Raw genomic sequence first — 288,358 nt, forward strand, 5'->3', positions numbered from 1 at the left:
GAGTACTTGGTTTATGTTGGTCTGTTGTTTTTGTTAAAGAAGGGATCTCCACCTCTCAGGTAATGAGCCAAAGCTTGAGAACAAAACGTTCAAAAAGTTCTATGCCCAAAAGCTTAGTTGCTACTATAAATGGTTTTCACGTGTTCTATATCTGCGCTCCTCAATGTCAACACCACGGGACACTCTATAGGGAACACAGAACTTTAGAAATCGCCTCCCAAGGTTACCAAATGATAAACAAGAGGAGAGCAAAGACTAAAGTCGTTAAGCCAGCCTCTGCACATGCCCAATTTTCTGTTAACCCTGATCACATCTGAAGCCAAAGCTGCTTCTAATCAAAGGTGGTTGCATAGCTGTTATAATACTTTCCATATTGGACATTTTAACTAGTACGTGGTGTATCAGGAGGCCTGTGCATAAACAGACTGTCAAGTTGAGCAGATATGCTCTCTCTAAGGAAAGCCTATATAAAAAAGTTACGATAAACCTCCAAGAAACCTCCTTCCCTCACTCACAATGACCCAGTGGAACACTGCTGAGCAGGTTGCCAAGTTGACCTGATTGTAGGCTGCCGTTCATGCTATGGAAGTGAACTGTTCAACTGAGGAGCTTTCTAGTATCATCTGAACCACAGAACATGAAAAATTACTATATGACTATTCCCCCATTTTTCCAAGGATGGTAGAGAACTGGTACCATTATGAATGCACACAAGAGAAATTAGTTCAGTATATACTCCTGAGGTTGCTAGACCATCAATCAATGAATGAAAATCCAGCAGAGTGTTATGGAGGGTGGGAGACACTGAACTGCAGAGTGTTTATGATCTGGTTGAGAAGGTTCTGGTTTTACACACATAACCAAGAAGGAAGAATGTACTCTGGCTGTGCAGAATGGGCCCAGATGGTAGGGTTACTTAGTGCGCCACCACACAGGAGGCAGCAACTATTGTAAGGATGATGATGCTGGTGGTCAGCTCAGCTGTCATCTGGCCTCAAGTTCCTCCAGGATAGAAGACGAGAGAGAGGTGAACACTGTGCAAAATCATTTAGAAGGGACAGCAATCAAACCCTTTGAAAAGCATGACTAAGAAATTTTGGAAAATGTGAGGGTGGGTTCAATGTCAATGAAGGATTAAGATAATTTTTCACAGAAGACACAGGGCCTGCCATGCCTTTGGAGGAAAATGTAATCAGCACCCGGCTATGGATTGTTTCCATGTGTTTATTTGTCAACAGCTTAATGAAATAATGCAAACGCGGTGAGGATGTCCCAGCCCCAGATCTTCCAACTTGGGGTGCTAAGCAGCCCACCAGGCTTGAGGGAGCTGGGCTCTATTTCCTTCTTCTGCTCCAGAAAAGCCTTCAGCTCTCAGAGGCAGGTTGATAGGGTTTCACTTCAGCGGGGACTTTGCCTTTTCTCCTCAACAATACTTTTCTTGTTCTGCCCCAGCACACACAGAACTTGAATGCCTTCTCCCCTTTGCTGGGGCCTCCTTCTTTTATACATAAAATGGTACAAGTTCCCTGTCATCATAGGGTTGGGGAAAAGGGCTTTTCTAAAACAACTGGTGTGATAACAATTGATAGATCTAATGTTTGCTCCATCCAGGGGTCAGCACTCTAACCCTTTGGTATCATGGAGAGGATGCTACATTGGCGATGCTGGGCTCTCAGACCTGGTAATAGGCTGATCCAGGATAAGAAAACCAACATCGGCCATACTCATCGACTAAAACCTGTAATCATTTTTAAAATGTTTTGTAGTGAATTCGTTAGATTGTAAGGATGCTTTTATCTGAGACACGCTCCTTAAGTCAATCTCCTGAGGTAGTAGTGGGGGAAATAGAAAAATTATTCAGAATAATACAGAAAAAAAGCAAGCACAAGTTTGCCTGTCCAGCTCAATGTTTAGTTGTATGTAGGCCATAAATTAGAAAGAGGTTCTCACCTAGGGAAGGCCCAGTATTTTATGTCATCCTGATATTTCATAGGGAACATTTAATGAACTAAAACATACTCCTTCTCCAAGGCCCTGATGACACAATCCCCATGTCTTTCCTGGTTGGCATGCTTCTTGTGCTCCATTATCAACCATCTAAGGCTTTATAAACACCCAAAAATGTCTGTCCATTGCTAGGGAATGATTTCCCAAACTGCCTCTGAAAACCAGTCACTTTAAATCTTCATTCATTGATTTATTCATTCATCACTCATTCATTTGTCTATCCAAAATTACCTGAGGACTTTCTGTATGCCCTGAACAATGGTAGGCATCAGAAATAGATGTACCGACCTCAGCGAACATACAATCCGGTGGCTGAGGCAGAGGTTAACAGATGATTATGGCAGATGCAAAGAAATTAAATGGCAGAAGGGCATACAGAGGGGACACAGAGGAGGGGTTGTGAAGTTCACTCTGTCAGGGATAAGAAGACCTCACAGAGAGGGGAAGAGGAGCAGGAACTATCCAGAGAACCATCAGTCATTCCCAGGAGTTTTGATTTTCCTATTCCCCATTGGACCTAACCATACAACAGTTATAATTGTAAGGATTCTAAACCCTCAAAAATCCTTCCCTAAGATGCCAACAGTTATTGCCAGGCTGGCTGACTGTAGCCACGGTGCTCTGGCATTGGCAAACTGTTGCTGGCTGTTCAGTCGCAAGGCCCTGAGTCAGCCAATCCCAGAGAAGAACTCTTGTAGGCCCACCCTCGTTCTACAAAGATCTCCACTTGTGACAGGACCTATGTATTCTCAGTCATTGTATGGCTGTATTAATATCGGTTATTGTGCAATTTAGAAAAGAAACAAGTGGAGCTCTATGGGCCTTTCCTCAGCTCCTACTCCTGCCCACATTTGTCCTTTGGCCTCCTTCCCCTCCCCTCTAGGCTGTTGAAAGTCTTCACTTTAGGGGCACCTGGGTGGCTCAGTTGGTTAAGCGTCCGACTTCAGCTCAGGTCATGATCTCACAGTCCGTGAGTTCGAGCCCTGCATCAGGCTCTGTGCTGACCGCTCAGAGCCTGGAGCCTGTTTCGGATTCTGTGTCTACCTCTCTCTCTGACCCTCCCCCATTCATGCTCTGTCTCTCTCTGTCTCAAAAATAAATAAACGTTAAAAAAAAAAAAAGAAAGTCTTCACTTTTGCTCTGCACTTCCCTGAACACAGTGATCTCTTCCTCCTGTTTTCCAGAACAGTGGATTACAAAGTAGCTAGAGAACCAAGCCTCTTACTTATAGGAATTAGGGAGAGTTTTGAGGACGGTTCAAAGATAGGAGGACAACAGATTTTCCCATATATATAGGTCATCTGTTTTGCCTGTCGTTAGTTGGGGATTTCTTCTTTGCTTCTTAAGAACTATAAAATTAACTTATCCATAGTCTATGCATTCAGTCACCAAAACTCCCAACTTGTCCAGTTTGAACCAGACATGCTTCACCTGCAGCTTTGGGATATGGATGCTGGAGAAGATCCTCTGAGGTAGGATTGATTGCATAGTACTCTCTTGAGCCTCTCTCAGTTGCGCTAGGCCCATTGTAGCCTTCACTGCGGGGACCTGGCCGAAGAACCAAGAGATTGTTCACAAGTGGTTTGAAGAACAGAGAGCTGCAGCTGGGTTCTCAAGGAGCTGCAGTATCCGAGGCAGAGGAACAGGGTCCTACCACGGACAGTGGTATGGCTAGAAGGTTGGAGGGAATGAAAGGGGTAAAACGCATCAGTCATGACAAAAGGATGCACTGGTGCCACGTGTCACATACCCCAAGGAGGCCAGATAGACAAGGCCTGAGTGGGTATCCACTGGATTCACTGATCAGGAGGCTGCTCACAGGCTCAGCAAGAGCAGTGCCATAGGCCAGACTACAGTGACTCAGAGTGGACAATGGTGGTGACAGTTGCACAGGGAAGTCAGCCTCCCCTGGGGCCACCATAAGGCAGCCTACGAGTGGGGCAGTGGAAAGCTCAAGACCACTGTGGTAAAGCTGGCGAAAGCGCTCACCTAGAGATACATGAAAGGTCCCCTATTTTTCATACCGAGTTCATCAAGTAACAAAAGGGGATGAGTCTTCTACTCGTGGTCACTTGCTCTCGTCCTGACTCCAGCTGCTAAAGTATCTTTAGGAGGACACATAGACAAGTGCTCCTCAGCCCAGAGGCCAGGATGTCAGGCCACCATAGCTGGGGAGAAGCCAACAGAATTCTGACTGGACCCCCAGGCTCGGCTTTGGGCAACCAGACACAGGCCTAAGGATGACCCCAGGTTGGCAGCACCCCCAGCAGAGCTGCTGGGACTGGAGGGACCTGCAGTCACTGGGACCCATTACTTGGGCTTCCTGTTCAATCAACCAGGACAACACACACCAGGCACTGCCAGTGGCAGGATCCCCCCTTTGGTTTCTGCTTTTCTCTTTTATCATCCCATGGTTGTTGTGATTGCTGTTAGTACTATTACCATCATCATCATTATTGTGGTTGAATCTGACCCAATGGGATTTGGAGGCCAACATGGAACACTGATGCAGCACAAAAGCATTTTTTTTTATCTTGCCTCCCTCATATATTAAGTTTCAGTTTTATGGGATTAAAACCAGCTGAGGTCTGAGGGCCTCCTCAGGCCCACTTGACTACCTTCAGGCGTCCTGCTGTGGTTTGCCACCCACAGCGGCGAGGACCCTTCTGGGATACAGACATCAGGGCCTTAGAGAGGCTGGCAGGCGGGTGGTCTGGAGAAGCCTCTAATTAAAGTTCTTCAGACCTGCAGCCATGGGACCCTAACCTCTGCTTCTCAGTGTCTGAACACATCTCAAATACCAGACCTTTCACAGGACTCTGAGGGACAGAAAACCCAAAAAGTCCGGGGTCTGCACTGAGGGAGGGCGTGAGGGCTAGTACTGGGCTGGAGGCTGGACCTAGCTCACAGTCACCCCAGTTCTTCAGATGGCAAGCGTCTGTGCTAGCCCAAGGGAGGAACAAACGGAAAAGGAAGCAAGAGCCACCATCGTGGTCTGGGTACAACGGTATGAATAAACCCCTGGGAAAAGGAACATAAAACACCCCATTCTAGAGTTCTTTTTCAGGAAATTATGGCATCATCCCTGGGGCTCCCTGGTAGATCCGACGTACCTGGTGGCTGAAGCTCACAAGTAAGCATGGACACCCCTTCCCTCCCCCACTTCCCCATTTGCTCTCAGAGGCCCTGTCAAGGCTTCCTACACTGAAAGTCCCTCTTTGCAAAACAATCCCCTGTGAGAAATGTTCATTCATTCAATAAAATACATTTATTGGATTTCTCACATGCACCTGCTTAAAACACAACACCGCAAAAGAACTTCAATGCTGAGTGCCCCTGGTTTTCACACTGGGAATGAGTTTCAGATCTCTATCTGATAGGTAGAGAGCCAAGGGTATGTGGTGGCAGAGTGGTAGGTGGGTAGCTCAGAACAGGATCGAGCCTTGCCTGCTGCACTCAAAGACTTCCCAAATTTCTTGGGTGTAAAACTCAAGAGCACACCTTGAGACTACTTTCAGCTTGGGCTTTCTGGAGGCTGTGATAAGTGTCCCTGGAGCCAGGATTCCAATGCAGGATGTCCTGGTTCCAAAGCATTTGCTCTTCCAGCTTTACTTTGGGCTAAGTTCTCTTTTGCCTGCTCCCACAGATGTTCCTGGGAAAGCATCTATCCTCTGGTTATCTTGGAAGATGTGTGTTCCCCCTGGATGTGCTTAAGAGGTGGGCTGGAACAAGGAAGACTGCAGAAATGAACATGGCAAAAATCAGTCTCTATTGGGCCACAGATAGATCCTTGCCCACTGGGCTCAGTTTTGGTTCTTCTTTCCTAGAGGGAAAATCCACACAGAATCTAGGGGCCAAAGGACACCATTGTCAGAGAAGCTGTTGGCCTCCTGGGTGCTCCAGTGGATGTTGTGGGAAGGAGAATGGATAAAGCAGAGAAAAGACCAGCCCTACACTAGGAGAACTGCGTATCACTGAGACATGCCAGAAAGGAATAGAAACTGGTCTCCTACAGGAGAAGATTTAAGAATAAGAGTAACAGCTTTTTTATGAAAGGCATGAAGTGTCAGATCAGAAGAGAGGCACAGCAAGCTGAAAGAAAAAATACAAGGAACGTACGAAAAGTGAAGAGGAATTATATGAAGACTTTAAGAATGAAGAAATGACTGATACACAAAAGATACATTGTCAGGGAATAGCGAGCTTCTAATTGGGTTTTCTCTAGCTTCTCTGAAAGCTAAGCCTATTTTCACAGACGGTGATGGAGGAGGGCCATCCAGCCTTCCTCGACCATGTGCACTTGCAGAACATCAGTGACACTCAAAAGGCGTAAGGATGGAGTCGAGTCTAACTGGACCCCAGTATATCAGACCAGACCTTTCATCCAGTCAGCTCACAAATGTATGTGACAAATGTATGTGGATTCATGTCATATTTCTGCAACTTACAGCCTTATGGCTTAGGGCAAGTGTATTTAAATTGTCTGGATCTTAATCTCTTTATCAGTAAAATGGATTTGTTACCTACCTCAAATAGTCATTGTGGGGTCTACATTAAATAAGATAATGTTATAAACACCTAGTAATATACCTGGCACTCACTAAGCCCTCTCTAAATGTGGTCATTCTACTTAGCCACCTGGATTTCTCGCATTTAATTACATTTCCTGGAGCAAAATATCCAAGACACCTCAAAAATTAGAGTGAACTTAAAAACCAGGCAAAGTCCAGTTAACATCTACAGATATTCAGCCATGCTTCCTTATAGTGGTTTGACCAACCTTCAAATGGCCAGAAAATAGATCCCACTACTCCAAGCCCCCACCACTATTAAATAATGTTTAGGTTATTGTTTTAGGCTACTATCCCTTTGATATGGGACTCTGAGCTTGCAAATGGCATGCTGCAGCCAGAGTATTAACAAATCCTGGCTTATCTCGCCTGGATGTGGTGAATGGTTAGGACACACCATATCACCCTCTGTGCTCTAACATTGCTGCCATTTAAATTCTGTAGTCAGAATTGTTTCAGGAGTGTAATATGTAATATGGGTTTTGGTTGAACATGTAAAGAACTTATACGATAAGCTCTTCATTCAACAGGCTTACAGCGATGAAGGCAGAGTGTTCCATAGCACAGACATTAGAATTAGTTTCTTACTGTTCTTTGTATTTTCTATTGAGGCAAACGGTTTTCTCAATGGAATTGCTCCTCTGAAATGGTATGGAAATTAGAAAGGAAATACATATTTTTACTGTTCATTCAATTTTCCATAACAAATATAAGTAAAATAAGATCTATATACATGTAATGTACATTGTGTATACACAAAATACTATGTTATATACATAATGTGCTATAAGGATATGAAATATATGTTATATAGTATGTATCTATAAAAAATATTGTGTATACAGAAAATATTATGAAGATCACATAGTAACTGTGGCAGAGGCAATAATGCTAACCATGCAGTTCATTTGCTCTCCTTCTAGCCTATCTGGTAAATGCACTTTGGTCATAAATGATACTTGTCACTTTCAGATCCAATTATAGAAGAGCACATGTGATTTCTCTATGCTCGTCTTTTCTTCTGCTTTGGCAAATGAGATGTGTTCCACATGGGTATAGCAACAAGATGGTGGAGCATCCATCGGCTGGACGCCAGGAGCAGAGCCCCCTCTCCTACCCAATCTCTTGGCTGACTCACAATGAACAGGTAGCATGAGGGGTAAATCTTTGTTGTGTTAAGCCACTGAGATGCTGAGATTAAACTGTTATCCCAATATAACCTATTCTATCCCGGCTGACATAGCAACTATTCCTTGGAATTCTCTAAATCAAACCTCAAGTAGAGCTTTGAATGCAGAGTGAAGAGTAGCAGGTATTAGAAACAATGATTGCATTTTATTGTCCTTTTTCAATTTGCTGTTAAAAATCAAGTAGTCACTCGATTTTATTAAAAATATTTAAGTGTTTTCCTCTTAAATCTGGATAATCTTGCTTAAAATTCCAAACTTTTTTATCTGGATGAAGTTTAAATGCTTTTAAGTCTTTAAGTTTCCTCTTATTTCTAGACTATCTTTCAAGCAAAGGGACTTTCCCTAATACCAAATAACAACATTTCCAAATCTAGTGAGGCAGAGGCCTTGGAGTTGTGTCTCACTCATACTAAAGAAGGTATTTTTATGACATTAAGATAATTGAGCTAATGCTTATAATGTAAAAAAAATTTTTTTAATAAATAATAATAATAATAATAATAATAATAATAATAATGAGAACAGCAGCCCTCTGCCAGCATCATGGTTTATAGGAGACAAAACGAAATGGTGAAAGAAACATTTTTCACAATTCATCCACCCTAGCTGGATCCAAGTGATACAGGAGTAAGCAAACACACTTCCGTGGTTGGGGTTCAAGACTATGAAGTGGGAATAATGTACTGCTTGCTGACTTCCTCATTTCACAGGGATTTGCTGAGGATTAAATGGTTAAAACACTTCGAAGATGACAAATGCTAAGGGCTAGGCATTATTATTATCTGAAACTATTATTACATCAATTCCTTGTGTAATCAAGTATTATTATTGGAAGCACTGCAAGAAAAGCTAATCTTTGGAGATTTTCAGCTCTATTTGCAGAACAAAGGGGCATGGGTATCATTCATCCTAAGTACTTTAGACATGTGAATCAAGAGTATCTAGACAGTGAGTGAGTATTTCTTGTTTGCCCATATTTCAACTAATAAGAACTTTGTATTTATTGGCATGACCCAAAAAGCAATATGGTACTTTGGGGAGGAAAAAAACTCACAAGATTCAGATTCTAGAATAAGGTAAAACTAAAATGGAACCCACCCAAACATTTTCAGCTGAGATTAAAACCCCTCCTGGCTATTTGAATAAATTGCTCTTTAAGTAATTAAAACTGTAACCTATGGTCTTTAGTAAATTCTAGTAATTTCTCTGTAGTCAATTTCAAGTATTTTCTAGCTGGCTTCTTTCCAAAGAGTACACCTGTGTGTTAGTTGAACAATGTCTTACTGAAAGATGAAATTAACTAATTTTGTTTGATTTGGATCTTGGTTAAAACTCTGAAGTTAGATATTTATATGCAGAGCCACATAAAGAACACTAGCTTAAATTATTCCACCAGGGACTATAATAAGATTTCCATTTAGCTAACAGAACATTAGAATATGCTTAGCTAATGAAAACGATTTATCTCTGTTTTTCTATCAAACACAAGAGTTGGAGGAGGAGCAAAGAACTATTATTTTAAGTATAGAACTTCTAGTGTTTTAACTTTCTTCCCTTTCGTGCTACATCTTCTTCCTAAACTTATTCACTTTTGTTTCTGAACTTTGAAAAGACCTTGATCTATTTTAATTCATGAAACCCAATAAAACATTGTTTTGACTTTAAATAATGGGTCTTTAATGCCTTTGATCCCCCTTTTCCATGTAAAGTAAAAGCCTAATGATTCCTATTAAATGGAGGGAATAAAGTTTATTCCAATAACTTTTCATTTTATGAGGGTAATTTAAGTTTTCACTTTTGTGCATTAATTATATGGGATGTCATAAATGTTGGAAGATGGGATTTGTTTATGTTTCCAGTTTTGATCTCAGTTAGTTTTTGCTTTGTATGGAATTAACACATAAGAGCACGAGTCCCACCAGCCACTCCTGTCCCACCTCAAGAGTACAGGTGTGTGCAATAAGAAGCCGGTCCCATTCACAACTGTACTACAATTCCTGAACAATCATACTTTCCATGGCCCCACAATGGCCTCCAAGAAGCCCCCATCTTGCTGTCAGAACATGCAAGCTCTCCTCACACTTGGATATGTGGGCTTTACACAGCCTTGAGGAGAAGAAATGTGGCTGATTTCCCCTGCCACCCATGCTCTCTGGGGCCCAAACATGGTCAAGATTGGGAGAAATACTTCAGTTTATGAAAGGAGACTTCTAATTGTACCTCTGTGCCTCTTATATCACCTCCCCAGTTTTTGCAAACTGCCTTGGGGAGTAATAAATAGTAATAAATGTTTGTGATTTTTTGAAAAGAATACTCAGGGGTGTCTGTGTGGCTCAGTCAGTTGAGCATCTGACTCGTGATTTTAGCTCAGGTCGTGATCTCAGGGTTGTGGGATTGAGCCCCATGTCAGGTTTCATGCTCAGTTTAAGATTCTCTCTCTCTCTCTCTCTCTCTCTCTCTCTCTGTCCCTCTCCCAAGCTTGCACTTTCTCTCTCTCTAAAATAAAATAAAATAAAATAAAATAAAATATCAATTCTACAATTAAAACCTTAGAGAAACAAGTAAGGAGGATAAATAAAACTAAGTATAGAAATATGTATCATGTGAGAAACATTTTTCAAAAAAAAAAAATAGAAGAAATGTGTACTAAAACAGACTGGAATGGATGGAAGGCCCAAGTAGGCACTTAATATTCATGAGGCATGTGATCCATCTAATTTTCATGAGGCACTAAATAAGTATTCATGAGACCTTTAATTAGCCATTTGGTGGTAGTCCCATTTAACCTCCATTTGTTCTCAATGCACCACTCAGTTTGCATGCTCGTTCTGCAACAGTAGTATCCATGGGACACTAGTGATCCACAGGACTAAAGTTCAAAAAGTAGTATTTGCATCCTTGCAGGCCATGTGTTCTAAAACTTTAAACATATACATACAAGAAAGTCCTAATTGTATTAATATATATAAAGAGCTCTTATAACTCAATAAGAAAGTATAAACAATAAAAATTCGCAAGAATTACAAACATGCAGATTCATAGCAAAAGAAATATATGTTAAAGCATATTGTAGAACTATTTAAGATCAAAGAAAGAGAGAGTCTTTCAGATGTTCTCATAGCCACCCTCTTCTAGCTTCTCCAGTGTTGGGTTAGGACCAGGGAAAGGGTGGGGGCGTGGGGGGGGAAGGCCAATGGATTCTGCACCCTCTTCTCTGTGGGCTATTGGGACAGACAGCTTGATGCTGGCTCTCCAATCAGCACAGTGTAGTTCCTTGGAAGGCTGTGTATTTTTCAACTTTTATAAGGTTCACCAAAACAGTATTTTTCTAGGCATTCCCAGAGATGGTTTATGTATGCTCCCTTATACTCTTAGATTTCATGTGGCTGCTTCTGTTCCAGTCCTTACCCTGGAAAACTGATGTCTCTGCCCCCAAGGTTTCCCTACTCTGAAGTCATGGTGTCTCCCAGCCCAAAATGAGGAGAATGAACCACTCCACTTTCTGCATTACTACCACATTCTGCATTTTTCACACAGATTCAAGAGAAGTCAACAGCCACAATTCTTACAAGAAAGAATTCTGTTGTGGACCCTACTCAGGAGATTCAGTTGCAGAAGAAACTAAGGACCTCATCTAGATAGTCCCATGGTGTGATCCACAGAGAAACTCTTAGGGTATCTATCCCTCCCTCCTTCCTTCATTTCTTCCATTTCTTTTTCTACCTTATCTTCAATGTATAGCCTTGCTACTTAAAGTGGGGGGGGGGGGGCAGCAATATCGAATCACCTGGGAGTAGTTATGAATGCAGAACGTCAGTCCTACCCCAGAGCAACTTCATCAGAATCCTCATTTTAACAAGATCCTCTGGCCATTTGAAGGCACACTGAAGTTGGAGAGGTTACTGATTTCTAGAACAGAATTTCTGGATTCTCCTGCTCCAGTTTTTCACATCCACATTCATGCTTAGCTGGAGTGGTTCTAGAAAGAAAAGCTTTATTCTTCCTCCTTTCTCCATCAGACTCCACCTTGTACAAAGTTGTCCTTGGCAACACTTTAGTCCTATACCCTTCTTTTCCGTTTTCTGTTACCCTTTCTTATGACCTTTGGCCTTCCCTTCCTGTTGATAAATGTCCACTCAGGCTCATTGGCTCCATTTAGCTTCCTCCCAGAGAGGCTAGAAACATACTCCAAGGATCAGCTGTGGCTAGCTTGAAGGACCTCACCCTGCCTCTTCTAATGCCAGATGTAATTTAATCATTCCCAGAGTTCAGAGGTTTATGACTTGTTTCTTGTAGTTCCAAATGTGCAGTCAAGATGCCCTGGTGTTGAGTTGGCAGGACTAATGGCTTATTTAAATATTTTCCAATTCTGCTCTTTCAGACCACTGCTTCCATGTTGCTATCACTTGGAAATATGAATTTAAGGAAATCATGAGGCTCATGTCAAGTTTGTCTTTAAACTTTCATGCTGATTAAGTCAATATTCCAGCAGTTTCCATGAATTAAATCTATTCTGAAAGAAAGAGTATCTGGAATTGGGACCCAAATCTTTCCATAGGTTCTTGGATGTACTTTGTGAGTGTGCTTTTGTTTCCTAAACATGGAAAGAAAATTATATTTGAAGTCCACAAAGTTAGAGGATGACTTTCTGTGTTTCTGGGGTACTTGGAGAATCCACCTGCATCCACAGAATAAAGTGCTTTTATCTGAATGCACACACATACACACAACTGCTATACCTTATTGTCCAAACTTCTTGTCCCCATCCAAGATGGAAATACACACACACACACACACACACACACACACACACACACACACAGGTTATCTCTAGGAAGAAAAATCGACTCTAAAACAGGTGATATTACGCATCTTATAGGCATTGGAATATTGAGGACAATTCAGCTGAAAGACATCACTTGTTATACAACTCAAGACAGTTGATACTGTGGTTTACACAGGTAACAAAAGAAAAACATAGATAAACTGGACTCCATTAAAATTAAAAACTTTTGTGCATCAAAGGACACTATCAACAGAATGAAAAGGCAACCATGGCAAGGGGGAAAAATCTTTGCAAATCATGTATTTGATAAGAGGTTAGTTAATATCCAGAATATAGAAGGAATACCTACAACCTATGAACAGAAAGGCAAACAGCTCAATTAAAAAATGGGCAAAGGCTTTTAAAAGACATGTCCCCAAAGAAGATCTATAAATGGTCAATAAACACATGAAAAGATTCTGCACATCACTAGTCATTAGGGAAATACAAATCAAAATCGCAATATGATACAACTATTAGAATGGCTGTAATTAAAATGTTTTATTCCATTGTCTATATAAACCACAATTTCTTTATCCATTCATCAGTTGATGGACATTTAGGCTCTTTCCATAATTTGGCTATTGTTGAGAGTGCTGCTATAAACATTGGGATACAAGTGCCCCTATGCATCAGTACTCCTGTATCCCTTGGGTAAATTCCTAGCAGTGCTACTGCTGGGTCATAGGGTAGGTCTATTTTTAATTTTTTGAGGAACCTCCACACTGTTTTCCAGAGTGGCTGCACCAGTTTGCATTCCCACCAACAGTGCAAGAGGGTTCCCGTTTCTCCACATCCTCTCCAGCATCTATAGTCTCCTGATTTGTTCATTTTAGCCACTCTGACTGGCATGAGGCGGTATCTGAGTGTGGTTTTGATTTGTATTTCCCTGATGAGGAGCGATGTTGAGCATCTTTTCATGTGCCTGTTGGCCATCTGAATGTCTTCTTTAGAGAAGTGTCTATTCATGTTTTGTGCCCATTTCTTCACTGGATTATTTGTTTCTCGGGTATGGAGCTTGGTGAGCTCTTTATAGATTTTGGATACTAGCCCTTTGTCCGATATGTCATTTGCAAATATCTTTTCCCATTCCGTTGGTTGCCTTTTAGTTTTGTTGATTGTTTCCTTTGCTGTGCAGAAGATTATACACAATGGAATACTATGTGGCAATGAGAAAGAATGAAATATGGCCTTTTGTAGCAACATGGATGGAATTGGAGAGTGTTATGCTAAGTGAAATAAGTCATACAGAGAAGGACAGATTCCGTATGTTTTCACTCCTATGTGGATCCTGAGAAACTTAACAGAAGACCATGGGGGAGGCGAAGAAAAAAAAAAATGGTTAGAGAGGGAGGGAGCCAAAACATAAGAGACTCCTAAAAACTGAGAACAAACTGAGGGTTTATGGGGGGTGGGAAGGAGGGGTGGGTGGGTGATGCGTATTGAGGGCACCTGTTGGGATGAGCACTGGGTATTGTATGGAAACCAATTTGACAATAAATTTCATAATAAAAAAAATGTTTTAAATAGTAGGTACTAGTGAGGATGTGGAGAAATTGGAACACTGTGCATTGCTGGTGGGAATGTAAAATGGTGCAGTTACTCTGGAAAAGTCTGTTGGTTCTTCCAAAACACTAAACAAAAAATTACCATATTGGACCAGCCATTCCATTCATAGGTATACACCTGAAAACAGGGACTCAAACAGATACTTGTCTGCCAATGTTCATAGTAGTATTATCCACAATAGCCAAAAAGTGGAAATAACCTAAGTGTCCATCAACAGATAGACAAACAGATAAACAAGATGTAGTATATACATACAAAGGAATATTTTTCATTAATAATAATAAAAAAAGAATGAAGTTCTAATGCATACTACAATGTGGGTGAAAACTGAAGACATTATGTCAAGTGAAATTAGCCAGGTAAAAAAAAGTATTATATGATACACTTACATGAAGTATCTAGAACATGTAAATTCATAGAGACATAGATAAAGTTTACTAAGAGTTGGAGGGAGGGAAGAATCAGTAATTATTGTTTAATGGGTAGGTCACTAGATTCATACAGACAAGCCATACACTCCTCCCTCTGAAGAAAGGAATCTCAAAGAATTTGGGGCCATGTTTTAAAATCACCACACCCTCGGGGCACCTGGGTGGCTCAGTCAGTTGAACATCAGACCGGCTCAGGTCATGATCTCTCGGCTCCTGAGTTTGAGACCCGTGTTGGGCTCTGTGCTGACAGCTCAGAGCTTGCAGCCTGCTTTGGATTCTGTGTCTCCCTCTCTCTCTGCCCCTAACCCACTCTCATTCTGTCTCTGTCTCTCTCAAAAAAAATAAATAAACATTAAAAAACAAATTAAAATCACCACACTCTCAGGAGTGGGTTGAATTGTGTCTCCCAAAAAGAGATGCCCAAAATCCTAAACCTTGGTACTGTGAATGTGTCCTTGTTTGGAAATAGGGTCTTTGCAGATCTAATTAAGTTAAGGGTCTTGGTATGACATTATCCTGAATTTAGGGTAGGCCCTAAATCCAATAACTGGTGTCCTAAGTAGAGAAAGGAGAGGGAAAGTTAAGATGCACAGCCATAGAGACATGGGAAAGAAAGCCATGTGAAGATGTAGGCAAAGACTGGAGTTATGACAAGCCAAGGAATGGCAGGACCAGCAGAGGCTGGGAGAGGCAAGGAAGGATTCTTCCCTAGAGACTTCAGATGGAACATAGCCCTGCCAACACCTTGAATTCAAACTTCTGGCCTCCAAAACTGTGATAGAATACATTCCTACTGTTTTAGGCTGCCAAGTTTATGAAAATTTGTTATGGCAGCACTAGGAAACTAATATACTACACCTGTGAAGAAATGAAGAATGGCGTTAAGTTTTTAGCTTTTACCTCTTCCAGTCAATTTGGGGATTTGGAGGGTGCTGCTGTCAGTAGAGAATCTCTCTCCTCTACTCTTCTTACAATATGGCAGGGTCTGTGATACAGCACTGTCTACCTTTGACAATCCCTGGTGGCAAATCAAGTTCAAGAGCCCTCCGGCTGTCACTCTGCTCATGATATCCCCATTGTTCCAAATAAGAAATTGTTGATTTTGCCCCTCAGGATGGGCCATCCACTTTAGAGAACTCTGTTCTGCCAGCTTTCTCTGAGATATCCAGACACACGCATCATCTCATGGTTCCTCTTGCTCAACCTCCACTGCATTTCCTCATAGTTTGTGGTTCGAGGTTATAGATGTTTCCTTTTTTGTTGAATATGGAAATATGCCTGATTTTTGTTTTCGTTGCTGCTTTGATTTAATCTCCAAGATGAGAAGGTGGCACCATCTTAACTTTATTCTGCCATTTAAAAACCCACTTAATGGGGCGCCTGGGTGGCGCAGTCGGTTAAGCGTCCGACTTCAGCCACGTCACGATCTCGCGGTCCGGGAGTTCGAGCCCCGCGTCAGGCTCTGGGCTGATGGCTCGGAGCCTGGAGCCTGTTTCCGATTCTGTGTCTCCCTCTCTCTCTGCCCCTCCCCCGTTCATGCTTTGTCTCTCTCTGTCCCAAAAATAAATAAACGTTGAAAAAAAAAATTTAAAAAAAAATAAATAAAAACCCACTTAAAAATCATGCCATCTCAAATTTTGATGTTCTACAGAAGAGATTAGCAAACTCTTCCTGTCAAGGACCAGACAGTAAATATTTTAGGTTTTGCACTGCAACCACTCAATTTGCCACCATAGTACAAAAGCAGCCATCGACAATATGTAAACAAAGGAGCATGGCTGTTTTCCCATCAAACTTAGTTTATGGACAACAATGTAATATAGTAGAGGCAACGCGATGTGATTTTCGAGACTGGATCATGAAAGGCATGCAGCTTCTGTCCTGTTTTTGGAGACACAGCCACTGTGTAAACAGTCCAGCCACCCTGGAGAGTCCAGCCATGTTGGAGAGTCTTTAAATTCCTTAATGAGATACTACACACAGAGACACATGAGGGAAGCTCCTCCTCACTGCCACCAGCACCAAATATTTCTAGCCCTGTGCTCTCCATCACCGCCATCACCAGCCACATGTGGCTATGGAGCACTTGCCATGTGGCTGGAGCAACTGAAGAACCGAATATTAAATTTTGGTTTACTTTAACATCAGAGCTAATGTAAAATACAACATAACTAATTTTTACACTAATGGCACGTTGAAATGGTAACATTTTGGATATAGTGGGTAAAATAAAATATGTTAAAAATTAATTTTACCTATTTCTTTTTCCTTTTTTTAAAATGTGGCTACTAGAAAATTCTAAATTAATTATGGATCACATTGCATATTTTTTAAATATTTATTTATTATTTGTTTGTTTTAAAACCATTAAAACCAGTATGATTAACATGGTGTTATATTAGTTTCAGGTATACAATATTGTGATTTAAAAATTCAATAAATACATTACTCAGTGCTCATCAGGATAAGTGCACTTTTAATCCCCTTCACCTATTTCACCCAGCCCCCTCCCACCTCCCCTCTGGCAACCAGTTTGTTCTCTGAGTCTGTTTTTTTTTTGGTCTCTTTTTTTTAGTTTGTTCATTTGCTTTGTTTCTTAAATTCCACATATGAATGAAATCATATGGTGTTTGTCTTTTTCTAACTGACTTAATTCATTTAACATTATATCCTCTAGATCCATCCATGTTGTTACAAATGGCTAGATTTCATTCTTTTTTATGGCTGAATAATATTCCATTGTATGTATATACCACATCTTCTTTATTCATCTATCAAGGGACACTCGGGCTGCTTCCATATCTTGGCTATTGCAAATAATACTGCGATAAACATAGGGGTACAGATACCTTTTCAAATTAGTGTTTTCGTTTTCTTTGGGTAAATACCCATTAATGTAATTCCTTTATATTCCTATTGGAAAGAGCTTCTCAAGCACCATCTCCGGGTTCAGGAGCCCAGAGCTGGGGACCTGAGATGTCGCCCACCTCACCAGGTAAGTCACATGACCTTCCACAGGCCTTCCATGCCTCTTTTCTGTCCCCAGGCATGGAACAGACCCCAAGTTCACAGTGGGTCCTGGTGGAAGTTGAAGGATATTTTGCCTGATGCTTATTGCTCCTTTAAAGCACTAAGGCATTTTAGAACGATTTTAGTTGCTTCCTTTAAATACCTGCTAGTCTCATTATTAACTGTGTGATCTTCAGCGTGTTACTATCCTTCTCTGAACCCCTTATTCTTCATGTCTAAAATAAATGATTTATTGTGAATCCATTGAACCCACCCTACTAGATCTGTGAACTTCTTAAAGATGCGATGTGATCCCTACCTGGCAGACATGTCCTGAGGATCAACTGTCAGGGTATAAGTAGCCCAACATCTAATGCTAAATAAGCAAATAAGCAATATTCAGTGCCTAAGGGTTCTGAAGGAGCAGGAAGGAAAAGCTCTGGAGAAGACAGTAGTAACTGAAGAGTTAACATCTGTGTGTGTGCACATGTTTATATGTGTGTGTGCATGTGTATGCTACTTGAGGGGGATGGGGAGCAGGAAACCAACAATAAGCAAATAAACAAATAAATACATAACTTGGACTGGGGTCTGTACTGTGAGGAAGAATGAAGTAGGACAAGGAGTTACTGAGCACCAGGGTGGAGACGCTGGTTGGGGAAGGCTTCTTGCCACAGGGACCTCCCCTGAGGGTCAGTGCCAGCCATGTCTCCACTTTGTTAAGTTCCAGGCCTGCGGGGATATAGGCTTTGGGAAGAAACCTGTCCTTTAACACTGCCTCATTTTACTTTTCCTGTATCCACCTACACTGTTTCTTTTTACTCCAAAAACTTTCCTGTAACCCCAGAATCACCAGAGCAGTGCAACTTTCTAAGAAAACAATTTAACTAAAGCCAGTTGGCCTAAAATCAATCCCTCTAAAGTGAATTTGCATATAGGCAACTTGCTCAGGGGTTCATGTACCAGATGCTCCTTCCATCTCCCTTTTTAAAAAAATAACTATTAGAGCATTTTCTATGAAGTCAGTCAGTTCTAGCCTCTTATGAAATTTAGGTTTTTGCTAATTGCTTTCTGTTTCAGTCATTTGCTAAAGGTATTTCCTATTTTCGTGTTTCTGATAAGCATGTATGTGATTCTTCCCATATGATTCATCAAACGGATCACTTTTGCAATTTCTACCTGGTTGATTCTTTGTTCCTTTATACCTGTGTGTCTCTCTGGGTTTACCTACACAAATCACCCCTCCTGTGTTTGATGCATTTAATGCAGATTACTACTGAGACCGACACAAACCATTCTGCAGAAAGCTTCCTAGTGGAAAGTTTATACTATGTGCTTCTAACTTCGTAAAGTGGAAAAATAAGATGACAATACCCATGTGGGTGTGCCACACATGTCCACAGGAAGCCCATTTGGCAAGGGTAAGTTGCCGAAGCCCACATGTGTGGGCAGAGCCTGGGCCGCAGGTTTTCTGACTCCAAACTCAGTGCTTCAGTGAAGCATTCTACGCTGCGTCCATTAATAATTTTCCAAATGTACTGATTATGCTGCTAATTAGTTAAATAAGACACAGCTGATCTACCATTTGCTCAAACACGGTCTCATTTGAACTTCCAAAATGTCCTTTCTTTTTACCACTACCCCTTTAATGATGAGGAAACTTGATTGAATGAATGAACAAATTAATTACAGAAAATGGAGTTTATAAACTTAGTCCAAGGATGGAAAAAAAGAAAAACTGAGGCCAGGAAATCGTTGAACAAAGTAACAAACAAACATCCTCCTTTAGAACATCTAAGCAAGTTGTTCCCAGACAAGGGAGATTTTGTACCCCCATGGGCATCTAGAAATGTCTGGAAACAGGGGCGCCTGGGTGGCTCAGTTGGTTGAATGTCTGACTTCAGCTAGGGCATGAGCTCACAGTTCTTGAGTTCGAGCCCCACATTGGGCTTGTTGCTGTCAGCCTGTCAGCACAGAGCCCACTTCAGATCCTCTGTCCTCCTCTCTCTGCCCTTCCCCTGCATGCACACTCCCAAAAATAAATACATATTTTAAAAAAGAAATGTCTGGAAACATTTTTTACTGTCACATTGGGGAGAGGGTGCTAGTGGCATCTAATAGGTAGAGACGGCAGATGCTGCGAAAACACCCTACAATGCATAGGACAGCCCCCTCCCACGAAAGTACTATCTGGCCCCAAATGCCAATAGTCGCTGAGGCTGAAAAACCTTGACTTAAGGGCTGCATGTTCAAGGAGGTAAAAATGTGACGTACGCTGAGGACAAACTGATCTTGAAGGAAATGCTCTTCTCTGTGTAACCTGTTTTCCCAACAGGGCCTTTACATGTTTTGCCATTTACGGCCAAGCCCCCATATCAGAAAGAAATCCATGTTCCTCTGTCCATTTTCTCAGCCTGCAGTCTTGGGTGAGGTTCTGTTTTGCTTGTCTGTTTTCTCTGGCACAGCCCCCTCTCCACCAAGTCTCTTTAAATGAGCTTAACTCTGGCTCTCAGTGGAAAGAAAGGCCATTATGGCCTCAGGCTTTGTCCCTACTCCCAGACCTGTTGTCTGCTTATCTGAGTGAGGCTCCCCGGTCAGCCAGAGTGGGTGGGATCTCTGGCTGAATCTATTCCCTTTCGGACAAGGCAAGCCCAGGAACCAACGGAGGCAAGGGAGGGTTTTCTATTTCTTTCCATCTGTCCTTCCAACACCATGCTCCCCATATCTCTGGTCTTCCTCTTCTCTCTTCCCTCCCTCACTCTTACAGATGACCTGTGATATCCTTATCCCTGGTTTTCTGGGCAGCCTGCCCCATCAGTGTCTAGACCTCAGGGCTCCTTTCTTTTTTTCTTCCTTTTAAACCTCATTCTCAGATAGGGTCTCTCAGGAAAGAGTCAAGATGCTGATGAGTGATAATTAGTGTCTGACCCCTTGCAGGCAGACTAAGGACTTTGCCTTAGCTCACAGGCTAATGGTGGGCTATCAGACATTCTAACACAAAGTGCTTCCCCATCCTTCACCCTGCCAACTTTCAGATCTCCTTTCTAGCACTAGGAGGAGAAGAAGGGATTGTTCATGCTCAGTAGCATGGAATGGAAAACATGCTCATAACTCCAGGTGACCCAGCCGGCTTCTAATGGTGCCTGCATGAAACACAGGGCTGTAGACCCTAAGTCTGGTCTCCTCAGTGAAGAGACACCGGCACCTGCTTGGTGGGGGTGAGGGGCAGAACCCTCACAACATATCCCATGTTCTTAAGCCAGTGTTTCTCAGACAGGAGAGTGCATCAGGAGCCCCTCTTTTGCTTCCAGCAAAAGGCAGCCAGCCCAGCAACCCAGAAGGGGACTGCTGTCCTCCACTCTGGGGAAGGCATTCCTCTTTCTTCCCTTCAGTCTCTGGTGCTTGGAGCTGCATGGTTTGATGCAAGTTGGGAGTCCTCACCAGCTCTCCCTGGTGAAAGCCTGACTTGCCCTCATGCAGTCAGCATCCTCCTCGGTGAGGACATTCCCCAGCAGGTGCCTGCTCCTCCTGGGAGGGCTGCCATGCTTCCATTTGTTTAATGCCCAGATTTCCTCTCATTCCTTCCTGGCCTGGGAGGACTCCAGTTGAAATGGCTCACATTCTTCCTCCAGGTTCTCACTCTGTTCTCTTGCCTCACTAAGTAAAGGTAATTATAAAAAGGCAATACAAAACTTAGAATTTCATCTCAGCCAAAATACAAAAACATTTAAGAAATGGCCTGAAGATCCCCAAGGGGCCCTCAGTCTCGAGGGGAAACAGAAAACCCAGTTAAATACAGTCTGAGAAATGCTGTAGTGGATAATGTGCTTGCTCATGAGGCGGCAAGAGCCCTGAGGAAGGAGAGGCTGCCTGGGTGGGGTGACAGGGGGACGGGGCGAATGTCAACTGCCCTCATAACTAAATGATGTAACATCCTCAGGTGAGAAACAAGGCCTGGCTGGCTTTACTTCCCATTGAGTAAATGACTTTAAAAATCAGTGTTACTTAGCATGCAGTGCCACGTTACCAGAATATCAAAGTTTGGAAGTGATTTTCCATATAATTCAAGAGGTAAAATAAATTTGAGAAAATGTTAAATTTTTTGTTGTTGTTTTGGCCCAAATTATGCTCTACTATCTATGTGCTTCTTCAGCCTATTGAACTTTACCCTGAATTAATCATTCTCTGATTCCAGGTAAAGTGTTAACATTACCTACTACTGGCTCCACGCCATGTTTTCACACAGTAATCACGACCAAGTTTACTTCACTTCACACCAGCTGTGGCAAAGTAGGACAATTACCTAATGCACCCCCAACAAATGATGTGACACTTATCTTAGGGCCTGCCTTGATGTTATCACTGCCATGGTCATCTGATGTTATTACTGTCTCCATCTAAGCCTCCTTAACCCAGCTGGCCACTCCCTGCCCTTTCCTTGAAACTCCCACAGCGATGCTACCACACTCCGTCCAAAGTTTTGCTTTGCTTGTTTTGTTTTCACAGGACATGTATGTGTTTCCAATAACTTTTTAATTTTTAAATAAGTGAAGCAGCAAAGCTCCCAAAAGTGCATTGGTTTGGGGTGTTCTCCATCCACAGATTCAAGGCATAATAATTAAAGATCATGGGGATTATGACCAATGATGGATTGTCCTGTTCTAAATTAGAAGTAGAACCAGACAGACTGACTCGAGAGAGAGCCTGCTCCCTCTTGCACCTCACACTAAGCCCTCCCAGGATGGCTGTGACCACCATAACACAAAGCAAGCACTCTGGAAGTATAGGAGAAGCAGTGATTACTAAAATCCAAGGAGATACTGAAAAATTGGGAACCTTAAGGTTGGGTAGGATTTCAAACAGTATAGAACAGGATAAAGGGCCCCCAGGAAATGGAACAATGTCTCCAGCCTGACACCATGGTAGAGAAAGACCTGCAAAAACAAATTAGCCCATCAGTATTGTTGGAGATGGAAGCTCTGGGGTGCAGGAGGGCACCGAAGGAGAGGCTAGGTAGTTGGGTCAGAGAAGACCATGCAGAGCTCTAGATGATGAGCTGGATGTGGACTTTATTCTGTGTGGATTCCAATGATAAGTGACAGGTTTTGGAACTTTAACTAGGACATTTGCTGCCAAGAGGAGAGGAAGGGGAGGGGAACTCTGTAGCAAAGTGAGCAGATCGAAGTCAGGTTGGATTGGTAGAGTAGGGCTGAAATGCTGGTATGAAGACAAAGCCAAAGCCAAAGATAAGGCAATGCATATCAAAATATTTTCCCAGTGCAAGGTCTAAGGTAGTCACTCAACAAATATTTACTGAAGTTGATGGTTCCGGGATTTGGAGTGTAAGTGACTGGTGATGACATTCACTGGGATCAGGAAAAGAAAACTGGGCACTGGGAGGGAGATTGTGGGGTAAGCCATGGGCATGTTGCGTTTGAGGTGCTTAAGAAACATCCAGGTGGAGATGACTAATTGGCATTGGAGATACAAATCTGGAGCTCAGGAGAGAGGTGTAGGACGGAGAGGAAATCATCAGTGTTTAGAGCATAGGTGAAATCACAAAAATAAACGATATCTTCTGATAACCGGAAACCTCATGGTTCTTCTGGGATTCTTGTGTTTGCTCCTTTAACTGATTAATTTATCATTTTCTAAGAGCCTCCATTGTACAACATATGGGAAGAAGATATGGCTCAGCCCACAACAAGCTTGACATACAGCTCATTCATGTGCACACATGTATGCAAAGAGTTACCCGCAGTATAATCCATAGGTAGCACTGTGTTCTGGTGACACATAAAAAACAGGGAGCCTAGTTCTATCTTAGAAGTAAAGATAAAGGTGGGAAATCATGGAATTGTTCACAAAAGAAAAAACACCAAAACAGAGACTTGAAAGCTAAATGGGTCTTGGGGATTTCTTTTGTCATTGTGGTGACTGTTTTTTCCAGGCAGAAGGGGCCACCTAAGCAAAGATGATAAGACACCAGGTGGCCCGAGTTTGAACTGTTTGAAAGCTGGAGCAGTGTGCCAGAAAGATGAGTGTGACATGACTGGATCTGTGTTTTGGGAAGGCACTTCTGGTGGCAAGTGTGGACGGTGGATTAGAGCCTGCAAAGATGCCTTAACTAAGAGCTTCGTGACAAAATGCCTTCCTTCTCATCCCTTTGTCTGCTTCCCAAAGGCCTCAGGAGGGCTGGACTCTGAAGACCCCCATTTGTGAATGAGGTGAACCATTAGAATAGGCTTAGACCTGAACGTACATGTGAATGCCTTCGTGGCCAGCAGAATGCCAGGCAGGTACAGACACAGCACTGGGGGGAATAAAAATAAGGCTGCTCAAGAAAGTAGCTCAATGATTTGGTCCAATTTGTACTTACAAGTTGGTTTATCATAAATCAGATTTCTTCCAATCATTACTAGTTTTACATTTAGCTTCCTAAATCCCCTCTGTTTTCTAAAGAATTGTTTTATATGTCAACACTGGCCCTGGGTCCAGCCACAATCCCAGCCCCAGCCCCAGCTATAGGGAAAATGCAAAGCTCCTAACTTTGAGGGACCCAAGGGGAGGGTGCCTAAGCTCAGCATAGATGCTCTTGCCAGGCTTTCCACTCGATAACTTGCATTTTAACAACTGTTAACACAAAACATCATGCTACAAAATTCGAGGGGATTGGCAAAGAAACTTTCTGGCCTAATATAGTCCCTAAATTGTATCTGAGAATATGGGATCAGGATTCAAGAGTTTTAACTATCCAAAACCTTTTTTTAAGTGCTGATTTAATTGCTATTATCTTTAGCTGCATTTTCACACATGTGCATTTTGCACATATGTAACCAAATGAACTGGAGGCTGAATTTCTAGAGTAATTTCTTAAGAGCCAAGAAATGAGAATGGGGGATTTTATTCCACAGTTCAAGATGCACCAGCCCTACCATGTCTGGCAACAGAGAGAAGCACAGCCATAAAAAGGACTGTCCTGGGGCATCTGGGTGGCTCAGTTGGTTGGGCCTCTTACTTTGGCTCACCTTATGATCTCACATTCATGGGTTCAAGCTCCACATCAGGGTCTGTTCTATCAGTGCAGAGCCTGCTTTGGATTCTGTCTCCCTCTCTGTCTCTCAAAAGTAAATAAACATTAAAAAAAAAAAAAAAAAAAGGACTGTCCTTTGCAGTGCTGGGATACCTCTACCTGTGAATTCTCTCTCTAAGCATAAAAATGCATTGTTCAATCTGGGCCTTGGAAAGTGACCTCCATCCCACAGTGGATGATGGTGTTAGACCAGGTTCTGCATCAGAAAATTTTCAAACAATGATGACAGTCTAGCATGTGCCTTCTGAGTCCCATCTCTGCCTGCCTTCGTTCTCAGCATCTCCTCTCCTCTGGTCTACAACTAATGCCTTAGAGGGAGGTTTCTGAAATTTCCTACTAAGTAGCAACCCACATTGACTCTCCAGAGCACTGCCATCCATCCATCCAGTGCAGAGTGTGGAAGAGAGGTGTTTCCTCTAGGAAACCCCAGCAAAGCCTAGCAGGACTTCCACTTTCACTGCATATGGGAGTGTATGCTGAGGGTCTCCCTAGTAAGAGATCCTACTAAGAAAAACACCCTGCTAACCAGTAGAGTCAGTGTTACCATTTACTCCCTCACAGGGCTTTATTATTCCACAAAGCTTATTTTCACCTTATATCTGAATTGTAAAAAGACATTTTAACCCCAGAAAGTCTATTATAATGTTCACCAAATTTACTACATTTAAAAAATTTTGTATATAAACCTACCATTTGTAACAACAGATGAAAGTGAACTTATTTACCCCTTTCTTTCTTATGTTTTATTTTCTTCCAATGTTAGAACAAGAAAGAGCACTGGATGAAGAGGCCAGAGTTCTGTATTTCAGTCTGAACTCTGCCAATAATGCTGGAAACATCTGAAGGTGAATCAGCCCTTCTAAGGTTCAGATTCCTGGCCTCTCAAAAGGCACAGAAACTTTCTGAGCCACATGCCCCACAAGACTGTTGTGAGCTTCAGACAGGAACGGTGTCTGTGAAAACAGTCTAAAACCCATCGTGAGCCAGAGCAAAGAAAGGGAGCCTCAGATTTTCCACAGATATTCCATATCAAACATCACGTCGTTTCAGTGTACTTAATTTCCTTTGAAATTGTCCATAGCTTTGGCCCTAAATAGTTCACATTCTTAGAATTAATTTAATAATAATCTGATAGCTGCTTGTGCTTCCTGCAATATTTATAGCCAACTATGAAGACAATAACCTTCTCACCTAAGAACTAAAGACTATGATGGTTATTATTCCATATTTAAATCCACTTAAGTTGTGTAGTATCAGACCATCACTGAAACCATTTCAGATCCAAGACATTTGCCAATGTGTCCTCATGTACTGTCTGCTCCTGTTGGATCATTCTTTGAGTCCACCAACACTGACTAAGCAAACACTCCACAGAGAGCTAGCCACACAGACCATGCAGCTGCTGGGAACTAAGAATTGAGTGAGAAGGGGGATAATGAGGAGCATACCTTATGGATAGTAAATTTTTGGAGCATTTTGAGAGAAATCTTTTTTTTCTCAAACCTTCTTTTCAGATTTCCATACTTTATCATTAAAAATGACAACGATTGCCAAAATGTGTCCTTGGCAGTACAGATCATATTTGGTCTAGTAAAAATCTTAGCAGCTTTGCCTTTTAACCAACAGCTCATCTAAAATCTTTTATCAAATTCAGAATGTGAGAGAAATTACAGTGAAATCTGGAGAGCTGGAGACCAAAATCAGCTGATAGAAAATTAAGTTTTGCTGCAAGCAGCCTCCTGTGCAAAAACATCTGCTCGGAGCAATGTCTGTGGTGCTGAATGCAAAAGCACCAGGTACAAGGAGCAATGATTAAACTAGATCAAATCCAGGAGTGTGTCCTGGGACTAGAGAGAGGGGTTTTCCAAAAATCTTGAGTTTTGTTTTCATCTATAATTGTGCGAAGAAATAGAAATTCCATTACGTGAAATCTGGGCACCTTTTTGGCTGCATAAGAACCATGTGTACAATTACTATGAGCTGTTATACCTAGTCAATTCTAGATCACAGGGAAAGAAGCATAGATAACTTGTAACAATAGTTAATGATCTCCTAATGAAGCAGCACTTCTGCACTTCATTGATAAGGACAATTTAAATATTTGTAACTGGGGGTGCCTGGGTGACTCAGTCAGTTAAGTGTCTGACTTACGCTCAGTCATGATCTCATGGTTCGTGAGTTTGAGTCCCACATCGGGCTCTGTGCTGACAGCTCGGAGCCTGGAGTCTGCTTCAGATTCTGTATCTCCCTCTCTCTCTGTGCCTCCCCGACTCACACTCTGTCTCTGTCTCAAAAATAAATAAAATTTTTTTTAAAATTTAAAAAAATAATTATTTATAACTGATTATTTGAGTTTCATTTATCCATTAAACAAATTTCTGTAATACTGAAGAGTATGCTCCTGTTTGGGTTTATATCTTGAGGAAAATTTGAATTGTCTTAATATTTGCTAACCATGTCTAGAATTCAAGCACCATATTTTCAAATGAAGCTTGCTTTTGCTTGAGATCTTTCCTTTAAAAATATATAGACTTAGCTGAATAATCTATATTTTATTGTATCTTAAGCAAATACAGAAGGAAGCTTTTAAGAAAAAGTTAGCATGCACTGTTTTCTTTTTCCCAATAGCTTTAGAGGAAAATAGTGTGATCAGTCAAAAGCAAATGACTGAAAGGATTAACAGGTTGTAATACTGTAGGTCCAGGAATTGGGGGGTAAAGCACACTGTCTTCTTCAAGGACTGCAGAGAAGAGATTAGCTCCCTGTATTTCCAGCAGCATGGTAGATTCAATCCTCTGAATGAAACACCCTGATAAACACCACTACAATTTCTGAATAAAATATTTTAAGCACTTCTTTAACTTGACAAAAGGGTCAGGAATCTTCGGAAGAAGAAAAAAAATGGGGAACAAAATGAATACCAAAGTCAGCTAACTGAAACCACATAAGCACTAGAACACATGTGTGAGCTCCATTTTCACTTCGATAGAGAAAAAAAAAAATCTTGCTGCAACTCAAAATCCAAAGGCAATAAAACTGGGAGAAAATATTTGCAACAGTATCACAGATAAAGGGCTCCTAACTCTAATTTTAAAGAACTTCTAAAATTTGGGAGGAAAAATGGGCAAAAACACAGACAATTCACAAAAAGAGATACAAAAGTGGCTCCAAAACATATGAAAAGGTGTTGTCCTTACTCATGACAGGAAGAATAGACGTTAAAACCACACTGAAATGCCATTTCTTACCCAATAGATTAGCCAAATTTGAAAACGTGGCAATGTGCTCTGCTGGCAAGGCTATGGTTAGTTGATGGTTTCATACATTGCTGGTGAAGTTTCAAAAGGGAAAGAACCCTGTGTGAAGAGGAGTTTGGCAACATGTAACAGAACCACGTATGTTCCTTCAACCCAAAAATCTCCCTAGAAATGCTAGAAATTTACCTAGAGTATCCTCTAGGATACACTCTCTAGGTTGCATGCTCCAACAAGGTGCATGTGACCCTTCGGGTCTTAGGGTAATTCTATTTTTAATTTTTTGAGGAACCTCTACAATGTTTTCCTGAGTGGCTGCACCAGTTTGCACTCCTACCAGCAGTGGAAAAGGGTTCCCTTTTCTCCACATCCTCACCAACATCTGTTGTTGCCTGCGTTGTTAATTTTAGCCATACTGACAGGTGTGAGGTGGAATCTCTTTGTGGTTTTGATTAGTATTTCCCTGATGATGAGTCATGTTGAGCATCTTTTCTCATGTCTGTTAGCCATCTGGATGTCTTCTTTGGAAAAGTGTCTGTTCATGTCTTCTGCCCATTTCTTCACTGGATTATTTGTGTTTTGGGTGTTGAGTTTGATAAGTTCTTTATACATTTTGGATACTAACCCTTTATCTAATATGCCATTTGCAAATGTCTTCTTCCATTCTGATAGTTGCCTTTTAGTTTTTGTTGATTATTTCCTTAGCTGTGCAGAAGCTTTTTATCTTGGTGAGGTCCCAGTAGTTCATTTTTGCTTTTGTTTCCCTTGTCTCCCGAGACAAGGTCAAAGAGGTTGCTGCCTATTTTCTCCTATAGGATTTTGATGATTTCCTGTCTCACATTTAAGTCTTTCATCCATTTTGAATTTATTTTTGTGTATGATGAAAGAAAGTGACCCAGTTTTATTCTTTTGCATGTTGCTGTCCAGTTTTCCCAGCACCATTTGCTGAAGAGACTGTCTTTTTTTCCACTGGATATTCTTTCCTGCTTTTTTGAAGATCAGTTGGCCATACATTTGTGAGTCCATTTCTGGGCTCTCTATTCTGTTCCATTGATCTATATGTCTGTTTTTATGCCAATACCATACTGTCTTGATGCAGCTTGAAATCTGGAATTGTGATGCCTCCAGCTTTGGTTTTCTTTTGGATTTCTTTGGGTATTTGGGGTATTTTCTGGTTCCATACAAATTTTAGAATTGTGTGGTCCAGTTCTGTGAAGAATGCTGGTGTTATTTTGATAGGGATTGCATTAAATGTGAGATTGTGTTGGGTACTACAGACATTTTAACAATATTTGTTCTTCCAATCCATGAGCATGGAATGTTTTTCCATTTCTTTGTGTCTTCTTCAATTTCTTTCATAAACTTTCTATAGTTGTCAGAACTTTTACCTCTTTGGTTAGGTTTGTTCCCAGGTACTTTGTGATTTTCAGTACAGATGTAAATGGGATCTGTTCCTTGATTTCTCTTTCTGCTGCTGCATTATTGGTGTATAGAAATACAACCAATTTCTATACACTGATTTTATACCCTGCGACTGCAAATTCATGTATCAGTTCTAACAGTTTTTTGGTGGAGTCTTTCGGTTTTTCCACATAGAGTATCATGTCATTTGCGAAGAGTGAAAGTTTGGCTTCTTCCTTGCCAATTTGTATGTCTTTTATTTCTTTTTGTTGTCTGATTGCTGAGGCCAGGACTCCCAGTACTATGTTGAACAACAGTGGTGAGAGTGGACCTCCCTGTCATGTTCCTGACCTTAGGGGGAAAGCTCTCAGTTTTTCCCCCATTAAGGATAATAGCTGTGGGTCTCTTGTATATGGCCTTTATGATGTTGAGGTGTGTTCACTCTATCCCTACTTTCTTTCTTTTTTTAAGTAATTTATTTAAATTCAGGATTTCTATGTTAACTAACATACAGTGTAGTATTGGTTTCAGGATTCATCACTCAAATATAATACCCAGTGCTCATCCCAATAAGTGCCCTCCTTAATGCCCATCACCCATTTGGCCCATCCCCCTGCCCACCTCCCCTCCAGCAACCCTCAGTTTGTTCTCTGTATTTAAGAGTCCCTTATGGTTCATCTCCCTGTTTTTATCTTATCTTTCCTTCCCTTCACCTGTGTTTATCTGTTTTGTTTCTTAAATTCCACATATGATCCCTACTTTCTTGAGGGTTTTTATCAATTAAGGATGCTGTATTTCATCAAATTCTTTTTCTGCATCTATTGAGAGGATCTTATGGTTCTTATCCTTTCTTTTATTAATGTATTGTTTCATGTTGATTTATTTGTGAATTAAGGCAAACAACAGAAACAAGAAACAAAACAATAGGGCTTCTAAGAATCTTAAGGGCCTTGTCCCATTGACTGCAGTCCCTCAGGGAGGTTAGGTAGAGGAGGGCGTATCTAGAGATTTGTGAGTGAGACTTTGGTCTAATGGAGAGGCTTATAAATTGATACAAAAGCTCACATTTTTAAAGGAAGCATATCAACTTACACAAAAAAGAGTTATACTCAATGGGGTGCCTGGGTGGCTCAGTCGGTTGAGTGTCCAACTTCAGCTCAGGACATTGTCTCTGGGTTTGTGGCTTTGAGCCCTATACTGGGCTTGCTGCTGACAGCGCAGAGCCCACTTTGGATCCTCTCTCTGTCCTTCCCCCACTTGCTCTCTCTCACCCTCTCTCTCTCAAAAAATAAATAACAATATTAAAACAAAACAAAAGGAATGATACTCAAGGAATTGTACCTGAGGGATGGTACCCCACAGAGGACCTTCACCTGCACCTGGACCTGATCTAGATGGTGAGATACTGACTTCAAGCTGATTTTTAAAGGGATGAGAATGGATGGTCTTAGGGATAAGGGATGGATGTACTTCGCACATTTAAGGGGTGGCAACTCTTATGGCCAGAGGGCAGACTGGGACAGGCAGAGTCTTTTCCAAATATGGGAGCAACAATACTGTCATTCCATTTGCCCTCCTCAGAATGTGACTTTGACTCTTCTCTCATCAATAGAGGAGGTCTGTAAGAGGGTTTCCAGATGTAACAAGTGAGAAAATACAGGAAACCCCAAAAATTTTTTAGTATACGTATGACCTGAAAGTTGCATGGGACACACTTAATACTAAAAAATATTGTTATCTGAAATTCAAATATAACTAAGCACTTTTGTATTTTATCTGGCAACCCTAGAATTTCTCCCCCTTAAGTCTGGGTGGGCTTGTGATTACGGTTGAGATGATGCTATGTGAGTTCCTGGACTAGGTCATAAACGGTGGTACAGCTGCCTGGTTCTCTCTCCTAGGTTGTTTGCTGGTTGGAACACAGTCACTATGCTGTGAGTCACTAGCCTGTGGTGCACATGGACAGGAATGGGGCTGCTGGCTAATAGCTCTGGCTAAGCTACCAGACAGCAGCTGGTACCAGCTTGCTAGCCATGTGTGAGAGTGATCTTAAAAGTGAATCTTGGGGTGCCCGGCTGGCTGGGTCAGTGGAGCGTGTGACTCTTGATTTCAGGGTTGTGAGTTCAAGCTCTGTGTGGTGTAGAGATTGCTTAAAAAAAAAAAAAAATCTTTTAAAAAAAGAGTCAATCTTTATTCCAGACCATCGCTGAGCTAGCCTAGCTCTGCCACTAAGTTTTAGGGCTGTTTGTTTTTTGTTTTGTTTTGCTTTTAGGTTTCATTTATTTATTTTGAGAGAGAAATAGAGAGCATGAGTAGAGGAGGGAGGACAGAGAGAGAGGGAGAGAGAGAAAATCCCAAGTGGTTTCCGTGAGCAGTCAGTATGCAGAGCCTGATTCGGCGATCGAACTCATGAAGCCATGAAATCATGATCTGAGCCGAAATCAAGAGTCAGTTGCTTGATGGACTGAGCCACCCAGGCACCCCAAGTTTTAGGGTTGTTTGTTATGTAACAATAAGGTAACTAGAAAAACAGGTCACATGTTATATCAATCAGGGTTCTCCAGAAAAATGAAACCGACAGTGTAAATATATACACACAACATATAAAGACAGAGAGAGAGAGAGAGAGAGAGAGAGAGAGAGAGAGAGAGAGAGACAAAGAGACCAAGAAGGATTAAGAATTCAAGGAATTGGCTTAAATGATTATAGAGGCTTGGCAAGTCCTAAATTTGCAGGGTAGTCCAGAGGCTGGAGACCCAAAGAAGAGTTGCAGCTGCCATCCAAAGGCAATCTTGTGGTAGAATTCTCTCTTGCTTGGAGGTAGGAGGAAGCCAGTCTTTATTCTATTAAGGTCTTCATCTGATTAGATGAGGCCCACCTACATTATGGAGGGTAACCCAAGTCCACCAATTTAAATGTTAATCTCGTCCAAATAACATCTTCATAGAAATTATCCAGAATAATGTTTGACCAAATATTTTGGCACCATGGCCCAGCCAAGTTGACATATAAAATTAACCATCACACACATTAAAGGCTTGTAGCTCATGATTTGTCTAAATCAGCATTTCTCTTCTGGGCCCTAGAGAGGTCTTGACACTTTTGTATATATGACTTTATAGGAAATGACAGAAGTACACGTTCTCTGCTGCCAAAATTTACCATGATTGGCATTGAAATTGCAACTCTGGGGTGTAACATTCATTAGATGACAGAACAGGTTTGAAAAAATCCTTTTAACACCATATAGAAAATGACCCACGTGGCAGGATCTTTATCAGAACCCCATAAACTGTGAGAGGAGGGCAAGTTATAGCCTTGATAAAAGGCATATGTGTTTCCAGGCTTTGACACTAATGACTGGAGTCCAGAGATGGAAATGGATGGGAGGGTTAATTAGTACTTCCACCTCCCTCGGTACTTCCACTTACTCCTGACCTGTGGGAATGGGGAGGTGAGAACATGCAGCGCTGCTCCAGCAGTGTTTCTGCAAAGTACCCAACAAGGGGTGGACATGACAAGAGCATCTCTGCCCATCTCGCAAGAGTCACATGGTGGGTGGAAGAGTGTATTGCTTCAAGGAGGCCTTTCTATTGGTCTCTTACCTCTCCACTTTCGTACCTTATTCTGGCCACATTCCTTATCTTGCTTAGCCAAATCAACTTCCCCTCTTTGACAGAAAAAAAAAGGGGGGGGGGACTCTTCGTGCTGTATACCAGAAAATATTTAAAAGCCTAAACCCAAGGTCACGAAACTTTTGCTTTCACTCAGCACAAGACTTACGGACAAGGACACTGCCTTCCTTCAGAGGTATTGTGAATGCCCTAGAACATCAAGTAAGAGGTATTTCCACACAGTGTGATCTGGTAGAGTCCAATCAAAAGCTCTGGAAAGAGGGGTACCTGGGTGGCTCAGTCAGTTAAGTATCTGACTTCGGCTCAGGTCAAGATCTCAAGGTCCGTGAGTTTGAGCCCCATGTCGGGCTCTGTGCTGTCAGTTCAGAGCCTGGAGCCTGCATCGGATTCTGTGTCTCCCTCTCTCTTTGCCCCTCCCCCACTCGTGCTCTGTCTCTCAAAAAATGAATAAACGTTAAAAAAATTTGTTTCTTAAAAGCTCTGGAAAGATAGTCACAACTACCTCTGGGGCCACTGGTAGCATGTTGACTAATGCAAGGGAAATTCTCTTTAAGAAGTTGGCTCCAAGAGCAAGTGTCATGTCTCCTCAACTCAAGGGATACTCAAAAGGAGACTAGACATCCTGTGAGTACTGACTTAACTCCTTTATGGCTCATGGATAGTGAATACCTTGGCTGTTTGCTCAATTGAACATTGAATGTTCTCCAGATGCCATCTTTCTTCTTCTCCCATGGTCCATCCCATTTTCCCCAAGCTCTTCCCTAATTAATCGTATCTTCTCCCTTTCTCTCTCAACCCTCCTAGCCTAAGAAATGTCTCCAAGTTTTCTCTTATCATATAGGCTTCCAGTCTACAGTCCAGGTCCCAGAGGGGAATTCCTCCCTTTTCACTGAGACTTAAGAGTTTTAAAACACAAAAGCAAGGATTGCCTTCTTTCTGCTTTCTGCCGTGCTTTCCTACCCTACTGTAGGGAATGTGGAATGTCCACTTGACTGGGTGGGAGAAGGGCCAGAAGAATACCAGGAACAAAACTGGATTCATTATTATTTCAATAGCATGATACCACAGCATGCTGGTTTTGAAAGCAGGCTGTAAGTATGAGACACCAATGACTCAGTCAAGGCGAGTGGCAACTCAGCACATTCCATTGGCAGCTACACCTGGACCCAGTGTTTCTCCTTCAAAATGCGGTTTATTCATTCATTCATTCATTCATTCACCCACTCAATGATGTTAACATTTTCAAATTTATTTTGTTAGCTATTTTTTCTGAGAAAAGGGAGTGTGATGCATAAAATATCTAATAAAATAAGTAAACAAAAATCACTTTGGAAATAAACCTAATTTTCAGAGTCAACATAGGTCAGAAATGATATTGAATGAGTGAGCATCCAAGTTCAAATTATCATGTTGAACTGAGCAAATACTTGTGAAGAACAAAGGAAAATATCAGAACTGACTGAGGAGCACCAGGCCTTTCAGTGCAGTCAGTGCTGATAGAAACAAACATCATCCATATGCAGGTAGGATTACATATGGAAAATCCACAAGCCTCTGAATTGAGCACCTACTGTAGTTAAGGTATTTTCCCATCAAAGCTTTAGTTACAAGTATAGTGAGACACCAAGGGAAGAAGATTACAGTGAAAATAAAAGCTACTTACCTTCAGGAGAAACTTCTTGCTCGATGGACTTAGGGAGTGGGAAGGACATGTCTTTTGGAATCTCATTCACAGGAACTTGAACAAACAGATGAAGAAGTTACTAAAATTGCCATTCTCCCAACATTTACTATTTGTACTATGGCTCATGAATGCCCTTGCAAATTAGATTTTTTTTAGGGGTGCCTAGGTGGCTTAGTCAAATTAAGCATTCGACTCTTGGTTTCAGCTCATGATCTCATGATTCATGGGTTTGAGCCCCATGTTGGTGGCAGTGCAAAGCCTGCTTGGGATTCTCTCTCTCTCTTTCTCTCTGCCCCTCCCCTGCTCATTCTCTCTGCTCCCCACCCCCACCCCCCCGCCTCTGAAAATAAAATAAACTTAACTTTTTTTTTTTTTTACTTTTTAAAAAACACCTGTGGCTTTCTTCTCCATAAAAATACACAAACACAATTTTTAAAATTTATTTTCTTTCACTGAAAATTGGTTTGTTCAGTGACCTGATATTAATATTGCATAGTGGGAAGAACATTGAATTGGCTCTGTCACTAACACAGGCAAGTTCATGTAACCTCTATTGATCTCAGTTCCTCATCTGTAAAATGAGAAGATTGGATTAAATGACCTCCATATGTCCTTCTATTATGATGTGTCCCTAACTGAAGGGAAGTTCAGTATTCCTTAATGGAGGGTCTTGCATTAGAAGCAGTACTTTTGGTGAAAGGCGTGGCTGGCCCCTTGATTCACTTTCCTCACTCTTTCCTCCTGAGTTCTCCCTTAATTCTTGTGGACCCTGGATGATTCTTACAGCTACCATCATACTGACTTCAGAAGGACTCTACATGGACACAGGCCCTTGCCTTGGCACCTCTGAATACTACTTAGATAGGGAAGAAACATTTAAAGTGGAAATACACAGAAAGAGCAGCATGCATCTAGAGTGAATCAACTTACAAGCTATGGCTTACTCACTTTTACTCTGTGATGCACAACAAGGGTCCCACTCAGTCTGGGTCCCCATATGCCTTCTCACCTAAAAGTATCCTTATGGAAACGTAAACTCCTCATAGCTCAGGCTCAGAGAGGATGAGAAAGGCCCAGTTATTTATCAACTGAGTTCCCCCTTACAATTGTTCTGGTTTTATCTGAAGACTTTGCCTGGTCTCTAGATGACAGACACCAAGATGACCTTCTGGGAAGTCTCCACTCTTACCAGTACCACCAATTCAAGGATCATGCCCTGACAGAACTCAGCATGATAGTCTTGTTATTTTAGAACACAACATGGGGCGACTGAGTGGCTCAGTTGGTTGGGCGTCCGACTTCAGCTCAGGTCATGATCTCATGGTTTACAGGTTCGAGCCCTGGGTAGGGCTCTGTGCTGACAACTCAGAGCTGGGAGCCTGCTTCAGATTCTGTGTCTCCCTCTCTCTCTGCCTCTCCCCTCTCGTGCTCTGCCTCTCTCTCCTTCAAAAATAAATGAACATAAAAAAAAAAGAACACAATACAGTAACCCCAGCTCTCCTCCTGTGAAATAACAGAGTAGGGGAGATATATATGATAAAACACCAATGTTATAACTTTGCTAGTTCTCATTTTGCAGATGCATTAGTCAAGAGTTGGTGAATGTAAGAGAAAACCCAACTAAAGACTGCATTCCACAAGCATATTTCAAAAGCACGAAGTAGATAAATAAACTTTTATCTCTCAGGTAAAAGAAATTCGGAGGTACATAGTCCAAGGCTGTTAAGACAGCCTTACAGTGCCAGTCTCAGATTTTTCCATCTTTCTGCCTCACCATCTCTAATACATAGTGTTCATTCTCATGAGAGCCTTATGGTCCAAGATAGGTGCTGGAGCTCCAGCCAATACACCCATATTGCAAGCAGTATGGAAATATAAAAGGTCAGTGCCAGATAACTGTCTGCCTTTTGAGATTTCTTAGAAGTTTCACCCACCATAAATTTGTAGTTTATTGGCCAGAGATTGGTCACTTGGCCACAATACATTTGGAAACTCGGCACCTGACACCCCAAATAAAATTAGAAATCCTTTATGAGGGAAGGAGAGAAGAATAGATATTGGATTGACAGTAAATTAGCCATCTCTGCTTCAGTTGGTGTGTAACAAAGTATAGTGGGAAATCTGGAGGACGCTCCAGGTAGGTAGAAAAGGCTTCCCTGAAAAGGTTTAGCATTTGAACTAAAACAAAAGAATTAATTAGCCTCCCCAGTTGGTGAAGGCCATCTAAGACTAAACAAATAGATGTGTAAATACAAAGGCATCAAAATACAGCTTGTAGAAAAGCTCTAGATTTTTAAAACTCCTACAGCAAGGGAGAAAAGACCAGAATGGAAGATTAGAGCCAGAAAATGAAGACCTTGTAAGCTGAATAGAGGACTGTGGGTTTCATCCTGTAGGTAAGAGAGAGCCAATAGGCAATTTTAAGCATGGGAGTGACATAGTCTGATTTGCACAACTGTAAGATTATTCAGCGCTTACACTAGGATATGTCCATAGGTGAGTGGTACAGGGGAATTCTCTCTTATAAATGGCTCACCTCAATAGAGAGTCACTAACAGATGCGATAAGGACATCTTTGGTAATGGCGGGGGTGGGGGGGGGGGTGGGGAGGAGGAGCAAGGCAAACAACTGGGCTAAAAACACTTTCCAAAATTTCCTTGAAAAGACAACACACACATACACACACACACATACACACACTGACACACTGCACACGAAACCCAGTATAAACACACTCCAAATCTGCGGAAGTTGTCAGGGAATCTTGGGACTCAGATAAACATAAAGGAGGGAAAAAAATAAGAGATGGATAAAAAAGTCACAGATCTAATTCTGATCTATTCTTTTGTTCTGTCATTTACAGATCAGTCCCCCCCCCCCACCACCACTTAAATTCTATCTCACTCTTAACATAATGGAGAGCCAATTTTTTAATCAAAAGCCATTTTTAGGATCAAAGAGAAACATATTTCTAGGCGGATAGTATGTTAGTTATATCTTGTAATATCATATGGTGAGGGGTATTCAACGAAAATTAGAGATGATATTTACTGAAATTCTCAAAAAATCAAATGCCTCCAAATCCAGGGGAGGCAAATTGAATCTTTTTTCTTTCAGGATATTTTTCTCAAGTACTAGCGGAAGTGCTAATGAGAGACAGGCCTCCTTGCCATCCAGTGACAAATGTAATAGGTTACATGAAACCACAGAAAATGAGTCTATTTAAAAATGTCAGATACAACACTAAAGGAAAACTCGGTCTTGTATTTTTTCCTCTTGATCATGGTCTAATAGAGACAATTCAGAAATGATTTCTTCTGAACTTGGTGATATTCATGATTGAAATAGTGTTGCTAATGATAACAATGTGTAGAATTATTACATGGAAAGTACTAATAATGCAAATCATATGGTCTGTAGATGCAGTTGCCCACAGATTATTTTTTTCCTAGGCATATTTGATTACTCAGAGATTAGCATACTAAAACTCAGATTTGTACTAACATATTGAGAATTGGGGTTTATAAGAACAAAATTAGACATTTAAAAATCGCTTCTTAGCCTTTTAACTAAGATCAAGTGTAAAATTAGATATTTAACCAAATTTTCTTATGCCAGCTTTGCCATGTACAATAATGACAATACAGAGAAGGAGGTATTGAACCAAAATTAATATTTTCAAATATTTTTTTGATCTTATGTTTTTGCTTAGATCTACTACAACAGTGTTCTGTAACCCATAATATTAAAATAATTGTAAAATTATAAGTACTTGCTAAATAAAAGTACAGCTCTTAATCTGTGGTTTCAAAATAAGATGCATATTTTAGAGTCTTTAAATATTACCTGACTTCTTGACTATGGCCTCAAGAAAAAATTAGAATATTTTCTTTTTCCTATTTAGAGGAATTTTTTTAAACTATCTTCGTATATCATGCTGATAGTTACAGGAGACACTTTTATTCTGGAAGAGACAACATTTATAAAAATATGTTACTAAGATTATGGGTCATTTCCACTGGTTTTAAGGAATAATGAAGTCAGAATTTTTAAATTGCAATCAAGTAGAGCCAGTGTTTTCTTTTCTTTCTTTCTTTTTTTTTTCAATATTATTAGCTTTCTAGAACCATGTCTCAAAGGTGATGGGTATAGAGCAAGGAATTTTCTCAAAGACAAATCATGGCTATGACTACAGATGTGTCATAAAAGCAAAGACACAACTATAAATTTTTGTAATAATTTAATTAGCAAGAATAAAATTTACTTATACCTTATTTTTCAAAAGATGTTCCTACATTATATCTAGGTATACATGATATATAGTATACAGTATATAAAGGTACATATGAAGGAATATAGAATATATACCTATATGCGTTTGTATATATATTCAGTACATGCTATAGCAGACGGTTTTGCTTATTCTACAATAACAAATAACTCAAAAATCTCCGCAGTTTACAACAACAAAGATTTATTTCTTGCTCCCATTACATGTCTTTAACTGATTGGTTGCACCTCTATTCTGTATCTTCTTCATTCTGGGACCCTGCTCAAATGAACAGTCCCAATATGGGACATACTGATCTTGGGGTAGAGAGGAAAGACAAATGGAAGAATCCTTCAATGAACCATCTGTTAACATTTCATTGTCCAAAACAAGCCATATAGCCAAGCTTGATAGCAATGGGTCACCAAAACCAAGTCTTTCGGTGGAAGGGCAGGAAATTATTGGGAATAACTTTGTTGCTTAAATGACTTCCTGAAAACATATTTATCCAAACAATAGATCACTCAACTATCTCCTTCACAGGACAACAGATCTCTCAACTGGGCACATCTGCTTGTTTATCAAATGACTTTACTCATCAGAATCATGGGATACAAGCAAAGTAAAGCTCAGGGGAAAATTCATAGCTAAAAAAATTTATATTTACAAATAAGACTCAAGTTAGGAAAAAGAATGCCAAGGAAAGCAGAAGGGAAGTATCATAAATAACGCATATGCAATAATGAATTTAAAAGGAGAAACATATAAATCCAAGAAATGTTTTTTCCAAAAATCTTAAACCTACATTAACATAAATCTTTAGGTCATCTGATCAAGTGAGGAAATGGGCAATACCATGAAAGCACAAAAGTTGGAAATGATAAGGGAATAACCACAAATAGAGGAAACTGCAAGATTCATAAGCAAATATTTTGTTCAACTCTTAGTAAATTAACTTGAGAAACTGAATTAAAAGGGTGGTTTTAGGAAAATATAAATTGCTGTTAGTTCCAATACTACTCAAATTATTCCAGAGCATAGGAAAAAAAAAAAAAAAGGAAAGAAAATGTCTAAATTCTTCTTATGAAGCTAGTATAATCCTGGTAACAAAAACCCTAAAAGAAAGCCACATATTAATCCCACTTATGAATATCAATATAAAATCCTACATAAAATATTAACAAATAGAATATAGTAGTGTATTAACATAACATTTTATGATTGTTTATGTTTTTGAGAATACTCCCAAAATAGTGCCCTCCATTTTCATCAGGGTTCTAAAAAAAAAATCTGAAGACTAGGAATAGAACACATGGAGACCAAAACATCATCTGGATTTCCAATAAAGGCTATATTAGGATCCACAGTTGACATGTTAGTCCAAAGGGGCTGCACAGTGAACCCCAGAATTAGATTTACTCAAATAGCATTCAGTTAGGGTGGAGACTTGCCCAGGTTATATCATGGAGAAGCAAAGACCTCCTACATGCTGTGGGAAGCTAGCTTGGAGAAGAAAACAGAAATGAGCTAAGCATGCCCAGTTTATTCTTCCAAAACTTATATATCATGCAAGTCACTCCACTTTCCTGGGGCAGAGAGAAGAAGGGATTGAGAGAGGCCAGGAATATTACATTCATTTAGATCCTTCACCTTGGAGAGAAACAATGGAAGTGGAGAAAACATTTTAGCTTTTAAAAAAAAAAATTCATTTGGTTTGACCATGAGTCTATGGTCTACATCCCTCAAGAAAGAGACCCATAAGGAGAGTCCTGCTCTTACCCTCAGGAGGCTATTCCACCTAGAATTGGGTGATCTGGGGCTTCGATGGACAAGATAGATTTCTCCCCCAGAAGGCTATGAACTGGCCCAGAAGAGTACATTATATAATAAATCCAAAGCCATGCTATCCTCAAGGCTGAAATTTTATTCTCCATTCTTTTTTCTATCTTAATTTTTGTTCCTGCTGTGCTAAAACAGAGGTTGTGCAATCAGTTTAAATGACAATCTTAAGGTACTCCAATGGTAAAACACAAATCCTTTTGTTGTCTTAGAAGCCCCCAACTGGAACCTTGAGGATGCAGTCAGCTAAATCCATTTTAGAGAAATTCAAGAAATTGAATAAGAACTGGGTAATAAAAAGATATTACTGACTTATTGTTAATTTTATGAGGGGTGATAACAGTGCTGCTGTTTCTGTTATTAAAAGTCCTTATCTGTTAGAGACTCACACTAAAATATTTAAGGTTAAAGTAGTATCATTTTAAGAATTCTCTTTTCAATGTTTCAGCAAAAAAAGCAAACAGACAAAAGACAGTCAAGTGAACATACTGTAGATGTGGTAAGTGCTAGACTGTTAGAGATGTTCAAGGTATCTCAAAATCCCAGGAGCCTAATTCTGCTGCCTAGGAAAATTAGGGCAGTGTTACTTGAGTACTGGAAAATGCATACAGACTTTTCTGGTCTATTTGGGGGTAGGGTTACCAAGGAAGGCAACTGCATTCTAAACACAGGACATGGGATATGTAAGGGCACACGGGTTTGGATGTTGAAATACACATGGGAGAGCTCAGGGCAATTCATTAGTAAAAAATGTGCACAACCCTAGTGAAAACATATAAGGTAAAAAGTGTTATTTGTTTTGATTGTGCAGAGTTATGACTAGAATCAACTTTTTTCCACTGGATCATGCCATTTCAGACCAGTTAATTTTGTTAAATTATCTCCTCATCTAGAATGCCATTTTCCTTTTCCTTTATGAAAATACCAGCTATCTTTCAAGACAGGACTCAAGAATTCCCTTCAGTCAAAAGCTCTCCTTACCCAACATATAGTTAACTGAATTCCTCCTCTTCTGACTTAAGAGCATGCTCTTCACTGTGGCACTGGATGATGAGCTCGTCTACAATATCAGGACAGTTTTATGTGGGATAATCTCATCTCCTGGGCTAGAAAAAGTTAACCCAAACCAAGTCTAGAACAATACTTAAGATCTTGTAAGACTTATCTGTGGGGCATTTCCCCAGACACAGGGAGAGGGCCAGATGTGAGCAGTCAAAAGTTCACACATCTACTCAACTCCCACAGATGCTCTTTGGGGTTGATATTTCAGTTTTACTAACCAGGGGCAAGAATCACCCCCAAAATGAAAATGAATGTGGTTCTATGACCTCCTTAAAAGTTACAAAAATGGGTAATGCCAGAACTAAAAGCTGAGATCCTTTAGTAATATTGGAATATTAACATTTCTTTTAAAAATTTTTGTTTAACTTTGTTAATTTCAGTTAGGAATTCTAAAGAAAAGCACGAATGAAAATGAAATCTAAGAATGGATTTGAACTCTATGGTAACAATGTGACTACATTTTATTTTTTTTAGGAACTAGGCTATGAAAAGACAGGCAAGCACGACTCTTTTAAAGGTATCTAAATCCAAGAAGGCAAAAGTTTAACAGAAAAACCATAATGCAGGGCAGGAGAAGAGTAGACATCTTAGTTCCTCTGTTATGTGGTACCCAGGATCACAGAGGGCGGTATCTCTGATGGATAATTTAGAGAGCGGAATTGTAGGCTTGGGTCTCATTAAAGCTATTAAATATGTTAGCTTGGTTGGTTTAGGCTGAGAATAAGATGGCTTTGCAATTTTTAAGATCACAACATAATGCATTTTTAAACTATAAATTAAAAAAAAACTAACACATATGGCTAAACCCAAAGAAAGCTCAATATTAGAGAAAAACATAAATTAGCTGAGTCGGTTGGCTTTCTCTCTGTCAAGACTAAATACTTGTCAAAAGTCACATCAAGCAGGAATATTCAGCCAACAACAGGACAAAGGTACACTGAGGGGAAATATTTGGTGGAAGAGAAGGCATAGTGTTTTGGCAATAGCTACTATTCTGAAGCTTGAAATCTACTTGTTTAATATTGTTCATTTGTTTACAAAACAGAAATGATCTAAGCCTTTATTTAGTTGGTATATTCCTTTCCTATTGCTGCTTCCACAAATTACCACAAATCTGTGGCTTAAAACAACACAAATTTACTCTCTTATACAGTTCTGGAGATCAGAACTTCAAATTCAACTTCACTGGGCTAAAATTAAGGTGGTGACAGGCTTTTGTTCTTTCGGGAAGATGTAGGAGAGAATCCATTTCCTCGCTTTGTCCAGAAATTGGCTACCTACATTCCTTGGTTTGTGGCCCCTTCCTGCATCTTCAAGCCAGCAGCATAGCACCTTGTTATCTGTTTCTTTGATAGAACTGTTGCTTCCACCATCACATTCTCCTTTCTGATTCTGCCCCCCTCCACTTTCCTCTCCTATGGCCCCTTGGTATTACATTAGGTCCACCTGGATGATCCAGGATAATCTCCCCATCTCAAGATCCTTAACACATCTTAATCACATCTGCAAAGTCCTTTTTGTCATGTAAGGTAACATATTCACAGGTTCCAGAGATTAGGACATGGACATCTTTGGAGGACCATTTTTCAGTCCACGACTGTTCAACAAATGGATGATATGGACAGACATTTTGATTTATGAAAAATTCCATTTTTATTTTCCTAGGGAATTTCCATTAAAGTCTCCACTGAAAAATAAGAAGGAATAATTTGTAAAAGTAACAATATTACTAGTCCACAAAAACTAGATTGAACAGAGCAATTCATTTCTGAGGAATCCAATAAAATGGAAACATACTGTACTCTAAAGGAATATTCATGTGTAGCTAGTCCCAATCTCTACTTTGTCTTTAATTTATAGTGATAGCTGAACTACATCTCCCATATTTTTCTTATCCTCACTGTACCCTGCCCTGACATTAAAAGCTTCCTTATGATGTGGGTTTCATTGAGGGGAATTAATGGGTCATATTGATGGATTAAAATGAAACATTTGGAGTTGCAGTTACATTATGTATGGTGAATGACCTTGAAAGTCTTAAAAATATTATTTTAGTCTCTCTGTAATATATATGTATATGTGTGAGATGTATCAAATATCTAAATGTTGATGTTTGCCAGATATAAAAAAAAAATCATTCTTTTTATAAGCAATGAAGGCAATGCTATCATTGAACAGTACCTTTGCAAGAATTTCCAAGTCTCACAGCTTAAGTGTGCTGGATTTTAGGGCCATCTATCTCTTTGGGTCTCTGCATAATTAAATGCCAGCTGGCACAGGATAGCTATAATATAGGAGTTAAATATGGTTTTATGAATGGTTTAGCTATTGATTTTTAACTTACATTTAAGATAAATAAATCACTAAGTGGATCAGTTTTCTTGATCTAAGGTGTTTGAAAAGATATTAATGTGGATCTCAGGGTACAGCACAGCTATCCTATGGAGGCTGCATGAAGCAATTGTATGTTTCACAAGCTTTTAGAATTATCTATACTTAAAAATTTACAAAGAATAAAATTCACTATTAGAGCCAATGGAAAACCACAATTCAAAAGTCACTGATATTTATGACTAGTGGTTCTATCTCTAGAACATATATTAAGAACAAATTTTAGATGGCTCGTTGGAGAGAGGGAAGATGGCGGCGTAGGAGGACGCTGGGCTCACCGCGCGCCCTGCTGATCACTTAGATTCCACCTACACCTGCGTAAATAACCCAGAAAACCGCCAGAGGATTAGCAGAACGGAGTCTCCGGAGCCAAGCGCAGACGAGAGGCCCACGGAAGAGGGTAGGAAGGGCAGCGAGGCGGTGCACACTCCAGGGACTGGCAGGAGGGAGCCGGGGCGGAGGGGCGGCTCGCCGGCCAAGCAGAGCCCCGGAGTCTGGCTGGCAAAAGCGGAGGGGCCTGACGGACTGTGTTCCGACAGCAAGCGCGACTTAGCCTCTGGGAGGTCATAAGTTAACAGCTCTGCTCAGAAAGCGGGAAGGCTGGAGGACAAAGGGAGGGAGAGCTGCTGAGCCCCCGGATGACAGAGCTCAGTTTGGTGGGGAACAAAGGCGCTCGCCAGCGCCATCTCCCCCGCCCATCCCCCAGCCAAAATCCAAAAGGGAACCAGTTCCTGCCAGAGAACTTGCTCGCTCCGCGCAAACACCCAACGCTGTGCTTCTGCGGAGCCAAACCTCCGGCAGCGGATCTGACTCCCTCCCGCTGCCACAGGGCCCCTCCTGAAGTGGATCACCTAAGGAGAAGCGAGCTAAGCCTGCCCCTCCTGTCCCCGTGCACCTTGCCTACCCACCCCAGCTAATACGCCAGATCCCCAGCACCACAAGCCTGGCAGTATGCAAGTAGCCCAGACGGGCCATGCCACCCCACAGTGAATCCCGCCCCTAGGAGAGGGGAAGAGAAGGCACACACCAGTCTGACTGTGGCCCCAGCGGTGGGCTGGGGGCAGACATCAGGTCGGACTGCGGCCCGCCCACCAACTCCAGTTATACACCACAGCACAGGGAAGTGCCCTGCAGGTCCTCACCACGCCAGGGACTATCCAAAATGACCAAACGGAAGAATTCCCCTCAGAAGAATCTCCAGGAAATAACAACAGCTAATGAGCTGATCAAAAAGGATTTAAATAATATAACAGAAAGTGAATTTAGAATAATAGTCATAAAACTAATCGCTGGGCTTGAAAACAGTATAGAGGACAGCAGAGAATCTCTTGCTACAGAGATCAAGGGACTAAGGAACAGTCATGAGGAGCTGAAAAGCGCTTTAAACGAAATGCAAAACAAAATGGAAATGACGACAGCTCGGATTGAAGAGGCAGAGGAGAGAATAGGTGAACTAGAAGATAAAGTTATGGAAAAAGAAGAAGCTGAGAGAAAGAGAGATAAAAAAATCCAGGAGTATGAGGGGAAAATTAGAGAACTAAGTGATACACTAAAAAGAAATAACATACGCGTAATTGGTATCCCAGAGGAGGAAGAGAGAGGGAAAGGTGCTGAAGGTATACTTGAAGATATAATAGCTGAGAACTTCCCTGAACTGGGGAAGGAAAAAGGCATTGAAATCCAAGAGGCACAGAGAACTCCCTTCAGACGTAACTTGAATCGATCTTCTGCACGACATATCATAGTGAAACTGGCAAAATACAAGGATAAAGAGAAAATTCTGAAAGCAGCAAGGGGTAAACGTGCCCTCACATATAAAGGGAGACCTATAAGACTCGTGACTGATCTCTCTACTGAAACTTGGCAGGCCAGAAAGAATTGGCACGAGATCTTCAGTGTGCTAAACAGAAAAAATATGCAGCCGAGAATCCTTTATCCAGCAAGTCTGTCATTTAGAATAGAAGGAGAGATAAAGGTCTTCCCAAACAAACAAAAACTGAAGGAATTTGTCACCACTAAACCAGACCTACAAGAGATCCTAAGGGGGATCCTGTGAGACAAAGTACCAGAGACATCACTACAAGCATGAAACCTACGGACATCACAATGACTCTAAACCCATATCTTTCCATAATAACACTGAATGTAAATGGACTAAATGCGCCAACCAAAAGACATAGGGTATCAGAATGGATAAAAAAACAAGACCCATCTATTTGCTGTCTACAAGAGACTCATTTTAGACCTGAGGACACCTTCAGATTGAGAGTGAGGGGATGGAGAACTATTTATCATGCTACTGGAAGCCAAAAGAAAGCTGGAGTAGCCATACTTACATCAGACAAACTAGACTTTAAATTAAAGGCTGTAACAAGAGATGAAGAAGGGCATTATATAATAATTACAGGGTCTATCCATCAGGAAGAGCTAACAATTATAAATGTCTATGTGCCGAATACCGGAGCCCCCAAATATATAAAACAATTACTCATAAACATAAGCAACCTTATTGATAAGAATGTGGTAATTGTAGGGGACTTTAACACCCCACTTACAGAAATGGATAGATCATCTAGACACACGGTCAATAAAGAAACAAGGGCCCTGAATGATACATTGGATCAGATGGACTTGACAGATATATTTAGAACTCTGCATCCCAAAGCAACAGAATATACTTTCTTCTCGAGTGCACATGGAACATTCTCCAAGATAGATCACATACTGGGTCACAAAACAGCCCTTCATAAGTATACAAGAATTGAAATCATACCATGCATACTTTCAGACCACAGTGCTATGAAGCTTGAAATCAACCACAGGAAAACGTCTGGAAAACCTGCAAAAGCATGGAGGTTAAAGAACACCCTACTAAAGAATGAGTGGGTCAACCAGGCAATTAGAGAAGAAATTAAAAAATATACGGAAACAAATGAAAATGAAAATACAACAATCCAAACGCTTTGGGACGCAGCGAAGGCAGTCCTGAGAGGAAAATACATTGCAATCCAGGCCTATCTCAAGAAACAAGAAAAATCCCAAATACAAAATCTAACAGCACACCTAAAGGAAATAGAATCAGAACAGCAAAGACAGCCTAAACCCAGCAGAAGAAGAGAAATAATAAAGATCAGAGCAGAAATAAACAATATAGAATCTAAAAAAACTGTAGAGCAGATCAACGAAACCAAGAGTTGGTTTTTTGAAAAAATAAACAAAATTGATAAACCTCTAGCCAGGCTTCTCAAAAAGAAAAGGGAGATGACCCAAATAGATAAAATCATGAATGAAAATGGAATTATTACAACCAATTCCTCAGAGATACAAGCAATTATCAGGGAATACTATGAAAAATTATATGCCAACAAACTGGACAACCTGGAAGAAATGGACAAATTCCTAAACACCCACACGCTTCCAAAACTCAATCAGGAGGAAATAGAAAGCTTGAACAGACCCATAACCAGCGAAGAAATTGAATCGGTTATCAAAAATCTCCCAACAAATAAGAGTCCACGACCAGATGGCTTCCCAGGGGAGTTCTACCAGACGTTTAAAGCAGAGATAATACCTATCCTTCTCAAGCTATTCCAAGAAATAGAAGGGGAAGGAAAACTTCCAGACTCATTCTATGAAGCCAGTATTACTTTGATTCCTAAACCAGACAGAGACCCAGTAAAAAAAGAGAACTACAGGCCAATATCCCTGATGAATATGGATGCAAAAATTCTCAATAAGATACTAGCGAATCGAATTCAACAGCATATAAAAAGAATTATTCACCATGACCAAGTGGGATTCATTCCTGGGATGCAGGGCTGGTTCAACATTCACAAATCAATCGTGATACATCACATTAAGAAAAAAAAAGAGAAGAACCATATGATCCTGTCAATTGATGCAGAAAAGGCCTTTGACAAAATCCAGCACCCTTTCTTAATAAAAACCCTTGAGAAAGTCGGGATAGAAGGAACATACTTAAAGATCATAAAAGCCATTTATGAAAAGCCCACAGCTAACATCATCCTCAACGGGGAAAAACTGAGAGCTTTTTCCCTGAGATCAGGAACACGACAGGGATGCCCACTCTCGCCGCTGTTGTTTAACATAGTGCTGGAAGTTCTAGCATCAGCAATCAGACAACAAAAGGAAATCAAAGGCATCAAAATTGGCAAAGATGAAGTCAAGCTTTCGCTTTTTGAAGATGACATGATATTATACATGGAAAATCCGATAGACTCCACCAAAAGTCTGCTAGAACTGATACATGAATTCAGCAAAGTTGCAGGATACAAAATCAATGTACAGAAATCAGTTGCATTCTTATACACTAGCAATGAAGCAACCGAAAGACAAGTAAAGAAACTGATCCCATTCACAATTGCACCAAGAAACATAAAATACCTAGGAATAAATCTAACCAAAGATGTAAAAGATCTGTATGCTGAAAACTATAGAAAGCTTATGAAGGTAATTGAAGAAGATTTAAAGAAATGGAAAGACATTCCCTGCTCATGGATTGGAAGAATAAATATTGTCAAAATGTCAATACTACCCAAAGCTATCTACACATTCAATGCAATCCCAATCAAAATTGCACCAGCATTCTTCTCGAAACTAGAACAAGCAATCCTAAAATTCATATGGAACCACAAAAGGCCCCGAATAGCCAAAGTAATTTTGAAGAAGACCAAAGCAGGAGGCATCACAATCCCAGACTTTAGCCTCTACTACAAAGCTGTAATCATCAAGACAGCATGGTATTGGCACAAAAACAGACACATAGACCAATGGAATAGAATAGAAACCCCAGAACTAGACCCACAAACGTATGGCCAACTCATCTTTGACAAAGCAGGAAAGAACATCCAATGGAAAAAAGACAGTCTCTTTAACAAATGGTGCTGGGAGAACTGGACAGCAACATGCAGAAGGTTGAAACTAGACCACTTTCTCACACCATTCACAAAAATAAACTCAAAATGGATAAAGGACCTGAATGTGAGACAGGAAACCATCAAAACCTTAGAGGAGAAAGCAGGAAAAGACCTCTCTGACCTCAGCCGTAGCAATCTCTTACTCAACACATCCCCAAAGGCAAGGGAATTAAAAGCAAAAGTGAATTACTGGGACCTTATGAAGATAAAAAGCTTCTGCACAGCAAAGGAAACAACCAACAAAACTAAAAGGCAACCAACGGAATGGGAAAAGATATTTGCAAATGACATATCGGACAAAGGGCTAGTATCCAAAATCTATAAAGAGCTCACCAAACTCCACACCCGAAAAACAAATAACCCAGGGAAGAAATGGGCACAAAACATGAATAGACACTTCTGTAAAGAAGACATCCGGATGGCCAACAGGCACATGGAAAGATGTTCAACGTCGCTCCTTATCAGGGAAATACAAATCAAAACCACACTCAGATATCACCTCACGCCAGTCAGAGTGGCCAAAATGAACAAATCAGGAGACTATAGATGCTGGAGAGGATGTGGAGAAACAGGAACCCTCTTGCACTGTTGGTGGGAATGCAAATTGGTGCAGCCGCTCTGGAAAGCAGTGTGGAGGTTCCTCAGAAAATTAAAAATAGACCTACCCTATGACCCAGCAATAGCACTGCTAGGAATTTATCCAAGGGATACAGGAGTACTGATGCATAGGGGCACTTGTACCCCAATGTTTAGAGCAGCACTCTCAACAATAGCCAAATTATGGAAACAGCCTAAATGTCCATCAACTGATGAATGGATAAAGGATTGTGGTTTATATACACAATGGAAACTACATGGCAATGAGAAAAAAATGAAATATGGCCTTTTGTAGCAACGTGGATGGAACTGGAGAGTGTGATGCTAAGTGAAATAAGCCATACAGAGAAAGACAGATACCATATGTTTTCAATCTTATGTGGATCCTGAGAAACTTAACAGAAACCCATGGGGGAGGGGAAGGAAAAAAAAAAAGAGGTTAGAGTGGGAGAGAGCCAAAGCATAAGAGACTCTTAAAAACTGAGAACAAACTGAGGGTTGATGGGGGGTGGGAGAGAGGGGAGGGTGGGTGATGGGTATTGAGGAGGGCACCTTTTGGGATGAGCACTGGGTGTTGTATGGAAACCAATTTGACAATAAATTTCATATATTAAAAAAAAAAAAAAGAACAAATTTTAGTTTTCTTCTACACTTAGAAAAAAAACTTTATTTTCTTCTGTGTCTTTGCTCTTTTTCTTCCTCTTGTCCCTTTTTACATAATCTTCAATCTACATATCCTAGTTCAAAGGGGGTCTAACTAAGATTTTCAACTTTATGTGCAATGGAATAATGAGGAAGAGGGAAACATATTCTACGACTAAGTGCAGGTCCTTCTGACATCCTTATAACATCCACCAGAAATATTCCTTCCTATCATAAATATCTAGGTGTTACATTTTTCTGTTTCAATCTCACTGCTATTGTGGGCTCTCCATCTCTTCTGCAGTGTCCCCAACTACTCTCTTACTTCCATGAAAGGGTCCTCAACAACTGTGGCAGTTTCTAGGAGTTATCTTCAAGTGTCCCCACATAGCTGATCTGGGCCATATCAGAAATGCAGCCATTTTTCCTCTCTTTCTCATCAGCAACATCGCCCATGAAATGCCAAGAGGCTCTGATGCTACCTCCACTGCACTTTCTTCCTTGTAAGGGCTGCATATGGTTGACAGTCCCCTGAAATCATTTCATGTCCTTGCACACCATGCCGATATTTCTGTGCTCAACAAGAGACATATTTCCTTGGTATCATATTTAGTCATGGTAGTTCCTGAGGGGAACTACTTTGGGATCCCAAAATCGCTCATAGATTTTGTGGGAAAATTACTTCTGTCTGCCTCCTGCTATAATCCTTCTCTCTCTAGGACTCAGACATGAATTTGAATGGATAGGGCAAAAAGAAGACCATTATCTGAGACCATCATCCTGAACTCTGACTTCAAATTTCTCTTCCCCTTCTAGAACTATATAAAGTGTTTGGCACAAAACTTGGCATGTAATAAATGTTCAATAAATATTAGATGACAAAAGTCTCTGTCTCTTCTTTTGGTCATTTACATTCCTTAGAGTTCCATAATTAGCCTATTCGACATAAGCCTCAATTTACATTTTAAAGGTTTCTTTCCATAAATGATTCCTTGCCACTCAGTCATGAAGTTAAATAATCAGAAAACCTTGCATCACATCTTTTTGTGGACATTGCTACATCAATAAAATGTGGAGTCCATTCCTGAATGCTCTTATAAATGAGCCCCTGGATGTCTCTAGAGTAGGTCAGCCACTGGCCAACAGCCAGTGAGGAACAGTGACTGGCCAACAATCACATGACTGAGCTCAGCTGTGGATTCTCCAGCCCCAGGGGAGCTTTGAGATGTCTGCGTTTCTGACCAATGAGCTTGGCTGCAACCTCATGAACGACTTTGAGCTAGATCCTCGCATCTAGGCTACTCCTAGATTCCTGAGCCTCAGAAACTCTGTGGGATAATAAATGCCTGCTGTTTTAAGCTGCTATGTTTTGGGTAATTTGTTAAGCAATAATAGGTAACTAATGCACTCCTTACTCTTGATTCTTACCCTTTTAGCTCCCCATCATCAGACATTAATGCCTTTCATTTGTTTATTGTGTTTCTGTGAGACCAAGTGTTTTCTCTTTGGATTGCCTTTCTGTCCTCAGTGCCTGGAAGAGTTTGGAATGTAATAGGTGGTCAATAAACATTGAGTAATGAGAGTCTAAAATTTTCATGTAAAAGGTTAAAATTTTTCAATTTCATATACTGTTGTTAAATCAGTGTACAATTGTCTAATTTTATAGCCATGTGTGTTTACAGTAAACACTCTTGTGGAATGTTTGCCTACTCCCTATGATCTCCTTCACTGGAGCAGAGGGCCCCTCTGTATAAGGTACAATATGACCCCTAGCCCATGTCACTGATGATAGGACGACTGCTAAAAACCAGATCCAAGCTGAGCCAATCTGAAATTCTCCCCCTGAGTATTTGGAATTAAAATCAAGAGAGTGAGAAGAAAGAGCCTCCCTGTGTGGCCGTCCCTGTGTGTCAGTCTGCACAGCCTACAATGTACTACCATAACCACACCAAAATTAACACAGAGGTGGATTTCTTTCTTCTATGTGTTCATCCCAGGATGATCAGAAGGCTTAATGCAACAGCAGCTACTCAAGGATACAGCCTGTTGGGACAGACACCATCTTGAATGTTGTCATCACTGTGCCAAAGAAAAAGCTGAAACTTTGAAGGATCTCACACGAGGAATCAACTGCTCAGCCTGGAAGTGACATAACATTTTTCCTCACAACTCATTGGACAGAACTGCTCACATCCTCTTGGTCTCTCTCCTCCTCTCACTCTCCCCCCAAGTATAAAGGAAGTGCATTCCTAGCAAATGCCTAGAAGGTAGGAAGTAGAAACTATTTGAATAGTACTGATGACTCCTCATCTAAACATAGATTGCATGAGCCATGAACAGCCATATACTTTCAGGTAGCCTAGGGATTGAAGAATGATGACAAAACAGATGTCCAGAGAGAAGTGAAGTCAGGAGAGAATTCTACCTCAGTTCCCAACTGTTTGTTTTTCTTTTTCAGGTCCTGTTTCAACTTTGTACTGAGATCTGAATGCATTCTTGCCCTTGGAGTTGGAAATCAATAATTCTGTGTGGGATATGTTAACTTTGAGATGCCTATTTGGCTTTCAAGTGGAGATGTTAGGGAGGCCATCTGATCTATAAGCCTGGAACCTATGGGAGCAGTTTAGGCTGCCGATGTGACTTTGAGAGTTGTCTATAAATGGTATTTAAAGCTGTGGGGGAGGAGGGAAGCATTTAGATAGAGCAGTGGATGAAGGATAGTACTCTAAGATACGAGGCAGCTAATATTAAAAGACAGTATAGAGGTTTCTCAAAAAATTAAAAATATACCTACTATATGATCCAGGAATTGCACTACTGGGTATTTACCCAAAGAATAAAAACACCAATTCAAAGGAATATATGCACCCTATGTTTATCACTGCACTATTTACAATAGCCACATTAGGGAAGTGGCCCATGTATCCATCAATGGATAAAGAAGTGGTGGCATATACATTCAATGGAATATTATTTAGCAATGAAAAAGAATGAAATCTTACCATTTGCAACAACATGGATGGATCTAGAGTACAATGCTAAGCAAATTAAACCAGTCAGAGAAAGACAAATACCATATGATTTCACTCATATGTGGAATTTAAGAAACAAATGAACAAAGGAAAAAACAAATAAAAGAGACAAGCCAAAAAACAGACTCTTAACTATAGAGAACAAACTGACAGTTACCAGAGGGGAGGTAGGTAAAATAGGTGAAGGGGATTAAGGGTACACTTACCATGATGAGCACTGAGTAATGTATGGAACTGGTGAAACACTGTATTGTACACCTGGAACTAATATAACACTATGTGTTAACTACACTGGAATTAAATTTTTTTAAATAAATAAAATACACACAGGGAATGAGAATGAATGTAAGAATTATCTTCCACTAGATCTTCTGGCTAATTTCTTACCATTTAGGTCAGTTCAGATACTTGCCTGACTGCCCAACCTAATTTAGCCACTCTCTTTCACATTGTCCTTCAATTTTCTTTTATTACTTTCTTCTTTCTTACTTTCTCAATTATCTGATGTCCTTCAAGAAAGCAAAGATCCTTCTCAGAGAAGATATTTACAAATCACATATCAGAAAAAGGGTTAATATCCAAAATCTATAAAGAACTTACCAAACTGAACACCCAAAAACAAATAATCCAGTGAAGAAATGGGCAAAAGACATGAATATACACTTTTCCAAAGAAGACATCCAGATGACTAACAGACACATGAAAAAATGCTCAATGTCACTCATCTTCAGAGAAATACAAATCAAAACCACAATGACATACCACCTCACACCAGTCAGAATGGCTAAAATTAACAACAGGCAACAACAGATGTTGGCGAGGATGCGGAGAAAGAGGATCTCTTTTGCATTGTTGGTGGCAATGCAAGCTGGTGCAGCCACTCTGGAAAACAATATGGAAGCTCATCAAAAAGTTAACAATAGAAGTACCCTACAACCTAGCAATTGCCCTACCTGGTATATATCCAAGGGATACAAGTGTGCTGTTTCGAAGGGGCACACGCACCCAATGTTTATAGTAGCACTATCAATAATAGCCAAAGTATAGAAAGAGCCCAAATGTCCATCGACAAATGAATGGGTAAAGAAGATGTGGTGTGTGTATATATACATGTATATATATGTGTGTATATATATATATATATATATACACACACATACACACCACATCTTTATCCATTCATATGTATGTATATGTATATGGACACCATATGTATATATATATATACACACACACATATGGTGTGTGTGTATATATATATATACACATATATATGTACATATACAAACATACAATAGAGCGTTACTCAGCAATCAGAAAGAATGAAATCTTGCCATTTGCAACAACATGGATGGAACTAGAGGGTACGCTGCTAAGCAAAATAAATCAGTCAGGGAAAGACAAGTATCATATGACTTCACTCATATGAGGAATTTAAGATACAAAACAGATGGACATAAGGGGAAGGGAAGTAAAAAGAACACAAAAACAGGGAGGGGGACAAAACATAAGAGACTCTTAAATACAGAGAACAAACTGAGGGTTGCTGGAGGGGTTGTGGGTGGGGGGATGAGCTAAATGGGCAAGGGGCATTAAGGAGGACACTTCTTGGGATGAGCACTGGGTGTTATACATAAGGGATGAATCACTGGAATCTACTCCTGAAAACATTATTGCACTATATGCTAACTAACTTGGAGGTAAATTAAAAACAACTAACTAACTAAATAAATAAATAAACAAACAACAAAAAAGAAAGCAAAGATCTTTCTCTCTTGTCCCTAGCATCTGAAACAATACCTAGCACACAGCAGGCAATATATATTATATATATATAAATATATATATATATATTTATATATATATATATATATATATATTTTTTTTAGAATAAATAAATAAATAAATTCTTTTTTTAAAGAATAAATAAATGAATGCTGCAGTGTAAATCCATTTCACAAAAAATATTTTGTGGATCATCTGTTGTAAATGCTAGAAGTGATGACAATTATACATGTTCTTAGGTACAAATTACTATACATCAAGACGATTGTCCTCCCACCAAGCATTTCTCTATGACTACCATGTAATGCAGAGCCATGAAAAGAGTATGACCTGAGAAATAGCAGTAGCAGCAGCATTATCTCTGAATTTGTTTGAAATGCAAATTCTAGGCCCCACTAAAGACCTACTAAGTAAGAATCCCTGTTTCAACAAACTGTCTAGATGACTTTTATGCACACTAAATTTCATAAGCATTGATGGAGGATAAAACTAGAAAAGATTATTTGATTTCAAAATACCCAGACCTTCAAATAAATTAATACATGCATAAGAATATTAACACAGTCTTTATTCAAGGACTGTATGGAGCATAATTTGCAAGGAAGTCTCTTTCTTAATTAGACCTGGAAACCAGTGTGGAAAAAGATACTCACATAAAAATTCCACAATGCAAGTTTACCTGGAATAAATGCCAAATGGATCCTATAAGCCTCACAGCACACTCCACTCCACTACTTGAGCAGAATCATTTGAACACAGCTTTACAGAATGCTCACCATGTCTCATACCCTATTCTAGACCTAGAGAATACAAAGATAAAAGAAGGAAGGGGTACTTGTCCTCCAGGACCTCACAGTCTAATGCTGAAGACAAATAAGCAACCTAACAGAATATAAATGGTGATATAGGACTAAAAAGGAGGGACCTCACCATACCTGGGGCACCAGGGAATGCCATTCCAAAGTGAATCTTGCATCATATGTTGCAGTTGAGGGGGGTGGTGGTGGAGGGATTAGGGAATGGAGGAAGAAGAGCATACTGGACAGAGGGAAGAGTGTGCACAAAACAAATGAAAGCTTTCATGAAGACAGCATGAGCATTCCAGAAACAGCAAGAAGACGTGGAAAACAATGAGGCTGCTTCAAGTAATCAGGCATAGAAGAGTAAGTGCTTCAACAATAGCAGAGGGAGTGGGAACTCATCCAAGCATGATGTACCATATAGAGTTGTAGAATCCAGCTCTGCCAAGTGAGGTTGGACAAGTTAATTTTCTGTGCTTTACTTTATCGTGCAGATAAAAATGGAGATAATCATAGAGTGGCCATCAGTCTGGAAAGAGATTTTTGTTTTTAAGTGATTGAACTCTCTTGGTTAGGTTTTCTGGCATAGGCTTATTTAATGAAATCAGAGACATAAATCACTTGAGCAAAGCACCACAAATGTATTCACAAGGATTCAAAGAAAGGCTGCATTAGTTAATCATGTTCATTGAAATGCACACACTGAGTTGTGCATTACTGATGAGAAAAAATACCTTGAACATATCATGTAATGCCATTGCAATGTAATCACTCATTTAGTTTGTGTGTTTGTGTTGCCAGATTCTATGGTCACATGTTAATACTGACCTCATTGGGCTGTTGGGAGGACTAAAAATGAGTTAATTCATAAAAAAAAACCTATTAGGAAGTGAGAGGCTTTTTCTAAGCTCATTAACTGTTATTAAGGAAGTAAAACTGAAAAATGGTAATGAATAAGAGGTACCAGTCCACTGCTAACAACCCATTGGATGGTGGTCCTATCACTGAAATGTTGAATACAAAAGAATCAAAGCTTCTTTCCTAACTGTGGGTAAGATTACTGGTTTGCCAGCCTACTTGTCTGCTTCCCTCCCTGGCTACAAAACGACGTCACATTCACTGCTGCATTTTTGGACAGATGAACACGGATCAGCTACTATGCGCTGGGTACTGAGAATGCAACAGTTCACAAGATCAGTGTAACTGTCTTCACGGAGCTTGGGTACGTTAAGTTCGAAATATCTCCGGAATCGACATTTTCCAAATTTTTCTAAAGTGTGGAGTAGCAGAGGCTGGCCCTCTTAATGCTAACAAACAAGGTCCACTGAGAATCAACTTTCCTATGTATATGGGTAAGGGAAAGAAAGAGACGAAACCATTAACGGAGGAAGGGAGGACAACGCGGTAAGGGAAGAAGCAAACGAGATTGACTGAAATAAGAGGAGGATAACATTCAAATGAAAAGGAAGACAAAGGTCCAGAACAGCTACACCCTCTCGACGCTCTCGCTGAACAGGGAACACAGGCCCCAACCCACACTCAAGAGCCTCGCAAACCTGAGAACGTCGCGCATCTTCAAAGGACCGCCTCTCCGCAGTGGTGCCCGGCGCCGCGCTATGACGTAAGGGTAGACGGGACTTCCGCTCCGAGTGCCGCCTAAGCAGCAGCATTGCGATAGAGCCCGCTGTTTTCTAGGCCGACAGGTGAGGCATTGACCCGGGGGGACGACTTTGCTCGAGAACCGACAGGCAAGCGGGCACAGGGGAGCCAGAGACCTCCCTCTGTGTGGTTTCTCGTAGAGCCTGTGTTGCCCTGGGCCAGACGGCCCGCAGGGCGTAAATAACTGCTGCGACCGCTCGAGGTTCGGATCCACTCTGATGCTGTCCCAGCAGTCGCTCCTATGGGCGCGGTAAGGAGCCATTTGTACTAACTGCAGCCTGCCTGCGGGACGTTTAATGGCGGCCCTTTTGGGAGTAGGGGCTTGGACATTGGGCAGTTGGCCGGGAAGAAGTGACTAGCAGGGGCCAGTCTGGGTCGGAGACTGCACAAAGATCAGAGTTCTTGCACCTCTAAGAAATTCTAAGAGTTCTAAGCCTCTAACTAGCCCTGGACTAGTCACTGTCTTCCCTCGAGCATCCCACTTATCCATCGGCGGGGTCATTAAAGGCTGTTTTGGTTTGACCTCAGTTTTCTCCGTCAGATCAGCCTCCTCCCCCCCATCCTTTTCCAAATTTGTTACACCAGGTACCCTTGAGTATTGACTCGTGGGCCAGTCTCTGAACTTGACACTTCCCTACCACATGTTTGATGTTCAGCCTTAGTTGCTCAAGTATTTTTCTGTGGCACCAACGTCAGAACCGAGCTCCTTCCTTTGAACTTAGAATGTAGCATGTTGGGGAAGCCGTTGGGGCTTTCAGTTGCCTCAACTGCTTGCCCTGCATCATGGTATTTTAAAGAAGGAGTCTGTGCCTCAATTTTTCTCATCTGTAAAATGGGATACATTGGTATCCATTTGTTAAGATTGTTTTATCAAACAAGATAATTCTTGTGGCACTTACAACAGTGTTTTACACACAATAAACACTCCATAATCATCCACTGTTACCGAATGACACACCCATACCCACACCCACTTCACAGCTCTCTAGATGTTCTTTGCAGCAGGCATCTTGTGCTCACACTGCTTTATAGTCACTCTTCACCCTAAGGCCTTAACTGTAAATTCTTACCCTTGAGTTTTTTTATTTTTTCACACAAGGCAAGATGAGACATGTATTCTTTGATTCACAAATTCATTTCTCCTCTCACAAGTAGTAACAGAGCACCTGCTTTGTGTCTTGTATGCCAAACACTGGAAGAGTTCATAGTCTATATCTGAACCCGTAGTTCTTAGCCACTTTTGTTCTAAGAGCAAATCCCTGTGATGAAAGAGATAGATATAACAAAAAGAAACCCAGAAAACTTAGGGGAAATCTCTGAAATCTTATTCATGAAGTTTTTTTTTTTTTAAGCTTCTTTCTAAAATGATAAATAGGAAAGTCTCTTTTGGTTTCCCCCATCCCCAATTTTTCCACCTAAAGGTGAACGCCTGCAGGATTTTGGTATAATGTGCATCATGCCCATTCCTTCTCTGACTTTCTCCTACAATACTGTGCTATTTATTCAGATTCAATAGTACTACATAAAATTTCAGAGTGCTATGTGACTGGAAAATACTGGAATAGGAGTCAGAAGACTATAGAATTGATTTTGCCATTTAAAAGCCCCATAACCTTGGACAAATAACATAACATCAGTTGTACGTCCTGTCATGCAGGCATTGTTAAAGTCAGAAGAGAGGACGAGAATGTACTGCACAAATGAAAAGAATTACAAAGAAGGTGGTTTTGTTGCGACTGGTGAGATTATCATCAAGTCAATATAGAAAATGATGACTTCTCTAATATGTTATTTGGAGAAAGATGAAATGAATATAAATTTAATAGTAAGCAGACTAAAAAAGGTTCTGTTTATGCACCTATTATGTGTTGACTTGCAGCTGTATGTTTTGAAGCTTACATGTGACTGTGTGGTAAGATTCCTGGTTTTTCTCTTTAATTCCACTTATACCAATTGCAATTAAATAAATACATGTGTAGTTTCAAAAACTTTCTTATCCTGACATAAATTATATATTGACAGGAAGTTGCAAAAAAAATGTATAAGGAGGTCCCCATCTGCCATTCAACTAATGTTCCCCAATGGTAGCATCTTGTATAACTATAGTATAATTTTTTAAACCAGAAAATTGACATTAATATATCTACAGAATTTATTGAGATTTCCCCCATTCCATAAGCACTCATTTGCGTGTGTATATAGCTTCATATAACCACCATTTTCTTTATAGCCACAACCTTCTCATCCTACCTCAGTCCTTAACCCCTGGAAACCACTAGTCTGTCCTCCAACTCTTTAATTTTGTCTGTTTCAAGAATGTAGTATAAACACAACCATACAGTGTATAACTTTTTGAGATTACTTCGCATTAATTCCTTTGAGATCCATTCAAGTTGTCGAGTGTATCAATAGTTTGTTTCTTTTTATTGCTGAATAGTATTCCATGGTATGATTTACCATAGTTTGTTTAACCATTCACTTGTTGAAAGACATATGGGTGGTATCCAGTTGTGAACTATTACAGTTACGACTAGTATGAACCTTTGTTTGAAGGTTTTGTGTGAACATGTTTTTATTTCTCTGGGATAAATGCCCAAGAATGCAATTGTGCTAGGTCACATGGTGTGTATTTAGTTAATTTATATATGATTTTTCTTCTTCACCATCTTGATATGGAGGATTACATTGATTTCTTAATGTTAAGTGTACCTGAAATAGATCCCACTTGATCATAGCATATAATAATTTTTATACATTGCTGGATTCTTTTTGCTAATATTTTATTAAGGTATAGATATGACAGGCATTGGTATATAGTTTTCTTTCTTTTTTTGTGCTGTCTTTGTCCGGTTTTGTCTTTTATCAACCCACAGGTACTCTAGAGTCTTTAGTGATAAACCCCTATTTCATTCCTAATATTAGTAATTTGTGTCTTCTCTCTTTTCATCTTAGTGAAGTTTTATTGATTTTATTGATCTTTTTCAAAAAACTGCTCTTTATTCCATTCATTTTTCTGTACTTCCAATTTTAAAAATTTGTTTAATGTTTACTTTTGAGAGAGAAAGAGAGAGTGTGCGCATGAGCAGTAGAGGGGTGGAGAGAGAGACACACACAGAATCTGAAGCAGGCTCCAGACTCTGAGCTGTCAGCACAGAGCCCAAATCAGGGCTCAAACTGTGAGATCGTGACCTGAGCTGAAGCCGGCCGCTTAACTGACTGAGTCATCCAGGCGCCCCTACCCTTTCCACATTTCATATGTAATTGTCCTATTTCCTCTATATACATTGAGCACCACATCAAATAATGCTATGAACTTTTGGTTCAAGCATCCAATATGATTTAAGAGCTTCATAAGGAGAAGGATAGTCCCTTATATTCGCCATTGCTTTTAATCATTCCATTGTTCGTCCTCCTCTGAAGTTAAACCTTATTCACTTACTTCTTTCTGTTTGGAGAATTTCCTAAGGATAGGTCTGTAAGGGACAAATTCCTTTAGTTTTTCTTCATTTGAGAATATCTTTATCTCCCCTTCATTCTTGAGAGGTCGTTTTTCTTGATACGGGATTTGTAGTTGATAGTCTTTTTCCTTCAGCACTTGAAAAATGTTGTGCCACATTTTCCTGGCCTCCCTGATATCTAATGAGAAACCTGACATTCTAATTACTGTTCCCTTATACATACTATTGTCATTTCTCTGTGGCTCCTTTAAAGATTTTTTTCCCTTTCTGAAGTTTGACTATACGGTGCTTTGTATTTCTGTAGTTAAGAAACTCTGTCCCGGTAAATATCAAAATTTATTATGTGAAAAAATTGTATTTTAATTCAGTGGAGGAAAAGATGTCTTCTTTATTAAATGGTATTATCTTAAAGAAAACAAAGCAGATACTTATACAGGTGGATTAACACTTTAAATGTAAAAACTAGAATAACAAAAATGAAAATAAACATCTAAGAAGCTATATGTAAAATATAGGAATCCAGAAAAGGGCCAAGGGTCAGCAATATACAAAATTCTCTTGCAAGACAGTAATAAAAAGATAACCCATTTGGAATGTTGGCAAAGAATATGAATAGACAATCCATAGAAAACAAAGTCCAAAGCCCAGCAAACATGAGAAGATGTTCAAATGCACTAGCAGCCAGAGAAATGCAAACTAAAGAGTGCGATGTTTTATACCCGAAGACTTAAAAGAATTAAAAATAATGGTAACTCTTACTGATGATAGGATTATAGAGGGAAAGATACCTTCCTAGATTGCTGGATGAAATGTGATTCTTACACCCTTTTGGAAAGCCATCTGGCAACACCTATTAAAATTCAACCCAGGAATTCCACACTTGGGAATCTGGCCATTAGAAACAAAAGAACTGGTGTATATGGATATATGTAAGAACATGGGGATTTAAGAGTACTTATGGCAACATTGTCTCAAAATACTGGGAGTCAGTGGAGCGCCTGTCAGCAGGGAAATGGTCACATGAATTATAGTGTATCCATATTATAGAACCATTGAAAATAATGAATTAGAGTTACACTCTGACTTAGCAGGATTTTTATGTGTTATTATGAAAGTAAAATACATCGGAGTGTGTATAATATGCTCCTACTTACCAAATACTGACAATTCATATTTATCAAAATTCATATAAATGTTTATGTATATGTGTATGTGATTATAGAAAGATATGGAAGACCTTATACTGAGTTAGTAACTTGAGTTTAGGAGTAATATGCATGGACGTGAAAAGGAGAGGTAGAAATGAGGCATATAAAAGATTAAAAAGTAATTGAACATTTTTTAAAACTACCAGTATATATTATATCTCATTTATACATTCAAATGAAATTCTGTGTGTGTATGTAAAATTTCTCAAACAAAGAACATGATCTCTTGAGTCATTCAGACATCTGGGTTCAAATTCTGACTCTACCACAGTCCACTTTACGGGTTGTGTGACCTTATGCAAATTCCTTAGTATCTTTCAGTCAATTTTCTTCTCATATGTTTTGTTGGGGTAGAGGGAGGAAACAGTAGTACCCATCTCGTAAGATTTGTTGTGAGGGTTAAGTGATGACAATATGTATAAAGTGTTTAGCACCGTGCCTGGTTTATAGAAAGTACTCTTAAAATGTGAGTTCTTACTATTGCCTCACTTCTTTTGCTCTTTGGCATTTGTATGTTTTTAAAAATTCATTACCAGCTCCTAACTTTCTGGAAACATTCCCCTGTGGCTTATATGACTTTACATATCTTCTTAGTTCATGCCTGTTTCTAATTGTTCCTTTTCATTTTTTAGCTGGCTTTTTTTTTTCTTCTTGCTTAGGGAAATTCCCCTCCCCCAAAATTGCAGCAGGAGCTGTCAAAGATTCTTTTGAGTTAGGTGACTGGGTGAATAATGGTACTCTCTATAACAACAAAGTCAGGATCTAGGATGGGATCTGTAGAGTTTATTTTTGAAACAAGATGATTTTAATTTTTGACACTTATAAAAGTTTGGTGCATCAGTGAGGCACCCAGATGAAAATGCTCAGTAGTTAGCACTCAAAGGGATGAGGGCCTGGGGCAGAAGCTTTGGGTACAGGCAATGGAGGAGGAAAAGGTTCTCAGTGAGGATGGGGAGGTATCATAGAAGCCAAGACAAAGGAGCTCTTTAAGAAGGAGCTGGGTGGGAGGGAGGGGAGGGTGGGTGATGGGTATTGAGGAGGGCACCTTTTGGGATGAGCACTGGGTGTTGTATGGAAACCAATTTGACAATAAATTTCATATATTGAAAAGAAAAAAAAAAAAAGGAGCTGGGCAAATCATCTCTCTACTGTGACCTTTCTGGAGCTTTAGCTCTGTGGGTCCCACTTTCTTCTGGTATTGTCGCTTATTTTCTTGAAACTTGCTGTGTTCGTAACTGAATCAGCTTCCTTTCCTCCAACTAACTTCCTTTCCCCAGTATTTCCCCTTTGTGTGGACTAGTGCTTTCATTCTCCTCATCTTTAGCGTCAGAATCTAAGTCATCTTTGCACTCACCCTTCCCTGGCTTGTCATACAGAATCATTACTAAGACTCTAGTCTCTCATCCAACTCCCTTATTCCCACCCTCATTTCCTGCTTAGGTTATTTTGATAGTATCCAAGCTTTAGTGTATTCTTCTGGTTTTTTTTTTTCTTCCGTCTTTCACAGTCTTTTTAAAAGAACTACATTAATCAAATCCTTCCCCATTTTAAAAACCATCAGACTTCCTGTGCCTTCAACACTTTCCCAAACTGTTCAGAAAAAGAGAGTGAGACGTTAAAGGGAAAAGTTAATACGATCACCATTGACAAAACTGGTCAAATCAGCTTTTAGAAGGTTGTATGTATATTCTGTCCCTCTCTTAAAGGCTCAAAAATTCTTAATAGTGTAACTTGAAAAGTTCTGCAGAACTGAAATTTATGTATCTTTGTTTAACTTATTTTGGTAGGTTGTGTTTTCCAAAGTTGGCCACAATAACTCCCATACTGCATATTCTTCTTGCAACGACTTTGACATGCTTCATTTTGAGAGAGGTTCATTTTTCCTCTCTTTGAATATGGGTGGGCTGTGGCTAACATGCCACTGATGCCATGTGACTTGTGAGGCTAGGTCTTAAAAGGTTACTGTTTTAATTTGGTCCTCTTGAGACAATTGCTGTTGAAACTCAACCATTGTGTTCTGAACAAGCCCAAAATAGTCCATGTGGAAAGACCACATAGAGTTGTCCAGTGCAGGTGTTCCTGGCCAAAACCTATCTGACAGCAGCATCTGTCATCAGACATGTAAATAGAGATACTTCCAGATGGCATCTCCTGCCCCCAGTGTACATATCACACACCCGGCTGTTGAGTCTTCTCAGCAAAGGTCCCCAACATTATGGATTAGAGATAGGCTATTCTTCTGCTGTGCCATTTGTCAATTCCTGACCCAAAGAATCCATGAATATAATAAAATGGTTGCTTTAAGCCACTAAATTTTGGGGTAATATGTTATGTAGCAAGAGTAACTGGAACACTCATAAAATATATACGATCTTGTCTGTGAATAATGACAGCTTGCTTTCTTTTTATCCAATTCACATACTTTTATTTCTTTTCTGTGTCTTATTGTATTGGCTAGGACCTCAAGTACAACACAGAATAGAAGTGTTGATAGCAGATTTGTCTTGATCTCAAACTTTCAGGTCAGAGGTGGGGGTAGGGTTGGTTTTCAGCATTGCACCCTTAATAAAATGTTTGCTGTAGGCTTCTTTTATAGATACTTATATTTCATCAAGGAAGATCCCTTTTTTTCTAAAGAGTTTTTTCATGATTCTTTATTGGATTTTATCAAGTGTATTTTCTGTATTGGTTGAGATGGTTATATGCCTTTTCTCCTTTATTCTGTTAATGCAGTAAATTGACTAAATTTTGAATGTTTAAACAGCCTCACATTTCTGATATATACACAATCTGATTGTCATGTATGGCCATGGTATGAATCACTGGATTTGGTCTGCTAATATTTTGAATAGAGTTTTTGCATCTATGTTCATGAGCAAGGTTGGCCTGTAACTTTTCTTTCTTATAATGTCAGGTATTGATACCAAGATACGCTGGGCTCATAAAATGAGTTAGGACGTGATCTCTCTTTTTCTGTTTTCTGGGCAACTCTGTTAGATTGGTGTTATTTCTTCCCTAAGCATTGACTCTCATCTGGCCCAGGAATTATGGACTCAGTGTCTTTACTAGCTATTGGACTATTAAGAGTCTTCTAGCTTTTTTGTGTTTGTCTGTATTGGAATTTGCCCATATCAAATGTATTGGCATAAAATTCTTCATGATATTCTTTATCATTTTGATGATATAACTCCATTATATTTTTAATGTCCATAGAACCTAGAATGATAGCCTCTTTTCCTATTTATCTTAAGGAGTTAGGAAAACTAAATGAATCCAAATAAAGAAAAATAGAAAAAAGAAAATAATAAAGAATAGAAGTTAATGGAATAGGAAAAAAGTTTACATTTGAGAGGATTAACAAAGCCAAAAGGTTATTGGTTATTTGTGCCCTTTTTCTTTATGAGTCTTCTCAGGGGCGTATTTATTTATAACTCTTTTGAAAGGCTAAACTTTTGGCTTTGTTAATCCTCTCAAATGTAAACTTTTTTCCTATTCCATTAACTTCTATTCTTTATTATTTTCTTTTTTCTATTTTTCTTTATTTGGATTCATTTAGTTTTCCTAACTCCTTAAGATAAATAGTTACATCTTTAATGTCCAGCTCTTTTTCCCTAATATTTTAGAAAGCATTTTAACACTTTAAATTCTCCTGCAGTCATACCTTTATCTGCATCCCATACATTGAAATTTCTTATTTTCATTATTTATTTTATTATTACTTAGTTTTCAATTACATTGTGAATTCTTCCCCTACTCATCAGTTATTTGGACATTTATTGCTTAATTTCCAAAAATTGGGGGATTTTCTTATTATTTTTGTTATTTTTATCTAATTTCCACTGTGGTTAGAGAACATACTCTATTATTTCATTTTTTTGGAAATTTATTGAGACTTGCTGTATGGCTCAGTATATGGTCAGTTTTGGTAAATGTTCATGTGCACTTGAAAAGAATGTGCATTTTGCAATTATGTGGCACAGAATTCTACACATGCTGATTGTGTTAATTATGTTAATATAAATATTATGTAATTCAAGTTTTCTATATTTTTATTGGCTTTTTTCTTTGTTTATTATTTCAGATATTGAGGTATGTCAGAATCCTCTACCATGATTGTGGTCCAATCTATTTCTCCCTTTACATTTGCTAATTTTTAATTTATCTCTGGAGGCTAAAATATTATGTAGATACTTATTTAGAATTGTTATGGTCTCCTGGTGGATTGACTTTTTGAAATGTTCCTGTTTATGTCTCATGTGCTTCTTACTTTAAAGTTTACTTTTTAAATCTGACTTCAGTATAACTATACCATCTCTTCTTTGATTAGTGTTTCCATGGTTTATTGTTTCCATCCTTTTACTTTTATACATTATGTATCCTTATTCTTAATGTGTATTATTTATAAGTAGCACACAATTACTTGTTTTATTTTTATCCAATCTGATCATCTTTGCCTTTATCTAATTAGTGTAATTGGTCTATTTACATTTAATTTATTACTGTTATATTTGGGCTTAAGTAGTTTTACTGGTTTTTTTTTTTTATTTATTTGTTACACTTGGTCTGTATTACTTCTCTGCTTTCTTCTTATATTTATATTAATTATATTCTCTATTTCCTCTTTTATTACACATTCTTGAGCAGTTCTTTTATTGGTTACTGATTTTTCTAACAGATTTTTTTTTCCAGTACTGTTTTTTCTCTAGCTTTTCATATGGTTTCAACACAAGCAAGGCTTTCCTTGCTAACATGGGATTGAACTTAATTCTAATGTACGTTTTAAACTAAATTTAAAACAACCCCCAGACTCACCAGATTCATAGAGTTCTCCAGTATGTTAACGTTCATTAATAGAGTAACTAAAAACTTAACAGAACTTTAAATAAAGCTTCTGCTGCTGTTTTTGTACATATTTGTACTTCTTATGTTGTGTTTTGAAAACAATTACAAATTTTACATCTCATCACTGGGACTTAAAAAATTCAATTTTCACTTGTTTAGTCACTAAATATTCTACAAGTAATTTTAGTACTAGTGCCCAGAAACATCATTAATTAACTGTCAGTCAGGGCTCAGGTACATGCAAAGTATATGCTCTGCTCTGTGTAGTTGTGGGACATTAACACAGCCCTAGTGTTTTAACTCTGAAAGAAAATCATCTTACTACCTCTGTTTCAAAGTTAGTGTACTTTAATTGAAGACTATCTGGACATTGCAACACATATTTGGTTGTGCTCATCACAACAAGTGCCCTCCTTGATACCCATCTCTCATTTGGCCCATCCCCCACCCAACTCCCTCCAACTCTCAGTTTATTCTCTATAGTTAAGAGTCTGTTTTATGATTTGCCTCTTTTTCCCTGCCATCTGTTTCATTTTCTAAATTCCACATATGAGTGAAATCATAGTATTTGTCTTTCTCTTATTTTGCTTAGCATATCCTATAGCTCCATCCATGTCATTGGAAATGGCAAGATTTCATTCTTTTTTATAGCTAAGTAATATTCCATTATATACATATAGCACAACTTCTTTATCCATTCATCAGCTGATGGACATTTGGGCTCTTTCCATTATTTGGCTATTATTGATAATGGAGCTATAAACATCGGGGCGGATGTGCCCCTTCAAATCAGTATTTTGTATCCTTTGGGTAAATGCCTAGTAATACGATTGCTAGATCATAGGGTAGTTCTACTTTTAATTTTTTTTTTTAACTTTTATTCATTTTTGAGAGAGAGAGACAGAGTGAGAGCAGGGGAGAGGGAAAGAGAGAGGAAGACACAGAATCCGAAGCAGGCTCCAGGAGCTGTCAGCACGGAGCCTGCTGTGGGGCTTGAACTCACAAACCATGAGATCATGACGTGAGCCAAAGTCGGACGCTCAACCCACTGAGCCACCCAGGCACCCCTCTACTTTAAATTTTTTGAGGAACCTCCATACTGTTTCCAGAGTAGATGTACCAGTTTGTATTCCCACCAAGATTGTAAGAGGGTTCTTCTTTCTCTGCATCCTCACCAACATCTTTTGTTTTCTGTGTTGTTAATTTTAGCCATTTTGACAGGTGTGAGGTGATACCTTATTGTGTTTTGTTTTGTATGACGAAAGTTTTTTAAAAATACTTCTATCATTTGCAGTTATTACATGCATGAATAAAGCAGAATTCTTATTGAGTAGCCAAAATGAAATGCGAATGTTGTTTGGATTAGGATGCTAAAGCTAAATGAGACTCATTTATAACTCCACTTGCAAATATTTTTGTTCATTAATGTAGCCTCACTGTCTCACCGGCTGACTTTATAATAAATAAATATTATAAATTTGAACTGTAAAATTTATACTGATCAAATGCTGCTTTTCTGTTTTATATATTGTCTAGGTTTGTGTAAGATTTAATTGGAAAATTTTTTTTCTAAATAAAATTAAACCCATTAATAAAAACAGATGAACACCTATATTTAGGTAAGTAAAGCTTACCTAAGTTACACAAATTGTATTCACACTTGGTTTTTATCCACCCTAAGTATTGCTAGTTATCAAAACTGATTTCATTTAAGATTGCTTATAGGCTGTGTTTGTAGGTAGGGCCATCAGCCTCTACTATTATATACTTAGAACACATTGTCCCTTCTTAATTGGACACTTGTTTGCAGACCAAATCACCTTGGATTCTTAGGTAAGGAAGAACTTGAAATTTCTTACTGTTAGGGTTTCCTTTGCTTTTCATTTATTTATTTATTTTTTATTATTACTATTATTATTATTATTATTTTTGGCTATGTGGGAATCAGAAACATAAGTGTAAGTAAAATTAAAAGATGCTCTGTTGGGGCGCCTGGGTGGCTCAGTCGGTTGAGCGTCCGACTTCAGCTCAGGTCATGATCTTCGCGGACTGTGAGTTCAAGCCCCGCGTCGGGCTCTGTGCTGACAGCTCAGAGCCTGGAGCCTGCTTCAGATTTTGTGTCTCCCTCTGTCTCTGCCCCTCCCCTGCTCACATTCTGTCTCTCTATCTCTCTCTCAAAAATAAAGATTAAAAAAAATTTTTTTAAATAAATAAAAACATTAAAAAATTAAAAAAAAAAAAAAAGATGCTCTGTAATACATAGGTTTACTCCAGCTCTCTTAGTTGTATTTTATTTGAGGTATTTTAGAGGTGTAATTAATTTTTTGTTTTCCAGATTTTATAGACTGTGTTTGAGTTTCTTATCTATTTGAATTCTCATTAATTTTGTGGCTAATCAAACTCCCAACATGTCATTTGCTTGAAGTTAAGTATTTATGAATAGAATATAGTTAATAACTTTGGATTCTCTTCTAGTGCAAGTATGCGGTTTATCCAGTGTCTTCTTGGATGGTGCTCTAATTTAATGTAGTATAGAACAGTTAAATCTCATTGTTTCCAACATTTTATAAATGTCATAAGAGCTTTATAAATATACTCTGTTTTGTGACAGTTTCAGAGATTGGAGTACAGTGACATGTATTAGTGAACTAAAGATCGATACTTAAGAAAATGTGAGATGATACTTTCGTTTATTTAGTCAATTTATTTTGAATGAAGAGGAGTCCCCACTTTTTGAGTAATAATTTTTTTATTTTCTGAGTCGTTTTATTTGGGAAAGTTTTAGACTTTGGGTTACACATGGAGATTGGGGTGTATGTTAATGTTTTCTTCCTTCCTGTGTCCAATCCTTACCTTAACCTAAGGTGGCTGTCAATCTGGGGAGGTTTGGGTGGTGCCGGTAGTGAGTTTGTTGACTGTTGTGCTATGAGAGTATGGCATGACATGAATAACAAGTGCATAGATTACCAGGTGAAGTTTACCTGGTTACCTTTACCACTGTTGACTTATGTTAAAGAAAGGTGCTGTGAGTTTAGAGTTTATTTGAGGAGTTCAGGGAAGACCTCAAGTAGGAGGTAGGATTTGAGCTACGTCTAAGATGGGAAAGATTTGAAAAAAAAAATCTGGATAGACAATGCAGGATGTATCAATCTAGATCCATTCAAGAGATAGAAGCCACACAGTAACTCACATGGTTAATTTAATATAAGGAATTATTAAGCTGTAGAAGAAGAGAAAGTATAAAGTTACTGTATAAAGAAAACTCTAAAGATCCCCTAGGGATGAGAGAAAGTACCCAAGAAGAGACAAACTGGGAACGTGGGTTTAGATCTTATTGAAAAGGTGTGGTTGCAGCCCAGTGTGTGGTAGAGAAAGTTGGTGGTTGCCTGCGCCAAAGCTGATCCACAGTTGCCATGTCAGGACGTGAACCAAGACTGGTGGGAGGGTGTGCAGAGTGAACCAGGGTGCTGGTGTAGGTGTGAGGTCTGGAGCGTGTGGTGCCTGCATGAAAGGGCCACAGGAGCAACTCCAAGTGAGTTGAGGCTGATAGGCAGGTACAGAGGAAGTTGGGACACTGCTTTGGTTACTGCTGGAATGGGGAGTTGAAGAAGCTTCCTTTTTTTTTAAGCAACCCAGAGCTCTATTGGGCAAGGCACATCCAGCCTACTGTGTGTGACAGAGGTCAGGTGGCTGGCTCTTCAGTGTGCATGTGAGCTGAGGAGAGGGTGCAGGGAGCAGCCACCTGGTCTGAGGTATTATCTGGGACTCTTGCTACATTGCTGCTGCTGCCAGAATAGAGAGCTAGAGAAAGAAGAAACACATTGCAGCCAACCAAATGCTGGACAAACTGTACTCTATAGGCACCTAGTATTAGAGTAGGGTTTTGTTTGGTTTGGTTTGGCTTTTCAATCTTGGCGCTGTTGACTTTTGGGCTAGATAATTTTTTTGTTGTGAGTGTTATCCTAGGTGTTATAGGATATTTAGCAGGATATCTGGCTAATCTGATCCTGATTCATACTCCTGTGAAGTCTTTCACTTCACTGAAGATGTGTCTCCCTGTTTCTCCTTACTCTTGTGGTTTGTTTTAATTTTGTGTGTGTGTGATCCTATAATCCAGAATAGATGACTGGTCATATACCTACCGTATATGCTTGTGTTTATTGAAATTTGCCTTTTTAAAAAAATTCTTGAATATTGTCTTTGGCCCAAGGTTTTACATTTTAGCAACTCATTTTATTGTTTTTCTCCTCTCATTTAGAAATGGACTCCAGTATCAAGGAGGAAGTTCCTGTGCATGAAGAATTCATTTTATGTTGTGGAGTTGAAACCCAGGTTCTAAAATGTGGGCCCTGGACTAACCTCTTCAATGAGCAGAGAGCCAACAGGCCTAAGCTGCTTATTTTTATTATTACAGGTAAGTTTAAAAATGTGGATGAGGAGTCTTTATACAGATACTTCTATAACTTTTTCAGATTTTATTTATTTATTTATTTATTTTTTTATTTTTTTTTAACGTTTATTTATTTTTGAGACAGAGAGAGAACATGAACAGGGGAGGGTCAGAGAGAGGGAGACACAGAATCTGAAACAGGCTCCAGGTTCTGAGCTGTCAGCACAGAGCCCGACGCGGGGCTCGAACTCACGGACCGCGAGATCATGACCTGAGCTGAAGTCGGCTGCTTAACCAACTGAGCCACCCAGGCACCCCAACTTTTTCAGATTTTAAAGAGAATTTGATAAATATAAAAAGCTTTGTGGAAAGAAATAAAATCACTCAAACTATTGATAACAACCACGCTTAGTACTTTAGTGGCTGGGCTTTTTGTTTTTCTTCAGTGCATTTATATTATGTATATTATGTTGTGTATTACATATGCATTTTATTTTTATTGTTTTTAATATGAAATTTATCAACTTGGTTTCCATACCACACCCAGTGCTCATCCCAACAAGTGCCCTCCTCAATGCCCATCACCCACTTTCCCCTCCCTCCCACCCCACATCAACCTTCAGTTTATTCTCAGTTTTTAAGAGTAAAAAAAGAGGATCCTGGGAAGATGGCAGTGTAGGAGACGATGGGCTCACTGCGCGTCCTGCTGATCACTTAGATTCCACCTACGCCTGCCTAAATAACCCAGAAAACCGCCAGAAGACTAGCAGAACGGAGTCTCTGGAGCCAAACGAAGACGAGAGGCCCAGGGAAGAGGGTAGGAAGGGCGGCGAGGCAGTGCACGCTCCACGGACTGGCAGAGGGAGCCGGGGCAGAGGGGCGGTGCGCGCTACACGGACTGGCAGGAGGGAGCCGGGGCGGAGGGGCGGCCCGCCGGCCAAGCAGAGCCCCCGAGTCTGGCTTGCAAAAGTGGAGGGGCCGGACGGAGTGTGTTCCGACAGCAAGTGGGACTTAGCATCTGGGAGGTCATAAGTTAACAGCTCTGCTCAGAAAGCGGGAAGGCTGGAGGACAACGGGAGGGAGAGTTGTTGAGCCCTGGACGACAGAGCTCAGCTTGGCGGGGAACAAAGGCGCTCGCCAGCGCCATCTCCCTCGCCCATCCCCCAGCCAAAATCCCAAAGGGAACCAGTTCCTGCCAGGGAACTTGCTTGCATTGCGCAAACACCCAACGCTGTGCTTCTGTGGATCCATCCCTCCGGCGGATCTGACTCCCTCTTGGTGCTGCAGGGCCCCTCCGGAAGCGGATCTCCGAAGGAAAAGCGAGCTGAGCCTGCCCCTCCCGCCCCTGTGCACCTTGCCCATCCACCCCAGCTAACACGCCAGATTCCCAGCACCACAAGCCTGGAAGTGTGCAAGTAGCCCAGATGGGCCACGCCACCCCACAGTGAATCCCGCCCCTAGGAGAGGGGAAGAGAAGGCACACACCAGTCTCACTGTGGCCCCAGCGGTGGGCTGGGGGCAGACATCAGGTCTGACTGCGGCCCCGCCCACCAACGCAAGTTATTCAAGACAGCACAGGGGAAGTGCCCCACAGTCCCGCACCACTCCAGGGACTATCCAAAATGACAAAACGGAAGAATTCCCCTCAGAAAAACGTCCAGGAAATAACAACAGCTAATTAACTGATCAAAAATGATTTCAACAATATAACAGAAAGTGAATTTAGAATAATAGTCATAAAATTAATTACTGGGCTTGAAAACAGTATAAAGGACAGCAGAGAATCTCTTGCTACAGAGATCAAGGGATTAAGGAACAGCCAGGAGGAGCTAAAAACTGCTATCAATGGGGTGCCTGGGTGGCTCAGTTGGTTAAGCGGCCGACTTCAGCTCAGGTCATGATCTCGCGGTCCGTGAGTTCGAGCCCCGCGTCGGGCTCTGTGCTGACAGCTCAGAGCCTGGAGCCTGTTTCAGATTCTGTGTCTCCCTCTCTCTGACCCTCCCCCGTTCATGCTCTGTCTCTCTCTGTCTCAAAAATAAATAAATGTTAAAAAAAAAATTTTTTTTTTAATGCTATCAATAAACTGCAAAATAAAATGGAAACAACTACGGCTCGGATTGAAGAGGCAGAGGAGAGAATAGGTGAACTAGAAGATAAAATTATGGAAAAAGAAGAAGCTGAGAAAAAGAGAGATAAAAAAATCCAGGAGTATGAGGGGAAAATTAGAGAACTAAGTGATGCACTAAAGAGAAACATATGCATAATTGGTATTCCAGAGGAGGAAGAGAGAGGGAAAGGTGCTGAAGGTGTGCTTGAAGAAATAATAGCTGAGAACTTCCCGGATCTGGGAAGGAAAAAGGCATTGAAATCCAAGAGGCACAGAGAACTCCCTTCAGACGTAACTTGAATCGATCTTCTGCACGACATATCATAGTGAAACTGGCAAAATACAAGGATAAAGAGAAAATTCTGAAAGCAGCAAGGGGTAAACGTGCCCTCACATATAAAGGGAGACCTATAAGACTCGTGACTGATCTCTCTACTGAAACTTGGCAGGCCAGAAAGAATTGGCACGAGTGTGCTAAACAGAAAAAATATGCAGCCGAGAATCCTTAATCCAGCAAGTCTGTCATTTAGAATAGAAGGAGAGATAAAGGTCTTCCCAAACAAACAAAAACTGAAGGAATTTGTCACCACTAAACCAGCCCTACAAGAGATCCTAAGGGGGATCCTGTGAGACAAAGTACCAGAGACATCACTACAAGCATGAAACCTACGGACATCACAATGACTCTAAACCCATATCTTTCCATAATAACACTGAATGTAAATGGACTAAATGCGCCAACCAAAAGACATAGGGTATCAGAATGGATAAAAAAACAAGACCCATCTATTTGCTGTCTACAAGAGACTCATTTTAGACCTGAGGACACCTTCAGATTGAGAGTGAGGGGATGGAGAACTATTTATCATGCTACTGGAAGCCAAAAGAAAGCTGGAGTAGCCATACTTACATCAGACAAACTAGACTTTAAATTAAAGGCTGTAACAAGAGATGAAGAAGGGCATTATATAATAATTACAGGGTCTATCCATCAGGAAGAGCTAACAGTTATAAACGTCTATGTGCCGAATACCGGAGCCCCCAAATATATAAAACAATTACTCATAAACATAAGCAACCTTATTGATAAGAATGTGGTAATTGCAGGGGACTTTAACACTCCACTTACAGAAATGGATAGATCATCTAGACACACGGTCAATAAAGAAACAAGGGCCCTGAATGATACATTGGATCAGATGGACTTGACAGATATATTTAGAACTCTGCATCCCAAAGCAACAGAATATACTTTCTTCTCGAGTGCACATGGAACATTCTCCAAGATAGATCACATACTGGGTCACAAAACAGCCCTTCATAAGTATACAAGAATTGAAATCATACCATGCATACTTTCAGACCACAGTGCTATGAAGCTTGAAATCAACCACAGGAAAACGTCTGGAAAACCTGCAAAAGCATGGAGGTTAAAGAACACCCTACTAAAGAATGAGTGGGTCAACCAGGCAATTAGAGAAGAAATTAAAAAATATACGGAAACAAATGAAAATGAAAATACAACAATCCAAACGCTTTGGGACGCAGCGAAGGCAGTCCTGAGAGGAAAATACATTGCAATCCAGGCCTATCTCAAGAAACAAGAAAAATCCCAAATACAAAATCTAACAGCACACCTAAAGGAAATAGAATCAGAACAGCAAAGACAGCCTAAACCCAGCAGAAGAAGAGAAATAATAAAGATCAGAGCAGAAATAAACAATATAGAATCTAAAAAAACTGTAGAGCAGATCAACGAAACCAAGAGTTGGTTTTTTGAAAAAATAAACAAAATTGATAAACCTCTAGCCAGGCTTCTCAAAAAGAAAAGGGAGATGACCCAAATAGATAAAATCATGAATGAAAATGGAATTATTACAACCAATTCCTCAGAGATACAAGCAATTATCAGGGAATACTATGAAAAATTATATGCCAACAAACTGGACAACCTGGAAGAAATGGACAAATTCCTAAACACCCACACGCTTCCAAAACTCAATCAGGAGGAAATAGAAAGCTTGAACAGACCCATAACCAGCGAAGAAATTGAATCGGTTATCAAAAATCTCCCAACAAATAAGAGTCCACGACCAGATGGCTTCCCAGGGGAGTTCTACCAGACGTTTAAAGCAGAGATAATACCTATCCTTCTCAAGCTATTCCAAGAAATAGAAGGGGAAGGAAAACTTCCAGACTCATTCTATGAAGCCAGTATTACTTTGATTCCTAAACCAGACAGAGACCCAGTAAAAAAAGAGAACTACAGGCCAATATCCCTGATGAATATGGATGCAAAAATTCTCAATAAGATACTAGCGAATCGAATTCAACAGCATATAAAAAGAATTATTCACCATGACCAAGTGGGATTCATTCCTGGGATGCAGGGCTGGTTCAACATTCACAAATCAATCGTGATACATCACATTAAGAAAAAAAAAGAGAAGAACCATATGATCCTGTCAATTGATGCAGAAAAGGCCTTTGACAAAATCCAGCACCCTTTCTTAATAAAAACCCTTGAGAAAGTCGGGATAGAAGGAACATACTTAAAGATCATAAAAGCCATTTATGAAAAGCCCACAGCTAACATCATCCTCAACGGGGAAAAACTGAGAGCTTTTTCCCTGAGATCAGGAACACGACAGGGATGCCCACTCTCGCCGCTGTTGTTTAACATAGTGCTGGAAGTTCTAGCATCAGCAATCAGACAACAAAAGGAAATCAAAGGCATCAAAATTGGCAAAGATGAAGTCAAGCTTTCGCTTTTTGAAGATGACATGATATTATACATGGAAAATCCGATAGACTCCACCAAAAGTCTGCTAGAACTGATACATGAATTCAGCAAAGTTGCAGGATACAAAATCAATGTACAGAAATCAGTTGCATTCTTATACACTAACAATGAAGCAACAGAAAGACAAGTAAAGAAACTGATCCCATTCACAATTGCACCAAGAAACATAAAATACCTAGGAATAAATCTAACCAAAGATGTAAAGGATCTGTATGCTGAAAACTATAGAAAACTTATGAAAGTAATTGAAGAAGATTTAAAGAAATGGAAAGACATTCCCTGCTCATGGATTGGAAGAATAAATATTGTCAAAATGTCAATACTACCCAAAGCTATCTACACATTCAATGCAATCCCAATCAAAATTGCACCAGCATTCTTCTCGAAACTAGAACAAGCAATCCTAAAATTCATATGGAACCACAAAAGGCCCCGAATAGCCAAAGTAATTTTGAAGAAGAAGACCAAAGCAGGAGGCATCACAATCCCAGACTTTAGCCTCTACTACAAAGCTGTAATCATCAAGACAGCATGGTATTGGCACAAAAACAGACACATAGACCAATGGAATAGAATAGAAACCCCAGAACCAGACCCACAAACGTATGGCCAACTCATCTTTGACAAAGCAGGAAAGAACATCCAATGGAAAAAAGACAGTCTCTTTAACAAATGGTGCTGGGAGAACTGGACAGCAACATGCAGAAGGTTGAAACTAGACCACTTTCTCACACCATTCACAAAAATAAACTCAAAATGGATAAAGGACCTGAATGTGAGACAGGAAACCATCAAAACCTTAGAGGAGAAAGCAGGAAAAGACCTCTCTGACCTCAGCCGTAGCAATCTCTTACTCGACACATCCCCAAAGGCAAGGGAATTAAAAGCAAAAATGAACTACTGGGACCTTATGAAGATAAAAAGCTTCTGCACAGCAAAGGAAACAACCAACAAAACTAAAAGGCAACCAACGGAATGGGAAAAGATATTTGCAAATGACATATCGGACAAAGGGCTAGTATCCAAAATCTATAAAGAGCTCACCAAACTCCACACCCGAAAAACAAATAACCCAGGGAAGAAATGGGCACAAAACATGAATAGACACTTCTCTAAAGAAGACATCCGGATGGCCAACAGGCACATGAAAAGATGCTCAACGTCACTCCTCATCATGGAAATACAAATCAAAACCACACTCAGATATCACCTCACGCCAGTCAGAGTGGCCAAAATGAACAAATCAGGAGACTATAGATGCTGGAGAGGATGTGGAGAAACGGGAACCCTCTTGCACTGTTGGTGGGAATGCAAACTGGTGCAGCCACTCTGGAAAACAGTGTGGAGGTTCCTCAAAAAATTAAAAATAGACCTACCCTATGACCCAGCAGTAGCACTGCTAGGAATTTATCCAAGGGATACAGGAGTCTGATGCATAGGGGCACTTGTACCCCAATGTTTAGAGCAGCACTCTCAACAATAGCCAAATTATGGAAAGAGCCTAAATGTCCATCAACTGATGAATGGATAAAAACATTGTGGTTTATATACACAATAGAGTACTACGTGGCAATGAGAAAGAATGAAATATGGCCCTTTGTAGCAATGTGGATGGAACTGGAGAGTGTGATGCTAAGTGAAATAAGCCATACAGAGAAAGACAGATACCATATGGTTTCACTCTTATGCGGATCCTGAGAAACTTAACAGAAACCCATGGGGGAGGGGAAGGAAAAAAAAAAGAAGTTAGAGTGGAAGAGAGCCAAAGCATAAGAGACTCTTAAAAACTGAGAACAAACTGAGGGTTGATGGGGGGTGGGAGAGAGGGGAGGGTGGGTGATGGGTATTGAGGAGGGCACCTTTTGGGATGAGCACTGGGTGTTGTATGGAAACCAATTTGACAATAAACTTCATATATTGAAAAAAAAAAAAAGAGAAAAAAAAAAAGAGAGGGAGGGAGCCAAACCGTAAGAGACTCTTACATATACATTTTAAATCATAATTGGAAGTATGCATATAGTTTTGTAAACTTTTTAAAATTTCTTAATACCTAGAATAATTAGAACTACCAAATTTGTGACATTTTTCTAAATAATTTTTTCTGTCTCATTCCAAGATGATTGTAAGTTTACTGTGGAACGTTTATTTATTCTGAGATGTGGAAGCTGGGTCATTTGTGACTTTTGCAGAATCACTATCAATAGAATGTCCGGGGTAGTTTCTTGATCATAGATATTCAAAGCCCTTTTAAACTTGTAAGTTAGAACATATTATATGTATATATATATATAGAGAGAGAGAGAGAGAGAATAGATATCTATCTATATAAAGATATATCTTTATATATCTATATCTCTATATCTCTATACAGAGATATAAAGATATATTTCTATATATCTTTATATATAGAAATATATATTTCTATATATCTTTCTATATATAGAAATATATATTTTTATATATATTTCTATATACCTTTATATCTCTATATAGAGATATAGATATATAAAGATATATCTTTATATAGATAGATATATCTATAGATATATAGATATATAGATAGATATCTCTATATATCTCTATATCTCTGTATAGATATATCTATCTGATATATATATATATCTATATAGAGATAGATAGATACATATCAGCCTTAAAGATTAAGATTAAGAATGAAATTGTGACTATATATCATACCGTATATAGCTAAGCCAATGAGGTATTATGATTGCATTTCTTTTCTTGTACATTTTTTTCTTGTTGTTCTCTCTGAGCTAATTATTGTCTTATTTGCTTAGTTTTCTACTTTTGAATCACTAATTTATCCTAAAATTATTCTATAGGAAATAAGAAAAAAAGTCCTTTTAATGCATTTGAGTAATCAGTCTGGTTTTGGTTTTGTTTTTCTCATTTTTGTTTTGTTTTGTTTTGTTTCTTTGGAGATACGCTTCCCAGAACTCTCAGTTCATTGGCTCCAGTGTGGACTGATTGCTCTGTAGGTCTGCTGCCCAGGCCATGCTGGGAATTCCTGTCACTTTTCTCCTGAGTTAGATTCCATTTCCTGGATCCCACATTTTCTTATTTCTTGCTTTATTGGTTAAGCACATCTCTTAGTAACTTCCTGAGAAGAGGTACATGGGAAGTAATCTTTTAAAGATCTGTCATGTCAGAAAATGTCTTAAAGTTCTAGTTTGGAGATAATTTTTCCTTAGAATTTAGAGGGCATTTTAGCTGTTTTCCATGGTCCAGAGCTGCTTTTGAGAAGTCTTGATATCATTCTGATTTTTTATCTTTTGTATTTGAAGCTCACCTGCAAGGAAAAGCATTTTAGATCTTTTCTTTGTTCTAAGATTCTGAAACTTTACCATAAAGCACGTTGTATGGATTTTTTTTCATACACTATAGGTTTTTGTGTACCCTTTTAAACCAGAGAGTCATATACTTCAATCCTAAGAGCTATGTTTTCTCTTCTTTTTTTATAGTCACCTGTTTCATGGGTAAATTATCATTTTCTTTGGCTTCTTGCATTATTAGAGTTTTTACTTTCTTCCTTTTTCTGTTTGTTTGCATTAGCATTTGTTTTTCCTCAAATGTCTGGTAATCCTGACTACCCTTTCATTTTTAAGAGGAAGACACAAACAGCTATTGGAATCTTTGTGTTCAGGGATGAGGCTTGTCCTCAGGTGTGCCTAGAGTGACCAGCTATTGTAGTCTGAGAGATTTTATTGCAGGACACATGCCTTTCAGTACTAAAACCACAACAGTCCTATGCAAAACAGGATGGCTGGTCACCCTAGATCCCACGCTAGGCTAAGGGTAATTGGGTAGGGACTCAGCATTTCACTGGAGAATTTCCAGCTTTCAGTTATCTCTACCTATTTCTTGGGTCATTCAGTTTTCCTAGGAAGGAATCTCCCAATATCCTGTTTGAGGAGTGGAAACCTGTTTGTGAATGTTCAGGGCTGAACAAGGGAAAGAAGGTAGGAAGTTTCATTGTATAGTAACAGTTAATCAAAGCTCTTCTCAGTATAGTGCTTCTGTTTTCAGTTGGCCTAAGATTCCTGACCCAAAACCTCTTCCGTTTAACCTCTTCTGGAAATAAAATTTCCAGTTTCCTTTCATCATATAACAGTAATTTTAGAAAGCAGTCTGTTGGCATCTATTGAAATTAAAAATACATATGCTTTAATAGCAGCTAGGGAGAGTTTGAAATTATAGGCATGACAAGTACTGTTTGATGGAGCAGAGATTTGAGGCCATGGTAGAGTATAGGATTGAGAAGGTAAGTAGAAATGTTGTCTTGGACTGGAGACAGGATATTCTTCAGAGGCTAGCATGAAGGAGGTGAAGTTAGTTACCAAAGTGGAGAAAGTGTGAAAGCACGTCAGAGAGAGTAAAGTAATTTCCTGCCTCCTGAGCTCTGTTTTTTCTTCTAATTAAGAGTTGAGGTGATCTGTTGAGAATAAATATGGCAGAGGGTAGATAAGGGCCCTGAGGAAAGTGGTCAGCATTGAGAATAGCAGGTATACAGGATGAAAGGAATTATCAGCTGAGAACAAGTAGATTTTGAGCAGCACTGTGATGGAATAGCAGGTATATTGGGAGTGAAGTCTGACCTATCAGAGGTAGAATGGTTTGAATGTTAACCATTTCTGGGTAATGAAAAAAATCTAAACCAGTGGTTCTTAAAGTTGGTGTTGGGACCAGCAGTATCATCTGAGAACTCATGAGACATGCAGGTTCTCGGGCCCCACCCAGACCTTCTGAACCAGAAACTCTGGGGGTGGAGCAGTCTGTGTTTTAATACGCCTTCCAGGAGATTGTGATATGCTTACCACTGATCCTAGGCTGTGGCTATCAGAATTAGTTGCTTAAGTTTCATGTGCAGGAAGTTCGTTGAATTTGATCAGGGTAATGAATTATGGGACAAAGGTGTTGGCTCAGTGAATCTACCCAGATTTTGAAATCTCCTGCCATGGAATGGCACCTAAAATTGTTATTTAAGGGCCAGGGTTTTCAGGGAATGTGTGAGAGTGACTAAGAAGTTGATAGACGGAGATGGAGGAGGAGAGGTTGTTGCAATAAGGTAGACGAGTAGGTGGAGCTGACAGTTCCCTGTGCTTCCCTACTCAGAGGTGTCCATTCACTCACTCACTTACCCTCAGAGCTTGGAAGCTTGTGTTGCAAAAGTCTTTGCTCTCCTTGAGGTGCATGAAGTGTTAGAGAAGAGTGCGGGCTCTACTGTGGACGCTTGAAGGGAAGAGTCCACCACAGGGGAGAGCCAGGTTTAAAATATGAGGAAGAGACAGATAGAGGGAGCATTCAGTGAAGACACTGTGAAGAAAGAGAAGCTTAAAACATTTGTTGCTTTGTGGTGTCATTGTTTTGTGGTGCTTTGACATTTTCAGATCATTCTTAGTTTTTTAGTGTTCTTTTATGTTTGCCCTTCTATTCTCATTGCTGCCCTTGGCCCTTTTCCTTGGAGTTCATGGGAGCTGAAGGCTGGTGCTGCTCATTAGTTTATGGAGTTCAGAATTGTATTTTATATTTGGGCTTAATCTATTTATACTGTGGGGAAAATTAGGATGACAGTATTTCAAAGATTGTTAAACCACTGAAGACATCATATTTAGTCTGTCTCTGATAGATTGATGTAACATGTCATTTTAAATCACTTTGCTTTTGCAGCTAGCAAAATTAATCACTTTTAAGTTGGTAATGATAATGAGGAGTGATTTATTAGAATCCACAGATTGAGGAACTTTTAATTTAACTTCGTCTTTTCCAGTGAAGCTTTGTTGTAGAATTTCTGTTAAGTAACAATATCCTTGGACTTTCTTTAAATAGAGAAATGACCAAAGGGAACCAATTTGAGAACTCACTGTAAAATATATTGAGTCATTATAACTCTCCAGTGGTCATATGGGGATAATAGAGTCATGCAATATGTCTTAGATTTGAGTACAGTGATCAGAAATGGAGCGGACAAGGCTCCATGTGCAAGCCCAGTGTTCTTTCCATCTGACAACCTTCTGTATAGATGCTATGCCACATTAACTTTATATGTGGCAGGTTTTGTCTCCTACAAGATTAAGTGGAAGGCAAAAATCTACAATTGCAATGTTGAATAGTTTATTGGCAGTTGGGGTCTAGAGATGGTCACCACAGCCTCTGTTATATGTTACTCAAGCACTTGACTATATGTTTGATCAAGCATATGTTTATAACACATTTTGATATCCTTTGGTAAAAAGTTTTACTAGCAGTTTTGTATTGAAATGTTTTCAAACATCCCTATACCTGAAAATACACGTATACATACATGTGTGAATGTGTGTATATCTGATTTTAGCTGCAGAAATAAGACCCTTTCAATTTTTTGTGGTTTCCTAACCAGGAAGTTAAATTCATGGTTCATAAAGTGTTATTTAAGGGCCATGATATTTAAGTAGTGAAGTATGCAAAGACATTTAAACGGTTTGCATTACATTTTCCACTTCTATCTCACTTGTCAGTCGGATCTTCCTGATACTTACTGGCCATTGTGGACTCTTCTGTTTCTTCAGGAGCCAAGCTCTTCATTGCTTGAGGGCCTTCGTACCTGTTCTTCTCCTGTTCTGGTATCTTCTTTCCTCAAATTTTTACAAGGTCAATTTCTTTTCATCTTTTGGGTCTTAGCTAAAGGTCATCTCCTTAAACATTTTTCTCAGGCCACCCTAATCTCTTCTCTTGAGGATCCTCACACAATCATCACATAACTTCTCCCACTCTTGAATTAGCTTCTTTATTTATTTAGTTATATGTATATATTTTCCTACTGAATATGAATTATAAAAAGGCCTTTAACTGTCTTGTGCCTGACACAGTGACTTCCATGTAGAAGGTGATCAGTAAATAATTGGTAACTAAAAGAATATACAAAAGAAGCTATAGTACTGAATAGAATGAAATGAACATGAAGCAGTTGAAAGTATCATTTACTTGATGATGACAAAATAGTGAACAAGAAAGCTTCAAGGTATTCGCTTAAGATCTTATAGTCATTAAGCAAAAGAACTCAGAACCCAGAGATAGATGGAAAAAATTGTTTTGTAGCAATTCATTAGCTAGTACTTTTCAGGTTCATATTGTAACTCATTGTAATTCGTGGTAATTATTGCATCTAACTCATGTAGGTGTTATCTTTGGATTCTCCTTAAACCAGTTTTAATGTGCTGTGCACCTTAAACTTACAGAACACGACATGTCAGATTTATTCAATAAGAAAATAAATATATAATAACAATTACAGTAATAATAGCTACCATTTATTCAGCCCTTTCTGTGTGCCAGGTATTGTGCAAGTAATTGCCCATTCATTATTCCTAATGATAAGGCCAGCTACTCTGTGGGGCTTTTGTAAGATTAACTAATACAATGTATGCAGAAGATCCTAAACCGGATAGTTTATGATGAAGAACTGAAATGATGAAGAAATCAGTGTCAGGTAGTTTATGTTCTTTTCTAAATTCAGTATTATTATTTTCTTTTGTATACTCTTCCAGTCATCAAATACTTATTGAGCACTTATCATCTGTGTGACCTTGGGCAAGTTGTTCAACCTCTTTGTACCTCAGTTTCGTCATTCATAAAATGGAAGTAATAATAGTTCTACCTCAGGTTGGGACTAAATGAGTTAATACATGTAAAGCACTCAAATGCTGCCTAGCATGTAGTAAGTTCTAGCACTTTAAAATGTTGATGACTATAATTTTCTACCCATGTGAAAAAAAATGGTAAAACTTAGCTGAGAGACCTAAAACATTTAAATATGAGACATAACCCACTCCCAGAAGATTATACTCAGTAATATAAAAGACATCAAACCTTTTTAAATTAATGTATAAATGAGGTGAATTTCATCAGAATTCCAAAATAAATTTTAAAAATTGAACCTGGTGGAAATAATTCTAAAGGTTATGACACCAGCCTAGAAAATTTAGGGGAAAAAATTAAGAGAAGGGATTTGGCCTGCCAGTTACCGAAACATTTTTTAAAAAAAAGAAAGGAAGGAAGAAAAACACAATGTAGTAATCAAGGCAGTATGGTGCTGGCAGAGGAGAAAAGGAAAAAATAAATGGAATTATTTGGAATCAGAATTAGCAAGCAAATGTAAGAATTCAGGGTTGAATTCAGAAGACATTTCAAATCAATGCAGAAAGAATGGGTTATGTAATAAATGATCTTGGGGCACTTGGCTAATCATTTGGAAAGAAGTTGGATTGCTACTTTGTACTTGATACTAAAAAATATTCCAAACTTATTAAAGATTTAAATATAAAACATGAAACAGTGCTGTCAATACCCACCTTAGATGTTATAGCCCCAGCGCTGTACATCCCTCCTCTCTTCGTCAGCCAGTCAGCTGACCAAAGAACATATTACTGCATTTAAAGAAGTTTCTGTACTATTTAACAAAGATGTCACTGGCACAGTTACAAAAAGCAATTTAGAACTCAAGTCACTAGGTCTGAATGCAACAGAAGCAGACTAGCAATATGGACGACAAGACCATTTACTGCCATCGCTAGCCATGATACGTCTGAGTAGCTAACATTTATACAGCACTCGCATCGAGCAGTATTTAGGTGCTTTACCTTTATTAATTCACTTAGTTCCCACATTAGGTAGTGCCGTTATTATCCTCATTTTCAAGACAAGGAAACCAAGGCTCGAGAGGTTAAATAACTTTCCAGAGGTCACACACTTAATAAGTGCAAAGCCATGATTCCAACTCCCACAGTCTGGCTCCAGAGTCTGCCCTTAACCACTTTGCTACATTCCCTGTCAAGAAAACTGAAATGATGAAGAAATCAATGTCATTTGACAAGGGTGGCAGAGGTTATATCAGTGCAACAAAACCATGTCATCTAATTACAAAGAAGAGAAACCTAATAGCATGAAAAAATAATAAATTGTACAATAGATATTGCTGGAAATGAACTAGTGTCTGTGAAAGCATTATACAGATGGTGACTGCAAGATGAAACCCCATTTCACTGTCATTTCCCCCTAAGATATATCAGATTGACTCTTTTTTCTAAAAGGTTATTATTCATTCTGTTTCTCTATAGCAAACCCATGTCAAAAATACCTTCTGTACATACACAAGAAAAATCTATATGTTGGTGGTCTTTTTCCCAAAAGGTCAAACCATACATATGTTTACAATAGAAGTACTTGTGATAAATGACAAGGAAACACTCAGTACACTCCTCAAAGTATGCTTTGTGAATGATTCTTACACCGATTTGTTTTCATGCAGCTTGGTAACTGAGCAGAATAATATCTTGAAGGGCTTTAGAGGCAGGATTAATGACTTTAAACCAATAGGATGATAATGGGAAGCCAATGTAAGGTGTTTAAATAGGATACAGCTATGATTTGATCTGAAGTTTGAGGGTATCTCTCTGGGTACCTGAAGAATGGATTCCCGGGGGACGAGAGTAGCCAGAACTCCCATTGGGAGACTAGTGCAGAAAACTTGATGGGAAGTGATAATGCTAATGGAGAGAAGTAGACAGTGTAAGGATGTATTTTGGAAGCAAAGTTCACAGGACTTACTAGGGAATTGGCTGTGAAGAACAGGGACAAACCTGGTGTTAGTACTTGAGCATTTGGTGTAGGGTTGGTGGCTCCATTTATTAAGGAATAGGGAGGAAGAATTTATCTTGAAACAGTTGGAGAACAAAGCAGGAGCAGGAATCTTCTGAGCGATCATCCCCAGACTTAAGGCAGAAAGGATATTAAAATTGAAGTGTATGTGTCAATGTTAGTAGATTTGTAGAAGAAAGTGTGAGGATACATCCATCGTTTCCACTCTGCACATCTTCTTATGTGAGCTTAGCTTTGGTTAACTAAGATCTGTGTTTCTTTTCTTAGGTAATCCAGGTTTTTGTTCCTTTTATGTACCATTTGCAAAGACTCTGTACTCCTTAACAAACAGACGCTTTCCAATTTGGGTTATCAGTCATGCTGGACATGCTTTGGCGCCCAAAGACAAGAAGATTCTTACAACCTCAGACGGTATGTCTTTATTAACATCTGCTTTCCTTTACAGTGAGTGTTCATGAATCTGGAAAGCCTGCTAAGGTTAAGAGTTACATCATTGAAAACCTCTGCTTGTGGCATTGGGCCCAGGCTCTCACATTTTGGTAATTTTAGGGTTTTTAGAGTCATTTTAATTTTTTAAGGTAATTTTCTCTAAAAATTTGAGCAGATCAAACAATTTGTGTAAAACTTGCCTTTTCTGTGTACCAGCTAGTAATCAGCTATATATTTATTGATCAAGCACTATATCTCCAGAGTTGTACCACGAGGTGATGGGGGAAAAAAGTATTGTAAGCCATGGTCCTTACTCTAAAGAGGCCCTTACTCTAACATTTAGAGAATGATTAAGTGATAAACCCTGGCCTGCTAATCATGTAGATATCGAAGAAGTGAACAAAGGAGAGAACACAGTATCGGTTTGAAAAGACTTTGTGGAATAGATGGGTTTTGACAGTTGAGTAGAATTTGGATCTAGGGGGTAAGGCGAGTGCACAGGTGTAACAGGCAGAAGAATTAGCACAGCAGGGAGAGAGATTCAGTAGGTGTGCCAGTGCTGGGCAGGGCCAGACATGGAGGAGCCTTGGACCTGGGGAGAGAGCTCTGACTCCATTGCCAGAGGCCTTTAAATGCAGGACATAAAACCATATACCTGCAAATTACTTGCTTCTAAAGCATAAAAATTTGGCATGTTCACTTTTCTAAAAGAAAACAATGAGAGGGAAAAAAAAATACAACTTAACTTCTCTGTAGGCATCTCATTCAAGGGCCATTTGTCCTAAGCATGTCCCTTAGTTAATTTGAGGTGGGAGAGAGGTGGCTGTGGTGTCATTGCTGAGTTGCTCCTCGTCCTGGTGTGCCTCTCCTGTGGTATGAGCATTTTAATGAGCATCTAATTATATGGGAAACCACATGTGGGTAGGGAGGGAGAAAAGGGCAGGTGATAAGGGAATTCTCTGTACTAATCAGTAAAAATTTTCTATAAATCTAAAACCATTCTTAAGACCTGCTAAAAATTACTGGAATTTAAAAATAATTTAATATTTACATTGTGCTCTTTATCACTGTTTTAACTTGGCCTGCCATAACAGAAACCATAGACTAGGTAGCTTGATTAATAGGAATTTATTTTCTAGTAGTCTGGAGACTATAAGCCCAAGATGAAGGTTACAGCATGGTTAGGTTCTGGGGAGAGCCCTCCTCCTGGCTTACAAATGGCCTCTTTCTCTTTGTGTCCTCATATGACAGGGAAGGAGACAGAACAATTTCATGTTCTCCAGGAAGCTCTCTGATGTCTCTCCTTGCAAGGCCACTAATTCCATCATTAGGGCCCCACCCTTATGTCCACCTCTAATCCTAATTACCTCCCAAAGACCCTATCTCCCAGTACCATCACATGGGGTTTATGGCTTCAATATAAGAATCTTAAGGGAGACAAACATTTAGTCCAGGACAGTCATGAGTAAGAATGTTTTATACATATATTTTTAAGCTTTATTTATTTATTTTGAAAGAGAGAGAGAACAAATGAGAGGCTGAGAGAGAGGGAGAGAGAAAGAATCTTAAGCAGGCTCCACACTGTCAGCACAGAGCCCAACTCAGGGCTCGATCTCACAAACCTTGAGATCATGATCTGAGCGAAATCAAGAGTCAGACAGTCAACCCACTGAGCTACCCAGGTGCCCCACGAATGTTATGTATTGACATTCCAAATATGATCACAAGTATAGGTCAGCATATATATATATATATATATATATATACCTGAATATATATTGTACCTGAATAATACTAAAACATACCAGTTACTACTTGAAATAGTTTTACTAAATATTTAATCAGGTTTTAATAGTTGCCTTTGGTCTGTCCTCAGAAGTATTTCAAAACTGGTCCTTTGAGGGTACCAGGGTGACTCAGTCAGTTAAGCCCCCAACTCTAGATTTCAGTTCAGGTCATGGTCTCATAGTTCATAGAATTGAGCCCTGAGTCAGGCTGTATGCTAACAGTGTGGAGCCTGCTTGGATTTTCTCTCTCTCTCTCTCCCTCCCCCCTCTCATAATAAATAAGTAAACATTAAAAAGGAAAAAAAAATAAAAGAAACTGGTTCTTTGAAGCCTTGAGTAAGGAGGGAAGTTTCTGTTCTAAGTAGAATTTCTTCCCACATTCATGAACATCTGCATGTGTGCTAAATTTGTAATAATTGCCTTATTTTAAGAAGCGGGTGACAGGTAAGAGGTGTCTTATTTTTATCCACATCCTGTTTTTGGCTGTTAACTGGAACATACGGTCAAGACACAATGTAGTTTTTGCAGAATTTAGGAACCAGAACCACCCTCATGACTACAAGGTTGATGGCTCTTTGGTTCTGTTGTTAGTATGGAATTTGGTTCTCTTTTCTTTTCCCTCCTGAAGCCGTAGCTCAAACTCTTTGTGTGTCACCTCACTGTGAACATCTCAGCTCCCTGGCTCTTGACCTCCTCTTAATTCTCACATATGGTAGTAAAGATCAGCTTCCTGAAATGTTAGTTCTGGTTCCAGAGTCCTGTGTTAACTTTAAGTTGATTTTAACATGAGATACCAGCTCCTGAGAATGGAATTTAATCTCCTTCCTCCCCGCCCCCGCACCCCACCAATTTCACTTAATTTACTCATTTTAACTTGTCTCTTTGCTAGCACTTAGGGGAAAATATGCCTGCACTTACAACAAATCTGTTGGACTTATATTGTTTATTGTTAGGTAAGTCATCAGCCAGATTTCCTATGTCCTCCTCTTTCTTTAAGATATCACATGTAAGATTACCCTCATCTCAGGGGCGCCTGGAGTAACTCAGTTGAACATCCGATTCTCGACTTTGGCTAAAGTCATGATCTCACAGTTGGTGAGATGAGACCCCCCATCAGACTCTGTGCTGACAAGCGTGGAGCCTGCTTGGGATTCTGACACTGTCTCCCTTTCTCTTTGCCCCTCCTCTACATGCTCTAAACAAACAAACATTAAAAAGAAAAAGATTACCCTCATCTCCAGAAACCCTCCACTCCTCTCTGCTCAGTTTCCACTCTGTGCTCAGGCCTTTGGTAAGTCAGACTTCACTTCAGTACTTTAGTCGCTCAGATTTCTTCTGCTACACTTCCACCATCTTTTTTTACTTCCCTAATTATCTTCTATGTAGAATTATAGATCTACAGATCCAGTGCAATCCTTGTATAAATTCCCACCAAAATTCCAATGGCATTTTTCACAGAAATAGAAAAAAAAATCCGGGTGCCTTGGTGGCTCAGTCGGGTAAGTGTTCGACTTTGGCTCAGGTCATGATCTGATGGTTTGTGGGTTCAAGCCCCACATTGGGCCCTGTGCTGACAGCTCAGAGCTCAGAGCCTGCTTCAGATTCTATGTCTCCCTCTCTCTCTGCCCCTCCCCCACTCGCACTCTGTTTCTGTCTCTCAAAAATGAATAAATGTTAAAAAAATTAAAAGAAAAAAGAAATTAAAAAAAATCCTAAACTCATATGGAATCATAAAAAGCACCAAATAGCCAAACAAACCTTGAGAAATAAGAACAGAGCTGAAGGCGTCATGCTTCACGATGTCAAACTATATGGCAAAGGTGGTAATCAAAACAGTGTCACACTGGCATAAAAACAAACCAGTGGAATAGAATAGAAAGCCCAGAAATGGACACACACATATAAAGTCAATTAATCTTTGACAGGGGCTCCAAGAATGCACACTGAAGAGAGATAGCATCTTCTGTAAATGGTGTTCAGAAAACTGTATATCCAAATGCAGAAGAATAAACTGAAATACAGTTTATAAACTGAAATACTGTAAATTAATTCAGAATGGATTAAATACTCACATTAAGGCCTGACACCATAAAACTTATCCTAGAAGAAAACATAAGGAAAAATACTCCTTGACAGTGGTTTTGGTGGTGATTTTTTGAATATGACACTGGAAGTATAGGTATGAAAAGCAAAAATAAACAGTGGGACTATCTCTAAAAAGCTTCTGCACAGCAAAGGAAACAATCAACAAAATGAAAAGATAACCTGTGGAATGGGACAAAATATTTGTAAACCATCTATCTGATCCAAAATATATAAGAAACTTACATACTTTGATAGCAAAAAAATTAAAAGTCTGATTTAAGAATGAACAGATTTTTTCAATAGCCAAGAGGTGTATGAAAAGATGTTCAACCTCACTAATCATTAGGAAAGTACAAATCAGAGCCACAGTGAGACTCACTTCACATCTGTTAGGATGACTGTTATCAAAAAGATAAAAAAAAGTAACAAGTATTGCCAAAGGTGTGGAGAAAGGGGAACCCTTCTGTACTGTTGGTACAACCATGATAGAAAATAATATGGGAATTCCTCAAAAATTGAAAATAGAATTTCCATATGATCCAACAATCCCACTTCTGGATATATATCTTTTTAAAAAATATTTGTTTACTTATTTTGAGAGAGAGAGCGTGCGTGGCGGGGGGCAGAGAGAGAGAAAGAGAATGAGAGAATCCCAAGCAGACTCCACGCTGTCAGAGCAGAGCCTGATATGGGCCTTGATCTCATGAGCTGTGAGATCATGATCTGAGCTGAAGTCCAGAGTTGGACGCTCAACCTACTGAACCACCCAGGCGCCCCTGGATATATGTCTAAAGGAAATGAAATCAGTATCTCAGATATCAGTATGATATCATATCAGTATGATATCCCATATTCATTGCAGTGTTATTCACAGTATATGGATAATTCCAGGATATTGAAACAACTTAGTGTCTGTTAATGGATGAATAAAGAAAATGTATATGTAGACACAATGGGATATTATTCAGCTATAAGAAAGAAGGGAATCCTACCTTTTCAACATATTGATAAACCTGGAGGATAGTATGCTAAGTGAAATAAACCAGACACAGGAAGACAAATACTGTATGATCTCAGTTATATGTGGAATTGAAAAAGTCAACCTCCCAGAACCAGAGGCTAGAATTTTAATTGCCAGGATTTGAGGAATAGGGGAAATAGGAAGGCATTGGTCAAAGGGTACAAACTTTCAGTTGTAAGATGAATAAGTTCTGGGGATCTAACATACAGCATAATGATTCTAGTTAATAATACTATATTGTATAACTGAAATTTGCTAAGAGAGTAGATCTTGGTGTTTGTACCATCACAAAAAAGAGAAGAGGTGATTATTCCCTCCATCTCGAGCCTACTGATGGCAGTGCCCTTAGTTAGGGATGCCTAACTACACATCGCTAGTAGGGAGCTCCACAGACATTTCCTCCATCAGGGCACATATTATGGCTGTACTGGCTCTTGTGGTTCTTATTGTGATCCGCAGGATTCACTTCAGCAAGAAACCATCAGGGAACTCTGAGGAAACAAGATTTATTACCTATAGTTCCTGGAGGGTACATGGCATGGGGAACAGATATGGGGCTCTGCCTTTATTAGGGTCTGAGGGTGGGGTGTCTACAATTTTGGAGGTTTACTCTGTAGAGCCAGAATTAGGGTTTGGGAAGGTAGAAGTGGGTCACACAACAGTCAGTTATTTAAATTACCCAAGGCTTGAGGGAGGGGAGGGGGGTGATGGGTATTGAGGAGGGCACCTTTTGGGATGAGCACTGGGTGTTGTATGGAAACCAATTTGACAATAAATTCCATATATTGAAATAAATAAATAAAATAAAATAAAAAATTCAAAAAAAAATAAAAAATAAAAATAAATAAAATACTTAACTCAAAAAAAAAATAAAAAAATAAAATAAATTACCCAAGGCTTTCTGAAAGGTACCTTTGTGGGTGGGGGGGGTGGTCTAGTTCCTTAATCTGGTTGTTTTGCTAGCAGCTGTGTCATAGAGATGGCAATATGTCTATTGAAGATGGATGTCTTTTGATGTGGATACCTCATCAATCAAAAGCTTAAGGTCAGGTACTTACACTACACTGCGTAGGTGATGGATATGTTCATTTGACTCTGGTAATCATTTTACATTGTATACACATATCAAATCACGTAAAAACAATCCTGCATAACCTAAATATATACAATTTTTATTTGTTAATCATATTTCAATAAAGCTGAAGAAAAACAATTATAGATAGTGGATGATGGGTACTTGGGGATTTGTTATACTATTCTCTCTACTTTTATGTATGTTTGAAAGTTTCCACTCTTGAAAAAAAACTTTAAAGAAATAAAAATAATTATAGAATCTTAGATCTAAAAGTATCTACAGCAATCCTACCATGAACCCTTATTTTTTAAGGAAAGAAAATGAGGCCCAACAAGGCTAAATCACCTGCTGGTGAGTGGCAGAATTTTGACAGAAGTGCCTTTTTCATAGTGTCTTTTTCTCTGTGTTATTGTGTGTGCTTGCGCACACTTGTGTGCATGTGTGTGTGTGTCCTTGTGTCCCTCTATGAATGCAGTTCACTTGAGATTGAGAGTCTTTTACACTTTGCAAAAGACTAGGGTATACTTTGAAAAGTAAGTCGATCCTGATTACCTAGTGTGAGAGATTTTCAGAGCACTAGTAAGTGAAACTAAATACACAGACCTTGTTGCCTTGATTAAAAACATCTATTTCAACAGCCATTGTATTGAAATGTAACTGAAGGTGGACAGAATGTAGAGCAGATACTTGCTCTGCTATGAACTTTTTTAAAAGATACATCTTTATTGTTTTAATCTATTTCTTCATAATGTGCCCAAAGAAATTTGGGGGTTCAATACCATAGTTTTTCCTTTGTAAGGAAATTTATGTGTTTGCTTAAAGTGTGTTTTTGCTGTTTGGAAAACAGAGGCGTTAAAAGAATTCTTAGAAAACAGACTCACTTAACATGCTAAACCTCCAGAAGCTGCCGGCCCTTCTGACCTGTTATCTTAACCTCTGGCAAGAGAAGAGACAAGCCCAGGACAGAGGGAGCCAGGAAGTAGTGGAAATACCTCGGGATAGTCAGTGAAGGATAATGCATCTTCTTTTCTGTAATGTAATGGTGATTAGCTAACATATCTGATTCCTACATTCTTAACCTGGGTGAGAAAGACCATCTACAATAGAAGCTGTGTACTGAATTACCTAATGAGAGCAACATTCAACTCAGTTGTCAACAGTAAGTCCTTAAGTGAAGACAAAACCAAGCATTTGAACATGATGAGCAACTTTGAAAGTTGAAAATAGATTCAAAGAGTAACCCTAGATGAGGGCTTCTCAAATTTTGGCCAGCATCAGAATCACCTGGAGGATTCGTTAAAGCAGATGAGTGGGTGTCACCCCAAGTTGTTGATTCACATAGATGTGGGGTGGGATCTGAGAATTTGCATTTTAAACAAGTTCCTGGGTCATGTTGATACTATTAGTCCTGAGACCACATTTTCATAACCATTACTGTAGATCTTCACCAGTAAACACTAGTGAGGAAAACCAGTAGAAATTAACTGTTGTATGTCTGGACTTCTGAGAAATGTCTTTAGTTTTTGTTTTATTGTTCTTGTTATTTATAACTTTGAGTATACTTGTTGCTTAGGCTGCTTCTCTAGTATTGAGTTAATAACTTAGTAATTAGAGCCTGGTTCCTTTGCTCCCTAATGAGAACAGTGCCATCTAGAGGCATTAGCTCAGAGGGCCACCAGAGGGCCAAAGGAAGCTGTGGTTTATCTAGAGAGGGTGAATGGACAACTCATCATCATCGAGGGTTTATTGGCAACCTACTTGGTTATTACATGAAATTCCAGTCTCCGCCTTTTAGGTTAGTGCCTTTCTAAAAATTTGTTTAAATGTTTATTTTTGAGAGAGAGAGAGCATGCGAGCAGAGGAGGGGCAGGGAGAGAGACAGAGGATCTGAAGCAGGCTTTGCACTAACAGCAGAGAGCTCAATGTGGGGCTCAAACTCACAAACAGTGAGATCATTACCTGAAGTCGGATGGTTAGCCAGCTGAGCCACCCAGGTGCCCCAGGTTAGTGCCTTTCTGTCTGTTCTGAGGAGCCAAAACCTCTGTGCAGGGCAGGGGAGGGTGCTGTGGGCCCCACTTGCACCCTCATTTAACCAGAACAGTTCTGCCTTTCATCTGTTTTACATAGTGAAAGTTATGTTTGCAAATGCAATCCATGGTAGATTGCTTTGGATAGGCAGGACAGATATATTATTTATCATCCAAGATTATTGCTCTAAAGTACAGGTTTTTTGACATGCAAAATATGGCGTGAAAAAGATGTAATCATTGAGAGAAAGGACATAAGCTATAACCACCCATCAAATGTTGAAAGTATGTTTTGCTTCATATTAGCACATGTTAAAATTATGAACAGTTGGAAATAATATTCTAGTTGCACCACATTATCACAATCATAAATTGAGTATAATTGGGAGAACAGATGTTCACCGATGTCAGGAGGGGGTGATTCAAGACAAAAAAAAAAAAAGCATGAAAAGAAAATGTGAGGAATTAGAAGTATAAACTCTTTCTGGCTTTGATTTACTATAGAGTCAGCTTACTTGATGGCAGATTCATTATCAACTATTTTAAGTCATTTGTCCAAAAAGTATAACATAAAAGCTAGAAATCACAGTGGTTTAGTTTCAGCTGATAAAACATTACCTAAAAAAGTTATACAATCTTTCAACTAATGATGAATTTGGGTCATGCTTATCCAAAGAAACAATAAACCACTCCCATTCCAGTATTCAAACAGAAGGAGAGAAAAATGGGGTTTTCTCTCTTGCCAGAACCTTGATTGTCAGAGGAACATGAAGGTAAAATGGAATGGTTAGATGAGCCCAAGGCAAGGACAGTCAGTCAGTGCTCGGGGCTCACAGTCATTGGAAATAAACAAGTCTCTAAGTAAGTGGGAAGAGACAGAAAACCAAAGGGCAGAACAAGAAAAGAAGTTAAGAATCAAGCAAATTGTAGAGTCTTGGGGGAGACAGAAGTAAGAAGCACAGCAGGACTAAGGAGAGTGACACGGCAGTTAGTGTCCTGTTACTGGGTCTCTGCCCCTTTCTTTGTGGACCTTAGGTATCTTCTTACTGCTCATGCAGTGGAACCCCGACTCCTTGGTGATGTTCAGTGTCCTCCTTGATCTAGTTGCAGCCTTCCTTTCCGACTTCATTTGTCTTGTCCCACCTCTCTATAACCATAGACACAGAACTCATCACTTTCCAAAATTACACCTCACACTTTTATGCCTTTGAGCTTTTGTTATTTACTGTAATAACATTATGTTCTCCTTGCTGAATCAATCTCTCTGTCTCTTTCTCTCTCATTTCCCATATTTTCCCCCATTGAAATCTTTAGCAGATCATTGGGTTTTGTCAGGGTTTTGGAAAGCATAATTTGATGACCCTGGTTTTCACCATCTATTTGGAGAATAATAATTAAAAATTATTTTACAAGGCATGTTTGGGTTTTACAAAGGTTTTTGTTTGATAGCGGTTTTAAATAGAGTGCCTAACATCACTGCGTTACGTATCTTAAAGGCTAACAGAGTCACACCAATGTTTAGATACAGGGAGTTTACAGAACTACTTAGGGGGCCAGGGACAGTCAGGGCCTAAACTAATGAGGGTGTGCTTTCACATTGACTTAGTAAATTCAGGGCACCATCATAAAAGGAAGGCCTTTGGATCAGTAAATTAAATAAGCATAAAGAATTAGAGACAGTTCATGTCCACTGTTTCACTGATATTTGGCATAAATCTAGGTAAAGTCCTTTGGGGCTTTTGTATTCCATTGAGAGTAATGAAGAAGTGAAGGGTGGTTTCCCCTATAAAACTGATGTAAGATAGGTAAGAACAATATGCCAAAGCATTCTTTATTAAAATTTTTTCTTTTATTTTGAGAAAAAAATTTTAAATGTAGAAAAGTACAAACAGTAGTGTAACAGTCCAAATTCTGTTAGTTGATTTTCTCTTGATAGTTAGCACTTTGCCATAATGGCCATATTTACCATCATTGCCTCAATATTTTCTGTTAATAAATAAAACAATACAGAAAATTTTCATTTTTAGATCCTATCTCCAGTTATAATTTAGAGTAAATTATATTTGTAGTGACATGAATGTAATGATGCACAACATGTGATATTGTTTTGTGTTTTTAAAGCTTTACCTGAAGAGTAAATCATATATGTCTTCCTCAAAGCATTCTTTAAAATATGAAGTGCCATTTTTAGCCTTTTAATATCCCTATGTAAGTTGTTTAATTGAAGTTATTATTAATAAATAGCTTTGGAGTAATGATGGGGGCAGAATGGAAGAGTCCACTAGTTGAGAAATTCTGGTGTGAGAGTGGAGAGCTACTGTCTGTAGACTCAGTCCCAGCAAAAGGCTCATGTAGGCTAATCTCCAATTTTGTTAGTTAGATTGCATTTGAGTGTATAGAGTATACATTTATAGTAGTATGCACTAGTAAAGAATATTTCCTGGATGTTTATCTTGGTTTATTTGGAGAAGGACACAGTAGTTTTCATGAAACCAGTATGCATTACCTTTCAGCTGTGATGCAGTAAAAATGTGTCCTTTTCTCGAGGAAATGCTTGATATATACTTATTTCAGTGTTTTACAATTGTGTTTTTATCTATTTCTGTTTGCTCTTATTAGATTCTGAACTCCTTGAAAGGAAAGGGATTATATTGTATTTATATCTGTATTTTCAAAGTCACCATGAGCCAACTAGTCACCATTTTCTGTCAGAGTGGTCAATTCAGTTGATGTGAAATGGAACAAAATAATAGTTATCAGATTTCCTGTATCCGGAATCTGTCAGGGATCCATATTTTTTTATTTATTTTTTAATTAATTAATTAATTAATTAATTTATTTATTTATTTATTTATTTAGAGGGAGGAGGGGCAGAGAGAGAAAGAGAGGGAGACAGAGAATCTCAGGCAGACTCCACACTGCCAGCACAAAGCCCAATGCAGGACTTGAACCCACAAACCGTGAGATCATGACCTGAGCCTAAATCAAGAGTCAGATACTTAACTGACGAGCCACCCAGGCGCTCCCATAATATTTTGATCTAAGATTGACAGAATGTTAATAACTGGATCAATCAATTTGAATAACTAGATGAAAAGTAAATATGAAGTGCTAATATTACTTAATTCCTCTATGAACTTTGTAGAAACAGATTATATATACCTTTTGAAATAAACTCCAGCATCAGTAAATGAGCTATAAAGTAAATTCCATAGAAATGGGCCTAAGAAATAGGGCCAGGTTCTAAAATGAAATTGTCAGTATCATATTTAAGACTGTATCTGGATAAAGATTATGTTCCAAACATACTTTGTTGATTGTAATTTGGAGTACATTTTTCTATAGAAAGAATAGCTTAAGTAATTTCCATATTATTATTCTTCTGATTTGGGTACAATTGAATGTAGTTTTTTTTACTGTATTTTGTAGACAGTAAGTTAATGATTTCTAGCATTTTTTCTGAGTATATTATAATAAAATATGAAAATATGTAGTGAAGTTTATAGCTTTTTAACTTCTAGTTTTTGCTAGTAAAATAGTGTCCAGGTAGCACATTTAAATTTGCTATCAACATTATTTCTAGAAAGTGCTTTCTCCTTTAATCTCATTACTACAGCAGACACTAATAAGTAACGTGTTTGCCTTGGGAATCTTCTGAGGAGTTCCCAGAGGTAAAGCCAGATTTACTTCTGAAATATTCATTTGAGTAATCTTTTGAATTTTAATATGCATTAAAGTTTATCCAAAATATAACCTTTTAGAACCTTATTTCTGCTGCCAGTGAAGTTTTAAAATGTTCACTGCATTTAGCTCGTTCCCTTTCTGTTTACACTATCCACATAAATGTCCTTGGTATATATTCGAGGGAGGACATAAATGACAGGAACTGAAGTGACAGCAATCGTAACTATCATTTCTGTCACAGTTTATGCCAGACAGCTGTGCTCTGTGCTTCAGAAGCGTTGTGTTTACACTGCCAAGACTACCTCCATTATATATGAGGACACTGAAGCCAGGTTAAGGGACTTGCCCTAGCCACCCTCTTAGTGAGGTTCTCGGCTGGGATTTAGACCCAGATTTATCTTGCCTCTAGCACCCATGATGTTTACTACACCATACTATCCCAACGAAAGGAAGATTTTTGACATTTTCAAACATTGGGTATTTTGAAAAATAAAGGATTTGGCTTGCAGGTGTTATAGATGCTTGTTTTTAGAATATCTGAGAACAATATGATCCCTTCTGGGTAGACTAATCAGAGAAGATAAACTGAGAGGGAAGCATAAACTACTCAAACTTAAGTGTAATATTAAATAAACATTTGGGTTGGGAGCTATCGGGGGCCCTACCAAAGTCAGACTTCCAGATTCTGTCTCTTCCCAAGTCTGTTTGATGCTGAACTTCCTTGTTAAACGGAGAATGGATTCGAGGCTGACGTAGGAAGAAGGATTAGGGCAGAACACATCTTACCCGAGAGATCAGTAATACCATGGAAAAAGGGAACTAAGCCTCATTGACTGGGTAGAAAGGTCTTCAGAAACTGTATGCCAGGCATTGGGAGACAGAGATAAGAGACATAAATTGTAAAGTAGGAATAAATCAGGAGTAGTGTGGTGAGATAAATGTGGATGGGATGTTGTGGGAACCGAAAGGAAGGCTACTTTCTCCTCACCTACTGAATCATAAAATGGCTTTTCAGAGGAGATGACACTTGTTGGGAGGTTGAAGGATGAAGAAGAGTTGGCCAGATTAACGGGGGAGCTGAGCACCGAAGAAAATGAAAACAGCACGTACAGATAAAACTAAAGAGCAGTCCTTTGCAATGAGTTTCGGGTACCTTTCGAATGAGCCACGTTGTGGCTCATTATAGTTCGCATGAGTAACTTGTAGGAGTCAAATTCTAGTAAACCAAATTTTAATAAAGAATTTATTACACCTTATGATACTTTGAAACATTACAGGTTCATAAGGAAAACCTATTGACGTTTTCTATATGTATAGAATATCAGAGCTGACAGCGTCCTCAGAGAATGTCTAGTCAGTACATATTTTCACGCCACACAAATATTTACTGCGTGCTAGTAGTCACAGAGGATACAGATGAAAAGATGGACCTTGCCTCCAAGGAGCTCACAGCCTCTGAGAGGAAATAAGCAGACTATAACACAAGTATGATAAAGGGTTGTAATAAGGATAGAGAGTACTGGTTAAACACAAAGGAAGGCTCATTCATTTTTCTTGGAGATTAGCTAGATAAAGTTTTAATTAGCTCTTGAAGATTCCAGAAGACAGTTCATTTAAGGAAGGAAAGGAAGAAAGGATATTTCAGTTAAGGCTGCTGGTTAAAAGGAACAACTTACAACATTTCTCCTTAAGCCCTTCAGTCAAAGTTCTTCAAACAAAAACTACCTCAAATAATGAAGCACTGTCATGGATAGTTGTCTATTAATAATATAAACTGGCCTAACCAGTGGTTCTCAGTGTGTGGTCCCGGGACCAACATGTCTGGGAAGCTTAGAAATGCAAATTCTTGGGCCCCAACCCAGACCTACTGAACCAGGAAGTTTGGTGGTGGGCCCAGCAGTCACCACTTTCACGTGTCCTGCAGAGGATTCTGATACCTGATCAAGTTTGAAAACTAGTTGCCTAAGCGAACTGTAGTTCATGGAATAGTTGAAAGTTCATGGGCTTTGAGGACAAAACCTGGGTTTGAATCTCACCTTTCTCACTTATTAGGTGTGTGACTGTCAGTCTATCACCTAATGTCTGTGAGCTTTGGGATTTTCATCTATAAAATGAAATCACTAACACTTCCTTTCCAGGACTGTTGTGAAGACTGGTTGATGTAATTTAAATAAAGTGTTTAACACTGTAGCTAGCACATTTGTAGGCTTTAAATAAATGGTGACTGCTACTGTTGTTAGTTTTTTTAGATATTTTTCCCAGTGAATTTATTACTTTCACTAATTGAGTGAAAACATATTCATATCTTTTGCTTTTAGATTCAAATGCTCAAGAAATCAAAGACATCTATGGACTACAAGGTCAAGTGGAACACAAGCTGGCTTTCTTGAGAACTCATGTGCCAAAGGAAATGAAACTTGTGGTCATTGGCCATTCAATAGGCTGCTATATTTCCCTTGAGATTTTGAAGCTTGCTCCTGAACTGCCAGTAAGTATGCCTCAGGCGGTGACGGTAGATGCCTGATGATGCTCTTGCACAAATCCTCCTCAGCTCTCCTTCCCCCTTTTGCCTCTTGTTTAACTGATCAGTAAAACAGAGAGGGGGGGTTATTTGGTGGCTGTGTTTACTTTTATTTGTATTACTGTGGGCCTGTGCTAGTGTATGTATGTTCATGCAATTTCCATGTGTTTCAAAAAATAGTACGGTAAGAGGTAGGGATTTTTCCAGATGGATGCCATTGAATCTAGGGTTATCTGGAATTCTTAAGTTGTATGTAACTCATTGTCTTTTATAAAAGAATAGTGAAGAGCAGTTACCAGCTACGACCCAGCAAGAATCTTTATTGGGAGAGTATTTTGCAAATGTTCGTGCCTCCTTTCAAAGGAAGAAAATTTATCATCATTATCATCATTATCATCAGTAGGCAAACAACAGCTGTCCTTTATGGAACACTAAATCTTTATTAGGTCATAAGTCTGGGCCCTTATCTGTTCCACAGCTTGGCAGCCTTTTTGAGACATTCACTTATTCATTCGCAAATTATTGGGTGCCACTTGGTGTCAGATATTAAGTGAGACACTGGAGACACAGAGACCTGTTTAAAGTGCCCAAGAAAGCTAGTGAGCTAGAAGAGACTTAAAACAGAAACTTGTACTTTCACTAACATGTACCATTGAAATGACCTTTTGAATGGATGCAATTCACAACATAAAGTATTTCTTTATTTGATAAACATATATTAAACACTGGCCATGTGTCAGGCCCTGAGCTGTGTTTTGAGGACATCCCAGTAAGACAGCCTTTGAGGTAAGAGAGTCCAAAGTCTCGTGAAGGAGACACACTAACCCATAGGTCTGATAACTATGATCTTACATAAGTACGGGGTGTGAGGGAGTACTATTTAACCTTGTAATCCAAATGCAAGATTGAAAGTGATTCCTTCCTGGAATCTCATTCCATGTGATAAAATACATCTAGTGGAGTTTCGGAGCTCACTAGGAATTTTCTTTTTCTACCAGCTTGGCACACTTACTTCTTATAATCGCCCTTAGGAAATGTACAACCATAGCCTCCGTGGGTGTGTATTTTAATACCAAATGGAAATTGTTAACTTTCTTTTATTGAGTATAAGAAAATGTATTTTTCATTTCTGAATGTGATTTTGATAAATTCAAGATTGCATTCCATTCGCCTTTTTATTGTTTCTATTTTTTTTCCCATGGATAAGCCATCTTAATCAGAAAGGAGAGATTTCATTTCTGTTTTTAGCATTTGGCTTGGCTTCTAATCTCTTTTGTGCCTTCTAAATCTCCTCCAGTACTGTGTGATGAGGTTACCATCTTCACAGTGCCCAGCCCTGCCACTCAGTGCTTCTGTTTACACAGTTGCCATAAGCCCTGGTTCCAGAGCTAAGACACCTACGTTCAAACAGTCAGTGTCGTATTTTGTCTGTGTGACCTGGGACAAGTTATGGAGTATCTCTGTACCTCTGTTTCCTCATCTGTGAAATAGGGATAATAATATGTTCCCCAAAGGATTTTTGTGAGGAATTATATAAAGAAGTAAGAATGCTGTCTAGACCTTAGAAGTTCCATAATAGGTATTAGCTATTATTATGATGATGGAAATGACAGTGGAACCATTGGCTCACTAATTAAGTTAAGTACTATATTAGTTATCAACAGCAAGTAACAAATTGCCCCAAAGCGTCATAGCATAAAACCATACACGTTTATCCTCTCACAGTTTCTGTGGGTCTGGGATCTGGCTGATCTTACGATCTTATGAGACTGCAATCAAGGTGTCTTCCAGGGCTACAGTCTCATTTGAAGATTTGAATTGAGACAGAGGTGCTTCTAAGCTCACTTATGGGGTTGTTGGCAGGACTCCATTCCTTGAGGGCTTTTGGAATGATGACCTTGGTTCATTGCTGGCACTTGGGTGGAGTTCACCCTCAGTTCCTTAACATGGGAGAGTCTTTCTAACTTGCCTCATTAGCATTAGAGCAACTAAGGTAGAAGAGCCAGAGGAAGAGTCTGATTGCAAAATGGAAGTCACAGACTGTAACCTCATTACAGAAATCATATCCCATTACTTTTACAGTATTCCATTTGTTAGAAGTAAATCACTGGGTCTAGCCCCACCCCCCCCCCCCGACTCGAGGAACAGATTACACTAGAGCATGAATATTAGAAAGTAAGAATCACTGGGAGCCATGTCAGAGGATGCCTGCCACACCACTACTACAGTTAGGATTCCACTTGTGTGGTGTACAATCAAGTATGTAGATACATAGATCTATATAAATTAAAAGACTGCATTTATTTCCCAGTATAGAGGTGAGTTTATCCTGTCAAATAGAGTATAGCAAACTGATATGAAATAGAATTTTGGGTTTTTAGTTATCCCAGGTGTTTTAAACACTTAAAAAATACATATTTTAAAGAAAAGAGTCCTTGGCATATTTGAAATAATAATAGCATTACCATTTGTGATAGTTAATTTTTTTTTATTTATTTATTTTGAGAGAGTGCATGCACAAGCAGAGGTGTGGGGGTGGGGGGCAGAGAGAGAGGGAGAGAGAATCCCAAGCAGGCTCTGTGCTGGGCATGGGGCTCAGTCTCACAAACCATGAGATCATGACCCAAGCCAGTATCAAGAGTCTGATGCTTAACTGACTGAGCCACCTAGGAGCCCCCATTTGTGGTGGCTAATTTTATGTGTAAACTTGACTGGGCTAAGGGAAAGCCAGATAGCTGGTAAAACATTTCTCAGTATGTCTGAGGATGTTTCCAGAAGAGATTAGCATTTTCATCAGTTGACTGAGAAAAGAAGATTTGCTCTCATCATTGTGAGTGGGCATACTCCAATCCATCCAGGTCCCAAATAGAACAAAACTCAAGAAAGGAGGATTCTTTATCTCTCTTCTTCAGTTGAGACATCCATCTTTTCCTGACTTCTGACACTGGAGCTCTGAGTTCACTGGGCTTCAACTCTGGGCCATACACCATCAGCTCCTCTGGTTCTCAGGCCTTCAAACTCGGACCGAATCATACCACTGGCTTTCCTGGTTCCCAGTTTGCAGATGGCATATTGTGGGACTTTTTGGCCTCCATAATCATGTGAACCAGTTCCTATAATAAGTCTCCTTTTATATATATCTATATCTTTGTGCGTGCGTGCGTGTGTGTGTGTGTGTGTGTGTGTGTGTGTGTATCTCCTATTGGTTTTTTCCTTCTGGGGAGCCCTGACAAATACACTATTCTGTAAACATAGAGAAGAAAATATTCATTTCTGAGTCCTTCACAGTCTATTAACTTAATCACCGATCTTTTTGGTTTTTGTTTGCTTCTCATCGATTCTGCATGTGACGTATGGTTTCTCTTGTGCATATTTGAAAGCAGTTGTTGAACACACCTGTTTTGAACCCATCTCTCCATTTTGGCATGCATTCACAGGTCTATTGGGAAAAAAATACAAATGCATCTTAAGGTTAATGCAGCTTCTTACAGCTCCTTTAGCTTTAGAGCTTTCTAATTGTTGCTCTACTTCCAGGTGTTCTTGCCCTTGGAATAGTGGTGAAAAGGGGGAAGGAAGATGAAACATGAGCTTAACGTACTCTGTTTGTGAAGACATAACTCATACTGTGATTATAGAGTCTTCAGAGGGACATGTGAAACTGTGTTTTCTTAAAGCGGGTGTTTTCTAGAAAATAACGCGTGCGATAAATTGTCCATAAAGGTCACCCGGGGAAGACGGTGAACATCTGTATGATTTTTTTTATTATTATTCAAAAGCTTTATCTGGTTTCAATTAACTGCATTGTTGAAGTTCCCCCCATCCCTCTTTAAACACCTGGCCCAGTTAATATCGGTGGTGTGATCCCTGCTGAAGTGTTGAAATTTCAGTGTCTCTGGGCTACTCTAAGACGGCACGGTGCCTGCGTGCCTGAAGTTAGCATGACACGCTCCATTTAAGATGCATTGAACAATCAAATAAGTTTGTGTAAGCCAGAGTGTTGCAATCCCTAATCATTTTGCCAAAAATAAGTTAGCTGTTATGTTTTATAACATATGAAGTGTGATAATAAGAAACTTGTGTTTCCATCTCTTCTGTTATTTTTACTGGAATATTTGACTCCCATAAGATTTTGAAGACATATGTGTAGTTTAGTAGCTGGTTTATTTGGTTTTATTTTGGTTCAGTTCTTTATAATATTTTTATAACTAATTATAGGAAACTTTGGTCTTAAAATCATTTTAAGTAACTTATTGTACACTTTAGATGTATTATCTGACCTATATTTAAATATACTAAAAAAAAATGGCTTCTTTAAAAATCTAGAATTAAAATTTTTTTTGTTTCTTTAAGCAAATTTGTTACATAGAATTATCGAAATTCTTCCTATGTTTTGACAGTAATGTCCAGAATAAAGAATTTAAATAGAAGCTGGAGAAAATAGATATTTGGAAGACTGTTAAATAGTAGCTGTCATAACTTCTAATAATAAACATAGTTTTAGACTCATAGGATCTTAGAACTGAGATGGGCTTTGGGAACAGTCTTGTCCCATCTTTCTTTTCATGGATGGGAACTGAGAGCACAGTCCCTTGCCAGGATGCAGCCTCAGCTCTGTCTGAATCCAGGGGTGGGGTCCTGTTATGTTAGCTGTGGGTATAGAGTCTAAGAAGATATTTGATGGGTCTTTCAAACTTAGGATGATAGCAGAGCCTGCCGATAGCTCACTATACTCGTGGACTATACGCAACAAGCTGCACGTGGTCCATTACATTGCAGCTCAGGGAACAGGAGATTCCATGAATGAATGCTGTTTTAGCAATTCGGAGCTAGAGGTGGAGTAATCAGAGCAGAAATAGTAGTCTTATCCCCACTATTTAGAATCTTCTTTCAACATTGATCCTATGTATGTTAAAAAAATGTGCCATCTGATTTTGCCAGTAAATTGTTTGCATAAAGTTCAAGGTTGGGAGTTGAAAGCCCTTGATTCTTAAGTAGACTCAGCACTGAGTCTTGAGGTGAACCTCAAGTAATTTAACTTTTATTTTCCTCTAAGTATTTATGTAGCATTTTATGAAAACATTTCATTCCCTTCCAGGGATAGCAGATCCTTCAAAACCTTAATTTTTTATATCATTTGGCCTTTTCTTGGGGAAAATGCACAATAACATAGAGCTTCCTTTGTCTGTCTGCTTGGCAAAAATGTCTTCTCTCTAAATGAAATTTCCAGATTACTTGAACTCACTTTTTGAAACACCAGATTCTTTTATCCAGTTGGATAAAACTGTGTCTAAAATTTATTATTTATCTGCATCCTTATCTGCATCTGCATCCTTCAACAATGCATATTGATTATGGAGGAATTAGTGGTTCAAGGACATCATTTTGAAAAAGTGTTATTATACTATAGTAAAACACAATCAAAGGAAGTTTCCTATGTCCTAAACTTTCTTATATCATAGTGCTTTTAAAAAATAAAAATAAAAACTTGTCTGTTTATTTTACAGTTTCTCTGTCTCCTTCCTCAGTGTTAGGCTCCATGTTTCTTCCCTATTGCAATTTCTTACTGCAGTTTGCTGCTAGTAGAGAAAAAAGATAATCATGTTAGAATTTTGTGTTAAGAATGGACAGGTCTTAAATGAATATACAAGAGTAAAATTGATGAAATTAAGTACATGGATTTTGTTACTGCTCAGAGCTTTCTTTTGTTTCTTTTGGGATCCCTGGTGCTGTTTTAGGTGCTCAAAATTTGAGAGACTCAAAACACGCTGCAAGTACAGCTGAGAAGCTTGAAAATTTTTACTGAAAGAGTTAAAATAGCATGTTAAATCACATGTGTGTTGATTTAAGAGTGCCTCTTGTCTGCAGTAAGGAAAAAAAATATTCTGCAAGCAATGAGATTATTTAGACTGTGGTGCACTTCCACTATTCTGATGAACCTTCATGTCTGCAGTCAAAGTTAGATATGCTTGTGAGAAACATCCATATAACATCAACAGTGGAGATAAACTGGAGGGAGGGGGAAGAATAGGAGATCATTCACATGTCAAAGTGACTGTTGTGAGAAACCTGTCCCTAGATTAAGTGTTAAGAAACGGAAGGCAAAATGAGGAGGTACCTTAAGGCTCTGAATGTTTTGAAGAAAGAGAAGGCCCCTCACTGAGAAGATCAGAAGACTTTGTGAAGAACTGGTATTTGAGCAGGGGAAGACTGAGTTAGTACTTAGAAATGTGTAGGAGTAGAGAGTTTGATGTTTGGGTGGTAGGGGGTTGTTATATATTCTAAGCGGTGGGAACAGTATGAAAAAAAATGGTTTTTATCCCTGGACACATGAAGAGAGCAGTGAGCGATCTGATTAGGGTGCAGCATAGTGTGCATGAAGGGAGCCGTGGGAAGTGAGAACCGAGGCTGATAGAAGTGGGGACAAGAAAGTTTGGGCTCGAGGTTTGGACTCTATTTCTTGGACAGCAAGGAGCCACTGAAGGACGTATGATGATAATAGTCCTGCATCAGATATGTTAATGTCTCAAGAAAAAGGAGAGTGAACTGGGGAGAGAGTGTAGACTAAGAAGCTAACAACCAAGTGATGGGCAGGTTTACTACTAGTTCAGATGAGAAATAATGAAGACAGTATATGGAATTTGCCAAGGGAAATTGTTAAGAGAGGAAAGAAACAGGTCATAGATATATATGAGGAGAATGACTTTCTTTGATAGAGAGGAGGATGAAGAAGAGGAAGAGGGGCGCCCGGGGGGGCTTAGTCAGTTGAGCGTCCCACTCCGGCTCAGGTCATGATCTCCCAGTTCGTGGGTTCAATCCCTGCATCGGGCTCTGTGCTGACAGCTCAGAGCCTGGAGCCTGCTTCAGATTCTGTGTCTCCCTCTCTCTCTCTGCCCCTCCCCCATTCATGCTCTCTCTCTCTCTCTCTCTCTCTCTCTCTGTCAAAAATGAATAAACATTCTTTAAAATTTTTTTTAAAAAAAAAGAAGAGGAAGAGGAAAAAGATGTAATAATTTTCCAAAATAACAACTGCAGTCCATTCGTGGATTCTGAAGCCACTGCAGTGGCTTCAGTCAAGATAGGGTAGACCGTGCTATAGTAACACAGGGTCAGTAGCTTTTAACAACAAACGTTTATTTACTGTTCATGATACAAGTCTTTTGGGGATCAGTCGCCCCATGTAGTTCTCACCTTGCACTCTTAATCTAGAATCCAGATTGATGGAGTAGCTTCCATCTGGAATATTCCAGTCTCATGGCAGAAGATAAAAAGGAAATAATGAACCAGCCACTGCATTTTAAAACCTCTGCCTGGGGCGCCTGGGTGGCGCAGTCGGTTAAGCGTCCGACTTCAGCCACGTCACGATCTCGCGGTCCGGGAGTTCGAGCCCCGCGTCAGGCTTTGGGCTGATGGCTCAGAGCCTGGAGCCTGTTTCCGATTCTGTGTCTCCCTCTCTCTCTGCCCCTCCCCCGTTCATGCTCTGTCTCTCTCTGTCCCAAAAATAAATAAACGTTTAAAAAAAATAAATAAATAAATAAAAATAAAACCTCTGCCTGGAAGTGACATTTGTCGCTCTTCACACAGCATTAGACACAGCAAGTTATACGACCAAGTCTGCCATCAACAGACTGCAGAGTGTAAGGAGGCTGCAAAGTGTCATCCTCCTCAGAGCAGAGAAACTTGTTTGTGAACAATAAAATAGCATTTGTAAAAATATATCTAATAAAGTAGAAGAGAAAGTATTAGTGTATTGTATTGCGAAGCTTCTGTTTCACTTTTTATGGAGTATGTTGATATCCTACATTACAATGTAAAATGTATATCTTACTGTGAGTTAAGGTTAAAAAAAAATTGAAAGCCATTACCCTAAGCTGGAGTGTACCACTCAGTAAGAGAAGAGAAAGGAGAATGTCAAGGAAGATGTGGATACATGGTGGATTAAAGATGGCCAAAGATTCTTTGCCATTCCTCTCTCAAGAGATGAAGTCCCTTTCCCTTCTCTTTTGCATTTGGGCTGGGCATGTGACTTTCACCAATGGGATACAGTGGAAGTGCTATTCTAATAATTCTCAGCTTAAGGGGACTAGGAGCTTCCATTTCTTCCCTCTTGGAAGCCAGCTGCCATATACAAAAGTCCAACTGCCTGAGACCATCATGCTGTGAAAAAGCCCATGCTGACCACATAGGGAGGAACCAGGTGTGAGTGAAACCTTGGACCTTTCAGCCTATCTCATTTGCTACTGAATGCAGCCCAGGGAGTGACCAGCCAATGCCACATGGAACAGAAGTCCGGCTGAGCCCTGTTTGAATTCCTGACCCCACAGAATAAGAAAGAGTAATCATTGTGGTTTTAAACCACAAGTTGGGGGATGGTACATTATGTGAAAATAGATAACTGAAATAGGGTAGCAGAGTTGAGTTCAAAGAGAACTTCAAGCTTCTAGTATTGGTAACCAGAAGGCCATTAATGACCCGTAAGAGAACGTTTGTAGTGAAATAGTGGGAGAAGGAGATTGCAAGCAGTTAGGTGATAAATGGATCATGTTCCAGGAATTGACCAGTGAAGAGGAGGAGACAAGATGATAACTTAAAGAGTACACTGGTCAAGAGAACATTTTTTTCCCTGTAAGTGGGAGAGCATTTCACATGCTGAGAGGAATAGCCCATGCAGAGAGCAATGTTGAGAATGAAAGAGAAATGGGAACATTTGTTGGAGGATCATCATCATCTATTTGTCTCTTAAACTTGCACACTTGGAAACTAGGAAAATTGAATTTTTATTAATCTTGGACTAAACCCTTTCAAAAGTGTTTTTGTGATTTAACTTGGTTCTTCATTTGAGTCTAGAAACCTGAAACAGTTTTTAAAATTGATCTATTGTCATCACTAACAATTATACCCAACATTCATGTGAAATTTGCAAAACAAGTTTACATGTAATAAGGACAAGAAACAACCTAATTTTTTCCATTTTGTGATGGAGAGACCATAGTTCCAGAGAGTTACGTGTCTGACTTTTATGTCAGTTAGCCATGAAGCGGCAGAACCAGGACTCTGCCTTCTGTTTTCTAACTTTTCCATTATCTGTTTTCCAGGTGAGGTAGCTGGGGGGGTCATGATGATAAGGGGTAGAGTAAGTTACTTTGACAAACCACCAAAACCTCTTGGACCTAAATGTAAGATTTCTACTGCTGTTTCTTTAATACTTGAGCTCTTTAAATACACAATGAAGACTTTAATGGGAAGCAGGTTGATGCTTTCATGGGGAGTTCAGAGAGAATTAGGAGGAATGAGAACCTGTGTGTTTTCTAGAGCAAGGAAGATAAAGGGACTTGGTGTTCAGGCATGGGCCAAGGGCAGAAAGTGAACTCAGAAGACAATGAATCAGAATCCTAGGACGGAGCTGGGGGCAGAGGGGAGATGGAGTATGGAAGGAAGTGGGTGGTTCTGTAGACACAGTGCACAGGAATGCCACACTTGTGTCCTTGTGAACCATGAGTGACCCCTGGTACGTGAAAACCACAGAGGTCAGGCAGTCAACAGCTAGCTACTCTGCTTGGTGAAAGACTCCATTTCAGAAAATAATAAATCCCCTGTTCTGAGGAAGGTTTATATAGAATATGATGAAATGCTATTTTACCAATCACTTACGCATTTATTTAAATGTATTTACTTATCTATGTGTGTGCATACACATTATCTTTTCTGAATTACCCAGGAGACTACCTTGCTGAAAGCTGAACACATGGAAAGTTTCAACTTTTTGACTTCAGCCATTTTTTAGTCATCTGCATATTTTTTAAAAAATCCTAAAATTGCTTTCAAAGTGGAAAAATTGTGTGGGCTTTTTTCATCTTTTCATAACTCAAAAACTATTTAATATATTTTTCTCAAACTGTGCAAAAAAAAAAAAATCACCTTTGGGCTGAAACCAAGCATGGAAAATTTCACCACAAAGGGCTAATTTTTTTGGAAAGCTGCAAGAAAGTGAAAACAGGGGTTTATAATAAAACATTCTTCATGCATGTTAATACTTAGTACTTTATCTAATGCATTTCATCTGAGTATTTCTGAGCACTTTTCTGATTTAAATATTGAACCATTTTAGTATTTGTGTATCCATGGTACTATCAAATATGGAAAATTCTCCCCATCCTCTCACAGACCCAGTATATTGGGAGTTAATGACAAGTGTTTAAAGGAACAAGTAAGGCGAGTGAAGTGAAGTGGCTACTAGCCAGACAGCCTTATATGCTGCCTATACTCATGTTATCACCACCGCTTCCTGGCCCAGGCATAGTTGTGAGTAGAATATAATAGATGATATGAGGCACTCATTCAGATAGCTAAGCCGGCATTTCTCAAAGCAGCATCAGCATTACTTGGGGTCTTGTTAGCAATGTAGATTATTGCGTCCCACTCAGACGTACTGAATCTGAGACTTTAGGGCTGAGACCTAGCTATCCGTGCTGCAGGTGATGCTGGTGCACGCTCCCACCAAACTTTCCAGAAGCTGGGAACACAGAACGTATGGAGATTCCGTGGACAATTAAATCTGCCCCTGGTCTTTCGGGAACATGTCAGTTCTGTCTTCTCACATCCTCCCTTGGAAGCAGGAGGAACGCTAATCAGGTTCTCTACAGGAAAGTTCTTTTTTTCTGTATTTCATGTATCCTAGCTCTTTCTGCCTATGATCCGATCCACAAGCACAGTGACCCTCTTGAGTAGAGGTGCGGATATCCAGATTGTTCAGGGAAACAACACTCCCAAGAAGTATTTTCTCATTTCCTTGAGTTATCAGGGTCAAACCTGGGGTGGGAACGTATATTTCACTGTCATTTCTTGGATTTAAGTGGGAAGGTAGCAGAAGTCTGTCAGCAGAAGCTGACTTCAGCCCCACACTTCAGGGTGCGAGTTCTCAATCTTATGTTTTGCAGTGGCCTCTGCATTCCAGCAAACCCCAATGCCTATGTATTGTGTCTCTAGGCACTGAAGTAGCTGTATTTGTGGCATTATAACAAATTCTGAGAACGTTCTTCTGGTCATCAGAAGTTGATGTCTGAAGTCATCAGTCAACTGTTGTATGTGGGCCTTTAGCTAACCACCTTGTTTTGGAGATAGGAAATTTAGACATAGCCTGGGAAAGGTGTTTAAATAGTTTAAAGCAGTGTAAAGGTGGGGCGCTTGGGCAGCTCAGTTGGTTGACCATCCGACTCTTGATTTCAGCTCAGATCATCATCCCGTGCTTCATGGGATTGAGCCCCACATTGGGTTCTGTGCTGACAACGTGGAGTGTGCTTGGGATTCTCTCTCTTCTCTCTCTCTCTCTCTCTCTCTCTCTCTCTCTGCCCCTCCCCCGCTTCCTCTTTCTCTCTCTCTCTCTGTCTCAAAATAAATAAACATTAAAAAAATATAAAGCAGTTTAAAGTTATATTCAGTTGCAGTCCATCTCAGCAAAGCATGAATACAGCTATCTAAGCTAATATAGATGGAAAGGAAAAAGAGACTCCTTTTTAAATTGATCATCTAAAATTTCTATCATGAAAAACTTCAAACAGAAAAATAAAAATAATTGTAATTGTATAATGAATTTACAGAACCCATTATCCAGATTAATATAGCTACTGGTACCTTTGCCTTTTTTTTTTTTTCTTAAATACTTTCAGTTGAATTGTAGCCCTCATGGTATTTTACCCATAAAGACTTCATTGGGCATCTTGAAAAAGGGGCTTTTTGTTATATAATCACCATGTCATTATCACAGCTAACAAAATGATAATTCTTTGATATCATCTAATATAGTCAATATTCAGATTTTCTTTGTCCCCAAAATGTTTTTTTTACAGTTGGTTTGTAAGATCTTAAATTTCAGGAAGGCAAAAAAGTAAATGTAACTTTGAAGGTTGATGTAGTAGACAGAGAGACTTAACATACTAAATGTACCATAAATTGCTTTTGTAGCTCAACACGTAGCTTTTTAAACTGAACGTGAAATTGTTTACAGAAAAGTATGGGTAGATCATGATTTTATGTAGGTCATTTTAAACCTATCTAACTTGAGTTTTCATGCTTAGACAGAGAATAATACAGCACCTCCTCTCAATATTGTTTTATCTAATAAGAAAACAATGAAAATTTGAACTGTTATGCATTGTTGCATATTAGGGTATAAAATTTTGTAGAAGATATTTAGTTCTCTTGTAGATATTTAGAATTATTAAAGATTAAAGTATGATCTATTTTTTGCTGTGGAAGTTAGTATATTACTGTTGCTATCATTTGTGGGTCTTGCTTAATCCACCCAGCAACTCTTTGAGGGGCTCCTGTTCCCAGTTTCTACATGAGGAAACTGAGACCTCAGACAGAAGTAACTTGCTCAGGGTTAGACAGCTGGTAAGTGCCTGTGGTAGGATTTGAACCCATGTGTGTTTGACTCCAAAGTCCATGCTCCTAGCCACTAAGCTAAAAGGTTAGCTTCTTATTATAGAGAATTTGTAGAAATCAATAAAAAGAACAGTAGACAGTAGCTTTTCCAATAAGGCACAGAGGACATGAACAGGTAATTCACTAAAGAAGAGCTAATAAAATCTATCAAAAAATATGTACCTAGCACAATACATGACACAGTGCTTAATAAATTAGTATATGGTAGTACTTAATAATGTCTGCTTATTGAGTATATAGAAGCACTTCATAATGCTTGCTAAATGGACCTCAACAGTTATCAAAATGAGCTGCTACAATAGTAGCAATATTTAAGAAAAGTTTAATGTTGTATGTGTATATACTTCTGTATACACTTTTAGAAAGTCTGAACTGGTAAACGCCAGGTGGCTTGTATTAGTGATCTCTGGGTTTAGAGTTAAGGGTATGTTGGAGGTAGAGACTCTACATTGTTTCTGCTATTTTACAATGACTGTGTGTTATCAGAAAAAAATAATTCCTATAAAAAATGCCCATACCCTTTGAACCTACTAATTCTTTTCTTTGGAATCTATATTAAGAAAAAAATCTCAAAGATAGAGAAAACACTCATGTACAAAAACTGGTGATTTGTTGTAGCAAAAAACTGGAAACACCCTAATGTTCCACCCTAAAGGAAAGGTTAAGTGGACTATAGAATGTGCAACTATCAAAATATATTCCCAAAGGGTACTGTAGTACACAAGAGTTATAGAATGTTAAGGAGAGTATTAAAATATTAAATGAAAACATACATTTAAAAGCTTGAAAATAAAATTACCAAGGTGAATATAGTGATTGTGTTTGAGTGGTGAGTTTGGGGGTGATTTTTTTTCTATTTACTTTGTGTTTTAAAATTTTCCCTTCGGGGCGCCTGAGTGGCTCAGTCAGTTGAGCGTCCGACTTCAACTCAGGTCATGATCTCACGGTTCGTGGGTTCGAGCCCCACTTTGGGCTCTGTGTTAACGGCTCAGAGCCTGGAGCCTGCTTTGGATTCTGTGTCTCTCTCTTTCTCTGCCCCTCCCCTGCTCATGCTGTCTCTTTCTCTCTCTCAAAAATAAACATTAAAAAAACTTTTTAAAATTTCCTTTAATGGCATTTGTTTCTTCACTGCTATAAGCATTTAATGATTATGTATTTTCTTTGTTTTTTAAGAAAGCACTTTGTAAGAGTTCATAACAGAAAGTTGGTTCAGGAGAGAAAAGTTTTGGTAATTTGTTAGACAGCAATCGATAACAGATAAAAGGGTGAAAAGTAAAAAGGTGAGGTCAACTTCCTGGTCTCTCTGCAGGAAAACCCACCCCTAAGACCAGTACTGTCACCAAGTTGGTAGCAGCATCTTTCGCAGTATCAGCAATGCTCAGGTCTTACCTGTCCTACCTACTCTTCATCCTCTACTCAGTCAAGCTAGGCTTTTGTCCTTGCTGGTGATTTTTTATTAACCTGTGTCCCCCCACCACTCCCAGAATAATTTCGATTGTTGATAGGTATGTGTTTTGATGGTCTCTTCATGATTGTTATTTGAATGTGATTTTTTTTAAAAAATCACAGTTGGGATTAACTCATCATTCATCATACTGCTAGAGTAAAGAAGGTTCCTTTTCAGAACAATACAGCCCTATTCAAATCTCATCGGACTATAAGGTTCATAGTGGCCAGGACTCTAAGAGGCTCTGGGATATGAGTGAGTGCCAGTGCTAAGGCAGAGGGTTATCTTTATGAATACCCTCACAGTTAGAAGGATACAGGTATGAAAAATATGCTCATACCTTGCTACATTTAGACTTTGTTATGCCAGTGAACTGGGTGTTCACAGACATACAGACTCGTAGAGCTTTAGTGGATGGAGCACAGCAGTCAGAGAAGAGAGAATCTGCAAAAGTGTAAAAACAGATGAACAAGATTCTGTGAAGTTCTTCTGTGGCTAGTGTTCATTTTAGCCAGAAGATTCTTTTTTAGGTCTATCAACCTATGGAGATGAGAACTGCGAATGTGGTCTTTAGGGAAGGTAAAGGCTCTCTAGTATGGTTGTCCAGTGCATGAGGCTCCTTCCCCCTCCCTTCTTGCTCTGACGGAAAATCTGTGAGCAATATGTAACGTAGGCCACAACAAATTCCCTCAAGTGGAAAAAGCCCAGCAGGCACTGAAGGGGAGATGCTTCACAAGAAGAAAATGTGGTCGCCTTGAGATCTTGCATTCCAAGCCAGTTCAGACTAACTGCATTGGGTTGGGAAGAAGCCAGATTATCAGGTGTCAGAAAGATATACTGATGAAGGGATAAAGATTGAAGCCAGCATCATTTCTGGCAGCCTGTCCCTAGGAAAGCAGACAATACAACATTCCCGGTATCAATTTTACAGAGACCAGAGGGAGCACGCATAAATGAAGTCTGTAGATAGTCCAGAAACTCCATTTCAACAAATAATTTTAACTTATCTCCTCACCAGTAGAGTCCTAAGAGCCTCTATAGTAAACCAAATTGAGTGTTAGAGATTCAACCTTTTTTTCCTTTTCCATTGCTCAGTACCCTTAGGGAAATACTGAGGAGCTTTGTGAGCCCCACTGCAGGCGAGAAAGGCTCTGAGAGCTTCCATAACATCATACAAATGTTGACTGATGCTGACTCAGAAGTGATTTCATGAAATCTTAGGGGCAGATTCTGGTTATCTGAGTTGCAGGGGAATGTTCCTCAAGGTCCTCTGAGAGAGATGGTCTCCCGTGGCCGTAGTCCCTGTGCCTGCCAGTGCATACCTAGTGCTCCCTCCTAGCTATTATCACTTCTTCTTATCCACTTCTTTTCTGCTTTTTCCTCCCAGCACCCAACAGATGCCTTCTGCCCGTCTTCTAAAATCGTCTCAGATGCAGACTCTTGTCAGAACTCTCCTGATTCTCCTTGGTCATTTTTATTGTCCTTCCTTTGAAACCTTTTTTTCACAATTCTTATATACTCCACCTTGCATCATAGGTATTGTAATGCATTTGATACTATTAGATTTTTAAGCTTTTCTTTTTTTTTAAGTTGGGGTATAATTTACATAAAAGAACTCTTTTTCTCTCCCCACCCCAATCTACATATTTTCTCCTACACTGCTTTTCAGTTCAGCAATCTTCACTTCTGCTACATATAAACTTTTAAACCCAACTTTTGCATTCTCAATTCAGTTATTCTAGTTTTTGCTCATAAAATTTCCATTTTTTAATTTTTGTTGTTACAAATTCTTAAACTTCTGTTGTGTCTGATAATCTCAGTATCCAAGTCTCATGTTGCTGCATTTCTTTCCTGCTGTCCCCTTCTTTGTTTTTGGTCATGTCTTCTTGTCCCTCAGTATATTTGTGTAGGAGTCAGAGTTCTCCGGAGAAACAGGACCAGTGGGATATGTGTGCATATAGAAGGGGATTAACTCTAAGGAATTAGCTAACGCAATCCTGGAGGCTGACAAGTCCTAAGAGCTGTAGTCGGTAAACTGGAGACCCAGGAGGGGCAGGTGGTGTATCAGTTCTAGTCCCAGAGCAGGCAAGCTAGAGACCCAGGAAGAGCTCACGTCTCAGAGTCCAAAGGCAGAAGAAAAACAATGTCCGGGCTCAGAAAGAGTCGTCAGAAAGAATTCTCTCATACTCAGTCTTTCTGTTTTATTCAGGCCTTCAGCTGACTGGATGAGGCCAACTGACATCAGGGAGGGCAGTCTGCTTGATGTGGTCTACTGATTCAAATATTTATCTCATTCAAAACACCCTCACAGATGCACCCAGAATAGTGTTTGACCAAATATCTGATCATCCCATGGCCCAGCCAAGTTGACATGGAAAATGAACCATCACTGCTTAGTAAGCTGTTCTTTTTTTTTTTTTTTAATTGAATACCTGATGTTCTATGTGAAAAACTGTTATGACAATATGAGGCTTCTAGATTCCTCCATGGAGAATTTCCTTTTGCTTTTGACTAGCAATTATGGTGAGGGATGATCACTTTAATGCCATCTGGAATCAGGCTAAACTAACAATATCTTTGTGAAAGTTGGTCTATTTCCAGTTGGTCACTACTTCTAGGGGGTAGCCCTTTGGTAGTTCCCACTGAAAGGCTAGGGTGCCTTCTCTTTAATGGGCACCAAATGCCCAAATTTAGACCATTGAGCCATATTATATGTCAGCCTCTTGTCCTCTTAGCTACTGCTCACAAATTGGTAAATAAGAAAAACTGTTTCAACACACCTCTCTTGAGTTTCCTTTTTCTCTAGAATTGTGGCCCTTTCAGTCTCTTCTGCCTTTGATGCTTTCAAAGGCACTTTAAGAAAATACTTTTTCCAGCTTTTCTAATTGTTCTTGGCAGGAAGATTGCTCTGCAGTAAGCTAGTCTGCCCTCCCTGCTCCACTGTGACCGGCTGTTGCCTGGCTTTAAGTTCTTCAAGCTCTGCTGTTGAAAAATATACCATTTTGAGTTTTTGATTCTTTATGTGACTTGTTTTTTCTCTGGGCAATTTTAGGATCTTTACTTTATCCCCATTATTACATTTTATGATGATATTCTTTGGACTGTTTATCCTTTCTAATTTGAAAACTGGCATCCTTATGTACCAAAACCCTCTCCTGTATATTTTTTTCCTTGTTGTCTCATTATTTGCATATTAAACATCCAGAAATGATTCTCTTGATTTATTTTATTTTCCATTATCAATCTCTTTCTTCTCCCCCCCACCCCTGCTTTTTCATTCTATACATTGAGAAATATGGGATATTTTCCCGACTTTTTCTTATAATTTATATAACTAAACTTTTAATTTTAGCCTTCATGCAAATAATTTCTAAGATAACTTCTTGTTCTTTTTTCCCTTTTTGTAGTGTCCCTTTTATTTTATAGCTCACTCGCTTTCTCTTTCTGAGGAGAACAAATTTTTGGAGTTTTGTTGCACTTTTTGTACTATCGCGATTCATTCTGGATTCCTTTTTTCATATTTTGTTTATGTTGATCTGTGTAGTATAATTGAAGCTTTGCTCAAATGTCTGACATTCCTTTGTTATCTCTTCATGTTTAAGAATGAAGCACCGAAAATCCTTGGCGGTTTTGTGTGGGAGTGGGCCTTATCAGTGAGTCAGCCTCGTTGCAGGGTGATTGGACAGGTATCCTGACATTTTTTTGTGTGGCATTTGTCAGTGTCACTGTCTGTATGGTGTTTCTCTGAAGCCACTCAGTTTCTCAAAAAAAGTGTCCAAATCTCCCGCCTAAGGGCAGCATCATCAGAGCAAAGCAGCATGAGAGGCTGATGTTTGCATGCGAGAGTGTCCGCACTCAGTGTTTAAGCGTTCATTTGATTCCTCTTTCCTGTGGGCCCTTTCCTCTGCCTTTCTCTGTGCCTGACCCAGCTCCAAAAGCTCTCTCCTTCAGTTTCTATACAGAATAAACCTGTAGTCCTGAGCTGGCTTGCAGAGGAGGAATTGCTTGAAGGTATTGGATGAGGCAGTCATTTTGGAAGATTTGCTGCCCATCAGCCAGACCTGCATTCATTCAGTCAGTGAGGTGCCATGCACTGTCACTGAGCCCCTGTACCAGACGTGAAGGTACTCGTGAACAAAACAGAAAGGAAGCTCTGCGCTCTCAGAGTTCACAGTCTGCTAAGGGGAAATGGTAATAAACATGAAAAATGCCCAAATTAATATGTTCAATGGTGATACTACCTTGATAAAGAGTAGAACAAGACCAAGAGGATTGGAAGTGCCATGGCTGGGGATAGAGGGCAGTGGTGGACTGTACTTAATTATTTAATGCTTTATTTGGAAACAATTTCAAACTTAAAGAAGAGTTGGAAGAATAAGAATAGCACAAAGAACACCATGTACACAGGGTGCCTGGGTGGCTCAGTCGGCTAAGCATCTTTGGCTCAGGTCATGATCCCACGGTTCTTGAGTTTGAGCCCCGGGTCAGGCTTTGTGCTGACAGCTCAGAGCCTGGAGCCTGCTTCATATTCTGTGTCTCCCCCTCTCTCTGCCCCTCCTCTGCACATTCTCTCTCCCTTTCTCTCAAAATAAATAAATAAACTTAAAAAAAATACCATATACACTTTATCTACATTTATAGTTAGCATTTTACCTAATTTGCTTTACTACTTGTTCTCCCTCTCCCCACCCTCTCATATTCCATCTGTCTCTGTGTCTGTGTTCTCTCGTGTATCTAGTGTAGGGGTGTATATATACTATATATATATACATATACAGTATATATACTGACTATATTTATATGTGTGTATACACGCTCAGATATATAGAGAATATTAGTTGCTGGCTAAAATTTAAGCTGATAACAAAGTCCAATAAAACCTTGGTTTGTGAGCATAATTCATCCTGGAAACATGCTTGTAATCCAAAGCACTCATATATCAAGGCGAATTTCAAGAACCATCGGCACAGTTATGATCACATGACATTCGGTGTCACATATTACTCATATTGCAAGACATCGCTCGTTTATCAAGTTAGATAATTTATTAGAAATCTTTGCTCATCTTGTGGAACACATGCAAATCAAGTTACTCCCAATCCAAGGTTTTACTGTACATGATTCCCATGTCCATCACATAGCATTTTCAGATACCATGGAACATTTTCAATTGATAAATTAGTAACCTATTGCGTGTGTATGCCAAATACTCTTAAGAGCAGATGTTTACAGGCTGTCAAGAATGCGTCCACCCCTGTTACAAGAAGGTAAGGAAGGGCCTTCCCCAAGGCACTTGTCCCCTCTCTGGGCTCCATAGAAGCTAAGGTCTCAGGAATGCAGTGAGGCATGTGGGAGGACTTGGAAACTACCTCAGGTGTTTGCTGAGCCTAGGAGACAGCCAAGAGGGATACTACCGTAAGGAACCTGCTGTATCTGTGTGTCAGTGAGAGCAGGAACACCCCCTTCAGAGACCTGTGAGGAAGATATGTTAAGATACATCTTTGATACATCTATTTTTTTCCTGATCTGAAAGGAGGATAGATCCTTACCTGTTTCATTACCAAAGCTGGTAATGGGGGGCGTATGCATGAACTTCAGTTATTTGGGCCAAATAACTTGTTTTCCCAAGTTTTTATTTCTGCCTCCTAGAGTCTTAGCTTCCCTATTGGATGTGCTTGTCGCCACATAAAATGAATCTTGAGAGCCATACTGTGAGCCTTCCTTTTGACTTCTGAGAAGCTAGGAGTGTTTACTGGGACAGCTTCTGCGCAGAAATCCCTTGTGTGCTGCTTTGGCATGCACCCAGAGTGCGACTCTGGCTGTGGGCCTCTCCATTGTTATGCTCTCCCTTGGTCTGGAAACCTGTAATGGATACCTTTGCTCATCTTAGTTCAGGTACTAAAATGGCATTTTAGTATATGAAACTGAAGTGTACATGTTTCCCAGTGTCTTTCAGCAAAGTTAAATGGGGAGGAGTCTTTTGTACAGGTTTCCCTGAATTACCCTGAGCAAAGTTGTCAGCACTTTGCTCATGTACGTACTCAGTGAATATTTGTCAGCTTCTCTTTCCAAAGCCCCTTTCAAAGGTTTCTAGTCCATGATGAATCAGAGGTTTCTGGTGCCCATTGTATGGTTCTCTTGTACTCTTTCTTTCCCATAGCATACTACCCATCCTGCATTATTATAAATGTCTCTCTGCTTAGACTTAAGTTCTCTGAAAGCAGAGACTCTCTGTCTTATTCACCATTGAGTCTCCAGCACTCACCGTAGCATTGGCATATGGTAGGTGCCAATTTATCCTCAGTGAATGAATGAATGAATGAATCAATCAATCAAAAAACAAGCAATAGGCCTAATTAATGACCCTTCCTTCTCAGTTATTCTTGGCTTAAGCTTTTAAAGACTGGAGTTTTTAATTTTGGAAAGTCCCATCCCCACTGCTGAACAATTGGAATTTTTTGTTTCCTGACCCACACAGGCTACTCCAGCTCCAAGTTTAGGGAATTGCCACGTAGCAGGTTTTAGGTCAGTAAAACCATCCTTTTAGATTCTGTGTCGCTTTGCCATTGGAAACCAACAAAGAGCTGAAATTGCCAAAAGCCCGTGGTAGTCACGTAGACACGAGGATGGGTCTGCTGTTGTCACCATTCGCTGCATTCTGAGGCTACCTGGAGGACGCAGTTAGTTCAGACAACAGGTGCTGTGTCATGCAAGGATCTGTGAGCATCGTTATTTTCTATTTGAGTGCTTTGTGATTCTGAATCTGAAAGACTCAAAAGAAAGTGAATTCCAAGAGAGATTAAGCTGAATAGAAGAGAGAGTTTTTGCATTCAAAATAAATATGAAGTGTATAAAATGACAAAAGCTTGTGAAGAATGGGCTATGGGAAGATTTTGAACCCATGTTTTAAACATTTAAGTGTAATAAGATATAAGTATACCTGCAAATATGCAAGCATTCCTTGTAATTAGCAACATTGACATGTAGATTAAATGCATGGAATGGCTTTTTTTTTTTTTTACATTCAGGTCGTTAAATTGTAGAAAAATCCCTTTCCCAGAAAGTCATGACTATAATTCAAATGCATGGAAAATGGTAAAAGTAGTCATTTTCTCGAACGCCAATTTTTTCTTAAGCAAAACATGTTGAAGCAGCATAATTTTTTTTCAGTAATCAATAGTTGAAGGATCCCATGTTGTATTTCGTAACACATAGGGTTAGTTATTTCTGAAGCTGAATGGTTCAAAGCACTTGTAAATATTGGCATGCCTCTAACAATAATGATAGTGACTGGCTCAAACATAGGAAATTGTGTCACCAGATAATATTGATTGCTAAGAAGTTATTTTGTATGCAAGTATATAGTGTATATAGTCATTAATGGCTGGGGCTCTAAAGTTATGCTTGACTGCATACCTCATCTTTGTCGGTAAACCTCCATTTTCTCATCTATGGAATGAAGACAGTTACTTGATAAGTTTGTAACAGGTATTAAATGAGATCATGTACACAGGGTGCATTAGCATAGTTCCTAGGAAGTAGTAAGCTAACACTACCACTGTTAGTGTAAGCACTTTCCTACTGTGGGGCATATTCCTATCTTACTCATGTATGAAATTGTTAAGCAAAATATAAGATCTCAAAAAGTAAGCACTTGATCATTAGAATAGAATGGCATCTGCAGTTTATAAACTGCATATGTGTGATTAAATAAGCTGAATAGTCATCCTCAGGAGAGGAAAACATGGCCTTATGGAAAGAGAGAGAAACAGGTTTAAACTAGGATTATTTCTAGGTCTGTGATTTGATCCTAGCAACTTTATCTTTGAAGGCTATGTGGTTTATCATGCATGTTTCCTAACATGTCTTAACAATGTTGGCAATCATATAGAAGGAAAAACTGTGTGCCATCCATTCTTGTTTTTAACATGTGCAGTGGAGAAGCACCCTGACATTACGACAGAAGGTGGGCTCCGCTAATAAACAATAGGGAGAGTAGCAGTGATGCTGTTCTTTTGACCATGTTAAAGGAGCATGGGCTTCATTTAGTCCTATCATAGAGGCATCCTTGCTGCACCCTAGAAGAATGGATGCATATGTAGTACATTATCTGAACAGTAAAATTTATTGATCGTTTTTTTGGATTTTACTCTTTGTTTAAGAAAAAAATACCCATTTAATGAAACAGATTGCATACAACCCACACCTGAACATCATGCATCTTACCTTATGGCTATAGTTCAAATTGTTCCTAACTTCCTTTCTGTAAAGTAATTAATAATAATAATAAATTCAGGAAAAATAAACATCAAAATACTATATCTAATCCCCCAAAATGTACCTCTATAAAAAGTCCCAATGTGTATATTTACTTTCCTGTACTAGTCAAGAAAACATGGTTGTGCTTCATCATCAAAGTTGACTCTGGTAGATTTCAAGAGAATGTGAAATATATGAAAATGTTTCCTTAGAGTAGAATGAATTGGCCAGCCTAGAAGTTCTTTCTTTAATGAGACAGTAACATAAGAAAATGTTTTGTCATGTACACAGATTTGGAAACCTTCTCTGCACAGCTGTGTTATAAAATTGGGTACACTTTCTTGACCTTGGTGATTTTTTTGCCAATGGGTTTCTATATGAATAAAAGAAATTTTTATTACTGTGGCTTATCCTATCAAATTTGGGCTATAAATTTCATTGAAGTTACTATTATGGTATCTAAGGAAAGTATAAGTTTCACCCAACAGGTAATAACTGTTGTTCTCCAAAGGCAAAAGAGGAAAACCAGTCTCATCAACTAAGTATTAGTTGTGATAAACAATCTTTGGTCTTCTTATAGTTTTGAGAGGCAATGATGCATTCAGAGTATATATTAGAACTTCCTTATTGTTTCAGTACATTCCCATGATTTCAGAGTGCACTTTAATTCTCATTTTGTTATTGATATAAATCAACCACATGTAACCCTGTAGTTGCTCTTGTATTTTTAGAGTTTCCCTTGCATGCAGTTTTGTTTAACATGGGTCACAGTAATGGATCATTTATACAAAGTAACGGATTGCTTCCTCTTTCTGCCAGCTGATTTGATCAGTCCGAAGTTCCTTTATATTGTAGGTTACATAACTAGTATGGAATCTGTATGGTATATTTTTTAGTAGGACAGTAACTGTATTAACCATTTATATTCTCTAAATCTTTTAAGGACATTTTAATAATCACAAGGAAGCCATTGTTTTGAAGTGAATAAACTTGAAACTAAAATGAGCAATGAGGTATAAAGGACTAAACTACCAGACTTCTTAGAAAACAGATCATTTTCAGGGCGCTTGGGTGGCTCAGTCGGTTAAGCATCCATCTTTGGCTCGTATCATGATCTTGCAGTTCGTGGGTTCAAGCCCCGCGTCGGGCTCTGTGCTGACAGCTCAGTCTAGAGCCTGCTTGGGATTCTGTGTCTCCCTCTCTCTCTGCTGCTCCCCTCCTTGTGCTCGCTCTCTCTCTCTCTCTCTCTCAAAAATAAATAAACATTAAAAAAACCAGATAATTTTCATTAGGTAATTGTTCTTGTTTAACTGTGGATTGGCCAGGCGGGGGAAAAAAAACAAAAACATTTCTTTCTAGCTTTCCCATTTAACATATTTTTCTGCTTTGACAAACAGAGTACTATAGAACATAACAGTTTTACTTTCCTAATGAAGAATTCTTTAGGAAATTCTTTAGGACCTTTAGGCCTAAAGGTCCTAGTTCTGCATATATTCCTTCATCATCCATGGTGCTATTCTATAAATGGCAGAAGGTTTAGGGATTAGGATTAAAGGTAGTGATCTCACATTATTCCCTGGAATTATTTTTTTAACAAAATCCCTGATAGTGGTTGGTTTGGTTATTTACTAATATAGTGTAAAAGTTGCCCAGATGAGGAAATAAGACTGAGACCTGAACAGTTAAAGTCCAGTTAGTGGAGGGAGACTGCATTATCTAGTGACGTCTCCGGGTATCATTTATAGGACATAGTTGAGGAACCTGAAAATAAGCAAAATCGCCTTTGTGTTTTCTGAATTAAAAGCCCAAAGAGCATATGAGCCCAAATGCATAGAATGTCTCATTTAAAGCTTGCTAAATCCCAACCAGCTGGTTTCAAAGAAGAGAAATTGGAAATCCTTGTGGTCTGCAGGTGCAAATCTATCTGACGTCTCATTGTAGTATAATGTTCCATTGTATGGGTGCACCACAATATGTGGGGCCACTCCTCATTATGAACTCTCATCTCCAGCCCTTTGCTGTTCCAAATAATTATTTTTTCCAGTTTTCCCTACTGCATTTAATGAACAACTCCTTTTTTCTCCACCGATGCCTTTATGCTAAATTTAATTCCCACATGTATTTCAGGTTTGTTTTGAGACTCCTTTTTGTTCCACTGAATTATGTGATCCTTTTCTGATATCATACAGTTTTAACTATTGTAGCTTCATAATCTGCCTAATATTTAGAAGAGCTAATCTCCTTCTCTTCTTTTTCAGAATTCCTAGATGGTTAATGCATTTCATTTTCCAAATTAACATTAATAGAATTCATTAAATTTCAAAACAACAATTATGTTTTAGTATTTTAATTGGGACTGAAATGAATTAATAAGTTAACTTGGTGGAAGAATTTGTATCTCTTTTGCAACAGAAGAACAAAGAAATGCCCCTTTGTGTATAAATTTTTTTTTTAGATAAGCACTACATTTTTTCTTACATTTGTACTTAGCTATTATTTTTATACATGAGATTTTTTTTAATATTTTAAACAAGTCATATGGTAATTTTGCCTTTCCAATATTTAGAACTCATTTTTTTATCTTGTCTGATTTCATTGATTTAGTACCTTTGAGATAATATTAAACACCAGAGTAATTCTATTAAAATGGAAGTCAGACATACCACCTCTGTTTCCAAAACCCTCCAAAGGCTCCTCGGCTACCCAGAGTAAAACTCAAAGTCCTATTAGACCCTCATCCTCTGTCCCCTTGCCGCCCCTGTGATTACAACGTGAAATGCCCTCCTTTTACACACCCCACCCCAGTGACACTGTACTCCTTGCTTTTGCTCAACACAACAAATTAGGTTCTGTCTTATGGCCTTTGCGCTTGACTTGCTCCTCCCTCTCCCAGAAAAACTTTTTTTCCAAATATTTCCCAGCTTACTCCATGACTGACTTTGCTCAAACATCACTTTTCACTCAACACCCTGTTTAAGGGAATACTGTCACTTCCACCAAGTCCTAGTCTTCTTTCATTATTTTATTTCTTCCCTATGCCACCGTGGACATTTTACTAACATATGCATTTTTCTTATTATATTATTATTCGTCTTCATTCCTTAAATTGTCATATAATTACTTTAGAATTATTAATCATTTTTGTGATTTACTGACATATATTCTTTATTCATTTTTTGTATCACTCAATTATTTAATACTTACTATCAATTATATTTTTATTATTTGTATCTTTCTCATGCAAAAAAAATAGTAAGAAAGAAGAAAAAAATAAGGTGAGGATATACAAAAAATAAAAAGCAACAATGTAGGATTTTAGGTTTATATTTTAGATGCGGCTTCAAAATACTAGGAATTATTTAAATAAAAATGCAGTAAATGTATTAAGCATATTAGGTAAAAGACAAAGATTTTCAGGTTAGATAGAGAAAAATAATCCAAATATATTCTCTAAAGATAAGGTCATAGAAAGGTAGAAAGTAAAAGAGTAGGAAAAGTTACATCTTGAAAATTCTAACCAAAAGAAAACTGGTGTAGCTATGTTAATATTAAAATAACCCCTAAGGGAAAAGCATTAACAGAAGTGAAGATAGTTCCTTCATAATTGTAAAGGTTTACTCTATCAGGCACTAATAGTATCAGTAATGAAAGGAGTGATATTGCTACTGACTGTCCAGAGATTGAAGTATAATTGCAGGATATTATAAATAATTTTATGCTAATAATTTTTGAAGTTTAAATGAAATAGACAAACCTGTAGGAAAAGTTAACATCAAACAGATTCAAGAAGAATTTTTAAAAAGCCCGAATGGCCCTAAGACATTAAAGAAATTGAATCCATCAATAGGCAAAGCTTTTTGTTTTGTTTTTTAGTAGGCACAACTTTCTAAAAATAAACTCTAGGCTTCACTGGTGAGTTCTATCAAATATTCGGAGAATAAATCATTATTATTTTATGAAATCCTCTAGGCCATGGAAGAGGACACCATACTCTCCAACTCAATTTCTTCAAACTAGCAAACCCTTTACATCCAAACCTGGAAAAAAATAATATAAGAAAAGAAAGTTATAGACCAGGCTCACTTAATCAACACACAGAGAAGTCCTACACAAAGTACTAGGAGACCATGTAAAAAAGATGTATCATGACCCTGGTGGGTTTATCCCAAGAATGAAAAGTTAGTTTCACATTAGAAAATCAATTGATGGTTTACCACATTAATAAATGAAAGGAGAAAAGTCATATGACCATCCAATAGGTACAAAAAAGGTAAGTGATAAAATTCAACATTCATTTATGGTTTTAAAAACCAATTAACAAACTAGGAATAGAGGAAATGTTTTTAATCCAACAAAGTATATCTCTAGAAAACCTTCAGTACACATAGTGCTTCTTAGTGATTATATTGGGAAAAAGTTTTTTTTTTTGTTTGGAAACAAGAATTGTTTCTGTCAGCATTGTATTAAGGTTTTGGTTAACTCAGGTAATATAAGAGAAGAAAGATAAAAAGATTTGAAAGGAAGAAACAACACTGTCATTATTTGTGGATAATATGAGTGTGTACTTACAAAATTCAGAAGAATTTGCAGACAAGTTATTAGAACCAATAAGGGACTTTAAAGTTGGCTGGACAGAAAACCAACATGTAAATATTATTTATATCATATATATAAGCAACAACCACTTAGAAAATGAATTTTTTTAAATATCCTATTTACAATAGCATAAAAATATAAGTACCTAATACTCTGACAAAGTTGTGCAAGATGACTATATGTAAAATGTCTAAAACATTTTCAGAGACACATAAAAGGAGAACTATCCCATGTTCATGGGTTGGAAAGCTCAGTATTGTAAAGATATTACTTCTCCTCAATTTATAAATTGAATACAATCAGAATCTCAATGAGATGTTCGTGGAACCTGAATAGGCAGCTCCAAAATGTGTATGGAACTGCAGAGAGCCAAAAATACCCAAGGCATTTCTGAAGAACAACAAGGTGGGGTTTAACTTCTTCTACCAAATATCAAGATATTGTGAAGGTTTTAGTAGATAAGACATTGTGCTATTGGCCCAGAGTTAGATTAGTAGGCCAGGTCAGAGAGCCCTGAAAAGGACCCATTCACATCTACACAGGATTCACAACAGGAGTGTCGCTGCAGAAAAGCAGGGAAGGGGCAGCCTTTTCAGTTAATAATGCTGGGACAATCGAGTTTCCATATGGAAAGAAATTAAATTAGACCCATATTTCACAGCACACACGACAATCAGTTTCAGGTAGATTATGAACCTAAATGTGGATGACTAGACCACAGAGTTTTTGGAGAAGCTATTAAAGAATGCTGGCTGCTGGGGAGCCTGCCGTGACTGAGGACTGTAGCCAGCCTGGCTTCCTCAGCATGGCGTGTTCCTATAGCTCCTGGTGAGACTGGCCAACGAGAGGCCAGCTGAAGCCAAGAAGTCAGTTCCTTCATCTTTCCCTTTGTGGCCACCGCAGCTGCTGACACACCTGCTTGCAGCCTCGGGGGAGAAGACTTCCTGTGGTTGGGGCAAGTAGCTCCTTCATGGTCCTTCAGCTGGGTGGCCTCAGCAGGGCAGTGAGAAACCTGCCTCTCCCAGCACCAAAGATTGCTTTGCATAAATCCACTCTGTTAGAATTTCTCGAGTCTGGTTAAGTCCAATAGAACATTGGGAGCACTTAACAGGAATAAAAGGTTAGATGATGTTAGAACTACCCAAAAGAGAGGGAAAAGACTTCTGAGTTTGAATGTGTAAAATCGATGGCTAATTGTAACACCACTCCAGTTGCTGAGAGAGCTCATCATTCCTACCTCTTGGACTCTTAAAGCATGCTGCTTGCTACCCAAGCGAAGTGTCAGATCCCCGATTTAAACTTCTAGCGTCCAACAAAATACTAACAATGTACTTTCTGTGTGAGTTCTAGACACCCCCTCAAGAGCATGTACTTTGAGAAACAGAGGAGGAAAGTCTAATAGTTAATGCCATGCTGTGTAAGTGTTCTTGTTGATCCACCTCTTTAATACTTGGTGTTGTTAGACTTCTTTAATTTTGCCAGTCTGAGGGTATATTCCATATCTCTAAGAGAGACAGCAGTCACACTTGACTTTGAGCCTCTGGCCACGGTCCTGAAGGATGTCTTTGGGCAGAAAGGCAAAGGTGAAGTAGCGACATACAACTGTTCACCGAATACAAGAACAGGGAGGTCTGTTCAAGGGCTTGGAGATGTTGGAAAGCTATTGGATTCTTTACAGGTGCCTCCTGCAACAGAAGAGGCCTCATGCTGGCGCTTTCACACCCTGCTTACCCTGGTCTTCACCACATGGTGGTTACTGCTGAATCAGGAATGCTGTAGCCCAGTGGGAGGAGGGCTAAGTGGCAGGGGGAGGAAGAAGACCAAGTGTCAGAAAAGTCCTGAGATTCTAGAGCTGATCTCATTCCTGTCTGTGTTTGAATGCACGGAGTTGGAGTTCACACTGAAAATGGCATCCAGGGAGGATTCTTTTAGCTGACTTTTCTCGGTTAGTCAGACTTCACAGAGATCCCATAACCTTTATGTGAATTTTGTATATAATCTTTGTATAAACCCATTGCAGTACAGGCAGCTGGCTCTGACTGGAGGATTCTGGATCATCTCTGACGTTTTGGAGCCCAGATCATCTACATCACAAGTCCCCATGAGTGCCTTTATTAAATACACACAATCCATTTAGCTTCTTTGCTGCTTTGTACTTAAGAAGATGCTAAGGTGGCAGAAATTCCCAAATTCGAGCTGAGACCCTGCATTCATTCCAAATGCATGTTATGAGCATTTGCATGTATTGTTGCCAATGCAGCATTTAAAAAATCATCTGAAAAGACTGTGGCTCCCTGCTCCCAAAGAATGTCTTTTATTCACCACCAAGGCCACAAGGAATAGTACATTCTTATTTATGTGACAGAGGAGAAGACGTAGTAGAGGTCAAATTATTATGAGCAAAAAAGAAATAGCTACTGTTGAGAGAAAAGGAAAAGTCTATAGGAAATGGCTGAGCACTCAGCTGACAGATATGACCAAGGAAAAACAAGAACGATGATTAGAAAGAAAAGAGTCCTCCATGGTTGCACCTTCAAATCCCTTTCTCAGGGCACCTGTCTGGCTCAGTCAGTTAAGCGCCTGACTCTTGATTTCAGCTCAGGTCATGCTCTCACAGTTTGTTAGATCCAGCCCCGTGTTGGGCTCTGCACTTACAGCCTGGAGCCTGCTTGGGATTCTCTCTCTCTCCCTCTGGAGCTCTCTCTCGCTCTCTCTCTCTTTCTCTCTCTCTGCCCCTCTCTCTTTTAAAATAAATAAACCTTTTTTTAAAAAATCCCTATTCTCTATTAGTAAGAAAGACACTAATAGACCATATATTAGTTCAAATTACAGATCAACTTGAACATTTGGTTAATGTCACCCAATGTTACTATGGAAAAGGACTGTCAATGGTAGAGAATGAAAAAGAGTCCACAAAAACCCACCTTTACTGTCAGCCCCTACCAAGAAAAGTGCATTCAGTTCATCCAGAAGGAGGAATGTAAATACAAAAGGGAAATGGCGAGTTACTGATACCTGAAATCAAAGGAACACACCCACAGCTGTAGTTGAACACAACCAGAGGCTTAAACATACATTGTAGAACAGCTCAGAGGTAGCATTACCTAATTTCTAAAAAAAGCATTTTGAATGAAAAAAGTAGTATCTGCATGATATGAGGTCGGACAAGAATTTTTTGAACTAGGCATAAAGAGAGGCACCTGAGTAGCTCATTCGGCTGAGCATCCAGCTCTGATTTCGGCTCACGTCATGATCCCAGGGTTGTGGGATGGAGCCCCACATTAGGCTCTGTGCTGAGTGCGGAGCCTGCTTGAGATTCTCTCTTTCTCCCTCTCCCTCTCCCCTGCTCACTCACTGTCTCTCTCAAATACAATTTTTTTTAAATTTTTTAAAAAAGAACTAAGCACCAAAAACAGTAAGTATAAAAGACTTAAATTCAACTGCATCAAACTTAAGAAATTAGGTCCATTGAGAAAAAAACAAGAGATGAACAGGCAAGCCAAGGACTGCAACGTGACAAAGGACTAGAATGTAGAATTAAAAAACAAAAACAAAACACACGCAAAAAAACCTACAAATCAAGAAGAGAAAATGGCAGGCAGCCTAATAGAAAAGGGTGCAAGAGACTTGAATAAGCACTTCAGGAGATATAGACAATGTCCAGTAAACACACAAAAGCTGTTCAACCTTACTGGTCATCAGAGAAAAAAAGGTCATAGTGAAAATATGTCAGGGTAGTTGAAATTACAAAGTTTGCCAGTACCAAATGTAGTGTGGATTTGTAACAATATGAACTCTCATGTCTGTTGGCATGAAAATCATTTGGAATCATCTACTAAAGCTGAACTTATGCATACCATATGACATAGAAGTTGTACTTTGTCATCAACAGAAATACATACATACATGCATCAAAAGACACATATAAAAATGTTCCTAGCAGCATGTTTGTAATACCTCTGCACTGAAAACAACCCAGATATCTATCAGATAAAATAAATAGCAATATGTTCATGCAATGGAAAACTATATAGCAAAGCTAATAAGCTATTGCTGCATATATCAACATGAATGAATCTTAGAAACAGTGTTGAGAGAAGTAAAACACAAAAACATACTACATGATTGTATTTACGTAAAGTTCATTAACACACAAAATTAAACTATAGTGTTAAGAAAATACTGTAGACTAGGTGGCTTAAACAACTGACATTTATTTTCTCACAGTTCTGCTGGCTGGAAATCCAAGATCAGCCTGCCAGCACGGACAGTTTCTGGTGAGACGTCCTGGCCGGTAGATAGCCACCTTCTCCTTGTGTGTTCAGCAGACCTCTTCTTTGAGTGTGCCTGGGAAGAGAGCATGAGCTCTCTGGTCAGTCTCCTTATAAGGATACTAATCCTATCTATCAGAGCCGCACCCTGTGACCTCATTTAACCTTAATTACCAATCTCTACATATAATCACAGTGGGAGTTAGGGCTTCAACTTACGAATTTGGGAGAGACACTTCAGTCTATAACAGGACAATAAGTATTAATGTAAAGCAAAATAAGGAAGTGATTATAGTATTAAGGAATGATAAGTATTTATATAAAGCAAAGTAAGGAAGTCAGGATAGAAATAACCTAAGATGTGAGGAGAGGTAGGAGTTGAGATTAGAAGATGCCATGCTGTCAGTGTTTTGCTTCTGGAGCCACATAGCTGTTCATTTTATACATTATTTATTAAATTGCATATTCATATTTTATATGCTTTATGTATCCTATATTTAGCTTAAACTTTTTTTAAAAAAAATAAAACCATTGTGTCCATTCTCGTTTCCTGTTCTACACTCTATTAATACTGGTGATCTATTTCATTTATATTACCGTATTGTTAATAGGGACTGTGCTTAACTATTTGCCTTTTCTGATCCCCCATAGAAATTATTTTCATTAATTTTTAAAATATTGGTATAGTACGTAATGGTAAATGTAAAATGTTTTAGCAATGCTCCTTTCTTGTGGAGTATTATTAAAATATATTTCCTGACATCCTGATGAATTCAGTTGAATTATATTTTTGTCCTTAAACATTCTCCTGTGTATGTAGAGATTTCTAGCTTTGCTTGTTTCTAGCCTGCACTTTATTAAGGTTAAATCATTTGTTAGAAATGTATTTGGTCCTGTTAAAGATTATCTTTTATCGGTAACAGTAAGGAATAGAGGAGGGTTTCAAAAAGTGAACTATCCCCAAATATAATCAGTAAAAGAAATGCTGACTAGACACATAATTTTTTTTTAAGTTTATTTATTTTGGGACGGCTGGGTGTCTCAGTTGACTGAGTGTCCTAACTTCAGCTCAGGTCATGATCTCACTGTTTGTGGGTTCGGGCGCCATGTCGGACTCTGTGCTGACAGACGTGGAGCCTGAAGCCTGCTTCAGATCCTATGTCTCCCTCTCTCTCTCTGCCCCTCCCCTGCTCATGCTCTTGCCCTCAAAAATAAACAAATATTTAAAAAATAATGAAGTGTATTTATTTATTTATTTTGAGAGAGTGAGCAGGAGAGGGGCAGAAAGAGGGAGGGAGGGAGGGAGGGAGAGAGAGAGAGAGAGAGAGAGAGAGAGAGAATCCCAAGCATGCTCCACACTGTTAGCTCAGAGGCTAATGCAGGGCTCAAACTCATGAACCATGAGATCACAACTTGAGCCAAAGTCAGATGCTTAACCCACTGAGCCACCCAGGTGCCCTTAGAAACAGAGTTCTTTAGGGGCACCTGGTTGTCTCAGTCGGTTAAGCATCCAACTCCAGCTCAGGTCACGATCTCATGGTTTGTGAGTCCAAACCCCACGTGGGGCTCTGTGCTGACAGCTCAGAGCCTGGAGCCTGCTTCGGATTCTGTGTCTCCCTCTCTCTCTGCTCCTCCCCCATTCGCACATTCATTCTCTCTCTCTCTCTCTCTCTCTCAAAAATAAACATTTAAAAATTTTAAAAATAAAAGAAACAGAGTTCATTATGTAGCTCTACTTTCTTCTGTAATCATTAGTCAGTCAAGGTGGTATAACAAATGGTATATGAATTCCTAATTTCGGCAATCCTTCAAAGGGATTGTGAATTGCTGTCACAATCAGGAAGTTATCTAGGAATCTGATTTGCTCCTCACCCTGAAAATTAACCCCAATAACTCAAGGGACATCCTTCTATGCTCCCCAGATTGTTTGTGCACTGAGAAGACAGCATATGGCGATTCTTCTCATTTAGAACAGATCTTCAGTCATATTCTGAAACCCAGTCATTTGTCAGTACTATACAAAAGGAACAGTAAAACAGTGGGTTTTCCCTTAAGAAACTTCTCATCAAAGTATGTTTTTTATTGTAGATAATTCGCTCCTTTCTGCTTTTTCCAACAATCGAGCGACTATCTGAGTCACCAAACGGCAGGATCGCCACTCCACTTCTGTGCTGGCTTCGATATGCTCTCTATGTTTTTGGCTACCTTTTACTTAAACCATGGCCTGAGAAAATCAGGTCCCTGATAACAAGAATTGGCCTTCAAATGATGAACGTGCAGTACGAATTTTCGGTCCTGAATATATTGGAACCATTCTGCCTTGGTAAGCACATTTTAAAAGGTTTATGTTTATTCTTGTATCAGAAAGTAGTAAGAGAATAACCTCAGACAGTCCATGAGTATCGAGCCCCAAAGCTTAAAACCAGACATAAAATAAAAATAGAAATAGAAGCTTTAATTTTAATTTCATCAAGCGTTAATTGTAAACCTTACCCTTCTGATTCTCCCCTCTTGCTGCCAGATGGTGGGAAGGAATATTTGCAGGAGTCTAGCGTGTGCCCTGTTAGTCCAGTGTGAGAAATTAACAGAAACCAGCCAAGGAAACCAGGCCAAATATTCCCATAGAGGGAACAGGCTATGCTTTTATTTTCCTCTTTAAATGTTTTTGGAGGAGTTTAAATGATAAAAGTAATAAATAATAGTCATGGTAATACAACACTGGGTATTGTGCTGAGTGTATTTTCTGAATGTACCAGGGAACATTTGCTACTTTATCTTTTGCCTTCAACCTTTGTTTTTAAATGTAGTCTACCTTTGTAGGTTAATACTAATTCATAGAATGCTTATAAATTATTTTCATAATAAAATAATCCTTTTTAATCTATACCTCAAGAGGTTATTGCAGAATTAAATATGATAATATGTGCAATGTGTCTATATAATATTTTATTTATAATAAGCCTCCAACGAATGATATAACAACAGTTGCAGCAGCAGCAGCTAATGGCACCGTTCTAAGCTTTTATTTGTAGTTCTCAAAACTAATCAGGTTTGGGTATTTTACTGTCCCTGTTTTACAGATGAAGATACTGAGGTACAGAGAAGTTACATGATTGGCACAGTCACACAACTAGTGGGTAGTGTTTAAACTTTGACAGTCTACCACTGTGCTAAGCTTCCTTTTACCATAGTTGCTACTATTGTCTTTCTGCCCCAGTTAATCGTAATGGCAAGACTCCTGAAGAAAGCTTACCATGTTCACCTGTGTTAAGAGCACCACACAGTCATGTACATAATGAATCCAGGAACAAGTCACAGCCCTGTTGTACAGCTACAGATTGATTATACAAGGTTATTTTTCCAAATATGTAGCAAGAAGCAATCATTACAAATACAAGTTCAATATATTTTCTGTATTTGTATGGATTTTTGTCTGCTCCATACTTTCCCCAATGTCCATTCTTTATTACAGCCTTAGCATAGCAATGGAAGAAGATGAGATAGGAATAAAGGAAGCAAGGATAAGGACAGTTATAAAAATCACCAAAGATTGAAGTTGGAGAAGTCCCTTAAAGAAGGATAAGGTCCAACCCTTTATCCTTCCCTCATATTATAGAAGAGAAAGAGATGGCCTAAGTGAAAATAGTATTGACTGCAAGTCAGAAACGCTCAATTCTCATTTTGGTTTTGCTTTGGTTTTGCTTGCTCATTTTGGTCCAGACTTACTCTGTGACTTCAGTTTAGTCCCTTCCCCTGTCTGGCCCTCAGTCATTGTTCAAAACAAAGGTGAGACTAGATGATCTCTAAAGGAACAGTACACTTTGGAAATTATTTGAAACCAAAGTGGAAGTTACGTGAAATTCTGGCAAACACGTGTAAAATTACTCCACATTTACTTCAATAAATAATTTTATTTTTCTTTACAGTTTTTCCCCCTTTGGTATTTTTCTTTTTACCCTATAGAGGGAACTATAAAAAGCATTTTCCAGTTAGGGACTCCACTTTTCTCCAAGGAATTCTGCTTCCAGGAGGATGGTATAGATGTACTTTTCCCTGCTTTTCCTACTAAGTGCTAAAACCCCTGCATATTAGGGAACACAGCAAACAAAAAACCATGACAAACAGAAAACAAATAATAAAATGGCATACAAGCTCTAACATACCAATAATTACATTAAATGTAAATGGAAAAAATACACCAATTAAAAGACAAAGATTGACAACATGGATTAAAAAGCATTACCTAAGTATATGCTATCTTCAGACAACCCAGTTCAAATATAATTATATATATGTAGATTGAAAGTAAAAGAATGGGCAAAGATACATCATGTAAACAATAGTCAAAAGGAATCAGGAATGACTGTATTAATATCAGATAAAGTAGACTTCAGAACAAAAAAAATTACCAGGGACAGAGAGGGACATTGCACAATAATAATAAAAGGTTTAGTCTACCAAGATGACAGAAGGCAGCAATCCTAAACATGTGTGCACCAAACAAGACATCTACAAAATATATGAAGCAAAAACTAATAGAATTGAAAGAAATAATGGACAAATCCACGATTATTGTTGGATACTTAAGCACACCTCTCTCAACAGTTGATAGAACAAGACAGAAAATTAGCAAGGATATAGAAGAATTCAACCACAGTGTTCACCCAACAGGACTTAATAGACATTTATAGAACACTTCACCCAAAACATGAGTTTCTGATAGGCATTAGGTAGACAGCTACTTGTGCTTTTCTTATACCTCTTTAGAAATATGTTCCAGGGGTGCCTGGGTGGCTCAGTCAGTTAAGCGTCCCACTTGGGCTCAGGTCATGATCTCATGGTTCGTGAGTTTGAGCCCCACATTGGGCTCTGTGCTAACAGCTCAGAGCCTGGAGCCTATTTCAGATTCTGTGTCTCTCTCTGCCACTACCCCGCTTGTGTTCTGTCTCTCTGTCTCTCTCTCTTTCTCAAAAATGAATAAACATTAAAAAAAAATAGAAATATGTTCTAAACTCAAACCAGGACATGGAGTATACAAAAGTTTTATTTGTTTTTCTATATACATTTAGTAACTATGTAACACATATGATATATAGTCAAGTATTTAATGTTTTTAACTAAAAGATAATTAAAGATGTTTTCCAATTTTTCTCTACCAGAGTTATAAGCACCCTTTTAGAGAAGTAGGCTGTACAAGCTGCACTTCAGAGAAAGGAATCTTCCTTTCAGCTATAGTGATTGACCTCCTGCTGCATCTTTCAGTGGCCCCAAGTGCAGGCATTCAGGAACAAGATAGTTTGGACGTGACACACTATCCTCCCAGACTCAAGGCAACCAGAACCTTCTAGCCACATTGCTTCCTGGGGAGCCCTGGGATTCCTTTTTCACACAACAACCCCTGTAGAGTTACACTATGTGCAAATTAGACTCTAAAGCAGACTGAGCCCTCAGCTGCCTTACTTCATCTCTGTTCCAAATAACCAGCGTGCAAACGTACTTTTGGAACATAGCTCTCCTATTTCAGACACCCTTCCTTCTCTGATGTTCTGTTCTCTTTGTTCTAGATCAGGCCTTCTGATGTCCATGTAAGCAGTACTTTGGCGGTCTCTTTTTTTCCCCATTACTCACTCAATCTGTGTAACTTTGGGTAAAGGGAAAGCAGGTTAAAATTACTCGTCTTTCTTCTTTGGGTTCTTGGTTCGTTGTCTACTTGGGTTTTAGTTAAGTCTCATAGTAGTGATCCTAGGCTGATCCTTAACCAAGCATTTTAATCATGCTAGCCAGTCTCTTCCTACCTATCCCCTTTGGGTCTCATATCACCCTTGCCTCCTCTTGCAACAAGTACCACAGAAGCTGTTTTGCCTGGGCTTGCCCTGGCAATCCTTTAGGCAATTCCTATTACCTTGCTTACTACAAAAGGAAGAAGGTCCCAGCTGAGAAATACCCATACTAATAAGACCCTGGCTTTTGCAGGTGATTAGTGGACTTCTTCCCAGCTTATATCCCATGAATGGTAAATGTAATCAGTATTCAGACCAGCCACTTGAATCAGCAGCATGATTTTCAGGTTACACAAAGAGAGGGTTTATCAAGACAAAGGAAGACCAGCTCCAAGATCATTCTCAGGGTCTGTGCAATCTGTGACATCCTCTGTAGACCTGTTTCTCTGGCTTTCCTGTCATCCAAAGAGTGACCTTGAACATGCCAGCTTGACTTTTAGGAGGGCTTGTAGTGTTTGCACATTATGTAATGTCTGTGCTTTAGTAGAAATCTTACAGAAACAAACGGAGGAAGTTTGCTAGTCCAACTAGTGGATAATAAATCCTGCCCTATCTAGATAGAAACTGATTTTCTGTATCCTTTAGTTTATACACACATTTTTTTGTTGTAGTAAGGTCTGAAAAATTCAAGGAACCAAAATATTCAAGTATTTCAAATGCTGTTGCCCTTTTGGCAAAGACGGCCCTCCCTGCAGGCTGAGATTCTGTGTATTAGCCTCCTTCACCAAACTGAGTGAGTAAAACCACTTCCTATCCATCATTCAAAGAGTAGCCCTAATTCAATTACCATACTTTATAAACTTTACCACAGTGTCCATCAGATGAATTTACATAATTAAATTGTTTTAAGTGTTGTTTTCAAAGAAAATATATGAGGTTTTTTACTTTAATTCTGGAATGTTTGCTACTACATATTTTCTTTACAATAGATGTTCTTCTATTTCATTAGACATAGGCTTTTCACTGAGACAGCTAAATTGGATTTCCTGATCAAAGCTGAAAGCAAATATATTTTAACTTAGCAGTATCACAGGTCAAGATAATTAACTTTAAAAAATATTCTGGGGTCTTTTCATTAGGCCAAATGGATGTTTTAATTCCTCTCAGTTACCTAACTAGAAAAACAGTGCAGAGACAAAGGTCATTCCTGGTAGGTTATGTTATTTTGTTGCATACATTCTTGTAAAAATCAAAACAAAAAACAAACAAGCAAAAAACTTTCATTATCTTTCCTTTACTTGATCTATATGGAAATAGCTTTTTAAAACATGTACAATGATATGAAATGAACTCTTCAACAAACTGAAACATAAGCTTTATTACAGAATCAAATTTCTTCTCAAAATATTTTTAATCCAATCTCAGAATAATTTTTTGAGTAAGACAAAATCAGACTCCTTTGTTACCTCTCCTCTCATTTATGTGTGTAGCTTAGAAAAATCTATTTATAGAAGGCAACTATAGCTTTACTAATTAATGGAAGTTTAGCCTAAAATGCAGCATGAAGGAGAAGTTGTGTGTGTGTATATGTGTGTGTGTAGTCAGTATTAAGATTTAGGACAAAAATTGATTGGATACAACACTAGAATGTCATCTCTGGTTTAGAATTAAATCATTCAATGAAGGTTTTACTATGTTTTTCTAAATAAACATATATATATAATCTGCCACTCTAAAAAGCTGTATTATTTTTTCTAAAAAAATACCTGCAGTTGTGGTTTTCACTTTGGTGAACTTAGTGTCACAGAAATAAGATGATCTGTTTGCAGACTAAATGGATAGTTATAATCATCACTATAATGGCAACACCAAACAAACTGAAGCATTTTGTGGAGCCCTACTAGTGGCCCTGGGCCACCTGCCACCACAACAGCAGGACAACTTGGCTTCCAGTGCCCAAGCTCTACTTCAGACAACTATGTATGCATCTCCCCCAAACTTCCTGTTGTATCATTAATTGTGGGTTTACTTACCTCTGCATTGTCCCCCACTGCTGAGACCAGTGCTTTATGAGGCCTAATTTTCAGCCAGTCTCAGCAGAAGCTCTTAGACTATCCCCGCGCCTGGAGTGATTTGTCCCAGTCTTATACCACTACCTCCCCACCGGGCTCACCGGTGTCAGTGTGCTTCCGCCTCCACTTCTGGCCTCCATTGTGGCCAGACGTCACCTCTTGCACCGCTTCAAGGAAAGCAGCAGGTTTTTCCTCTCACCCCCCATCCCCCCCCAAAAAACCAACACCAGCTCAGTCCCTTCCCATTTCATTTAACAAACCTCGCTGACACCTGCCATGAACCAAATACTCTGGTAAGCACTGGAAAGAGTAATAAATGAAATATAGCTCCTGCCTTTAAGTTAACTTCCAGCATGGAAGAATTTTAATACATCACCATTAGGGCTGCCATGAGAATAACCACAGGACATGAGTAGTACCAATAAAGGAGAAATCAGTTCTACCTAAGTAAGGAAGGGAAGAGAAGACAAATGAATTCGGACATGAAGATGAGTTGGGATTTTTCCAGAAAGATGAAAAATCACATCAGTACAGGTAACTGAGGTCAGCAGAAGGCAGTGTTCTGTCGTATATTACGTGTACTTGGAAGCACTTAGTGACGCTTAGTCTGTCCTGTGAGATGCAAGTCCCACTGGTCCCTCCAGCGCCGGCCCCCACTCCTTTTGTTCCATTAGCCACTCTCCTGCAACGTGAAGGCCTGTAGTGACACTTGAACACTAAGCAGGTTCAGAAGATATGGTAGCAAATAAAATAGAGTATCGGACTCCTTGGCGAGTTTTTTTTACACCTGTATTTGGATTTGTAATGGAAAAAAAATAAACAACTCACACTCTCCGAAATCATTCTCTTTCCTTCATGTTTTTGTTTCCATTACTCCTACTTCTGGATATTTCCTTCACTGTGGTGCTTGAAACTCTGAATTCTGCTGGGTTTCCAGGAATGCTGTTGACAGTCATTGCCAAGAGAAATGTGTTTTCCCCTTAGGAAATTACATGTCCATTTGGTATTATTATTTCTGACCACTGTGTTGTGTTATGAGCATTTCTGAGGAATGAAAAAAAATGGCTTCCTTGGAGCAATTACAGGAAAGGAAGCTGGTATGTTACTTTCTTAAAAAATAAAAAAAAAAAGTATACTTAGATGAGAAATTATCAGGAGAAAAATTGGAAGAAAAGGTAGGGTGAGATACATTCCCTGATAAAAACTTTACTTCTAGAAATATAAAATTCCTTACCAAGTTATTCAGATTTTTAAGTTGTTTCTAATTGAGGAATGACACTACAGAAAAGTGATTAAAACATAAATGCTTTTACCTCCCATGAATTATCCCAAAGCAAACTCCCATATAACTCCCACTCATTTCAAGAGTCACCATTGCCTGGATCTCAGAAACCTCCCTAATGGCCCTGCATATCCAGAAATCCACTTCAGAGCTCATTCAGGTTGTTGGCAAAGTCTGGTTTGTGTGGCTTTATGACTGAGGTCCCCATTCTCTTGCTCACTGTGAGCCAGGGTCCCTCTCAGCTCCTAGAGGTCACTTTCCATTCCTGTCTACATGCTCCATCTTCAAACCAGCAATGGTACCTCTAATCCTTTTAGCACTTTGAATCTCTAACTTCCTCTTCTCCCACCAGCCAGAGAAAAACTCAGATTTTGAAGGACTTATGTGATTAGGTTGGGCCCACCAGGATAATCACCCTTAAAGTCATCTCTGCTCTATAACGTAACCCAGTCATGGGGGTAATATGTCATCAGATTTACAGGTTCCACCCACACTCAAAAGGGAGTGGATTCCAGGAAGGCAAGGATTATTTGTTTCAATTTAGAATTCTGCCTACCACAGACCACCTATTTTCTGCTGCTCTTCAATGCTACCTCTGTCAGAAATCCAGTATCCACATATGTGTAGGATATATGGAAGAGTTTATGTAGAATCAACATTATTTCTTCCTTAAATGTTTGATAGAGTGGACTAATGAAGTCCTCGTGCCCTGGGGTTTTCTTTGTGAAAAGGCTTTAAATTACAAATTTAATTTCTATGATATAAGACTTTTCAGGTTATCTATTTTCAAGTAAGCTTAAAACTTTTGTCTTTGTTGTAGATTTTGTACGTTTTTATCTAAGTTGTTGAATTTCTTAGCATAAAGTTGTTCACAAAATTACCTTGATTATCTTTTTTGGCATCTGTAAAATCTATAGGATGTCACTTTTCTTTCCTGATATTTAGTAATGTTTTATGTCTCATGTCTTCCCACATGTTGTTTTTTCCTGATCAGTCTGGCTCAAGGTTCATCAGTTTTACTGAACTTATTCTTGGTGTCATTTATTTTCCCAACTGTTTTTCTGGCTTCTATTTAATTAATTTCTGCTGTGAACATTCTTACTTATCCTGCCTACTTTGAAGTTAATTTTCTTTTTCTGGTTTCTTACAGTGGAACAGAGGTCATTTATTTGAGATCTTTTTCCATTTATAAACTGGGTTTTTGGTGCTTTACAAACTTCTTTCTAAATACTGCTGGGGTCATGTCACACAAATTTTGATATGTTGTGTTTTTCTTTTTATTCACTTCACAATGCTCTTTTATTTCCCTTTAGATTTCTTCTTTGACCCAGGGGTTATTTAGAAATGTGTTACTTCATTTCTAGATATTTGGAGATTTTCCAGATATCTTTCTGTTATTGATTTCTAATTTGGTTCCATTATGGCCAGAGAGTGTATTTTGTATGATTTTGTTTTAACGGACTGATACATGTTTTATGGACCAGGATATGACTTAACTAGGGAAATGCTCTATGGATACTTAAAAAGAATGTATATTCTGTTCTCATTGGGTAGACTGTTCTATAGATGTCACTTTGGTCAGGTTGATTGATGGTGTCCTTTTCTGTATCTTTACTGATTTTCCTCTCTAACTGTTCTGTCAGTTATTAGAAGATATCAGGGTGCCTGGGTGGCCCAGTCAGTTAAGCATCTGACTCTCAGTTTCAGCTCAAGTCATGGTCTCACAGTTTGTAAGTTAGAGCCCTCCATCAGCCTCCACACTGACAGTGTGGAGCCTGTTTGGGATTCTCTCCCTCTCCCTCTCTCTCTGCCCCTCCCTGCTCATGCTCACTCTCTCTCTCTCTCGCTCTCTCTCTCAAAATAAATAAACTTAAAAAAATTAATTATTAGAAGATGAGTATTGAAATCTCTGACTATATTTGTGGATTTGTCAGTCCCTTTTTGTATTTCTGTTAGTTTTTACTTCACGTACTTGAAGTTCAAACATACCAGGTGCATAAACATTTAGGGCTTTTATTTATTCCTGATGAATTGACACTTTATCACTACAGAATCACCCTCTTTATCTCTGGTAGTATTATTGGCTCTGAAATCCATTTTGTCTGATATTAATATAGTCATTCTACTTTTCTTTTGACTAATGTTAGCATGATTTATTTCTGTTTTTTAACTTTTAGCTTATTTATGTCTTTATATTAAGATCCATTTCTTACAGGCAGCAAATAGTTGAATCTTGGTTTCTTACCTACTTTGCCTTTTGATTTGAATGTCGAGACAATTTGTATTTAATGTAGTTATGAATAGAGCTGGGCTTAAATCTGTAATCTTGATATATATTTTCTATTTGTCTCCTATGTTCTTTGTTCCAATTTTGCTTTTTTCTACCTTCCTATGAGTTAATTGGATATTTTATGCTTTCATTTTATCTCCTGCATTGGCTTATTAGTCATTCTTTGTTTTGCTGTTTCAGTGGTTGCTTTAGGATTTACAATGAACATTTTTAACTTTTATAGTCTTCAAATGACTTACCACTTGAAGTATACCGTAAGAAACTTAGCAACAGTAAGCCTTTTCTCCCTCCTAGCATTTGTGATATTGTTGTCATATATTTTGCTTCTTTGATATGGTATTACTATTTTCTCTTTAAACAGTCAGTTGTCTTATAAAGAGATATAAATAAAAATTGTATTTTAAATTTACCCACATAATAACTATTTCTCTTTTTTTTTTTTTTAATTTTTTTTTCAACGTTTATTTATTGTTTTTGGGACAGAGAGAGACAGAGCATGAACGGGGGAGGGGCAGAGAGAGAGGGAGACACAGAATCGGAAACAGGCTCCAGGCTCTGAGCCATCAGCCCAGAGCCCGACGCGGGGCTCGAACTCACGGACCGCGAGATTGTGACCTGGCTGAAGTCGGACGCTTAACCGACTGCGCCACCCAGGCACCCCTATTTCTCTTTTTTTTAAGGAGAGAGAGAATCCCAAGCAGGCTTTGCATCTCCAGCACAGAGCCTGACATGGGGCTTGAACTCATGAACCCTGAGATCATGATCTGAGCCAAAATCAAGAGTCAGACGCTTAACCAACTGAGCCACCCAGGCACCCCATCTGATGTCCTTGTGCAGATACAATCTCCATCAGATATCATCTTTTTGCTTCAAGTATTTCTCGTAACATTTCTTTTACTTCCACTGGTAGTTAATTCTTTCAGTTTTTGTATGTCTGAAAGCTATTTTCACTAACTATAAAATTCTAGATTGGCAGGCTTTTTTTTCTTTCATTACTTTAAAAGTGTTCCTCCACTGTCTCCTAGTTACATCATTTCAAGAAGAAATCTGCTGTCATTTTAAGTTTTGGTTCCTCTGTAAGTAAGATGGTTGACCCTTAAACAATGTGGGGAATAGGGGCGCCAACCCCCCATGCAGTCAAAAATCTGTGTATAACTTTTGACTCCCCAAGCACTTAACTATTAATAGCCTGTTGAGCAGAAGCCTTACAGATAACATAAACAGTTAACACATATTTTGTGTATTATATGTATTATATACTCTATTCTTACAATAAAGTAAGAGAAAAAAATCCTAAGGAAGAGAAAATATATTTACAGTACAGTCCTGTATTTATCAAAAAGAATCCATGTTTAAGTGGACCCACACAATTCAAACCCATGTTGATGAAGGATCAACTGTGTATCATTTTTCTCTACTTTTAAGATTTTCCCTTTATACTAGTTTGAAGCAATTCCTTAGGTACTTTAATATAGTTTTCTTCATGGTTCCTATGCTTTGGGATTCTTTGAGCTTCTTGGATTTGTAGGTTTATGGTTTTAATATTTTAATATTTTTTTCAGATATTTTTTTCTGTGCTTCCCTCCTTCAAAGACTCCAATCACATGGTATATGATGCCACTCTGAAGTTCACTTGTGGTTCACTGATGTTCTGTTCTTGCCCCTGTCCCCCTCTCCCCCACTTTCTTTCTCTGTGTGTTTCCCTTTGGATAGTTTCTATTGCTGTCTTCAGTTCACTAATTTTTTTTTAATGATGTCTGCTCTGCTATTATCCCATCTAGTGTATTTTTCATCTCTAGAAGTTTGATATGAGTCTTTTTTATATCTTCCATAATTCTATTTAACACGTTCAATATTTCTCACTTCTCAAATATATGGTATAGGTTATAGAACTCTCAATATCTGCAAATACCAATTTTTTAAAAATAGGTTAATTTTGATGTAATTAAAATGCCATAAAACTCACTCCTTTAAAGTGCACAATTCAGTGTTGTTGTTTTTTTAGTATATTCTCAGAGTAGTGCAACCATGACAAATATGTGACTTTAGAATATTTTCATCACCTCAGAAGAATCCCCATGCCCATCACTCACCATTTCCCCCTTACCCCAGTCCCTGACAACCACTAATCTATTTTCTCAATGTATTTCTCAATGTATTTCTCAATGTATAACGGACATTTAATTATAAAAGGAATTATACAATATAATAATATATATATACAATATACAATATAATACAATACAATATTATATAAAATATTATATACAATATATATTGTATACAATATATATTGTATATTATATATAATATAATAATATAATATAATTACATACAATATATATTGTATATTATATACAATATAATAATAGCCTTTTGTGACTTTCTTCTTTGATTTAGCATGATGTGTCCACGGTTCATTCATGTTGTAGCATGTATTAGTACTTCATTATTGCTCAGTAATATTCCATTGTATGGCAGTATCATATGTTTCTTTTCCATTTCTCATTTGATGGCCATGCACATTGTTTCTACTTTTGGGCTATCATGAACAATGCTGCTATACACATTCCCACAAAGTTTTGTGTGGACCTCTGTTTTCAGGTCTCTTGGGTTTATTTACACCTACAATTGGAATGGCTAGATAGATGCAGTAACTCCATATTTAACATTCTGAGAAACCGCCCAACTGTTTCCACGGTGCCTGTACCAATTTACAGTGCTACCCACAATGTATGAGGGTTTCAGTTTCTCTGCATCCCTGTCCACACTGACTTTAATTTGTCTTTTTTCTTGTAGCATCCTGGTAGGTGTGATATGGTATCACATAGTTTTGATTGCATTTCATTGATGGCTAATGATGTTGAGCATCTTTTTACATGCTTATTGGCCATTTGTACATCTTCTTTAGAGTAATGCCTATTTAAATCCTTTGCCCATTTTTAATCAAGTTTTTGTCTTTTTACTGTTAAATTGTAAGAGTTCTTTATATATTCTGGATACTAGATCCTTACTAGATGTACAGTTTTCTTTCATTCTGTGGGTTATCTTTTCACTTTTCTTGACAGTGTCCTTTAAAGCACAGTGTTAATTTTTATGAAAACCAATTTATTTTCCCTTTTCTCACTTGTGCTCGTAGTGTCATATCTTAGAACTCATTACCTAATCTGAGATCATAAAGATTTATTCCTATGTTTCCTTGTAAGAGTTTTATACATTTAGTTGTTAAATTTAGGACTGTGATCCATTTTTAATTAATTTTTGTGTATGGTATGAGATAATGGTCCAACTCATTCTTTTGCATTGTGTATATCCAGTTTTCCCAGCACCATTTCTTGAATGTTTACCAATTTTATTATCTTTGTCACTTTTGGGTCAGTTTTTATTAATTTTTTCCTTATCTTGGGTTGTATTTTCCTGCCTTGCATACTTGATAACTTTTTATGGGATGCTTTACATTGTTAATTTTACTTTGTTGGATGCTGGGTATTTTTGTATTTATGTAGATGTTCTTAAGCTTTGCTATGGGACAGTTATGTTACTTGGAAATAGTTTGATCCTTTCTGTTCTTGCTTTTAGGCTTTATTAGTTGCTTGCAGAACAGCATTTAGTTTAGGGCTAATTTTACCCCTCTACCAAGGCAAAAACCCTTCCAAGTTCTTTAGTTGATACACCTTTTTTTAATGTTTATTTTATTTTTATTTTTGAGAGAGAGAGAGAGAGAGCATAAGCAGGGGAGGGGCAGAGACAGAGGGGACACAGAATCTGAAGCAGGCTCCAAACTCTGAGCTGTCAGCACAGAGCCCAACACAGCCTCACAAACTGTGAGATCATGGCCTGAGCCAAAGTCGGGCACGGAACCAACTGAGCCACCCAGGTGCCCCGATACACCATTAATTACAAGACTTTTCTGCTAGGCTGGTAGGAACAGTAACTACTTCCAGTTTGGACACTGTTCCATCTAAATCCTTTCAAGTGGTTCTTTCCCCAGCTTCTGGTGGTGTCTCACATGATAGTGCCAATCAGTACATGGCTGGAGCTGAAGAGGAACCCTCTGCAGACTCTGGAGCCCCTCCTTCAGTAGCTCTCCCCCACCCCCACTACTCTGCCCTACAAAACCACCACACTGACCTCCCCATACCACCTCTGCCTTGTTTGAAAATGTGCCCAGAATTTGTTTTAATCAGCTGTGGCAAAATGACAGACATGGAGAACAACTGCCTTTGGAATAAGAGTTTATTACCCACAGCTCCTAAGAGGAGACAGGGTAGAAGGAAGGCATGAGGAAGGTTCAGGGATGCTAAGAGTCACCTTATTGGAAGGAAAGATTATAGACACTGATTAATTCTAGACCGCAGTAGAAAAAAAATACGTTTTACAAAATTTTAGGTACAGCTAACCATTCAGTGAGTAAAAACAGAATTTATGCGTTCAGACTATTAGTGAAAAGAAATTTTTAAAAGATAGTAAAGGGGCGTCTGGTGGCTCATTCAGAAGAGCATGCAACTCTTGATCTTGAGGTTGTGAGTTCAAGCCCCACACTGGGTGTGGAGATTACTAAAATGAATAGATAAATTTTAAATAGATAAAAAGGAAAAGAAAACTCATCATTCACATGAAAGGGTGTGGAAAGAAGAGTTAGAAATCACAAGAAAGTGAAGCATATACAAAACAGGATGACAGGAGTCAGACCAAAGATCTTTTAGATCAATAGATGTGACTATGTTAAGTCCTTTATTTAAGAGATACTTTCAAATTATGTTTTTAAAGAAGCCTATGATTTAAAGAGACATACTTCAAACAAAATGAGAAAAGATTGAAAATAAAGAAAAGGACACATATACCAGGCAGTGATGACAAAAAAAAAAAGCAAAGTGACAATAATACCAATCAAATGAAAAGGAACACGGCATTGAATGAAAGTTTTCATAGTAGTACAAGAAAGCCACATAAATTCATGTTGTCTCTTGTTTTCTTCTTTCTCAGGTGTGTGACATCTTGAAAGGGAGATGGTCAGTTTTGCTCATTATGCAGTCAGTACAATGGAACTAAACCTCATTAAAAACGTTTAGCCTTTAAATTGACTTTAAACCCTTTTTTTTTTACATTTATTTATTTTTGAGAGACAGAGTGTGAGCAGGGGAGGGGCAGAGAGAGAGAGGAGAGGGAGACACAGAATCCGAAGCAGGCTTCAGGCTCCAAGCTGTCAGAACACAGCCTGATGTGGGGCTCAAACCCACGAACCGTAAGATCATGACCTGAGCCGAAGTCAGACGCTTTACCAACTGAGCCACCCAGGAGCCCCTTGACTTTAAACCCTTTTAGTTGTATCTTTAATAAAAAAAAAAAAAAAGGTCAGGATAGTTTCACGTTAGTAACTGCATGCAGTTTCCCTGGTATACATGATTTATCTGTGAAAGTCTGTGCTTCTAATCCTTAAATCATAAAAACACACTGATCAGGTGCACTACACGCCATCTACTGAGGTGTCTGACATTAGGCCATCGTACTTCTGTGTGTTGCTATTGAGAAAGGCAGGTGAGAAGAGCAGGTTCTTTTGTGGGACATGCTCTTTCATCCGGAGGCCATGCACACTGCCTGACTCACATGCCTCTCTTGGCCTAGTGATATCTCACATCAGGTAGTGCTTGCTGAAAGGAAAAGGGGGAACAGGAATTAAATACAGTGGATTTGACATGTGTGTTTGTTCTGCATATTCCAAGTGTTTGACTCTTTTTTTTTTTTAATATAGCTAATGCTGTCTACCTTGGAGGCCAAGAAATGATGAAAGTGGTGGAGAGAGACAACGAAACCATAAGGGCACATTTATCTAAGGTAATCACTTTAATGCTGCAAAGCAGTAAGTAGATGGGCAGCAAAGTTTACTGAGCATGAAGGGCTAGAACTGGTTAGTCTGTAAGATCTCAAGGGTTTGTAGATTTCATACAGAGTTCTACTTCTAGTTAAAATATGGCAGTTCTAAAAGTTGCATAGGAAGGAAGTAAAGCTGACTACATACTTAAATACATACTTAAATATAGTTTACCACCTGTTTTTGTTAGGGTTTTTTTTTTTTTTTCAGAATCAATGCTTCTCTCTAGGGCCTTATTCTGAGAAGACTCTCAATAGTATTTATAGAATAAATGAGTTATATTAACATGTGAGTAAAACACTGGACAAGAACTGACATCACTATGACCTGATGACTCAGCTTGTCTTTCTTTATTCCCCAGTGCATTAGAGTAGGAGTGTCCAGCTCTTACCCCAAGACCAGATTTCTATACAAGCAGATGCAGAAAGGCCAAGATTGAAATATTTAGTACTTGGGAGTTACTGCTGCAAGTTAGCTAGAGTCTTACACGAACACATTTGGAAGCACCAGACCCTGAAACTGTGAGGGTGCCATGGTTTAGAATATGTCTCAGTACCCTAGAATTTAGGTGGCCCTGGTACTCCCATGGCATCACTTGTCTGTCTGTTCATCCTGAATAGGATGGAGCTGCACTGTCTAAATAGGATAGCCGCCAGCCACATGTGGTTTCTTGTGGCTGGTCTGAAAGGAGATGTGCAATGAGGGTAACACACACATTGGACTTCAGAAACTTAGTACCCAAAAGGGCTACATGTTGAAATGATAATATTTTAGACCACTGAATTAATAAATAAAATAGATTATTAAAAGTAATTTCATCCATTCCTTTATGCTTTTTAGTATAGTTACTAGAAAATTTTAAATTACATTGTGCCTTTATGTTTCTGTTGGGCTGTGCCAACCCAGAGCTTTATAGTCAGTGCTGAACTGTGGCATCTGCTGGGTATAATGCAGCGCCCTTACTGAGTGGCCGCAAACAGGGCCCGGGAGCCTACAGTCTACAAGTAAAATTTTAGATACCCCACCCCAGGTTTAGAATGTCTTTATAAGCTTTGAGACTTTGACTTAAACTTGCCACAGTGTTAATTCGTATTTCTAGAACCTCCCAATATACTTATCTTAAAGCATGAAATGTACATATGTTCTTTCAAAAAGTATTCTCAGAGTATTGATCTATAGTAGCTTCACTCAGAGAGAAGACTTTTGAAAATCTGTGTTTGTCTTAACGGCCACAGTGGTCATCTTTTTCTAAAATAGTATTTGGCTAGAGACTGAAATTTTGAAGCCAGAAGGAAACCCTCACTACCTGAATGGAGGAGGTTGGGGCCTCAGAAGAACACTCTCTCCAGGCCTTTCAGCTGTTTCCAGTCGTTGAAGGATGTAAAAATTCAAGAAAAACAGTATTTTATTTTTCAGCTAGATTATAAGTGAATTTGTTTCAAAAAAGCATTTAAGTTCTCAAGGCTAGAAGTTCATAAAAACAACTCAATTCCCAGTTAATAATAAGACTGGCAGAAGCTCACTTCCAAAATTCACACATGCTGAATGACTAGACCTGTCATGTGTCGAAGCCCATCTCACCACCTGTGTAAGCCAGCTGCTGTAAAATACTCATCATTTCGGGATTCTGTTTGTATGTTGTTCTCAGAAAGAGGTCAAAAGAAGGTGCTAACTTATTCCTGTCCTAAGTTAAATCCATATGCAAGTGTAATCATTCCCAGATCGAAGTCTGCTTACGGTAACTGTGGGAGCACTGTAAGTTTCCTGAAACTTTCAGGAGAGAAATACGGGAGTATAATGGTAGATGGCAGGCATTTCAAGGTTAATATTAACACAGTCACAAGAATAAACTTTTCCAACTACAGAAAACTGTTTTGTTTTGTTTTTAAGATAGCATTAAATGTACTTGTGGAATTTTGGAAAGTAAAGCATTGTTTAGTTTAATGATGCAAAACTACCTTGCAGTTCATTGATTATCATTTGTACCGGCTAAGTTTGATCTCTCCACTAGAATAATATAGTTGCAATTCCTAAGTGAAACGAGGTACAGAGAGACAGGAAGTTTATTGCAACTTCTTTTCTGTAATGAAAAAAGAGGAAACATGCTGTAATTTAATATTGGTAAAAGTTGAATCAACATATGTTTCAGTCTTGCTTGAGAAAATAAGGAAACTTGAAAGGGTACATACTTTTAGGAAGATGGTGGGCAATGCCTCTTGCCTTCCAAACAACCCTGATAAGTAGTTCAGCTTGAAAACCGATTTCCAAGACAAGACATATCCCTTTTTAGATACTCTAGTCAAGGATACCCAGTCCCATTTCAGCCCAAACATATATGTTCAAAAACTTCATACCTATCCAGGGCTTCCCTTCCAGGGAAGGGCTTCCCTTCCAGCCCTTCCAGGGCTACCTTCCAGTGTGAAGACTTTTTGAGCCATATATTTTGTTACAAAGATCTTATAGTGTGTCTCAAATATTCCACTAATTTAAGACAGTTCTAAAAAACGCATCTTTGTGCCATCCAGTCAGGAAGCCACAAGAAAGTTAGTCTAAAAATAGTCTCTCTGCTACATCATGTGGATGGCTTTTGGATTCTTTCTCATCTTCTAGAAAACTATCATCACCAGGCTTTGGTTCTAAATTCAAATTTTCTACCACTGGATTTCCATTGTCCACATGAAGAGAACTTTTTATCTTCTTGAGGAAACTGGACCTTTTTAACTATGAAAAATCCACCAGGCTGATTGCCTGCCTGCCTGCCTGCCCGCCTGCCTTCCCTCCCAACCTCCCTCCCAGGTCTAGAGACTTTATATACAGTATCAGACAGTTATGTTTATTAGCAGTGCTTTAATGCTACATAAAATTATGTCCCTTTCCTGAAGCAAATATACCAGACTCACAGTTATTGCCAAAAGACTATACTGTGTCCTTTGGCATCATAGGTTGTGTTCTTTCTTCACCTGACTGAATCCTATCTGCCCTTTAAAGTTCATTTATTTAGGGGCACCTGGGTGGCTCAGTCAGTACAGCATCTGATTCTTGATTTTGGCTCAGGTCAGGATCTCATGATCCGTGAGGATTCATGAGTTCGAGTCTCACGTCCAGCTTCACACTGACAGCACAGAGCCTGCTTGGGATTCTGTTTCTCCCCCTCTTCTGCGCAAGCTGCTGTTCTCTCTCAAAATAAATAAACTTTAAAATGCATATATTAAAAAATAAAGTTTATTTATTTATTTTGAGAGAGAGAGAGGCAAGAAAGAGGGAGAGAGAGAATCCCAAGGAGGTTCCATGCTGTCAGTGTAGAGCCTGACATGAGACTCAGTCCCATGAAACGGGAGATCATGACCTGTGCCAAAATCAAGAGTCAGACACTTAACTGACTGAGCCACCCAGGCACCTCTGGATCTTATCCATCCTTTAAAACCTGGCTCCATTGTCATCTCCAGGAGGCTTTCCCAGCCCCTGGTTTTGGTTAGGTGTCCCTCTCCCAGTTCACCTGGCTCCCTGTGTAAAGTTACAATATTACATTTATCACAGAGTATTCAAATGGTCGGTTTGCGCTTTCCTCCACCTGCAGGTCAGGAACTATGTTTTTCTCATCTTGATATCTCTAAGACTCAGCACAATGTATGATACCTGCTGAGTAATCAACAAATGCGTACTGGATGGATGAATGGGGAAGCCACAGGCCACTAGGGTAGAGAGTCTAAGTCTTCCCTGTGCCATGCGTCTCTTTGGCTCTCTCATGTGTGGACCCCTACGCAAAATAATTTGTCTAAGTGCATAAAATAAATACATGAAATTACTACAAAAAAGCAATTATATTGAAGTATATTTATCAAAATAACTTAAAAACAAATTTGTGATACATAGTATATATACTTTATTAACACATTAAATAGTGACATATAATAGCAGTCAGAATTAATACTGAAAATGTTTATTTTGAGAGAGAGCATGTGTGTGAGTGAGGGAGGGGCAGAGAGAAAGGAAGAGAGAGAATCCTAAGTAGTCTCTGCCCTGACATCGACAGCAAGGAGCCCGATGCACAGCCCAATCTCACAGACTGTGAGGTCATGACTTGAGCCGAAATCAAGAGTCAGATGCTTAACTGACTGAGCCACCCAGGGTAAATTTATAGCAATGAGCATAAATCATTTTTTAGTTATCCTCAACAAGTTTACTGCGATTTGAGAATTTCCGTAATTTTATAGGTGACAAAATATAGGTGTTACTCATACTATTATCATTTATTGCCTGCATACATAATTGAAGCAAATACTAAATTATAGTTAGAGGTTAGCAAAAATAAAGATGTCATCTTTTTCCCAAGCAAGTGTACGTTACCCCTCCCCCACTGCCACTTCTATACAAACCCACATGGACCCCTAGACCCCAGTGAAGAAGCCCTTCCTTGGAGACACTAGAATATAGGTTAGGCAGCACGGTGTTGTGGCTTGCGCACTGGCCTGAGAACAAGAAGCCATGAGATGTTACACTAAAAAGACTAGATTATTTTGAGATGCTAGGGAGCCATTGTAGGGTTTAAGTAAGGAGTGATATTCACAATGTTTGACAACCATATGACACAGCCAGTGACCCATCAGAGCATGTGCCATCTGTGAACAGCCACCCAGTTGAGAGCTACCAGTTCACATCAGTCAGCCCTAGGAGTGTGGCTAGATTAACAAATGAGAGGGATTATTTTGGGGGAACATACGGAAAATATGGGATAAGAATGAAATTTGAGGTAGGGAGATTATTCAGAAGGCTTTTACAAGGACTCAGGCAGTGGGATGGGGGTGGAAAGGAGGTAAGATAGGGAAGATTTAGGAAGTAGAAGAACTTAGTACTTGGGAGCGGACTCTGTAACTACTGACCTGTGTTGCTGTGGGCCAGCGTAAAGGTGCCCTTCATGTGTGCATGTTAGTTCACTGATTAAAGTTTTGAGTCTATAACAAAAAATAACAGCACTTAGTACTAAGTGAAAGAATGAGAGAATGGAGATGGAAGAATCTCAGATTATTTCTCTGTATTTAGATTGATAACAAGATAGGGAAGGAGGATCAGCTAGTTGGGGGAGGTGGTTGAGAGAGTAGTTGATTTGGGTACTTTGTTTGAGATACCTGTGGACACCCAAGTGGGCACATGTCTGGCAGGTAGCTGGCCGTACGGTGCGAAGCTTAGAACGGTAGTCCGGGCTGAATTTTGATTTGGAAACGGTAAGGATAGATTTGAAGCCATGAGCTTGGGTAATAGTAAGAAAAGGAAGTAGTATGTGGAGAGAAGACATCTAAAGATTGACCCTTGGGGAACACAGCTTAAAAGGTTGGGAGGAAGTAGAGCGGCTAATGGATGAGACGGGAGGGGGAGGGACAAGAATGAGAACCAGAATAGAAATAACCCCAAGGAAGAGAATCAACTGTACGTCTTCGCCACTCCTGTCCCAATTCTTTGGAGAACCCCTGGGGTATGTTCTGCGTTAGGAGGCACCTGGTGTGTCTGAGGCAAATAGGTCAACATTCGTGTGTTCTGCCCTTGTTCTAAACTGTACGAGAATGTATGTCTCATTCACAGAAAAGTGAATTCGTGTTTGATTTAGAAACTTGAAGTTTTCATTTAAAACTCACTTAGGAGGGAAATTCTAAACTGCCGTGACCATCTTTGGCCTCGGCGAATGGAAACAGCTGGTGTGTGCTACTGCCAGACGGAATCTGGGCATCACTGCCGGTCAGCAAGGGTCTAAAATTGTTCCCGGCGAGAACACACGAGGTGCAGCTTTCTGACAAAGGCAGACAGCAGTAGAAGGGCCGCCCTGCGCCCAGAGAGCCAGGCCAGGGTGACAGTGTTGTTTGGGAAAAGGGGCAAAGTGCCCTCAGGAACAGGAACCCCTCTGCTACGGCTTTTTCCCCATCCTGCTTAGCCCACCCGAGCCCAGAGGTGCACGTTGCCTTTGGGAACAAACGTTGTGCAGTTGTTTGCAGATTCGGGCATGCAAATCCTTCAGACATGCACACGTCCTGCTTAGCGGAGCATGGGAAGTGCTGCCCGGACCTACTAACCAGGTCTGCTTTCCGCCACGCCTCGGTCTGAAACTGATTGTGTTAGTTCTGCCTGTCTCATTTGAAGCCTGTTCAGAATGTCATAATCATCCTGGAAATACATAGGCTTGTTTTTATGTCAATCGTTTTGACCTTGAGAGCTTCATGTTACGTACATGTGTGAGCACACCCTGAGTTCTCAAGTGAAGAGTGATTGAAAGGGGTGGGTATGCACTGGGGAGCAGAGTCTTCTCCTTGCCTGGGGTTCAAACTCCAGCTCCACCACTTGCTCACTTATGTGACCTTGGTTAAGCTACTTGACCTCACTCTGTCTCCTTTCTCATCAATAAAATGGTTTAGTAGTAGCATCTAGTACTATACATTTGTTCCAAAAATATAATGCTATAATTCATATAAAGACCTTTTAAGAGTATCTGGCATGCCCTAAGCATTCCGCTAGAAGTTTATTAATATTATTACAAATTTAGTCATACCCTAGATGTGCCTCTGAGTGCTTTAAAAAGACTATTTGCTTAACTTCTCCTCCCCCCACACACTTCTTCCTAGATGTTTTCAGTTCATCCTATAGTTAAAGATTTCGGTAATACTAAATATATAGCCAAGAGACCCTGGAATGCCCCAGTCCCATTCTAGATCCCAGCCACTGCTCCCCTTGAGATGCCCGAGGGAGATGTTGAACAGGAATGAACAGTGGTGAAGGAAGGCATAGGAGCACTTAATCTTTACCAGGACTTGGGCCAGTACCCTCGTGCAGAAGATTCAGATGAGCTGAAGGTCCTAAACAGGACCCTTCAGCACATCTGCCAGTTTCCTGAGGCATATGACCAGGGGGAAACACAAACACAAGGGGATAGATTCGTTCCCGATGCCTCATACTCTGTAGCCTCACCAGAGGGAAATTGATGCCTCAGGTCAGCTTCATACTCTAGTCCCAGGTAAGAAAGAGACAAAGCTAATCACTGGCTGGTCCAGCGCCTTCTGTTTGGGAGTAGGTGGGTTCTGACCCTTTACGCCTGCGTTTAACACGGAAAGGAAAGAGCTCCACTTCGCAAGTCTGTTGGTTGCGCAGTCATTCCAGCCACTGGAGAGGGGTCCGGTCAATAACCCGCCAGCCCTCACCTCCTCCTTGGGTGGCTTGATTTCCACCTGCTCCCCAAGGTGCCTGCAGAAGGGAGAGGGCTCAGTGGTCTTGCCCCCATCCTCAGCCACTTTTCTTAATCTTTGGGGATTTTAATTCTCATGTTTTCAAGAATGGTAATTGAGCCAATTCTGGATAAAAGGAAGAAAGGAAACAAGGTAAATTGGAAAATGAATTTCCTAAACTGCCTCCCTTTCTTTAACAACTCTTCAAGTTCCTAAAAATGGTTGCTTGGAAAGACTTGCAGTGAAATTGTAAAAGTTTGAGGCTGCTCTGTTCCCAGGAGGAATATGATTTTTAAATAACTGAAATGAAGAGGCTTATGTTACAAAACAGGTCTCCTTCACAGGTGCCGGGTCTGACTTTGGGGAGGGGATGAGCAGCAAGCAACCTGTTTTGGATTCTCCCCAGGGGTGGGATACAGTGCAGGAGGGTTAGTACCCTGAGCCTGGGAAAGCTGGAGGAGGGTGAAAACAGGGAAAAAAAGGCAGGACAGGGAGATCTCGCTGGGAAGTACCTAAATGTGTGTGGGTACTAATTTGACCTCTCTGTAAGCAGCTCGCTGCCCTATATCTGATCTTTTGCTTTTTTGATCAAAAACAAAATAAAAACAAAAAACAAACCCACACCTGTTGGGTGGCAGTTATTTCTGAAAAGGAAATAAAAAGTGGAGAAAGCAGGAATGGCGTAAGTTTTTTGACTTCTCAGAGCACGCTAGAGAATACGCGTCTCCTCCCTGAACATCTACACCGTTGCTCCTTGGTTGCTTTCTCAGGGAGGCTGTTTCCCCTGCCATGCGGCTCGAAGGCTCGGGGTACTCTTTCTAAAGAAATCTGCACGTAAACATACTGGGAAGCCTGTTCATTCAGCACCCAGGGAAGCAGTGGGCCTTATCTCCACTGCCCAGGGGCTCCCTCTGTGAGCCCTACCAGGAGGGTAGTCTCCGAATGCTGGTGCCATCCTTCATTTTGGAAGATACTCAACCAGGAATACCCAGATGGTGCTGCAGTGTAGGCTCCAGGTCTCATTTATAAATAAAGTGGCTGAGCGTCCACTCAGTGAGCTGAGCATGAGTGGTGGCTTGCAGACAGGGGTTGTGCTTCACTGTTTGTTTGGTTGATGACTGATCTTGGATCTTCTAACTAATGTCTTTCCCCATGATCTTTTCACGGGAATACTGTGTGTGTGTGTGTGTGTGTGTGTGTGTGTGTGTGTAGAGTGCATGTTTGCTATACATGATAATGTATATAATAACACACTTTGCTTTAGGCTTAAAGAAAGTGTATATTACTTCCATATTTCTTTTAAAATTTTTTTAATGTTTATTTATTTTTGAGAGACGGAGCATGAGTGGAGGAGGGGCAGAGAGAGAGAGAGAGAGAGAGGGAGACACAGAATCCGAAGCAGGCTCCAGGCTCTGAGCTGTCAGCACAGAACCCGACACGGGGCTCAAACTCATGAACCGCGAGATCATGACTTGAGCCGAAGTCGGCGCTTACCCGACTGAGCCACTCAGGCACCCCTCCATATGTTTTTAATATGAAATTTATTTGTCAAATTGGTTTCCATACAACACCCAGTGCTCATCCCAACAGGTGCCCTCCTCAATGCCCATCACCCACTTTCCCCTCCCCTCCACCCCCCATCAACCCTCAGTTTGTCCTCAGTATTTAAGAGTCTCTTATGGTTTGCCTCCTTCCCTCTCTCTAACTTTTTTTTCCCCCTTCCCCTCGCCCCTGGTCTTCTGTTGAGTTTCTCAGGATCCACATATGAGTGAAAACATATGGTATCTGTCTTTCTCTGCCTGACTTATTTCACTTAGCATAACACTCTCCAGTTCCATCCACGTTGCTACAAATGGCCAGATTTCATTCCTTCTCATTGCCAAGTAGTATTCCATTGTATCTATAAACCACATCTTCTTTATCCATTCATCAGTTGATGGATATTTATGCTCTTTCCATAATTTGGCTATTGTTGAAAGTGCTGCCTTAAACATTGGGGTACAAGTGCCCCTATGCATCAGCACTCCTATATCCCTTGGGTAAATTCCTAGTAGTGCTATTGATGGGTCATAGGGTAGATCTATTTTTAATTTTTTTAAGAACCTCCACACTGTTTTCCAGAGTGACTGCACCAGTTTGCATTCCCACCAACAATGTAAGAGGGTTCCTGTTTCTCCACATCCTCTCCAGCATCTATAGTCTCCTGATTTGTTCATTTTAGCCACTCTGACCAGCATGAGGTGGTATCCCAGTGTGGTTTTGATTTGTATTTCCCTGATGAGGAGTGATGTTGAGCATCTTTGCATGTGCCTGTTGGCCATCTGGATGTCTTCTTTAGAAAAGTGTCTATTCATGTCTTCTGCCCATTTCTTCACTGGATTACTTATTTTTTGGGTGTGGAGTTGGTGAGTTCTTTATAGATTTTGGATACTAGCCCTTTATCCGATATGTCATTTGCAAATATGTTTTCCCATTCCACTGGTTGCCTTTTAGTTTTGTTGATTGTTTCCTTTGCAGTGCAGAAGCTTTTTATCTTGATGAGATCCCAATAGTTCATTTTTGCTTTTAATTCCCTTGCCTTTGGAGATGTGTCAAGTAAGAAATTGCTGCGGCTGAGGTCAGAGAGGTCTTTTCCTGCTTTCTTCTCTAGGGTTTTGATGGTTTCCTGTCTCACATTCAGGTCCTTCATCCATTTTGAGTTTCTCTTTATGATTGGTGTAAGAAAGTGGTCCAGTTTCATTCTTCTGCATGTTACTGTCCAGTTCTCCCAGCACCATTTGTTAAAGAGATGTCAAGCTTTCACTTTTTGCAGATGGCATGATACTATACATGGAAAACCCGATAGACTCCACCAAAAGTCTGCTAGAACTGATACATGAATTCAGCAAAGTCTCAGGATACAAAATTAATGTACAGAAATCAGTTGCATTCTTATACACTAATAATGAAGCAACAGAAAGACAAATAAAGAAACTGATCCCGTTCACAATTGCACCAAGAATCATAAAATACCTAGGAATAATCCTAACCAAAGATGTAAAAGATCTGTATGCTGAAAATTATAGAAAGCTTATGAAGGAAATTGAAGAAGATACAAAGAAATGAAAAAACATTCCGTGCTCATGGATTGGAAGAATAAATATTGTAATGTCAATACTACCCAAACCAATCTACACATTCAATGCAACCCCAATCAAAATTGCACCAGCATTCTTCTTGAAGCTAGAACAAGCAATCCTAAAATTTGTGTGGAACCACAAAGTACCCCAAATAGCCAAAGTAATATTGAAGAAGAAAACCAAAGCAGGAGACATCACAATCCCAGACTTTAGCCTCTACTACAAAGCTGTAATCATCAAGACAGCATGGTATTGGCACAAAAACAGGCACATAGACCAATGGAATACAATAGAGACTCCAGAATTAGACCCACAAATGTATGGCCAACAAATCTTTGACAAGGCAGGAAAGAATATCCAATGGAAAAAAAGACAGTCTCTTTACTTCCACATTTTCTGAGCCTGACTTACATCAAAAGCAGCTTATCAGAAGAAAATATATTTTCTCAAAAATTATTTTAAGGTCCTGTGGCTTCTTTTTCCTCTGATCTGAGCACAACTCTCACTGTAGGGAAGAATCTAGACAGATTTTGCCCCCACAGGAGATCCCTTTGTCCTCATTGTTATCACCAGTATAACACCATGTGTCCTTTAAGAGTGCTTACTATATGCCAAGTGCTTGATGTGCTTTGTTTTCTAATCCTTACCACCCCACAAGGTAGCTGTTCTATCCCCACCTTGCTGATGAGGAAACAGGCACAGACAGGCTAAGAAACTAGTCTAAGGGAACAACTAGTGATAGAAGAACGCTAGTGATAGAAGAACCAAAATTCCAGTCTAGGCAGGTATGGCCCAGGGCCCAAGTTCTGCACGCTGCACCATGCTCTCTCCCTGTGACTGCATAATGAACTTGAGCAGTTTCACAGAGTATTTTACCATAATAGAACACAAAGGCTTTATGAGAAGCCCTTTCACTCTGAGCATGATGGCCCTGAAGCGCTATTTGCTCCTCTGCTCTAGTCTACACCATATCATGAAACAGATCGCTCGAAGACCACTTGAAGAGAGGAAGTTCACTTTGTTAAACTGCCAAGAACTAGCTTATACCAAACTTGGCTTTATGATGAATTATATTCTAAGGAGCTTCTAAAATTCAGCTTATGCATGGGGCGCCTGGGTGGCTCAGTCGGTTGAGCGTCCGACTTCGGCTCAGGTCATGATCTCACAGTTCGTGAGTTTGAGCCCCACGTTGGGCTCTATGCTGACAGCTCAGAGCCTGGAGTCTGCCTTGGATTCTGTGTCCCCCTCTCTGCCCCTTCTCCTTCCCCCCCCCCCTCTCAAAAATAAACATTAAAAAACTTAAAAATAAATAAATAATATAAAATAAAATTCAGCTTATGCGTAAGGTTAATAAAATGAATGAATGAATGAATGAGGAAGAAAGGAAAGAATGAGAAAGAAAAGAAGTAACATTCTAAGACTATGAAACACTTTTATTAGGCCTGTGATTCCTATAATGCCTATAGTCCTCTGGATTGTTGAATAGAGAAAAGTAATAGAAATAGAGATTTTTTTTCCAGCTTTATTGAGATATAATCAAGGTAAAACATTGTATTAATTTAAGGTATACAACATAACGAATGTGATATATGTATATATTGCAAAATGATTATCACAGCAAGTTTAGTTAACACAGTCACCTCACATAGTTACAAATTTAAATTTCTTGCTATGAAAGCTTTTAAGATCTGCTGTCTTAGCAACTTTTAAATACACAGTACAGTGCTGCTAACTCTAGTTAGCAGGCCCTGCATTAAACCCCCCAGGGCTTACTCATAACTGGAAGTTTGTACTTTTTGACCCCCTTCACCCAATCCTTCCACCCATCCCCACTGTCCGCCCGTCTCTGGCAACTACCACTGTTTCTATGAGTTCCTTTTTTTGTTAGATTCCACATATAAGTGAAATCATACAGTATTTGTCTTTCTCTGACTTACTTCACTTAGCATAACGCCTTCAAGGTCCAGCCATATTGTCACAAACAGTAGGATTTCCTTCCTTTTTATGGCTGAATAGTATTCCTGTGTGTGTGTGTGTGTGTGTGTGTGTGTGTGTGTGTGTGTGTACATCACCAGATAGGGATTCTTGTGGGTTTTTTCATGTTTAATATTTTGAGATATATCATTGAAAGTGATTTTAGTTTGTTATCAGCTAAATCAAATATATAAACTTAGGTCATAAGATGGTTTCTGGTATTTCTTTTGTTCTTAAAATAAATCCTCTGTTAGTAATGCATAAAAGCCAACAACTCAAAATGTGTTCTAAAAAAAGATTTGTTGAGGCACCTGGGTGACCTAGTCGGCTGAGCATCAGACTCTTGATTTCAGCTCAGGTCATGATCCCAGGGTCATGGGATATAGCCTGCATCGGACTCTGCACTGAGAGCAGAGCCTGCTTAAGATTCTCTCTCTCTCCCCCTCTGCCCGTCCCCTGCTCACCCTCTCACTCGCTCTCTAAAATAAAAAAAGTAAATAAGTATTTTTAAAAGGTTTGTTGACTCCGTCAGGGCAGAATCCAGGTTTTCCTCCTTTGGACTCCAGAAGTACTTTATACCCTTCTCTGCCTCTTGTGTTTAAGGGCCAGTGTGTACATGCCTGTGTTCTTCCCTAGTCTGGCAGCTTCTCCCGAAGTGAGATTTACTCCCTTGTGAATTTCAACCACTTAGCCAACGCCAGATGGGAAGGAGGGTTAGAGTCATTTTTGGTGAGACTGCTTTGAATCTGTTAGTTTCAGCAGCAAAAAGTGAGAGAAAAAACACCCACATGAGAAAAGACAAACGTGGCTTCTCACTGGTAGCAAACTGCAACAATTTGCAGGGACATAGCTCCTTAGGGGCACGCTGAAATGTTTAAGGAAAATACGTCTGTGAGCACAGGCACTCTAGTAACTATAATTCCACCTTACTGCAGAACACACACGAGGAAAAGCAAAAAGCACAGTCCTGAGAAGTTAAATTTACAAAAACTGGGAAAATTAAATTTTGTGTTTAATAGAGAAACGGATTACCTAACATGACAGCAGTTTGGAAACACGGAATAATTTCCATTCAGTAATGTGTACTTTTTATCAATTCTCATGCATAGCAAAGCTAGTGCCAAGGAGAAATAAAACTACAGGAAAACAATTATTTATCTTCTTACAAACCTCTGAATTTAAACGTCCTGCTGATAACCTGAGGTTCTTAGTTAACAGTTCCAGTCATGTCCCAGCAGTTACTACACCCGTGACACACAGAGCCCCAGAACTACCTAGACTTCGAGAAGGCTGTAAGTGAAGGTTGTTGGGTTTGCTCCTGCCCTTGATTGTCACTCTCAGTTTTCATGGCCAGTTGAAGACCGCCCAGTCTTCAGGTTTTGTCTCTTCACAACATGCGTCAGTTCACTGTTAATCGCAAATCCTAGTAAAGGGTACAGATTAGGAATGTTGTGTCTGGATTTATACCCCAGCCTTACAACTCACTAATTCTTTGAATTTAAACAACTTAATCTCACTATGCCTCAGTTTCCTTTTCTGTAAAATAAGGATAAAATACCTTCCTCAAGAGTACTGTTGTAAGGACTCAGTGAATATAGAGCTTAACATGTTATTCTCAGTTTTTAGCAGTTCATTATTATATGTTGTGATGGTTCTTTGTTTTGACACATCAATATTATAATAGCATATACGCTCGTAACCACCGTGCTTTGGTGTCCAGTTCTTTCTTTCTTTCTGCTTCACCTGTCTCCCCCCACCCCCCACTAGTAGCTCCACACACCCCATACTTTTTCTGTTTCCTGTTTAGGGTTACAGATGCAGAGCCTTCTGTCCAGATCTATTGCCTGTGACTTCTAATCTATAGGGATGGAAAGTATCTTGAGCCAGTGTATATAAAGGCATTAGAATAACCACATGTTTTACTTGTAAGCCAAGATTTTCATAGAAGGCTGCCCTTCAGTGAATATAGTCTGAAGAAAACTTTCAAAACACCCAAGCAAAAAGACCTTACCCCACCATTACTTAGAGATTTAACGAAATACAGCCACTCTAAATGGTTACCGGTCATAGAGGCTTAAGAAGTAAAATTAGATGAACCTATGGGAAATCTGGAATCCTCACAGTTAATGCCATCTTGCACACTTTGTGTTAAGGGTCCTTGGACATGTCTTGGGTAGCTTAACTACTTAGACACGACTTGTCTCTGGATACCCTGAAGTAGGTGTAAGGCCTCTGTAATCCACGTGTGTTATTCCTGCTCAACTGTCCACACCTTCATTCGTGAGGGAAGGGATGGTGTTTCCCAGCCCATCAAGCTGGACTTTTCAATGAAGACATTTTAAGTTGTAATTCCCTCACTGAAAAGTAAATGCTAAACTCTCCAAAGGAATAGTCTCTGAAATATGAGGCAGAAAGCAGCAGCAGGTGCACAGAGTGATGAAGCGCTCCTTGTCAGAGACCCCTGGAGAGCTCTTTCTGCCTTGCTGTCCCTCTAGTTGATCCTTCTACAATAGAGCTTTTCACAAGACTTTGCCAGCTTATGCAGGTGTGAGGACTCCCAAAGCACCTTTGTCGGCATTCAGGAATCTTAAGGCAAGAGAGTGCACTGGGGCAGAGGAACACACATGACGGTCATGGGCCCAAGTCAGCACTTGCAGATTTCTCAGCACTGTTTCATACTCTGAGGAAGTGCCGAACCACTGGGCATGAGGACTGTAACGTACTCGATTTCCTGGATATAATTTAAAAGATTCTTGTGGGTAAGGGTAGGGTATGGTTTAGAGAGAACCTAAAGTTATTAGCCCTATTGGTAGGTAATTAATGCCTGCGGGCAGGGTGTTGCTGGCCAGAATCGTCACCCTCTGCTGGTGGGGTTGCAACATGGCAGAGCTGTAGAGAGACTGATACCCAGGGGAAAGAGCCAGGCTGCCACCAGGTTCTCTGTCCTCCAGCAACAGAAAGAACTTCATACGCTGCTAAGAGCCATGGCAGAATGAATTTTGGTTTTAGGGGCTTTGGAGTACTCACAAATGATTGTAGTGAGCAAAACATAGGAGAATGGGAAGAAGAAGTGAGCAGCCTGTGAGCCACAGATCCTTTGCAGCTTTCAAAACTAAAACCTCAGGTGACAACCAGAAAGTTGTCTATGAAGTAATTCAGAGTAAGTCTGCAACTCAAGGTTTAGTTGTTAGTAACTGACTCTCTGGAGTAGTCTACATATTTTCCTCTTTAAAGTATTGTTTTAACTGTTCCTTTAAGTATTGGTTAAGTCATAAGGTTATTGTAATAAAGACCAGTGTCTTTATCAAAAGAGTCTCCCTTGTCCATATTCAGATAATGGATTTAATGACTATTAGATCAAAATCACGTAGTGGGCAGTAACACGTGTCCCGCGTCGTCTTCCCGACACACTTTGACTGCTCCCATCTCTCTTTGCCATTGTAGCCAGAGTATGTGACCTCAATGCAGACCTGATCGTGTCACTTCATTGTGTGAAGTCTTTTGTTAGCTCTTGTCAGGTTTCCCCCACTATCCAAAAGTAGAGCGTTCCTGTAAAACCTTTTATAAGTTGAAGTGGCATAAAGCAAAGAAGTAATTACCTTAATTTATATGGAAAATTTTTTGAGTGTTCCCAGACCCAAAAAATAACCTCTCTTAGGCTTTTCAGATACTTTAGGACACATCATGCTAGTGGGTGCCCAAAATAAATCCAGGTAAAGCCCAGATGCTTGCAGCCACAGTTCAAAGCTATGGTGGCTTGATGTGAAATGTAGTTCCAGGGGAAGGAGCGTGGTGGAGCCACTCCCTCTTCCAGGTGTGTGCTGCCTCTGTACCTGCCCACTGCCAAACAAACACTGAACACTATTTTTGCTTTTAGCTTTTGTTCATAAAAACGAAAATCCACTTCGGGTGTCTTTCGTTTAGCGAAAACAGATGCTAACATAGGTGTTTCATAAAAGCAAAGTGGCATAACACGAACTTCGGAAAAGCAGGGGATACCTGTATGTGCATATATACGTATGTACCCATACACATATACACATTCGTGTATATATGTACATACACATATTTGTGCGCGCGCGCGCGCGCGTGTGTGTGTGTGTGTGTGTGTGTGTGTGTGTGTGTCATGGGCAGGTATAGATCAGTATCCAGTAAGGGTCTTAGTAATGTCTTAAAGGAGGCTCTGTCTCCATGCAGCTGCTTGCTGTCACCTGAAGCATGATTATATCACCTGCCCACTGAATCTGCATACTCTCCTGCTGCATGGAGCCTATTCAGAAATGTTACAGACACTCTCAGGATTCTGATCACTTTTCGTCTGCTACATTGAGAAGCCTGAGTCTCTCTAGTTCATCTTCGGATGCATTCAACAAACATATCCATATGTCTACCATGTGGCTGCATGAAAACTGTGAAGTGTGTATGAATGGTCACTAGTCCTTCAGCGATCATGTCTCAGTCACTCCTCCCTGTCCTCCACAGCCATCTCTCCAGTGTCCATCCCAGCCTCAATGTACACAACTTTGCTGGCATGTCCTTTTAGTGAATCATGGGAAATCTATCACACAAGACTCTCCCTATGTGGGGATGGGTTTCTTTCCATCAGATGCCTCTTAATTCACTCTCATAAACCATCAAGGTCACTTCCTTAAGAGAGCCATGGTCTGGAGGGAGGCTTGCGGCTATCTTATAGGGCCAGGTACAGGGGCTGTTACCAGAGCACTGCAGGTTGCTGGTGTCATGTTTGTGTTGGCAGAGGAAGTGTTTTCTAATAAAATGTTTTTGTCTTGTCTTTTAGCTTACATTTTACTATGGTACTATGGATGCTTGGTGTCCAACAAAATACTATGAAGACATCAAGAAAGATTTTCCAGAAGGAGATATTCGACTCTGCGAGAAAAAATTACCTCATGCTTTTATCATCCATTTTTACGGAGAAATGGCTGGCATGATAGCTGACTGGCTAAAGGATGATCTGTCCAAAATAGAAGCCCTGACACATGGAAGCGTCACTGACAGCTAGTACATAGCAGTGGTAGGTGTGCTGTCTCTTAGTAGTTAGTAGTGTACTTAGTAGGTAAGTGTCCGGTGTTAATGTCTGATACTAGAAGACGTGGCTTGCTGTCAGCTCCGAGCTAGCTCCCCATACTACAGACTGAAGTAAGCCCAGTTGGTGAAAAATGCCATAGGCTTAATAGAAACATTCTCCAAGACTCAGGGAACACAGTGATCAGTGATCTAAACAAGACCTTTTCTGTTTGCACAGGATACCCAGTTGGCACTATGCAGTTTATTCAAGTGGGCAGGATCCTTGCAGACAGAAGGAGGTCTAAATTCAGTTGGTTTTAATTGAGTTACCTTGTAGAACAGGCTCTCCTAGAGGAAATTACAAAAATGTAAAAGAGATCAGTGAATGCTAAGTGTATAGTCAGGAATGTACGTGTATGTGATCATGAGGACGCACATTCCAATAGCAGGAAGTGATGACTAGTGGGTCTTGGCAGTGGACCTGGGTCTCCCTTAAGGACAGGAGCTAGAGATCAGCCCGGACTAACTTTGTACAGGTCCTGGCTGAGCTCATCAGAATCAGACTGGATGCCAGGCCAGCCTGCAGGACCTCCCCTCACCCCCCGCTCCGACCTGTTACTACCTTGCGTTGGGTCACAGGCCCCCAGCGGGGCCAACATCAGGGGAGGTACTGCTTGTCTCCATCTCTAAAAAGCTTCTCTGAGGAGTGAGACTTCCTGATCTTCCTGCATTACACAGAGAATAAAGTTCACCAGACATTCCACTGGTGAAGGAACCAGGAAGAGCTGTTGAAGGATCCTGACTGTGCCTCCTGCCGCAAGACAGCCAGCAAGCTCTGTGCTGAGCCTGCCAGGTTGTGAGCTCGCTGCAGGCTCCTCTTCTGCAGGCCCCAGATGGGGAGGCCCTGGGTTGTCCAAAGCCGGTCTGTACCTGCCTTGTGGACTTGCCCCTTCTGTGTTTTTTCCAATAAAACTACACTGAGGGCCAGCTATGAGCTAAGTACTGTGCTAGGCATTGAGGATAGAGTTCTTAGCTATGCCATGATTCTTTTCTTCTGCAAATCGTCCAGTAAGTAATTTTTGAGAGGGCATCTTTCAATTGCTGAATAGAGAAGGACCATAAATGAGTTCTACATTTCTGCCTTGGCTTTGTGAGTTGGAAAGAAGTTATTTTACTAATGAACCAAAACAATCCATTAAATTATGTGAATTCACCTTCTCTGGATGCCTTGAGGACCAGTAGAGAAGAAGCTTGTTCTCCAGCCTGGAGCAGGCTCACAATATTTCTGCCTTCCCTAAAATGACTCAATCCTGGGATCCTAGGAGCCAATAAATCCCACTGACAGCAGTAATAGTTGACAGTTGATCAAAAACATTCAGTTTTTTTCCTAGAGGAGACCCCTCATGGCGTTATCATTCCGAAAGAACAATAGAATGTTGTCCTTCCTTTCAAAGCTTAAAGCCCCCTGATGAAAGCTTCAGCTCTGATATGCTGCCAACCCAGTGGTGAGGGTTGAACGAGTTACTGTCCCTTGGCATGGCATCTGCATCAGAGCAAATGACTTCTCAGAGGGGAAGAGCCAAGTGCTCCTGGCCCCGGAGATAAACCAGGAGACACAGGCCACTGGCATAGGGCTACACACGAAATCCTGATTGGCCGCTGTGTGGGTGGGCCTTCTGGAAATCTGGTGTCAGAAGCTCCGATTCACCGCTCCGAACTGCCTTGCACATAGGAGATGCTCATAGTACTAACTTGAAACCCTTGACCAAGTCCTGGTGAATCACACCTACTCAGAGAATAATAGCATCGCCAGCTCTTCTTTCAGCATTAGTTTGTATTACTCTGTCCGAATATATGACATTGTGTCTTATGGTGGTTTTTCAGAGCTTAAATAAATGATGAAAAGTAGAAGATACGGGCTCGTTTTCTGTTTATCATCCAATCGCCAAATGAATTTTCAAAATAAATGTTTAACCAACACTTAGAACTGCCTGGCCTGACCTCTGTATGGGGGGCGGGGGTGCATGGTACCATCTGAACAGGCTCCTGAGTTAGACTTGGACCCAAGTCTCTCTGTTGGATTTTCTCATTCCTCCTTTTAGAGAAGAATCTGATTTCAGGAGATTGGAGTTCATTTCCTTAGGAATTAAACAATGCACTGAATATTTCCATGCATATATATGACATGATAAGGTATACAGGAACTCTGGAGGCCTTGTCACCTGTGTGATTTTTAGACAACTTTCTCTAATTTCTCCATGCATCAGTGTCCTCACTTAAAAGATAGGATTAATGGGGTGCCTGGGTGGCCGGTTGAGCATCCATCTTGGGCTCAGGTCATGATCTCATGGTTCATGAGGTCGAGCCCCACATCGGGCTCTGTGCTGACAGCTCTGAGCCTGGAGCCTACTTCAGAGTCTGTTGTCTCCTTCTCTCTCTGCCCCTCCCCCACTAACATTGTGTGTGTGTGTGTGTGTGTGTGTGTGTCTCAAAAATAAACATTAAAAAAAGTATATTTTGCTTCATATGGGTTTATCTAGTGCTGAGTGAAGTCTAAGCTGGAGTCATGACCAGTGGCCTTGGCCAGGCTGCTCTGGGCCAGGGGACAGAGAGAATCTCCAGAGGCAGTTCCTGGGGCTCTCATGTTCGAGGTGGCCAGGCACCTCTCACCATCCACTTCTCCACCCAACCCTTGGAGAGCCAGGGACATCTAAAGGCTTGATTTTTTTTTCTTCACCCTACATTATATTATAATTAATTCCATATTAGACTAAAAAGACATGATAACTTAATGCAATGCTTGATTCTGAATTAGATATTTTCTTTAAAAAACATTGTTGGGAAGTTTGCACAACTTGACTGGGATCTACAGATGAACTGGGAGTAAGAGATCAGTGTTCATTTTCTGACTTCAGTGGTTGGATTGTGGAAAAGAGGATGTCCTTATTTGTACTCTGCAGACACACTGAAGTGTCTGGGGGTGGGCTGGGGCATCATGTCCGTTTGCTCTCACATGGTTCAGAGGAAACAAAATGTTCTTGGTACTTGTAACTTTTTTGTAAGTTTGAGATGAGTTTGAAATCTATAAAAATAATTTTTAAAAATCCACCATGTTCTCTCCTGCATCTGTCTCTCATGGATGCTCTTCTAGAAAGTAAAGTTCTTTGGGGCGCCTGCATGGCTCAATCAGTTATGTGTGTCCAACTCGGTTTTGGCTCAGGTCATGATCTCACATTTTGTGAATTCGAGCCCCACATTGGACTCTGCACTGATGGGATTTTAGATTTGAGGAAGGCTTTTGTTTATTTTTAATGGGTTAATTGAGTTCATGCGTATAGCATCTAGCACCTTGTCTGGCTTACTGTAGATGCTCTGTAAAATGGTAGCTAAAAGAAAAGGCTAGCAAACTTGCTTTTCTCTTACTGTGTCTTCTCTTTGGTGCAGCAGAGGACCCGGTGACCTCTCAGCTTCTGCATTTTTTCACCCAGCCTGCAACTTGATTCTTGCAGTCTTAACATTTCTGGTTCATACTCAGGGGGAGAGACAGTTACCCCCCTCCCCCCTCAGCTTTCTGGCCCAAGGCCATGCAGTCTTCCCACACAGAGCAGAGGATGCTCAAACAGCACCTTGAGGACCTTACGGTAGATTTAGAAAAGATGCAGGAAGCAAAACATTCCTTAACATGAGACATCATCTTTGTTCCTAGCCTTCTCTTGCAGGAAAGAAGAGGACATACTTGGGCCGCACTGTCCCATGGGAAATGAGGTTTAAAGAGAGGTCAGTGGCTGGAACTAAGTGTGCTCTGTGAACACATCTCACTTTGGGCCATGTGGGGAACCACTGTGGAACATGGGTCTGGCCTCTCCCACCAGATTGAAGGCTCTAGGTTGCCATAGTTCTGTGAAGAGGAAACCCCCAGAAGGAGAGTGGAGGAGACTGCTCCTAGTACCAGAAGGACAGGTGAGAGAGAGGAGAGAGCCCATAGAAGCCACCGCCCTCCCTTCACATTGTTTCATGTGGGCCTCGTGGTCCCATGAGGTTATGGCCACACTCACTACGGATTACCACAGAGGTGACAGGTAAGTGACTGGCTGAAGAGCTCACAGCTACTGAGAGGCGGCAGGAATTCAAAGGCAGCCTCTACTCCAGAGCCAAGATCCCTCCCCTTTACACGGCACCGTGCTGCCTCCTGGAGGCACCAGTGGGCAGTCCAGCAAGAGCAGAGGGCTGGCACAGGAGTGGAGAGAAGGGAAATGAGGGCCAGGTTGGCAGGTCACGTGGTTGGTAACAATGGAATAGTTTGAGAAGAATGAGGGAGCAGAGTGTGTGGCGGGAGGTGGGGCTGGGGTACATAGGGCAGTGAATTGCAAGGAGTCACAGCAGAGGCTGCCGTCCCTCCTTCTGACCTCTGCTCTCTGCCACAGCCGCCTTGGCCCTTCAGGCACTGGTGTCTCTGACTGCACCTGCACCCTGAGAACATTGGAGTCAACTGCTCCAGCTCTGAGAGTGCCCATGTCTCTACTGCCCACCCCCAGACTCGGCCCCAAACGCCAACTACTCCTGCCCCCCAGCATAGACCCTTCCTCCCCCCAGAGGGAGGGAGCCCTCACAGTGCCCTGGCCAGGTCTCTACTGGAGTACTTACCAGCTATTCCCAGAATTCTACTTTTCTAGTCTGCTCCTCCCTGCCCCTGCTGCCAAACTCTTCCCTGGCCTTAAAAGGAAAGTTTGAGGACATGGGACTTGTGTCTTCATCATCTCTGTGTTCTCAGGGCTTATAGAATAGGGCCTGCCACACAGAATATTCAATAAGTTTTACCTAAATTAATAAAAGTTTCTACCATACCTGAGGGTCAAGGTCTCAAGAAACACAGTCCTCTCAGTCGGTCGGACTCTCAGGGAATCATGTCTCAGGGACTCTTCATCCCTCACAACTGAATGTGTAAGTGGAAATGTAAAGTGGACCAGCTCTTTTCTGCCTTAAGCCTTTCCTCAGCTGAGCTGTGCACAACCGGGACGGACGGACTCAAGCACGTCGACTGTTGGCTTTCTGGCTCCAGGGACTGCAGAAAGCGAGGCCCCCACACTTCATGGCCATTCTGGTCCCCTCCAAATGCAACTGTTATTTCCATTCTTCTATGGTTAGAAAGCCTCTGGAGTTTGGGTATTAGCAACTACCAAATATGCAGTTATTATTTGTTGAGCGTGAACCCCATGCAGCACCCCTGAGTGGGAATTACAGCAACAATGCACAAGACCACGCTCCGGGACAGCAAAGCGTTTTCATTTTGTGGTACATTCCTCAGACATTCTGGCAGAGGGACCTGTGCTGACCTCCCTACATTGGGACAGACTTCCTCGCTGGGTTAAGTCTATGGGAAAATTCCTCTTCCCTGGGAAGGGAATGTGACCCTGTGACTGGGCGTCCATTACAGCCAGGGGGTGCGGGTGCACCTGCAGGGCCTCCCTGCTCACAGAGGGACTAGGATCCCGCCTCTGCAAATCCACCCTGCTCAGGCCCCGCACCGCAGCTGGGCTCCCTCCTACTGGCCACTGCCGAAGGGCCGCGCACCTGCATGCTATTAGGACTGGCAGACGCCCACAGCCTCGCAGGCGGTGGCTACACAATGGTGACATGTTGCAAAGGATGAGCTTCTCCCCAGATCACTGTTCCTTCTGGATAGAAGAGTGCGGGATTCCCGGGAGCACAGGAGCACGATGCATCCACAACCAGGTCAGGCAGCGCCACCCTCAGCGGGACAGCACGTGGCACGCATGTGCCTTGGCTGCTGGGCAGTGAGTGGGCACTGGGCACACCAGGGTGCGCCAGAGGGAGCAGGGCTGGAGGTCTCCACCTCCCGTTAATCTCAGTCACTGTGCACCTTTCAGACTTGCTCTCATCAGTGTTTGGGGAACAGGATAAAGTGCTAAATGCCACCCCTGACTTTGCTTTCTCCCTGTAACTACCCCTTCTCTGCTCACCGGGTAACCCCCTAACCATGGAAGGCCAGGGTAGGCCAAGTGGAGACTGAGAAATAGAAAAGCAAAGAACCAGCCAAGAATTGTTGGAAACAGCATGACGAGACTACACTTTTCAATGGCACGGTCACAAGTCTTACACTTTCACATACCTACCACATAAGTTAGTTGAAAGGCGAATATAATTCCCTTCCAATGAAAAAGACTCTTTAGTAATGAAATTAAGAAGCGAAAGGGGAGCAGACTTTCTTGAGCTACCTTTCACGGGAGAGAGACTAGCATTAACACGCTGCAGAAGCAGCCAATTACAGTAGACATGTGCTGCCATCGCTCTGCAAATAGGTGGGTCCCACTGGCCGTACCCAGATCCCGGAGGAGGTCATTCTGGTAACAAGTCATTAGTGAGGGCAGTTCCTGTCACCTTCCCACAACTGCTGCTCTGTCACTCATCCTCTCCCAGAAATACTTAAGGAACAGATGAAATCACTTTCTCTTTCCTCTGTTGTAGAAAAAGTTGTGAGGGCGGAACAGCTGTAGAACGCTGTGTAGCCGGTGCTCTCCTGCCTGGTCTGGGACAGCCAAGGCGGTGCCGCTGAGCGCAGATCTTTGTACTTGTCTGAAGAGCACTGAGCAAAAGCGGCCCATCCCATTTGCTGTAGGACTCTGTTGCTTTCCCTAAAATCTATAATTGGCCTTGCAGAGCAAGCTGCTACCGTCGGGCGTTATGCCTTTGGATTTCTGAGACTCGACAGTGCCACCTCTGGAATGGGAGTGCTCAGGCTTTCTGAAGTGAGATCCCACAGCAGCCTGGCCTGTAAAGAGCACAACCTTTCACTGGGACTGTGTTTGCAGTGATGATGTTCACTCATCCCAAGTGGCAGTGTCTGGGGTGCCGGGTGGCTCAGTCAGTTAAGCATCCAACTTCAGCTCAGGTCACGATCTCATAGTTCATGGGTTCAAGCCCTGCATCAGGCTCTGTGCTGACGAGCCTGGAGCCTGCTTCACATTCTGTGTCTCCCTCTCTCTCTGCTCCTCCCCTACTCCTTCTCTGTCTCTGTCTCCGTGTCTGTGTGTCTCCCTCTCTCAAAAGTAAATAAAACATTAAATAAATAAATAAGGCAGTACTCTTTTTCCAAAGGGACAGTGTCTTCCACTGCATTCTGGCCTCTTCAACCCTGAACCCAAGCTGAGGTGCTTCCCCATGCAGTGTGGGGCTGTGCAGTGTCCTGCAGAGCCACACCAGTCACAGAGCCCCAGGGAGCAGCAGCCCATGCAGAGGCCCCCATCTGTATGCACTTGACAGCCTGAGGTGTGTCAAGGGGGGACGGTCAGCATAAAGGCGGACAGACCCAGCGATACCCCACACCCCCCTTTCCATGCAGTCATCCAAACGCCTGAACGGTTGGCTTCCATTCTTAGTGTTGAGCAGTGGGAGAAGACCATCAGAAAAAGGCTGAATAACGAGGCAAAAAACAGTTCTCGAAAGACCAGCCAGGAGCAGGTTTATCAATAAAATATTTAATCACCTTATCTGTACAAAATATTAAAATGGTTAATGAAGAGTATACAAGCATGTTTAACAAATATATACTGCTATAGAAACGTCAAGAAAAATAGAGATTGCTGTTTTACAGTTCATTTACATTCCGATATGTACAATCTATTTAAACTTGAGAATACATATACACAGCGGATTTGTACCTGACCTTGAAGAGCTCCCTGCCAACCACCCTGGGCATGGGCAGCATTCACGACATCAGTTCATGCTGCCCCAGTGGCCCGTGGAACAGCAGGGATACAGCCTGGTCTCCAGCCTCCAAGTCTCAGAGCTCTGCTCTGGCCAAACCAGAGCTAGAAGGACTGCCAGCAAAGGAGAGTTCAACTCGCATTAAGTGAGTTTAAAATTCTCACCACTTTTCCCGTCTTACTCCCGAGCAAAGCTGAGAAATAGTGGGTATCATTGCGAAATGAAAGGGACTTCAACCCCCATCAAAATAATACATTTTGGTATGTATTGAGCTGTGACAGCATTCCTGTCACTTTGAGTTTTGCCCATTTCCTTAAAATCACAGTATTGGCAGCGGGGTCAAGGTGGCTCACTAAGGGGCAGGCAGCTACTGGCCACCTTAAAGCAGAGCCTGCTTAAACAGAGGGATGCTACAAGCTGGTGCAAGAGTTCTGCAGAAACCTCTTTATACAAACATATATACGTATGTGTATTAAAAGTTTTCCAAACTTTTCAGAATCTCCTTGTCTCATGTGCTGAAGGGCAAGTTGCAGTCAGCATGCTAATCCTTGTAAAAAAAAAAATGCATTAACATTTTCATTTGGGACGAAATACTTCCAGCTGAAAGGCCTAAGGTGACTCAGTTATGACTCTTTGTCACAGAAAACATAAAAGTTGTTTGCACTACCGTAAAAAGTGAAATACAAAACAAACAAACACAAAAATCCAAAACAACAACAGCAACGACAAACCAGCAATTATTGTAGGGAAGCTTATGTTCAAGCTGTGATTTATTCAAGGCAGAGAATGCCAGAGAAATTCCACTTTCCAGAGTCTCTGTTCCTGGCTTGGAACACTTGAGTATTTCCCAGCCAGAAAATACATTCTTGCTTTCTCCCTGAACATGCATCATCATTTTCTAAACAGAATGCTGAATGGCTGGCTTTCCTCGGACTCTGATCGGCCCTGACCCGGAAATATAAGTTGCAAAGAAAAATAAGTCCTGCTTGTGAAGGCACCCCTTCCTCAAACCAGCCTGCTCAACCTCAAGCCAAGTTATTGCCGTCCCGAGCCCTGGGGGAAACCTCGGACACGTGCGTCTTTTGCTGCCCTCGGCAGCCTTCATGCGCTCGGACATAAACATGCAGACCAGGAAACGCTTTCTGTACACCTTGTCAGACTCACTCCGCTGAGAAGTCCAGGCTAGGGCTGCCCAGGTGTAAGAGGTCTGAGAGAAGCCAGGCTTGTCGGGAAGATGTGCAAGTATGTAAAACAGCTACAACGTGTGGCAGATTCCCCAAACCACCTTGCCCCTTCCCATCTTGCAGCCCAGGGAGGACCCTCAGAGGAAGTGCGGCCTGTGTGCCTCCCACTGGTTTGTGTTTGCCTCCAATTCAGCAGGACTCCGATGAGTAAGCCTCACAGGGAATCTGGTTTTTGTTCAGCCACAAGCACACCTCGGCACCAGAAAGAAGGTTCAGATGAGGTTCTAGATTCCTGTAGCCAAGTGTCGGAGCAGGGCGTAAGCTCAGAACAGGCATCTCGCCCCGCGGTAGGCGGGTGTGTTCGCCACTGCTAGTTGGAGCAGTGCAGAGAGGACTTTGCAAAGAAGACAGCCACGGGCCCACCTCCTGCCTAGCCACATCTCCAGCTACCGCTGCACCACACTCCTGTTTGCCAACAGCTCAAAAGATCGTAAACTAGAAACGCAAAACCAAAGCCGCTGGCCGCATCCGGAAAGGTCTGTACTGCCAGGCTGAAAGGTGCCTGGGACTTGACCATCAGAAGCTTTTCCTTGTTTTTCTAGATAACTTATTTCAGCTTCCTATAACTGACTTAGAAAAAGGATACAAAATTTCTGCCACTACAGCTTTTACCAGGTGAGCCTCTCTGGGATGAAGAGTTTCTAAACTCGCAGAAGAAAGTGCTTCATATGCCAGCGTGCACAGCTGTCTGTCCCGTCAACAGACTCACCTGACTATAGATACCCCTCCCTCTGGAAGCTTCCATGCATGCTGCAGCCCCCTTGTCATTGTAGGGGGATGCACGGGAGAGAAACCAGCCCTTTCTCTCCCAGCCCAGACCCAGACACTCACACACACCGATGTGAGTGACATCGCAGGATTACTCCCTGGAGACCTGCACAGGCAGGAGCGAGAGGATCATCGCCCTCCACTTGTGCTGCTGGGAGGACGTGCTTGTACTTTTCAACAACTCTAAGCACAGCTTGAAATGCAGACCAGTTTTGGGGCGCCTGGGTGGCTCAGTCAGTTGAGCGTCCAACTTCGGCTCACGATCTCTTGGTTTGTGGGTTCAAGCCCTGCATCGGGCTCTGTGCTGACAGCTTGGAGCCTAGAGACTGCTTCAGATTCTGTGTCTCCTTCCCTCTCTGTCCCTCCCCTGCTCACGCTCTCTCTCTCAAAAATAAAATAAACATTAAAAAAAAGAGAAACGCAGACCAGTTTTTTTGATGATCTCACACTCTTTGACTCCACCCTCCCCTGGTTGCTCTGCCGAAACTGCTGCTGCCGCCATTGTGAAGCCCCAAGCGACATCTGCCCAGTCAGGAGGCCTATGGCCAAGTCCCAGGCCAGCTGCAGGCACAGAGCCTCCACAGACAGTTTTGGGGGCGGGTAGGGAGAGGCCAAGCTCTGGGGAAGCTGGATGTGTGTGCATCATGAGCAGAGAGTATCCCCGACCCAACGACCAGAGCCAACCCCCAGCCTTCATGCAGCTACATCCAGGTAGGAGACTCCACAAAAGGGAAGCGTGGACTTCCGGACAAGAACAGGCTTCTCTCGCCTCGAGCCCCATCAAGATTTAACTATTTAACAGATTCAAGTCCAAAAATGGCACAAAAGGAGGAAGAAGCTTGCTCTAGCTGAAATGGCCAGAAGACTCCAGGCACAAAAGGCAGAGCTGTCTGAAAAACTATGAATAACATCTTTTGACTCCTCCCTTCTAGTGTTTCTTCACGGTAAACTCTGCCACCATTATCCAGGCAAGAAAGAAGGAAAGAAAGAAAGAAAGAAAGAAAGAAAGAAAGAAAGAAAGAAAGAAAGAAAGAAAGAAAGGAAGGAAGGAAGGAAGGAAGGAAGGAAGGAAGGAAGGAAGGAAGAGAGAGAGAGAGAGAGAGAAAGAAAGAGAGAGAGAAAGAGAGAAAGAAAAGAAAGAAAGAAAGAAGAAAGAAAGAAAGAAAGAAAGAAAGAAAGAAAGAAAGAAAGAAAAGAAGCTCTCCTGAAAGAAAGAGAAGAAGAAGCTGTCCTGATGCCTGCCCCCAGGCCACTCCTCCAGCGAGCTGGACCAGACACAGGCATGGCAGTGAGGAGGGCTGGCGCACTTCACTCCTACATAGGCTTGCTTGCCTCCTCCAGGGCCTCTGGGACAGTCCCAGGTCCCTGTCTGGGCTGCCAGCAAGGCCCAGACTTTCTTTCCTCTGCTGCTCCCACAGATGCACCAGCAGCAGGGGACAGCCTTCCCAGGATCTGGTCACAGAACAGTCTCAGCAGATGTGGCTCTATCTACCCCTGTGTGAGCACAGGTCCCTCACTTGGGACACAGGAAAGGTCATAGCTCTGGGGAGGTGAGCTCTACCCCCGAGATCTTAGCCTCTCCTGCACCTGCCTTGACCCAGGTAGAAATCAAAGCCACATCCAGGAAGCACCAACAGAGGCCAGGAGTGTAATGGACACACACATACACATACATGTACACACAGGCAAGAGCCGTGATACTTGTGGGAAGCACCTACGATATCGGAAGGGGACCCTTTCCAGGAACAGTCACATCTGCTCTGCCTGTGAACTATGTTAGTGGGCTTTGGGACCAAGTAGAACCCTAGACCCACGGAACTGGAGAGCTCCTCATTTTACAGGGGTGGAAGTGGGAGCTCCGGGCAGGGAGATGGTTGCCCAGACTGACCCAGACCGCTCAGGAGGTGCCTTGCAGAGCTCTGGCACCCAAGTGACCATGCAGCAGACAGCAGGTGACAGCATGGGGCAGTTCACTCCTGGGTGTGCAGAAGTCCACAGATACACCAGTGCTGCTGAGACAGACCTCAGAGAGACCTAGTCCCTCCCATCCCAATCCCAACGTCTTCTAACTGCTGGGTTCACTTGCCAGCTGCCTCTCCTTCCCAGTCCAGACACCTGGGGGGACAACGCAGGTCCTTCGCTGCCTCTGACAGATGGCTGCTTTCCAGACCCTCGGTGCTCCCAAGCCACCTGGCATCCGCTGGAGGCTCCTGGCCCAGGCCCACTGAGAGGGCCCTGCTTTCTGGGCCTGGGGACACTTCTGCGTCCCCATGGACATAGGCCCTAACGATGTTTGTGTCCCAGACACAGCTGCTGTACTTTCTCTTCTCATCGGACTTTCTGGACACCAGATTCAAATGAGGCGAGAGTCTGCCTTTTTCTGTGCACAAGCTCCTCTTGGAAAGAATTCAATTTTTCTCCCTGCTTTAAGAAAGAAAATCAGTCTACAGTCCCGGGTTATTTTCTGCTATGAGTCTGAATAAAATTACAAACAGGATAAATGACTTGTAGGATTTGAGTTACACTCTGATTACATCCACAGGGTGGTCTATACTCCCCTCAGCACTGACAGCAAGAGCCCCAGTCCTGTTGACACTTCCAGGAGACTGTCAGGGGACCTGACACTGCACTGGGTTTGCTGGACTTGACTCGACTTCACACAATCCACAGCTCTTCTTTTTCCCATGCCACTGATAGTGAAATGCCAGGACGCCAGGGCGAAGGGGAGTGTGTACATAATGGAGAGGCAGAGCTCAAGCTAAGGCAACAGAGCCTGCCACCCTCTCGGGAGAGCCCAGTGCTGCTGCTTGGAACGCCAGAATTCAACCAGGGAACCATTTGGGCATCAGTGGACACAGCTGTCTGCCAGTGGAAATGTCTGGCTTCCAGAAGCAGTGACTAGCCTGTCCTCGTGTTTGGCAGACCAGGCACCAACGCCCCAGCTGACCAGCCCTGTGCTCCCCAAGCAGGGATGCCCACCCTGTTCTCCAGCAAGGAGGAGTGGTTCAAATGGTCTCAGCTAGAATACACAAGTCTCTCCCCACAAAATGGAAAACTCGACGTACTTTAGGAAGAATATTTTGGTGGCCCTAGACCCAGGGGGGCCCAAGCCGGGATAGGGTGGGGGGCTGCCTTCACTCACAGTCCTGACACACTTTCTCTCTGCTTGCCAGCAGCCAGCTCTCCCATGGCTGGGGACTGGGGCTCCCAGCTGAGTGATTCAGGCCCTCTCCCCCCCCCCCCCCCCCCGGTGCCCCACTGCCTAGAAGACAGTACCATACTACCAAACGTGCTGGCAGAATCCTTCTCCAAATCCTGGCTACGCTGGTCGAACCACATCATAGCAGCAAAACCCAGAAGCGGTGGCCCTTTTGCTGTCATTTTTACGAGGTGTGACACATCTTCTCTGTTCACCTGCTTTGAACTCTAAGATGCCAGAGGCCCAGGCAGAGTTGTAGAGGGCACAGGTGGTCTGTGGTGGCTCCACCCAATTCCAGAGCAATTCCGGGAGGCATTCCTTCCATTCAGTAAACAAGAACACCCTGAGGGCATCTGAGACCCTGGAAGGAGCTGTCACTGCCCAAGGACACATGATGCAGCCTGGACCTCAAGACATAGGAAGATGCCTACTTCCCACATCACTTACAACACATCTCGATGGAAGGAGGTCATTAGGAAGAAACAAAGAAAACGGACATTTTTTTCTTGCCGCAAAAAAAGGTCAGGCTAAATCAAAACATGTCTTCCCCAAAACTTGTTTTTCCTAGTCACTAAAAAAGAATCAAAATGTTTCCTTTTGTCCAAGATATTAAATAACCTAGAATTTTTTCAGAATAATAGTGAGTTTCTTATTAACTCCCTTTCTAAAATTTCAAATACTACAACCTTTTAGTGTCATTTTTTATTCTTCATTATGACAGGGCAATCACCATGCAATTATTAAAATCAATTTAGAAAAGTGAAGCTTCTCTGGCAAAATCCACAAACGTAATGGGACCATGCATATACCAAAGCTGCCGCTTTGGGAAGTTTGTTTTAACCTAAAGAGACTTACATCTTATTATTTATAGCTACTCACATAGCCACAGCATATAAATTCACATTATAAATGTATTTTCCTTTGAGGGAATTTTACAAGATAAGAAAGGACTCAGGTGGGGCCCTTAAGTCAATTAGCTGTCTAAATCTTCAGTATATCTCTCTCTCTCTCTTACACGTTAAATCACTGAGAATTAAAATTTGAATAACTCATCTATGGACCTTACCATCCAAGACCAGAAGGATGGAATGCTTGCCTTTCCCAGGAACCGTAAAGGAGAAACCCCAACAGAGCCTTAAATAGGAGTACCCAGCAGGGCTGCAGGGTTTTTCAAAGAAGCCCTCGGAGCCCTGGACAGGTGGAATCCAAATTGTTTCTCCTCCTTCCCTCAAAGCCACAAAGGACTCCCAGGCAGAAATGAACCAAATAAAACAATGGGGACTGGGAGACAGGCTTCCACCTCTGCTTGGCCACACCAAAGCCCCCCAACGCCCTTCCGAAGGGGCCACAGCAGCCAAACTGAAAATGCCCCTCCACGCTGCAGAGGGAGGGGGGACTTCCTCCCCGCTCTGCACCACTGGGTTGTGGGGAGCTGAAATCTCACAAAAGCACTTTTGTGTAGCTTCACTTCCCGTTACTATCACACTGCCAAAAACTACAGCAACAACACTGTGAAGGCGTGTAAGAGCCGACACAGACTTGATAGCTAAGCGCAAGCACATGTTGGCCCATTGTAAGCACACCCTTTGGAGCCGGTTGCGCCTACCTGGCAGACAAGCCTGAGTCTTCTGCAGAAGCCCGCCCCAAGACGCCTCCCGGCCTCTTTCCCAGCTCCCTAGCAAAACCTCCTGTCAGGTCTCTAGGAATAGGCAGAGCCGCCCGCCTTTCCCCATTCCCAGTCACTGCACCAAGCCTCCTCCTCAGCACCCCCCAAGGCTTGCTCACTACCTCCTTGAGCTGCCCATAGGAGCTTCAGAACCTGGCACATGCCACCCCACCCCCCAACTCCTTATCACATCAGGCTGGCAGTTAAAAAACTCTCCTCCATTTCACTTCCCCCAAAAAGAAAAACACTTTTTTTTCCCACATTCTAGATCATTCCTAATTGGAACTGGTTTTTTTAAAAAGGGTAGTGCTGGCCTTTGCACAGATCTGGGTAGTTCCCCGCGATGCATTCTTTCGGACAAATGTTCCCTTTCAAAACTGACAGGGCATGTTAGACTTTTTTAAGTTAAGGAAAAAAGATGCCTTTTGCAGCGGTTCCTTCCCAGAGTAAATGGCCTCCATGCCACGCACACCTTCAGAAAGGACATTACAGCTGTTCAGTTGGTCCCAGGGTGTAACACCAAACACTCAGCCACCCAGCCAGGTGCTCCCCTACACTCAGCCACAAACAGAAAGGGGTCAGACAAAACGTACTCCAGGACCCCACTAGCCCACCCATTCTGGAGCCCCCAATTCCCTAACCCGTTCCTACCCGATTTAGCGCCTGTGACTGTTAACACTGCCACAAACACCATCCTCTCTCCAAAAGGGGACGACGGGTACGATGGGGATGTGTCATTCCCCATCGGTAAGCGTCATTCGGTAGCGTCAGGTCGTCTGCTCCCAGGGCTGGTGGACGCTGCCCACGGTAAAGGTGTGCATGAGTGAACGAGTGTGTGGGTGTGAGTGATGGTGTGAGTGTGAACGTGCGCTCTCCCTCCGTGCGGGCGCGGGACCAGAGGCGGACGCGCACCCACGCTCAGTGACAGGCCCCGGCCCACAGCTGCTCTTCAGCAGGGGGTCCTCGGTGGCGCGGCTGCCTGCCCCCTCCCTGGCCGGGCCGGGCCCTCACGCTACCTGCAGCCGCACGCCTCCACCACCATGTCCTCGTACTGCTTGTAGACCACGTTGTTGGCGGCGTCGATATAGAGGATGCTGATGGGGCTGAGGCGCGCGGGCACGCAGCAGGAGGCCGGCGCCGCGTCCGGCGCCATGGAGTTGAGCAGCGTCTGAATGATGGCGTGGTTGGTGGGCTCTAGGTGGGAGCGCAGCGGGAAGTCGCAAACGCCCTCGCAGTGGTACGCCTCGTAGTCCAGCGGCGCGATGATCCAGTCGTCCCAGCCCAGCTCCTTGAAGTCCACGTGCAGCGGCCTGCGGCTACAGCGGGTCCGGCCCCTTCGCCCGTGGCCCCGGCCCGCGCCCCCGCCCCCGCCGCTGCCCTGCGTCGCCCGCGCCCCGGCCAGCGCCGTCCGCCGCCGCCTGCGACCGCTGATGACCGCTGTCGGCGACCCGGTGCCGGGTCCCGGGTCCCGCGGCGGCTCCGCCGCCAGCGCGGCCCCGAGCGCGCGGGCCTGGGCGCGGATCTCCCGGAACAGGCTCCCCTTCCTCTGCGTGCGGGAGGAAACCACGAGCAGAGCGCGCTCTTCGGCCGCCGCGCCGTCCCTGCCCCGGGAGCCAAAGCCCAGCAACCGCAGTGCCAACGGGCCCTGCGAGGGCCCGGCCACTGAGCGCAGCAAGAGGCAGAACGCGCGGGTGGCGTGCGGCTCCTGGCGGTGGCGCTGAACTGCGTCCGCCACGTCGAACACCTCCCAGCGCGCTCCGGCCAGGGGCTCGGCGGCCCGCGAGTGCAGCAGGCGGGGCGCTCGGGCGGCGCCGGGGCACGTAGACAGCAGGAGCAGCGGCAGGGGAGTCGCGCTGCCGGGGCCCAGCTCCGGGGACTCGCGGCGCAGCACGCGCAGCTCGGCTCCCACCACCTCGTCGGCGTCGGGAAGGCTGGACACGTCGAACAGGAAGCTCTGGCCGGTCTCGGCTGCGGATTCGTCTGCAGAAGTCGGGCAGAGACAGAAAGAGCGCGGTGAGAGCGGAGAGCGAAGCCCGCACTCCGGGACGCGGGGCCCCCTAAGTGCATATAGCCCAACTGCCCCGGATGCGGGAGTAAGCCCGCTGGAGCTGGCGCCAGCCCTGTCGTCTCGGCCCAGCCAGACACCTGCCAGCCTGACCCAGAGTAAAGGGAGCCTTCGCCGTGACTGTCGACTATCGGGACCGGGGCTTCGGTTCATCGAACCAAAGTTCCACCACCTGGACAACCCACGGGCACTCACTTATTGCTGAGCCTCGGGGACAGGACCATACCCCCTGCACCCGATGCCACGGCAGGTCCGCTGCCTGACCCAGAGCCCTGGGTTTGCGGGGTCTGGGTCGGATGCCAGACTTTCGGGCCGGTGGCTGAGAGAGGGCTCCGCGGGAGGCGTATCAGAAGTCCTATGCCCCTTCCGAGGTCTAGAGGCCAGGCCGAGGTCCCGCGCTGTACCCGGACTGCTCATTATTGCCCCGCTGAGCCCCCAGGAAAGCCGCGGAGTCCAGGCTGTACGAAAACGGAAAAATCATGTCCCCTGAAAACTCTGCTTCTTCCTCTACCTCTCTTCCCCAGCTCAACCTGGACATCCTTGCGGGCCACGATCTCCCGTGCTGGCCTGGCCAGGCGTGCGAGTAGTCCAGAGGAAAACGCGTCAGCGGGGCTGCATAAACCCTCTGGTGTATCCAGCCTCCTCCTGGCCAAGCTGAAGGGGAACTAAGGCCCAATTAGGGAGGGGCCCGGCTGGGCCCAAGGTCTCAGAGCGAGGAGCCTGCTGGTCGCAATGGGAAACTCCCGTCTCAGCTTCTCCCAGCTTTCCGCGGCCTCCTATGGAGGAGGGAAGGCGGCAAAGGAGCACGAGGAACCTTCTCCGAAGGGTTTGGAGCAATGGGGGGGGGGGGGGGGGGGCGGTGGCTGCAGTGAAGGCAGTGGCTCGAGGAGGTCTCGCCTCCAGGACCCACCGATACCTCCGCGGACATATTATTTCCCTCCGTTATGACTTCTCTCTGAGGGTTTGGGGGTTTTATTTCTGGTCGTGGGCACTTTTTTCTTTTTGGGCTCAGGGGGGGAAAAAAGTTGAAATTCCAGCGAGCAGCAGATAAGGAGCTCCCTTTGAAGAAGGTCATATGGTTTCGTTTTGCCCCAAACTCGGTGAGAGTGTGCAGACCGCCCCCACCACTGGAAATCCGCTGACGGACTACCACCGCCAGGCCCTCGCCTCCCTAGGTCCCAAGTCTGGGCTCTGCCGGTGGCTTCTGGGGACCTCAAGTAGCTCTGCTCCAAGTTGAACCCAGAGGGGAGAGCGAGGGAAGCTCCAAGTGCTAGGCTAGTAGGGCTCCTCCCCACCACTGCTTTCTCCCAGGGCTCCCCGTGGGCACTTTTTCTGAGCTCCCGCCCCCCCCCCCCCAACAGCATCTCCCTTCTTGAATGTGCTACCACTGCATGCCCTCCTTCCAGAGGCAGGAAGGAGAGCTGCCTTCAGAGCCTGGCCAGCCAAGTAGAGCTCCCCAGGAAAAGATTTAGCTCAGGCTGAGGCTAACCAGAGGCCTAGCTCTACCTGAGAAAGAGCAGCTGGTGCCTCCCCGGCCTACAGCCCTGCGCATTCACCTCTTCTACATCCTGGGAGCCCACACAGCAGCCTTAGGGCTAGAGCCTCCCCTGGCCTAGGACTCAGGCTTTGTATCCAGCATCCAGTCCAGGGGGGGGGGGGGCACACAGAATGCTACATGGTTGCCACTGAACCAGAGAGCCATCTGGACCCAGGATGTCCCACACTCAAAATAAAGCAGTCTGTGGGTAGGCATTGTGTGTGTGTTCCAGGAGGAGGGTGACTTGGTCACATCTACCTGCTTTCCCAGGCTAGGGTCTGGGATGCACAGCCAGCAGAGGCTCCCAGAAACGGCCAGTCTGCCGCTTCCTTTCCAGCCCTATTCCCCCCCTTTTTTCCCCTCCTGCCTTCCATGCTGGATCTTTGGCTGGATAGAATTAAGGCAAACATTACTTGCATTTCCGCCTGAAATTAGTTAAATTTTCCCTATCTATCTGCTTTAATGACTTCAATAGAGATTAATAAAATCCAGATGACACACAGCCACCACCACAATCTCACCCACGTCCTACTTTTGAGAGACCCAGGGCAGAGTAAGGTGGGGTGCTGGGTCCAAGAGAGGCCTGCATTCCTGCACGGTCTCACTGACCACCCTCTCCTCCTCACACAACTGGGGTCCTCCACCTCTGGCTGTCCCAGGGGCCCGGCACAGACACCCATGGCCACACACCTCCACCCTGACACAGCCTGCCAGAAAGGGACCTCCGTGTACTTGGTGGTGCCACCAGCCTCTTCGGGGCCACTTATTTCAGTCTAATGCCTGCCTCTTTCCCTCATTCCCCTGAATTCCCCCCAATTTGTGCGCCCCCCCCCCCCCCAGGAGACTAGAAGCTGCAGAGGTTGCTGCAATGAAAACAGCCGCTGCCGCCTCCACCACCATCACTGCGCAGTCCCTCTCGGCCCGGGCCCCGTCTTGCTTCGGATCTTGGACTCAGCCTGCCTGCCTCCTCGAGGGGACCCGCCGGCCGGCAGGGCCAAGACAATCCGGCGGAGGGACCGGCTCAGCCCTCTGAGACCGGGCCCTGAGAGCTGCTGCGCCTCTCGCCACAGTCCAGCGGGTTCGGGTGCGTGGGACTCGGCGGAGTTTCTAACACCTGAGGCTGGGACGTGAGGAGGCCGCGCCCGGAAGGGTCTGGAGCAGGGGCTTGGCTCTGGCGGTGGCCTCAGCCTAGGAGCGGACAGGATGGACGGGCGCAGAAGAGGCGTGAGTACCTTGGTTCGCCTGGTCTGCGAAGCCGGTGATCGTGTCCGCGCGGCCGTGGCGGCCAGAGCCCGAGGTGGAGGCGGCGGCTGCCCCGGCCGGAGCCCTCCCGGCCAGGTTCCGGTAAAGCGACATCATGAACTGGTGCGGCACCACCGAGCCGTTCCTGAAGCCGGAGCCGGCGGCGCGGCGCGCGGCGCGGACTCCGGGAGCCGCGGCGGCCGGGGCAGCGGAGACGCCCGCAGCCGGGGCGAGAGTCCGCCCGCTGCTGCCGCTGCCGCCGTCGCCCCCCGGACTCCCGACCGGCCCTGCCCCCGCCGCTCGCAGCACGGCGGCCGCTTCGAGCCCGTCGCGGGGGCGGCAGGCGCTCAGCAGCCAGAGGCACAGCGCGGCGGCCGCGCTCAGGTCCATGGGCTCCGTGGGCCAGGCGGGCGGGCGGCGCGGGCTCCGTGGCTCCGGGAAGTCCCCCGGCGCCTTTTGAACATAGTGTTTAATAATGGGGGAAGTGTGCGCAGCAAGTCGCGGCCCCCCCCTCCTCTCCCACCCCACCCCCGCCCAACGCCCGGAGCAGCGCCCCCTGCTGAACACTGGAGTGGCAGCGCCGCGCCCCCCACTCCGGCCTAACGCGGAGTCCGGGACGGGAGCCTCCTCCCCGCGCCGTAGCGCTTCGCCCCCACTCTTTCCTTGCAAGTCTTACCCGCCCGAGGCTCCCGCCACAAACCGGGGCCCCGCCTCCCTTCCCCAAGGCGATGCGCCCCCCGCTGCCCACCCCGCCCCCGAGCCAAATGCGCCCTCCGGAGTTAGAGGCTCCGAGGCATCGCGCGTACCCGCCCAGCTTCGTCCCCACTCCCCTGCGGAGAAGCACCCGCCCCCCGCCCGCTCCAATTCCTTGAGTGCTTGAGACGCCAGAGGTGGGGCCACGGAAGGGCTCGGCCCCGCCGGTCAGTGCTGCGACCTCGGGGCCAGGGCGCACAGAGAGGCCACAAGGGCGCACGGAGGCCACAGGGCGCGCAGGGCTGCCACAAAGGCGCGTTTTTCATCACCGGTTCGAAGGCTGCCCAGCCTGACCCAGCCTCCAAAGATCGGAACGCGCGGCGGGAGCAGGGGAGGGGACCCGTAGGGAAGAGAGGGCTAGCGGCTGGAAGAGCAGGCCGGAAAGACAGATGGATATGGACCGACAGTTGGAAAGCAACGGTTTGCGCTCAGAACGTGCGCTTAAGCCGGAGCCACGACCTCAAAGGAGCGCAAGAATTATGGTGGCAGCCCCGGGGTGATGTGGGGAGTCCTGCGCGGGAGCAGCGCCCTGGGTTCATTTGTGCAGCGAAAGTGACGACCTTCCGCCGGCCTTCTTGGGGGGCCGGCCAACGGAAACGGGCTACCGGGTATGTTGGGGCGCGGCCAGACGCCGGGAGGGCGGGCAGCAGAGAGTCTCAGGCTGGCGCCTCCGTACTTCTCTGGCCGCCGTTACGGGTGATGGGTGGAGGGGACGCCCCGCAGCCACTGCGCGGCATCCCGAGCTCACTCGAGCGGGGTAGGGAGGTCGTCGACGGGTATGGATCGGCTCAGCTCCACCGGCAGCCCAACATGCCCCAGTGCGGAAACGTCCAGCGGATGGACGAGGTCTTCTTGGTAGGCAGGTGGAGGACCTGAGCCGGAACGACACTCAAAGCAACGCGTTCTTTCTCCTTTAAATTTCACTTTTGCTACCAAACTTGAAATCTGGACGGGGGTCGGTGCGTCATGGTCACTTTGAGTTGATCAGCGTCAACATGACACCACAGGACTCAAAGCCCAGTGAGTCCCAAGTCTTTCCCGGTTGCGCCACACTGGCCCACGGTCATGCCCGGCCCGGGGAGTTCCCAGGCACCAGCGGTTTGGTCCCAAGCAACCTCTTCAGTGATGACCATGCTGGCCACCGCGGAGACGCGGCACCTGCTTATCTGGGCACTTTGGTCCACTCATCACCCCCCGGGGACGAATGGGGGCAGGAGGGGAGGTCTGGCGAGGGCCAATTCCCCGGGACCCCAGGCCCATCAGGTGGGCAGAGGAGAAAGGCATTAGTGTGGGGAAGCTGTGGTTGGGGCCGGCAGGCAGGGGAGGGGAGGGAGGACGTGGTGGGGGGGGGGGGAGGGGGAGGGAACAACAAGGGCTGCCTCAACCCACCCTGCTTTAGGTACTGAGGATGGAGTGCCAGCAACAAACAAGGCCTTGGCCACAGGTCTCCCTCTCTGGGCGGTGCTGGTACAAAGTGGCCCTGCAGGAACCCACGCAGGTTGTCTGGCAGTGCCTCCCCCTGGAGACACTGGTCAGGCTCTTGGCAGCCCAGCTAGGGGGGCCCCTCGGTCCTTGCCAGTGCTGGGTCCCTGATGTCTTTCTAGCTCCTTTCCCCCTAGAGCTACATGCGAGCAATCTTTGATTATGATTTGTACAAACACCCTGGGAACCCAGGGCCAGGGTCAGTAGTGCAAGTTCTAGTCCTGGCTTTGACCTCTTAAGAGCAAGGACAGAATGGGAAGGTGCTGGCAGAGACTTGGCAGAGCCCCTGCTGAACGAACACGTGTTGATTATATGATTCTTCTGTCCTGCGGCTGCCTTGGGGTTTAGGAATTAGTGTTCCTGAATTCTTGCTGCCCCTTAGCTTCTTTGAGGTCAAATTTTCTCATCTGTAAAATGGGAGGATTCTCACCTCAGGGAGTTTGTGTGTGGCCAGGATAACAGGCTGGCACAGATGAGACTCAGTAGCCTTGCCCCCCACCCACCCTGCCCCCGGTCTGCTGTGGGGCCCAAGGGTGATGATGGCTCGAAGAGAAGTGGCTCACAGGGACTGGAACACTCTGGAAAAGACTGCCCACCAGCTGTTTGTGCTTGAGCCAGGACTTAACCACTCCCACCTGTGCTTCTTGTCTGTAAAGTGACCTAATCATTCATTCGTTCATCATTCATCCATCCCCCAATTCATTCCTTCTTTCCAGTTAAATACTTACTGCCAGTAGTCTTCTATGTGTTATGGCTTTAGCAACGCACAGGACAGGCACATGGGAAGCCAGGGCCGGAGGGGTGGAGTGGGGTTCGATCAGCAGAGGACTCACCAGAGCTGAGCCCAGAGAGGAGGGAGGCACAGGGATGCTTGAGCCATGTCTGGATGTCTGGCTCCCTCTCCTTCCCCTGAAATAGTGACAGTAACCATTTGTTCTCTGAACGCTGGGCATCAGGCCAACTGCTTAACACACCTCCTGTTACTTCATTCCCACCACTGCTGTGTCCCGTGAGGTAGGTATCATTACTCCCATTTTATAGACAAAGAAAGTTGAGTTACAAAGAAATTGCACACCTTGCGCAGGGTCACTTGGTAAGTGACAGAGCCTGGAGTCACCAGCTGTTTTTGCCCATCCCGTGGCTGCCCACAGGGGAAGTAGGAATGTGAAAGGCTTGGTTTGTAACACCTCCCAACCCCAGTGAAGAGGCAGAATGTCCTGCCTTTCCTCTCTAGCTCTCCGGAAAATTCTTGGCAGAGAATGAACTCTCGGGTCAGGTCTAGGTGAAGACCATGAAAGCATCCGCCTGGGGACTCCTCCCCGCCCCTGCTGCCAGCTACGAGCTCACAACGTCTGCCTTTGAGCACATTCTGTCATCACCAGCAGCAGGGCCTGCCTGCCTGCCTGTGGCTCCTGAAGCCACAGAGCTCAGAGTAGGATGGGCTACCAGGAGCACGTGGTCCAACTGCTAAGTTTCCATGATGTGACCTAATGGCTTCACGAGTCAGGCCCACACCCAGGGCTTGACTTGATCCACGTCTCTGGATGCACTGGGGCCCATGAATCGGTACCTGTCTGGAGTGAAGGTGGCGCCCTCCCTGAGGATGGGGAGACATGAGACCGGGAGTTCCTGGTCCTCCACCCCTGACTCCATGAAGCTGAGGCCTCTGGTGAGTAGGTGGCCCTTATTGGACCCGCGATGCCAGGCTGGCCCAGGCTCACTTGGGGCTTCCTCTTGGGGGGTGCAGGGAGCCTCTGGTAGGCGGACCAGGCAAGAGAACTGGAAGTTGTGTTCTTTGCGCTGCTTTAGAAGGGAGTTTCCTCTGCCTTCTTTGTTGCCCCGGACGTCCCTGGGAAGCTGTTGATGAGGCCCCGACACCAGTGCAGGAAGTTCAGAAAACCAGGCACTTCCAGCTTTCACTGTTCATCAGTCTGATGACCACCTCCCAACTCCCCAGCACTCCAGACTCCAGTGGTTACCACCTCAGAGACAGGGAGTGAGACTGGCTCCAAGGGCAGGGGGTGGGGAGGGTAAAAGCAGCCTGGTTGTGGGCTGGGTGTTAATAACTGAGGTGGAGAGGAATGGTCCCCACATTCTGACCTCCAGACCCTTCCCTCGGAGAGTACTTTGCTGCTCATCCCTTCGCTGCAGAAGCTGTCCGCTCACTCAGAGCACCCGGAATTTGACCAGGTCACAGAACCCTAGGATCCAAAGGAACATTTTGGGTTATTTGGGCCAGCTTGGCACCGCATGCCTGAATCATGACAAACTGCTACCCGGCTGTGCTTGTGTACCTGTAGAGATGGGGAGCCTCATACCCCACATAGCCTCCTGATAGCTCTGAACGTGAGGAAGTTCTTCATACTGCACCTGCAAGAGCCACAGCGTCTCCCAAAGGCACCTTTACATGTCATCTGGAGCATGAGCCTGGCACCCTGGGTTGGGTTGCCACTTAGGAAGTTACATTTGACCCTTGAACAAGGCAGAGGTTAGGCACCCACCCCCCACCTCCTGCGCGGTCAAAAATCTGAATGTAGCTCTTGACTCCCCCAAAACGTAACTACTAATAGTATACTGTGGACCAGAAGCCTTGCTGATAACATAAACCGTTGATTAACACACATTTTGTATGTTACATGTATTATAAACTATATTCTAACAATAAACTACAAAAAAAATGTTAAGAAAATTGTAATGAAAACACATTTACAGTACCGTCCTGTATTTATCAAAATGAATCCATGTATAAGTGGACCCACGCAGTTCAACCCCTTGTTGTTCAAGGGTCAGTCATTGTCCTGGATTCTGCCAGCTAGAGCCACCTTGTGGTGACCTTCAGGGACCAGAAATTGCACCTGCCCCACCTGCAGCTTGCTCAGTCTTGAACAAGTGACTCCTGCCACACCAGACACTGGGCCTCCATGTGTGATGACCGGTCCCTTAAAGATGGCCTGCTCCACGGTTCTGTTGTCCACAAGGAAGCCAAGTCTCTGGGGGAAGGAAGTGACTAGCATTGAGCCATCTGGGATGGCGGGTCCCTTCTGTGATCCTGTGCCTTTGCTATCCATGCAGCTCAGCAGGTGTCACCCCAGCTGTGCCTGAGGTACCCTGTAGGTGAGGCAGATGGGGGCTCAGCCTCTGCCTGTCCAGGGCAGCCAAGCATTATATTGGAAAATAAGCTAGATGCCCCCTGGCTATGATTGGTTGATGCTCCAGAGAGTCTAAAGACCAGAATCCAACTCCAGCCCCTAACCTTGGGCTGCGTGTCCCTCAGCCCTTCCTGCCAAGTGCACGGTGAGCTCGACAATCAAATGGCCACGGTGGGTCCAGCTGTGAGAGGTGGAGAGCAGGTGAGGGTGGGCCCCACTGCCAGAGACCCAGACGGGAGCCTCCCTCAGTCTGGACCCGCCAGGCCTCTGCTCTTTGTGACTCAGAGCTGGAGAGAGGGTTGGTGGTGAGGGGGCAGGGCCCTGGGTGAGCCTGGGCTCTGCCCCTGGAGAAGATTTCTCTGGGAAGGTCTCTCTGGGAGGGTGTGACATCGACCCACAGAGGGAGCCGCCTACTACTGCATCTGGTGCAGCCAGTCTCCCCTCAGTTGGAGATGTACTTCGGTCCTCTCCCCCAGAAAGAGCTGGGATGGGGCTGCCTGGGCTGCAGGTGTGGGAAGATTCCAGCAGAGCTCTGGCTCAGCCCTCTGATGCCCGGGGCTGGGCTTCCTCAGGCTGCCAGGAATTTCCCATGCTCAACCCAGGGCTGCCTCTCCCCGTTACCCGGCAACAGCTCAGGCATCCACAGCAGGTTGGCTGCAGCCTGGCCCGGGGGCCACCTGCTCCAGCTGGCCCCTGGGCCGGGTCTGCTAGGTGGGGGGAGGGGACAGAGAAGAAGGGAGTGGGTGGCCTCTTTCCTGGAAGTTCCACAGGGGACATCTCAGAGCCCTTCCTTCCCTTGGGAACAAATGGTGAAGGGCTGGTGGACACTGCCATCTGCTGGTCACTGGTTATAACAGCATCACAGTATGGCAGCACTCTGGCCCATTCCCATCTACAAAACCCAGGCCTGCCCGGCCAGTCTGGGGGAAGACTGAGGAGCCCCTGCACCAGGACCCCTGCAGTTGAACCAGGTCACCTGAAGCTGTAAGGTATCCTGGGAGATGAGGGGACAAGGGCCACAGGCCTCCACTGAGGCCAGGAAAGAGACTACAGTATGGGGTCATGATAAAGACCTGGCTTCCAAACCAGGAAGTGCACTTCGTAGTGCACTAGCCTTGTGACCTTGGTTAAATTAAGTAGCCTGCCATCCCCCACCTCCTCATCTTTATTTATTTTTTTTTTAATTTTTTTTTTAACATTTATTTATTTTTGAGACAGAGAGAGAGAGCATGAACGGGGGAGGGTCAGAGAGAGGGAGACACAGAATCTGAAACAGGCTCCAGGCTCTGAGCTGTCAGCACAGAGCCCGACGCGGGGCTTGAACGCACGGACCGCGAGATCATGACTTGAGCCGAAGTTGGCCACTTAACCGACTGAGCCACCCAGGCGCCCCATCATCTTTAAATGGAGATGGGATCCTACCTGTCAGTAGGACAGTGTGCCAAAGTGTAAAGGAAATAAAGTAGGTAAAGTCATCACAGTGCCTGGCTCACTGGTGGTGGCTTTTATTGTTTTCTGGGCAAGTCTTGGTTTAACCTTTGGGAGGCTAGTTGCTCTAATCTGTGCATCCAGTATCCCCTGTATGGCCTCTGTCTTGGAGGCATTTCCCTTCTATCAGCTTGCCATCTTGTGAATATCAGTAGTCTGAATGTTCTGGAGATTTTCTTGGAGACCTTTGTAGAAAAATAAGATTAAAAACACAAAACTCCTTTTGGAATAAAAAACAGGTGCTCTTAGAATGTTCAATGATTTGTAACGCCCCGTCCTTTAATCTTGGTCAAATAGGAGTCCAGGGTTTCTGTTCTAGGCACACGATGAATAGGGGACCATACTGTCTTCGTCTGGGCAGATGTGGGCTGGGCATGGGCCAGGAGCAGAATTGGGGGAACCAGTTGTGTCCCCCAATCCCAGAAGTGAGACCTCGCAGCTGCCCCCGAGGATGAGGACATTGGGACCAAAATGTGCATGGTTTCCACAGCAGAGTGTCCAGTAGGTAAGCATCATGTGGCTAACCTGGGGACCCAGTGTCAAATGTTGGGTGGCCTCTCTCAGGTCTTCTGGCCCGTGTGGCAAAGGCATCTGTGAGATTTGTCTGCAAGAGACAGTCTCTGAGGCTGTGCCGCCCAGGAGGAAGCTGCCTATAAAACTTGGCCCTAGGCCATGGCCACCCCTATGCGCTCCCCGCTTTTCTAGGTAGCTGGTCCACCTCTAAATAACACCTTAATTTAGGGCAGCACCCTAGCTCGGTTCTGTCTCCCTGACTTCCTTCCTGGGTTGGACAAAAAGTTGGAGGACTCTAATCAAAATGCTTATCGTGATATGTGGGGACACAAATCTGCGAGAGTTAGGGAAACATTGGGTGACAGAATCAAAATCCCAAAGCCACCAGCAAATCACTGCAAATTAAAAGAACACTGAGATGCCATTTTTCTTTACCTCTCAGGTTAGTAAAACCACAGAAGATAAAACCCATTACTGGTGAGCAGTGGACAAGTGGGCATTCTGTATACCCTTGGCAGGAATGTAAGTTCATAGATTTTCCAAGAGCAATGTGACAGCACCAACTTTTTTTTTTTAATGTTTATTTATTTTTGAGAGAGAGACAGAGTGCGAGTGGGGGAGGGACAGAGAGAGAGGGAGACACAGAATCTGAAGTAAACTCCAGGCTCTGAGCTGTCAGCACAGAGCCCGACATGGGGCTAGAACTCATGAACTGCGAGATCATGACCTGAACTGAAACGGGACACTTCACCGACTGAGCCACCCAGGCACCCCATGACAGCACCAACATTTTAAAGAAGGAAATCCTTTGACTCAGCATTTTTACTTGTAGGAATTTAATTGTTATGCATCTACTCACACAGGCAAAGATGAGTATACAAGGATTTTTAAAATTGAGGAAGTTGTGGAAACTAGATATTACCAAAATGGCTTTTAACAGGGCCATAATAAAATAAATTATGATACACCCCCACATGGATTGCTCTTCCTCTATTATGAGAATGAGTTAAGGGGCGCCTGAATGGCTCAGACAGTTAAGCATCTGGCTCTTGATTTCGGCTCAGGTCATGATCTCACGGTTCATGAGTTCAAGCTCCACATTGGGCTCTATGCTAACAGCTCAGATCCTGCTTATGATTCTCTCTCTTCGTCTCTCTCTGCCCCTCCCCTGCTCACGCTGTCTCTCTCTCCCTCTCTCTCAAAATAAATTTAAAAAAAAAAAGAGTTAGATTTTGGTGTGGGGCATGGAAAGATGCCCTCAATATGTGACTCTGAAAGGCCAGGGGGATTGAACAGAGGAAGAGGAAGGAGCGTCCACACCAAAGCTGTGTGTCTGTCACTGTGCTTCCACCCATGCTCTGTAGCCCAGCCCTCTGCTCTCCTCAGGGATCCCTCTCACTTCTTTCTCCTCCATCTAAAATCAGATGCACATTTTTTACATCGTCAAACAGTAAATCTGCCTCGGCGAGCTTCATTATTAGATATCCACGTTAAAGCAATTCCCGTTTACCACTCAAGGTTGCATTGACAGATCAAGACAACAGAATAGGGAGTCCAGATAACAATGCTTGTGAGTAGTTAGCATATAAAATGGTGACAATTCCAGTGAGAAAGGACAAATTGTTCAATAAAACCTACCAATGAGATACTTGGCTAAGTATTTTGGGGGGTAGAATATGACCCTTATCTCAAGACATAAACCAAAATGAATTCCTAGTGAATCAAAGAATCGATTGTAGAAAATATATTTGGAGAAAAACTGTGAATACTTACATAGTCTGGGGTAAGGAACTCTTATCAAAGTATAATTTCATTGTAAAAAAAAAAAAAAAAAAAAAAAAAACACCAACAGGAATGTCCAGGGTTGGAACTACATAAAAATCTTAAAACCTGCATGCAAAAAATTCAAAAAGCAGAACTGACCTTAAGAAAATGATGCAACTCAAGGGCACCTGGGTGGCTAAGTCCGTTTAGCGTCCAACTCTTGATTTCTGGTTCAGGTCATGATCTCACGTTCGTGAGATCGAGCCCCTTGTCAGGCTCTACACTGACAGTGCAGAGCCTGCTTGGGATTCTCTCCCTCTCTCTCTTTCTCTCTCTCTCTCTGTCCTTCCTCCCCTCCCCCCAAATGAATAAATAAACTTAAAGAAAAGAAAATGATCCAGCTCAATGTCACCAATCATGGGAGACACTGGCATCACGTGCTCCCTGATGTGATTACGTGCCAAACAGTGACCTGAATCAAACCATGAGAAATCATGAGACAAACACCAGCTGAGGAGTAGCCTGCATGATTGCTGTGGACCCCTCAAAGATGACAGCATCCCGGGAGATGGAGAAGCCTGAGAACCCTAGAATGGAGCCTAAATGCACATGACATTAAATACCATGTTAAATACAATGCATGATCCTCGATTCAATTCTTGATTGGGAGGAGGGAGCAGTTGTAAATAAAAACTGGGCACACTGGAATATGATTGTATGTTAGGTAACAGTAATTAGGTCACATTTCCTGGGTATGACCATCGTATTGTGGTTATGAAGGAGAACGCTGTCCTTCTAAGAAAGGATGAGCCAAAGTATTTAGAGTGAAGTGTCATGGCATCTACAACCATTGAGGAAAATCACAGGAGAGAGAAAGGATAAAGCAAATGGCGGTATTAACACCTGCACAGCTCCTCAGCTGCCCCACTCCCCTCTGCAGGGCTTAAGTGCTTACCCTCTCCCTGCTGGGAATGCTTACTGAGTCTCCCTGGGACTCAGGGTAACTGAAGGACGCTGCCTCACCAAGGTCAGACCCCTCCTGGGGTGGCTCACAACCAAAGACTGGCCTAGTCAATGGGGGTATTCAGTCCTGCCTCCTCATCTCAATTCAGGAGGACTTGGGGTGGGGGTGGGGTGTTATCAGAGTTCCTCCCGCCACAGGCTGAGCCCCTGCTGTGACTGTGGGGCTCAGCCCCCTCTGCCCAGCCCTGCTTCCTCCCCAGGTGATCTAGTTCCATCTCAGAAACTCACCGTGAGTCTAGGTGAAGGGTGAGCAGATGTGGCATGAACCCTTCCCTTTTTCTGTGAGTTTGAAGCTTTTTCAAAATTAAACTTAGGGGGATAAATAAGTTAAAGACAAATAGGGAGAATACATATCAGAAAAGGTTAGTATCTTTTATAATGCATTCTTACATATCAGTAAGAAAAAGACAAACAGCCCAATTTTTAAAAACTGTTTATCTATTTTGAGAGAGTGTGTGTGTGCGAGCAAGGGAGGGACAGAGAGAGGGAGAGAGAATCCCCAGCAGGCTCCACACTGTCAGTGCAGAGCCTGGCATGGGGCTCGATCCCACAACCCCGAGATCATGACCTGAGCCGAAATAAAGGGTGGGGATGCTTAACTGACTGAGCCACCTAGGTGCCCCCAAGAGCCAAATTTTTAACACACACAGAGGAAATAAACAGGAGCATTAGGATGAAACATTCTGAAACCAACAAACTGGTGGAAACATGTTTAACCTCACTAGGAATCAAATAAATGCACTTCTAAAACAAGAAATCTCACTGGTGGCTCAGTCAGTTGAGCGAACGACTTCGGCTCAGGTCACAATCTCGCGGTCCGTGAGTTCGAGCCTCGCGTCGGGCTCTGTGCTGACAGCTCAGAGCCTGGAGCCTGTTTCAGATTCTGTGTCTCCCTCTCTCTGACCCTCCCCCGTTCATGCTCTGTCTCTCTCTGTGTCAAAAATAAATAAACGTTAAAAAAAATTAAGAAAAAAAAAGAAAGAAAATGAATCCAGGGCTGGCGTGGCTTTGGGAGGAGCAATCATCCCCCTGAGGAACGTCTGGTGGCAATTACCAAAGGCACTGAGAGGTTTGTGTCCGTGTGGGTGCACCCGAGTTCTCCAGACTTCGGAAGTCCCTTTACTTTACCATCCAGACACCCCAGGAGAAGCCTCACAACAGAACAGGCTCAAGGCTGCCGCTGAGTGCCATCACGCTACAGGGACCTTCCCCACCTGGCTGGATGCCCACCCATCTCTCCCCGAGCTCAGAAGTTGCCAGCAGACAACTCCCAAATGTCGATCACTCTTTGACTCGAAAAGATGAAGCTCTTGGTCTAACTGCTCTTCTCCCAATATCCTCAGACCCTGCCTTATTCAAGAAAGTACACAGAGACTCACCAAAGTGTTTTCTGACACACTAACTCTTATCTCCCAAGCTGCCTCCTGGTGTATCTGGCTGAAACTGCTAACTAGCATTCAAGAGATCCCAGCCCCCCATCTCCCACGTGGACCCCCAGCACCTTCCCATTACATAGCCATAGCTTAAGGACTGGGCAAGTCAGCGACACTACATCGGCACATGGCATCTTCCTAAGTAAGGATTTCAAACGATGGCTTGGGAGGTAATTTAACATGGAAGGATATTCACAGCGTGGTAAATGAAAAAGCAAGTTACAAAACAGAACCTCCAGCATGGTTTTGTGTTGTCTAAAAGGTGTACGGAGATAGAGAACAAAACGCCAAGAGGGCAATGGTTGTTATGCCTGGTATAGAATAAATGAATTTGATTTTATTTTCTATTTGTGCTAGCCATGTTTTCTGTACCTTTTCTGCAAAGACGAATGACATCTGTGTAACCATTCTAGGAAGTCACCTGCTTGCCTCCTCTGTTTCAGAATCAAGCTTCTGGAGCAGGGTGCCACACCCACCATCCTACCTTCTCAGCCCATCCCGTCTGCCCACCCTGACTCTGGCCTCACTTCCTAGAAAGGCACTGTGCATCAACACCCCAGTCCCCATCCTGAAATACTCTTCCTTTGTTCATCCTGGGCGTCCACTCACTTCTCTGGGATAAATGTCAACTCTTCGGCATGGCACAAGGCCCCCCAAACCTCTTCTCGCCACCCCTCTGAATGCTCTCCTCCCCAGCCCTGAGCACACTGTGCTCTCTGGAGGCACCCTGGCTTTGCACCCCCTGTCTAGGACACACTTTATGTCTTCTCTTCCTCCTCCTCTTCAAGCATCCCTACCATCATCCCTCCCATATTGAGCAGTTTTTATTTCAGGCCTTATGTAAGTACTTTACAACCATACCAACGAGGAACCCATTGCAGAAAACCTCACTTAGACTGGTCTAAGCGTCATGCAAAGAAAAGTCTTAATAAATCTCAAGAAAGAGTCTGGGGCTTGTATGAGAGTTCATAAGCCATCAGGTCCCCAGCCTCCTCCATCCTTAATGTGTAGGCCCCAAATTCAAGCTTGTGCCTCATAGTCACAAGATGGCTGCTGCCTCTCCAGCATTACATACCCTTTCCAGGCAGAAGACAGGGAAGAAACAAAGAGTTTTCTCCTAGAGAGGTAAACCGTCCACAGGGACTTCTGTATACATGGCCAGAATTGTCACACGCGTCCTTCTAACTGCAGGGGAGGCTGGAGCCATGAGTGTTTTACCTTTCCAGGCTCCATGGCAGTAAAATTTAAAGAGGAAGGGGTTGTGAATGGCTTTGGGTAGCTAATCTACAGTGCTTCCCATACACTTCCTCTCATTCCTGTCATATTTAATCTTAAGTCATTCCCAGCAGTACTTTGAATTAAAGGTTTCCATTACTCGCATTTCACCAATGAGAAAACCCAAGGCTTCAGAGATAACATTTTCATGACCCAGGTCTGTCATGGCCTCCTCTTGGAAGAATTTCTTGTTTGCTCCAACGCCAGGCTGAGTTAGTTATGTGCCCTTCCCTGTGTATCTTGGGCCTGCACCATGTCGACCTTTCCAAGTGTTCCTGAGTGATGTGTGAGTCCCACCAAGGCCTTGTCTCTTGCATCCTGGCAGGGTCACAGGCCCAGAGCTGTGCCTGGGAGTGCTTGCTGAATAACCAGGCCAGTGGTAGCCTTGCTCCACTTGGGACGCCTAGACCCCTAGAGTGCTATAGCATTGCTTTAGAGGACAGAGCCAAGTCAGATCCCCAGAGGACAGAGACAAGTCGGACCCCCAGAGGACCTGCCCCACCGGGAACAAGGTCCGTGCATGGTGCGGCCAGAGCTCAGATCTGACTCCCTGTGAGCTGTGAACTGCACTGCCCCTGGGGCCCTGGGGTTGGGGAAAGGCGGGGAGGGGAGACTGACGCCTCGAGCATTCCCCCAGGGCAGTGCAAAGGGAAATTATAAGATCCTCTGCAATGTGGTTTGCATTACTGCAGCTTCAGCCATGGAGGGGGCTCCTTGAGTCGGGCAGGAAGCAGAAAATATCAGATTTAGATCCCACATTCCGTGCATTGTATACAATTATCCACTGGAGCTACATAGGGGTGAGCAGGACCCACAGAGACAGAAAATGGGACTGCTCTCAGGGACGGGGTCGCTCTATCGTGGGGGACCAGTCATATTCTTGGCAGGCACCACGAGCGCCACGTCCCTGGTGGTGTGCATTTAGGAACCCTGGGCCAGGGCTGAGTTTCACTCGCTGCAAGGCATTGGTGACTGGCAAGCTGCCAGCTGCAGCGACAACGGGAGGGGGGGGCACAACCCCCACCTGTGCTTGGGAAATAAGTGCTACCCGAGATCCTCCTGGGCTGTCTTCTCCACAGGCTTAATGCAGGCTCAGCCCCAGGCGGCTTCAGCAGCTTCCTATCCATGACCCCAACATCAGGGGCTGCACCCTGCCCCCCTGCAGGGCTGAGCATCCCGTCCACTGAGCAGCTTGAGCCTCCACAGGGCCCAGAACGGAGGCCCAGCTCAGGAGAGAGAGAGAGAGAGAGAGAGAGAGAGAGAGAGAGAGAGAAGAGAAGAAAAGGAAGGAGGGAGAGAGAGAGAGAGAAAGAAAGGAAAAGAGAGAGGGAAGGAGGGAGGAAGAAAAAGGAAGGAAGGAAGGAAGGAAGGAAGGAAGGAAGGAAGGAAGGAAGGAAGGAAGAGAAAAGGAGGAAGGAAGGAGGGAAGAAAAAAGAAGGAAGGGGAAGGAAGGAAAAAGAGAGAAAGAAGGAAAAAGGGAGAGGGAGAAAGGGAGGGAGGGAGGGAGGAAGGAAGGAAGGAAGGAAGGAAGGAAGGAAGGAAGGAAGGAAGGAAAAGAGAGCAAGAGAGAAAGAAAAAGAGAGAGGGAGAGGGAGAAAGGGAGGGAAGAAGGAAGGAGGGAAGAAGAAGGAAGGAAGGGGAAGGGAGGAAAAAGAGAGAAAGAAGGAAAAAGGGAGAGGGAGAAAGGGAGGGAGGGAGGGAGGAAGGAAGGAAGGAAGGAAGGAAGGAAGGAAGGAAAAGAGAGCAAGAGAGAAAGAAAAAGAGAGAGGGAGAGGGAGAAAGGGAGGGAAGAAGGAAGGAGGGAAGAAGAAGGAAGGAAGGGGAAGGGAGGAAAAAGAGAGAAAGAAAGAAAAAGGGAGAGGGAGAAAGGGAGGAAGGGAGGAAGGAGGGAAGAAAAAGGAAGGAAGGAAGGAAGGAAGGAAGGAAGGAAGGAAGGAAGGGAGGAAGGAAGAGGGAGAAAAGGAGGAAGAAAGGAGGGAAGAAGAAAGAAGGAAGGGGAAGGAAGGAAAAAGAGAGAAAGAAAGAAAAAGGGAGAGGGAGAAAGTGAGGGAGGAAGGAAGGAGGGAAGAAAAAGGAAGGAAGGAAGGAAGGAAGGAAGGAAGGAAGGAAGGAAGGAAGGAAGGGGGAGAAAAGGAGGAAGGAAGGAGGGAAGAAGAAAGGAAGGGGAAGGAAGGAAAAAGAGAGAAAGAAAGAAAAAGGGAGAGGGAGAAAGGGAGGAAGGAAGGGAGGAAGGAAGGAAGGAAGGAAAGAAGGAAGGAAGGAAGGAAAAGAGAGCAAGAGAGAAAGAAAAAGAGAGAGGGAGAGGGAGAAAGGGAGGGAGGAAGGAAAGAGGGAAGAAAAAGGAAGGAAGGAAGGAAGGAAGGAAGGAAGGAAGGAAGGAAGGAAGGAAGGAGGGAAGGAAAGAAGGAAGGAAGGAAGGGAGGGTGGGTAAATGAATGAATGCATGAAAAGGCCATGAGAGAAAGCAGAGTAGTTTTGTGATGGATTCTGACTGCTGGCAGAAACCAAGCAGAATCCTGTTTTTTTTTGTTTCTCATCATTAGAGCAGCACAAAACACATTGACTAATGTCATTATCTGCCCACCCTGACCTAAGAGCTTTACAGGTGTCTACAGAACTTGTTGATAGGAGTACTGGATGGTGGGGGTGGGGAAGGGAAGCTGGTTCTTTGGGAAAATGCAAACAGAAGCCTCCTCTCCTCTTCCCAGAGGGTGGGAAGCATTGTGGGAGGGGGGTGTCATTAGGAAGGGAGGGTACCTGGAGAGGGGGGTCTGCACACAGAAGGGAGGGAGAGTTTTAACAGCTCTACGAGGGGAAAACTTTAGGGTGACAATGACTGGCTCCTTGACCAAACTTTAGGCTCCTCAGATCGTTCTTTTCCAATCAGCCTTGCCCTTGACCCCAGTCTCCCCCTTCAGTTTGGGGGATGGATGGCCAGTCTTAGCAAGAATCCTGTTAAGTCAGGTGACACACAATGCCCCCACCTGGGATATCTGATCACCTCCATATCTGATCAAGTTCTCCATCTCCACCTTTGATGTCTTAGGCCTTGGCCTGCCTTCTGCAAGAATCCCCGTTTAGCAAGAAACCCCCTACCCTTGCTGTCTCTTCCAGTAATTTTCCATCCCTGACCCTCACGCAGACCCTTGGCACCCCTGCTTCATCCTTGCTGTGCTGAGCTGGGCTGGGCCTCATCCCCCTGTGTGATAGTCCAGAGCCTATTTGCAGGGGTCTCACCAAGTCTTCCATGGAGTGGGACTAGGTCAGAACAACACCTCTTTAGCAGGGGACAGGAAAGAGCTTTGAGAAGCTCTTGTTGAGAAGGCCCTGGAAGGCCTCGGAGTGGCTGCTGCTTCTTCAGATAACGCCCCACAAATGGGTCTCACTGATCTTGTTCACTGGGTTGTAAAGTTACCTCATTTGACCCTCTGAGCCATGGTCCCGGGGCCATGACCACTGGTTGCGTTGTTTCCCAACACTCTCCCCAAGGCAGAGGAGCCAGGTTATTTACCTTCTGAACCGGGACACTGGGCACTCCTAAGGGTGAAACGGGTGCCTTGGGGTTACCGACGGGCCTCCTCTGTTTTTCCTTGCGTGCCTTCTGGCCACTGGGTTGGCTCAGGATACTGGTTCGGGCACTGGGTGCGGGGGGCGTGGGAGGCACGGCGGGGGGGACAGGGGGCGTAGCCCAGGTGGACCCAAGCCTCTCGCGGTCAGTGCTCAGTCAGCACCCAAAGTTCCAGAAAGGCTGGAAATTCTCGGCGGCCGCAGGCCGAGTTTGGTGGCCACCAGGGGGCGGGCCGGGGCCGGGGCCGGAGCCGGGGCGGGCCGAGCGCGCGGGGCGGGGACGCGGCGACGCCGGCGCCAGCGGGTCCCGTGACCGTGCGCCCCGCCTGGAACCGCCGCGGTCATGCAGTCCCCGGCGGTGCTCGTCACCTCCAGGTGAGCCAGACCCCCTTGCGCGGCGCCGCGTCTCGGGCAGCGTGGACTCCGGGTGCGCGCGAACGAGCCAGATGCGCCCAGTCGGAGGAGCAGGCGGAGGCGGCCGACCCCGTGGGCCCGCGGCCCGGCCTTCCCTGCGGCCCTGCAGGTTCTCTGGGGTGGACCGCCCCACCGTCCTGCAGGAGCGGTGGGCGCATTGAGTATCCCCGTTTTACAGATGGGGAAAACTGAGGCCCTTGAAAGGGTGACGAACTGGCCCAAGACCCAGTGGAAGGCCGGGATTGGCTAGTCCCGCAGGCGGGCAGAGAGGGGGTCTCCTCTGCCCTTCTCTGCCGACGTGCGTTCATTTTCTTTTTCGCCTGAAAATCTAGTTTACACCTCCTTTCAGTGCTCACTCTGTGCCGGGCCCGGTGCGCGGCCCTGGGGATGCGGGTGAATTAGAAAAGGCCGGCCCTGCAGGGGAGACGGAATGAACACGGACCTGCGGCGGGTGGGGGGGTGGGGGGTGCGAAGCGGGACCAAGCCGGACGGGGAGCGATGGTGTGGGGAGTAGGTGCAGGTTGCCATAGGAACACGGCGCAAGGGCTGAACCCAGACTGCTCGGGAGTGCGCGTCCCGTCCCGCAGGGAGAGTAGGAGTGAACCAGGTGGAGGGGAGAGACGAGGTGGCAGCTGCTCACGAGGTAGCTCGGGAGAAGAGCAAGTGACAGCAAAGGCCCCAGAGGCAGAAGGTGCGGTGTGGGCCCACCCTGACCCAGACCGGGAGAACCCAGGGCAAGGTGGATCCTGGAAAGCCTGGGGTGCACACGCTTTTACTCTTCCGCAGAGTGACTGACTCACTGATACACCGCTCTTGTTCCCCCTACACAAAATCTTGGTCGAAGACGACAGTTTATTGCCTAAATGAATGTATTGCCTAGCCCAGCTGTTATTTTTCCCGCTGTAACCTGAACTTCCCTGTGGCTTGAGGTCTAGAAAATGTAATTCTGTAAGCAAACCCTGATGCCAGAACCTGCTTGGTGTCCTCTGCATGATGCAGTGAAGTGACAGGTTGTGTCTTCATTGGCAGCAGAGGTTTACCTGGTCCTACATAAGTCACCTGTCCCTGAGCCTGCTTTATTTTCTGCAAAAAGGAGGTTTGAGATTGGCAGGTATGAGTAGGGCCAGCAACGGACGCCCGCTCAGCCACACGCAGATGGAGTGTGACTTTGGTGCTGGGTGCTTGGGAAGGGGGTAGGTAGGTGGCTTCCCTCCCTGCCCCAGCCCGGACGGGACTTGCTCATGGTCTCACGTGCTGGTGATGACGGCCAGTCGGGTAGTGCTCACTCCTGGTGAGTCCTGGTGGCAGGTGCTGGCAAACCCGAGGGGCTGTCCACGGGGTAATTCCAAAGGCTTGAGACCAGCCATCAGGCAGGCTCTTCACGGTTGGGCCCCAACTCAGCTCTCCAGCACAGCCCCCCACCGCTAGGGTTAGCACCTGCATTCACCCACCAGCTACTTATTGCATAGCTACTCTTTGCCAAGTACTGGTTCAGATTCTAGGGTACAGCAGTCACCCAAATGAAGCCCATCTCATGGAGCTTTAGTGGGGACAGCTGGACAGGAGGTAAATGGATGATGTGTCAGGGATGATAAATGGTATGAAGGAAAATAAAACGGTAGGGGAAAAAGAGGAGGAGTGAGTGCTGGTTTATTGGTGTGCCGTTTTGTCCAGGAGTGTTGTTCTGATAGAGTGGCAGTTGGGCAGATCCTGACAAGCTCTGTGAGGGAGAGAGCCATGATGCTATCTTGAGCAAGACTGTACCAAGCAGAGAGGACAGCAGAGCCAATGTCCTGGGGCAGAGGGTGCTTGGGCATAGCGAGCAGGCCAGCATAGCTGGAGTGGAGTGGGCCTGGGGGAGTGTTGGGTGAGGCGGTAAGGCACTGTGGGCTTGGGAGCAAGGGGACAGTGTGCTCAGGGGAGAGAGAGCTGGAGGAGGGGGAGGGAGAAGGAGAAGGCAGGGGGAGGGGGAAGACTTACATGAGCCTGCCTTGAGTAGGTGATGGCCTCAGGTAGGAGGCGGCCAGTTTGTCCCCAGTGGGACGCAGGCCAGTTGTGAGGGGGAGGCTTGGGGATTTCTGCGATTGCTGCCCTTCTCAGTGAACCAAGAAGCAGGGGTGTCAGGCGAGAACAGGTACTGGGGGTTTACTGGGGGTTTGTTGAGAGAGGCGGCTTAGACGCCATATCTTGCTGCTCAGCGGGTCTCAGGAGCAGCTGAGAAGCATCAGCATCACCTGGGAGCTGGCTGGAAATGCAGACTCTCGGGTCCCACCCCAGACCTGATGTGCATACTGGCAGCTTCCCCAGGCGACTTAGATGCACTTGCAGTTTGAAAAGCTTGGTCTAAAGCATAGGTGGGCAGACTGTACCCGTGAGCCAAATCATGCCCACCTCTTGCCTTTGTAATAAAGTTTATGTATTGTCTGGCTGCTGTCACACCACATGACAGAGTTGAGTAGTTGTGACAGAGACCATATGTCCTGCAAAGCCTAAAATGTTTACTACCTGGCCCTTTATGGCAAAAGTTTGCCTGCCGTCTAGGGTGGGTGGGAGAGTGAGTGAGTCAGGCTCAGGGCATCAGAGTTACCTGGAGGAGTTGTCAACACGAAGATTATTGGTATCCCCCTCCCACCGGGATTTCTGATTCAGTGGCCTAATTTTCCAGGTGACACCAATGTGGCAGGGACCACACTTTGAGAAGCCTAAGTCTAGACCAAGGGAGGGGTGCCAGGCCTAGGCTGTGGCTTGCAGGTTGTGGCGGTGAATTTCAGGTGGGACCAGGCAGCACCTCTGTGTGTTTATCCCAGTCCCGTGCAGCTGCTGGGCACCAGGACAAAGGAGGCAGAGAACTGGAGACTTCGGGATGGGGCAGGGGAATGGAGGCCAGAAACCGTGGTTCACCAGGACCTCCTAGCTGAGGAGGTGTGACAGGAACAGGAGCATCAGTGGAAGGCAGTGGGACCGTGGACTACAAGTCCCGATGTGGTCAAAGAACTGGGAGGTGTGCGGTACTAAGAGGGAGAGAGTGAGCCCCGCTGGCGCTGGCGATAGAAGGTGCCTCTCAGCAGAGAGGCCAGGGTTCCTTCACGCCTTCTTTCCTCCGCCAAGAGGCCCCCCTCCTCTGCACTCCCACCTATGCTCTGTAGCATAATGATCCCAATTCCTGCCGCCCTCCACTGGGCTCTGGGGCAACTGCCTGGGAGGACACCCTGGCTCCCCCTCTGACCTGCTGAGACCTGGGCAGCCGACTCCCTTTATCGTGCCTGGTTCCCTCTCAGGGAAATGGTTGTGTCCCTTTGTAGAGCTGCCAGAGCGGGAGTGACTTAGGTAAGGTCCTTAGAGCCTGCAGAGCCTGCAGCAGTGGGGGCTGCCACCAGGCTCATGTTTAGTCCGCTCTGCGCTCCCGCGCTAGTAACTGGAGCACCGTGGACACCATGTTCAAAGCTGGGAGCAGCACGGCCTCTACTCAGCATCAGGCCAAGCGCGCTCGTGTGATTACTGGCAAAAGGAGAAAGGCTGACATGCTAGGTGTGTTTTTCCATCTCACAGGGGTACGTTTGGGCTCGCCTGGGCCTTCCTAATTGATTTGCGCTCATTACTGTGTGCCTTGTGTCACATGAAAATGTGTGTGTGCAGGGGTGTGTGGTCAGTGCATGTATGCTCTTCATACGCACTTGTCCTCTCTGGTGGGTGACAGACGGCATCACCATGGTGACAGTGTCGTGTGCTAGCATGGAGGTGGAAGGAGTCCTGGGGGAGAGTGTCTTTGACTCTCTTTGGGACATTAGGCAGAGAGGGAGAGGGCCTTGCCCTGGTACAGTGTTAGCCCAGAAGCGCCCTCCTCAGAGCATCCCTTTGCTCGTGTTCTGGAAGTCCTGCCCAGCACATAATAGGTCTCAACGTTGATGAGGAGGGGTCCTGTCGTAGGTGTTTGCATGATGTGTATTTGCCTGCATGGGTCTGCATCAGACCCTTACGGAGGATGAGGACATCCTTACCGTTTTTTCTCACTTCAGAGAAAATGTCTCGTGACTTGTTGGCCCCCCATACAATTCAGTATGTTTGTGTAGCGTTTACAGATTCTGCAAGATGTTTGGCCAAGCACCCTCTCACAACCTTGTACAGCGGTCTTCTCAGTGCCTTGTGCCCTGCACTCAGCGCCCTCTCCAACCTCCCCCTGCTAGACAGGTTCTGTAGTAGCCAGGTTGCTCCCACCTCCCCCCAAGTAGCTGAAGAGATGTGTCTTTGCCCAAGTTCCTGGCAGTAGTCATTCTTGCACTGTGTGCAGATAGCCAGGCACTTTCCTTGGTGGGAATACTGCCCCCGCGTGCATCCCCTCCATCCTTCAGGGGCACATGAACTGAGTGTGTTAACACACCTTCCCACTGGTGATTTTCCACGAGCCACATCTCCTCTGCTCCCACTCGTTTTCCAGCTGGGGACAGCCCCTTGTCCGGGAGCAGCCCAAGGGCAGGGCCCAGGCCTGGGGCTCACCAGCCAGGCCCCGTGAGACGCAGTGTGTGGTGGGGCAGTGACCGCTGAGGACAGCCAGCAGAGAAACCTCATACCCCAGGCCTGCAGGGCCACCGCAAGGTCCTGTCTGCATTTCACTCGAGAAGCCTGCTGACTTGAACCTGAGCTTCCTTTGCCTTCTTTCCCTTTGGCAGGCGAGTTCAGAATGTCCACACAGGCCTCGACCTGACCGTGCCCCAGCACCAGGAGGTGCGGGGCAAGATGATGTCAGGCCACGTGGAGTACCAGATCCTGGTGGTAACCCGGCTGGCTGCGTTCAAGTCGGCTAAGCACAGGCCCGAGGATGTCGTCCAGTTCTTGGTGAGCTGGGGGCTCTGCCAGGGTGCTCCTGAGGGGGCCCGGGGGCCAGGTGCACAGGTGTGAGCAGCATCAGGGAGCGGGCGCTTCTCTAGCCAGAGCGTGCTGGGTGGTAAGGGCACAAGAGCGATTCAGGTGCTTATGGTCGGAGGGGAGACAGACTGGTAAAGAGACAGGTGCAGGCCATGACAGGAGCGCACGGGGCTGTAGCTGTGCAGAGGAGCAGCACCTGGCCCACCCTTGGGAAATGTTCCGGAGGATTTCTGGAGGTGAGGAGCGAGCCCATAGAGCTATACAGGAGAAGGGAATCCCAGGCAGAGGGCGGGGCGTAAGCAAAGGCACGGAGGTTGGACACAGGGTGTTGTGTGTGGGGAACTGTGCGCAGTTCAGTGTCATCCTGGATGAAGTAGAAGATGAGGGTGACGACGGGCAGGATCCAGGTCACGGAGGGCGTGTAGGGAGCCTGACTTGTCTTGCAGCCAAGGAGGACTTTGAAGTAGGGGAGTGACTCACTGGCCCATCTGGTGGGGAGTGGAGTTGGATTGGAAGGAACCGGGCAGGAGGCTGGGGGCCCAGTCACCAGTCCAGTGATGCCCCAGGGGAGTGCTGGAGGCAGGCCAGCAGGAGTTGGTGTGAGAGGGAGGGAGAGAGTTGTAAAATACAGTATTTCCAAAGTAACATGCATATCATTTGCTGGCTGGCTGTTTGCACCAACTGTAGAGCACCGGCGGAGGGGCGGGTCTAAGGGGGATGTGTGGAGTCTGAAGTGTCCCACAGACACATGAGGCTGGAGTGAAGGACTGGGCAAAGGGAAGGGTTTAGGAGGAAGCCCCAGATACACAGGCAGCTCAGGGACAGTCACAGAGAAGGAGGAGCCTCTGAGGCCAAGGGAAGAGAAGGGGGCATCGTGGAGTCGCAGGAGCTAAGGGAAGAGAGAGCTTTTAATTAAAGGTAAAATGAGCCAGAGTCCTGTGGTACAGACAGGATCAACAGCTACAGGTTTGCACATATTTAGTTCTGAATCTCCTGGCAGCCAGGACAGAAAGGAAAACCATGAATTACCTAGCTCTGGTGACCTATTAGAAGAGACATCACCTTCTAAGAGAGAAAAATGTATGGCACGGTCTTTACAGGATATTTAACACATGGGAAGCATCGAAAAGAGCACGATGTCTTTCATTTGCTCCTTAAATTGACCTTTTTTTAAAAGTTTATTTATTTATTTTGAGAGAGAGAGCAAGAACAGGGAAGGGGTAGAGAGGGAGGGAGAGAGAATCCCAAGCAGGCCCCGCACTGTCAACGCAGAGCCCGTTGTGGAGCTCAAACTCACAAACCGTGAGATCATGACCTGAGCCGAAACCAAGAGTCGGACGCTTAACCGACTGAGCCAGCCAGGCGCCCACTTAAATCGATGACGTTTAGGGAGAATCAAGGTCTGATCTCGGGTGCTGGATCTGGTTCTGCTTGGCTCTGAGTGCTGGGGTTTTGCAACTCCTGATCATCTGACTTGACCCACCGTGGAGCTGAACACACACACGTTTTCAGGGCTGGGAGCAGAAGAGAATATCTGAGGTGCGTGTCTTTAGGCATAAGAGAGAAGCAACATCCGGGGAGCCCTGGAGGAGCATCTCGGCAGGTCTGAGTCCTGCACAGAGGGCCATCCTTATGTGCGAGGCCATGGTGGAGACATCTTTACGCCCCCGTGCATCACCCCAGTGCCAGTCTTTTGTGGCCAGTGAGAACTACAAAGGGTGTTAAGTGCGTGTATGGATGGCCATGCGTGCAGGGGCTTCTCACACATTTTGAACCGCCTGCGAGGGTGGAGGAGAATGCATTTATCCCCCACGAAATCTCTGAAGTTTCATGATTTAGCTTAAAAAAAAGGAGGGGGGAGCATTTTGCATTCTATTCCCAAAAAGGATACATGTCTCAATAAAAACACGAATTTAACTGCTCACCAGAAAGTAAAACAGCCCCCAAAAAGGGACACTGGGTGTGCTTGCTGTTTAGCGGCGCCCACGTGTGCTGGCGGTACAAGCACACACGCCTCCCCCGGAGAGGCTCAGGGTAGCAGTGCTGTGCACCCTGCCCGTTGCGGCCCCAGGTGAACAGTAGCTCACATCTCTGCACCCATGGCCTCTCCCCGAGCCTCTTCTCCCAGCTGTTCAGGAAGCTGCTTGAGAAGCCCTTGCTTTGGAACACTGATGAATGTGGGTCCTGTTTGGGTGGGGGGGGGGGGGCACCCCTGACTTAAAACTTCCTGGCCTCTCACGCTATCACTGCTCGGGAAACCTGAAGCTTCCAGGACCCCATTCTACTCCTGCTGGGTCCAAGGGCCAGACCCGCTTGGGGCTGTCAGGCCAGCAGAGGGCGCTCAATCCTCAGGGTCACAGCTTCCCTGATTGGGCCGAGTCACTGTTCTCAGGACCCAGGGGTTAGAACCTACATCTCTTTCCTGAAAGGATCCTCTTACTTTTTTCCTTGAGGGCTGTTCTCAGGACAGCTCCAGAGCCAGAGCCAGCTCTGGAGCCAGCTCCAGATCCAGTTGACAACTGCAGGCTGCAGCCGCCTGGCCCAGGGAACTCCCCATTGGCGGGGGGAAGGTGGAGAAGGGGGCTGGGGGACTAAATTCCTCCAGTGCTCCAGCCACCTGCCGGCATGTGAAACCCTCACAGGCTGGGGGTTCTGGTGACAGCTGTAGTTAGCCAGGGCCGTGCACTCCAACACAGCTGTGCACCAGGATCGCCAGGTCTCATGTCAGCACCTCCAGACACCCCCAACGTCCTCAGCCACACCAGCATTCAGTGCTGTGCCGCAGGTTTTGCCCTGGCCCGGGAGCAGAGGTGGGTCTATATCTGTTTTTATGCTCAGTGCTCCGTCAGAGGAGCTGGGGAGCCAGGCCCAGCATACAGAGTCCAAGACAAGGGAGGATGCTGGGCGATTGATGGGTGGGTGTGTGGTCAGAGCAGGTGACTCTTTGAGCACCCCCGCTGGGTTGCACAGACTGCGGCAGTGCATCCGACCCACTGTGCTGCGGCTGCTCCCTCCGTGCAGGGCCTGAGCCTTGTGGGGCAGAGATCATGCAGAGGTGGCCTCATAGAATGTGAACTCAGCTGGGAACTGAGTGTCAGGGTGACTCTGGTGGCCTGGGACCACCTGCCGACCTGCTCCCCCGAGGTCCCAGTGTGCATTGGGGTTCTGGCTGACAGCAGGGCTGAGAAACAACCTTGTAATATCTGGTTCTTCTCCACTGGAGCCCTGTAGGGATGGTTCCAGCTAGAAGGCTGCTGCTTGCACACGGGAATATGATCCAGAGATCTGTGCTGAGAAAAGGTGACTCATGTGGTTGTCGGAAGATGACCTAACAGCTGGCCAAACCATGAGGTCACCCCACTAGTCTGCTGAAGGCCCAGAATGGAGGCAGCCGGCCTCCTTGGTCGCCTGTGGGCCGGGCCAGGGTCCCTGTGCCAAATGTCTCTACCTGGACCTGTGAGAGTGCCTGGAATCCACCATGGCTGTATCTTCTCTCTGGCTACTCAGACTTTCATAATTGAGCCTAGTACTGATTAGGGGTGTTGAGAATGGAGCTGAGGAAGGATGATGGGTGGAGGGTCAGAAGTGCCCCAAGGCACCTGTCCTGGGGACAGGCTCTCCAAACAGCCCGGCCTCTGGGCTGTCTGGTTGGGGCAAGGGGGAGAGTACTCAGGAAACCACATGCCCCTCTCATTCCAGGTCTCCAAAAAGTACAGCGAGATCGAGGAGTTCTACCAGAAACTGAGCAGTCATTACCCCGCGGCCAGCCTTCCCCCACTCCCCAGGAAGGTCCTGTTCGTTGGGGAGTCTGACATCCGGGAAAGGAGAGTCCTGTTCAATGAGATTCTGCGCTGTGTCTCAAAGGACGCCGAGTTGGCAGGAAGCCCAGAGCTACTAGAATTCTTAGGTACCTGAGGCTCTGTCCCAAACCCCTGAGGTCTCCCCTGGCCCAGAACTAGGCCTCACTCCCCTGGCTGGGCCAGTATGGGTCCACAGCTACTGCCTGCAGTCAGGAAGCTTCAGCCAGGCTGTTGAGGCAGGTGGGCCTTACCCGCTGCCCGGCCGTGGTGGTGGGCAGGGAGAGGCTGGCACCTGGTCTTTGAGGACTGACTGCCTGGGTGCCAGATGGGGCTCATACAGGGTGTTCTCTGTAGTCTGACTCCACCAGAGGCCCATGCCCCTGGCGCCATGCCCCTCCTGGCATCCCCAGAGCTCCACTCCGCCCCCAACACACACACCCCATTTTGCCTCCTGCCAGCCAGGCCTGGGGACCTGGTCCCTGGGGACATCTCCCTCAGCTTGCCCCCCACAGATGTGTTTTGGGTATGGCTACAGGTGGAGGCTCAGCCCACACTGGCCCAGTGGCAGGGACTTCAAACCCTTGTAGTGTGTGTCCTCAGCCACCTCCTTCCCCTTCGAGTTTCCTTAGCTGTCAGATGGGACAATGCCTGGCAGCCAGGTGGCAAGAGAATCCAGTGAGCTCACACGTGTGAAGCATGTAGAACAGAGCCTGCTGTGCAGGAAGTGCTGTACAAGGGTGGCTGACGTTTTCCTTCCCACTTGGTACACCCGGGCGCCGTCCAGGCTTGCCGTCCAAGGCAGATGAAGTGCCTGTGCACCCCTGGGTGGGGAGAGGTCCCATCAGGAGGTGCTGGACACTCCCCCTGACTTTCTCCCCTCTTTGGACCATTCTGTTTAACTCTTCCTAATGACCGTGGTCTCTAAGCTTCACAAGACAGATGGGAGGTTTTCAGAAGACAATTAACAAATAGCAAATACACCCAAAAAAAAAAAAAAAAATTTAAGGGGTGAGGAATAAAAGCAAAACCAGTGAATGCACAAAAGGCTGGGACTGGGTAAGGCTGCAGAGCCCAGGTTTCTCCTCTCCTTTTCCATCCCCCCTACATGGGCTTGTGGGCCCCGGGTTGTTTGCTATGAGATCACAACCTGTTTGCCTCCCAATGGTCTGTGTTGACTGTGAGATGGGGACTCCAGCTGATCCATAACTGGGGGGAACTCCCGATCTCCTGGCCCCCTCTGTTATGGAGAAGCAGGACAAGGTGGTCTGACTTTCCTAGCCTTTCTGTGCCTCAGTTTCTTCATCTGTAAAGTGCAGGTGCAAACAGGATCTCTCGCATGAGATTTTTACAATATTTAAATAAATCCATACTTGAAAAATGCTTTTTTAAAAAAATTTTTCTTAATGTTTATTTGTTGTTTTTTAGAGAGAGAGACAGAGCATGAGCAAGGGATGGGTAGAGAGAGAGGGAGACACAAAATCCAAAGCAGGCTCCCGGCTCTGAGCTGTTAGCACAGAGCCCGATGCGGGGCTCAAACCCACGAACTGTGAGATCATGACGTGAGCCTAAGTCAGAGGCTTAACCAACTGAGCCACCCAGGCGCCCCTACCTGTAAAATGCTTTTTACATGATCCTGTTACATGAAATTGAAGGTTCGTGACATTTTGAATGGTATTTTCACGTTTGTCCTAATCAATAGCAAAGCATACCGTAAGGCAGTGTATCATTACCGCTTAGTTTTACTTATTACAGTAACACATGTTACTCTTGTATACGTATTCATACCCTATGTGCCATGCGTTCTGTAAGTTCGTTACTTAAGAATGATATTTTTTAAGAAGGAACTGCTTTCAGAGATCTACCACTCAGTGGCTGTTTAGGTATAGATGAACAAGTGGTCTAAACCCATTTCTCAATCCATCTGTGGGGAAGGACTAACTCTTATATTCCCAATCTGTCACAGACAGATATTTTCACAAATAACAAAAATCCCATGCTTGGATGTCGTGACAGTGTCAAGCTGTTATGGAAGTTTCCGGATGCTTGCTCTCCCTTTCCTTGTTACCACATCATGGACATCCGTCAGTGGATGCTTTGAGAAGCGCTGATGTAAGCCAGTTTGTAATGGAACCGTTAACAGTTTGTGCTAAATCTTCCGCAAGCTCACTGTGCTCCCCTTGGGCTCATAGTCTAAGTGCCCAGACCCTTGGAGCAGATCTTCACTGGATTACGGAGCTCCCTGATACGCCCCGCAAATGCACGCTGGCTGGCTTGTCCGGCCCTTAGCCTGGGCGTGCAGGTTCGGCCGCTGCTGTGATGCCAACCTGTTCCTCGGCTCCTCCCTGTAACCACTCCACTCTAGGCTTCGCTGGGGAGCTTCACCCCCGACAGGCTGCAGCAGGGGCTCAGAGCCCAGGCTGCCCCTTATCCACTCAGACCCACAACCCTGGTCCCAGGGTGCTGTAGGAAGCCCCCAGCTCAGGTCCTGGCACAGGAGCTTGGGTGTGATGCGATGCCTCTTCATTCCCTGCCATGGGTGTCAGGTGCCCTTTTCTGTCTCCTTCCACAGGCACCAGATCCCCGGGGGCTGCGGACCTCACCAGCAGAGATGTCTCTGTCCTAGAGGCACACAACCAGGCCCGGGACGACGGGGAGGCTTTTGACTTCTTCAAGCAGCAGGACCAAACGGAGGATGAGGGTCTACCCATCCCAGGCCTGCAGGGTCAGGATGCAGGGAAATCCTCTGAGGAGGAAGAGGAAGAGGCACTGGACCCTCTGGGCATCATGCGGTAGGTCTCCCCATCCTAGATGGGCCCTCCTTCTGGCTTGTTCCTGGTGATGGCTCTTCTCATCCTCTGTCCCGAGAGTCTGAGAAAACCTGTCTCTCTGGATCATCACCCCATGTACCTGGGGTGCTCAGGGAACTGGCTCTCTACTCACTCTCAACATGCCTATTCTTAGAGCTAGGCTCGGGCATTGCCTTCTCCCTGGCCCCAAGGCGGGCCCCTGATCTCCAGCTCCGCACTGAGTCTTGGGAGTCCCGACCCCTGACACCCCACCTCAGCAGCCCAAGAGCCCCCGGGTCTCCACCGAGGTCACCACTGATAGCCTGTGACTTGTGGCATGTGATTGGAGCGCCCTGGGCTGCATTTCGTTGTTCTTAAAGCAGGGGTGTTTACCTTGGCCCTGCCTCCCCCAAGGCGGTTGTAAGGCCTGTGAGTTACATGGGTGGAGGAGACTGATAACCCTCAGGGTGCTGACTGTGTGATGAAGAAGGTAGAGTGAGCCCTGGGGTCCCCTAGCCAGTCAGCTGTGTCCCCTTTACATGCACATACATGCACACAGGTGCATACACACGTACGCTGGCTGGAGAGGAAGAGGTAATCCAGCTGCGGTCTTGGTGGTCCCTTAGTGTCCTGATTCTGTCATCTGATTCCTTCTCCTTTCCTGGCCCTCTGACTGCCTTAGCCAGTCACTGAGCTGCTCCCAAGCCCCCACTGCAGGACCACCCTGTGCTGGGAGTAGGGGACCACAGGCAGGATGAGCCCAGAGAGACATCTGTTCCCAAGGCCTGTCTGATGGGCACAGGCTGAGGTGTGTGGGAAGGGCCTCCCAAGCAGACAGACTCAGCCACTCGAGGGCCCTCACCGCTGCTTGGCCCAAACCTGCGAGAAGCAAGGTGGGAACTCCTAGGTGTTTCTGAGCACCTACCACACACGGGGCTTTGTACTTTGCACTTCACATACTGTGCCTCATTGATGCCCTGCCTGCAAGCAGATGCTGTAAAATGGGACGTTTTACAGATTAAAGAAACAGAAGCCCGCAGAGGCTGAGTGCCATGCACAAGGCCAGACAGCTGGTAAATAATGGTACTGGGATTCAAATCCAGTTCAGGGCCCCGGACTGTGGTGTGGACTAGACTGCTTGGGCTTGAATCCTGGCTCTGCCACTTGCCAGCGTGTATCCCTGGCAGTTTACCCTTGTCAGTTTCCTGCAGTGAAAATAGAGCACTGCCAGCACCTCTCTTTAGGGCTCTTGTGGCGACCGCCCTTCTCATGGTGCCAGCTTGCTGCCCCAACACCTCCGCAGAGCCAGCCGCACACCCACAGCGACACTCCCTCTGCCCTGGTGAGAGATTGAAGTTCAGCCAACAGACGAGGGAGGCCCGTCTCGCAGGTCCTGTTCCAGAAATTAGGGAGGGGCAAGTTCCACTTAAATGACATGAAAATCACAGTCCAGAAAACTCTGCCCGCCATCCGCCAGCTTTCCTCTCCTGGAGGGGATGTGAGGCTGGGCACACACAAGAGGGGTGGCTGCAGGGCCCCCGTGAGACCAGCCTACAGGGGACAAGGGTTCACTCTTGGGAAAGATCTGGTGCTCTGGGAGACACGGCACCAGAGCCAGAAGTCGGGCAGCGCCTTGGTGCCCAGGAGTCAGGTCCCCCTGGCCCTCCATGGCCACCTTGACCTGGATGAGGGACCAGCGGCCCTGTGGAAGAGGCAGTGAGGTTATTTGGGGAACAGTTTGTAACAGGCACTCCTTATCAGCCTTGCACAACCTGCAGGCCCTTCTTGGGCTTTATTTTGGTAAAGATAAGGCTTTGTTTGAACTCATGCTCTCTGTTGTTCTGAGTAACCACACGTAAAGCCAAACAGAGAAGGACTTTGGTGGTTTGCGCCAGCCTTTGGCTGAGGGTCATGCTTAGCAAAGCGGCTCCTTTTTTGGGTAGGAAAATGCTCTTTGGGGTTGGCAAGGGCCGCCCTGAATTTTCTACTTATTTCAGTAGCAGATTGTCGGGAGATGTGTCAGCCATCTGGGACCACCCCCTCTCCCCCCCCTTCCCCCCCCCCCGCCCCCAGCACTGTCCCCAGCTCTGCACTCGGGGGTGGCAGGGGTGGGGGTTGCTGATTTCTGAATCCTGGGAAAGCTTAGCATCTGAAAGGGATCCCAGAGGTCTAATAAGACCTCCTGCTAATTTTTCCTTTAATGACTGGTGTGACAGTGGTCAGTTCTGTTGGTCCCATCAGGAAAAGTAAAAACTAACATTTTTTGAGAGCTTGGTAAATGCCAAGAACTGATTCCCATTCTCGTGAATAGATACTTCTATTTCTGTTGTTGTTTTGTTTTTAAGGTCATGACACATCACCTTGCTCTCAGGACCTGTGTGGGTCTGGTTTGGGAAATGGTACTCTAGGAAGCCAGTAGAGGCATCAGGCTCTGTGTGTTTGTGTGTGTGTGTGTGTGTGTGTGTGTGTGTGTGTGTGTGTGTGTGTGTAAGCTGAAGTTTGGAGACAAGTAGCTCATCCAAATTCATGCAACCACAAAAGGCAGAGTCAGGACTCAGTGCCCTCCCCTTGCATGCACCGTCCCTCGGTTCCAGTCATTCTGCAGTCTGGGAGGTGGGCAGGGCCTGGGATTATCCACAGATGGGAAAACTGAGGAGAGTTGAGCAGGCACTTGGCTGAGCCTCATACATATGTGGCAGAGCCCCACCTTGAACTCAGGCTTCCCCCTTGGCCTCTGCGAGGGCACCCAGGTGGGCCTGTTGACTCTTGCACAGTGCTGTCCCCCCTGCCCTTTAGTGGGGAGCATTCTGGTTTTTGCAGGAGACTTACACTTAGCATGTACATGCCCCACCCTGCCCTCAGTTCCTCTGCAGATGCGGCACCCGCTATCCCAGATGTGCACCAACCCCCACCCCCAGTGCCCATCTGGGCCTGGCTTTCCAGAGCAGCCACGTTTGACAGGCGTGAGTCCTTCCTGCCTTGGACCCGGTGGGGCGCTGTCGCTCCACCACAGGACTGCCGGAAGGGGGGGAGGTCGCCAGCACAAAGCCCCGTGCAGGGACTGCCCGGGCTTTTCTTTGTCTCTTAAACCTGATTTTGATTAGGGAGAAGACGACTTGCTACACCAGTAGAAAGTGCTTAAAGATAGAAAGAGCTTTCACTCAGCCCATCACAACTCTGCCGCTCTCCTGCTGCTCACAGGGTTTTGGGCATTTGTGTCCCCGCGTGACCCACATCACTGCATGCACAGCACACATGCCTTTTATGCTGTGCTTTTCACGGTGGATTCTCTCACAGTCGCTTTCCACGTCCTGCGTCATTTTCATATTTAACTCTATTGTAGAGACTTCACACATTTGCGAAAGGTGGAGTTCTACTGTAATAGTTCTGCCTTCCGCTGGAAACACTCTGTTAAAACCATTTTTAATTGTAACTTGAATAATACAGATTAGTACAGAAAAATTGAAAACACAGCAAAAAGGCCTTTTGCCATGGAGGTATAGCTTTTGGATATACATTTTTAATACCAGAATGGGGTGATGTTGTGTACACCGCTCTATAATTTGCTCTTTTTTTTTTTTTCAGCATATGTACTGGGTCTTTCCAGATCAGCAAATAGGTTTCTACATTCTTAATCCTGTGCTAGTCTGTTGGTCAATGCCCTGCACATGGCTTTGCCAGGCCTGCCTGAGGCATTGTGGTGGTTTCCGTACGTTTTTGCTGTTACAGGCAGTGAGGAAGTTTATCACGTATGGAGTTTTTCCTCCCAGATAACTGCCCCAGAGCAAGGCCCTGGAAGCTTCTGCCCAGGGGCCTCAGTTGTGCTACTCGGTTATGTAGAATTCTTTAGGGACTTAATACCTCTCTGTTGGGAAGGCGTTTTTGCTTTTCTAAACCCTGCTCATCCGAGAGGTCCTCTGCCTCTCACCTCTTCCTCCAGTGCCCAGTGAGCCCCCCTACAGCCCCAGGTCCCTGAGGACCCTCAGCTCCCCAAGGGACAGGCTGGTTCCTGCATGAACATGCCTTCTCTTAAGGCCAGGCTTCCTGCTCTCTGCTCACAGGAGGGGGAGCCAGCCCCCACTGCACTGGGCATGGCCTCAAGTGGTGAAGCTGGACGGTTTTTTTTGGAGTGAATCACATATTTTGTCATAATTATTTATACAAATTTTGCCTTATCTTCATAGAAGAGTCATATGTGTCTTAGTATAAAAATGTTTTACTCCTTATATTTGGATAAAGTCACTCCTCTGGGATGACTGTGTGGTTTTGAAAACCTCCTAGCGCACTGCCTGGTACCCCCAGATTTGCTCTAGTTGGGGATTTACTTATTTGTGCCCCAGCTTTATTGAGACCTAATCGGCACATAACATTGTATGAGCCTAAGATGTGCAATGTGATGATTTAATGCACGTATAAATTACAAAATAAACCACAATAAGGTTAGCAGACTCCTCCATCTGAGAAACTAGTTCTGAGATTTGGAAGTGAGATGTCCTCCAAGGTGGGCTGTGGAGGGGCTATGCAGGTGGCCCCAGCCATACCTGGTGAGGTACCTGACCTCAGAAGCTGCTTCTCCTCGGCCACCTCACTCACGGGCCTGGGATCCCTTTAATGTTCTGGCCCCTGCCTAGGACAGCAGGCCCCGCTGGGAGTCTCGCCCTGGAGCTTGTGAGAAGTGCCCTCAGACCTGGGCTTTAAGGAGCCCTTTAGGTGATTCACAGGGAAGTTCACGTTTGAGAAGCCCCAGAAACCAAAGTTGATGACAGTCTTGGATATGGTGGGAAGGAAACGACGCAGGAGCAGCAGGCCCTCCGGCCACAGCTCTGCCATCCACTGGGGCTTCCAGAAGGGTGAGTTCAGGGGTCCATCCTGCTGCCCTCAGTCCCCCGCCCTTTCCAGCTCTCAGGCTTTCTCTCCTGTCACCCACCACCTGCCAGAGGGCAGTTGTTCCTGGTCACAGTGGGGCCTTGTCCTGTACCTCAGCAGACAGCACTCAGCCGCGGCCTGGCCCAGAACCAAAATCAATGAGGAGCATGGTGACAGCCACCCCCAGCTGCACCCTGGAGCCGTCCCACTGATCGATTGCAGCACGTCCCCCGTGAGAGCAGCACTGCGTCCATTTCCCCATCTGCTTCGGTGCGCGGTCTGGGCTGAGTGCACCATGTGACAGTGCTTCCCTTTTTTCCTTCAGTAGCAAAAATTTCAGTTCAAGAGAAGACTCCTACAGAGCCTCGATATATATAAAACAGAGTGAGGTAGGGTTGGCCTGGTTGGGACAGGACTAGAGGGAGACTGGATCTCTGCCCCCTTAGCCTCAGCTCACCTCGCACGTGGCCCTGAGTGGCTCTGCAGAAGGTCCGGGCCTCTTAGAGCGTGGTTTGAAAGCCACTGGGAAAGCTAGATGTGCGGACACCCCAGAGCAGAATCAGAAGCACACGGTGCCGGGTTCAAAGCCCAGAGGTGCCCCTTTACCAGCTGGAGGGCACTGGGCAGTTTCTGTTTTTATAAATTAAAGACAAAGTCCCAGTGACAGGAAGAATAAAATGAGAAGTACAAGAAATTACCCTGGTACAATGTTATCAGTATTTCAGATTTGCTTTGTGCTGGTTTGTGTAAGCCGAACTAAAGGCAGCCTTTCCACTTCCTGTTGTGTTACGCAAACATCAGCACTTACCTAATTGCCGGGTCACCTGGTACAGCCTGTCAGACTTGCTGCAGCCAGGTTAGAGGGATGCCTCCCGCAGCCTTGGTCTCGAGCCAGGGGCTTCATTGGCTGTCCTTGATGGAATTGAATGGTTGCTTGACTCCCTGGGGACGGAACCTTGAGAGCTCATGCCTGTCATTCCCCTGCCTCAGGCTGCCTAGAACTCTTGTGGCAGCCCCCGAGTAAGAGCATTAAAACGACAGAGCCTTTGGGGCGCCCCGGTGGCTCAGTTGCTTAAGTGTTTGACTCTTGGTTTTGGCTCAGGTCATGATCTCACGGTTTGTGGGTTCGAGCCACACGTCAGGCTTCATGCTGACAGTCCGGAGCCTGCTGTCCGGAACCTGCTTGGTATTCTGTCTCTCTCCTTCTCTCTGCCCCTCCCCTACTTGCTTTGTCTCTCAAAATAAAACCTTAAAAAAAAACAAAAACAAAAAAACCAGAGCCTTTAAACTGTGAGGGACTTGAAGGCAAATCCACTGTTTATTCGTGGATATTACTGAGGAGCCAAGACCACACAGCCATGTACCTTCCTGGTGGGAGCTCCAGCCCCCTGACCACTGGCCCAGGAATTCACCCATTACCCCCAGCCTGAGACTGAATCCATGCCAGGGTGCCAGCCTCACGACCCTTGTCCACGCGTTCTCCATGTTGGGTGTTAGGGGTGATGGGGTTGCTCAGTTGCAGGGACTGCCAGGTCCCACTGGTCATGTCAACATTTCGGGTGTCATCGGGGATGTGGGAATAAACCAAGGCCTCCCAGGTGAGACCAGGCAAGGGCCTTGATTCAGAACTGGCCATAGCAAAGGAGGGGTCCACCACCAGGACCTGCATTTAGCAGAGGCTCAAAGGCACGCTGGGAGTAGGAGCGATTCTTGGTGGGAAAAGAGAAGGCACAGGTGTGCCCCGACTGGAGGCTGTTGGCAGGGGAGGCTGCTAACTGGAAAAGGGGCATCCTGCATGCTGGGCGGGTATTTGGGGGTTTGGTCTCCTGGGCTGGTCGCTGCAGGTGGTGGGACAAAGTTCCGTCTTCCGTACACTCTGCTGGCTGCCCATTTGTATATTCAGTCTTGCAGGGCCGTTTTGGATGTGGCCAGAGCTGGGTCCTTGCTTTCCACTGGGTGCAGCCAGTGGTGTGGGTGCCATGGCAGGTGAGGGACAGTGTTTGGCCCCAGTGCATAAAGGAGGAATGTCCTCACGCACAAACCCAGAAGGGAGGGGGAGTCACTGAAGTCCTGGTCCGCCAGGTGGGGCCAGTGGCCTGGACAGTCAGGCTATGGCTGTTGAGAAACAGATCCTTGAGGGTGACTCTGGGGTTACAGCAGATGATGGGTGTTTACCAGGCAGGCCCTGTTTACTTTTTAGGGCCCAGAATGAAGTCTGTTGGGCCGAAACATGACGTGACCCTGGACAGTATCAAGTGCACCTGTGATCACAGGCTTCTGCTGTGCCCTGGGCCAGCCTGCACGTGGGCTCCACACACAGCTTCCAGAGCATTCCTCGTTCCCATTTAACAGACAAGGAAACAGATGAGGGAAGTGAAATGACTGGCCTGAGGCCGAACATGGGTTCCCTTGCATCCCCCCAACCCCTCCAGTGCTCCTCCCCGGGAACAGAAAGGCCAGAATCTTCCCCAGGCCTTTTAGGCTGTGGCCCCAACTTCCCCTCAGACTCTCCTCCTTCACCTTAGCATTTTCACAGAGCTGTTCTCTGCCTGGAACACAGCTTTCCCGACTCTGCTCATTCCCCATCCAGCGCTTCCCTGAAGCTCCTGTCTGGGGGACGCCGGTCCGGTTCGTGGGGTGACAGCCTCTCCTCGGTGACCTGCACTGCCCTGATGATCGGGCCACTGTGGAAGCCCCGAGACCTGGTGCTGCTGCAAATAGCATTGTCCCGGAATAAGCTTCGCAAAAGTGTATTTATTGGCATTCAGAATTTTCTCTAAATGCAATAGAAACTGAATTTAAAACTAAAAAATGAAAAATGCTTTATTTGAAAGCAGGAAAATTGTATGACTGGAGAGGAGATTAATTTCCTTATTTGGTTAAGTGTCACCCTGGCTTTGAAGGTAAGTCATGTTGTCTGTGAGTCTTGGCTTCAGAAGGGCCTTCTGTTTAGTCCAGGAGATGCTCCTGTAACTCAAGTGATGCAGGTCCTGGGCAGCTGGTGCCCATCGGTGGTCTGCTGGGGGGGGCAGGTGCATCCGGAACATGGACATGGGCCCCCTTAGTGGCCAGAGGGGAGGCTACTGTCATGTGTCTGTCACTGTCACCAGAACTGCCTGAGCCACGTGAGCAGGGCCGTCAGCCTCAGCGTCTGCCACCTCCGTCTCAACGTTTGCACCACATCCGCCTGCAGAGTGCGGCCTGGTCTGGACATCTGTCTTCCATCAGGCACGCAGTGCAGGAGAGTTGATGTCTGTCCACGCACACGCCTGCATGCTACAGGAATGTTCTTCCCCATGCCTGCACCCATCCAGGGAGCCTGCCCCCCACCTCCCGCCACCCGTGCTGCGCCAGAGCCTGCACAAGTTCAGGTGACCTCCTTTGTGCCCGCCAGGAAGGCAGGAGCAGGTCTGTCTATGGCACACCTCTCTGCTCAGGGCCCAGTTGCCCCATTGCCCCATCCCTGGTGACAGGAGACTAAACTGGTGAAAGAACAGGCGGGGCATCCTTTACCATGTGGGTGCAGAGGCAGGACTGGCAGGTGCAGCACAGTGGGGAGGTGCATCTCACAGACAGCCAGGTGGACGCAGGAAGAGCAGGGGCAGAGCAGGGATGGTGGGGGGCGGGGGCCATGGCCCGTGTGTGCAGCTTGAGTCCGCGCCCACATGATCTGTGAGCGAAGGAAGAAACCCGGCTTGGAGACTCACCTCACACATGACATTCCTGACCCTGTCCCAGAAGCCAGAAATCTGGTATCATTCTGGATACGCCCCTTCTGCCCACTGATCACCTCACGGTCCACATTTTCTAGGAGCGCTTTTGCCTTCTGATGTTCTCCCTGACCCTGTCTCCTCGTCACACTGCGGCACTCCCCCAGGCCAAGACTGATCGTTTTCGTGGATCACGAGCCAAGCTGCCGTGGGGACCTGGTTCATAGTCATGCCTGAGTCATGCCCCTGGCAGACCCCCCACAGCTGGAGGCCTCATTCCCTCTGCCTGGGTCCACATCTACATCGCCTCGCCTCGCCTCCTCTGGGAACCCCCTGAGCTGGGTGGGCTCCTTCCTCTGTGCTCTGCGTGTTCTGGAACTGTTGCTCTGTGTGGTCATGATTGGTTTATATATCTCCGATTTTTAGCTGTGAGCTTCTGGGGACCGTGGCAGGTCTAACTGCCCTGCCCAGGATCTTGCACAAGGGAGGTGTCTAGCCAGTGCTGGGTCACAGAGGGCACTCGGAGTGAATGCCTGAGCTGCTTACAGGGTGGCTGAGGGCAGATGAGGAGACCAGCTGACCTGCCTGCCAGCTCTGGAAGAGTGAAGCTTATATTCTCTGTCTCAGACTGGTGCTGGGAACCACCTCTCTTCACTCTTTCCACTCCTCCTGGGGGAGTAGGCAGAAATAAGTCTGAATAAGAGCTATACTGTCACCAGTGTGTCCATCCATCTATTCATTTGCCCTCTTTCCCCTTCCTTCCTTCCTTCCTTGCTTCCATCCATCCATCCATCCCTCCGTCCATCCTTCCATTCTTTCAGCCAATATTATTGAGTGTCTGCTCTGGACCAGGCACATTGTGGGTCCCAGAGACTAAAGTTTGGGAGCCAGTGAGGGCAGGCCCCTGGGGCTTTCAGCTGTCAAAGCTCCATATTTCCTCCTTATTCACTGTCTCCCCTGGAGACAGTTGGGGAGAGTTGGGGAGACAGACCGATGGCCTGTGTGGAATAACGGGGTGGAATACAGATGGTCCCCAGCTGAACAGTCGTATGTGCCACAGATTCAGTTAATTTCAGTTCAAGGCAACAAAAGATCAGAAATGTCTTCAGGAAGAAAAGACAAGAACATTCATCCAATCTGAGAGGAAAACGAACATAGCAGGAAAGTCAGGCCTAGTTTGTGCTCTCAGAACCAGAAGTAGGTGTAAGGAGGGAAATTGTTGAAATCTGCAGGGCTTCTCCAGACGTAATCAGTCACGATTGTTCTCTCGCACTTGCTTTGTTCTTCAGACAGTCCCCTTCTTTCCATGTTCCCTCTGGTTTCTGGTCCACGGGAGGCCTCTTTCCCCTGTGCCGCTGGGGGCCTGTGTGCTGGAGGAGGATTTGGGCTTGCTTTCCTAAGGAACTCTTTCAGGGCCTGCTAGTTTCTGAGCAGGGCAGACCTGCGGGCAGTGCCGCAGGTGGCAAGGCCTCAGCCCTGCCCTCCCTGGTCAGGTGCGGATGGGGCAGAGGATCCAGGAGCAGGGCCAGCTCAGGGGTGGCTGTCAGGTGATTGAGGGAAGCAGTGGGGCAGAGCCCACAGGCCCCAGGCTCCACAAAACCTCCAACACAGCTTCCTGGGCTGGCCCCAGGGTTCTGACTCAGCAGGTCTCGGCTAGAGCTGTCTCTGGCTGGCCTGCCACGAGGGGCATGGCCTGTCTTTGGTACCCACTTCCCAGGGGTCATTAAAGCTGAACTGGCCCTTCAAGGTGTGTGCCATGGCACGCCTGAAGTTTTCTGGGAAGTATTTGCTGTGAGGAGGGAAGAGGCCAGGCCCCTTTCACCTTGCCCAGCACCACAAGCAGAGCCTGGGGTGGCGCCAGAGCAGAGACGAGTCCCAGGTGGCCTGTGACATGAGCCTGTCTGGATGTGCCCAGGATGGAGAGAGAGCAGGGACTGGGGCACGTGGGGCACAGCCCTGCTGCTGAGTCTCTGCTCTCCATCTTGTCCTTGACCTGTGCCACTTTCTCCCAAAGAGCAGTAGGACCGAGCCCCTTATCCTCACCCTATCCCGAATCTCCTTCCTGCTCCTGGGACACCTTGAGGGGCCGAGAGCACAAGACCATGAGGGGGCCTTGGCACTGAGCGTGTAGGTGTGCTCCGTCCTGGGTGTGGGAGCCTCCAGCAGGTGCGTTTGCAGCTTTCATAGCTTCTCCCATCTCAGCTGGAGCCTGAGATTCTACCAGAAGTCCACATCCAGAGCGTGTGGATGGTCGCCTCTGAGCACCCTGCCCTCCAACACCCAGCAGATTGTGTGTGTGTGTGGAGGAAACGAGGGAGCATTTACCAAGGCTGCTTTCTGCTGTTCCCCGGGTCCAGGCCCTGAGGTCTGTGTCCAGCCCCCTTTCCAAAGGGCTGTGCAGTGACTCCGAGCCTGGCCCCTGGGAGCATTATGGGCATTGACCCCTGCAGCCTCCAGAAGGAGAGCAGCCTCTCTGACCTGTGACCATGCATACAGGCCTGAGTCCTGGGTAGCCCTCCAGGGCTGGGAGTTGTCTGGCAGTCTGCTGGCTCACTCATTCACCTGCTCTTCCCACACATCCTGACATCAGTGGTTCCTGGGGCACAGGGCTCAGCCACTTCCAGTAGCAGGGTCTCACGTCTCCACTGTCAGGGCACTGGAAAGTTCCTTCTTGACATGAGCTCAAACTCACCCAGCCTCTGACCAGGCCACCTGCTGGCCATTGGGGCTCTCATCAGAAGTCCTAACCTAGAGCTGTGTCTGATTCCCTAGCTCCAAGAAGCCCAAGAAACGCCCAGAAGTAGCCATGAAGCCCAAACCCTCACCCCGACTCACCATCTTTGATGAGGAGGTGGACCCTGAGGAGGGGCTCTTTGGCCCAGCTCCGAAGCTCTCCTCCCCCAAGGGCCCCGCAGAGGACATGCCCCTCAAGGACCGTAAGTAGAGCCTCTGGGTGTTCCCATTCCTCTTGGTGACCCAGCCAGCCTCTGTCAATGGCTTTGGACCTACCACACGGGAGCATGATGGAAATCTCCTCGTTGTCCTGTTTCAACATGGTACATACTCAGCTTATGGAGATTTTCTGCTGGAGAAATCTAGCCTTGTGCTTTGTGTCCCCATAGCCTGGAACATTCCAGGGCTGTATGTTTATTGTCCTCATCCTGTGGAAGAGGAGGGTGGTCATCTTTATCACTTGAGAAGTATGGGTTGTGATTGGTGCAAAAGCATCTTTGTCATTCCGGGGCTAGGTGTGGCCACCGGCTGGAAAGTAGACACAGCCACCCTAGCTGTGCTGTGACTCTGTACAATTTGGATTGTGATGAGAGATTTTGTGTTGCCTGCATAGACCCCACGGAAGGGTCCTGTGCAGAACTGGAAAGGGGAAAGCTGAGTAGCCTGGGAACTTCTGTATTTGTCCATAGGTCTGATCTTTCCTCATCACACCCAGCTTCTCATTCAGGGTGGAGAGTAGATGCTCCCCATTGATGCACCCAGCACTTGGTGACCACCCTCTGGGGCCAGGCTCTGCTGAGCCTGAGAACACATGGATGAGAAAGACACAGTCCTGGCCTCAGGACTCCCACAGGAGACCGGACATCCCCTGACAATTGTAGGGCAGCCTCTGAGCACCTGTCCCTTGCTTCCTTCCTGCCCCCACCTGGGCCCATTCCTCTGGTTCTTCTGTGCTCTGCCTTGTCCCTTGCTCACTGTCTCCTGGCTGGGCCAGGCCATCTCCACCCTGTCCCCCTCTGGCAGCTGAGGATGGGCCAGGACTTCCTCTGACCACTCTGCTCCTGCCTTCCCCACAGCCCTGAAGTTGTTTGAAGATCCTGATCTCGGCGGCGCTGTCCCCCTGGGTGACCCCTTACTGCTGCCTGCCGCCCATATGAGTGGAGGGCCCACGCCCCACCCGGAGCTGTTCAGGTACCACCTGCCCCCAGCGGTGCTCTTCCTGCTCTGAGAGTACCTGGACGGAGCCAGGGACCCATCTCAGTGTGGGAGCATCTCACCAGCTTTGGCCTCCAAGGAGGCAGTCTTGGCTCATCAGAGGCAGGAGCCTATGAATGGGTGCCGGCCAGGGGGCAGTGGCAGGGATTGGGCAGGGGGTGGGGGTGGTTAGCAGCCCAGGGCAGCTCAGCAAGTTCCAGAAAGGACTTCATGAATGCAAGTCTTTTTCTTTTCCTTTTCACACTCATACTTTAAAAGTTTATGTGAAGAATAATCAAATTAGGTAGTCGCAAGAGCAAGTGTAGCTGGCATAAATAGGTTTGGGAACAACTCAAACGGACTCTTGGTAGCTCGCAGCTCTCCCGGAGGGAGGGAGCACAGATGTGCTGGACAGTGGCCGGACCCGGCAGGGTCCCATCAGCAGGTCTCCAAAGAAAGAGCGAGGCTTAGTCTGTTCCATGGGGGGCTCCTTCTTCCAGAGTGTGTGCCAGGCATCAGTGTGTTGGACTTTGCACACTGCCTCAGTCAGTCCTCCAGCCTCCGACATAGGTGCTCTTATCTCCATTTTAGAGAACAGAGTGTGGGAAAGGTGACTGGCCCAAGGCCACAGCTCCCCAGGGACAGAGCCAGGATCGGAATCCAGCACACCGCCCATGCCCTGTCCTCCCGTTCCTTCCAAGGACTCTCTAAATACTTGGAGGAGAGGCTGGGAGATCTGCCTCCCACCCTGGGCCAGCAGCTCTCCCTGGACTTCGGAGCATGCCTGGTAATTGTGCGTCTCTGTTGGGTCACCTGTGCCCCCAGAATGTGGCTGTGCTCGGCGATTTACAGGAAGCCGAGCCGTCTCTTTCCAAGAACGGTTACGTGGAGCCGGGGCATGTGGTTCCGGAAGGCTGTCATCTGCACCCTCGTTAGCAGTCTCGGGCTGTTAGCCCCGTGAATGCCCACCAAACCTGAGTCACAGCGAAGGCCTCTTGTCTGTACATCTCCCCATGGCCCCTGGCATCTGTTCACTGTCATCCTGTGTCCTTACCCCTGACAACCCCGACAGGCTGGGAGAAGCTGGGGTCGTTACATCTTCAGAGGAGAAACTGAGGCACAGGGAAGCAGAGCACTAGAGTCAGCCCCAGGGAGGGTGGCAGGGCCCTGCTGCCACTGGTGTGCCCTGCCCAGGGAGGCTCTGCCACCTCCAGGACCCTGCGTGACCCAGGGAGGCCATTGCAGTGTGACTTTCCTGGCACAGCCTATTCTAAATCCATGACACCAGCACTTCCCGACCCATGTTCTTCAGAACTCCGTGCTCCCTTTAGAGGGGTTCTGTGGCCAGACAGCTGGGCAGTACCGTTGTTAAGCAGGACTCTGTGGGCATGAGTGGGAAATACCATGTAGCATTTCACATTCTTGTTGGTCCCTGGGACTTTTTCCTCTGTGGTGTCTCTTGGCGTCCCACAGAGCACTCTGGGAGCCACTGCTTTAGAGAACATGAGTCCTGCAGCCCTGCCTTCACTCTGCCAGACGTCTGGTGACAGAGAACTGACTTTTTGAGAGCGGGAGCCATGTTTTCTTCTGCTTTGTGCTGGCTCCGTGACTATCCAGGCAGTGATCGGGGTTCCTGATAGCAAACTTCTTACACCTCATTCATTCACTGATGGCGTCACCCATCCGTTCATTCTGTCACGGCCGTCAGCTAGCACGAAGTGGCACGGAGTGGCGTGCCCGGCAGTATGCGGATAAGCCCCCACTTCCCTCCAGCTGTGCAGCCACACCAGTGGGAGGCTTCCAGGTGTGGTCTTTAACCAAGGCCTGTCCTCTGCAGGGGCCTGGGGAGGAGAGGTGGGACTGGGGTCTTCAGAACTCCCCACAGCCTCTCCGTGGTTGACCTTGCACTAGCAGGGCCTGGAAGAGAAGAAAGCTGAACCGTGCCTTAGTGGAACCTATTTCTAGCCGTGGCTCAGGGAGCCCACGAGGAAAGGGGTGCTCCTGCAGCCCCCTGTCGTCCGAGTGTGACTGCCACCTCAGAGAAGCTTCTGATCAGTTCCGAGGGTATGGATAATTCAGTCCCTCTGAGCTTTTCCTGGGCTCCAGCCTCCTGTGGAAGATGCAGGGAGAACCAGCACCTGCCCCAGGAGGGTGTTGCCTGCAGGGAGCCGGGGCACGTGTGAGCTGAGGTTGTCAGGAGCTGCCTGCCTTGGGTTACACTTCTTGGCATCACCTCAAACCCGGGACAGCTGCCTCTCTTTGAAGGCCTGGCTTGGGCTGGTCCCTCTGGGTCTGGGCTGGGAGGACACCTTTTGCTCAACTTCTCTGCCATCCACAGAAGCTCTGAATTCTCCCTTCGGGGTGTGTCCCCCACCATGGGAGGCTGACCCAGGAAGCAGGCAGGGTGACCCAGAGCTCCTTTGGCAGCTGGTACTTGGCAGGCAGCCCCTCCAGGGGACGGTTGTGCCGGGCGCTCCACGCTCAGACAGGCCTCTTCGTAGCCCTGCTGATGTCTGAGCTGGATCCCATTTACAGATGAGGAGACTGAGGACCAGGGAAGTGGAGGTGATGAAGTGGACCTGAGGCCCCTGATGGAGTAGCAGGAGCAGAATGGGACTGTGCTGTGGGCGCAGTGCTGTGCTTCTGGGTACACAGTGGCTCTGCAGCCCTGCTGGGTGATGCCACCATCACCATCCTACAGATGAGGACACCGAAATGTGGAGAAGCCAAGTGGCCTATGCAAGCCCCCCACCCCAACCTGGGCCTTCTGCCTCCTGCACCTGTGCCCTCCCTCCCTGACCCCGGCCTGGCCGAATGAGGCCTGTTGAGATATCCTGAGACACTTGGCCCAGGTGTGGGCCGCACCTATCTGGATATTTCTGCTGGTCGGTGGCTGAAGAAGCATGTAAAGGGCCAGGAACCCTCATTTAGGAATTCAAACATCGGCCCTTGGATTTCAATGGGAATTTTCCATGTAACTCCGTGAAAGCCCCCAGGACAGTGTTACCAGACCCTCCCCCCCCCCCCCCCAAACCTGGGTCTCCTGCTGTGGTTCCAGATCAGACCGAACAGTGCACAGCTTCCCCCAGAGGGCAGGCTAGAGGCTGCTGTGCCCCTGGGAACGGGAGGAGAGTGTGCTGTCCTCCCTCTGCCCAGCCGAAAGGAGAGTGTGAAAGCACTGGTCAGGGCATTCTTCCTTAGCATCTTGTGGAAGCGAGAGCGTCCCTGAAATGACCTCATCCAGCCCCTCACCAATTGGGAAATGAGGCCCAGGGAGGGGAGGAGACCTGTCGGTCACTTACCTTGCAGTTCTTCTTGCTTTGCGTCTTCTCTGAATCACTGTGTCCCAGATGGGACTGTCATCTGTCAAGGGACAGAAAAGTGGACAGCAAGTGTCCTGGAGCCTGACCCAGGGAGAATTCCGAGGGGACACAGGTGTGTGGAGGTTATCACAGAGTCCCAAGGGAAAAGAGGACTCCCTGAGGAGGCAAGAGGGGTCTGGGTCAGGTCCTTAGAGGCAAAAGGTCCAGCAAGTGTCACCTGAAGGGCCTTGGGGGCCTGTGGCCTCAGCATAAGGAGGGATCCTCCACCCTGGAGAAACCCCAACCTGGGAGGGCTTCATTGCATTGGTGCCCCAGGAGGGCAGACACACCCAAGAGACCCACCCATCCCCAGGCCAAGTCTTGTTCCTTCACAAGCTGGCCATGGGCCCCAAGCAAAGCCCTTTATCTCTGTACTTCAGCTTTCATATCTGGAAAATGGGGCTAATACCTGCTACCAAACAGTGTCTTGTGATTATTCAGTGAGTTAACGAATGTGGAAATGCCTGGCCGCAGTAGGTATTCAGCACAATGTTGATTGGATGGGTGGGTGGGTAGTGGATGGATTGAATGGGTCTTGCATTATGCATCTGGTCTCCAGAAAGTGAGTTCCTCCACCAGGAGCTGGCAGCAGGAGCTCCCTCAGGCAAAGAGGGCAGAACCAGGTTGTGGCGCGCTTTTCTTAACTGCCATCTGGTACCTGGGGCTGGTCCTGTGTGACCATCACACTGCTGTGGGCTTTAATCCCACCCAGCGATGGCTGTCAGCTCCCGGGCCATGGTGGCTCTAACCCTCAGTAGGCTGTCTGGCACCCGTGTGGCCCTCAGTGGGCACCATGGATGGGCAGCCCCACCCCACAGTGGTCAGAGCCCCTTATTTATTCTTTCTCTGGCTGAACTTGGCCTAGATAAGGGCTCAGCTTCTGAAGTCTGACGCCTTGATTCTGACTCAGGCACTGTCACATGCTGTCATCTCAGGCGGGTAGCTTGGCCTCCTGGGGCTTGAACATCCACATCTGCTGGGTGGAGATCAGCCATGCCCCTAAAGGGTTTGGGGATAAAACAAGATAATATGTCCAAAGTGCCTGGCACAGAGCAGGCGCTCTGTATCTGGCAGCTGTTGCTATTATTTCTTGAGAGGTTGAAGGACAAGCCACCTACAGGGCCATCGTCTAGAGGGGGACCACCTGAAAAAGGCCCAGAGGCCGCCAAGGGGCTGGCTCTGCTCCAGCTGTGTTGTGCGGCTGCAGGGAAAGAGAAGCCTCCCCTCAGTCCTCCCCGGGGGCAGAGTGGGGGAAGGCCAGGTTGGGGCGGGGCCTGGGCACAGTCCCCAGGGGTGCCTTGGGCCTTGCTTCCTTTGCGGGAGATTCTATTCAGGGCTTCCCCCTCTGGTTCCCTAGAGTTGAAGAAGACTTGGACCAGATTCTGAACCTGGGGGCCGAGCCCAAGCCCCAGCCTAAGCCCAGACCACCAGTGGCAACTAAGCCAGCACTACCCAGAAAGCCAGCTGTGCCCCCCAAAGCGGGCCTGCCTGAGGCTGTGGCGGAGCAGCGGAAGCAGCAGCAGCAGATTCAAGCCATGGACGAGATGGACATCTTGCAGTATATCCGGGACCATGATGCACCTGGCCAGGCCACCCCCAGCCTCTTCTGACCCTCCCACCCCTGTGCTGGCCCTGGGCTGGCAGAGCCTGTCCCCTGCAGGGATGTGGTGAGGTGGGCACATGCCCTGCTGGGGTGGGACCTGTATTCCCAAGGGGGGGCGGGGGTGGCCACCCAGGTCACAGGACCCCTGTACTACTACCTTGTTCCTTTTCTGTTTTGTCTGGAGTGTCGGAGAACCCTGTGGGGCACAGAGAGAGAGGTCACCATAGGAATTGGAGCCCAAATTGTCTCAGCCATGTGGCTGTGGAGGGAGAGCTAACCAGCTCAGCCCCCAGGATGAAGGGAGACCAGAGGGGCTCCAGGAAACTGTATCCACTGCATAGTAGGGAGGGTCTGCCCAGCCTGGGGGGAGGGGGTGGAGTTCCTGGGATGTGTGGCTCCTGGGGACCTGTAGGCTCTGAGAAGGTCCCCAGGGGATGGGTGCTGAGGGGGTGCCGGGAAGAGCTCTTGGTTGGGCAGGGTGTCCCCAACCCTGGGCTGGCTCTGGTCACCAGGTGCTAATAAGCAGCATGGAAACTTCCCATGTTTCCAACTTGAGGGAGACCTGAGGCCCAGCCCTGCCTCTCAAGCCTGACAAGCCGCTGGTCTCCCTCCCTCCTCCTTTCCCAGGGAAGGCCTAGCCACACATTGGCCTTTTTGGGCCTCTGGCCCCATGGCCAGTATCCAGCTTTGCAGCTCTGAGCAGAATGGTCATAGCATCCTCTAGCGCTCTGCCTGGGCCTGCAGCTGGGGTGTTCTACTCCCAGTGGGCCTCGGCAGGACGCTCTTGGCTGCCACTTCGAGCACTCTGTCCAGTGGCACATGCGGCCAGGCCTCCCCTGTCCCCCAGATCTGGACATGCTCACTGGCCTTTCAGCAGTCGGGGCCGCCTTTCCAGGGAGAAGGAGCCCTGTGCCGGAGCAGGGCCAGTGCCTTAGACTTCTCCTGGATGCCCCACACCCCGGCACACGGGTCTGCGCATGGCACAGCGCTCAGGAAATTCTCAGTGAATGATCTTTAATAGAGCAAAGAATCTCTTTTTTGATATATTCTTTGTGTCCAGAACTAGTTTTTAACGAAACACAGTTTTTAATGAAACACAACCACTGTTGTCCCTTGGCTTTTCCTGCTTGACAGAGACATTGGAAGGGGGTTTGGGGCTAGGCCCCCAAACGCTTTCCTGATCAGGGCCAACAGCCAGCCCTGAGGGAGGCCCCCTGGCCAAGCTGGATTCTTGCCGCCTTCAGAGTCTCTAGAACCCTGCTTCTGTGCTGTGCCTGGTCCTGCAGGGCGGCTGGGGGTGGGGGGGGGGGGTGGCGGGAGGGAGGGAGCACTCCCCCTGCCCTGTGCTGTGTCTCATGTACCCTGGCACCCTCGTCAGCTGTCCAGTCTGAGAAGACTGCCCTTCTCCAGCCTGGGCCAGAGCTACAGGAAATCGGCACTTGTGAGGTCTGAGAGCTGAATGCCTTCTCCTCTGGCCTCACCCGGCCTCCAAGGCCGCTCTCCCCAGGGCCCGGCACTGGCCCCGGTGGCTGCACTTCCCTTTCACTGCCAGACCTCCACGTCCCCACCCCGGAAGGCCTCGGAAGGAGTGAGTGCCGACGTGAGGGCTGCCTCTCTGTTCCCTCTCCTGTGCCAGCTCCCCACTCACCACCTCCCACCAGCTGTGGCATAGGGGCAGAGGGCTCAGCTGGCAGGTGCCTGGAGGCCTTGGGGGCTGACCCGCTGGAAAGGGTCACAGATGGAACCTGCCATTGTGGTATGGGTGGTGTGGGTTCATCCACTGTGTCTGGTGCTGCCTAGACACTTATGAAGATGTGCATGTCCCCCGTAATGATGCTCAAACTGTGGCTGGTTCTCCACCATGGGTCTGTGACCTACTGGTGAATTGATGACACCCAGTAATCCAATAAAGTTCATGTCAGTGACTCATTCCAACTGGTGTCTTTTTCTGTGCCTGGGCTGAGGGGGAACAATGTGGGGGAGGGCATCTATTAACAGTGAGCTCAAGGGGAGCTGTCCTTGAAGGACCCTGGGGTCTGCCACAGCTCCACTTAGCCCTCCAGGCTGCTGCCTGGTAGGGCGAGTTGAGGCCAGAGGGAAGATTCCACTGTGTAAACTGAGCCAGAGGGACTAGAAGCCCAGGCCCTGTAGGGGTCATTGAGTCAGTCACTGGCCAGCCAGGACTCTTGAAACAGTTTGGAAAGAAGACCCTTCCCTTCTCCAGACTTACTATCTCCTTAGAGTGGGGACTGGCCCAGGCTCGGACTGGTCTTAGGCCCTTTACTCTCTGATATCACACAGCCCTACCAAATAAACCCCTCCATCCATACACAAGCCTGTCCTGGCCCCCACACTCCTGCCTGAGCTCAGATTCTGAAGTGCTGCTTTGTGCCTGGGCCCCAGAGGTCCTGGGCAGCTGCCTCTGTGACACTGACAGTGGTTGGAGAACTAGATATGGGTCCCCAGGAGCCAGGGAGGCCCCAAGCAGGGACAGCCTGTGGGCCAACATTGGCCTCCCCACACTGCTTGGTTTTGGATCTCATAGCCAAGCTTGAATTGGGGTCTTGGCTCCCAGGAATAAACAGTTGGGCTCTTCTGAGAAGGAGCCCACAGCCAAGAGCCCGCAGCCGAGAGCTCACGTACAGAGAAAACCGAGAAGTCGAGTTTGGGGCAGCAGCCTTTGTTAGGAAGCCCCCGTGAGCCCTGCGGACAGGATGTGCCGTCTGTGGCAGGGGCCCCGCTCCCTTCCTGCATTGTTCCTCTCAGGAAGCCAGGAGCTCAGTTCTTCTGGAAAGTCCCCATTCTAGCTCCTGTCCCAGCCAGGCCATGCAATGGGGCTGACTGGAAAGTGCCCACCTTCTGAGCTCTGGTGTCCCGTGATCATGTCCCTGCGACTCTCTAGAACTCACCTGGCCTCCACGTGCACGGTGGGGGGGCTGCCTGCAGCTCAAGTCCTCATACTGGATGCATCAAGACAGCACAAGTCCAGCCTCTCTTCGGGGCCCTCTGGCCTTAATGCCCAGCTGCCATCGTGGATGGTACTTGATACACTCTGTGTGGAGATTAAACACCCAGTGTTAGGCTTTGGTTTGTCTCTGCCCCTGGAATCTGCAGGGAGGCCTCGTGTGGAAAACCATGTTCATTCGGTTCTCCGGCTCCCCAAGTGTCCAGCTGAGCAAATCCTGGGGAAAAGAGAAGGGCAGTGGAGCTGCTCTCCCTGGCAAGGCGGCCCCGGCCAGGCAGCAGGCGCCTCCCAGTGCTGCTAGGTCTTTGTTGTCCAGAGCGGGCACAGTCAACACTCAGAGGCTTTTTGAATGGCTGACCTTTCAGTGGCCAGTTTTGGATGCAAACTCTGACCACTCCAAACCATTCCCTGTCAATGCCCTGAGGCCTCGGGGTGGGGATAACTGATGAAGGACCCTTAGAGAAATCAGCCATCCGGCTCTGGGCATGGAAGGGTCTAGGTTTCAGTCTAGCTCAGCTGTGTGACACCCTCCCACCCCGTAGCCCACAGTGCCGAGTGAAGGCGCCAGGTAGACTGACTTCCTCTTCGTGCTGAAGGAGATTCCATAGGCTGGTCAGACTCTAGCTCATCGCAGAGGGACCCCTGCCCAGGACGAGCTGGACGCTAATGGGAAATGGCAGGCTGTTGGATGGGTGGTCAGGAGGCACCGGCAGCCTCAGCCCAGTGCCCAGTGCGCAGCGCCCAGCGCCCAACCTGGGCACTGAGCACAGATGGCAGGTGCTGTGCTCCATACAACATGGTGAATGAAACAGCACGGTGAGAATAACCTGGAGTTCCAGTGTAATCCCTCTCGTGGCTGACCTTGGGCTCTTGTTTTCCATGGCTCGGCCACCAAAGACAGCTGAAGGATTTCATTTCTCAGCCGGCATTCAGGATAAAAGCACAGCTTCTGGAGCGGGGCTTATGGGCTGAGCCCCTGGCCTCAGTAAGCGGAATCCCTACTGACAACTTTCAGAGGCGCTGATGTCTCTCTGACAACTCAGCAAATAGCAGCCTCTAAATTGGTTTTTTAGTAAAGCTGAGTTAGCTCCCTCCAGCCCAACTGGCCAATCAGGCCATCAATCAGTGAGAAGGAGAGGGAGGCCAGGGCTAAGCAGGAGGCACAGCCTGGTGCTCAGGGGACACAGGGAGTGAGAGACCCCACGAACATTGCCTGAGCACCTCCGGGTTACAGTACCTTTCCCAGGCACAAAGATGCAAAGATGGAAAAACATGAGCTGGTAAAGCTGGATCTGCCACGAGCCATGCTGAGCCCTGACTCTCGGTTCTGTTCTTTGGGCCGCCTGCCCAAACAGCAGATGCAGCTGAAAGAGGCCCCTTGCTCATCCTGTGCAGGCTCCTCGCCGTCTCCTGTCCTCTCTGACACCTGCCAGCCCGGAGCATTGGTGTAACCTGAGCCCGGCTCTCAACCTGAGCCCAGCTCTCCCGGCTGCTGTAAGAAAGTATCACAAATTGAGCGGCTCTGAACAACCGGACCTTACTCTTTCCCAGTTCTGGAGGCCGGAAATCCGAAATCAAGATGTTGACGGGGCCACACTCTCTCTGAAGTCTCTAGGGGAGAATCCTTCCCTGCTTCTTCCAGATTCTGGTGGTTGCTGGCACTCCTTGCAGTCCCTGGCTTGTCACTGCATCCCTCCCAACTCTGTCTTCATGTGGCCATCTCTTCTGTGTCTTCTCTGTGTCTGTGTCTTGTAAGGACACCAGTCACTGGATTAGGACCCAGTATAGAAAACCCAGTATGATCTCATGTTACCTTAATTACATCTGCAAAGACCTGGTTTCCAAATAAGGTGTGGTTCATGGCTTCCAGGTGGACGTGAATTTGGGGAGGATGCTGCTCCGCCCAGTACGGTCACTAAGGGACTGGGACCTTCAAAGCAGGCTGACTTACTCGATAGCAGAGTGATGATTTCTGCATCTTTGGGGCCTGGCAAAGACCTTCTCTGAGGGCCTGTCGGGTGCCATTTGATACTTACCATGGAAGGTTTGGGAGACGCTGGAATCAACATGCCGCTAATCGTCCCAGCCTTTGTACATCGCTTGTAACCAGAGGCGGGAGCAGGACACACCGGGCATGTGACATGTGGAACTCTAGGTCCTTCCCCACGTGGCCAAGGTGTGGCCTGACCCTGCCCCACCCCCCACCCCCCCCCACCTGTGGACCATCGTGCCTCCCCTTCCCCGATGCAGTGGCAGGCCCGGAATGGTCTAAATTACTTCCTGTTCTAAGCCGTTGGGTGTTGGAGGCAAGGTGAGGCAGGCAGCATCCCATCCTGTCTTGTCCCATCCTGTCCTGTCCAGCCACGGCCTCTGTGCCATCCTGTGGCCTCTGTGGGTATTTCAGCAGTACCCTGTCACCTCCTCCCTGTCTGTGTCAGGGAGGGAGCAGGGAGGGAACGGTCCTTGTTGGACACTCTCCACGTGCCAGGGGCAGAATACTCTCATTGGCAGCTGCCACCTGAAACGCCCAAACTTCCTGATCAAAAGTTGCATGTCATTATTAAATAGGGAAACTTCAAAACTTACTAAAAGATGACTCTCTAGAGCAAGCTGTGGCACAAAATGGAGAGTCAGCGGTGCTCAGATCAGTTCTGGGGAACAGCGGGCTGCGTCCCCTTCCTAGAGGGTCGTCTAGAGGGGCCACACACTTCCTGCTCAGCGCCCTGGCTCTGGACACCCAGACGCTCTCCCAGGCAGCTGGCTGCCGGGCTGCCCTCTTGCCGTCACCCCTTCGTCTTCTCACTGGGCCTCTGAGGAAGCTGGAAAGGGCTCTGACAAAGTTGACGGTGGGTGGGCGTGGGGGGGGACCTTCCTCCAGAGCGTGAGAGCTGCTGGCCGCCTCCCTGGGTGCCCGGGGGGCTTTCTTCAGTTGGTTTTCTTCCTTTGTGAGACCTCTCTCGACTTCCCCACGTGTGCGTTTCTGCTTTTCCTTTTGGTTTAATAGCCACTTTGCTGATTTCCCCCAGCAAGTGCTGTGGGTCCCAGAAGGTGATTCTTTCAGAGTAGATGGCAGAACAGCTGACTTCTTGTCCTCCTGATGGCCCCCCCCACCCCCACCCATGGTCTCTCCGACCATCAGGAGCAGCAGACAGGCTCTGCTTGAGCCACTGGTGGCCCGGGGGCCTCATTTTACTGCCTGGTGGTCTGGGATTCTCATCAGGCTCGTTGGGTTTTATGGGTGGCCCTGGGATTGGAACCCCGACCTCGCAGACTGTAAAATCCACCAGCATGGGAATGGAAAATTCTGCAGCACCTTGGTGAAAGTTTGGCAGGTTTTTCAAAGTTTACCATGAATTTACCACAATGATCTAACAATTCTACTTCCATGCATATGCCCAAAGGGAAAGGGAAATCTATGGCCCCACAAAGACTTGTATACAACAGCAGCTTGATTCATCATAGTCAAACAGTGGAAACAACCAACAAGCCCATGAGCTGGCCAATGGACAAGCAAAACGTGTGTGTCTGCGTGGGGTAGTCACGCAATGGAGTATTACCCAGAGGTAAAAAACAAAGTGCTGACACCTGTTACAATGTGACTCAATCTCAAAAACATCAGGCTGAGTGAAAGTTGCCAGGGTCAAAAAGACACAGAGTGGGCAGTCGGTTAAGCGTCCAGCTTCGGCTCAGGTCATGATCTCAAGGTTTGTGGGTTCGAGCCCCGCATGGGACTCTGTGCTGACACCTCAGAGCCTGGAGCCTGCTTCGGATCCTGTGTCTCCCCCTCTCTGCCCTTGCCTTGCTGTACTCTCTCTCTCAAAAATAAATAAACATTAAAAAAAATTTTTTTTAAAGATCACAGAGTGTATGATTCTATTTCTATGAAATTTCCAGAAGAGACAAATCCTCAGAGACAGAAAGTAGATTAGTATTTGCCTCAGGCTGGAGGTCAAAACAAACAGTGACTGCAAACGGACACAAAGGATCTTTTGGGGGGGGTGATGGAAATGTTTTAAAATTGGTTTGTTGTAATGATTGCACAGGTCTATAAATCCACTGAAATTATTTTATTGCACACATAAAAAGGATGAATTTTAAATTAAATTATACCTCAATAAAACGGTTTTAGAAATTAATGACTGGCACATGAAACAAGCAAACCACCCCACGGGCAGCAGAGTGCAGCGGCTGAAAGTATGGGTCAGCTCTTTGCTCTCCTGCCTGCTGGCTGTGTGGCTCTGGGCCAGTTACCTACTCTCTCTGGGCCTTGGTTTCCTCACCTGTAAAATGGGGATAATAATCGCACCTGCTTCATTAGGGTAGTTATAAGAAGATGAGTTACTGTTTGTAAAGTTCTTTGATCAATGTCTGATGCCTAGTACACATTCTATGTGAATCTTTAAAATTCTGAGCACTGTTACTCAGTTGTTTATTGCAGAACAAGCAATTCTGGGGTTCAAGTGCTCCTTCTCTTCCTCTGAGAGTGAGAGCCAGACCTTTGGAGAAGGGGGAGCCATGGGGCTTGCTGTATGAAGGTGGCTGTAGGTGAGAGGCTGTGTCGTTTTATACCAGCCTCTGGGCTTATCTGAGCCGCAGTCTGCCCCTCTGCCACGTGGGCAGCCCGCTCTGCCACGTCTCGTGGGGTGGGGGTCGTGGGAGACGGTCCATGTGGCACATGTGTCGTCTGAGATCCACAAAGGGGCCTGGTGGATGGGGGTTTGGGGATGTGACCCGGGTCCTAGATCTGGATGAGCCATGGAGGGCGACCATAGGGAGGATAGATAGAACATGCTGGAAATGAGCCTCCGGAGAAGACGTCATTCTGATGAGGATTACTAATAACACCTGCAGGGCTGTGGCAGCAGGGAGCTCATCCCAGTGCACCCCGCACCCCAGACCAAGTAGAGCTTTCCCAGCACCATGGAGACAAGGAAATAAACACATTGCTTCCCCCTCCTGGCCCCTGACCTTTTGTTCAGAGCAACTGGCTAGGCGGGGCTGGGAAGGGAAAGTCCGGGGGGAGAAAGGTTTCTGGCAGTTCTGGCGGCTTGTGGCCCGCCTGGCCTGTGAGGGGGCCTGGAGGTGATGCCCTTTCCTCTTGATGCCTTGAGCCTCCCCCAACCTCCTCATTTCCCTGCTTGCTCTGGGCAGGACTGGGGGTGGGGTTCCTGCATTCTCCTTTGGAAAGAAGCCACAACCACACAGATATACGCAAATGTTCATAGCGCCATTATTCATAACAGACCCAACCAAAGGAAAGAACCCAAGTATCCATGAGCTGGTTAACAGATAAACCAACAAGTACATCCATACAGTGCGATACTGCTCAGCAAAGAAAAGGAAAACACTAATAGATACGATGACACGGTGAATGTCTCAGAAACAGGCTAGGTGAAAAAAAATGAGACCCCCACAACTGCATACTGTGTGGTTCCATTTATATGAAATTCTAGAAAAGGCAACACTATAGTAACAGAAAACAGATCAGTGGTCGCCTGGGGCTGGGGCTGGGGCTGGGCAAAGGGGCATGAGGAAACTTTCTGAGGTGGCAGAAATATTCTACAATTTGAGCACGACTATAAACAAAACTCATTAAACTTCGCACTTAAAATAGGGGAATTTTTACTGTATGTAAATTATACTTCCATAAAGCTGTTGAAAGAGGAACCATAGTACAAAACTAAACAGAGTCTCACCATTTAATCCAGCAATCATGTTCCTTGGGATTTACCTAAATGAGTTAACAATTTACATCCACACCAAAACCTGCACACCAATGTTTATAGCAGCTTTATTCTTATTTTCCAAAACTTGGAAATAACCAAGATGTCCTTCAAGAGGCGAATAGATAAACAGTGATCTATCTAGACAATGGAATATTATTCAGCACTAAAAAGAAATGAACTATCGGGCCACCTGAGTGGCTCAGTCAGTTAAGCATCTGACTTCAGCTCAGGTCATGATCTCACAAGTTTGTGGGTTCGAGCCCCGCGTCGGGCTCTGTGTGGACAGCTCAGAGCCTGGAGCCTGCTTCTGATCCTGTGTCTCCCTCTCTCTCCGCCCCTTCCCTGCTCACACTATGTCTCTCTCTCACTCTCAAAAAAGAAAAAGAAAAAGAAATTAAAAAAAAAAGAGAAATGAACTATTAAGGTATGAAAAGACACGGAGGAACCTGAAACGCACATGAAAGAAGTCAATCAAAAAAGACAACGTGCTGTATGATCCCAACTATAGGCCATGCTGCAAGAGGCAAAATTGTGGAGACAGCAAAAGGATCCATGATTACCAGGGACTGAGGGGGCAGAGGGATGAATGGGTAGAGCACAAGGAATGTTTAGGGCAGCGAGACTACTCTGTATGATACTATAATGATGGATACTTGTCACTCTATGTCCAAACGCATAGGATGTACAACACCAAGAGTGAGCCCTAATGTAAACCATGGGCTTTGATGATGTGATGTATCTGTGCAGGTTCATCATTTATAACAAATGCACCACTCTGGTGGGGGATGTTAATAATGGGAGAGGTGTGTGCAGGCAGGGGGGGTATATGGGAACTCTCTATACTCCCTATTTAATTTTGCTGTGAACTAAAAATTGCTCTAAAATATAAAGTCTATTTTTTTTAAAAAAGAAGAACCACAAGTTGAGGCTCCTGACCCAGAAGATGTCTCCTACTCCTGCCACCCCAGACCATGCCCCATCTTCAATGACGTCGTCTATAGCCGCCAGGGAGCCCTGGGTTCCAGCTGAAGGTCACAAATGTTTGGTTGATGGTGGAAGGGGTTCCTGGTCCAGCAGATGGGCAAATCTCAGGGAAGGAGCTGGAAGCCTCCTGCGAAGGGAGAGACCCACCCCAGAGTTCCCTGGGGGATATGAGGGGTCAAAATCCCGTCAGCCTGGAAGCACTGACTGGCCTTGGTTCCCTGAAAGCTTATCTCTCTTCTGTATGATTTCCATCTTTCCTTCCTCTTCCCTGTAGTTGTCCTGGACAGTCAGATGGAGAGGATTTATTGCAAGATGGTGCAGTGCCTTTCAGAGGTGGGTAAGATCCCCTCAGCAAATCCATGGAGCTGCACAGCCAGGTCTTCCTACTTCTCATGGGATGAGGCTGGGGGACCCCATTACCAGGAAACCATGCCAGGGACTCTCCCAAAGGCCTATCGAGCTCCAGCGGCTTGGGCTCCATTGACCTTCAAGAAAATGAGCCTTCCTTGGGGGAGACTCAGGGGTCCACCTGGACCCCAGAAGTGGGCTTTGGAGTGTCAGTCCTGCCGAAGGCCTCCACCAGCTCTCCCTCTGGGTCAGAGAGTGCATGGACCTTTGCTTGCTGGAAGATCAAGGAAGTCCTGTCATGTGGTTCTCAAGGGGCAGAGAGCCAAAGACTGCTCACGAGGCCCTGTGAGAGCAGCAGGTCAGGGTGCTGGTGGGGGTCAGGGCCAGGCCTCTGCCTCCCAGGAGAGTCTCATCCTGCTTCAGGCATTGGTCAGAGAGTTTTTTTTTTTTTTGTCCCATGGTCACCTAAAGGTGGACACCCTACACGGCTACATGCGAGGAGGTTTACACAGGTCACCTCACTTTCCCTAATGTCAGCCTGAGGTGCTATTATTGCTAATTAGTGAGAGGCAGTTCCTGCTGCGGCCCCTGCCTGTTCCTGAGGTAATTTTTCTCTTGGCATTGGTTTCTTTGGGCTCAGCTCGAGGAACATGCCCTTAGCCTGAGGCTGAATGGTCCCAAGTTTAGAGAGAGGAGAGGAAGGATCTCAGAGCCCCAATCCAAGAACTGGGTCCCTAGGCTCACGCTGAAATCAGGACAGACCTACCATAAAAATGACAAAGCACCTGGGCAAGCTCTCCAAAGCACCTGGGCAAACCCCCAGGCCCACCCCTCCCCCTCCTCAAGGGGTGTAAGTGTGCCCTTGTCCCCACCTGTCACTCACCTGTGAAAAGTCCTGGACCTGCTCTCTGGAGGGGCTTAGCTCGTCATAATTATTTTGGTTCTTCTACGAACATGAATTTGCGCATGTTTTTCTAACTCTTTTCAAGTTGATTTTGATCATGTATATTTTTCTAGAAAATCGTCCAGATGTCAGATACATATCATGTTATTTTATTAGTTTAAAATTTGTCTTCATATTGGTGGTTAATAGTGCAATTTTCTTTTTAGGGTTTTTTTTTTATTCTCCTTTCTTAATTGGTTATATTTGTAAGAAATTTATTCTATGCATCTTTACAAAGAACCAGTTTTTGGTTTTAAAGATCTGTTTGACTTAATTTTCATCGTGTGTGTGTGTATGTGTGTGTGAGTGTGTGTGTGTGTGTGTGAGCAGAGGAGTGGGGAGAGGGGCAGAGAGAGAGAGAGAGAGAATCCCAAATAGGCTCCAGGCTCAGTGCAGAGCCTGACATGGGGCTCGATCCCACCACAACCCTGGGATCAATGACCTGAACCAAAATCAAGGGTCTGATGCCCAACTGACCAGGCTCCCCTACTTCTTTTCCATCTAATTCATTAATTTCCACTTTAACTGTGTCCATTTCTCCTTTTTCTTAAGTTCTTTTTTTTTTTTTTTTTTAGAATTACATTTTTAATTTACTTTCCCTTTTTCGTTGTTACTTTTAAAAACACAGAAGGCCACAGAATTTTCTCTGGCACAGTTTGGGTCACCTCCCACAGACTTCAAAATGTTCTCATTTTCATTAATTTTTTGGAAGTCTAAATTCATAGTTTCTATTTCCTGTTTAAAAGTGAAGAGCTCTTCTAAATACTGATACTGCTGATATGTTTGTGCTTTTGCTTCCAACGTTTTATCACTATTATTATTATTATTATCCCTCTGTGATTCATTTCTAGTCTTATTGCATTATGGTCTGAGAATGGGAATCTGTAGGATTTCTCTTTCTGTAATTTAAAAGTTTTTCTTTATAGCCTAGCACATACCCAAATTTTATAAATATTCAATAGATGTTTTAAAATATGCATTCTGCTTGTAGAATATACATAATTTTTAAATTATTAATTTAGGTTTCTCAGAATTCTATATTCTTATTTACTGTGTCCACTTGACCCAGCATACCACTGTCATGATGGTTTTGTGCAATTCTCCTGGGAGTTGTTTGGTGCCAGCCTTGGCAGAGGGTCCCCAGCAGACTCTGGCAGTCTCAGAGGGGTGCTGAGGGCCCCTGGGAGGATATGACCTCACACTAGCCAAAGGAACGCGTGGTTCTGGATGCATCTGGCTTCTGTTTCTGGACTTATGCTCCAAGCCCACCTTTTTTGTGGCTCAAGCCATTGTCTTCACAGAGGTGCCTAGCCTCAGGGGCATGGGCATCACTGTGGGCACTTACAAGATTCCCCTCCAGCTAAGAGGGAAGGGAGCAAAAGTTCCTGCCCACAAACAGAGGTTCCCATGCCAAGTCAGCAGGCTCCAGCTGCCACAGATCCAGGCACCCAGAACTCCCGTATCTCATGGATGGCCACCAGGTCTCTCTGGGCACCTGCCAATCAGACCAGCAAGAATTGGTGATTTGTTTTTCCTCTGGCCCAGCAGGCCCAAACATAGTTCTTTGCAGCAAGCCTGACCCCTCAGGGTCCTGAAAAACAGGTGTTTTTTTCCAAACCTCCGTGTTTACGAGGTTTGTCCCTGTCCCCTTCATGTTCAGAACTGAGGGAGAGGGCCAGGGAGATGCTACCTGACTAGTGGGGGCCACACGACTGAGGCACAGGGAACTCCTCCAAAAACTAAGTATGAAGGACAGGGAACTCAACAGAGAGGCAGAGGGCAGAGGTGGGGACTGGAGGATACGGCAAAGGCTGGAGAGTGGTTTTCCTTGGGGCAGCAGAGCCAGCAAGGGTAGGGAGCCAGACACCCTGGAGAGAGTGGGGAGATAAGCCAACAAGAATCAAGAGCATTTCCCTGAGATCAGGAGCAAGACAGGGCACCTGCTTTTACTACTTCTATTCAGACTTGTATTGGAAGTTGTAGCCAGAGCAGTTAGGCAAGAAAAAGAAATAAAAGGCATCCATGCTGGAAAAAAAGCAGTAAAACTGTCTGTTTGTAGATGACATGATCTTACTGTAAGAAATCCTCAAGAATTCACACACACACAAAAACTATTACAACTAATAGATGAATTCAGCAAAGTTGAAGGATACAAGATTAACACATAAAATCAATTTTATTTCTATACACTGTCTAAAAAAGGGAATTAAACATAATTCCATAAATAATGCCATCAAAAACAATTAAATACCTAGGAATGAACTAAACCAAGGAAGTGAAAGACTTGTACACTGCAAATTATAAAACATTGCTGAAAGAGACAAAAAAAAAAAAAGAGGAAAATAATAAATGGAAAAAATCCCATATTTATGTACCAGAAGATTTACCATTATTAAGATGGCAATATTTCCCAAATTGATCAACTGATTCAGTACAATTCTTATCAAAATCTCAATGGTCTTTTTTACAGAAATGAAAACACTAACCATAAAATTCACATCAAATTGCAAGGAACCCTGAAAAGCTAAAACAATTTTGCAAAAGAAAACAACATTGGAGGACTCACACTTCTTGATTTAAAAACTTTCTACAAAGCTACAGTTATCAAAATAGTGTGGTGATAATGCAAGGATAGACATATATAGATCAATGGAATGGACTGAGAAACCAGAAATAAACCAATACATCTATGGTCAATTGATTTTGACATAGGTGCCAGGAGCATTCAATGCAGAAAGAATAGTCTCTTCAACAAATGGTGTCAAAGGGGTTATACATATGAAAATGAATGCAATTGGCCCTACCTCACATCATGTACCCAAATCATCTCAAAAGGGATCAAAGACCTAAATAAATATAGAAGCTAAATATATAAAACCCTTAGGAAAAAAACATAGGGGTAGATTTTCATGACCTTGTATTTGGCAACGCATTCTTAGATGTGCCCCCAAAAGCACAAGTAGCAAAAGAAAAAAATAAATTGAATTTCATCAAAACTGAAGGCATTTGTGCTGCAAAGGACACCATCAAGAGAGTGGAACATCAACTCAGAAAATGGGAGAAAGTATTTGCAAACCATGTATCCAATAACGGGCTAGTACCCAGAATGCATAACGAGCTCTTACAACTCAACAATAAAATAAAACAAATAATTTAAATTGGTTTTTTTTAATGTTTATTTTTGGGAGAGAGAGAGAGAGAGAGAGACAGAGAGAAAGAGAGAGACAGAGACAGAGACAGAGTGTGAGCAGGGGCAGGGGAGAGCCAGAGAGAGAGGGAGATACAGAACTCGAAGTGGGCTCTGGGCTCTGAGCTGTCAGCATAGAGCCCGATGCGGGGCTTGAACTCATGAACGGTGAGATCATGACCTGAGCTGAAGTCGGACACTTAACCAACTGAGCCACCCAGGGGCCCTAAAACAAATAATTTAAATATGGCCAGAGAACTTTACCAGGTATTTCTCCAGAGAAGATATACAAATGGCCAACTGGAACATGAAAATATGCTCAACACCAGTAGTCATCAGGAAAATGCAAATCTGTACCACAATGAGCTGCCACTTCACACTCACTGGGATGGCTTTAATTTTTTAAAAAACCGGAAAAATAGCAAGTGTTTGTAAAGATATGGAGAAATTGGAACTCTCACACTGCTGCTGAGAATGTAAAATGGTACAGCTGCTGAGGAAAAAAAAATTGGTGGTTCCTCCAAAAGTTAAAAAATTATCATACGATCCAGCAATTCCACTTGTAGGTATATGCCCCAAAGAATTCAAAAGAGGTGTTCGCACAAAACTTGCACAAGAATATCGTGGTAACACCATTCATAAAATAGCTCACAGACAGAAACAAGTGAATGTCCATCAACTGATGAATGAATGAACAAAACGTGGTATATCCACTCAGCGGAATATCATTCAGCCAGAAAGTATCCCCATGTGAAGTCCTGATCTGCACTCCAACATGGATGAACCTTGAAAACATTAAGCCAAGCAAAAGAAACCAAACATGATGCCGTTTATATGAAATGTCCAGAATAGGAAATTCATAGAGACAGAAAGCAGATTAGTGGTTGCCAGGGGCTGGGGGCTGGGGAAAAGGGGAGTGGCTAGCTATGGGCTTTCGTTTCGGGGTGATGAAATCTTCAGAGGTAGATAGTCGCAATGAGCATACAACATTGTAAGTGTACTAAATCATTGGGCTGTATACTTTAAAATGGTTAAAATGGTCAATTTTACATTTAGTGTATTTTACCACACACACAAAGAGGTACCTAGAGCATGCTGGGAAACAAGCCCAGCAAGGAAGCCAGCCTTGCCTGCCAGGCCAGGAGGCCACAGAGTCACTGGATAATGGGGAACAGGGTGGTGGCGGGGAAAATCTGGGGGGCCGTGGAGGATGGAAGGCGCGAGGCAGGTGGAGGAAGGGGGCAGTGTGTTTCTACAGCTGATGTTGAAATCCTGCCCAGAGAGTCTGCTGGAGTGCAGGCCTCCCAGGTTTGAGAAGCTCGTGTGTGTTTGCATGTTTCCTGGGAATGATACGGGCTGGGGCTTGTCTTTCTTGGCTGCTTCTAAACCAAAGACAAGCTCTCCTCTGGTGTGGCAGGAAACTTGTGAAGTTATTGCCAGACATCTGTTTCATTTTTCTTGGCAACAAAAGGCATCCTGAGAGATCGTCTCAAGCTTAGAACTGGGGATGTCTATAATGCTTTCCCCTCTCTCCCATGGGAGTTTAAACCAAGGCTCCCAAGTTGAGAGAGGGCCAGACCTGGGCTGGGAGAATGGAGCAGCTGGGGGAAGAAGTGAGTGAGGTGGGGAGGGTGGAAGATGGGAGGATAGCAGCACAACCAGAGGAGGCCGAAGCAAACTCTGGAAATCCTGAGTCTGGAGCAGAGTCCTCTTGCAGCTGGGGCAGTGGAGAACCCTCTCCGCTGTGACCTCCTTGACTTCGGAAATGGAGAAACTGGGGGACCATTCCAGAAGAAAGAGCATGGGCTTTGGCATCAGACAGGCAGGGTTTGAATCAGAGCTTGCTTACTCTCTGAGTGACCTTGGGCAAGTCTCTGTACTCCGGTCTGTAGAAGAGGAAATAACATCTATCTCATACGTTTGATGGGATTAAGTACAGGAATGCACTGGAACTGTAAGCCAAGTGTAGCACATAGAGGTCACTGAATACATCTGAATCCTCCAGAGAACTGAGCTGGGGAGGCCACTGTGGCCGGGCCTGCCCATCTCTGTGCCTCAGTCGTCCCATCTGGAACCCCAGGGGACTTCCCACTGACTTTCTGTAATTTTATGACTCAGAACTCTAGGCCCAGCCAGGCTCTTCCATGGTTCGTGGGTTTGAGCCCTGCATTGGGCTGGGTGCTGACAGTGTAGAGCCTGCTTGAGAGTCTCTCTCTCTCCCTCCCTCCCTCTCTCTCTGCCCCTCCCTCTAAATAAATAAACAAGAAAACTTAAAAAAAAAAAAGTAGGACAGCTTATATAGGGCCTGAGAGACACAGGGTGTAGAATGAAAAGCTCTTCATTCCTCAGCGAAGGGTCAAGCGATTGAACGACCACTGAAGGACAGACAGCCATACCTCAGACCATCCCAGTCCCACCCTGGACCAGGCTTCCTGGGAAATAGGGATGGATGGAAAAGGTGGCCTCAGCCACACACCTGCCTTCCAGCACCTTCTCTGAGTTTTTCAGACGCATAAAGTCTGATGGATTGTTATTTAAATATTTAAATATAACAAGGCCAGTGACAGTCAATTCCCATAAGGAGAATCTGTGAGTTCCAATCATTTGGGCGGGGGGGTGCTTTGGAGGGCCCTCTGGAGAGCAGCTTGCTCTGTTCCTACTGAGTGCTAGCACTCTCAGTTCCTGCATCAAATAACACTGTCTCCCTTTTAGGGAGGTGAAGTTCCTTATGGGAGAAGGTTACCCAGCTGGGAAGTGGCTGAGCTAGAGTTGAAACCCACCTCTGCTGCTATGTAGACCTGGCTTGCCAAGTATACTGAGCGGGCCAAGCATGGCGACTTCCCAGGTTTTTTTAAACAAGCTTTGTTGAGATATAATTCACATACTACACAATTCTCGCCTTAAAATGTACCATTCAGTGGTTCTTATTATATTCACAGAGCTACACAACCACTGCCACAATCAATTTCAGAACATTTTCATCACCATATATATATATATATATATATTCATCATCTAAGAAAGCCCACTTTCTTCAGTTCTCATGTACCAATCTCCCCAACACTCCCTAACTTTAAGCAATCAATCTATTTTCTGTCTTCTATATATTTGCCCATTCTGGACATTTCATGTAAGTGAAATGATCAAAGATATGGCTTCTTGTTACTTGCTACTTACCTAGCACAACATTTTCAAGATCTTTTCATGTTGTAGCATGTATCAGTATTTCATCCATTTATTAGTTGGATTCTATTAGTTGAATCTACCTTTTGACTATTATGAATAACATTTCTATGAATATTCACATACAAGTTTTTGTGTAGACATGTTTTCATTTCTCCTGGGTATATGCCTACAGTAGAATTGCCGAATTATACGATGATCCCATGTTATCTTTTTGAGGAACTACCAGACTGTGAAGTAAATGCAACACTTTACATTCCCAGCAGTGCTGGATGAAGGCTCGGATTTTTCTACATCCTCCCCAATACTTGTTAATATCTGTCTTTTCATTATAGCTGTCCTCATGACTGTGAAGTGATATCTCATTGTGATTTTGATTTGCATTTCCCTGATGATTGATGATACAGAGCATCTTTTCATGTGCTTATTAGCCATTCGTATATTCTCTTTGGAGAAATGTCTGTTCAGATTCCTTCCCCATTTTTTAATTGGATTGTTAGACTTTTAAAATTGAGTTGTAAGAGTTCTTTATATACTCTAGATATGAGTCCCTTATCAGAATTTGCAAATATTTTTCCCATTTTTGTGGGCTACCTTTTCACTTTCTTGCTAGTGTCCTTTGAAGCACAAAAGTTTTAAATTTTCATGAAGTCCCATTTATTTACTTTTTCTTTGGTAGTTTATGCTTTTGGTGTCATAGACTTCCTTATTTTTAAAAGCAGTATTTAACATAGTGAAATCTGCCCATACCCAAATAGCAAAAGCTATTGATCCTTTTTTGTTTTTTTTTTCAAGCTGAGACTTCTAAAGGATTTTTTTAATACTATACTTTGATCCAAAAACATTTGATGCTACTTATGGAAATTCAAATAATAGGAAGGATGCTATAAATAAAGAATTCTAGGCAAGACAAAAGTTGCATCTGACAGAGAGAGAAGGGTAAAGTCAGTGTGCAGAATTACATACACGGGGCTTCCTGGTGGCCAAAGCAAAGAGGAAAATGCAATTATTTATAAGATATACAGGCCAATGGCATAAAAATATATCTAGAGCTTAGGGGATGCCTCTCTTTTCCTGGCACAGAGGCCAGAAAGAAACTTCTCCTATGACCCCTCTTAAAGCGAGAATGTGTTTGGGCTCATCAGCTAGAAGAGAACACACACATAAACGTCCCAATAATTATCTTTTCACAGCCAAATTTCCTTCCCTTCGTGTTTCTCCACACATGAAATCATCCTTGTGGGAATCTTTTTAAAACACCAACGTAAACACCTCACTTCCCTTCTTGAAATTCTTCAATAGCTTCCAACTGCTCTCGGGATAAAGTCCAGACTCTTTAAGGTGACTTACATGATGCTACGTGATTTAACCCCAGCCTCCGGGAGCCATTCCTTTCGAACACCTCTCACTCTGCACCTCAGCTTGTCAGAGACTCCCCTTCGAGGCCCCACTCAGCTCTCTGTGTTCCCTTAGTTCACTCACACTTTTGACAAAGTGCAGGATCTACGTTTTTTCCTAAGATGACAGTAGACTTGAAGCACCGAATTAGAGAGAGAGCAGGAAAAGAGTTGCTATGGGCAGGATGTTCATTCTGACGTTTATCAGCAGTGGGTGAGACAGACTGAAAAATTACAAAAAGCAAGTCTAGATACTTAATGAGTAGGATCTGAGACTATTCACTGCAGATACAAATACTTCTGCTCGTCCAATAGTCCTAAAGATCAGCCTATTACATAATATGGCAGAATTCAGACCCCTCGCAGTGATAAAGCTAATGATAAATTCTTTTTTTTTTAGTGTTTATTTATTTTTGAGACACAGAGAGAGAGAGCGAGAGAGAGGGAGACACAGAATCCAGACCAGGCTCCAGGCTCCAGGCTCCGAGCTGTCAGCACAGAGCCCATGCAGGGCTTGAACTCAGGAACCACGAGACCATGACCAGAGCCGAAGTTGGACGCCCAACCGACGGAGCCACCCAGGAACCCCCGATGAATTCTTTCCATTGCACTCTGTTGTAAGAAGGCATGAGGATACACAGGATTCTTTAGAATAATGTTTCTTATATACTTTCAGTATATACTTATATACTGGTTAATGCAAAATTTCTTAAAAAATCTTTTCTTGAATTACTAAAATATTACATTATAAATATTAGAATATAAATATTCTTTATAAGAAAACATGACCCTCCGAATCAATGCCCTCCCATGCATTTTATTAACTGCAGTTTGTTCACAGAGGGAAAGAATGACAATCTTCTAATTCTCTGTACCAAACTTTAAGAAAGGTTTTTAGAAATGCAAGAGAAATAAATATATTTTCATTACAAAAAATGCAGATAAACCAAAAGAAAAAAATTACACAATCCCACTTTCCAAAGATAATCACTGGTACATTTTAAAATATTTTCTTCTATATCTTTACTGTGTATATGTATATATATGATTTTTTGAAAGAAAAATGGCATCTTGTCAACAGATTTTGTAACCTTGTTTCTATGTATTGTGAGGACTTTAATGTAATAATGTCATCAACATCGTTGTGTGAATGAGGCCAAGTTGTGCTGTGCTTTGGCTTTACCCTGCTTTGTGTGACCGTCCGTTGGACATTTGGACATGTCTCATTTTCCTCCTCCTCCTCCTCCTCCTCCTCCTCCTCCTCTGGGCTCAGGGTGACTTTGAGGCTGATGCTGGAACCATTCTTTTTGGTGGACTGGGCTCTCTGTGACTTGAAAACATGATGCATCTCCTGGTAGGGCCACTGCGACTTGTAATAATGGCGCTTTGTGGTGTAATGAGAACAGGGCTCTATTAATCCCTCTTTGACCTCAGCCAACCTCGCTCTCAGTGGAAGCAGGATTCTTAGGCCGCTGGGACCCTATTGAGCTGTTGTCATAGTGATTGGTGCCGGGGGCAGGGTCACTGGGGCAATGTCCCTAACCAGACCATCTTTGTCTTAATGACACACACAGGTCATGGCTGTTCAGTCCCAAACTCGGAGAGGGACATGACTAAACCTGTTACTATGCCACTGTTTGTCCTGACTGTCCTGGGGCGGGGGGGGGGGGGGGGGGGGGGCTTTCTGAGGCCTGGCATACTCTCCCCAGGGACACAGCTCAGCTCACCTGCCCAAAGAGTCCCAGGCATGCTCCACTGTCATGCACTGCCCTGGGACCACATCCAAGCCTCTGAGGGCGTGCATCTCAGAGGACACTGCATCTGAAGTGAACTGTCACCACTGCAAGAAGGCCCCCCCTACACACACACACTGAAGCCGTTTGCTGCCTCATACACACAGTGAAGCTTCCTGATGTCAGGGAAGGACCTCGGAGAATATTGGGTCCACCTCCCCGTTGTACAGATGGAGAAACTGAGGCTCAAGGAGGCAGATCCAATTCCAAACCATTCAGCAAGTCAGGAGCACTGTCTGAACCAGTCAGCCCCTACTCCCTGCCACCCCATCTCTGAAAGGGAACATGTTTGGAGTCAATTGTAAGACAACTGATATTTTTACAGTAAATTCTTTAAGTCTGGCCTTTAAAAAAGTCTTTTTTATTATTATTATTTTTACCCAAGTAGTCCATGAATACATTTTCCTTGGGGACAAAAAAAAAAAAAAAAAAAAAAAGAACATTGCAGAGAAGGCTCAAAGTCCTTTGGCCTCTGTCTGCAAGCCCAGTAGTGTCCCCTGAGACAGATTCCCAGTTTGGAACGTATCCGAATCTGATTTTAAGTACTCACAACTCATTTGCTTGACCTGGGTGTCCAGGATGATTGGGGTGATGCAGGCTCGTGTTCCCAACTGGGCATGAATCCAGGTGGCTGGCTGTGGCTGGGAGCCTTGCCCACGTGAGGAGCACTTCCCTGGCCCTGGGGGGAGGGGGGGAGTGTGAGACGTGCCGGCACTGCTGTGTCCTCGAGCAGCCCCGGGCTGTGAAAGCCCCTCCATCTTCTTGCCCCAGTTCCTGTTTTGGAACCCCCACAGCCCAGGTCCTGGCCTGGACCGGATGCCAGGAGCCTGAACAGAAAAATAGGAACTTTTCCGGCAGAGTTTAGTAATCTCTCCAATAGGCCACAGGCCCCGGGGGACAGTGCTCACCCAGGCTTCGGGTGTCTGTGCCCCTCCGGCACTTCCACACCCCCTCACCTCGTGTCAGCCACTCCCCACCCCCACCCTACCCTCCCAGCGGCTGCCCTCTCCCTCCCTACTCCAAGGAGAAGCTTAGCTCACCAGCCCAGGAACCCTTGGAGAAGGAGGAGGGAGGTTTAAAAGAAGAGTTTAAAGAGCACGATAACATAGGGGCACCTGGGCTGCTCAGTCAGTTGAGTTTCCAGCTCTTGATTTCGGCTCAGGTCATGATCTCCCGGTGCCCCTCCGGGTCATGGGATGGAGCCCCGAGTAGGGGCGTGGAGCCTGCTTGGGATTGTCTCTCTCTCTCCATATGCCCCTCTCCCGCAGGTGCTCACTCTCTCTCTCTCTCTCAAAATCAACACATAAACATTTAAAGAAGAAAAAGAGCACAACAATATATCTGAAGAAGTCAGTCTTATGTGAGCAAACTTCTGACATTGAAGGCAACACACAGGGAGGAAAGAGACTTTCCAGGCACCCCTACCTCGCAATGATGTAACGACAACAGCAGTTTATGGCTGGGAACAGAAAGCAGCTCTTCTTCCCCGGAATTTCTCTTAGTCTCGATCTTTTGAGAACCTCCTAGAATTTCAGTCCACACTATTTGGATTTCTAAATGCATAGAAATCATATCTAGTAGTTTTTAGGTGTTTTTTTCAATCAGTGAAAATTATTTTTTTTTTCTCGGGTAAAAAATCTTACTCAGAACTTTAACATGTCTGACATAAAAAATAAAAAATAAAAAAAAAAAAAAAAGCATTGCGTTTTCTCCAGGCAAAGTAGTTTGCTTGGCAAAAGTACTCTAACGTCTGTGGAATCCCTAAGGTTCCTACAGCCCAGTTTTGATCACTTGTCACCCAAATCTGCTTCCTTGTCTTACAGCCAAGAAAACTGAGGCAGAAGGCTCAGGGGTTTGCAGAAGCCCCCAGTAAGGCAGCGGCAGGCTGCGCTGGGACGTCTGGAAATCTGACCGGGGCTCGAAAACCGCCACAAGACCTTCCTTAGCCTGACTGTAAACTTGGACCAAATCAGAGCTTACATGGACACTTGGCTAGACTGAGGCTGCTGGGGGAGGGGAAGGGGACAGGATCATGCTGCCAGGGTTACCCTGGCCCAGGAAGTGACCTTTTACTCCAGAGTCCTGGAGCAGATGCCTGTTTCCTGCTGGGCAGGGGGGGCAATGGCCAGAGCTAAGGTGGAGGTCCTCATACTGCTCAAAGCTTGCAAATCCCGTGCTTCAAGTCCACACCATAAACATGGAGGGAGCCCACTTCACGTGGAGTTTAGTGATGATGCAGGCTCAGCCCCCTTGTGTGGCCATGAGGGGTGGCCCTGAGCTGGACCTCCAAATCCCACCTACAGTCCAGTGAGCCGAGGCCCTTGGGGCTACCTCGGGTCAGCACCGAGCAGTCACCTGTATGAGGCAGATGGGGCGTAGGGGCCCAACCCAGAAAATGCAGAGGTGAAAAAACACCAGGCTCTGAAGGAGCTCAGACACTTGTGGGGACAAACAGGGAAACAGGCACTTCAAACACAGGAGAAGGAAGACTTTGATGTTGGGGTGGGGAGATGCAGTATGGAGAGAGGACGAAAGGGCCACTCTGTCTATGTATGTGGGTGTCTGGTAGTCGGAGATCAAGGTAAGTCTCTTTGGGGAAGTGGTATCCTGGCCGGGCTCTTGAAGGATGACCAGGAGTTTTCCAGGAGAAAAATGGGAGGGAAGAGGGAAGAAAGGGAGAGAGATCAGTGTTCCAGGATGACAAAGCAGAGGGTGAAAAAACACACGAGGGCCTGGACAGAAACCGGGAGTACCTGGTGTGGCCACAGGTGGGGCTGCAGAGGTGCTGGGTGGACAGAGGAGAGAGTTATGAAGAGCCTTAAACATTTGGGTCACATCCTGTGGGTCAGTAGTTTTCAAACTACTGGTGGCCCAAAAAGTGTTTCGGGGCCCCCCAAAAAGCAGGTAGGGGGTAAGCTCTGGGTCATGTCTTCCTCCATTTTATATTCTGGGGCACCACACAGGAAAAACCTTTGATTAAGTTCCCAGAGATTTAAAACACACACACACACACACACACACACACACACACACACACAGAAATTCCAGCCATAAGCGGTGCTAGAGCTCTTGTGGGTTAGCATAAAACACTGCCTCCTGACTACCACCTCTTCTGGGCCACTCAGCAAACTCAGGGCCCTGAAAAGGTCTTCCCACCCAGCTGAGTGCTGGAGGGTGGGCACTGAGGGACCACTTGCCCAGCTTCCCTGCCAGGCAGGGTCCCATGGGAATAGCTCCGGCCCCAGGCTTCCTTGGCTTTGAAGTTGTTGTGTGTGTTGTCTCATTTGCATTGATGTCACAGAAGAGGCGGGAACCAAAATATAGAACTAGGAAAGAAAACAGCTGTGCTGGGAAAGGCAGCAGCACAGAGCAGGCCGCAGTCCCTCTGGGGGAAGTCAGTCGTCCAGACAGGGGCTGTGGTTGCCATCTTTGCTCCAGACCCTGCAAGGCCCAGCTCAGACCCTCCCTCCTCTATGAAGCCTTCCTGGTGCCATGACTCCCTCTTACTGGGTCTACCTGCCTCATTTAGAGCACGAAGAATTACAATGATGAAGCTAATGGTTCGGCATGATATGGAAGCCCAGAGCTACCACCGGTCCACAGGGCATTAGAGAAAGGTGCTGCATCCTCCAGGTGGGCACAGCTTTGCCCCAGGGCATGCGGCCCCCACTCACCCACTCGGCCATCGCCTTTCTGTCAGGCACAGCTGATGCCGGCCCCACCTGAAAAGTCGACAGCAAGTGTGACTCCTCCCCCACAGATGGGAAACTGAGACTCTAATCATGTTGGGGCACCTCCTTCCAAGGCATTCATGCCTAACCAGCCGCTCTGGCTATGAAAGTCTTCCCAGCATTCCCAGAAGGGATGTGATGGCTCTGTGTCTGTCCCGAGGACAGCTGTGGAGGACACTTGGCCGGGCCCAGGCAGGGCCATGGCCTTCTTGATCCAAGCCCTGGGCCAGAAGCCAGCCTCTGCCAGCAAGCGCCACAACTACCCCAGAGTCAAAGTGCAGTGCGGGGCTCTCGGCTCACTGTCCTGCGGCCTCCACCCCGCCCCCCCCCCCCCCCCCCAGAGCAGCCTCTGCACTGGCTCTTGAAAGATTCCCCGGCCAGCAGTTCACACTGGCTGCCTCACAGTCACCAACTAAATTCAGCAAGGACTTCTGGGGCTACCGTAGGCATCTACAGACTCGTGTAGACCTGTAGCCTGAAGCACCCTCATGCATCATCTCATTGAGCCTTCACACACCTTGGCACTCACTCTCCTCCCCGTCCCCGTCACAGACATCGCTCATTGACCACTGTGCTGCTTTCCTGGTAACCCTGGACTGAACCTCAGAATCCTTCTCAACCCAGTGCTCCAAGCAGCCACAACAGAGCTATTTGAGTCAATATATAAGAAGCAGCCTATTTCAGCTCTCTTGTGTGTTCCAGTGTCTGGACTTAGAGATGAGGAAACAGAAGACCAGCAACAGGAAGGAACGTGTGTGTGTCCCACAGCTGTGACGAGAAAGCCAGTGTCCTATCTACCTCCGGGCCAGGGCTCTCTCTTGGGGACCATAATCTACCTCTACTGAGATGGAGACTCTGGTGGTGTGGGATTTTCAACCAAACGTAGGGGTGTTGCAGGGCCCCCAGGCCTGTCTACATGCCTTCCTTCAATGCCCGCCCTGGAGGCCTTCATGCCAGGCTTTAGTGGACTGGGAGGACCAGCCCCCCAATGCACCCCACCCCCATGGCAGCTCTGGAGGTGGGCAGGGGCAGCAGGGCTTGCCTATTCTTCCCACACTGGTTCCTGTGCACATATGGCTGAATGTGACCAGGGTAAGTGTGGGCCATGTGGGGGCAGGAGGGCCAGGAAAGACCCAGGGCCTGGGGCTGACTTGGTTATGGGCTCAGGGAGTGTCTGCTGAACCAGCAGTGACCCCCTTCTAGACTTAAACTTGACAAGGAGTATGCACACAGCTTGACTTGTGGGGCCCTCAGAGTCCAGGTGTCCCAAGAGTTCAGGGAAGCCCCAGGTGGGGCTAAGTGTCCATGAGAGCTTCTGGGAGCTCAGAACTCAGCCTGAGCAGAAGCTTGTTCGTTCATTCATTCATTCATTCTTTCATCCAAGGCCGACTAGCTCCAGGCATCCAGCCATTGGGACACAGCAGTGAGCAGAACTTACAGAAACACCCCTGCCCCCTAGCAGAGGGCAGACCACACACCAGATAAAGGAGGAAAATGCATGTATGTTCGGTGTTGATAAGTGCTGGCAAAAGACAAAGCAGGAGACAGAGCGGAAGTGCTTGGGAGAGATGAGGTATTGGCGGGGAGGCCCCCACTTCAGAAGAGTGACAACCTGAAGAACGCTGTCTCTGATGGGGAGAACTGTGTGCATCCCTGGGAGAACGACCACGGTATGGCCTTCCTGGGCAGCAGAACGAGCGCCTGCGGAGCCTGGGGAGTAAGGAAAACAGCAGGGGCCTGAGCGGGAGTGGGGTACATGAGCTGACCGTGGTAGGCTGAGGTATGGGGGCCATGAGGTAGGAGGTGCAGAGTTTGGATGGGGGACAGATCCCACAGGGTCTCATGGGCCAGCGTAGACTTGCAGTGTGTAATGTAATCACCTGCCGTGGGGTGAATTGTGATATGTCGCCATCCTAACCTCCTAACCTGTGCAGGTGGCCTTGTTTGGAAAAGGTTGTTTTTATAGATGTAATTGAGGATCGTGACATGAGATCATGCAGTGACAAGTGTCCTCACAAGACACCCTGAGAAGATGGGCACGAAGAAGAGGAAAAGGCCATGTCAATATGGAGGCAGAGACTGGAGGGATGCCGCCACAAGGCAAGGGACTCCTGGGGCCAGAGAAGGTAGAAGATGCAAGGTGGGATCCTCCCCTGGGGCCTCCGGACAGTGTGCGGCCTCAGGGCCAGGGCTATGCTGTCCTTGGATGTCTGTGGGAGCTGACTTTGAAATGCCTCCCCTTGGGCCTTCCAGCTGCTGTCGGATTTCATAGCCTCCCTGACACAGTGGTCTACAGCTGCTCAGAAATCTCAGACAAGATCCCACGGGCTCCAAAGGGCCAGAGGGCAGTGGGCCACATGCGTGGCCAGTGCAGAAGTCTGACAACAAACACCTGGCATTAAATCCTTAAGCACCTTCTGATTCTCGGGGCTCCCAGGGTCTGAGCAGGTGAGGCTTTCTGGGGACTGGTGGCCATGCTCAAGTTTGAGGCTTTTTGTGACCTGGTGATGGGCACCTTCAAGCAAGACTTGGTCCTGTTTCTGTAAAGCAGGAGAAAGGGTCCAGAAGATGACAGAAGGTTTCTCTTCCCTTGGCAGCTCCCGTGGAGGATGGGGCTGGTAGCCTCACAGGGACATGGACACATATGGAGATGTCCCTCTTCAGTGGCTGCAACTGCCTTTGATTTTACCCCTATAAACTATCAGTGCCTGGCTGGCTGGCTGCAGCCCTCCCTCTCTGCCCCCATGGAGACAACCCTTCCCCTGTGTCCCAGCCTTGAACCTGGCTTTCCCCCTGAGGGCTCGCCTCTGCTTGAAGAGGTCATGCTGGCCGGTGGTCAGAACCTCTGCATTGGGAGTATCATGTAATATAGGAGAGAGCAGGGTGAGGGGCAGGGTGGGGACCCTGGGGGGCCATGTGGAAAAACACCAGCTCTGCATCCTGGTCCAGAAACTTCATCTCTCTGCACCTCAGTCTCCTCAAACGGAACGTGAAGACAATGCGCTGCTCTTCACAGAGTCCCACAAGGATCACCGAAGTCGGTAGAGGTGAAATGCCTAGCTCAGTCCCAGAGCCGTAGCCACACCTGATTGACTCTGAATCTAGAAATACAGCGTGGTCCAGTTACCCCAGTGAGCCCCATCCATCTGCCAGCTCTGTCAGGTGGGGAAGGGGTGGGATGAGGGGCCAATGAATCAGACATAAGGACCTGGGAGAGGGAGATACAGAGAGGAGGGAGGGAGGGAGGCCCACAGGCCCTCTGCGAAGACCCAAACTCATCGTTGCCTACAGAGAGCCCTTCCAGTGAAGGTGCCGCCCAACCTCAGTGAAGAGGAAATGGAGGGTGCCATTCACCTGCCACTGGTGTCTCCCTGAAGTTCTGGGAAGAAGGGAGGCCCTCAGCCAAGCTGGAATGGAGGAGGATACAGGGGATGAGGATTAGGCTCAAGCCTGGGGCCAAGGGACTCACACAGAGCCCAGAACCTAAGGTCTCAGCCACTCAGGCCTCTACCTTAGCATGCCCATCTGTCTACCTGGAGGGGAGTGGGGAGTCCAGCAGGGGCAGCCTAGGAACTGCTGAGACCTGGATGGCCTCTGATGTATTGGCCTCATTCATTCATTCATTCATTCAGATGTTGACTAAGTGCCAACTCTGTACCAGGCACCAGGGACACAGCAGTGAATTGAGAGCTGCTGGGACCTACCGGTCCAGTTGGAGCTTCTGGAGGTCAGCACCCACAGGAGCCTCAGTCACCTTTCTCTCCACATCTGGGGCAGGAGACCTTCACCACCCCCCTAATCCTCCTCCCCACCTGTGAGGGGAATGGATCCTAGAACTGGCTGGTGCTCCAAAATGCAGATGTCAGAGCCCCCCCATGTGGGTCTTTTACCAGGAAGTAAGTGATCCGATGGAAGGACTCTTGGTGAGCACATCGGTCCCCTTGTGCAGTGACCACATGGCTGGAGGGAGGGCCTTCCTGCTCAGGAAAGTCCATGCTGCCCCTTTTGCACAGCTGACAGGCCATAGCACTTAATGGCCAGTTCTCTGGCTACCCAAGGCTAGCGCATGAGGACAAAACTCCTCCCAGAGGTCCTCCTCCAGACCGATCATGGGAGCCCTTTCACTCATGGGACCCAAACATTTAGTTCTGGGCCCCTGTCGTCAGCAGCTAAGGGGTCAATGTGTGTGTGTGTGTGTGTGTGTGTGTGTGTGTGTGTGTGAAGGGAGTGGGTGATAATTCTGTACTAGGTACCTGGGACACAGTACCTAGGGCCAGCCACAGTATGTGGGCCCCAGAGAACTGAGAGTCACTGAGACCTACTGGTTTTTGTTTAGTGACAAACAAAATATATAGATAGGGTGCTCCTGGGTGGCTCAGTCGGTTAAGCCTCTGACTCTTGATTTTGGCTCAGGTCTTGATCTCATAGTCGTGGGAGGGTGAGGGTGAGCTCCATGGTGAGGGTGGAGACTGCTTGGGATTCTCTCTCTCTGTACCTCGTCCCTCTCAGAAATAAATAAATAAACATTTAAAAAATACATACATACATACATACATACATACAAAGTCCAAATTGGGGAGGTGACTGTGCGTAATTGTGGTGAATGTATTCAGATCCACAACAGGCTCTTGGCTTAGAAAGCAACCATTTCTTCTGGCCCTTCAGTGATCAGAGCCAGTCCTTCTGGACCCAGAGATGTTCTGCCCCATCTGCAGGGACATTTTAGCCTACAGGGCCTCTGTCTGACATCTGCACTAAGGCTGGGGGAGGATCAGCTCCTGCCCCAGCTCAATGCCGAGCTGCACTATGGAGTTAAATGGAAACATCTGGGCCTTTGTAGCACAGAGGTCCAAGGCAGTGGAACATTAACCTGGAGAAGGCAATTGTGTCAGATGTGAGTCTTCAAGTGCCAAGCTCAGAGAGGTTCACACCCATGCTTAACCTCATGGTCAAGGCAACTCCCCAGTTCTGCTTCTTACCTGCCATGCCCTGCAGATAGAGCCCTGCTCCAGACAGCTCTGGGCTGCTGTACCAGGCAGGGGTGGGGGCAGGGGACAAACCCAGGGGTTCTGTGGCATTGGGAACGTTCCGGCCTGCACGTTATTCAGAGGAGCCGATGAGCTCACCAGCTCCACCAGGGTGAGAAGCCACCCCTTGCTGCTCCCGGGGCCAGGCCTGTGGTCAGGCAGTGCTTGTGTACCTCCAGGCACCCACACGTTCCAGGGAGGCTGTGCAGGGTGTGCTCAGCTCTGTCTTTCTCAAGTTCCCTCTGCCCCAGTGAACCCAGCCTCCCTGGAGAGACTGCAACACAGCAACTCAGCTACAGAGATGCAGGGGCACACCTGGTGGCCATCCCCACCCTTGTCGCCATGGTGAGGAGGACAGTTACAACTCTGGGGCCCGCGGAAATGTCTCCTTCACAGAAGCAGGGGTCTGTCCCAGGGCAAGGACTCTAGTCCTTTCCGACCTTCCCAGGGACCCGGCCAGGGACCGCAGATGTCTGAGAAGTCTCATCCTGGGAGGGCACACTGCAGACAAAACATACTGAGGGTCTTGCATGCCTGCGTTTCATTTCCACAGGCCCTGGTTTTAGATGACTAATTAGCACTTCCCCTTTAGAGAACTCAACCCTGGCTTTCTGGTGGCAGGATTGCTGTGTGCTGCTTCTGGGCAGCAGTGTTGGCTGGCCTAAAGTCAATGGGAGGCAAGGCCCCCACGGGTTTGAATAGGCTCTGCTTTTTCTGTGGAGGAGGGCAGCTGGCGATGTGTTCCTGAGAACGCCCACTCAGAATCTTAGGATTTACATCGCTTAGAATTCTGTCTTCTGAATCTCAAGGTCCTGGGGTGCTAATCCTGAAACTTGATGCTTTTGGATCTGGAAGAGAGCTTTGAAATAATACAGCCCATCCTGGCACTTAGAAGTTGAACAGCCTCAGTGGCTGGATCTAACACCCTCCCCTCCCCCAGCAAGAACCTTGTCCCTCAGTGGATTTCCAGGGTCAACTGGCGCCAGCTCTGGTCTCCTGAGAGGCCCGCCAGTCACCTGTGGCAGTGCACACCCCCACCTCTAGGGGGTGTGCCAGGGCAGAGCAGGCATACTATTGCAGCACACAGGGCCTGTCACCCTTGGAGAGGAGCTTGGGTCCTCAAAAGCACTACGAAACATTTCTGAACTGCCACTAAGGGACACTCTTCTCCAAACAGAGCTCGGGGCACTTTGAGGGGGTCATTAGTAGCCAACCACCTGACAAAGTAATTGTAAAGACCAGCTTTTCACACATGAAACAGCTGGGGACCCAACAGAAGACTAAGGATCTGTGTGGTCAGGCAGAAAGTGCTGGAGGGGTGCAGGGGGGGAAGGCCTGGGGCTTGCGGAAAGGGAAGGTTTCCAAGAAGAAGCTGGCTTTGGAGGGGCCCATGGCTATTGAGTCCTGGGATCAGCCCCCTCCCTCAGATACCCACAGGGATCTATACAGATCCAGGTACATGTCTACACAGCCGTGCTTCGGTCCTCAAAACAGGCAGGCAAAGGATGAACTAACATCCAGTGTTAGAGATGAGCTAACGGAGGCCAGAGAAGCTCAGACCATGTGGTGACTTAGGGCAAAGACGGAGGCCGACCCAGTTCTCCTGACTCGTAGTGGTAGTGGCTTCCCACACAGTAGGTCCACTCAACCCCTAAGGATGCCCGAGTCCAGAGAGCTGACCCAGGAACTGGTTCTTGGTGCTGTCATCTGGACTCAGATTGTGGTTATATTGTGGGCCCACCAGCCCTTGGTCCACTGGCCCTGACACTCTCTGACCTGTCATTAGATAGTGACACCTAAATGTCCTGCTCTCTAGACCCTGTTGCCCTGGACCTTCCCTCAGGCTCCTTCCCCATTCCCAGCCTCACCTCCATCCTCTGGAACGTTAAATGGTCTCCTGACATGCCTACCATCCTTGGAGGGTGGAGGATGGTGCCAATTTACATGCCCTGAAGATTGTGACTGAAGGGAAAGCATCATGACTTCCTTTCCCCGCCATGGATGTACCTGGTTGACGATCGACATGTTTCTACGTAACCATATCATCACACACGTATATACACTTTTTAAAATTGGGATCACACAGGGGCACCTGGGTGGCTCAGTTGATTAGATGTCTGACTTCGGCTCAGGTCATGATCTCATGGTTCATGGTTTCAAGCCCCACGTTGGGCTCTGTGCTGACAGCCCAGAGCCTGGATCCTGCTTCAGATTCTGTGTCTCCCTCTCTCTGCCCCTCTTCTGATTGTGCCCTATCTCTCTCTCTCTCTCTCTCTCTCCCTCAAAAATAAATAAAAATATTTTTTTAAAAATTTTAATTGGGATTATACAATTGCTTTACGGTCTACTTTGCTCAGTAATATTTTACGGTTCTTTTTGCTTTGCATGAACATTCTTTAGAAACACCATTTTTTTTTTAATTTTTTTTTCAACGTTTTTTATTTATTTTTGGGACAGAGAGAGACAGAGCATGAATGGGAGAGGGGCAGAGAGAGAGGGAGACACAGAATCGGAAACAGGCTCCAGGCTCCGAGCCATCAGCCCAGAGCCTGACGCGGCACTCGAACTCACGTACCGCGAGATCGTGACCTGGCTGAAGTCGGACGCTTAACCGACTGCGCCACCCAGGCGCCCCTAGAAACACCATTTTAAGGGGCTGTGCAATCTATATAGCTGTATTGCAATACACAATATTTTGCACCTATTTTGGATTACCCGGGCTTCTGTTTTTTTGCTGCTCAACAGTTCCTTTTTGGTCATCTTTGTCCATGATTTTTTGTTTGAATTTCTAATTATTTCCTCAGAGAAAATTCCAAGGCATTTATGTTTTTTAGTTAAATATCCTTGACACGTCCTGCCGAAGTTTCTAGAAGGGTTGTCCCTTACTTCTATGTCACCACCAGCTGAGGTCTGAGAGGGCCAGTGTCTGGGTCTGCACCAGCTTGTGGCAATAACAGTAAAGCAAATTTTATTATCTAAAAGGCAAATAATGTTAATTGCAAAATTATAACTTGCAGGCTTATCAATGAAACAAAAATACTCATAATTATTAAGCCATTTAAAATTTTGGGGGGGTCAATTGTGTGCTTTTTTCACCTGTTTTTATAACACAGCTTTGATGGGTTTATTTAAAAATCATCTTACGAGCTCTCTCTACATTGTCGTTACAACGTTTGTGGCATACGTGTTTTACTAGTGTGTTGTTTCCTTCTATTTTTGTTTTTGATGGTTTTTAACATACCACTGCTTTATAATTTGACATTGTCAAAGCCATTGGCTTATTCCTTTTGTGATATTATCCATTGCTTAGAAAGTCCTTCCTGGGAAATAGCTTTTTAAATGGGTCAAGAGGTTGCTTCTTCCTCTCCTCGGTTCTCTATTTTTGGTAAATTTTGAACAAACATCCTTTTCCCAAATCCCCTTTTCCCTGGACCATCTGGAATGTGCTTGCTTTTACCTCCCCCTCCCCCGGGACCAGTGTGTTGGGGTGGGGAGAGGCTCTCACAGTGTGATGATCTCTGGGTGGGGAAACTGGAGTGGGGAGGTTTGGGCTCCAGAAATGTCTTGTTCTCCACCTTCAAGGTGGATGTGCTCTGTTCTGAATGTCGTTGGGTGTTTCCCATTTGAGAAATGAAAACGCTGTCCAAAAACCTTTTAAATGTGCTGGATCTACAAGTGAAGACCATCTGTGTATGGGCCTCAGATCGGCTCACAGGGCTTATTGCTGTGCTCTTGGGCAAGATGGTCCTGGCTTCCTGGTAGCTAAAATGCCTCAGGGGTCTTTGGGTCCATAATGTGGGTCAGCCATTTATCTCTGCCATGGGCCCATTGGAACCTCATTCCCTTGGCAGCCCAAACAAAAACCCATTGCTGACCTTCCGTAGTGCATGCAACCCAAATGGCACACTGTGGAGAGTTTGCTTGGCTCAAAGGTGGGATTGCCATGTTCTGACCCCAGCTCTGCCTCCTCACGGCTGCACACCCCGGGGGAGTTTCCTTTCTGTGGAAGGAGGACCGTAACATCCTGCTTGCAGGGTTGGTGTGAGGATTAGATGCAACTCCTGGCACACAGTAGGCGGGATGATGCTCGTGACTATGATGCTTCTGCTGCCCATGAGCAAACCAGAGTTGTGCATGCTGTCTCTCAAAAAGGGAACAGCATGCCAAAGTGTGGGACTGGGAAGGGAGCCAAGGTAACTCCAGGACTTTAACTGTTATTTCTCTACTATTTGGAGATACTAGTCTCAGTCCTTCAAAGCATCAAAGGATTTTAGGAGAGGAAGTTTGGTGTTGTGGCTAAGCCAAGGGGCTTTGAAGTCCCTAATGGTTTCCGGATCTGCCACTTCTAACTGGATGACCTTGGCCAAGTTACTTCTCTTCTGTAAGCCTTAGTTTCTGCATCATAAAATGGGGCTATTAGCAGTGCCCCTCTTGTAGGGCATTGTAGGGATTAAATAAAATACTATCTATAAAATTAGGGTGAATATATATTTGTCTTCCAAACCGGGACACTTTTGAGAGGGAAAAGAGATGCTATTAATAACTGTCCAGCAACTCAGGACTGTCCCAGGCAAACCAGGGCACAGGGCCACACAGAGTAAAGGGCTTGGCACAGTGGCTGACTGAATCTGCCCTCTGAGATAGCAGCCGATTTACTGAGCTGTGTATGGGCTCTCTCCATTGCTGGGTGGCCCACGCTGGGGATAGAAAAGAACCATCTCAACAGACAGCCCTGGATGAAACAGGGGCTAGGGGCTGCGATTCACAGCCATGACTCTGAAAGGGAGCCAGGAGCAGCCAGAGTCTCCCCAAGCCCTCTAGGAGGTTGTCCTTCCCGGAAGGAGGTAGTGAGGGACCAAGTCCCTTTCCCAGGGTCACTGGAAAGGAGCCCTGCTTGGACGGGCCCCTCTCCACTGTTTGTCTCATGGGATCAAATTAAAGCCAACTCTGGACAAAGGAAAGGCTCCGATTTCTCATTGAATCTGGCCCTTTCTTTCTCTAGTCCTCTGGGCCCCAGACAGAACCGTATCTCAGTAACTCCAGAGGTCGCAGCCTTGTCCCCCTCGTCTTTGTGAGGGCCCCTCATCTCTTGCCCCAAGCCAGCCGGACACAGAATAAACTACTGTGTGTGCAGCCCCGTCTCAGGCTCTCAGCTCTCCTCCCAGCGTTAGCATAAACACATTCCTGAAGCCAAGCCGGAACCAGAGTGACTCAGGCCTCAGGAATGTGCAATCTGATCCTCTCTCTTGGAGGACAAATTCCTCATCCTAAGGTGGGCAGCTAGCTGACTGAGTCTGGAAGCAAGCCCTAGAGGGCCTCTGCTATGTCAGAGTGTCTGAGCTGCGAGTCGGGTCTGGTTGGACTCTGAAGGAATAAGCTCTCACTGTCGCAGCTGGACAGTGACTCTCTTGGCTCTGCTCCTCCCCTTCAGACCCCCAGAGCTTTACAGTGTTGGGAGATGGTTGTGGGGTTGAGGGGATGCTCAGGGACCTCATTCCATGTTCAGGGCCAGTATTCAGATCGCCGGAGCAAGCATGCTGTATCCACAGGGGCAGGAGTCTGGAAGTAAAACCGTGGTGGGACGGGCACCCCAGGCCTCCCCAGGCCCATCCCCTGAGCAGTGGGAGAGGAGAGAAGCCTCCAGATCCAGAACAGAGAGAGCGGCCTTTGTCCTGCTGGCTGGGCCGGGCCAGGGAATCTCCACTCTGCCCTGCAGGACGCTGGCTACTTTTAAGTGGGAGGTTGCAGCTGCAGGCTACTCAAGCCCTGCCTGTCCCAGCCTAGGCCAGGGATTCTCTGGGGACACATCTCTGTGTCCTTGTTCAGTGCCACAAACAATTTTATAGGGACTCTTTTAAAATCACAAAATAAATCCTCCATTTGATGGCTCTGGGGGTGGACATTCGCTAGAGGAGCAAAACACTAGCTAAGCCTAAATCTGTGAGCCAGGTACCAAATACGCAGAGTCAGAAACCCCAAGTAATGGAGCACAAATTAGAAACACAGGACCTTTGGCCTGAAACAGACACCTGAGCAGCTTGGTGGGGGACCCAGTTCTGGGACTAAACGAGGTACATTGCTCACCGTCACCATATATGGAATAGTGCGCTGACAAGGTCCAAAGAGTGACCTGTCTTCCAGCCACCCTGAGACAAGTCAGGAGACCTCAATCCCTATTGCATGGTCTGGTGCATACCAGCAGTGCTGGGCCCCAGGTGTCACGATGGCCAAGACAGGGGAGATAGTGGTGGCCTCTCTCTTCCTCCGTTGGACAACTCCCAAGGAAGGGGAGCCTGCCTCCTCCCACCATAGAAGATGACGTGGAGCTCCTGTCCCCTCCTCACTTCTTGGCCAGAGTGGTGGCTGGGACTCGTGCTCGACCAGCAAGACCCTTGTTCCTGGGGCTTTGAACCTGGAGAGAGGGATGCAAGTCTTCAGAAAGAGGCTCAGAGGACTAGAGAATCCAGTGGCGTCCATCTGGGGATGGCAGGTACTAGCACACTGTCCCCAAGGGGATGCTGTCCAACCGTGCTCACCTCCCTTGTTCTCCAGCCTTCCTGATAGCCCAGTATGAGTGGCCCAATATTCTTCAGTTAAAATCTTTTCCTAAGTAAGTTAGCCAAAGCTGGTTTGCATATGAAGGCCAAGTACAACAGAACAGAACAGCATGTGCCATGGCCAGCACAGCTCAGAGGGGTTATCCATAGTGCCAGGGCCCTACCTTTGATTGCATATGCCTCGTTCTAGAATCCTTGCTTGATCAAGGTGTGAGAAGAGGCTGGGGGGCTACTGAGGATGTTTGTTCTGGGTGGGAGAGCTGGTCCTGGGAGCACTCAGCTTAGGGTGAGAGTGGCAGGTAGGCCAGAATGTGAGGGGCAATTGAGGCAGGCCTGAGGTCCAGGGCCTGCTCTGGCACAGTCCCAGCTGGCACAGAGCTGGGACTCCTCATTGGCCTGGTCAGAGGAGGCAGGTGCCCTATCCAGCCCACAGCTTGGCGGGCACAGAGGATCAAAGGTGGTTAAGGTGCAGAGGCAGGATGGGGAGAATTTCTTAGGAACTGGGCAGGGAAAGGGGCAGGACACCTGGTCAGGATCCCAGGTTCAAGGGCTCATGCCTGCCCAGGGCCACCAGTGCCTTGAGCCTTGTCTTTCAGGAGGATGTGGAGTCCTGAAGCCTGGGCTGCCAGGACAGTCACTGGAGGTTCTGACCTTCTGAGAGGATCCTTCCCAGATCGGAACCCAGCAGTGGGAGGAGACCAGCATAGTGGGTGCTTGTTCCCATTTGACAATGTTCCTCCCTGGAGCAGGATGAGCTGAGCGCAGCAGGCTGACAATCCTCCCATTGTCCCTTTGTGGGTACATACAGTACCCTCCCATCTGCCCCTTAGCCTACCTCTTAGGTGCCCATTAAAGCTGAGGGGAAGGAGGGTTGCCATCCCCTGATGGCAAGGGCAGTGGGGACAGAGCAAGAGTTTACAATGTAAGGGGCTGACATGTATAGGGAGAGGTGCCTATCTCTGGGGACTTCCCACCTGGAAATGGAGAAATTCAGTAGCCATCCCAGGACCCCTGCAAAGCACACTGTGCCTGCTGTGTCCACCCCTTCCTCATTTATTTATGCTGCTTGAGAGGCCAGCCCTCTCCAGGACCTCTTTTCCCGCCCCTCCCTCTCTCCTAGCAACCTCCACATCTCAGGCGGGCAAGCACCCCAGTACTACCCCTGTCAGCCCTCCCCCCCCCCCCCCACAGCCCTGCCCTGTCCCATCCTGTGCTGTTCTGTGCAGCCTGAGGCTTCAACTCCCTTCAGCCATTGAGGAGCCTTCCCCTATGGAAGGGACAGAAAAGGTGGTGGACGGACCCTGGAGTGGCCCCATGTTTTCCTGCGCTATATTCAGTCCATAATTCCCTCCCCTTGGGTGTGGGCAGGACCTATGACTTGCTCTTAGCTCATAGAATATGTCAAAGTTGAAGGGATTTTTGCAGGGGTCATTAAGATCCCAAATCAGTTGATTTTGAGTTAATCAAAACAGAGATAATTCTGTGTAGGGCTGGCTTAATTGGATGAGAACCTTTAAACGTGGGATTGGGCCCCCTCTGAGTGGAGAGCCCATCCTTGCCAGCGTGATGGAATAAGCAGCCATGTCAAGGAAGCTCACCTGGCAAAGAACCACAGGAAGTCCCCATCACGGGGGTGGCCTCCAGTGGACAGTCAGAAAGAGCTGGGCTTCTGTCCTAAAGCCGCAAGGAAATGCCTGAACTCAGAAGAAGATTCTTCCCCAGTCGAGCCTCCAGATGAGAATGCTGTCCCACTGACACCTGGATTACAGCCTTGTGAGACCCTGAGCAAAGAACCCAGCTAAGCCATCCCCAGATCCCTGACCCACAGCAACCGTGAGATGAGATGATAAAGGGGTGTGCTTTAAGCTGCCAAGTCTGTGGTCATTTGTTACCCAGAGATAGAAAGCTAATATTGAGTTGGAAGGGTTGAGATGTCAACCTGGAGCTTGGAAAGGGAGTGGGGTGTCTTGCCTTCTTCAGGGTCAGAGCTCTGAATCCAAGCCCCCAAGGGCCCAATTCAGCAGCTGGACAGTGGCCGGTTCCAGGCAGGACAGCAGGTGTGGACCATCCATGGGGCCTGTTCTCCAGGGTTCCAGGTTTTTCTGAAGAAAGCCTGTACCCTGGAGAGTGGGTGGGTGGGTGGGGGACCCTTACTTGGAGAGGGGTCCTCTGCAGTGTTACCCTAGGGCCTCATCCAGTACTCTGGGGTTTATCTGTGCAGGAATAGGATTCCTGTCCAGAGGTTGATACACACTGAGTTTACCTACTGATTCTCAATAAAAACTCATTATTTGCCTACCTGGTGATCATTCCTACAAGCGGCTCCTAAGGGCTCCCTCTTCCCCACACTGCTGGTGCTTGTTGGTATCAGTCTTGGTAATTCTGGCCAATGTCATGGAGAACATAGTACCTCATTGTTTTAATTTGCATTTCCCTGATAACTAGTGAGGTTTACAACCTCTTCATGAACTTGTTAGTCATCTGGATTTTGCTTCCTGTGAATTCTCTTTTATACCCTTTGGCTCCTTAAAAAAAAAAAAAAAGTTTTGTTGTTGGGTTTTTGTTGTTGTTTTTGTTTTTGTTATTTTGTGATTTTTTTCCCTTGAGGTTTCTAAGGGTGCCCAGGTGCATACCCAGGGGCAGTCGCTCAGCCCTGTCCTCCTTATTCCCAGCTCTGCCCAGCTCAGGCCACCAGGCCCTGTGTCTTCTGTGCCAGCCTTGGGTCTGTGTGTCGCTGAGTGTGAGCAAAGCGTCTGCCCTACATAAGGGTGATCAGAGCCGCCTCTCAGGCCTGGTCCTAGTGCCATATCAGGGGGACTTTCATGGGATTCTTATGGGATTTATGTGTGGGTGACTGGATACTGACTTTCCTTCTGTTGCAGGGACCCAGGCCTCCTGGTGGACCCCTACCCGCCCCCCCCCCCCCGCCCCCAGAGAAGGGGAGAAAACACAAACGACCCCTTTGAGCCTGCAGTGTCAGTGGGGGCTTCCGGGGCAAACAATGGTCCGCTGTGTCTGCTTTCTCCTGAGGGCCGGAAGCCCCTGGTGTTTGGCCCACCGATGAGTCATGCAGGATATCTCCTGGGCCTGCTTTGTTGTGCCTGAGGATCTCTCAGCCCAGCCTGAAATGGCAGATGATCTCATCGGCTGCTCTGGGGAAACCCTGTCAATGGCCAGCCCCGGGAAGCTCACCGCCCACTAATGGCTGAGAGTCCCGGTCCCCTGGCCTTGAGAGAGTTCCTGGAGGTGGGAGGTGGCGGGGCGGGGGGGGGGGGGGGGGTGGACACTGGGCAGAGAGAGCCAGCCAGGAAGAAGAGACCCTGTGCTCATGGAGTCCAGGGAAACCCCCACTTTGTTCTCTCTGGACACAGCACGCGTGTGGTGGCCGCCCAGCTTCAGCTGTGTCCTGTGGAGTTTCCTGAACTCAAGAGAAACCCCAGGCAAGTGCATTAGGGAGCATCCCAGGGAGGGTCAACCTGGGATTGGCGGGAAGTCAAGGGCTGGGGTGGCCACCGATCCTGGCTTGGCCTGTGAGGCTGGGAAGGGAACCAGGGTCGGACTTTCCACTTGGCTGGATCCTACCAAGATTTCAGAAACAAAGAGAGCCATGTGGTACTGAGGCCACTTCAATTCTTGGAACTTGGACATTTCTGTTAATGGTTGTTGTTGTTTAAAGGATACCCCACCCCTCACCCCAGTTGGTACAGAGCATGGTTCCAGAGTCACAGAGCCACACAACCACTAATTGTGTGACCTTGACCAAGTTACTTTACCTTTCTGAGCCTCAGTTTCCTCCTCAATGAAATGGGATGGCGGCACTGCTCCTAAGGCTGTTGTGGGCATGCACCAGCTTACATCTGCCAGCTGCCTTGCTCACAGCTGGCCTTCAGTAACCGGTAGCCTCCTCTCTTCCCTTCACTCCCCCAAAGTTTGAAGAGGCTCTTGGCTGGGCTTCTCTTCTAGTTCACCTCCCAGAGGCTCACAGCCCAAACATGTTCTTTGGAATGCCCACCTTTCCTCTGGGTGCAGGTGATGAGTGGGGCCACCCGCCAGAGCCTCCAAGGAAAGAACCACCCCAGTGTGTCTGAGGCCCAAGAATGGGGTCCTTGTCACCTTCTGCTGATCTTTCACATCTGATTGGTTACCAGGACCAATGATGGCTCCAAGGACCACCTGGAGAGAAACATTGTAGGGATGAAGTCCAGGCCTACAGGGCCCAGGGGAGAGCTGTGGGGAGCCCCGGGCCCCACCCCGGAAACCACTGATACCAAGGTCCCTCCTGTGCAGACCGCACCCAGCCCTCCTCTGAGGGCTTCCCTCAGCTGCAGAGCCACAGGTCAGATGCCAGGCACTGGGCAAGAGAAGCTGTTCCCAGTGGGCTGCCTTCCCACCTCTGCCCTACACCTCTGTCCAAGATTCAGGAGCACTGCTCCCAAGCCTCCTTCCTGTACCCCTTGCCAGGGACCAGCCAGTTACCTAAGGGGAAATGATGCAGCACTGAGTGTTCTGTATCAGAGGTTCCCAGCCTGGCGGAGCATCATGAGAAATGGGACACGTTACCATGGCTTTTGCAAGTTTGTGGTCACCCCTGGCCACAAAAACATGCATCTGAAGAGTCACACTGCTGAGGTTTGATGTGAGAGGCCACGTCGGCAGTTCTGAGATGGCCAGTGTGTGTATTCGGGCCTGTATTACAGTCTCTGGAAGGCCTGTCCCGCCCCCACGCCCCAGCCTCAGTGCCAGGGACGGACTGCCTCTTGCCTGCATGGAGGAGCAGATGCTCTAAGGACGTCACTTGCCTCGGGCTCAAAACCTGGTAATTTCAACTTCAGCGCCAAGGTCTTAGTCATTCTAGTCCCTGCTCAGCTCCAGCTCCTGCCAATCTCTACTCCAGTCCACCTTCCAGCGGCAGGGAAGCACCTTCACACTTCCTAAATGGGCCCTTCTTCCCCCTGGAGGGTCTTTTTTCTCCATGCCCCCTCTGCCCACATGGGAGCTATATTCAAGCCCCTGATGTTTCACGGGAAATGCAAGGAGCTGGGAAGATTGCATGAACTAGAATTTCTCTCGGGGAGAACACGGTTTCAAAGGAGGCCTTGAACAAGACCTTTGGGAGGAGGTGAGAACCCCAAGACCCATACTCAGCCCCATAGACAGTTGGGAACTTTCTAAGGAGGCTGGGCCCGCAGGCCTTTGGTCTTTCTGAATGGGCTGTGTGTGGGGCCAGAGCTGAACTGCTGAGGTCCACAAAAAGGATTCTCCTTTCTCCCTTCTTCCCACTCAACTCTCAGCCCTTTCCCCACACGTAAATATTGAGCCAACATTAAATGAGTATCAACGTGTATTGTCCCCAGTGCCATGTCCGCCTGCACTGGGCTGCCCTGAGTCTCAGCCCTGGCCCTGCTCTCCCTGCAAACCTGACTCAGCGGCAGGTGTAGCTCTTGTCCTTTCTCCAGAACTTATCACGGGCTTGGCTGCGTCTGGGCTCCGGAATGTTTGCAATGACTGCAGGGCTCCCTGCCCTGAGTCAGCAGTGGGCACAGCATGACACCCACTTACAGCCCAAGGTGCATGACGCAGGGGTGTGAGCAGAGAGAAAGGCGTGCGATTACTTCAAGTGTCTAACACCAGATTCGTGCCCTCTCCTGCACCGGATATGCTCCCGCCTGGCCCCAGCAGCCTCTCTGCCAGCTCAGCATACCCAGTCTTCTTCAAATCTGTACATCTGTTGTCTTCACCTCACCCATGGTTATGCGGGGCCCAAATACAGGTTCCAGTCCTCTCTACTCTGGACCCCTCCAGACACACCAGGGAGTCAGGTCAGGAATCTCCAGCCCCAGCTTTCTTTAAGATATTACTCAGCCTTCCAGACACAGCCCCAGGCCCACTGCTACCCGGTGCCCCCCCACTTAGGGCCCTGTGACACTTCTACCACTAAGGACCCTGGGACATGGCCCTTTTTGCACAAGGCGCTTCTCTAACATATAGCCTCTGCTCCGAGCCTATTGGCCTCTTTGTGGCCCCTACACAGTTCGTGCTCAACCCCACATCTGGGTCTCCACTGCTGACTTTTTTCTACCCATCAGGCTCTCTTCTCCCCTCTGTCGGCCACCTAACTGCCGTCTCCAAGGCCTAGCTCAGCCATCAGTCACCCCCCATGTCACTCCCTCTGGCTCAGCTGTGTTGACAGCTGCCAGAATTTTGTCTTCCTCTGTACTCCTATGGGCTTGATTATTCCACAAAATTAGGGTCCTTAGAACCTCAGTCTAATCCATGTTATTATGAGTGCCTACTGTGTACAGGACACTCATCCAAACAGGCTCCCAAAGTCAGACTGGCCATGGCGCAGACTGGCCATGGCCTGATTAAATAGGACCCTACACACAAAGTCCCCTGGAATCTGTGTTGCCACAGGGCAAACCTTTGGGGACACTTGCATGAGGCACAAGTTCAGGCCTGGCCTTCCTCTGGAGCAGTCAGATCTGGAACTAGACCTTCAGGCAAAGGGGCTGGTCAGGGACTGTAGACCCCAAACAAACTGCTGCTGGGAATTTCTAGAAATCACCCATCCTGGCCATCTCAATGGCGAAGGATCCATTAGGAGGAATTCTGACCTTATCACTTGTTTTCCACTGAACAAAAGGATATGACTGGGTGTCTTTTGGTTCATAAAAGCAATGACTCCATGCAGAACAGAAACAGAAACTTCAGCCTGCATTGTCCCTCTGGTAATAAGTTCTGCTTCCCAGAAGGCAGGGAAGACCCGAGAACGGCATAGACTCAGTGTGATGGGGTCATCTTCCATTCCTGTGGTAGAATTAAAAGTCCCTGGATTGTGGCACATGCCCTGGACTCACACTGAGGGAACCACACAGTCCTCCCTCTCTTGCAGAATGTCGGGGGGCAGCAATAATTGTCGGCACCTGCTGTGTGCCAGGCACTCACAACACTGTGCAATAGATAATACTGCCCCCACTTTAGAGGGAAGAGCACTTGGCCAGCAAATGGCAGAGCCTCTAGAATCAGGTCTGAGTCTCAGGGAGGTCCCATACGAAGCGTAGAAAATGGGATGCCAGTGCTGTGGCTCCAGTGGAAGGAGGGTCTGTGTGGGGAAGTCTTACTGGGGGAGGTGAGGCTCAGGCTGGTTCTCAGAGGACAGGAAGGAGGAAGGGACAGGCAGAGTCTGGGTGGAAGGAAGAACATGAGCAAAGATTGAGGGAGAGAAGCCTGGCCAGAAAGAGGATGGGATGGGATGGACTTGAGCACCAACCCCCCAAACAAATAGCCTGTGAGGAGCTTCTCGGACATCACCCTTGTTGTATAGGTCTATTTCTTTTTTTTTTAATGTTTATTTATTTGTTTTGGGAGTAAGAGAGTGCAAGCAGGGGAGGGGCAGAGAGAGAGGGAGACAGAGAATCCCAAGCAGGCTCCGCACCATCAGCACAGATCCTGATGCGGGGCTGGAACTCATGAAACCATGAGATCATGACCTGGGCCGAAATCAAGAGTAGGATGCTTAACCGACTGAGCCCCCCAGGCGCCCCTCTACAGCTGTGGAAGAGCTCAGACCTGTGGATGCCAGGCCGGTGGACAAATATTGCAGGTGCTTTGAGGTCTGAGCCTAGAGAACACAGGAGGGAGGAGATGCTTGGCTTCCTCCCTAATGCCCTGCCCCTCACCTGACCCTACAGTGAGGCCTCCAAGGATGCTTAAAGAGGGGCTCACTGCCTTTGGGGACCCACAAGGTGGATGTGGTGTGTGGCTAGGTTGCTGTGGAGCCTGGTAGCTAGAGGCTGTGTTGAGGCCAGAGAGCACCTTGGGGTGCCAGAGCTGGAGGAAGACGGAGTTGGCACTTCTTGGCCTTTTCTGACTTTAAGAGTCAGCTGATAACTTAAAATAAGCACAGCAGGCTTTGAGCTAGGTCTCTCAGCTGCATGGTTGACATGGTAGTGTCCCTGTGCTTCTTGACCCCCCAGCTGGGCTCACTAGGCTGCAGGACTGAGCCAGGTAAACATCCTCCCAGGTCCCCTGACCCTTGGAATGTGGCCTCAGCTCAGCAAATGCATCCTTTGGGGGTGTGAATAGCTGCAGAACCAACCCCCAGGACCCATTGTTCTGGAAGTCCCAAAACAACCAGAACAAACTCTCAACAATCTGGGAGCCAGGAGGGAGTACGGAAAGGGCCAGTGGGGCCTTTGTCCTTAGGCATCCAGACGTTTACATTTTCCACATTAATGAGCTAGGAAATGGCTCTTTTTATGCCAGTAATAACAACTACCACCCCCTCCATGTTCTCATCTAATCCTGGCAAAAAACCAAGCAAGGCTAATATTAGCATCCCGTTACAGAGATGAGGGGTTGACGTTCCAAGAGGCCTGGGACCTCCAGCATAGTGAACACTTGGAGCTGAGTCTCGAACCCAGTACCCCAGCTTCTTTCCCGTTCAGCTCAGTGGGGCCAGCTGCACTCATCCAGGGACAAGGTTGGCCTGAAGGGGATTGCCGGGTACCCTTGAGCTTCCCAACATGGAGTCAGCCGCATAAGGAAGCAGACTGGAAAGGTGGCCAGGAGGCCAGCCTTATCCAGCACCACCTGCCCCAAGTGCCAGCTGCGTGGGACTGGCCAGGCCATAGTCCCCTTATTGACCTAGGCTGACCAATCTCCCTGGCTATAGCTTTTCCAGCCAGATAGTACTCGTCTCTTCCTGCTGATGTCCAGGCCCTTTGGGGCCTGAGAATGAGATCTCCCACATTCCCTCTCCCAGACCCGCTCAGCCCTGCTCCCTGAGCCTAGAGCCCTTTGCAGTGGTGGGAAGAAGGTAGTGACAGATCAACCTCTTAGACACAATTAGCAAATTGACTGTATCTCTTCCAACACTGTAAGATTTTCACGGGCTAATATTTTTAGCAGCAAAAGAAAAACTGCTGAACTCATAAATTGTGATTTTGCGTGCTCATCTATTTCTAAAGCTCATTGCTAGATAACTAAGAGCTTGTTCTTTGATTATGGCCATTTAGTAAAAGGAATTCTAACAGGCTTGCTGGAGACTCAACAAGCCTTGCAGTTTGCACCAAGAAGCTGTGTGTGACAACACTTCCATCTGGCAGATGGCCTCACTGGAACACACTCAGAAGTCTGGAGAATGGAGACATCAACAGAAGCACAATTAATCAGTGCAATTGTTTTCCCTGCTGTGAACAGGACATCTTTCTGGATTTTTGAGGGCAACAGGCACGGGAAGGATCTGGCTTTGTAGTCTCTGGCATTCAAAACCCTGTCGAGGGGCGGGCATGCTTTGATTTCTGACACTGGTCTTCCTGCTCAGTTCTGTCTCCTTAAAAACTGCCTCGGACCAGGGCAGCAAAGCCCTCAGCTCTCCCTGCTCCAGTAGGGGTGAAAATGCAGGGTCCCCTGAGAAGCCTGAACTTACTGGCTCTGATTGGAGGCTCTCCGGACTCTGGCTTGGGTATTTGTTATTTTTATGAGAAAATTTCTTGGTTTTGTAACTTGCAGACCAGAAAAAGGAACATAATTTAAGCCAATTTCTGAACAGAAAGGCGAAAGCCTTTTAACAGCTGGGAGTTGTAGATTTGGTTAAGCCTCCAGAAGCGCTTCTTTAGAACTGCTGGTCTACCCTGAGCTATTCCTTTTTTAGGAACCTCTGAATCTTAGATTTTCAGTCTACAAAAGGCGAGTCACAACCTGCCAAATGATGTGGGGTTTCAGGATTAAAATGAATGAATCAGGGGCTTTGGGGTCTCCCTTGAAAGAACAAATTATAGGGGCACCTGGGTGGCACAGTCAGTTAAGCATCTGACTCTTGATCTCGGCTCAGATCATGATCTCATGGTTTGTGAGTTCGAACCCCACATAGGGCTGTGTGCTGATGGTGCTGAGCCTGCCTGGGATTCTGTCTTTCCTTCTCTCTGCCTCTCCCCCACTTGTGTGCATACTCGCTCTCTCAAAATAAATAAATAAACTTAAAAAAATTTTTTTAAAAAGAAAGAACACACCTCCTAGAGAGACCCAAGGCACTGTGGGTGGGAGTAGGGGAGGTCTCAAAGTTGAGGAGGAGAGGGTTTTTCTGTGTGAAGGATGAGGTGGGGGAAGGCCAGACAAGATCATGGATCTGCTGGCCTTTCTTCCACAGAACCCCAGGGCATGGCTCCCAGGCCCAAAGCTAACAGAAGCCCAGGGGCCTGAGACAAGATTTCCCCTCTCCCAAGTATCTGGCTGCCAAACTTTCCCTTCCCCCACATCGAGAGGGAGGGGCCTGCTCACCCACTTGCCAGGTGGTTAGAGAAAAAGGTCCTTGGTTTTTTCACAACATCATGCTGTCTTTCTTGTAAGGGACCTAGAGTTCTAAATCACAGGTATAGCGCAGAGGAGGATGTGAGGAAATCACTTCAAAACCTTAGGGCTACACCAAGACCTGAATCAGGAGTCTTTTTAGCCCCACGGCCTGGGTCATGGGTGGCACAGGGCAGTGGGAGGGGATTCTGATTGGAACAGAAGTCAGAAAACAGTTATTACGATACTTGTTATAGAATGGTAAGGCAGACTTTACCCAGAGGGACAGTCACGATAGGTACAGGGACCATAGCAATGGGAGGTTGCAGTAGGGGAGAGAGACTGGGCTCAACTCTGAGTACAAGAAAAAGAGGGAATTATAGCCAAGAAGCAGGGGCTGGGTGGGGCTGGAAAAGTTCTAAGAGGAAACACCAGGAGTCAGGCAGGAGATTCTGGCTATACCAACCCTACAGGGTTCCTGCTGAAGGCAGGCCAGAGTGGTCACACCACCTGGGGAAAGTGGGGGATGGGAACCCCAGATGTGAAGGGTGGTCAGATACAGATGATGGGGCGTTCTGGAAAAGCTGATTTGGTAGGATCCTTGCTAAGTTGGACAATGCAGAGACAAACATGGAAGCCGAAAAGCCAGGGCCTGGTTGAGAGGAGAGCTCAGAAGAACCTGACTGGAGTCCAGTCAAAGGGAGGTCAGTCAGAGGAAAGTGGCCCCAACCCAGAAACCTTGGTGCTCGGAACTGGAAGGAGGCAGCTGAGCACAATGAGAGCCTGACGGGAACCACGTAAGAAGTTGGCAGCGGAGTCAGGCCCGAACCATGTTTCCCAGCCTCTCCCTGGGCTTTGCGCTTCCCCCCACAGAACCAGCTTCAGGACCAATTCAGCCCTTGACACGGGGCGGAAAGAGCACTGGGTGTGAACCCAGAAGTCCAGATCTCAGGGCCAGCCCTGGCTTTGTCAGCTCTGAACCCCTCCAGAGCCTAAATTCCTCAGAAGTAAAGTGAGGACAGAGCAGGCACGCTGGCATCCGGGAAGTGTTGGCACGTGTGCACCCCCTTCCCCTCAGCTGTTCCGGCCTACCACAGAGATGTGCTGACAGGACCACATGACTTAATGATGTGAGCTCTGTCCCAGCCTCCCAGGAGTGGCACTGGGAAGGCTCCATTTCAAGTTGATGAATCGGTGCCTGCTGTCATTAGGGTCAGCCACCAGCCTTGTCTGGGGACCCAGGGTCTTCACGGGGTTCACTGCCCCAGGGGACACTCAGGCTGCCTCCAGGGAAAGCCTCTCTCAGAAGATCCAGTGAAGATGGGCCCAGGGCAGGATCACAGCAGTCCCTGTGGGCCAGAACGAGGGTCCTGCAAGGCCTGGGATGGTCGGAGGGGAGGAAGCAGGCTGGGAGGGTCTCTGCTGTCTTCCCCAGCAGGAGGAGGTCCTGGGGGTTTGCGGGACTCTGTTTTCTCCAATCTGTGGCGCCAGTCCCGGCTTGGCAAGTGACCCTTGGAGAGAACCAAGGCAATAAAGTTAGAATAGCTCAGGCACAGGAAAAAGGACACAAAGGCGAACAATGTGGGGAGTGTTCAGCAGGAAGAAATGGGAAAAGGGCTGAGGCCTGCCGGGCAGGCCTAGGCTCCGGGAGTCTGGAAGTCCATGGGTGACCCCAAGGCTCAGGCAGTGCCAGGAGAGTAGGGGGCCTGGGCCCAGCAGTGGAAAAACACAGAGGGAGCAGGAGAGGGGGAAGGCCTGAGAAAAAGGGGTGCAGCCTGAATGAGGAACTTCTGATGTGAAGGGCTGAGGAATAGCTGTGTCCAGAGTCAGGCCTTAGTTTTTGTCTTTGTCTTTATTAAGGAGCAGAGATTTCTGTCTGTTCAGACCCAAGTTCCCTTAGCAAATGTTGGGCCCCTCCTGCATGCAAGGTGTGGGCCACAAGGGAGTGAGTAGTGAAGAAGATGGGGTCCTACTTCTAGAACCTGAACCCTCCCCAGGGTCCGTACTGTTCCTATCATGGCTCAGGTGAGCTTGGGTCCCTCTTGGAATTCTGTGATCCTTCCCAGCCCTCCTATGGGACCTTAGAGTAAAATCCTGCCTTGCTGCCTGTCCGGACCTCACCTCCCCCGAACCCTCTCACTCAGAGAGCCACTCACCCCGAAGCTTCCAGGTCTCTGCTCACCTTGCTCCTCTTTCTGAAACACCGTTTCTTTTCTCCTTCCCCAGCAGAATCTTACTAACCTCTGGGGATTCAGTTCAGGCTTTGCCTCCTCTGGGAGGCCCACCCTGCTTTCTCAGTTTAGGTTGCCCCCAAACACCTGCCATGGCAAGCCTGGAATCATCGTAAGGTGATGAGACATTTGCCCATCTCTCTCCTGTCATCCTCGGCTCCTTGAGGCCACACTGGAGCCTCTTCATGTCTTTATCCAACTGAGACCAAGCTGGGCCTTGCCAAGAGCAGATGTCCAGAGGGTGTTTCCCGCTAAGTGAGCCAAACAGCTCAGGGTCAGTGACCTGCAGACAATCTTTTGGAGGTGGTAGAATGGAAGAAAGGTTTTTCATCTGTTCTAGGGCTCCATAAAGTTGGAAAAATACATACCTCAACAGTTAAGATGTAATGTTTTAAAGTGGAACCAGGACTCCGGATTCTGATGCCTCAGCCAGCAAAGAGGGAAAAAACTCCCCTTTCAAACACTACCCTACAGAGAGGTGCTGGGGGTTAGAGACCCAGTTCTGGGGAGCCAAGAGCCCTGGAGGAGTCTGTGGCCAGGAAGCAACAGTGGGGGACTGTTTTGGGTGGGGACAGCCTCCCTCAGGTTGAGGCCAGAAAGCTCTGGGCAGGTGCTGGGGCCAGGGCACAGCTCCTCCTTAAGGACCAGGTTGAAGGCCCTGACCTCAGGGAGGAAGACTGTCAGGGGCAGGGGGCAGCACCTTCTGTCAGAGAGAAGGAGAGGCGGGGGCAAATGGGGAGCAAGGCAACGTTTAGAGATGTGTGGGCTTCAGCTTCGTAACTGCGTTAGAGCTTGGCCCACCTGGGGGCCCCAGTGCCCACCTCCAGGGACACACACAGAGCGGAGCCAGTGGTTGGGGGACCGTGGACCCTGTCAGCTGATGGCCAGGAATGCCATGCTCAGTGGCCTTAGGGGCGGGTGGCTAAGTGAAATAGAAGTTTAATTTAAATTTCAGATACATGGGGGCGCCTGGGTGGCTCAGTCGGTTAAGCGGCCGACTTCGGCTCAGGTCACGATCTTGTGGTCCGTGAGTTCGAGCCCCGCATCGGACTCTGTGCTGACCGCTCAGAGCCTGGAGCCTGTTTCAGAGTCTGTGTCTCCCTCTCTCTCTGACCCTCCCCCATTCATGCTCTGTCTCTCTCTGTCTCAAAAATAAATAAACGTTAAAAAAAAATTTTTTTTTAAATAAATAAATTTCAGATACATGAACAATTTTTTTTGTTTATGTCCCGTATACGACATGGAACATACTTAGACTAAAAAAGTATTTGTTCATTTGATATTCAAATTTAGCTACATGTCCTGTATTTGTATTTACCAAATAGGGCCATTCTGTTTAGAGGTCAGGGGGTCTGAGGGGCGGCATGGCCCTCAGACTCTGTGACAATAAAACGTTTCGAAAACAAATACCACCACCACCCCCCGGCCCAGCAGCTTGCATAGAAAAACAAAACGTGTAACTTCCTGAGAACACATTATTGTCTGAAGGTGGAAGTCTGTGATTTTGAAGGAAAAAACAGTTTTCTGCTGAGGAAGAATGAGTCACAGGCAAGCTGAAAATGTGTCTCTGGCTTTTGGGGTTGGGTGAACAGGGGCCTCCTTTCTCCTTCCTTTGGATGTCCATTCATTCTGCTATGTTGGACAAGGCCCAGTTGAGCTGAGTAGGCTGGGTTGGCCCTCTCAGTCTACCGAGAACCTCATCAACAAAGCCACTTCTGGCCCCGTGGTTCCCTGAAACCCCTCTTGACTCCACTGACCCTAGGGGGATGGTCTGTCTCCCAACTACGGGACCAGGCCTGCCTGTGCCTTTGGCGGTGGGTGCTGGGGCCCTCGGGTCATAGGCCAGAGGGGAGGCCAAGCTCTAAGGCCTCTCGGGAAGCAGGCAGGCAGGCGCTGAGCCAGACGTGAAGAGGGTGTGGTGTGTCCTCAGCTCTGGGGCTCAGGACTAGGAGGGGCTGCCTGGGCCTGTCTGCCATCAGCAGGGGGCTCTATGGGAAAGACACAATGTGCTGTGGCTCTAGGTCCTGTCCTGTCCTCTGGCACAGTGCTTTGTCTGCTGAGTGTAGAATGGACGTAGTCCTGGCAACTGCGAGGCCCCAGGCCCCAGGACATGGCTGCTGAGGGAAAATCAGAGATGTGTGTAGGGTGGCCAGGCCAGGACTGGGAGCCTCGGGGTGTGATCCCTGTGTTCTCCATCGCCCCCAGGCCATCTGCACGGGCAGCAGAGGGCCACGTTAAATCCCAGTGCTCCTCGGCTCACAATCCCACAAGGGCACCCATGAGCACTGAGGCATGAGCACTGAGGCCTGGCACCGCCCCGGCCCTCACTCTTCCCCCCATCACCTCCTGCCTCGGCTCCTAGGGGACTCCCCTGCTGACATTGCTCTTCTTGCTGGGCCCCGAACAATCTTCCTTTTTTCTGGAATGCTCTTCCCCTACAAGGCTCACCTCCTTGCAAGCCTGCTCAAACTTCTTTTCAGACCTCCTGACCACACCGATTGAGATGGTAACCCCCTCCCACACACCCAGCGCCGCTCCTCTTTCTTGGAAGTGCACCTCATGCTCTAGGACCCCCTTCGTTTTGGGTGTATTGTCCATGTCCCTCGCTAGCTGCATACCCGTGGGGTAGGACTGGGGGAGCCAGCGGGTACGGCCACAGGGAGGGCTCTGTGGCACAGAAGAGCCGGCCCTGGAGGAACAGCAGAAGTGCAGTCTGGATCTGCCACCTCCCAGGGAGCCTCCACACTGCGGAGGAGGGGGACTCCAGTTCAGAGTAGAGTCCGACCTCCTGGACCCTAACCCTCCTGGAGCCAGTCTCTCTGGGCTCCCACCAGTCAGCTCTCCCTCTTCTCCCTCCCAGAGGTGCTGCCAACTTGGGGCCAGGTGCCACTGTCATGGAAGGGACACTGGGGTTCCCAGGAGGGAAGCCTGGGCTCCCCCAGAGACAGAATGAGAAGGCAGGGTCACAGGTCAGGGAGTGACCTTTCTAACTTGGGGTCAGTTGTCAGGGCAAACTGAACACAAAGCCAGCTCGCCTCTCTGCAGGAGGCTGTCTGGCCCCGGGACATTCCAGGCATTCTCTGGGGTCCTTGTGGCCGAGATCTGTGTCTGGGGGGGAAGTAGGGCTTTGTGCAGTGAGGAAGCGTCTGCCTGAAGACCCCTTTGTTTGGCTGCCAGCGGGCCAGCCTTCCTCCAGCCCCACCGTCTGGCCCAGCTGAGCGGCTGGGGTGGGGGTGGGGGTGGGGGGCGGGGTGGAGGTCCTCTTGGTGCCCCCCGTCACCTTGCAGGCAGAGAGCCCTTGAAACTCCTGCCTACTAGTGCCTGCTCAGCCTGGCCTCGGGCAGTCTAGTGGGGATTGGGTTGAGGGCTCCAAGCTTCTACCCCTCATTGCAGAAGTAGCACCTTAGCAGGATGCAGTTTGGACTGTTGAGAAAAACGTGAACCCAGTTGCTGGGTTTGAATCCCAGCCCTGCTTCTCACTAAAGAGGTGGCCTTCTCCCAGTGACATCAGCTCTCCAAATCTTAGTTTTCTCATCTGTAAAATGGGCTAGCAATACTCACCAGATAATGCTATCAAGAGGTGGTTTCTGTCCCATACACCACCCAATAATTGTGAATTCCTGGTATTGGGAAGTTCTGAGAGGGAGACAGGGCAGAAGAAACACAGTTCCTGTCCTCAGGGGCTGGCGGGGCAGGGGGGCAGCAAGGTTCCCAGGAAGAGGACAGGGAGACCTGAAACAGCCCCTGCAGACCTCCCTGCTGCGTGTGGCTGCTGCTGAGGGAGAGACACCCAGGCTAGGGTGCCAACATGCCTGGGGGGAGCCCGCTCCACCTCGTCATCCTGGACCAGGAGCCAGGGGCACAAGAGGTCCAGTGTGACTTCGGCATCTCCCGGGGCCTCGGAGCTCAGGCAGCTGGGGTGGACACTCAGGGAGCTGCAGGGGTGTCCTGCTCTGGTCCACATGCTCCCAATCCCCGGGCAGTGCAGAGGCCGGTCCAGGTAGGAAGTCAGCTCAGGTGCCGTCTGTGACTTCGAGAGCCCTAAGCAGGTGCAGTGAGGGCCACAAAAAGTGAGGGGCACATAGCAGCCTCAGGGAAACAGCTTCAACTCAACCACAGGGAGAAGTCGTCTGGTCACCTCCTCTAGGGGGAGCTTCCAGTCAGCGGGGGGGGGGGGGGGGGGGCTGTTGGCAGAGCTGCTAAGTATAGAGCTGCAGAGTGTCCCTGTCCCGGGAAACAGGTCACGTCCAGCCCTGGGGGCTCAGATCACCAAGAGGAAATTTGCTAGCTGCATGACCTTGACAAGTTCATTTCTTCATTAGTAAAATGGGGATCCTCATAACCACTGCACCTGGGAGATAACTAGCCCAGAGCTTCTGTCCACAGGTGATGGCCGTTCCCACAAAGCCTTGGCTGGTGAGCCCTGGCTCAGCATCCAGAGCTCTGTGTGTCCCCAGCAGGTCTCTGGCTCTCTCTGGGCTGTGCTTTCTCCCTCTATATTCTGAGAGGAGTGACAGAACTTCCTGCTCTGGCCTGCTTGGTGGCCTTGGCTTGTCCCAGGAAGGTCTTGATCAGTGCAGGTGGAGCAGGGTCAGAGGTCCTACACTCATCCTCCAGCTCTATACCTGCTGGTATTAGGCACACCCCAGCTGCAGGGAATGCTGGGAGTGTCCATTGGGGCATAGCTGGCCTGCCCGAGGCAGGGAACAGGTGCCCACTGCTGCCCATTCCAGATGTGTCTCAGGGTGCAGATGCCTGCGGGGGTCAAGCTCCAAAGGCAGACTCCTGGGCACCCCTGGGTCAGGGCGTGCTATGGGCAGAGAGGTACACTCTGCCAAGATGGGTAATTGTGGAGGTGGGACCAGCAGGGGCCAGGGTGTTCGGAGGGATCCCTAGACTGTGTGGCAAGTGAGCAGGAATGGCAGGGAGCAGCGGCTTCGGAAAAGTCTGGGCAGCCTGGTGGAGGCACAGTCCTGGCAGTGCTGAGAGCAAGCTGTGACCCGGGGGGGCAGCCACGGACAGATGTGGGCCATAGGAGAGTGTGCGATATTTGCAGGCCAGTAGCATTCAGAATCCTGAGCCCCCACTTTAAGCCCCGCATGTGGCTGGCACGGAGGCCTTTCTGTTCACTGACTGAGCCGGTGAGAGAGGCCTGTCCTCCCTCTATCGTGAAGGTTCAAAAGTGAGCACCTGTCCTTGGCTGTATCCACCCACAGAGGATTCCTGGCCACCAGGAATTGGTGAGAGTTCCAGATCCAGAGAAAGCTCCAAAGCATGGACAGAGGCTGGGTCTGCTGCCATCCCTGTCCTGAGTCCCCGGAGAGCAAGATGGAGCTCTGACGCACATGACACGAGGCTTCGTGTCCATGCTTAGGGGTAGCAAGTTTGGACAGAGCAGGACATGTTCTAGGACGTGTTGAACTTGAGCAGCTACTTCATGGAAACCCTGATGGACTCTGCCTTCTAGATCAGAGGTCTCAAACCGAGACGTGCAGATGACTGACCAGGGGGGGCCAGTGGATACAGATTCCTGGGCCCAACCCCCAGTGTTTCTGGGGCGGGTCCTGAGACCCTGCGTCTGCCACATGCTCCCACGTGGTGCTGATGCTGCTGAAGCCTGACCACTCAGAGCAGCACCGTAGGGATTTGCTACCCGAGATGCAGGGCTCAGCCAGACCACTTGTTGGAGATGAAGAACCTGACCCTCCACCAGCCTCTGAGGCTGAGGCCACATTTTAACAAGAATCCAGGTGATTCTGAGGCTCATTCAAATTCACTGAGCAGCGGAGCAGCCCTGCCCACTAGGACTTTCTGTGATGATGGAGATGTTCTATATTTGAACTGCCCGATACCATAGTCACTAGCCACGTGTGGCAGTCAAACACATGAAATGTGGCTAGTATAATTGGAGAGCTGGCTTTTTAAAAATTTTTTAATGTTTATTATTTATTTTTGAGAGAGAGAGAGAGAGACAAACAGAGCATGAGCGGGGGAGGGGCAGAGAGCGAAGGAGACAGAATCTGAAGCAGGCTCCAGGCTTTGAGTTTGTCCGCACAGAGCCCAGGTGGGGCTCGAACCCACAAACCATGAGATCATGACGTGAGCTGAAGTCATATGCTGTAATGGACTGTGCCACCCAGGTGCCCCTGAAAAGCTGGATTTTTAAATTTTGTTTAACTTTAGTTAATTTAAATTTAAATGGCCACATGCGAACAGTGGTTTCCCTTTGTCAACACAGGTGTAGAATGAGCCAGCTCAGAGGGCCCATAGAGGCTGTCAGACAGGGAGAGGGTTCAGAGAGAGATCAGAACCGGCCTGAGTCAGGGACAGGGTGGGACCAGAACAATGTCCCTGCGTTTTCTCCTCTGCCTCATGGACCTGGGCCCTGGCCCTGCCTCCCTCTCTACTGGCTCCAGATACTAGAGCTCTGTGGACTGAGAATTCACTGGAATCTCAGGCGGCAGCCAGGTGTGAACACTACGATGGGCTGTACAGGAGTCTAGAGAGGTGTCCACAAATAGAGCCGGATTAGCTGTAAAAATTGGCTGACTGGGAATAGACACCTGCTAGGCTGTGTACACAGAGTACACAACACACTCAGGTGCACAATTAGGATGGAGACCATGGTCACCATCACCGCTGTAAGTAATTAAGGTTAAATGAACTCATCACAAGGGCGGAGCCCTGATCGAATAGGATTAGTGTCCTTATAAAAAGAGTCACCAGAGACCTCTCTGGCTCTCTCTCCACCATGTGAGGATGTGAGGAAAGTGGGCGTTTGCAAGCTGGGAAGAGGGCTTTTACCAGAAACTGGCCCTACCAGGCCTTGTTGGGGGACTCAAAACTGCAAGAAAATAAACTGCGGTTAAGCCATGCGGTCTGTAGTACTTTGTTATGGAAGTCCTGGCAGACCAAACACAAGGGAAATTGGTTTGACTTTTAAAAACCAGAGGAGAACCAGCCACCTCCCATAAGCATTGCTATCTGCCTCCTCCAGAAAGCTGGGGACCCCGGGACAGAACACATCCTTCTACAGCAGTAACTGGGCAGGGGACTCCATCGATGTCCATCTCCGTAGCTGAGAACTTTGCAAGACTCAAAAGGGGTTTGGGGACCCGATCCTTAACAATGGCAAGGGCGTTTGGGAGAGGGAAGCAGGGCTCCAGGGGAGCACAAGATCTTTCAGAGGTGGTGGTGGTGGTGTTGTCTTCCTGGAAGGGAGAAAAGGCGGTGGAGAGAGGAATGAGAAAGGGCTGCGGAGAACCCTAGGATTTGGATCCAAGCAGGTCTGGCCTCAAAGCCCATAGAGTCCCCTCCACCCACAAAACCCTTTCCTGAGAGCCTTGTGGGCCCCACTAAAGAGACTGAATTTGGTGCCACAGGCCTGGGGTTTGACTGAAGAATTTCCAACAAGCAGGTTTCTATGATAGCATTTATGTTCGGAAAGATCTCTCTGCTGTTCATGTAGATGGTAGATTGTAGGAGAGACTAGGGGTTTGGGACCAATTAGGCAACAGGTTAGGGGCACCTGGGTGGCTCAGTTAGTTAAGCAGCCAACTCTTGATTTTAGCTCAGGTCATGGTCTCACTGTTTGTAGGTTCAAGCCCCCCATCGGGCTCTGCACTGGGCATAGATCCTGCTCAAGATTCTCTCTCTCTGCCCCCTCTCCTGCTCCTGCTTGCTTGCGTGTTCTTTCTCTATCTCTCTCTCTCTCTCTCAAAAAAAAAAAAAAAAAAAAAAAACACTCTCCACAAACAGACTATTTCTGGAACTAGAGGAAGAGCAAAGTGGTGGAATGTTGAGGATCAAAGGAGGGACAGACCTGGTGACCGGCAGCACCCGGGGACCAAGGGCTGGAGCACAGGACACGGAAGTGGGTCTGCTCCCTGTCAGGGAGGCCGCCCCAGGGCCACAGCTGTCCCCCTGCTATGGACTGCCTGAGTGGTGGTGAGCTCCCCGTCAGGGTCGGAGCCCAGGCTGGGACTGGAAAGCAGCCATGAGCGAGACTGCAGAGGAACTCCTAGCCTTAGAAAGAGGGCAGGAGAAGATCTCTCACCCTTTCTTTTCCCCAGATTTAATCATCCTGTGAACCTAATTTCTCCAGAGTTGCTGCATAGCAGTTTCTAGTTTTCACATGGATTCTCCATCCTAGGGACCCCTCCTTTCCTATTCCAGACCCCCAGCCCCCTCTCTGCTAATTAATAATAGTGTTCATGTGCCATTAACCGGAGGTATCACTGCCAGGTGAGCCTGCTGCTAAGTGGTTCCATAGGCCAGTGCTTCTAAAACTCTAATGGGCAGAAGGACCACTTGGGGATTTGATCCAGCTGGTCCAGGGCAGGGCCCGAGGTCGTGCACTTACAGGAAGCCCCCAGGTGCTGCTGCTGCTGCTGGTCCTGGGACCACACGTGGAGAAGCAAAG

General features: G+C 45.1%; 3 protein-coding genes and 1 long non-coding RNA gene across 6 annotated transcripts; 2 read left to right on the forward strand and 2 right to left on the reverse strand.

Annotated features, from left to right (window-relative positions):
• The first annotated feature begins 57,593 nt into the window (after nucleotides 1-57,593).
• Nucleotides 57,594-168,261, forward strand: LDAH (lipid droplet associated hydrolase). 3 transcript variants are annotated; one of them, XM_015073990.3, is made up of 7 exons: nucleotides 57,594-57,727; nucleotides 71,450-71,605; nucleotides 86,413-86,556; nucleotides 100,572-100,741; nucleotides 133,877-134,111; nucleotides 148,905-148,987; nucleotides 166,121-168,261. In XM_015073990.3, the coding sequence occupies exons 2-7, from the start codon at nucleotides 71,452-71,454 to the stop codon at nucleotides 166,343-166,345; spliced, it is 1,011 nt and encodes a 336-aa protein (XP_014929476.1). In that variant the 5' UTR covers nucleotides 57,594-57,727; nucleotides 71,450-71,451; the 3' UTR covers nucleotides 166,346-168,261. The 3 variants fall into 3 exon arrangements, with proteins under 3 accessions (XP_014929476.1, XP_014929541.1, XP_053057160.1); XM_015074055.3 differs by lacking the exon at nucleotides 57,594-57,727 and adding an exon at nucleotides 57,794-57,933; XM_053201185.1 differs by lacking the exons at nucleotides 57,594-57,727; nucleotides 86,413-86,556 and adding an exon at nucleotides 57,794-57,933.
• A 10,540-nt stretch (nucleotides 168,262-178,801) lies between these two features.
• GDF7 (growth differentiation factor 7) lies at nucleotides 178,802-186,252 on the reverse strand. Its single transcript, XM_027033267.2, has 2 exons — nucleotides 185,787-186,252; nucleotides 178,802-182,932 (listed from the first exon to the last, which is right to left on the reverse strand). The coding sequence occupies exons 1-2, from the start codon at nucleotides 186,184-186,186 to the stop codon at nucleotides 181,965-181,967; spliced, it is 1,368 nt and encodes a 455-aa protein (XP_026889068.1). The 5' UTR covers nucleotides 186,187-186,252; the 3' UTR covers nucleotides 178,802-181,964.
• Nucleotides 186,253-202,478: 16,226 nt separating this feature from the next.
• Nucleotides 202,479-233,504, forward strand: HS1BP3 (HCLS1 binding protein 3). The gene is made up of 7 exons (XM_027033266.2): nucleotides 202,479-202,618; nucleotides 207,325-207,490; nucleotides 211,220-211,427; nucleotides 213,890-214,109; nucleotides 225,455-225,618; nucleotides 226,492-226,606; nucleotides 231,329-233,504. Exons 1-7 carry the CDS (start codon nucleotides 202,587-202,589, stop codon nucleotides 231,579-231,581), a joined length of 1,158 nt encoding a protein of 385 aa, XP_026889067.1. The 5' UTR covers nucleotides 202,479-202,586; the 3' UTR covers nucleotides 231,582-233,504.
• On the reverse strand, nucleotides 221,770-231,542 carry LOC128311302 (uncharacterized). The gene is made up of 2 exons (XR_008289654.1): nucleotides 229,912-231,542; nucleotides 221,770-228,526 (listed from the first exon to the last, which is right to left on the reverse strand). It is a non-coding gene; the product is annotated as an uncharacterized LOC128311302 (long non-coding RNA).
• Nucleotides 233,505-288,358: the final 54,854 nt, after the last annotated feature.

The sequence above is a fragment of the Acinonyx jubatus genome, chromosome A3 (assembly GCF_027475565.1).
Source record: "Acinonyx jubatus isolate Ajub_Pintada_27869175 chromosome A3, VMU_Ajub_asm_v1.0, whole genome shotgun sequence".
Classification (NCBI taxonomy): Eukaryota; Metazoa; Chordata; class Mammalia; order Carnivora; family Felidae; genus Acinonyx; species Acinonyx jubatus.

What these genes read in the sequence shown, in the direction of transcription:
- HS1BP3 (XM_027033266.2), top strand. Translation starts at nt 202,587, where the DNA reads ATGCAGTCCCCGGCGGTGCTCGTCACCTCCAG. An exon ending in GGACATGCCCCTCAAGGACC is followed by an intron (nt 225,619 to 226,491) that starts GTAAGTAGAGCC and finishes CCTTCCCCACAG; the next exon opens with CCCTGAAGTTGTTTGAAGAT. An exon ending in CCCCACCCGGAGCTGTTCAG is followed by an intron (nt 226,607 to 231,328) that starts GTACCACCTGCC and finishes CTGGTTCCCTAG; the next exon opens with AGTTGAAGAAGACTTGGACC.
- LDAH (XM_015073990.3), top strand. Translation starts at nt 71,452, where the DNA reads ATGGACTCCAGTATCAAGGAGGAAGTTCCTGTGCATGAAGAATTCATT. An exon ending in GCTTATTTTTATTATTACAG is followed by an intron (nt 71,606 to 86,412) that starts GTAAGTTTAAAA and finishes TTCTTTTCTTAG; the next exon opens with GTAATCCAGGTTTTTGTTCC. An exon ending in GATTCTTACAACCTCAGACG is followed by an intron (nt 86,557 to 100,571) that starts GTATGTCTTTAT and finishes TTTTGCTTTTAG; the next exon opens with ATTCAAATGCTCAAGAAATC.
- GDF7 (XM_027033267.2), bottom strand. Translation starts at nt 186,186, where the DNA reads ATGGACCTGAGCGCGGCCGCCGCGCTGTGCCTCTGGCTGCTGAGCGCC. An exon ending in CGCAGACCAGGCGAACCAAG is followed by an intron (nt 182,933 to 185,786) that starts GTACTCACGCCT and finishes CGACTTCTGCAG; the next exon opens with ACGAATCCGCAGCCGAGACC.